The sequence below is a fragment of the Salmo salar genome, chromosome ssa29, assembly GCF_905237065.1.
Source record: "Salmo salar chromosome ssa29, Ssal_v3.1, whole genome shotgun sequence".
NCBI lineage: Eukaryota > Metazoa > Chordata > Actinopteri > Salmoniformes > Salmonidae > Salmo > Salmo salar.
In genome coordinates this window covers 7,473,789-7,727,500 of record NC_059470.1, presented here as the reverse complement: position 1 = coordinate 7,727,500, position 253,712 = coordinate 7,473,789, and the positions used below count along the sequence as shown (strand labels likewise).

The 253,712-nt window shown below is 41.6% G+C and overlaps 2 protein-coding genes across 5 annotated transcripts in view; one reads left to right on the top strand and one right to left on the bottom strand.

Annotated features, from left to right (window-relative positions):
* sugct (succinyl-CoA:glutarate-CoA transferase) overlaps nt 1–13,331 on the bottom strand; it is a 233,569-nt gene extending 220,238 nt beyond the window's left edge. For 3 of the 4 annotated variants that reach the window (XM_045710639.1, XM_045710641.1, XM_014180626.2), the window contains exons 1-4: nt 13,129–13,331; nt 4,269–4,317; nt 4,023–4,096; nt 2,101–2,186 (exon numbers count right to left, since the gene is read on the bottom strand). In XM_045710639.1, the coding sequence (XP_045566595.1) occupies nt 2,101–2,186; nt 4,023–4,096; nt 4,269–4,317; nt 13,129–13,264 (345 nt within the window). In that variant the 5' untranslated portion in view covers nt 13,265–13,331. The remainder of the gene's footprint in view (nt 1–2,100; nt 2,187–4,022; nt 4,097–4,268; nt 4,318–13,128) is intronic. The other variant, XM_014180625.2, reaches the window with a different exon arrangement.
* Nucleotides 13,332–122,347: 109,016 nt separating this feature from the next.
* On the top strand, nt 122,348–234,457 carry LOC106590060 (E3 ubiquitin-protein ligase RNF152). Its single transcript, XM_014180573.2, has 2 exons — nt 122,348–122,571; nt 229,352–234,457. The coding sequence occupies exon 2, from the start codon at nt 229,826–229,828 to the stop codon at nt 230,465–230,467; it is 642 nt and encodes a 213-aa protein (XP_014036048.1). The 5' UTR covers nt 122,348–122,571; nt 229,352–229,825; the 3' UTR covers nt 230,468–234,457.
* Nucleotides 234,458–253,712: the final 19,255 nt, after the last annotated feature.

The following is a 253,712-nucleotide window of genomic DNA, read 5'->3' as shown; positions in this document are numbered from 1 at the left end:
TTCAAGTCTTGCCATAGACGTTCAAGCAGGTTTCAGTCAAAACTGTAACTTGGCCACTCAGGAACATTCACACTTCTTGGTAAGCAACTCCAGTGTAGATTTAGCCTTGTATTATAGGTTATTGTCCCGCTAAATGTTGAATTCCTTTACCAGTGTCTGGTGTAAAAGCAGACTGAAGCAGGTTCTCATCTAGGATTTTGCCTGTGCTTAGCTCCATAGTGAAATAACTCCCCAGTGTTTGCTGATGTCAAGCATACCCATACCATGATGCAGCCACCACCATGCTCTAAAATAAGGAGACAGTTACAAAGTGACGTAAAAGGTCCTAAATGATGTCACCACTGCCTTTGATTCTAAGCAATGTCGTGCTGCCATTTGTATTGACTTGGCCAAAGCTTTTCAAAACGGTAGACCATTCCATTACTGTGGCTCGGTCCTAGGCCCCACGCTCTTCTACATTTACATCAACAACATAGCTCAGGCAGTAGGAAGCTCTCGCAACCATTTATATGCAGATGATAGTCTTATACTCAGCTGGCCCCTCCCTGGATTTTGTGTTAAACACTCTACAACAAAGCATTCTTAGTGTCCAACTAGCTTTTTCTGCCCTGATTCAGATGACCATCCTACCTATGTGTAACGGTTGTCGTCTGGAATGGAGGACCAAAACGCAGCAGGAATGTGGATGCTCATCTTGTATTTATTTTAAACCAAGAAAACACCAAAATAACAAAAGAAGAACTCACGAAAAACAAAACAGTCTTGTCAGGCTCACACACACAAAACAAGCTCCCACAAACACTAAACCAAACACATACCCATATATAGGACTCCCAATCAGAGGCAACGAGAAAACACCTGCCTCCAATTGAAAGTCCAACCCCAATAAACCAGACATAGAAATACAAACGACCAGAGACCACAGAAATACAAACATAGAACATTACCCAAAAACCCGGAAATAATAAATCAAACACCCTACTAAATAAACCACCACCCCGAACCACATAAAACTAATACCCTCTGCCACGTCCTGACCAAACTACAATAACAAATAACCCTTATACTGGTCAGGACGTGACACTATGCTAGATTACGGAGAAGTAATTTATACATCAGCAGGTAAGGGTGCGCGAGCGCCTAGATGTTCTTTACCATTCGGCCATCAGATTTGCCACCAATGCACCTTATAGGACACTGCACTCTATACTCCTCTGTAAACTGGTCATCTCTGTATACCCGTCGCAAGACCCACTGGTTGATCATTATTTATAAAACCCTCTTAGGCCTCACTCCCCCCTATCTGAGATATCTACTGCAGCCCTCATCCTCCACATACAACACCCGTTCTGCCAGCCACATTCTGTTAAAGGTCCCCAAAGCACACACATCCCTGGGTCGCTCGTCTTTTCAGTTCGCTGCAGCTAGCGACTGGAACGAGCTGCAACAAACACTCAAACTGGACACTTATCTCAATCTCTTCATTCAAAGACTCAATCATGGACACTTACTGACAGTTGTCTGCTTTGCGTGATGTATTATTATTGTCTCAACCGTCTTGCCCTTTGTGCCGTTTTCTGTGCCCAATAATGCGTGTACCATGTTTTTTTCTGCTACCATGTTGTGTTGCTAGCATGTTGTGTTGTCATGTGTTGCTGCCTTGCTATCTTGGGTCTCTCTTTATGTAGTGTTGTCTCTTGTCCTGATGTGTGTTTTGTCCTATATATTTTTTAATCCCGTCCCCGCAGGAGGCCTTTTGGTAGGCCGTCATTGTAAAAACGAATTTGCTCTTAGCTGACTTGCCTAGTCAAATACAATTTTTATAAAATATGATTTGTTAAGCCAAATCATGGGGGACATCCATTTCACTCCTGAACTGATTTAGGCTTGCCTAAAATAAAAATAAAAAAGTGGTGAATACTTTAGCAAAAACATTTGTTATTTAATTTATTAACATTTGTATAGTTGTCTTTTCACTATGACATTATGGAGTATTGTGTGTAGATCAATTACAAAAAATGACAACTAAATCCATTAAACTCAACTTTGTCACATAACAAAATGTGATCAAATTCAAGGGTTGATACCGACTGTATGTACCTTTTTGTTTCTGTTGACACTGAGAAAATAAGCGCTCTCATCACCAACAAACGGAGGTCCCCATGATCTGGTGTCGTCCCCAGCACCTGTCAGAAATGATCACTAATCAGAAAAAAAATACTATTTCTAATCATTTCAAATACTTTAGCTTGATTGAGGTTTCCTGGTGCAATGGAACCATTATAATAATTGCTTCAAAACTGAATTGAACCCAGGTCTGATGGATTTCACTATAATTACATTTCATAACATTATTAAGATGCCAGTGAAACATTGGCCAATGGTCACCATTGCCTGTGCTAAGGAAAGTTCAAAATCCTTCTTAAAACGCATCCTTCCTTCCACCCTTCTTTTAGGTTGTCGCTGATCTGACATGATTGGGTAGCACTTTATAATAACTCCAAGTAATAAAGCATTTTATTGATTTAATAGTAAATAGTTTATTCATCATTACGCCATTCATAATACGTTTAATATAGGTCCATAAACAATTTACTAATCATTTGTTAAGTCTTTCTGCGTGGCCTCATCTAAAGTGTGGGCCATTTATACTTTATAAATGTTTTGAGTGTAATTTCTCACAAAAAGATGGACATGGCATTGATAGACATTCCAGCAGTACCTGATGCTCCTTAATGTCTCAAAATAGCCTCAATGCTAAAATAATATGCACACAACACAGGATGTTATAACGACTGCCCATACAACTTCTCGTTTTAAAAACGGCCAGCTGTATGTGGCATCGATATGAGTCGGAAACATTTATTCAATTGGCAAAATGTACTACAAAGTGTAAATAGAATTTTGGTAATAAAGTCAGTCTCATCCAAAACTGAGATTGGTGAGAAAGGAAAACAATTGTATGTTACAGAATGAAGGGTACTGTAACAGTTTCTTGTGTTGGGTTTATTTTAATCCTTCCCACATCTGGCAGCAGCCAAGTAATCAGAAATCGGAGTGCAGCTGCATGTGACACCACCGTAACGCCCACAGTCAATTTGGTTGGACATTCGATATCCCTAAGGGGCAAATTACACAATGTACATGAGACAATGTTTTTTTTTTTTTTTTCAATAGTTACAAATGTTAATGCCTTAAAAACCTCAAACCAACTATAAATTGTAGAAATGCATATACAAATATTGAAAGCATTTAATGAGACCAGAAAAAAATGAAATATTTAAAATAATTGTCCCATTGACAGTGCAATTAATTGACGGTCCCCAACTAGCCCCAGAGATAGCCTATCTAATGTCAAACCAACTTTGCATTGGTTCCACACCAGCTGGTTGAAGCTAATTGGTGAAAGAATTGGCTAGCACTAGCTAGCCTAGGCGACTTCAAAACACAAGATCTGGTTCGTCTGTTTCAAGTTATCTAGATGGGTGAGCGACTGTAACTGTGTACTGTTATTAAACATCTTATGAATCATTATAAAATACTTAACAAAGTTGTTTATAAATGTGTGACTAACTAGGTTACCAACATTTACAAATGTGGGAAAAAAATAAGAATTCTTAAACTATTTACTAATCCATTATAAATGCATTATTACGTTGAGTTAGTTTAAAGGGCTACTCATGATTGGTGAAAACACAGTGGAAGCCTTGCTTACGCCTATCAAATTATGTTACAGCAGTGATTACTTCGAGGAAGGATGCAATCCAACAGAGCCTTAAAAATATTCACAAACCTTCATGAAATAGGTTCACATTAGTCTTACACAGCAGTGACACCATGTGGCTGCTGATTGTCAGAGCCACTGACAACAGAACAACGTCAACAAATACTCTAGTCTAGGATCTTGTCAAAGCTGCAAGTGAGCACCTTTCGTAACTGCACGTTTACATTTTCCACCGACAACAATCAATATTTTTCCAAAACCTTACAGAATGTAACACAGAATTTGTCTCATCACTTGCCTGGTCTCTCGACTTTGATAATCTCAGCACCCAGGTCTCCCAGTATCATTGTGGCAAATGGGCCAGCCAGTACCCTGAAAAAAAAGAAGAAAATAGATCATGCACACACACAACCAATTTCTGGCCCACCTCTCTAACCTCAAGGCTGACGGATAACAAGCGAAGAACAATAAACTATATTGGATAATTGAATGAGAAAAAAATAACAAATATTCATAAAAAAAAGAGTAGGCTATGTGAATATACCTTGTGAGGTCTAGGACTTTAACACCCTCCAGTGGTTGAACATTCTCTCCTGCGTCAGACAAATAGAGTGGTTAGACTAGTACAGCAACGGGTGAAGAATAACTTGGAGCCTGTTGGTGGGCTATATGCCTTGACGAGCATAAAGCACATCAGAACGTGGGCATATAGAGTATCTGTCGAATAAAATAGTTATTGTAGTGCTGACATAGAGAGCTTGCGCTCAACGTAGGAAGCTAGCGCGCAACAGAAATACTGCCATTTAAAACAGCTGGGAACTCTGAAACCTCAGGACTTCCGACTTCAGTGCATTGAAGACAACTAAGAACTTGGAAATCAAACGAACTCTGACTGGAGAATTGTTTTTATTTTGAACTGTCAGACGTGTTTTGTTTTTTCCTCGAGTTCACGGTTGTCTTGAAAGCACCAAAAAAAATGAGTTTATCACAACAGTCATAACGTCGAACAATTACACAAGGACCACAGCTCGTGAATAGTTATCTTCACAATAATTTAAGAGTTTCTTGCAGTCTGTCTGCTGAAGAGAAAAAAGTTAAATGGAATTGGAGTCGAAAGGAGATGGTTCCTCAATGCGTAAAAAAAATTATGGATTCAAAATCGGATGTTGGAGGAGTGTGAGAGCCGTTAAATTATACAACCTCCTAAAAGGAAGCAATTCTCAAACCTTCCATAACAAAGCCATCACCTACAGAGAGATGAACTTGGAGAAGAGTCCCCTAAGCAAGCTGGTCCTGGGGCGCTGTTCACAATCACAAACAGACCCCACAGAGCCCCAGGACAGCAACACAATTAGTCCCAACTAAATCATGACAAAACAAAAAGATCATTACTTCACACATTGGAAAGAATTAACAAAAAAAACAGAGCAAACTAGAATGCTATTTGGCCCTAAACAGAGAGTACACAGTGGCAGAATACCTGACCACTGTGACTGACCCAAATTTAAGGAAAGATTTGACTGTGTACAGACGCAGTGAGCATAGCCTTGCTATTGAGAAAGGCCACCGTAGGCAGACCTGGCTCTCAAGAGAAGACAGGCTATGTGAACATTGCCCACAAAATGAGGTGGAAACTGAGCTGCACTTCCTAACCTCCTGCCAAATGTATGACCATATTAGAGATACACATTTCCCTCAGATTACACAGATCCATAAAGAATTTGAAAACAAACCCAATTTTGATAAACTCCCATATCTACTGGGTGAAATACCAGTGTACCATCACAGCAGCAATATTTGTGACCTGTTGCCATAAGGCAACCAGTGAAGAACAAACACCATTGTAAATACATTCCAAGATGGCGTAGCAGTCAGACGTCTTTGTCCTGTCGTGTCCCTTGTATATATCTTTTTACATCTTTTTCTTCACATATCTTTTTTAAATATTTTCCTTCGGATCTGGAATCCCTCAACTGAAGCTAGCCAGCTAACTACCTACCAGCTATCAGTCAGCAAACCATTGCTAGTGGTCATCAGCTAACCTTTAGTTCGGAAATCTATCGCCAGCTCGAACAACGTGACTCAAACCAGAGCATAACGGACCTATTATTATTTGATATATTTTTTTCCCTCATGCCCCTGGATTCCTACCGCAAACTCTGAACATTTTCATCTGGATCTTCGCAACTACCTAACCGCAATCACGGGTGACTGCTCCTGGCTAGCGTGTCCATCCCAGAGCAAGCACCAATTAGTCTGAAGCTAGCTCGGCCAGAGCTCCTGTGCTACCACCGAAGCCCACTCCTGGGCTACAATATCCAGACCCCTCCTACTGCCGGTACAGGGCACGGAACGCCGCCGATCCTCTACAACTGGAATACCGGCATAATCTGCCCAAGGATTCCAACAGGCCCCTCAGGCGCGATGTCCGCTGAAGGCCCATTCTGCTAACCGGCCTAATAGCTACCTAGAGCTACTTGGAACCCTACTAATTCCATGACTGGTCTAACGACGTCACCGCACGAAGAGGCAAAAACAGACTTACCCCCATCGCAACGTGTCAGCTAACTGCTAGCTTGCCAGCCCCAATCTGCTAATTGATAGCTTGTTCAGCCCCGGCCTACTAACTGTTAGCATCGGCCTGCTAACTGTCTGAATCGCCGTGTCCCCAGTCAGCCCAACCAATCACTGGACCCATATGTTCACTTGGCTACGCATGCCTCTCTCTAATATCAATATGCCTCGTCCATTACTGTCCTGGTTAGTGATTACTGTCTTATTTCACTGTAGAGCCTCTAGCCCTGCTCAATATGCCTTAACCAACCATGTTGTTCCACCTCCTACATATGCGATGACATCACCTGGTTTAAACGTCTCTAGAGACTATGTCTCTCATCATTACTCACTGCCTAGGTTTACCTACAATGTACTCACATCCTACCTTACCTTTGTCTGTACACTATGCCTTGAATCTATGCTATCGTGCCCAGAAACCTGCTCCTTTTACTCTCTGTTCCAAACGTGCCAGACAGCCAGTTCGTATAGCCTTTAGCAGTACCCTTATCCTACTTCTCTGTTCCTCTGGTGATGTGGAGGTTAATCCAGGTCGTGCAGTGCCTAGCTCCACTCCCACTCCCCAGGTGCTCTCATTTGTTGACTTCTGTAACCGTAAAAGCTTTGGTTTCATGCATGTTAACATTACAAGCCTACTCCCTAAGTTTGTTTTACTCACTGCTTTAGCACACTTTGCCAACCCGGATGTCTTAGCCGTGTCTGAATCCTGGCTTAGAAAAACCACCAAAAACCCTGAAATCTCCATCGCTAACTATAACATTTTCCGCTAAGATAGAACTGCCAAAGGGGGCAGTGTTGCAATCTACTGCAAAGATAGCCTGCAGAGTTCTGTATTACTATCCAAGTCTGTACCCAAACAATTCAAGCTTCTACTTCTAAAAATTCACCTTTCCAGAAACAAGTCTCTCACTGTTGCCGCTTGCCATAGACCTCCCTCTGCCCCCATCGGTGCCCTCGATACCATATGTGAATTGATTGCCCCCCATCTATCTTCTGAGCTCGTGCTACTAGGTGACCTAAACTGGGACATGCTTAACACCCCGGCCATCCCACAATCTAAGCTTGATGCCCTCAATCTCACAAATGATCAATGAACCTACCAGGTACAACCCCAAATCCGTAAACACGGGCACCCTCATAGATGTCATCCTAACTAACTCGCCCTCCAAATACACCTCTGCTGTTTTCAATCAAGATCTCAGCGATCACTGCCTCATTGCCTGCATCCGTAATGGGTCTGCGACCAAACGACCACCCCTCATCACTGTCAAACGCTCCCTAAAACACTTCTGCGAGCAGGCCTTTCTAATCGACCTGGCCGGGGTATCCTGGAATGACGTTGACCTCATCCTGTCAGTAGATGATGCCTGGATATTCTTTAAAAGTGCTTTCCTCACCATCTTAAATTAGCATGCCCCACTCCAAAAAAAATTGAACTAGGAATAGATATAGTCCTTGGTTCACTCTAGACATGTCTGCCCTTGACCAGCACAAAAACATCCTGTGGCGTTCTGCATTAGCATCGAATAGCCCCCGTGATATGCAACTTTTCAGGGAAGTTAGGAACAAATAGACACAGGCAGTTAGAAAAGCTAAGGCTAGCTTTTTCAAACAGAAATGTGCATCTTGTAGTACTAACTCAAAAAAGTTCTGGGACACTGTAAAGTCCATGGAGAATAAGAGCACCTCCTCCCAGCTGCCCACTGCTCTGAGGCTAGGAAACACTGTTACCACCGATAAATCCACTATAATTGAGAATTTCAATAAGCATTTCTCTACGGCTGGCCATGCTTTTCACCTGGCTACCCCTACCCCGGTCAACTGCCTGGCACCCTCCACAGCAACCTGTCAAAGCCCCCACCATTTCTCCTTCACCCAAATCCAGATAGCTGATGTTCTGAAAGAGCTGCAAAATCTGGACCCATTCAAATCAGCCGGGCTAGACAATCTGGACCCTCTAAAATGATCTGCCGAAATTGTTGCAACCCCTATTACTAGCCTGTTCAACCTCTCTTTCGTATCGTCTGAGATTCCCAAAGATTGGAAAGCTGCCGTGGTCATCCCCCTCTTCAAACTGCTACAGACCTACATCTAGCCTACCCTGTCTTTCTAAGGTCTTCGAAAGCCAAGTTAACAAACAGATTACCAACCATTTCGAATCCCACCGCACCTTCTCCGCTATGCAATCTGGTTTCAGAGTTGGTCTCGGGTGCACCTTAGCCACGCTCAAGGTCCTAAACGACATCATAACCGCCATCGATAAGAGACATTACTGTGCAGCCGTATTCATCAACCTGGCCAAGGCTTTCGACTCTGTCAATCACCACATTCTTATTGGCAGACTCGACAGCCTTGGTTTCTCAAATGATTGCCTCGCCTGGTTTACCAACTACTTCTCTGATAGAGTTCAGTGTCAAATCGGAGGGCCTGTTGTCCGGACCTCTGGCAGTCTCTACGGGTGTGCCACAGGGTTCAATTCTCAGGCTGACTCTCTTCTCTGTATACATCAATGATGTTGCTCTTGCTGCTGGTGATTCTCTGATCCACCTCTATGCAGACGACACCATTCTGTATACTTCTGGCCCCTCTTTGGACACTGTTAACTAACCTCCAGATGAGCTTCAATGCAATACAACTCTCCTTCCGTGGCCTCCAACTGCTCTTAAACGCAGGTAAAAATAAATGCATGCTATTCAATCGATCACTGCCCGCACCTGCTCGCCCGTCCAGCATCACTACTCTGGAGGGCTCTGACTTAGAATATGTGGACAACTACAAATACCTGGGTGTCTGGTTCGACTGTAAACTCTCCTTCCAGAATCACATTAAGCATCTCCAACCCAAAATTAAATCTAGAATCAGCTTCCTATATCGCAACAAAGCATCCACCAATCATGCTGCCAAACACACCCTCGTAAAACTGACCATCCTACCGATCCTCGACTTCAGTGACGTCATCTATAAAATAGCCTCCAACACTCTACTCAACAAACTGGATGCAGTCTATCACAGTGCCATCCGTTTTGAAACCAAAGCCCCATACACTACCCACCATTGCGACCTGTACGCTCTCGTTGGTTGGCCCTCGCTTCATACTCGTCGCTAAACCCACTGGCTACAGGTTATCTACAAGTCTCTGCTTGGTAAAGCCCTGCCTTATCTCAGCTCACTGGTCACCATAGCAGCACCCACTCGTAGCACGCACTCCTGCAGGTATATAGATCACTGGTCACCCCCAAAGCCAATTCCTCCTTTGGTCGTCTTTCCTTCCAGTTCTCTGCTGCCAATGACTGGAACGAACTGCAAAAATCTCTGAAGCTGGAGACTCATATCTCCCTCAATAGCTTTAAGCACCAGCTGTCAGAGCAGCTCACAGATCACTGCACCTGTACTTAGCCCATCTGTAAACAGCCCAGCTATCTACCTACCTCATCCCCATACTGTATTTATTTATTTATCTTGCTCCTTTGCACCCCAGTATCTCTACTTGCACATTCATCTTCTGCACATCTAACATTCCAGTGTTTAATTGCTATATTCTAATTACTTCGCCACCATAGCCTATTTATTGCCTTAACTTACCTCATTTGCACTCACTGTATGTAGACTTTGTTATCTTTTGTTCTAATGTATTTTTGACTGTATGTTTTGTTTATTCCATGTGTAACTCTGTGTTGTTGTATGTGTCGAATTGCTACGCTTTATCTTGGCCAGGTCGCAGTTGCAAATGAGAACTTGTTCTCAACTAGCCTACCAGGTTAAATAAAAAAATACAACCCATATTTATTTTCCCTTCTGTACTTTAACTATTTGCACATCGTTACAACACTGTATATAGACATAATATGACATTTGAAATGTCTTTATTCTTTTGGAACTTCTGTGAGTGTAATGTTTATATCACTTTTCTTTATTATCTACTTCACTTGCTTTGGCAATGTTAATTAACATATGTTTCCCATGCCGATGAATGAAGAGAGCGAGAGATCAAAACACACCCTATGAGTAGCCTGCTAATGTACCTTTCTGGACCTTGTAAACTGTCGAGAATAGACCCATAACTGAATCAAATTGTTGGATAATCGTGACTAGGCTGTATGGTAGTCCATAGCTCCTTTCTTGTGCATTTTATTCGTCGTGTTAAACAATCGTTGGAAATGACTCGTAAGCATGCATTTCACAGTAAAGTCCACACCAGTTGTATTTGGCGCATGTGACAAATACAAATTGATTTAATTAAGTTATTTCGGCATTAAAAACAGGATGCTTGAGCAGTTGTCTTGCTCTTCACTATCACAGGGCTAATATCAAATTCAATACTATGCATGCCAGTCTCTCTTGGCTAAAAGTATATACTAAATACTGAGTTAATTTTAGTATAATGTAAACAAATGGTATCCTTTCAGTTGAGCGTACTAGCGCTTCGCCTGTCTACCAGAAGTTGATGCTGTTGCTACGCAACCTCTTGCTAGCATAAGAAATTAATAACTAGACATTTTACGACTTCAGGTGTGTTCGTAAATTCAATCTGGAGTGCCAGAGTATACATGGGTGTTCATAAATTCAGACCGTTCAAAGCGCACACTGCCCGAGGAATAGGGTTGATCCGAGCCTTCTGACCTCCCTCACAACGGCAGTCAAGCACCCAAGCTAACTGGCTAAAGTTGGCTAGCTACTTCCAGACACATAAGAGAACGTCACACTGACCATTTTACTCAGCCTAGCAGAGAGTGTTGGTGACTGTGCTGCTGGCAACAATTTAATTATACTTTTTTGCCAAAGTGTGTTTGAAAATTCAATAGCTATGCTGAGCTTTGGCACACTCAGACGAGAGTGCTCTGAAATCGGAGTAGATAGTCAGAGCAAATTTTTACAAACGCACCCGAATGAACAATGTCCATTGAGAACACACAACTATACCACTTAGCTAAGAATGACGTGAATAATCATGTCAACAAACGTTGAGTAGTTAGATAGTTAATATACTGGCAAGTTTGATGTAATAGTAGCCAACTAACATTAGGTAGCTAGCTAACATACCGGTACATACTGCTGTAATGATATGCTATGCGGTTCATAAAGATAGCATAACTAACAAATTGTCAGCCAACATAACGTGTAACGTAACTTACTTGAAAAGTCATTACTTTATTACATTGCTCAACATTTTCTTAACATTGCTTAAACTAATTATGACCAATGACTTGGTATCCGCTCTCGTTGGAATTCAGCTGCATATTTTCCTCAAATTTGAAAATGTTGAAGCCCCGCCCATTTTATGAAGAATTGCATTATGGGCCCCAAAAGTCCAGAAGTAGTGTCCACTGCTTGGATACTTTGTATTTTGGCGAATGTAGTACAACATCCGTGAACTTTTGGAATACTAACTATATCCATACTATGACCAATAAGCATACTACATACTCAATTTACATCACAAATAGTACTGTTAGTATGAGTATTCGAACACAGCTAAGGAGAAACTGACTGCATCAATTTTTGTTTTAAATTTATACAACAGGTGGGTCCAATCCTAATTGGTTATCACTGGCTAAATCTATGGTGTTAAAATGAATATTTACTCTGTTCCATCTGACTGCGCAATCCACTGTCATCAGCCCAGACACTAGCTAACACAGAGAAAGTCCGAACAGCTTTCCCAGTTTGACAACAGATGCCGCTCCAGCGGGAAAAATCATTAGGCAAATATCACAGCCAACCACAACACTGGCAGGTAAGTAATACTGTGAAACACTATCATTCCACTGTTTGCATCAGATATATTATGGATATTTTCAGAAATTACAACCAAATATCCTGTGTAGCACCATTAAAATAACTGAGAGAAAGCAGTGCTCGGAGGGCTGGGGCGAAGGACGCTGTGTGCAGTGTCCTACTGTGGCTTGCTAGCAGCCTCAATGGTAGTAAACATGGCATGTAGTAAAAGTGGTCTGCAGATAGACCCTACTCGTATGTCTAACTCTGAATGACTGACAGGGAGCACTGTATTGAAGCCACCACACAGCCATCTTGGTACTCTTCAATTGTAAAAAAGACTTGGAAAGCTATAGAGATGCATTTATTAATGTCTACATTCATTTGACACATGTATTATATTACATACATCTTAATGTATACTTTTAAATTATAATATGTGAGCTAAACATAAAAATATATAAAAACATTCCTTCAAGTTATTTTTTTTGAGTACTAATGTTACTGTCCCCAATACTACAAAATACTTTCATACATTATTTTGTCTTTAAAACATGTAGTAGTAATACTGTAGAATTACATTAATTCCTATGGAGGACTGCACCTACTAGGGTGGGACAATATGTCCGACCAGTGGCTTCAAAGCCTCTCAATGGCCAATACATAGCATCAGCAATCCAGGGTTTAAAAACAGAATTGGTTTTGCCCCATAGTTGCGCATGGTCGGTTTTGTGGGTAACTAACCTTCTTGAAATGGAGAGTAATGGTTACTCCAAACAGTTTTCTATTTGACAGATTCAGGTAGGTCCCGCCCTATTTACTAAGCCTGTCCAATAGAAACGCTAGGTTGTTGAAACGTCGGAGTGTTGATTAAACCCATGCATAGTCCTAGGTCATCAACATGTTGATGAGTGAAAAGTCTACCAGTATTTGTCCACTACACAATATCAAATATTTGTTCATGGTGTTTAGACCCTACTTCGATAAGGATATCCAACAATTTGATAATTGCTGAATAGCAGCATACTATCGGCGAGAAGTTTAATGACACATTAATTCGCTATCGTACTTGTAGGCAAGTAAAGGACAAGAAAACGGCACTTCAGCTGAAATACCTGGTTGTGTGTTGGAAAGCAGCCGCCTGAGATTAGCGCGACTACTTTGATGTTGTCGAAAAATACAGGGTTGAATCCCGCTGGCCAAGAGCCGAAGAAATGCACCGCACTTGAAGCGTGTTAGTGTCGTCGACATGTTTTTGGAGTTTTTATTTACAGCAATGTCCGTGTCAGAGTGGTAGCCCTACACTAGCCTATCAGAAGGCATTGAATAGCCCTGCCTCCTCTTGGGTGCGTTCAAGACACACGTTCTACTCTTACTGGCACAATAACATTTCATATTGAAGTGGTGGGGTGAACAGACAGTTTAAAAAAAAATTATTGTCTAATTTCTTAATGAAGTCATTTTTGGTGATGTCTAGTGTAGAAGACAATCACAGACAGCAAGAAAAGGTCGGGGTCCACGCCTTGGTTCTGCTTCCCCCACATGGATAGGGTAATACGGGGTAAACAGAACCAGCTAAGAATAATGTCTAATTGCTGACTCAAAAAGCAACGTTTGGAGAAAAAAAATTGGTAGGTTGATGAAGGTCATGCATAGGCGAATAAACTATAAAGGGAAATAAATGGCTACAGTTTACACTTTTTTCGTTTTTTCATGAACTGTTGTTTTTAGAAAAGGGGCAGGTTATTTTAAGTACCGGAGGTGCCAGGTACCCGGTAGAAGATTATGGCATAGGGTTTCACACAAGTGTGTTAAAATCAATTTAATCCGTTCTATTTAGAAATTATTTAGTAAGTAATACTTAAAAGCTAAGTCTAGTTGTCTTATTTTAATTATTTAAATAAAATATTTGGCGGAAATGGTGTGGCACATGTCACCATTAATATCTCCACTATGAGGAGATTTGATGTAAAAGTCCCTATTTTTAACTCACATGCTCTTTGTTCTTTCTTTGTTGTTCCTTTTCCACACCATCCATTATGTACAATTGCACTAAATAGTATTTCAATAATGCAAGATTTTTAATCCCAGCAGTCTTTAAAATGACATTCAGAAGCAAAAGGTTTTCAATAGTTGTTTTTAATTCATTAAAAACAAATTTAATTGGAATATAATATTGGAATGGAATATAACTAATAACATGAAATAAAATTGGAATATAACACTTAATAACAATAACTTAGTAATTCATTCAATGTAACATTGATGTGGCAACTCTCTTATGCTCTGCTATTGCACGATTGTAATTTGTACATAGGTCACCAATAAAATAAGCTATCCCCAATAAATTAGAGCACAACTCATGAGCCTACCTTCTGCACTGCTCACACCTAATCCAGTCCCCACCTGTGACTGAAAACAGGGGGAGAAATGCCAATTGAAAAGCTCTATCTTAAAAACATAGCTAGCTATCTAGCTACATGACATAAAATGCTGTGTAAAATAGATAAAAGGCTTTAAAGTAACATTAAAGCTATCAGTCACTAGTGGAAACATTTACTAATGCAATTGAGTTACATTATCTTTTTGATGTATTTTACCTCAGACGATCCGGTAGTAAGGTTGCTAGCTAGCACTCCAAGCAGCTTATGCTAACTAGCTAGCATAAACTAGCGCGAACTGGGTTAGAAATTGTCTAAATTCCAGGTAGAAACACATTCATAACCATAAAGGGGTAACTAGCCCCCCTAATAGGGGGCGGGGGGGGGGAGTTGCCCCAAACACACTCATCCAACACCCAACAGTGGCTTGCAAAAGTATTCACCCCCCTTGGCATTTTTCCTGTGTTGTTGCCTTACAACCTGTAATTAAAATAGATTTTTGGGGGGTTTGTATCATTTGATTTACACAACATGCCTATCACTTTGAAGATGCAAAATATTTTAAATTGTAAAACAAACAAGAAATAAGACAACTTGAGCGTGCATAACTATTCACCACTCCAAAGTCAATACTTTGTAGAGCCACCTTTTGCAGCAAATACAGCTGCAAGTCTCTTGGGGTATGTCTCTATAAGCTTGGCACATCTAGCCACTGGGATTTTTTCCCATTCTTCAAGGCAAAACTGCTCCAGCTCCTTCAAGTTGGATGGGTTCCGCTGGTGTACAGCAATCTTTACGTCATACCACAGATTCTCAATTGGATTGAGGTCTGGGCTTTGATTAGGCCATTCCAAGACATTTAAATGTGTCCCCTTAAAACCTGTTAGGGCTAGGGGGCAGCATTGACACGGCTGGATAAAAAACATACCCGATTTAATCTGGTTACCACTCCTACTCAGTAACTAGAATATGCATATACTTATTACATATGGATAGAAAACACCCTAAATTTTCTAAAACTGTTTGAATGGTGTCTGTGAGTATAACAGAACTCAAATGGCAGGTCAAAACCTGAGAGATTCCTTTACAGGAAGTGGCCTGTCTGACCATTTCTGGAACTTCTTTGCCATCTCTATCATTTACTAAGGATCTCTGCTCTAACGTGACACTTCCCACGTCGTCCATAGGCTCTCATAGCCCGGGAAAAAGAGAATGTCGTCATTCCAGCCCCAGGCTGAAACACATTATCGCCTTTCTCAAGTGGCCCATCAAGAGACACTAGCTTATGCGCGTGACCCCGACCGCCCCGCCTTTGGGATTTTTTTCCTCTGTTTGCCGAAAAGGAGATTCCCTGTCGGAATTTTACCGCTTTTCTACGAGAAAAATGACGTAAAAATTGATTTTAAACAGCGGTTGACATGCTTCGACGTACGGCAATTGAATACTTTGAATTTTATTGTCAGGAATTGCGCCAAGCGTGCGACACTTCTTTACTATTTCGGATAGTGTCTGGAACGCACGAACAAAACGCCGCTATTCGGATATAACGATGGATTATTTTGGACCAAACCAACATTTGTTATTGAAGTAGACGTCCTGGGTGTGCATTCTGACGAAGACAACAAAAGGTAATGACATTTTTATAATAGTAAATATGATTATGGTGAGTGCTAAACTTGCCGGATGTCTAAATAGCGAGCCCGTGATGCCTGGGCTATATACTTAGAATATTGCAAAATGTGCTTTCACCAAAAAGCTATTTTAAAATCGGACATATCGAGTGCATAGAGGAGGTCTGTATCTATAATTCTTAAAATAATTGTTATGCTTTTTGTGAACGTTTATCGTGAGTAATTTAGTAAAATGTTAGCGAATTCCCCGTAAGTTTGCGGGGGGTATGCTAGTTCTGAACGTCACATGCTAATGTAAAAAGCTGGTTTTTGATATAAATATGAACTTGATTGAACAAAACATGCATGTATTGTATAACATAATGTCCTAGGGTTGTCATCTGATGAAGATCATCAAAGGTGAGTGCTGCATTTAGCTGTCTTCTGGGTTTTGGTGACATTATATGCTGGCTTGAAAAATGGGTGTCTGATTATTTCTGGCTTGGTACTCTGCTGACATAATCTAATGTTTTGCTTTCGTTGTAAAGCCTTTTTGAAATCGGACAGTGTGGTTAGATTAACGAGAGTCTTATCTTTAAATGGCTGTAAAATAGTCATATGTTTGAGAAATTGAAGTAATAGGATTTTGAAGATTTTGAAAATCGCGCCACAGGCTGGCAGTGGATGTTACGTAGGTGGGACGAATTCGTCCCGCCGGTCCCATAGAGGTTAAACCACTCGAGTGTTGCTTTATCAGTATGCTTAGGGTCATTGTCCTGCTTGAAGGTGAACCTCCGTCCCAGTCTCAAATCTCTGGAAGACTGAAACCGGTTTCCCTCAAGAATGTCCCTGTATTTAGCGCCATCCATCATTCCTTCAATTCTGACCAGTTTCCCAGTCCCTGCCAATGAAAAACATTCCCACAGCATGATGCTGCCACAACCATGCTTCTCTGTGGGGATGGTGTTCTTGGGGTGATGAAAGGTGTTGGGTTTGCGCCAGACATAGCGTATCCCTTGTTGGCCAAATGCTACATTTCAGTCTCTTCTGACCAGAGTACCTTTTTCCATATGTTTTGGGAGTCTCCCACATGCCTTTGGCAAAGACCAAATGTGTGTGCTTATTTTTTTTGTTAACCTGTTGAGGACAGACGTTCCCCGTTCCGCCTGCGGAACCCCGAGCCAACAGCCAATGGCATCGCACGGCACAAAATACAAAACCAACTAAAATACCACAATTCAATTTTCTCAAAAAATCAACTATTTTACACCATTTTAAAGATAAGACTCTCGTTAATCTAACCACACTGTCCGATTTCAAAAAGGCTTTACAGCGAAAGCAAAACATTAGATTATGTTAGGAGAGTACATAGACACAAATAATCACACAGCCATTTTCCAAGCAAGCATATATGTCACATAAACCCAAACCACAGCTAAATGTAGCACTAACCTTTGATGATCTTCATCAGATGACATTCCTAGGACATTATGTTATACAATACATGCATGTTTTGTTCAATCAAGTTCATATTTATATCAAAAACCAGCTTTTTACATTAGCATGTGATGTTCAGAACTAGCATACCCACTGAAAACTTCCGGTGAATTTACTAAATTACTCATGATAAACGTTCACAAAAAACATAACAATTATTTTAAGAATTATAGATACAGAACTCCTTTATGCAATCGCTATGTCCGATTTTAAAATAGCTTTTCAGCGAAAGCACATTTTGCAATATTCTGAGTAGATAGCTCGGCCATCACGGCTAGCTATTTTGACATCCGCCAACTTCGGGGTCAACTAAACTCAGAATTACTATTAGAAAAATTGGATTACCTTTGCTGTTCTTCGTCAGAATGCACTTCCAGGACTTCTACTTCAACAACAAATGTTGTTTTGGTTCCAAATAATCCATAGTTATATCCAAATAAATTTCTATCCAAATCTACTAATTATATGCATATTCTAGTTTCTGGGCAGGAGTAGTAACCAGATTAAATCGGGTACGTTATTTATCCGGCCGTGAAAATACTGGCCCCTATGCCAAAGAAGTTAAGCAATGTTTTTTTTTCTGGCCACTCTTCCGTAAAGCCCAGCTCTGTGGAGTGTACGGCTTAAAGTGGTCCTATGAACAGATACTCCAATCTCCGCTGTGGAGCTTTGCAGCTCCTTCAGGTTTATCTTTGGTCTCTTTGTTGCCTCTCTGATTAATGCCCTCCTTGCCTGTTCTGTGAGATTTGGTGGGCGGCCCTCTCTTGGCAGGTTTGTTTCTTTCAATTTTTTATAATGGATTTAGTGGTGCTCCATGGGATGTTCAACATTTCTGATACTTTTTTATAACCCAACCCTGATCCACAACTTTGTCCCTGAACTGTTTGGAGCGCTCCTTGGTCTTCATGGTGTCGCTTACTTGGTGGTGCCCCTTGCTTAGTGGTGTTGCAGACTCTGGGGCCTTTCAGAACAGGTGTATATATACTGAGATTATGCGACAGCTAGATACAGTTGAAGTCGGAAGTTTACATACACTTAGGTTGGAGTCATTAAAACTCGTTTTTCAACCACTCCACAAATTTCTTGATAACAAACTATAGTTTTGGCAAGTCGGTTAGGACATCTACTTTGTGCATGACACAAGTAATTTTTCCAACAATTGTTTACAGACAGATTATTTCACTTATAATTCACTGTATCACAATTCCAGTGGGTCAGAAGTTGACTGTGCCTTTAAACAGCTTGTAAAATTCCAGAAAATGATGTGATGGCTTTACATAGGTTAATTGACATCATTTGAGTTAATTGGAGGTGTACCTATGGATGTATTTCAAGGTCTACCTTCAAACTCAGTGCCTCTTTGCTTGACATCATAGGAAAATCTAAAGAAATCAGCCAAGACCTAAGAATTGTTTTTGTAGACCTCCACAAGTCTGGTTCATCCTTGGGAGCAATTTCCAAATGCCTGATTGTACCACGTTAATCTGTACAAAAATATTATGCGAGTATAAACACCATGGGACCACGCAGCCATCATACCACTCAGGAAGGAGACGAGTTCTGTCTCCTAGAGATGAACGTACTTTGGTGCGAAAAGTGCAAATCAATCCCAGAACAACAGCAAAGGACCTTGTGAAGATGCTGGAGGAAACAGGTACAAAAGTATCGATATCCACAGTAAAACGAGTCATATATCGACATAACCTGAAAGGCCGCTCAGCAAGGAAGAAACCACTGCTCCAAAACCGCCATAAAAAAGCCAGACTATGGTTTGCAACTGAACATGGGGACAAAGATCGTACTTTTTGGAGAAATGTCCTCTGGTCTGATAAAACAAAAATAGAACTGTTTGGCTATAATGACCATCATTATGTTTGGAGGAAAAAGGGGCAGGCTTGCAAGCCAAAGAACATCATCCCAACCGGGAAGCACGGGGATGGCAGCATCATGTTGTCAGGGTGCTTTGCTGCAAGAGGGACTGGTGCACTTCACAAAATTTACGGCATCATGAGGTAGGAAAATTACATGGATATATTGAAGCAACATCTCAAGACATCAGTCAGGATGTTAAAGCTTGGTCGCAAATGAGTCTTCCAAATGGACAATGATCCCAAGCATACTTCCAAAGTTGTGGCAAAATGGCTTAAGGACAACAAAGTCAAGGTATTAGAGTGGCCATCACAAAGCCCTGACCTCAATCCCATAGAACATTTGTGGGCAGAACTGAAAGTGTGTGCGAGCAAAGGAGGCCTACAAACCTGACTCAGTTACACCAGCTCTGTCAGGAGAAATGTGCCAAAATTCACCCAACTTATTGTGAGAAGCTTGTGGAAGGCTACCCGAAATGTTTGACCCAAGTTAAACAATTTAAAGGCAATGCTACCAAATACTAATTGAGTGTATGTAAACTTCTGACCCACTGGGATTGTGATGAAAGAAATAAAAGCTGAAATAAATTACTCTCTACTATTATTCTGACATTTCACATTCTTAAAATAAAGTGCTGATCCTAACTGACCTAAGACAGGGAATTTTTACTAGGATTAAATGTCAGGAATTGTGAAAAACTGAGTTTTAATGTGTTTGGCTAAGGTGTATGTAAACTTCCAACTTCAACTGTATACTGAGATCATGTGACAGATCATGTGACACTTACATTGCACACAGGTGGACTTTATTTAACAAATGATGTGACTTCTGAAGGTAATTGTTTGCACCAGATCTTATTTTGGGGCTTCATAGCAATGGGGGGAATACTTATGCATGCACCACTTTTCCGTTTTTTTTTATTTTGAAATATGTTATTTTTTTCATTTCACTTCACCAATTTGGACTATTTTGTGTATGTCCATTACATGAAATCCAAATAAAAATCAATTTAAATTACAGGTTGTAATGCACTAAAATGGAGGATGAATACTTTTACAAGGCACTGTATTACTACTTTACTCAAAAATTATCTAAATCTTTCTCTCTAAACAGGGGACTATTTATCTTAAGGCTTTCCTACTTCTATATTTAAAAAACGTTTATTGATCTAACTTCATTGGAAGTCTTCATATCTAAGTTGATCATTAACCATTTTTTTTATCAACTTACCACAAAATTGTTTTGTGGTAGCCAACGAGATCATACAGGTTGCAGTGGTGGGTAAAATGAGGTGCTTTGGTGACAAAACGGATGGTACGGTGATAAACTACATCTAATTTGCTGAGTAGAGTGTTGGAGGCTAATTTGTAAATGACATCTCCGAAGTCAAGGATCGGTAGGATAGTCAGTTTCACGATTCATTGCAGCTGCAGCCCGAGTGGAAGTACGGAGAAGCACATTTTGTAATAGTGTTGAATAAAAACAGTGACAGTGCTGAATATAAACTTAAACATTATCTCACTCATAAAAACAGCGCTTTTGGTGTATTCATTGACAGTCTCTCTGGTTTTAAAAGTTATTAAATCTTACGTAGGCTAGTAGCCTATTAAACTTGGCTGTGGCCAGGGTCATGGAAGCTCTGTAGCCATGGTGATTTGAGCTATCCAATTGGGCAGCGCAGTAGGTGCACTCGATTTAGTCACAGATTTGCTGGTCCGCCAGGTAGGTGGAGATTGTCTCATGGGAGCACTTTGCTGACCCGGTGCGCAGGACTTTTGAATCAAGTGCACCTAACAGCAACATCTCAACACAATTTTTAAAAAATGAGCCCAAGCCTTTATCGTTCGTTGGCTTTTCTACAGAAATATTTGGTGATCGACTTGGAATACCTTGGTTGACGACCACTGCCCTAGACCGTCCCCTTGACTGTCACAAATTCCTCCTGGGCCTGGGCCGTCACAACTAGCACCTGGGCCATCACAACTACCTCCTGGCCGTCGCAACTACCACCTAGGCCGTCACCTTGGCTGTCACAACTACCATCTGGGTTGTCACAACTTCCACCTGGGCTTTCACAACTTGCACCTGGGCCGTCACAACTACCACCTAGGCCAGGCTCGCGAGATCAATGCATCTCAGTGACTTAATTGGCAGCTCGCAGCAATAATCTCAAAGAATGTGTTTTTCCCAGTCAGTTGAATGACCACTTAGTTCATAGAACTGTGGTTACGTGAGTAACCTTTTAAGTGGCTGGGAAAAGCGGTTTCTAGTGCTTCTGTCGCATTTAGAAAAAACGCTTCTTTACCCCATCCCTAATAGCGAAGACTCTCAGGAACACGTATATATGTCTGTTTCTGTTTCTTAGCCGATTTCACATATCTTGTGCTATAACTTTTATTGAGATAATGCTTATAAGGTCAGATTCTAAAGATTCATCAAATTATTTTACATGTTTGTTTCTGATACCCCCAAGTGTCCTAAAATAGAGAATCAGATAAACAAATAGCTTGATGGTCCATGTTAATAGTATCTTAAATAGCATGTACAGTATCTCTGATGGATATGGCATCTAGCCCAGTGATTTTTGTTTTACAAAAGTGGCTCCCTCTGAAATATTAATGACTACCACTGACCTTGGCCGTCATCTTGGCCATCACAAACAGGGGTGCCGCCAGGGATTTTGGGCCCCATGAAAATATATCACATTGGGCCCCACCACCACAGGCCACACCAACCCTGAGCAATTGCTGTAACCATACACCTCCAGAACCCAATCAACCCATTCAAAGCTTTAAATAACTCTACCTTTGCAGGCTTACAACTCTCTTGTAGTCCAATATTTACTGTACGATATTTACTGACAGTGAGCTGTGAAAATATAACACTGTGCAGAAATGCACGCAACATTCTGCAGTGGAATACAGTGGAATTCACTATTTGATGCAAGACTGATACCTTCTATAAGAAATGTGCAAAAGGCCATCTTTTACAGTCAAAATGTAATTTAATGGTAAAATTCTAGAATGGAAAATTCTCTTAACATTAATGAATAACTTAAAATAAATATATCTTAAATATACACTTCAATTAAAATAAATTAACATTATCATCTATAGAATGATATAACAAACAAAATCAAATCAATTGTAGATTTTTGAACTAAGTATACATACCAACTAGAAAATATGCAGCTGTAAAAGTGGAAATGGAAAATGGAAGACAAAATGGAAATGGAAATGAAAAGGCCTGATGGTGGCACTAGAGGAAAGGTCAAGTGGTCACCAAATCAATAGGTTTCTTCCACTTGGGGTCTTGATTATGCACAACAAATTGTATGGCAATCCAGCCATTACTTTGAGATATATCTTGTCCTCAGTCTGCCCTCAGTCTTGTTCTCAGCCTGTGGGCGTCATGTGTGTAGTGATCCAATATCCATAGCCATGCCATTTAACAGTTATCACTAGCCCTTGCACAACCTTACTCACCAAGAGCCCAGCACCGAGCCTTCTTGCTAGCAAAGTCACTGATCAGCTTGTTTTTCAAAATACTCACTTTGTCTGTCTCTTTCTGTGCACCTTCTCTCATTTGCTCCATCCTCATCACCTGCATTGATACTGCCGACACTGTCTTTCACCTCTTCCTCCACTTCCACACTCCTCCCTGACAAAACTGTATCACTTGAGGGTCCTAGCTCTGTAGAGTGTATATGACGCATATGATATGTCCTATGATATAATGCCATTTGTAATAACACCATAACCATAATTTCAGTTACTACCATTTTGTTGATATAAACTAACTGCATGCACCACGGAAAAAATTAAACAGCACTGAATCCTGCAGAATATTGACCCAAATTATCTGCAGTTGCATACCACCAACACTAGATGTCAGTAAACGACCATATTTCAGTCTGCATCAAAGCCATGCAGTTAGTTTATATCAACAAAATGGTAGTAACTGAAATTATGGTTATGGTGTTATTACAAATGGCATTATATCATAGGACATATCATATGGCCACATGACTTGAAGGTATTATTTTAACATTGGCTGTCACTTACTAATACAGACACTTAATGCTTCAAACTGTCCAGCATCCAATACAGACTATAGGCTGTTTTTGTTTCATATAATGATCATTATGTGGGAAAAAAATAATTACAGTATTTGAATTCTTATCATTGAAAAGGATTTAATCATTTTAATTTTTTTCATAATAATAAAAAAAGAAATTCCCACGGACCCCCTGCAATTATGCCAACTGACATGTCATTCAACACAATGCTGCTCACCTCCTTCTTCAGTTGGGAGTGGGGCTGGTTCAGGGGTATGGGGATAGGGAGACAGGGCTGCTGAGCCTGAAGCTGCATCTGTTGGGCCTGGCACCAGGCAGGGGCAGGGGCAACTGATTTAGTATGAATAGCTTGCAAAACGTTTGCCTGCATTGATTAAATGTCGGCTAAAAGAGGAGCGAAATGTAAACACTCAGAATTTTCTGTTAAGATATCAAATAACTAATGTTAGGGGAGCAAAAGTAGCCTATTTCACTTTGGACTAAACTAACAGATTAATTTCCACCACTCACGGACTGCACCCACCTTCCTCCTCACTCGCAATTCACTACTAGCAAGTACCGTTCGCGCATGGTTTGGGGGCAGGACCAAACCATTTAGTGTAAATAGATGGGGGTGGGGGGTAGGGGGTGGGGCAATACAGAGGCTCTCTGAATGTTTACTTTTTTGCCAAAAACAAGAAAAGAAACCGTTAGTTTTATAAGTACATTGTAAATAAAATATTATATTAATGATGAAAGGTTAATAATTTTATATTAATTTTTTTTTGCCTAATGTTCTAATAATTTTTCAGGGCTCCTGTCAGTCATAGGCCCTTAGAATCGTCCTAACTTTTTGTTTTTGTAAGAAGTGTTGACATGAGCTTGAACACCCACCCATACCCCACAAGACATGCCACCAATGGTCTCTTCACAATCCCCAAGTCAAGAACAGACTATAGCAGGCACACAGTATTACATAGAGCCATGGCTACATAGAACTCTATTCCACATCAGGTAACTGATGCAAGCAGTAGAATCAGATTTAAAAAACAGATAGAAATACACCTTATGGAACAGCGGGGACTGTGAAGAGACACACACATGCACAGACACACATGATTAGACATGCAATCTACACACACTCTGCACACACGTACATATGGATGTTGTATTGTAAATATGTGACAGTGGAGTAGAGGCCTGAGGGAACACAGTACATGTATTGGGTAAAGTGTTGCGAAATGTCACATAATAATTTAAATGGTATATAACTGCCTTAATGTTGCTGGACCCCACGAAGAGTGGGAGCAGCTAATGGGGATCCTTACTTAATACAAATACAACTTTCTAGGCAATCCACCCTCTGAAAAAGGCCATCCCAGCATCCTCTGAAGTGGTTTAAAAAGTATTTGGAAGAATTTAAAGGCCAAATGACAATGCTAGACGTGCAGAGAGAAAGGATGGAGATTGTAAAGGCGCAAAATTCTGAGACAATTGGTATCAACATTACAGTGGGAGGACCCTGAATATTAGGATGGACTTGGGTAGGATGTAGCTTCAACAGTGGAACCTTATAATTTTGAGCCTATAATCACAATTTATTGAATGGGGTCCATCTGTTTGTAAAAATAGTGCTTCTCAGGATTTAATAATAACCTCCCCTGTCTCTGTAAGGTCCCTAAGTTGGATTGTGAATTTCAAACAATAATTGAACTTCCTAGCCACAAATTAGCTTTAACTAAAAACATGTCAGGGATACATTTTTAGATGGGCACAGATCAGAGGTTACAAAATAATTCCAAGACACTGAATATCCCTTTGTGTATGGTTAAGTATAGTAATTCATCTGTGGATGGTGTATCATATCAGCCTGGCAACGCGAGGATTTGGCCGTACTTCTTAACTGAGTTACAGGAGAGAATGGAATGTGCTCAGAATACCACTATGATGCCAAAAATTTTAAAACGGCCATAGAGTTAATTCGCTGAGCTGTGAGAAAACTGTGCATAGATCAACTACATCACATTCACTCATCATTAGTGGCCTGTGGGACAGAGTGAAGGTCTGTGCAAAGACAAAAAAATCCTAATCATCCATCCTATTTGCAACAACGCCCTTAAGTAATACTGCTAGTAATAATAATATTGCAAAGAATGTAACTTTCAGGGCAAATTTAACAACTTTTGCTTAAAATCGAATCAAAATCAAATCAAGTGTTATTGGTCACATACACATGGTTAGCAGATGTTATTGCAAGTGTAGCGAAATGTTTATGCTTCTGGATCCAACAGTGCAGCAGTATCAGACATGTCTAACAATTCCTCAACAAAACCTATACACACAATCTAGTAAAGGAGTGGGATGAGAATGGGATGAGAATATATACTGCTCAAAAAAATAAAGGGAACACTTAAACAACACAATATAACTCCAAGTCAATCTCACTTCTATGAAATCAAACTGTCCACTTAGGAAGCAACACTGATTGACAATAAATGTCACATGCTGTTGTGCAAATGGAATAGACAACAGGTGGAAATTATAGGCAATTAGCAAGACACCCCCAATAAAGGAGTGGTTCTGCAGGTGGTAACCACAGACCACTTCTCAGTTCCTATGCTTCCTGGCTGATGTTTTGGTCACTTTTGAATGCTGGCGGTGCTTTCACTCTAGTGGTAGCATGAGACGGAGTCTACAACCCACACAAGTGGCTCAGGTAGTGCAGCTCATCCAGGATGGCATATCAATGCGAGCTGTGGCAAGAAGGTTTGCTGTGTCTGTCAGCGTAGTGTCCAGAGCATGGAGGCACTACCAGGAGACAGGCCAGTACATCAGGAGATGTGGAGGAGGCCGTAGGAGGGCAGCAACCCAGCAGCAGGACCGCTACCTCCGCCTTTGTGCAAGGAGGAGCACTGCCAGAGCCCTGCAAAATGACCTCCAGCAGGCCACAAATGTGCATGTGTCTGCTCAAACGGTCAGAAACAGACTCCATGAGGGTAGTATGAGGGCCCAGCGTCCACAGGTGGGGGTTGTGCTTACAGCCCAACACCGTGCAGGACGTTTGCCATTTGCCAGAGAACACCAAGATTGGCAAATTCACCACTGGCGCCCTGTGCTCTTCACAGATGAAAGCAGGTTCACACTGAGCACATGTGACAGTCTGGAGACGCCGTGGAGAACTTTCTGCTGCCTGCAACATCCTCCAGCATGACTGGTTTGGCGGTGGGTCAGTCATGGTGTGGGGTGGCATTTTTTGGGGGGGCCGCACAGCCCTCCATGTGCTCGCCAGAGGTAGCCTGACTGCCATTAGGTACCGAGATGAGATCCTCAGACCCCTTGTGAGACCATATGCTGGTGCGGTTGGCCCTGGGTTCCTCCTAATGCAAGACAATGCTAGACCTCATGTGGCTGGAGTGTGTCAGCAGTTTCTGCAAGAGGAAGGCATTGATGCTATGGACTGGCCCACCCGTTCCCCAGACCTGAATCCAATTGAGCACATCTGGGACATCATGTCTCGCTCCATCCACCAACGCCACGTTGCACCACAGACTGTCCAGGAGTTGGCGGATGCTTTAGTCCAGGTCTGGGAGGAGATCCCTCAGGAGACCATCCGCCACCTCATCAGGAGCATACCCAGGCGTTGTAGGGAGGTCATACAGGCACGTGGAGGCCACACACACTACTGAGCCTCATTTTGACTTGTTTTAAGGACATTACATCAAAGTTGGATCAGCCTGTAGTGTGGTTTTCCACTTTAATTTTGAGTGTGACTCCAAATCCAGACCTCCATGGGTTGATAAATTGGATTTCCATTGATTATTTTTGTGTGATTTTGTTGTCAGCACATTCAACTATGTAAAGATAGAAGTATTTAATACGATTATTTCATTCATTCAGATCTAGGATGTGTTATTTTAGTGTTCCCTTTATTTTTTGAGCAGTGTATAAGTATAAAATATACGGATGGGGCACCATCATGTTATAAGTATGCTTGTCACTGGCAGGGGCTGGGGAGTTTAGTCAGGACCAGATAAATATGAAAGGGGCAAATCCCAGGTAAATCCCTATTTGCCTGTGCGCTTCTCTCTGGGGCAACAGCTTGCTCTGACCCCCATTCATCCTTATCCATGTCTTCTGCTTCTGCTTCCTCCTTCAGAATGAAATTGAAATTGTGCCGAATACATGCAGTTCCAAAAACAATAGTTTCCTCAAGGGCAGGTATCTTAGCCTTCTCAATAATTTCCTGGGTGGAACTGTGGATTGTGTTTTTTTTTGTGCGGTTAGATGGCAATTATTGCGGTATGGCATGAGGAGATATGTTTTCAGAGAGTATGCAGAATCTTCCAGCATGTGAAACTGTGTGTGTGTATGTGATTTTGTTTGAGGTGGATGTAAAGACGGCAGTTTTTGTAAACTCTTCCATCATGCACTGAGCCTGGCCAGCTAGTATAGATGTCCAATAAGCACATTGTTTTCATCACAAACTGCCTGAAGGTGAAGACTACCATGGCCCTTCCTGTATAAATGTATCTTAATTGTTGGTACTGGTATGGGGATGTGTGTACCATGTATGGCTCCAATGACTCCAGGGAAATTTGTGTTGGAGGCAAATGCTCTTGACCTCTCAGGGAACTCATAACACTGGGGCCATTTAACAAATTCCTCTCTTGTAGGAGAGGACTGTACAAACTTTCGATGGTGATGTTGGACATTGGTTCCCCAGCAACCATAGTGGCCAAGATCTTGCAGTCCCCTCCACAGTTCTTCCTGCTTTAAGCTCAGGTGTCTTTTGTTTAAGTTAGGGCCTGTTTGGCAGAGCCTGGGGAGAGGCCACTGCCACGGACCAGAGCTAGAAGGAGTCTCAAGGTACAGAGGCTCAGTGAGGCAGGGTAACGGTTCACTCAGATGAAGGAATGTAAAGTGTCACTTCAGCAACTAACATTTATCGTAACTGAAAGTCTGTTAGTCCCCAACCTGTCTGCTGCTATCTCCAGTCCTTCATCACCTGAATTCTTCTTCTTCGGTGGGATTTTAGGGCGTACTACATCCTAAAACTTTTAACCCCCTAAAACATCCGAAAAGCATCGTAGAAAAGTAAAAAGTAATCCTTAGTCATTCAAATTCACTCAGAGCCCTACACAGGATCTGAAAGGACGGAACTACTCCTGCCAGTATTCAGTGCAGCTCCTCGCCTGTGACATCCTTCAATCCCAAGAAGAGTTCAGCTGCAGATATGATGATATCAATCTAGAATTCTTATCCACTCTGGAAGTGTAGTTTATCACCATAGCAAAAAATGCCAAAGAGCACTCGTGTGCATCTTCCCCACCACAATTCCAATATTCGTTGTCCTTCTCTTAGTAAAATTATCACTCATCCAGTTTCCCACAAACACTCAACACACCCTTTGCAGTTGGTACATTGCAATAACCTGGAAACAAATGCTCTCACAGGATAATTCACATAACCCGTCTTGACATGTGTAAGGAGAGACTCCTCATCAAAAAACAGTAGCACAGACGGATTATCCTCCTTCCTTCCATTGACCATATGAGACAACCGACGAACACCAACTACTCCAGGAATTACTCTCCATTGTCTCAACCTCAACTTCCATAGAGACCCCAGAAATCACTCCCTTAACTGGTGCCCTGCTCTGAAAATGTAAGCGTCACTTCTGGTCAACCTCACAGACTCCACAGTACCCAATGCTTTCTTCACAATCTTTGAAACATCAAACGGATCTCCCAGGTACATCTTTCTTATCAATAAACCACACTCCTACTACAAACTGAGAACCGTTCGGATGCTACAGACTTGAATGTTTGAATGTTGAATTGAATGTTCATTTCTCCAACGTCATTTTAGAGAATTTGGCAGTACATCTAACCTGCCTCACAACCACAGACCACGTGTAACCACGCCAGCCCAGGACCTCCACATGCGGCTTCTTCACCTGCAGGATCATCTGAGGTGGAGTGTGGGGGGAGCTGAGGAGTATTTCTGTCTGTTTTAAAGCCCTTTTGTGGGGAAAAACTCATTCTGATTGGCTGGGCCTGGCTCCCCAGTGAGTGGACCTATGCCCTCCAAGGCCTACCCATGGCTGTACCCCTGCCCAGTAATGTGAAATCCATAGAAAGGGCCTAATTTATTTATTTCAATTGACTAATATCCTTATATGAACTGTAACTTAGTAAAATCTTTGAAATTGTTGCATGTTGCGTTTATATTTTTGCAGTGGTGGAAAAAGTACCCAATTGTCAAACTTGAGTAAAAGTAAAGATACCTTAACCTGTTGGGGTAGGGGGCAGTATTGACACGGCCGGATAAAAAACGTACCCGATATAATCTGGTTACTACTCCTGCCCAGTAACTAGAATATGCATATAATTATTGGCTCTGGATAGAAAACACCCTACAGTTTCTAAAACTGTTTGAATGGTGTCTGCGAGTATAACAGAACTCATATGGCAGGCAAAAACCTGAGAAGATTCTGTACAGGAAGTGGCCGGTCTGACAAGTTGTTGTTCATCTTGGCTCTTTTTATTGAAGACTGAGGATCTTTGCTGTAACGTGACACTTCCTACGGCTCCCATAGGCTCTCAGAGCCCGGGAAAAAGCTGAATGATATCGAGGCAGCCTCTGGCTGAAACACATTTACGCTTTTGGCAAGTGGCCGATCAGAGGACAATGGGCTTAGGCGCGTGCCCGAGTCGACCCCGTGCTTTATTTTCTTTCGTCTGTTTACCTAAATGCAGATTCCCGGTCGGAATATTATCGCTTTTTTACGAGAAAAATGGCATAAAAATTGATTTTAAACAGCGGTTGACATGCTTCGAAGTACGATAATGGAATATTTACCATTTTTTTGTCACGAAATGCGCCATGCTCGTCACCCTTCTTTACCCTTTCGGATAGTGTCTTGAACGCATCGAACAAAACGCCGCTGTTTGGATATAACTATGGATTATTTGGGCCCAAACCAACATTTGTTATTGAAGTAGAAGTCCTGGGAGTGCATTCTGACGAAGAACACCAAAGGTAATAACATTTTTCTTATAGTAAATCTGACTTTGGTGAGTGCTAAACTTGCTGGGTATCTAAATAGCTAGCCCTGTGATGCCGGGCTATCTACTGAGAATATTGCAAAATGTGCTTCACCGAAAAGCTATTTTAAAATCGGACATATCGAGTGCATAGAGGAGTTCTGTATCTATAATTCTTAAAATAATTGTTATGCTTTTTGTGAACGTTAATCGTGAGTAATTTAGTAAATTTTTAGTAAATTCACCGGAAGTTTGCTAGTTCTGAACGTCACATGCTAATGTAAAAAGCTGGTTTTTGATATAAATATGAACTTGATTGAACAAAACATGCATGTATTGTATAACATAATTTCCAAGGTGTGTCATCTGATGAAGATCATCAAAGGTTAGTGCTGCATTTAGCTGTCTTCTGGGTTTTTGTCACATTATATGCTAGCTTGAAAAATGGGTGTCTGATTATTTCTGGCTGGGTACTCTGCTGACATAATCTAATGTTTTGCTTTCGTTGTAAAGCCTTTTGTCGGACAGTGTGGTTAGATTAACAAGAGTCTTGTCTTTAAAATGGTGTAAAATAGTCATATGTTTGAGAAATTGAAGTAATAGCATTTCTAAGGTATTTGAATAACGCGCCACAGGATTCCACTGGCTGTTACGTAGGTGGGACGATTTCGTCCCGCCGGCCCTAGAGAAGTTAATAGAAAATTACTCAAGTAAAAGTGAGTCACCCAGTAAAATACTACTTGAGTAAAAGTCCAAAAGTATTTTGTTTTAAATATACTTAAGTATCAAAAGTAAATGTAATTGCTAAAATGTACTTAAGTATTTAAAGTAAAAGTATAAATCATTTCAAATTACTTATATTAAGCAAACCAGACGACACCATTTTATTTTTTATTTTATTTACGGATAGTCAGGGGCACACTCCAACACTCAGACATAAACGAAGCATTTGTGTTTAGTGAGTCTGCCAGATCAGAGGAAATACAGATGACCAGAGATGTTCTCTTGATACAGTAAGTGCATGAATTTGACAATTTTCCTGTACTGCTAGCCATTCAAAATGTAACAAGTACTTTTGGTTGTCAGGGAAAATGTATGGAGTAAAAAGTACATTATTTTCTTTAGGAATGTAGTGAAGTAAAAGTAAAAGTTGTCAAAAATGTAAATAGTAAAGTACAGTACAGATACCCAAAAAAACAACTTAAGTAGTACTTTACACTACTCTATTTTTATTCAGTATATGTGAATACAGATTTGAAAAAAGTACTACTTTTTAAAATCCAGAGCGACTTAGAGGAGCAATTAAGGTTAAGTGCCTTACTCAAGGGCGCATCAACAGATTTTTCACTGAGTCAGCTCTGGGATTCGAACAAACAGCTATTCAGTTACTGGCCCAACCTCTCAACCGGTAGGCTACCCACCATATGTATTTCAGGCCTTATTTTGAGGGCCTAGTTTTACCCTAATACAGGGGCCTGAAACTCATACACATAATTTTTAACCAAAACCACACCCATCATATTTCCAATTTCCACTTTTTTTAAATGATAACATATTCGCTTAGGATCTCACTTGGTGAAGTCATTGTCCAAAGGATCCAAAGTGGATGAATTCAACAACCATGTCTCTGTCACTAACCAATGCAGTCATGGGCAAGGCACTCTGGGAAATATTTGAATAAGGCTTTACACAAAGCAATGTGTTTGATTTAACACTGTTCAACACTGTATATGCATTTTTACCCTCAACAATGAAACAATTTGATCATTGTTTGTTACACACCTACAAACATGACAGGTGACTTTCAGCTACTTATAAATTGAAAGAACTAATAAGCATTGTCTCATCTGTGTTAAGTGAAAGTACATATATGGCTGTCATCTGGGTGGTCATGTGGTACAACTGGGGTTTGGAATAGCCCTAATGGAAAGACATGAGATTGCATGAATAAAGGGGCACTGTTCTCCTCTGAATTCCTATATAGTAACATTAACCTGTTAGGGCTAGGGGGCAGCATTTGCACGTCTGGATAAAAAAAAATGTACCCGATTTAATCTGGTTACTAATCCTACCCAGTAACTAGAATATGCATATACTTATTATATATGGATAGAAAACACTCTAAAGTTTCTAAAACTGTTTGAATGGTGTCTGTGAGTATAACAGAACTCATTTGGCAGGCAAAACCCTGAGACATTTTCTGACAGGAAGTGGATACCTGATGTGTTGTATTACCTTTAAACCTATCCCATTGAAAAACACAGGGGCTGAGGAATATTTTGGCACTTCCTATTGCTTCCACTAGATGTCACCAGCCTTTACAAAGTGTTTTGAGTCTTCTGGAGGGAGATCTGACCGAACAAGAGCCATGGAACGATGATGTCCCATTAGACACCTGGCGCGCGAGTTCATGTTGGGTACCCTCGTTCCAATACGTTATAAAAGAGTATGCATTCGTCCACCTTGAATGTTATTCATGTTCTGGTTAAAAAGGCCCTAATGATTTATGCTATACAACGTTTGACATGTTTGAACGAACGTAAATATATTTTTTCCCCTCGTTCATGACGAGAAGTCCGGCTGGCTTAGATCATGTGCTAACAAGACGGAGATTTTTGGACATAAATGATGAGCTTTTTTGAACAAAACTACATTCGTTATGGACCTGTGATACCTGGAAGTGACATCTGATGAAGAGAATCAAAGGTAATGGATTATTTACATAGTATTTTCGATTTTAGATCTCCCCAACATGACGTCTAGTCTGTATCGCAACGCGTATTTTTCTGGGCGCAGTGCTCAGATTATTGCAAAGTGTGATTTCCCAGTAAGGTTATTTTTAAATCTGGCAAGTTGATTGCGTTCAAGAGATGTAAATCTATAATTCTTTAAATGACAATATAATATTTTACCAATGTTTTCTAATTTTAATTATTTAATTTGTGACGCTGACTTGACTGCCGGTTATTGGAGGGAAACGATTTCCTCAACATCAATGCCATAGTAAAACGCTGTTTTTGGATATAAATATGAACTTGATAGAACTAAAAATGCATGCATTGTCTAACATAATGTCCTAGGAGTGTCATCTGATGGAGATTGTAAAAGTTTAGTGCATCATTTTAGCTGGTTTTATGGTTTTGGTGACCCTGTCTTTGACTTGACAAAACATTACACACAACTCTTGTAAATGTACTGTCCTAACATACTCTAAATTTATGCTTTCGCCGTAAAACCTTTTTGAAATCGTAAAACGTGGTTAGATTAAGGAGATGTTTATCTTTCAAAGGGTGTAAAATAGTTGTATGTTTGAAAAATTTGAATTTTGACATTTATTTGGATTCAAATTTGCCGTTCTTGAAATGCACCTGCTGTTGATGGAGTGCACCACGGGTGGCACGCTAGCGTCCCACCTAGCCCATAGAGGTTAACCACTAAAAGTCTAAGCTATTGGGGGGTGGGAGATCAAATAAGCTACCAGATGGGGTTGTTTTAAGATGGTAATACTGTATAAGTCAAGTTTACATCAAATACGTGGTGTAAACAATATGAACAATTATGAAAGTATTTTTAAGATCAGAATGTGATTTTAGTTTTCTAATAAGATAATTATTTTGAGAATACATTGCACATTAAGTAGCCACGCCCCGAGTGAGATTAGAGAGCTTGTCAGCATGATGGAACAACCCTTTGAGACCCGAGTGGTTAAAAGGACTGGGAATGTCACAATGTCCACAGAAGGTGGCGCCTCTCCCCGGTCGGGCGGTTCTCGGCGGTCGTCTCCCCGGTCGGGCGGGGCTCGCCGGCCTACTAGCTGCCACCGATCTATGTTTCAGTGTCTGTTAGTTATGTCTGTTTTAGGTTGCACCTGTTTCTTGTTTGTCATTAGTGAGGGGTATTTAGTTTGTCTGTGTTTAGTTAGGAATCGTGCGGGATTGTTTTATGTTATGTGTGGTAGGGGTAGAATTTATGTACGTAGTTTATTTCTGCTACGTGTTGGATAGGCATTAGGGTTGCCGGGCTGCGCCCCGTCTGACTTTGAGAGTGGAGCTGTTCTCATCGTTTATCTTTTGTGCACCCTGCCTTGTATTTGGATTTTGCCCCTTGGCAGTATTAAATACGTGGAAATTATAGGCAATTAGCAAGACACCCCCAATAAAGGAGTGGTTCTGCAGGTGGTAACCACAGACCACTTCTCAGTTCCTATGCTTCCTGGCTGATGTTTTGGTCACTTTTGAATGCTGGCGGTGCTTTCACTCTAGTGGTAGCATGAGACGGAGTCTACAACCCACACAAGTGGCTCAGGTAGTGCAGCTCATCCAGGATGGCATATCAATGCGAGCTGTGGCAAGAAGGTTTGCTGTGTCTGTCAGCGTAGTGTCCAGAGCATGGAGGCACTACCAGGAGACAGGCCAGTACATCAGGAGATGTGGAGGAGGCCGTAGGAGGGCAGCAACCCAGCAGCAGGACCGCTACCTCCGCCTTTGTGCAAGGAGGAGCACTGCCAGAGCCCTGCAAAATGACCTCCAGCAGGCCACAAATGTGCATGTGTCTGCTCAAACGGTCAGAAACAGACTCCATGAGGGTAGTATGAGGGCCCAGCGTCCACAGGTGGGGGTTGTGCTTACAGCCCAACACCGTGCAGGACGTTTGCCATTTGCCAGAGAACACCAAGATTGGCAAATTCACCACTGGCGCCCTGTGCTCTTCACAGATGAAAGCAGGTTCACACTGAGCACATGTGACAGACGTGACAGTCTGGAGACGCCGTGGAGAACTTTCTGCTGCCTGCAACATCCTCCAGCATGACTGGTTTGGCGGTGGGTCAGTCATGGTGTGGGGTGGCATTTTTTGGGGGGCCGCACAGCCCTCCATGTGCTTGCCAGAGGTAGCCTGACTGCCATTAGGTACCGAGATGAGATCCTCAGACCCCTTGTGAGACCATATGCTGGTGCGGTTGGCCCTGGGTTCCTCCTAATGCAAGACAATGCTAGACCTCATGTGGCTGGAGTGTGTCAGCAGTTTCTGCAAGAGGAAGGCATTGATGCTATGGACTGGCCCACCCGTTCCCCAGACCTGAATCCAATTGAGCACATCTGGGACATCATGTCTCGCTCCATCCACCAACGCCACGTTGCACCACAGACTGTCCAGGAGTTGGCGGATGCTTTAGTCCAGGTCTGGGAGGAGATCCCTCAGGAGACCATCCGCCACCTCATCAGGAGCATACCCAGGCGTTGTAGGGAGGTCATACAGGCACGTGGAGGCCACACACACTACTGAGCCTCATTTTGACTTGTTTTAAGGACATTACATCAAAGTTGGATCAGCCTGTAGTGTGGTTTTCCACTTTAATTTTGAGTGTGACTCCAAATCCAGACCTCCATGGGTTGATAAATTGGATTTCCATTGATTATTTTTGTGTGATTTTGTTGTCAGCACATTCAACTATGTAAAGATAGAAGTATTTAATACGATTATTTCATTCATTCAGATCTAGGATGTGTTATTTTAGTGTTCCCTTTATTTTTTTGAGCAGTGTATAAGTATAAAATATACGGATGGGGCACCATCATGTTATAAGTATGCTTGTCACTGGCAGGGGCTGGGGAGTTTAGTCAGGACCAGATAAATATGAAAGGGGCAAATCCCAGGTAAATCCCTATTTGCCTGTGCGCTTCTCTCTGGGGCAACAGCTTGCTCTGACCCCCATTCATCCTTATCCATGTCTTCTGCTTCTGCTTCCTCCTTCAGAATGAAATTGAAATTGTGCCGAATACATGCAGTTCCAAAAACAATAGTTTCCTCAAGGGCAGGTATCTTAGCCTTCTCAATAATTTCCTGGGTGGAACTGTGGATTGTGTTTTTTTTTGTGCGGTTAGATGGCAATTATTGCGGTATGGCATGAGGAGATATGTTTTCAGAGAGTATGCAGAATCTTCCAGCATGTGAAACTGTGTGTGTGTATGTGATTTTGTTTGAGGTGGATGTAAAGACGGCAGTTTTTGTAAACTCTTCCATCATGCACTGAGCCTGGCCAGCTAGTATAGATGTCCAATAAGCACATTGTTTTCATCACAAACTGCCTGAAGGTGAAGACTACCATGGCCCTTCCTGTATAAATGTATCTTAATTGTTGGTACTGGTATGGGGATGTGTGTACCATGTATGGCTCCAATGACTCCAGGGAAATTTGTGTTGGAGGCAAATGCTCTTGACCTCTCAGGGAACTCATAACACTGGGGCCATTTAACAAATTCCTCTCTTGTAGGAGAGGACTGTACAAACTTTCGATGGTGATGTTGGACATTGGTTCCCCAGCAACCATAGTGGCCAAGATCTTGCAGTCCCCTCCACAGTTCTTCCTGCTTTAAGCTCAGGTGTCTTTTGTTTAAGTTAGGGCCTGTTTGGCAGAGCCTGGGGAGAGGCCACTGCTACGGGCCAGAGCTAGAAGGAGTCTCAAGGTACAGAGGCTCAGTGAGGCAGGGTAACGGTTCACTCAGATGAAGGAATGTAAAGTGTCACTTCAGCAACTAACATTTATCGTAACTGAAAGTCTGTTAGTCCCCAACCTGTCTGCTGCTATCTCCAGTCCTTCATCACCTGAATTCTTCTTCTTCGGTGGGATTTTAGGGCGTACTACATCCTAAAACTTTTAACCCCCTAAAACATCCGAAAAGCATCGTAGAAAAGTAAAAAAGTAATCCTTAGTCATTCAAATTCACTCAGAGCCCTACACAGGATCTGAAAGGACGGAACTACTCCTGCCAGTATTCAGTGCAGCTCCTCGCCTGTGACATCCTTCAATCCCAAGAAGAGTTCAGCTGCAGATATGATGATATCAATCTAGAATTCTTATCCACTCTGGAAGTGTAGTTTATCACCATAGCAAAAAATGCCAAAGAGCACTCGTGTGCATCTTCCCCACCACAATTCCAATATTCGTTGTCCTTCTCTTAGTAAAATTATCACTCATCCAGTTTCCCACAAACACTCAACACACCCTTTGCAGTTGGTACATTGCAATAACCTGGAAACAAATGCTCTCACAGGATAATTCACATAACCCGTCTTGACATGTGTAAGGAGAGACTCCTCATCAAAAAACAGTAGCACAGACGGATTATCCTCCTTCCTTCCATTGACCATATGAGACAACCGACGAACACCAACTACTCCAGGAATTACTCTCCATTGTCTCAACCTCAACTTCCATAGAGACCCCAGAAATCACTCCCTTAACTGGTGCCCTGCTCTGAAAATGTAAGCGTCACTTCTGGTCAACCTCACAGACTCCACAGTACCCAATGCTTTCTTCACAATCTTTGAAACATCAAACGGATCTCCCAGGTACATCTTTCTTATCAATAAACCACACTCCTACTACAAACTGAGAACCGTTCGGATGCTACAGACTTGAATGTTTGAATGTTGAATTGAATGTTCATTTCTCCAACGTCATTTTAGAGAATTTGGCAGTACATCTAACCTGCCTCACAACCACAGACCACGTGTAACCACGCCAGCCCAGGACCTCCACATGCGGCTTCTTCACCTGCAGGATCATCTGAGGTGGAGTGTGGGGGGAGCTGAGGAGTATTTCTGTCTGTTTTAAAGCCCTTTTGTGGGGAAAAACTCATTCTGATTGGCTGGGCCTGGCTCCCCAGTGAGTGGACCTATGCCCTCCAAGGCCTACCCATGGCTGTACCCCTGCCCAGTAATGTGAAATCCATAGAAAGGGCCTAATTTATTTATTTCAATTGACTAATATCCTTATATGAACTGTAACTTAGTAAAATCTTTGAAATTGTTGCATGTTGCGTTTATATTTTTGCAGTGGTGGAAAAAGTACCCAATTGTCAAACTTGAGTAAAAGTAAAGATACCTTAACCTGTTGGGGGTAGGGGGCAGTATTGACACGGCCGGATAAAAACGTACCCGATATAATCTGGTTACTACTCCTGCCCAGTAACTAGAATATGCATATAATTATTGGCTCTGGATAGAAAACACCCTACAGTTTCTAAAACTGTTTGAATGGTGTCTGCGAGTATAACAGAACTCATATGGCAGGCAAAAACCTGAGAAGATTCTGTACAGGAAGTGGCCGGTCTGACAAGTTGTTGTTCATCTTGGCTCTTTTTATTGAAGACTGAGGATCTTTGCTGTAACGTGACACTTCCTACGGCTCCCATAGGCTCTCAGAGCCCGGGAAAAAGCTGAATGATATCGAGGCAGCCTCTGGCTGAAACACATTTACGCTTTTGGCAAGTGGCCGATCAGAGGACAATGGGCTTAGGCGCGTGCCCGAGTCGACCCCGTGCTTTATTTTCTTTCGTCTGTTTACCTAAATGCAGATTCCCGGTCGGAATATTATCGCTTTTTACGAGAAAAATGGCATAAAAATTGATTTTAAACAGCGGTTGACATGCTTCGAAGTACGGTAATGGAATATTTACAATTTTTTTGTCACGAAATGCGCCATGCTCGTCACCCTTCTTTACCCTTTCGGATAGTGTCTTGAACGCACGAACAAAACGCCGCTGTTTGGATATAACTATGGATTATTTGGGACCAAACCAACATTTGTTATTGAAGTAGAAGTCCTGGGAGTGCATTCTGACGAAGAACACCAAAGGTAATAACATTTTTCTTATAGTAAATCTGACTTTGGTGAGTGCTAAACTTGCTGGGTATCTAAATAGCTAGCCCTGTGATGCCGGGCTATCTACTGAGAATATTGCAAAATGTGCTTCACCGAAAAGCTATTTTAAAATCGGACATATCGAGTGCATAGAGGAGTTCTGTATCTATAATTCTTAAAATAATTGTTATGCTTTTTGTGAACGTTAATCGTGAGTAATTTAGTAAATTTTTAGTAAATTCACCGGAAGTTTGCTAGTTCTGAACGTCACATGCTAATGTAAAAAGCTGGTTTTTGATATAAATATGAACTTGATTGAACAAAACATGCATGTATTGTATAACATAATTTCCAAGGTGTGTCATCTGATGAAGATCATCAAAGGTTAGTGCTGCATTTAGCTGTCTTCTGGGTTTTTGTCACATTATATGCTAGCTTGAAAAATGGGTGTCTGATTATTTCTGGCTGGGTACTCTGCTGACATAATCTAATGTTTTGCTTTCGTTGTAAAGCCTTTTTGAAATCGGACAGTGTGGTTAGATTAACAAGAGTCTTGTCTTTAAAATGGTGTAAAATAGTCATATGTTTGAGAAATTGAAGTAATAGCATTTCTAAGGTATTTGAATAACGCGCCACAGGATTCCACTGGCTGTTACGTAGGTGGGACGATTTCGTCCCGCCGGCCCTAGAGAAGTTAATAGAAAATTACTCAAGTAAAAGTGAGTCACCCAGTAAAATACTACTTGAGTAAAAGTCCAAAAGTATTTTGTTTTAAATATACTTAAGTATCAAAAGTAAATGTAATTGCTAAAATATACTTAAGTATTTAAAGTAAAAGTATAAATCATTTCAAATTACTTATATTAAGCAAACCAGACGACACCATTTTATTTTTTATTTTATTTACGGATAGTCAGGGGCACACTCCAACACTCAGACATAAACGAAGCATTTGTGTTTAGTGAGTCTGCCAGATCAGAGGAAATACAGATGACCAGAGATGTTCTCTTGATACAGTAAGTGCATGAATTTGACAATTTTCCTGTACTGCTAGCCATTCAAAATGTAACAAGTACTTTTGGTTGTCAGGGAAAATGTATGGAGTAAAAAGTACATTATTTTCTTTAGGAATGTAGTGAAGTAAAAGTAAAAGTTGTCAAAAATGTAAATAGTAAAGTACAGTACAGATACCCAAAAAAACAACTTAAGTAGTACTTTACACTACTCTATTTTTATTCAGTATATGTGAATACAGATTTGAAAAAAGTACTACTTTTTAAAATCCAGAGCGACTTAGAGGAGCAATTAAGGTTAAGTGCCTTACTCAAGGGCGCATCAACAGATTTTTCACTGAGTCAGCTCTGGGATTCGAACAAACAGCTATTCAGTTACTGGCCCAACCTCTCAACCGGTAGGCTACCCACCATATGTATTTCAGGCCTTATTTTGAGGGCCTAGTTTTACCCTAATACAGGGGCCTGAAACTCATACACATCATTTTTAACCAAAACCACACCCATCATATTTCCAATTTCCACTTTTTTTAAATGATAACATATTCGCTTAGGATCTCACTTGGTGAAGTCATTGTCCAAAGGATCCAAAGTGGATGAATTCAACAACCATGTCTCTGTCACTAACCAATGCAGTCATGGGCAAGGCACTCTGGGAAATATTTGAATAAGGCTTTACACAAAGCAATGTGTTTGATTTAACACTGTTCAACACTGTATATGCATTTTTACCCTCAACAATGAAACAATTTGATCATTGTTTGTTACACACCTACAAACATGACAGGTGACTTTCAGCTACTTATAAATTGAAAGAACTAATAAGCATTGTCTCATCTGTGTTAAGTGAAAGTACATATATGGCTGTCATCTGGGTGGTCATGTGGTACAACTGGGGTTTGGAATAGCCCTAATGGAAAGACATGAGATTGCATGAATAAAGGGGCACTGTTCTCCTCTGAATTCCTATATAGTAACATTAACCTGTTAGGGCTAGGGGGCAGCATTTGCACGTCTGGATAAAAAAAATGTACCCGATTTAATCTGGTTACTAATCCTACCCAGTAACTAGAATATGCATATACTTATTATATATGGATAGAAAACACTCTAAAGTTTCTAAAACTGTTTGAATGGTGTCTGTGAGTATAACAGAACTCATTTGGCAGGCAAAACCCTGAGACATTTTCTGACAGGAAGTGGATACCTGATGTGTTGTATTACCTTTAAACCTATCCCATTGAAAAACACAGGGGCTGAGGAATATTTTGGCACTTCCTATTGCTTCCACTAGATGTCACCAGCCTTTACAAAGTGTTTTGAGTCTTCTGGAGGGAGATCTGACCGAACAAGAGCCATGGAACGATGATGTCCCATTAGACACCTGGCGCGCGAGTTCATGTTGGGTACCCTCGTTCCAATACGTTATAAAAGAGTATGCATTCGTCCACCTTGAATATTATTCATGTTCTGGTTAAAAAAGGCCCTAATGATTTATGCTATACAACGTTTGACATGTTTGAACGAACGTAAATATATTTTTTCCCCTCGTTCATGACGAGAAGTCCGGCTGGCTTAGATCATGTGCTAACAAGACGGAGATTTTTGGACATAAATGATGAGCTTTTTTGAACAAAACTACATTCGTTATGGACCTGTGATACCTGGAAGTGACATCTGATGAAGAGAATCAAAGGTAATGGATTATTTACATAGTATTTTCGATTTTAGATCTCCCCAACATGACGTCTAGTCTGTATCGCAACGCGTATTTTTCTGGGCGCAGTGCTCAGATTATTGCAAAGTGTGATTTCCCAGTAAGGTTATTTTTAAATCTGGCAAGTTGATTGCGTTCAAGAGATGTAAATCTATAATTCTTTAAATGACAATATAATATTTTACCAATGTTTTCTAATTTTAATTATTTAATTTGTGACGCTGACTTGACTGCCGGTTATTGGAGGGAAACGATTTCCTCAACATCAATGCCATAGTAAAACGCTGTTTTTGGATATAAATATGAACTTGATAGAACTAAAAATGCATGCATTGTCTAACATAATGTCCTAGGAGTGTCATCTGATGGAGATTGTAAAAGTTTAGTGCATCATTTTAGCTGGTTTTATGGTTTTGGTGACCCTGTCTTTGACTTGACAAAACATTACACACAACTCTTGTAAATGTACTGTCCTAACATACTCTAAATTTATGCTTTCGCCGTAAAACCTTTTTGAAATCGTAAAACGTGGTTAGATTAAGGAGATGTTTATCTTTCAAAGGGTGTAAAATAGTTGTATGTTTGAAAAATTTGAATTTTGACATTTATTTGGATTCAAATTTGCCGTTCTTGAAATGCACCTGCTGTTGATGGAGTGCACCACGGGTGGCACGCTAGCGTCCCACCTAGCCCATAGAGGTTAACCACTAAAAGTCTAAGCTATTGGGGGGTGGGAGATCAAATAAGCTACCAGATGGGGTTGTTTTAAGATGGTAATACTGTATAAGTCAAGTTTACATCAAATACGTGGTGTAAACAATATGAACAATTATGAAAGTATTTTTAAGATCAGAATGTGATTTTAGTTTTCTAATAAGATAATTATTTTGAGAATACATTGCACATTAAGTAGCCACGCCCCGAGTGAGATTAGAGAGCTTGTCAGCATGATGGAACAACCCTTTGAGACCCGAGTGGTTAAAAGGACTGGGAATGTCACAATGTCCACAGAAGGTGGCGCCTCTCCCCGGTCGGGCGGTTCTCGGCGGTCGTCTCCCGGTCGGGCGGGGCTCGCCGGCCTACTAGCTGCCACCGATCTATGTTTCAGTGTCTGTTAGTTATGTCTGTTTTAGGTTGCACCTGTTTCTTGTTTGTCATTAGTGAGGGGTATTTAGTTTGTCTGTGTTTAGTTAGGAATCGTGCGGGATTGTTTTATGTTATGTGTGGTAGGGGTAGAATTTATGTACGTAGTTTATTTCTGCTACGTGTTGGATAGGCATTAGGGTTGCCGGGCTGCGCCCCGTCTGACTTTGAGAGTGGAGCTGTTCTCATCGTTTATCTTTTGTGCACCCTGCCTTGTATTTGGATTTTGCCCCTTGGCAGTATTAAATACGTGGAAATTATAGGCAATTAGCAAGACACCCCCAATAAAGGAGTGGTTCTGCAGGTGGTAACCACAGACCACTTCTCAGTTCCTATGCTTCCTGGCTGATGTTTTGGTCACTTTTGAATGCTGGCGGTGCTTTCACTCTAGTGGTAGCATGAGACGGAGTCTACAACCCACACAAGTGGCTCAGGTAGTGCAGCTCATCCAGGATGGCATATCAATGCGAGCTGTGGCAAGAAGGTTTGCTGTGTCTGTCAGCGTAGTGTCCAGAGCATGGAGGCACTACCAGGAGACAGGCCAGTACATCAGGAGATGTGGAGGAGGCCGTAGGAGGGCAGCAACCCAGCAGCAGGACCGCTACCTCCGCCTTTGTGCAAGGAGGAGCACTGCCAGAGCCCTGCAAAATGACCTCCAGCAGGCCACAAATGTGCATGTGTCTGCTCAAACGGTCAGAAACAGACTCCATGAGGGTAGTATGAGGGCCCAGCGTCCACAGGTGGGGGTTGTGCTTACAGCCCAACACCGTGCAGGACGTTTGCCATTTGCCAGAGAACACCAAGATTGGCAAATTCACCACTGGCGCCCTGTGCTCTTCACAGATGAAAGCAGGTTCACACTGAGCACATGTGACAGACGTGACAGTCTGGAGACGCCGTGGAGAACTTTCTGCTGCCTGCAACATCCTCCAGCATGACTGGTTTGGCGGTGGGTCAGTCATGGTGTGGGGTGGCATTTTTTGGGGGGGCCGCACAGCCCTCCATGTGCTTGCCAGAGGTAGCCTGACTGCCATTAGGTACCGAGATGAGATCCTCAGACCCCTTGTGAGACCATATGCTGGTGCGGTTGGCCCTGGGTTCCTCCTAATGCAAGACAATGCTAGACCTCATGTGGCTGGAGTGTGTCAGCAGTTTCTGCAAGAGGAAGGCATTGATGCTATGGACTGGCCCACCCGTTCCCCAGACCTGAATCCAATTGAGCACATCTGGGACATCATGTCTCGCTCCATCCACCAACGCCACGTTGCACCACAGACTGTCCAGGAGTTGGCGGATGCTTTAGTCCAGGTCTGGGAGGAGATCCCTCAGGAGACCATCCGCCACCTCATCAGGAGCATACCCAGGCGTTGTAGGGAGGTCATACAGGCACGTGGAGGCCACACACACTACTGAGCCTCATTTTGACTTGTTTTAAGGACATTACATCAAAGTTGGATCAGCCTGTAGTGTGGTTTTCCACTTTAATTTTGAGTGTGACTCCAAATCCAGACCTCCATGGGTTGATAAATTGGATTTCCATTGATTATTTTTGTGTGATTTTGTTGTCAGCACATTCAACTATGTAAAGATAGAAGTATTTAATACGATTATTTCATTCATTCAGATCTAGGATGTGTTATTTTAGTGTTCCCTTTATTTTTTTGAGCAGTGTATAAGTATAAAATATACGGATGGGGCACCATCATGTTATAAGTATGCTTGTCACTGGCAGGGGCTGGGGAGTTTAGTCAGGACCAGATAAATATGAAAGGGGCAAATCCCAGGTAAATCCCTATTTGCCTGTGCGCTTCTCTCTGGGGCAACAGCTTGCTCTGACCCCCATTCATCCTTATCCATGTCTTCTGCTTCTGCTTCCTCCTTCAGAATGAAATTGAAATTGTGCCGAATACATGCAGTTCCAAAAACAATAGTTTCCTCAAGGGCAGGTATCTTAGCCTTCTCAATAATTTCCTGGGTGGAACTGTGGATTGTGTTTTTTTTTGTGCGGTTAGATGGCAATTATTGCGGTATGGCATGAGGAGATATGTTTTCAGAGAGTATGCAGAATCTTCCAGCATGTGAAACTGTGTGTGTGTATGTGATTTTGTTTGAGGTGGATGTAAAGACGGCAGTTTTTGTAAACTCTTCCATCATGCACTGAGCCTGGCCAGCTAGTATAGATGTCCAATAAGCACATTGTTTTCATCACAAACTGCCTGAAGGTGAAGACTACCATGGCCCTTCCTGTATAAATGTATCTTAATTGTTGGTACTGGTATGGGGATGTGTGTACCATGTATGGCTCCAATGACTCCAGGGAAATTTGTGTTGGAGGCAAATGCTCTTGACCTCTCAGGGAACTCATAACACTGGGGCCATTTAACAAATTCCTCTCTTGTAGGAGAGGACTGTACAAACTTTCGATGGTGATGTTGGACATTGGTTCCCCAGCAACCATAGTGGCCAAGATCTTGCAGTCCCCTCCACAGTTCTTCCTGCTTTAAGCTCAGGTGTCTTTTGTTTAAGTTAGGGCCTGTTTGGCAGAGCCTGGGGAGAGGCCACTGCTACGGGCCAGAGCTAGAAGGAGTCTCAAGGTACAGAGGCTCAGTGAGGCAGGGTAACGGTTCACTCAGATGAAGGAATGTAAAGTGTCACTTCAGCAACTAACATTTATCGTAACTGAAAGTCTGTTAGTCCCCAACCTGTCTGCTGCTATCTCCAGTCCTTCATCACCTGAATTCTTCTTCTTCGGTGGGATTTTAGGGCGTACTACATCCTAAAACTTTTAACCCCTAAAACATCCGAAAAGCATCGTAGAAAAGTAAAAAGTAATCCTTAGTCATTCAAATTCACTCAGAGCCCTACACAGGATCTGAAAGGACGGAACTACTCCTGCCAGTATTCAGTGCAGCTCCTCGCCTGTGACATCCTTCAATCCCAAGAAGAGTTCAGCTGCAGATATGATGATATCAATCTAGAATTCTTATCCACTCTGGAAGTGTAGTTTATCACCATAGCAAAAAATGCCAAAGAGCACTCGTGTGCATCTTCCCCACCACAATTCCAATATTCGTTGTCCTTCTCTTAGTAAAATTATCACTCATCCAGTTTCCCACAAACACTCAACACACCCTTTGCAGTTGGTACATTGCAATAACCTGGAAACAAATGCTCTCACAGGATAATTCACATAACCCGTCTTGACATGTGTAAGGAGAGACTCCTCATCAAAAAACAGTAGCACAGACGGATTATCCTCCTTCCTTCCATTGACCATATGAGACAACCGACGAACACCAACTACTCCAGGAATTACTCTCCATTGTCTCAACCTCAACTTCCATAGAGACCCCAGAAATCACTCCCTTAACTGGTGCCCTGCTCTGAAAATGTAAGCGTCACTTCTGGTCAACCTCACAGACTCCACAGTACCCAATGCTTTCTTCACAATCTTTGAAACATCAAACGGATCTCCCAGGTACATCTTTCTTATCAATAAACCACACTCCTACTACAAACTGAGAACCGTTCGGATGCTACAGACTTGAATGTTTGAATGTTGAATTGAATGTTCATTTCTCCAACGTCATTTTAGAGAATTTGGCAGTACATCTAACCTGCCTCACAACCACAGACCACGTGTAACCACGCCAGCCCAGGACCTCCACATGCGGCTTCTTCACCTGCAGGATCATCTGAGGTGGAGTGTGGGGGGAGCTGAGGAGTATTTCTGTCTGTTTTAAAGCCCTTTTGTGGGGAAAAACTCATTCTGATTGGCTGGGCCTGGCTCCCCAGTGAGTGGACCTATGCCCTCCAAGGCCTACCCATGGCTGTACCCCTGCCCAGTAATGTGAAATCCATAGAAAGGGCCTAATTTATTTATTTCAATTGACTAATATCCTTATATGAACTGTAACTTAGTAAAATCTTTGAAATTGTTGCATGTTGCGTTTATATTTTTGCAGTGGTGGAAAAAGTACCCAATTGTCAAACTTGAGTAAAAGTAAAGATACCTTAACCTGTTGGGGGTAGGGGGCAGTATTGACACGGCCGGATAAAAAACGTACCCGATATAATCTGGTTACTACTCCTGCCCAGTAACTAGAATATGCATATAATTATTGGCTCTGGATAGAAAACACCCTACAGTTTCTAAAACTGTTTGAATGGTGTCTGCGAGTATAACAGAACTCATATGGCAGGCAAAAACCTGAGAAGATTCTGTACAGGAAGTGGCCGGTCTGACAAGTTGTTGTTCATCTTGGCTCTTTTTATTGAAGACTGAGGATCTTTGCTGTAACGTGACACTTCCTACGGCTCCCATAGGCTCTCAGAGCCCGGGAAAAAGCTGAATGATATCGAGGCAGCCTCTGGCTGAAACACATTTACGCTTTTGGCAAGTGGCCGATCAGAGGACAATGGGCTTAGGCGCGTGCCCGAGTCGACCCCGTGCTTTATTTTCTTTCGTCTGTTTACCTAAATGCAGATTCCCGGTCGGAATATTATCGCTTTTTTACGAGAAAAATGGCATAAAAATTGATTTTAAACAGCGGTTGACATGCTTCGAAGTACGGTAATGGAATATTTACAATTTTTTTGTCACGAAATGCGCCATGCTCGTCACCCTTCTTTACCCTTTCGGATAGTGTCTTGAACGCACGAACAAAACGCCGCTGTTTGGATATAACTATGGATTATTTGGGACCAAACCAACATTTGTTATTGAAGTAGAAGTCCTGGGAGTGCATTCTGACGAAGAACACCAAAGGTAATAACATTTTTCTTATAGTAAATCTGACTTTGGTGAGTGCTAAACTTGCTGGGTATCTAAATAGCTAGCCCTGTGATGCCGGGCTATCTACTGAGAATATTGCAAAATGTGCTTCACCGAAAAGCTATTTTAAAATCGGACATATCGAGTGCATAGAGGAGTTCTGTATCTATAATTCTTAAAATAATTGTTATGCTTTTTGTGAACGTTAATCGTGAGTAATTTAGTAAATTTTTAGTAAATTCACCGGAAGTTTGCTAGTTCTGAACGTCACATGCTAATGTAAAAAGCTGGTTTTTGATATAAATATGAACTTGATTGAACAAAACATGCATGTATTGTATAACATAATTTCCAAGGTGTGTCATCTGATGAAGATCATCAAAGGTTAGTGCTGCATTTAGCTGTCTTCTGGGTTTTTGTCACATTATATGCTAGCTTGAAAAATGGGTGTCTGATTATTTCTGGCTGGGTACTCTGCTGACATAATCTAATGTTTTGCTTTCGTTGTAAAGCCTTTTTGAAATCGGACAGTGTGGTTAGATTAACAAGAGTCTTGTCTTTAAAATGGTGTAAAATAGTCATATGTTTGAGAAATTGAAGTAATAGCATTTCTAAGGTATTTGAATAACGCGCCACAGGATTCCACTGGCTGTTACGTAGGTGGGACGATTTCGTCCCGCCGGCCCTAGAGAAGTTAATAGAAAATTACTCAAGTAAAAGTGAGTCACCCAGTAAAATACTACTTGAGTAAAAGTCCAAAAGTATTTTGTTTTAAATATACTTAAGTATCAAAAGTAAATGTAATTGCTAAAATATACTTAAGTATTTAAAGTAAAAGTATAAATCATTTCAAATTACTTATATTAAGCAAACCAGACGACACCATTTTATTTTTTATTTTATTTACGGATAGTCAGGGGCACACTCCAACACTCAGACATAAACGAAGCATTTGTGTTTAGTGAGTCTGCCAGATCAGAGGAAATACAGATGACCAGAGATGTTCTCTTGATACAGTAAGTGCATGAATTTGACAATTTTCCTGTACTGCTAGCCATTCAAAATGTAACAAGTACTTTTGGTTGTCAGGGAAAATGTATGGAGTAAAAAGTACATTATTTTCTTTAGGAATGTAGTGAAGTAAAAGTAAAAGTTGTCAAAAATGTAAATAGTAAAGTACAGTACAGATACCCAAAAAAAACAACTTAAGTAGTACTTTACACTACTCTATTTTTATTCAGTATATGTGAATACAGATTTGAAAAAAGTACTACTTTTTAAAATCCAGAGCGACTTAGAGGAGCAATTAAGGTTAAGTGCCTTACTCAAGGGCGCATCAACAGATTTTTCACTGAGTCAGCTCTGGGATTCGAACAAACAGCTATTCAGTTACTGGCCCAACCTCTCAACCGGTAGGCTACCCACCATATGTATTTCAGGCCTTATTTTGAGGGCCTAGTTTTACCCTAATACAGGGGCCTGAAACTCATACACATCATTTTTAACCAAAACCACACCCATCATATTTCCAATTTCCACTTTTTTTAAATGATAACATATTCGCTTAGGATCTCACTTGGTGAAGTCATTGTCCAAAGGATCCAAAGTGGATGAATTCAACAACCATGTCTCTGTCACTAACCAATGCAGTCATGGGCAAGGCACTCTGGGAAATATTTGAATAAGGCTTTACACAAAGCAATGTGTTTGATTTAACACTGTTCAACACTGTATATGCATTTTTACCCTCAACAATGAAACAATTTGATCATTGTTTGTTACACACCTACAAACATGACAGGTGACTTTCAGCTACTTATAAATTGAAAGAACTAATAAGCATTGTCTCATCTGTGTTAAGTGAAAGTACATATATGGCTGTCATCTGGGTGGTCATGTGGTACAACTGGGGTTTGGAATAGCCCTAATGGAAAGACATGAGATTGCATGAATAAAGGGGCACTGTTCTCCTCTGAATTCCTATATAGTAACATTAACCTGTTAGGGCTAGGGGGCAGCATTTGCACGTCTGGATAAAAAAATGTACCCGATTTAATCTGGTTACTAATCCTACCCAGTAACTAGAATATGCATATACTTATTATATATGGATAGAAAACACTCTAAAGTTTCTAAAACTGTTTGAATGGTGTCTGTGAGTATAACAGAACTCATTTGGCAGGCAAAACCCTGAGACATTTTCTGACAGGAAGTGGATACCTGATGTGTTGTATTACCTTTAAACCTATCCCATTGAAAAACACAGGGGCTGAGGAATATTTTGGCACTTCCTATTGCTTCCACTAGATGTCACCAGCCTTTACAAAGTGTTTTGAGTCTTCTGGAGGGAGATCTGACCGAACAAGAGCCATGGAACGATGATGTCCCATTAGACACCTGGCGCGCGAGTTCATGTTGGGTACCCTCGTTCCAATACGTTATAAAAGAGTATGCATTCGTCCACCTTGAATATTATTCATGTTCTGGTTAAAAAAGGCCCTAATGATTTATGCTATACAACGTTTGACATGTTTGAACGAACGTAAATATATTTTTTCCCCTCGTTCATGACGAGAAGTCCGGCTGGCTTAGATCATGTGCTAACAAGACGGAGATTTTTGGACATAAATGATGAGCTTTTTTGAACAAAACTACATTCGTTATGGACCTGTGATACCTGGAAGTGACATCTGATGAAGAGAATCAAAGGTAATGGATTATTTACATAGTATTTTCGATTTTAGATCTCCCCAACATGACGTCTAGTCTGTATCGCAACGCGTATTTTTCTGGGCGCAGTGCTCAGATTATTGCAAAGTGTGATTTCCCAGTAAGGTTATTTTTAAATCTGGCAAGTTGATTGCGTTCAAGAGATGTAAATCTATAATTCTTTAAATGACAATATAATATTTTACCAATGTTTTCTAATTTTAATTATTTAATTTGTGACGCTGACTTGACTGCCGGTTATTGGAGGGAAACGATTTCCTCAACATCAATGCCATAGTAAAACGCTGTTTTTGGATATAAATATGAACTTGATAGAACTAAAAATGCATGCATTGTCTAACATAATGTCCTAGGAGTGTCATCTGATGGAGATTGTAAAAGTTTAGTGCATCATTTTAGCTGGTTTTATGGTTTTGGTGACCCTGTCTTTGACTTGACAAAACATTACACACAACTCTTGTAAATGTACTGTCCTAACATACTCTAAATTTATGCTTTCGCCGTAAAACCTTTTTGAAATCGTAAAACGTGGTTAGATTAAGGAGATGTTTATCTTTCAAAGGGTGTAAAATAGTTGTATGTTTGAAAAATTTGAATTTTGACATTTATTTGGATTCAAATTTGCCGTTCTTGAAATGCACCTGCTGTTGATGGAGTGCACCACGGGTGGCACGCTAGCGTCCCACCTAGCCCATAGAGGTTAACCACTAAAAGTCTAAGCTATTGGGGGGTGGGAGATCAAATAAGCTACCAGATGGGGTTGTTTTAAGATGGTAATACTGTATAAGTCAAGTTTACATCAAATACGTGGTGTAAACAATATGAACAATTATGAAAGTATTTTTAAGATCAGAATGTGATTTTAGTTTTCTAATAAGATAATTATTTTGAGAATACATTGCACATTAAGTAGCCACGCCCGAGTGAGATTAGAGAGCTTGTCAGCATGATGGAACAACCCTTTGAGACCCGAGTGGTTAAAAGGACTGGGAATGTCACAATGTCCACAGAAGGTGGCGCCTCTCCCCGGTCGGGCGGTTCTCGGCGGTCGTCTCCCCGGTCGGGCGGGGCTCGCCGGCCTACTAGCTGCCACCGATCTATGTTTCAGTGTCTGTTAGTTATGTCTGTTTTAGGTTGCACCTGTTTCTTGTTTGTCATTAGTGAGGGGTATTTAGTTTGTCTGTGTTTAGTTAGGAATCGTGCGGGATTGTTTTATGTTATGTGTGGTAGGGGTAGAATTTATGTACGTAGTTTATTTCTGCTACGTGTTGGATAGGCATTAGGGTTGCCGGGCTGCGCCCCGTCTGACTTTGAGAGTGGAGCTGTTCTCATCGTTTATCTTTTGTGCACCCTGCCTTGTATTTGGATTTTGCCCCTTGGCAGTATTAAATACGTGGAAATTATAGGCAATTAGCAAGACACCCCCAATAAAGGAGTGGTTCTGCAGGTGGTAACCACAGACCACTTCTCAGTTCCTATGCTTCCTGGCTGATGTTTTGGTCACTTTTGAATGCTGGCGGTGCTTTCACTCTAGTGGTAGCATGAGACGGAGTCTACAACCCACACAAGTGGCTCAGGTAGTGCAGCTCATCCAGGATGGCATATCAATGCGAGCTGTGGCAAGAAGGTTTGCTGTGTCTGTCAGCGTAGTGTCCAGAGCATGGAGGCACTACCAGGAGACAGGCCAGTACATCAGGAGATGTGGAGGAGGCCGTAGGAGGGCAGCAACCCAGCAGCAGGACCGCTACCTCCGCCTTTGTGCAAGGAGGAGCACTGCCAGAGCCCTGCAAAATGACCTCCAGCAGGCCACAAATGTGCATGTGTCTGCTCAAACGGTCAGAAACAGACTCCATGAGGGTAGTATGAGGGCCCAGCGTCCACAGGTGGGGGTTGTGCTTACAGCCCAACACCGTGCAGGACGTTTGCCATTTGCCAGAGAACACCAAGATTGGCAAATTCACCACTGGCGCCCTGTGCTCTTCACAGATGAAAGCAGGTTCACACTGAGCACATGTGACAGACGTGACAGTCTGGAGACGCCGTGGAGAACTTTCTGCTGCCTGCAACATCCTCCAGCATGACTGGTTTGGCGGTGGGTCAGTCATGGTGTGGGGTGGCATTTTTGGGGGGGCCGCACAGCCCTCCATGTGCTTGCCAGAGGTAGCCTGACTGCCATTAGGTACCGAGATGAGATCCTCAGACCCCTTGTGAGACCATATGCTGGTGCGGTTGGCCCTGGGTTCCTCCTAATGCAAGACAATGCTAGACCTCATGTGGCTGGAGTGTGTCAGCAGTTTCTGCAAGAGGAAGGCATTGATGCTATGGACTGGCCCACCCGTTCCCCAGACCTGAATCCAATTGAGCACATCTGGGACATCATGTCTCGCTCCATCCACCAACGCCACGTTGCACCACAGACTGTCCAGGAGTTGGCGGATGCTTTAGTCCAGGTCTGGGAGGAGATCCCTCAGGAGACCATCCGCCACCTCATCAGGAGCATACCCAGGCGTTGTAGGGAGGTCATACAGGCACGTGGAGGCCACACACACTACTGAGCCTCATTTTGACTTGTTTTAAGGACATTACATCAAAGTTGGATCAGCCTGTAGTGTGGTTTTCCACTTTAATTTTGAGTGTGACTCCAAATCCAGACCTCCATGGGTTGATAAATTGGATTTCCATTGATTATTTTTGTGTGATTTTGTTGTCAGCACATTCAACTATGTAAAGATAGAAGTATTTAATACGATTATTTCATTCATTCAGATCTAGGATGTGTTATTTTAGTGTTCCCTTTATTTTTTTGAGCAGTGTATAAGTATAAAATATACGGATGGGGCACCATCATGTTATAAGTATGCTTGTCACTGGCAGGGGCTGGGGAGTTTAGTCAGGACCAGATAAATATGAAAGGGGCAAATCCCAGGTAAATCCCTATTTGCCTGTGCGCTTCTCTCTGGGGCAACAGCTTGCTCTGACCCCCATTCATCCTTATCCATGTCTTCTGCTTCTGCTTCCTCCTTCAGAATGAAATTGAAATTGTGCCGAATACATGCAGTTCCAAAAACAATAGTTTCCTCAAGGGCAGGTATCTTAGCCTTCTCAATAATTTCCTGGGTGGAACTGTGGATTGTGTTTTTTTTGTGCGGTTAGATGGCAATTATTGCGGTATGGCATGAGGAGATATGTTTTCAGAGAGTATGCAGAATCTTCCAGCATGTGAAACTGTGTGTGTGTATGTGATTTTGTTTGAGGTGGATGTAAAGACGGCAGTTTTTGTAAACTCTTCCATCATGCACTGAGCCTGGCCAGCTAGTATAGATGTCCAATAAGCACATTGTTTTCATCACAAACTGCCTGAAGGTGAAGACTACCATGGCCCTTCCTGTATAAATGTATCTTAATTGTTGGTACTGGTATGGGGATGTGTGTACCATGTATGGCTCCAATGACTCCAGGGAAATTTGTGTTGGAGGCAAATGCTCTTGACCTCTCAGGGAACTCATAACACTGGGGCCATTTAACAAATTCCTCTCTTGTAGGAGAGGACTGTACAAACTTTCGATGGTGATGTTGGACATTGGTTCCCCAGCAACCATAGTGGCCAAGATCTTGCAGTCCCCTCCACAGTTCTTCCTGCTTTAAGCTCAGGTGTCTTTTGTTTAAGTTAGGGCCTGTTTGGCAGAGCCTGGGGAGAGGCCACTGCTACGGGCCAGAGCTAGAAGGAGTCTCAAGGTACAGAGGCTCAGTGAGGCAGGGTAACGGTTCACTCAGATGAAGGAATGTAAAGTGTCACTTCAGCAACTAACATTTATCGTAACTGAAAGTCTGTTAGTCCCCAACCTGTCTGCTGCTATCTCCAGTCCTTCATCACCTGAATTCTTCTTCTTCGGTGGGATTTTAGGGCGTACTACATCCTAAAACTTTTAACCCCCTAAAACATCCGAAAAGCATCGTAGAAAAGTAAAAAGTAATCCTTAGTCATTCAAATTCACTCAGAGCCCTACACAGGATCTGAAAGGACGGAACTACTCCTGCCAGTATTCAGTGCAGCTCCTCGCCTGTGACATCCTTCAATCCCAAGAAGAGTTCAGCTGCAGATATGATGATATCAATCTAGAATTCTTATCCACTCTGGAAGTGTAGTTTATCACCATAGCAAAAAATGCCAAAGAGCACTCGTGTGCATCTTCCCCACCACAATTCCAATATTCGTTGTCCTTCTCTTAGTAAAATTATCACTCATCCAGTTTCCCACAAACACTCAACACACCCTTTGCAGTTGGTACATTGCAATAACCTGGAAACAAATGCTCTCACAGGATAATTCACATAACCCGTCTTGACATGTGTAAGGAGAGACTCCTCATCAAAAAACAGTAGCACAGACGGATTATCCTCCTTCCTTCCATTGACCATATGAGACAACCGACGAACACCAACTACTCCAGGAATTACTCTCCATTGTCTCAACCTCAACTTCCATAGAGACCCCAGAAATCACTCCCTTAACTGGTGCCCTGCTCTGAAAATGTAAGCGTCACTTCTGGTCAACCTCACAGACTCCACAGTACCCAATGCTTTCTTCACAATCTTTGAAACATCAAACGGATCTCCCAGGTACATCTTTCTTATCAATAAACCACACTCCTACTACAAACTGAGAACCGTTCGGATGCTACAGACTTGAATGTTTGAATGTTGAATTGAATGTTCATTTCTCCAACGTCATTTTAGAGAATTTGGCAGTACATCTAACCTGCCTCACAACCACAGACCACGTGTAACCACGCCAGCCCAGGACCTCCACATGCGGCTTCTTCACCTGCAGGATCATCTGAGGTGGAGTGTGGGGGGAGCTGAGGAGTATTTCTGTCTGTTTTAAAGCCCTTTTGTGGGGAAAAACTCATTCTGATTGGCTGGGCCTGGCTCCCCAGTGAGTGGACCTATGCCCTCCAAGGCCTACCCATGGCTGTACCCCTGCCCAGTAATGTGAAATCCATAGAAAGGGCCTAATTTATTTATTTCAATTGACTAATATCCTTATATGAACTGTAACTTAGTAAAATCTTTGAAATTGTTGCATGTTGCGTTTATATTTTTGCAGTGGTGGAAAAAGTACCCAATTGTCAAACTTGAGTAAAAGTAAAGATACCTTAACCTGTTGGGGGTAGGGGGCAGTATTGACACGGCCGGATAAAAAACGTACCCGATATAATCTGGTTACTACTCCTGCCCAGTAACTAGAATATGCATATAATTATTGGCTCTGGATAGAAAACACCCTACAGTTTCTAAAACTGTTTGAATGGTGTCTGCGAGTATAACAGAACTCATATGGCAGGCAAAAACCTGAGAAGATTCTGTACAGGAAGTGGCCGGTCTGACAAGTTGTTGTTCATCTTGGCTCTTTTTATTGAAGACTGAGGATCTTTGCTGTAACGTGACACTTCCTACGGCTCCCATAGGCTCTCAGAGCCCGGGAAAAAGCTGAATGATATCGAGGCAGCCTCTGGCTGAAACACATTTACGCTTTTGGCAAGTGGCCGATCAGAGGACAATGGGCTTAGGCGCGTGCCCGAGTCGACCCCGTGCTTTATTTTCTTTCGTCTGTTTACCTAAATGCAGATTCCCGGTCGGAATATTATCGCTTTTTACGAGAAAAATGGCATAAAAATTGATTTTAAACAGCGGTTGACATGCTTCGAAGTACGATAATGGAATATTTACAATTTTTTGTCACGAAATGCGCCATGCTCGTCACCCTTCTTTACCCTTTCGGATAGTGTCTTGAACGCACGAACAAAACGCCGCTGTTTAGATATAACTATGGATGGTTTGGTCCCAAACCAACATTTGTTATTGAAGTAGAAGTCCTGGGAGTGCATTCTGACGAAGAACACCAAAGGTAATAACATTTTTCTTATAGTAAATCTGACTTTGGTGAGTGCTAAACTTGCTGGGTATCTAAATAGCTAGCCCTGTGATGCCGGGCTATCTACTGAGAATATTGCAAAATGTGCTTCACCGAAAAGCTATTTTAAAATCGGACATATCGAGTGCATAGAGGAGTTCTGTATCTATAATTCTTAAAATAATTGTTATGCTTTTTGTGAACGTTAATCGTGAGTAATTTAGTAAATTTTTAGTAAATTCACCGGAAGTTTGCTAGTTCTGAACGTCACATGCTAATGTAAAAAGCTGGTTTTTGATATAAATATGAACTTGATTGAACAAAACATGCATGTATTGTATAACATAATTTCCAAGGTGTGTCATCTGATGAAGATCATCAAAGGTTAGTGCTGCATTTAGCTGTCTTCTGGGTTTTTGTCACATTATATGCTAGCTTGAAAAATGGGTGTCTGATTATTTCTGGCTGGGTACTCTGCTGACATAATCTAATGTTTTGCTTTCGTTGTAAAGCCTTTTGTGGTTAGATTAACAAGAGTCTTGTCTTTAAAATGGTGTAAAATAGTCATATGTTTGAGAAATTGAAGTAATAGCATTTCTAAGGTATTTGAATAACGCGCCACAGGATTCCACTGGCTGTTACGTAGGTGGGACGATTTCGTCCCGCCGGCCCTAGAGAAGTTAATAGAAAATTACTCAAGTAAAAGTGAGTCACCCAGTAAAATACTACTTGAGTAAAAGTCCAAAAGTATTTTGTTTTAAATATACTTAAGTATCAAAAGTAAATGTAATTGCTAAAATGTACTTAAGTATTTAAAGTAAAAGTATAAATCATTTCAAATTACTTATATTAAGCAAACCAGACGACACCATTTTATTTTTTATTTTATTTACGGATAGTCAGGGGCACACTCCAACACTCAGACATAAACGAAGCATTTGTGTTTAGTGAGTCTGCCAGATCAGAGGAAATACAGATGACCAGAGATGTTCTCTTGATACAGTAAGTGCATGAATTTGACAATTTTCCTGTACTGCTAGCCATTCAAAATGTAACAAGTACTTTTGGTTGTCAGGGAAAATGTATGGAGTAAAAAGTACATTATTTTCTTTAGGAATGTAGTGAAGTAAAAGTAAAAGTTGTCAAAAATGTAAATAGTAAAGTACAGTACAGATACCCAAAAAAACAACTTAAGTAGTACTTTACACTACTCTATTTTTATTCAGTATATGTGAATACAGATTTGAAAAAAGTACTACTTTTTAAAATCCAGAGCGACTTAGAGGAGCAATTAAGGTTAAGTGCCTTACTCAAGGGCGCATCAACAGATTTTTCACTGAGTCAGCTCTGGGATTCGAACAAACAGCTATTCAGTTACTGGCCCAACCTCTCAACCGGTAGGCTACCCACCATATGTATTTCAGGCCTTATTTTGAGGGCCTAGTTTTACCCTAATACAGGGGCCTGAAACTCATACACATAATTTTTAACCAAAACCACACCCATCATATTTCCAATTTCCACTTTTTTTAAATGATAACATATTCGCTTAGGATCTCACTTGGTGAAGTCATTGTCCAAAGGATCCAAAGTGGATGAATTCAACAACCATGTCTCTGTCACTAACCAATGCAGTCATGGGCAAGGCACTCTGGGAAATATTTGAATAAGGCTTTACACAAAGCAATGTGTTTGATTTAACACTGTTCAACACTGTATATGCATTTTTACCCTCAACAATGAAACAATTTGATCATTGTTTGTTACACACCTACAAACATGACAGGTGACTTTCAGCTACTTATAAATTGAAAGAACTAATAAGCATTGTCTCATCTGTGTTAAGTGAAAGTACATATATGGCTGTCATCTGGGTGGTCATGTGGTACAACTGGGGTTTGGAATAGCCCTAATGGAAAGACATGAGATTGCATGAATAAAGGGGCACTGTTCTCCTCTGAATTCCTATATAGTAACATTAACCTGTTAGGGCTAGGGGGCAGCATTTGCACGTCTGGATAAAAAAATGTACCCGATTTAATCTGGTTACTAATCCTACCCAGTAACTAGAATATGCATATACTTATTATATATGGATAGAAAACACTCTAAAGTTTCTAAAACTGTTTGAATGGTGTCTGTGAGTATAACAGAACTCATTTGGCAGGCAAAACCCTGAGACATTTTCTGACAGGAAGTGGATACCTGATGTGTTGTATTACCTTTAAACCTATCCCATTGAAAAACACAGGGGCTGAGGAATATTTTGGCACTTCCTATTGCTTCCACTAGATGTCACCAGCCTTTACAAAGTGTTTTGAGTCTTCTGGAGGGAGATCTGACCGAACAAGAGCCATGGAACGATGATGTCCCATTAGACACCTGGCGCGCGAGTTCATGTTGGGTACCCTCGTTCCAATACGTTATAAAAGAGTATGCATTCGTCCACCTTGAATGTTATTCATGTTCTGGTTAAAAAGGCCCTAATGATTTATGCTATACAACGTTTGACATGTTTGAACGAACGTAAATATATTTTTTCCCCTCGTTCATGACGAGAAGTCCGGCTGGCTTAGATCATGTGCTAACAAGACGGAGATTTTTGGACATAAATGATGAGCTTTTTTGAACAAAACTACATTCGTTATGGACCTGTGATACCTGGAAGTGACATCTGATGAAGAGAATCAAAGGTAATGGATTATTTACATAGTATTTTCGATTTTAGATCTCCCCAACATGACGTCTAGTCTGTATCGCAACGCGTATTTTTCTGGGCGCAGTGCTCAGATTATTGCAAAGTGTGATTTCCCAGTAAGGTTATTTTTAAATCTGGCAAGTTGATTGCGTTCAAGAGATGTAAATCTATAATTCTTTAAATGACAATATAATATTTTACCAATGTTTTCTAATTTTAATTATTTAATTTGTGACGCTGACTTGACTGCCGGTTATTGGAGGGAAACGATTTCCTCAACATCAATGCCATAGTAAAACGCTGTTTTTGGATATAAATATGAACTTGATAGAACTAAAAATGCATGCATTGTCTAACATAATGTCCTAGGAGTGTCATCTGATGGAGATTGTAAAAGTTTAGTGCATCATTTTAGCTGGTTTTATGGTTTTGGTGACCCTGTCTTTGACTTGACAAAACATTACACACAACTCTTGTAAATGTACTGTCCTAACATACTCTAAATTTATGCTTTCGCCGTAAAACCTTTTTGAAATCGTAAAACGTGGTTAGATTAAGGAGATGTTTATCTTTCAAAGGGTGTAAAATAGTTGTATGTTTGAAAAATTTGAATTTTGACATTTATTTGGATTCAAATTTGCCGTTCTTGAAATGCACCTGCTGTTGATGGAGTGCACCACGGGTGGCACGCTAGCGTCCCACCTAGCCCATAGAGGTTAACCACTAAAAGTCTAAGCTATTGGGGGGTGGGAGATCAAATAAGCTACCAGATGGGGTTGTTTTAAGATGGTAATACTGTATAAGTCAAGTTTACATCAAATACGTGGTGTAAACAATATGAACAATTATGAAAGTATTTTTAAGATCAGAATGTGATTTTAGTTTTCTAATAAGATAATTATTTTGAGAATACATTGCACATTAAGTAGCCACGCCCGAGTGAGATTAGAGAGCTTGTCAGCATGATGGAACAACCCTTTGAGACCCGAGTGGTTAAAAGGACTGGGAATGTCACAATGTCCACAGAAGGTGGCGCCTCTCCCCGGTCGGGCGGTTCTCGGCGGTCGTCTCCCCGGTCGGGCGGGGCTCGCCGGCCTACTAGCTGCCACCGATCTATGTTTCAGTGTCTGTTAGTTATGTCTGTTTTAGGTTGCACCTGTTTCTTGTTTGTCATTAGTGAGGGGTATTTAGTTTGTCTGTGTTTAGTTAGGAATCGTGCGGGATTGTTTTATGTTATGTGTGGTAGGGGTAGAATTTATGTACGTAGTTTATTTCTGCTACGTGTTGGATAGGCATTAGGGTTGCCGGGCTGCGCCCCGTCTGACTTTGAGAGTGGAGCTGTTCTCATCGTTTATCTTTTGTGCACCCTGCCTTGTATTTGGATTTTGCCCCTTGGCAGTATTAAATACGTTTTTGTTCAACGGACCTCAGTCTCCTGCGCCTGACTCATCCCTCCTATTATTTATCTGCCCGTGACAGGGAAAGAATTAACATACCAGACCGGGAAATGTGAGGCGAGGGCTACATGTCTTAAATGTTTGAAACTTTCAATTTCAACACGAGGTGAAGAAGATAACCTTACCTTGAGACCATAAAAGTGTGGAGCGTTAGCTACATGTGGGAAATTATTGAAATGTTGAACCAACACGAGATGAAGAAATAAACTCACCTTCCTTTAGACTAGAAAGACGTGAGACCGTGGTCCACACATTGAAATGGTTAGAAACATATCTTCTAGAGTTTAATTTGGGAGATGGTAATCGTTAAACAACTTCTTCCATGGTGCCCCATATTCCTGATGAGTTAATTGTTACATGATTAATTTAATCGGGTAACAATTAAACATGGTTAGTGGATTAAATAAATAACAGTCATCAGATTAATGAAAGCAAGTCACAACAGTAGAATACTGCCTCATTCCTGTGTTTACCAAACAGTGGTCAGCAGGGTTTGTATCAAAACCTGTTCTACATTTTTGTTAAATTGAAACATTTCTGTTTTCCTCCTTCACAGGAAAGACAGAAGATGGTGATTTTCACAAGAGCACATTCAACAAGTGACGTGAATGCACTTTTTATGTATTAGCTTCTACACATTTTATAAATTAACTATTAAAGCTCACAATATATGGACTATTTATGAATTATACTTGTGTACAATAAACCCTTGACTACAATGCTTGGTGCAGAGCTTGTTTTTGTTTGTTTGTTGATTGGGACAGTCAATGGCCCAAATTAGGGTAGCAAAGGGAGAGTGTATTACTGGAAACTTCCTATGTTTACCAGTAAACTACCTGAATTTTGGTAACTTTCAAGTAAGAAATATTAATTATACAATTACTTCTAGTGGCTTTTGGGGTACTTCAGATTATCTTTGGCCCTCTGTGACCTTATCACATGTAAAATATATAAAAGGAGTTTTAAGCAAAATAAATAGAATGAGAAAGCTGTAAAACATTATTCTAAATATATACCATCAACTTGGTGAATACTATTGTTTAATGAGGATTTCAGCATTAAATATCCTTTATATTTGTTTACACATTTATTTATTCATCTTTGTTGTGAATGTTTTGGTGGCAGTTGTGAAAAAAGTCCATAGTTGGAAGAGTTGCTGTTAATTCAAATGAATGCCATTGTTGATTTAGATGCTTTTTTCATTAGTCTATTTTCTCTTGGACCATATGGTCGTTTCACTAGAAACTCATGGACAACATGGACACATCTTTTTTTAGTTATTCAAGTATAAATTACCATAAATTACCTGTTTAGTACGACATTTTTGTAAATTACCGGTAGCTTTGCAACCCTAGCCCAGATACATAACACTCACAGCAGGGAGAGCCACTTCCAGATGGAATGATTAACTGAAGAAGTCATTGTCCTTTCTCAATTAATCTTTCCTCAATTCCTCTCTCCTCACCTCCTTCTCAAATCATATTGGACATAAAGATACAATCTCCCTCCCCTGTGACTCCTCCATTTGGAGAAGGAGAAGAGGACTAGAGGAATCAAGGAAAGAAGATTTGAGAACGAGCCATTCAAATGTTTTACTATAAAATGTCTGTAGACTCTAACACATTGGCCATGGTCAAAAGTAGTGAATTATGTAGGGACACAGACCATATGATCTCTCACCAGAACAAGGTGTAAGTGGATTGAGTGATGTATTGATGTTAGACCACACAGGGAGAGTTAACAACATTCAGAAAGCCTTTTGAAATGCCAATGAAAGTGGTTTTGATTGCTCTGCTCCTACTAGTAATGTAATGGCATAGGTTACAATAAGAATAGGTTTAGGTTCTAGATAGCACCTTTTTTTCTAAGAGTGCACTTCAGTCTTTTGTCTTGCCCATTCACCCTCTGAATGGCACACACACACAATCCATGTCTCAATTGTCTCAAGGTTTAAAAATCCTTCTTTAACCTGTCTCATCCCCTTCATCTACACTGATTGAATTGGATTGAAAAAATATGATCAATAAGAGATTATAGCTTTCATCTGGAGTCACCTGTTCTTAAAATGAGGCAATCAAATTTGCGAAAGACCAACTTCTCATTTCTTTTCTCATGTCTCAGATGCTTCTTTTCTCTTCATCGCCCCCTTATGGAATCTTCCTCCCAGAACAGCACCACAAAGTCCCATCTTCAGACAGAAAAAAGAGCAATTTTTGTTCATTGTTTGAAATTGAATCATAGACAAAAAGCATTTACATAAAACAAATATTTATAAAAGTTTCAAATTATGTCTGGGGACTGGTGAGTGGACATTTTATTTTGACAAATCTGACAACATAACCCAATGCAGGCAGGGAGGACGTTTGGGCTTCTTCAGTGGAACAGTATGATTTCCCATCAGAGTTGGGATGTTGGGAAGAGAGGCGGAGAGAGTGATCGAGATCCTCAATGGTCTCAAATCTCATATCTCACAAGCAGACGGACTGCATTCTCACTCAGGCTACCTTTTTCATTTTTATGAAGCGTACATGATGGGTGAATTTGAATATGATTGGCTCTCAAGGGGGTTTGGCTCTCAAGGGTGGCTAGAAATAATTGGTATTTCTGTCTGATGCTCCTGGTGGTATAACAGAGGTACTGGTTGTGTCCCAAATGGCTCCCTATCCCCTATATAGTGGAGGGTTCAGGTCAAAAGTTGTCCACTAAATGGGGAATATGGTGCCATTTGGGTCACACTAATGTGTGCATGAATGCCACACATGATTTCACATTGCAGGGTACCAAAAAAACAACTAGTGCCAACCCTGATTGGGAACCTTTGGATGAGTGTCTTGCTTTAAATAATTTCCCTTCACTGTGTGCAGTGCTTTCGTCCCAAATGGCACCCCATTCCCCAGCATAGAACCCTATGCACCCTGGTCAAATTTAGTGCACTAAATAGAGAATAGGATGCCATTTGGCCCATTCTGTGTTTATGCAGGCATGTGTTGTGGGCAGTGGTGCGTGTAAAACCCATAGGAGGTTTAAGAACATCTATCCTTGATCCATACAATTTTAGAGTGATTCTGTCAAGCTATCGGTCGGGGACGTTTCTCACAAGAGTGGCAGAGTGGAGTGTCACACGGTTCAAGTGTTTCTAGCCGCTCATCAACTCCTGCTGCTCGGAGATGACGAAGGGGGTGTGTGTGGGTGAGTGCGAGTGTGTGTGCGTGCTTGCTCAGAGATGACAAAGTGGGATCTGAATAGAAGATTGCAGTGTTAAAGGGATAGTTCATCAAAATTACACAATAACACATTGGTGGATTGCAGTCATATCTTGTCCATAGACTGGTTACAGGGTAAGGAAACAATGTCATTTTGTAATTTGAGTGAACTCTTTCTTTAACCTGTTGGGGATAGGGGGCAGTATTTGCACGGCCGGATAAAAAACGTAACCGATTTAATCTGGTTACTACTCCTGCCCAGTAACTAGAATATGCATATAATTGTTTGATTTGGATGGAAAACACCCTAAAGTTTCTAAAACTGTTTGAATGGTGTCTGTGAGTATAACAGAACTCATTTGGCAGGCCAAAACCTGAGAAGATTCCAAACAGGAAGCGCTCTCTCTGACTATTTCTTGGCCTTCTTGATCATCTCTATCCAAAACAGGGGATCTCTGGCATAACGTGACATTTTCTAACGCTCCCATAGGCTCTCAGAAGGCGCCAGAACATTGAATGGTGACTTTGCAGGCCATGGCTGAAAAACAGTAGCGCATTTGAGAACAATGAGACTGGGGCACGTGCACGAGCCGACACCATGTTTTTATTATTTCGTCTTTGAACGAAAACAGGGTTTCCCGGTCAGAATATTATGGCTTTTTACGAGAAAAATCGCATAAAAATTGATTTTAAACAGCGTTTGACATGCTTCGAAGTACGGTAATGGAATATTTTGAATTTTTTTGTCACGAAACGCGTCGGGCGCGTCACCCTTCTTTACCCTTCGGATAGTGTCGTGAACGCACAAAAAAAACGCCGCTGTTTGGATATAACTATGGATTATTTGGAACCAAACCAACATTTGTTATTGAAGTAGAAGTCCTGGGAGTGCATTCTGACGAAGAACAGCAAAGCTAATCCAATTTTTCTAATAGTAAATCTGAGTTTGGTGAGTACCACACTTGGTGGGTGTCAAAATAGCTAGCCCGTGATGGCCGGGCTATCTACTCAGAATATTGCAAAATGTGCTTTCACCGAAAAGCTATTTTAAAACCGGACACCGCGATTGCATAAAGTAGTTCTGTATCTATAATTCTTAAAATAATTGTTCTGTTTTTTGAGAACGTTTATCGTGAGTAATTTAGTAAATTCACCGGAAGTGTTTGGTGGGAATGCTAGTCACATGCTAGTCACATGCTAATGTAAAAAGCTGGTTTTTGATATAAATATGAACTTGATTGAACAAAACATGCACGTATTGAATAACATAATGTCCTAGGAGTGTCATCTGATGAAGATCATCAAAGGTTAGTGCTGCATTTAGCTGTGGTTTGGGTTTATGTGACATTATATGCTAGCTTGAAAAATGGGTGTCTGATTATTTCTGGCTGGGTACTCTGCTGACATAGTCTAATGTTTTGTTTTCGTTGTAAAGCCTTTTTGAAATCGGACAGTGTGGTTAGATTAACGAGAGTCTTGTCTTTAAAATGATGTAAAATAGTCATATGTTTGAGAAATTGAAGTAATAGCATTTCTAAGGTATTTGAATATCGCGCCACGGGATTCCACTGGCTGTTGAGTAGGTGGGACAAGCGTCCCACTGGCCCAGAGAGGTTAACCTTCTACTGTAGTGGGCTAAATCAGGGTCACAGTGTTTCTTGGTGGTCTTAAATCTACTTTGATACAAAATAATATACTGCTCAAAAAAATAAAGGGAACACTTAAACAACACAATGTAACTCCAAGTCAATCACACTTCTGTGAAATCAAACTGTCCACTTAGGAAGCAACACTGATTGACAATACATTTCACATGCTGTTGTGCAAATGGAATAGACAACAGGTGGAAATTATAGGCAATTAGCAAGACACCCCCAATAAAGGAGTGGTTCTGCAGGTGGTGACCACAGACCACTTCTCAGTTCCTATGCTTCCTGGCTGATGTTCTGGTCACTTTTGAATGCTGGCGGTGCTTTCACTCTAGCAGTAGCATGAGACGGAGTCTACAACCCACACAAGTGGCTCAGGTAGTGCAGCTCATCCAGGATGGCACATCAATGCGAGCTGTGGTAAGAAGGTTTGCTGTGTCTGTCAGCGTAGTGTCCAGAGCATGGAGGCGCTACCAGGAGACAGGCCAGTACATCAGGAGACGTGGAGGAGGCCGTAGGACGGCAACAACCCAGCTGCAGGACCACTACCTCCGCCTTTGTGCAAGGAGGAGCAGGAGGAGCACTGCCAGAGCCCAGCAAAATGACCTCCAGCAGGCCACAAATGTGAATGTGTCTGCTCAAACGGTCAGAAACAGACTCCATGAGGGCGGTATGAGGGCCTGACGTCCACAGGTGGGGGTTGTGCTTACAGCCCAACACCGTGCAGGACGTTTGGCATTTGCCAGAGAACACCAAGATTAGCAAATTCACCACTGGCTCCCTGTGCTCTTCACAGATTAAAGCAGGTTCACACTGAGCACATGTGACAGACGTGACAGAGTCTGGAGACGCCGTGGACAACGTTCTGCTGCCTGCAACATCCTCCAGCATGACCGGTTTGGCGGTGGGTCAGTCATGGTGTGGGGTGGCATTTCTTTGGGGGGCCGCACAGCCCTCCATGTGCTCGCCAGAGGTAGCCTGACTGCCATTAGGTACCTAGATGAGATCCTCAGACCCCTTGTGTGACCATATGCTGGTGCGGTTGGCCCAGGGTTCCTCCTAATGCAAGACAATGCTAGACCTCATGTGGCTGGAGTGTGTCAGCAGTTCCTGCAAGAGGAAGGCATTGATGCTATGGACTGGCCCGCCCGTTCTCCAGACCTGAATCCAATTGAGCACATCTGGGACATCATGTCTCGCTCCATCCACCAACGCCACATTGCACCACAGACTGTCCAGGAGTTGGCGGATGCTTTAGTCCAGGTCTGGGAGGAGATCCCTCAGGAGACCATCCGCCACCTCATCAGGAGCATGCCCAGGCGTTGTAGGGAGGTCATATAGGCACGTGGAGGCCACACACACTACTGAGCCTCATTTGGACTTGTTTTAAGGACATTACATCAAAGTTGGATCAGCCTGTAGTGTGGTTTTCCACTTTAATTTTGAGTGTGACTCCAAATCCAGACCTCCATGGGTTGATAAATTGTCTTTCCATTGATTATTTTTGTGTGATTTGTTGTCAGCACATTCAACTATGTAAACAAAAAAGTATTTAATAAGATTATTTCATTCATTCAGATCTAGGATGTGTTATTTTAGTGTTCCCTTTATTTTTTGGAGCAGTGTATATATCTCACACACATGGTTATGGGCTGAAAAAAAGACACCTGTACCATGTCAGATATAGTTGAAATGTATTCAATTCTGAGTTTGCATAGCGATATTACACTTGATAAAAATCACAGAAGACTGAAATATAACAAAACTCTTTGACATAGAAACACCACATTTTCTGTGTTTTTATTCATTATGAAAAATATTAACATTCCACCCATGAGGCCACTGGGTCATTTGACTGCAGGAAAGGGTTTTAAGAATTGCAAGTGCTCTGGCTATGTTACACTGGCTATGGTACCACACTAAAATATGATGCGTTAATAAATACAAAATAATTTGTGTTATTTAGTAGCCCAGTGCTGGGTAAATATTGGACAGAACACACACTGGGTTATTTTGACCCAGGCAGTTGGGTTGCTTGAATAACTCAACATGTTGGTTTGGATTACCCAAACATGGGTTAATTTAACCATTAGTTGGATTTCATGCCGAGTTGACCCAGCATCTGGGTATTTTTTTTTAATGGAATCCTTAGGTTATTTTCAGGAGGCTTGGCTTATTATGGGCTAGTTATTCTTGGCCATCCGTGAGAGTAAATGTAATTCCTGTTCAGTCAATCATGTTTTTCATGAAATTAGATGATATATCAAAGTATGAAAAATGACAGTTGCTTCTACGCTGGTATTGTTTGATCATAAAGTTACTGGTCCCCTCCCCCATGTCAAACAATTAGATTCATTATTAAGGGGACAAGGTGACATCACCTTAACATTCATTTTAATACTCCCATGGTAACATGATATTCTCTTACCTAATTTAAATAAGTACCACCTTGTAACTAACATCGGAGAAGGCGTGTTTGCAAAGGGGCATGGTTTATGTAGCTCGATGCGTAGCTACTCTACTCATGTCAGCAAATATAATAAAGTTTCCCCTTTCATCTGTGTCTGTTGTTAGCTAGTTACTGGCTAGCAAGGTCTTCAGCCAGCATGGAACAGAAACTCCGACGCAGTTGTTAAGTCAACACATTTGTCAGTGCTGCTGTGAACCACAATCCAAATGAGAGATATAACAAAAATATATAACTGATGCAATTTCAATGTTTGAGTTGCTTTGTTACTGCAACACTGCATCCACGTTAATTGACATAGGTGTTTCAAAGTGCTGTCACTCAAGGTGAGCTCATGAATCTAACCTCCCCGCCCACTCAGTCTGTCTTTTCAAACTTCCTGGTAGTTAGCCATGAGAAAAACTCCTTTTCAGATTGACTGTATAGGACCTTGACCTTTGTACACTGCAAATTTACATTTTCCTTGAATATTTTACAACATTCCAAAATTCTAATATAATATTAAAAATATTATTTGCATATAGTATCAGTGATAACTAGCCCAACATTTGTATTTGCATTGGATCTTAAACTCATACACTTATGTAAGCCTCAGGAAAGCTACAAATGTCAGTGTTCAACCTTAACAAGTTAACTGGAATGACATTTACTCTCAGGGGGAGCCAATAAGAATTATCAGAAAAACACACCCCTACTAAGCCACACCTCCAATCTTCTGATTTGACCTGCTGGGTCATATCTCAGTAACCCAGCCTCAACAACCCAACCTTGCTTTTTTTAAAAGAAAGCAAACCAACTAAGTGACCCAATGCCTGCAACCCAGGAATTGGGTCATCCAAACAACCCAGCATTTTTTAGAGCTTAAAACGGGAAGTGTGTGTGTGTGTGTGTGTGTGTGTGTGTGTGTGTGTGTGTGTGTGTGTGTGTGTGTGTGTGTGTGTGTGTTGACAAGTTAGGACTTGGTTGATGGGTCAGGGTGACTTTCAGAAACCCAGTTTGTACTACATGCAATGTGACAACTTCGAGTATGATGTTGATAAATTACTAGGTGTGTGCGCGCATGCATGTGTGTGTCGTGACAACTTGAGCCATACATTCCATGCGATAAATGACTACATGTATTAAGTCACTCAAAAGGGCCTTCCTCTGCCAGAAAGGCTTCAGGGGTTGTAACTCAGCCAGGAGGACATGAATCTTACTTTGACTTTATATTCAAAAATGACTTTATATTCTGTAGCTTCAGGCTGTAAACTTTCAATGATTTACCACCCTCAGGAAAACATCAAGGTCTTCACATGTTTAACAGATAGAAAGAAGAAAAAAGAGACAATCATCCCAATTTTCAACAGGTTTTTATTTTTAAACATTCACACCAGGAAATCAGGCTCTAATCTATGGATTTCACATGACAGGTATTACAGATTTGCATCTGTTGGTCACAGATACCTTTAAAAAAAGGTAGGGTTGTGGTCCCAAACATGCTCAATGGGTGACATGTCTGGTGAGGTGTGCAGGCCATGGAAGAACTGGAACATTTTCAGCTTCCAGGAATTTTGTACAGATCCTTGCGACATGGGACTGTGCATTATCATGCTGAAATGTAAAGGTATGGCGGCAGATGAATGGCACGACAATGGGCCTCAGGATCTCGTCAGAGTGCCCCATGGTGGCGGCGGGGTTATGGTATGGGCAGGCATAAACTATGGACAATGAACACAATTGCATTTTATCATCGTCAATTTGAATGCACAGAGATACCGTGACAAGATCCTGAGGCCCTTTGTCATGCCATTCATCCGCCGCCATCCACTCATGTTTCAGCATGATAATGCATGGCCCCAACGTTTACATCAGCAAACCACTCGCCCACACAATGCCATCTACCTGGTACAGTTGAAAGCGAGATTCATCCACAAAGAGCACACTTCGCCAGCGTGCCAGTGGCCATCGAAGGTGAGCATTTGCCCACTGAAATCATTTACAGTTTTTTACAATTGCTTACACACTAGAAGTGGTACTTGAGGCACACTCAGTGAAACCATTAACTCATGTACCTGATCTTCAGACCAAGTCTGCAAAACTGCAAGCACATTATCTGCTTTACACTCAGTTTGCAAATGTAAAACACACTTTTTGCAAAACACTAAACACAGTTCTCTACATTAGACACATCATTCAAAACTTACAGGTCTTGTGGTTCGTTTGGAAAACACTGCCATTCCAAATGCCTCACTCATTTACCGATTACCTACACCCAGTGCTGACGTGTGAAAACACTTATGGCTAATTTCTTCACTTATAAATCAGAGCTTGAGCACTCTGATTTATAAGTAGGCTTCAGGTTGGCTTTCTTGGTTTGGACAACAATGGAGGCCAATTTTGGAGAGAGAGTTAGAGGAAGAGGAGTGAGAGTACAGTTTTTCTCAATTGTTTACACACAAATACTGGTACTTGAGACACGATGACCACAACATGTAACTCATGCACCAACCCCCTGAACCAATTCTGCTAAACTACAAGCACAATTCCTGCTTTACACTCAAATTGCAGTTCTAAAACACACTTTTTTCAAAACACTACACACAATTCTTTGCATTTGGCACAATTTTCATGCAGAACATCTCTTGTTTTCACAATGAACACACTGCCATTCAAATATGCACACTGACTCATCACATGGGCAAACACCCGTCACACAGTTTTACAATTAGCAATCAGAGCTTTAGCATAAAAGGGCAACAGGTGAGCTCTTCTGTTTTGGAGCAATGGATGCCAACAGTGGAAACAGAGGCAGAGCCAGAGGAGTGAGAGTAAGAGGAGGGGGACGGGAGGACAACGATGAGGACGAGGAAGGCCAAGGACCGTAATCTCTGATGAGATCCGAGCCACTTTGGTTGATAATGTGGTCAACCATGGTCTAACAATGAGGGAGGCTGGGCAAAGAGTACAGCCAAATTTGAGCAGGTACACTGTAGCATCCATCATCCGGACATTCCGAAATGAGAATAGGTAAGAAATCTACTCTCACTAGAAAATTGCAGTACTGCATATCAATACAGTACTCAATGAGTACAGTAGTACAGTATTGCCTGTGGACTGTTCTGTAGGACTGTAAAAATAAAGTATGTTTCAAGTATTTGGGAAATGTATTCCTACATTGTATTTACAGTATTTTACTATTTGTTTGGCAGAACTGAAAGATTACCAACACAAGGTGGTCGGGAACGTGTTCTGTCTCCTGAACAGGAAACTGAAATCATGAACATGGTCCTAGAAAATAACGCCATAACATTACGGCAAATACAAAGAAAAATAATAGAAAACAACGAGATATTTCAAAATATTGATAGGGTAAGCTTATCAACACTGCACCGTGTCTTGCGCAGAAATAATCTCAGGATGAAGCAGGTCTACAGGGTGCCATTTGAACGCAATTCAGAAAGAGTCAAAGAATTGCGATATAACTATGTGCAAGTGAGTCCTATACAATCCCACAATTGATGCATACTCTCAACACTGTAAATTATACATATTTCAGTATTGTAATCATAATGATTGTGCTTCACAATAGTGACCACTCCATGTCTATTTCTGATATTGTCATGTGTGTTTCAGAGAGTCCTTGAGCTAGCGGTGGCTGCAGTGGAGCACTAGTTCATCTTCATTGATGAGGTTGGATTCAACCTCACAAAAAGACGAAAGAGGGGAAGGAATATCATCGGCCAGCGTGCCATTGTTCAAGTCCCTGGCCAGCGCGGAGGGAACATCACAATGTGTGCAGCGATTTACCCACCACGGCGTCATCCATCACCATGCTACCCTTGGCCCCTACAATACCGCCCATCTGATCACATTCCTGGACACCCTACACAACACACTCATTCCACCAGATCAGGTAGATGGCCCAGAGCAGCTCAGGTACGTTGTCATTTGGGACAAGGTAAGTTTCCACAGGGCTGCTCTGGTTCGTAACTGGTTCACTGCCCACCCACGCTTTTTAGTTGTTTATCTAACTCCATATTCTCCATTCCTCCATCCTATTGAGGAATTTTTTTCTGCCTGGAGATGGAAAGTGTATGACTGAAATCCACAAACGCGTATACCTCTTCTCCAAGCTATGGAAGACGCATGTGGAGATATAGCAGCTGATGCTTTTCATGGCTGGAATCGCCATGCTAGGCGATATTTCCCCCGCTGCTTGGCCAGGGAAAACATTGCTTGTTTTTTTGTTTTTTTTAAATGTAATTTTAAATTAAATTCTTCTGTTTTGTATGTAGACCACTGTATGTGCAACTTTGTGTTGGTTGGGAATGGGATGTACACTGTGTACATTGTTTTAGTGGGAAAAATAAAATATATTTGTTACCGTGTATTTGTGTGTATAAAAACAATATTCTCAAATATTTTACAACACACTTATGTATGTACTGTCTGTAGTAATGGCAACACTGAACCCCAAAAAGGCCTAAGTCATTATGATGAATGGAGAAGAAGTGTTTTCCATTCATCATAGTGTTTTACATTGAGCACATCAGTGTTCAACTGGTTCTTATAAATGACTATTCATATGATGGTTTGTGTGTGTCATTTGAAAACAAAATACCATTTTGATAAGAAATAACATTGTTTTGAATGTAAAGTTTCATTTTGCTGGAGAATTGAGGGGTTTTGCCCATTTTGTGTGTGTTTTTTGATTTGTGTGTAGAGTTCTGAGAATGAGGCATGCTTTCAGAAAATGTGTGTAAACAATCGAGAAACTGTAAGAGGGGGATGAGGACAAGGAGGAGGACAAGGACAAGCCTATTTGTTTATCTTCTACTGTATTTGTTTCGTCTGTTACTGTTCATCCTGAAAACTGTACAGCACTTTGATATATCAGCTGATGTAAGAAGGGCTATATAAATACATTTGATTTGATAAAAATACAATGTTTTGAGAAAGAAATACATTTTATTTTATTTTTCCGCCCTGTTTATAGTGTAAATATATACTGAATATGCATACATACTGTATATATTTGCGCACATACATGTATGTGTGAGTGCTATGACAAACTGCCGTGGACTCCACTGCACGCTGAACATGCAAAAGACACAAGATAGTAGTGTTTTACATTTGTCACATCCGTGTGTAGTTGGCGTGTATAAGAGCTAATCATTTGATGGTTTGTGTGTAGAGTTTTGATGCAAAAACACAATTTTGAGAAGAGTTTAAATAGTTTTGAATGAAGTGTTTGGTTTTGCAAGAGATGTGTGATGTTTTGGGGGTTTGTGTGTAGAGTCTAGAGAAAAGGAGACATGTGAAATCATGTGTAAGCAATTGTCAAAAATTATAACGACGCCGAACTGCAGTCAGGTCAAGACCCGGGTGAGGACGAGGAGCACACAGATTTGTATTTGTATTGCCAAGGCAGCAGCTACTCTTCCTGGGGTCCAGCAAAATTAAGACAGTTATAAATGTTTTTTAACATTAAAATACATTCACAACATATTAAGTGTGTGCCCTCAGGACACTAGTCTACTACAAAATATCTCCAACACAAAATCCATGTGTACTTGTGTGTATAGTGCATATGTTATCGTGTGTATGCATGTGCATGTGTGTGTCTCTTCACAGTCCCCGCTGTTCCATATGGTGTATTTTTATCAGTTTTTTAAATCTAATTTTACTGCTTGCATGAGTTACTTGATGTGGAATAGAGTTCCATGTAGTCATGAGTCTATGTAGTACTGTGCGCCTCCCATAGTCTGTTCTCGACTTGGGGACTGTGAGGAAACCTTTGGTGGCATGTCTTGTGAGGTATGCGTGGGTGTCCGAGCTGTGTGCCAGTAGTTCAGACAGACAGCTCGGTGCATTCAACATGTCAATACCTTTCAAATACAAGTTGTGATTAAGACAATTTCTCCTCCACTTTGAGCCAGGAGAGATTGGCATGCATATTATTGTTAGCTCTCTGTGTATATCCAAGGGCCAGCCGTGCTGCCCTGTTCTGAGCCAATTGCAATTTTCCTAAGTCCTTCTTTGTGGCACCTGACCACATGACTGAACAGTAGTCCAGGTGCGACAAAACTAGGGCCTGTAGGACCTACTTTGTTGATAGTGCTGTCAAGAAGGCAGAGCAGCACTTTATTATGGACAGTCCTCTCCCCATCTGAGCTACCGTTGTATCAATATGTTTTGACCATGATCGTTTACAATCCAGGGTTACTCCAAGCAGTTTAGTCACCTCAACTTCTTCAATTTCCACATTATTCATTACAAGATTTAGTTGAGGTTAAGGATTTAGTGAATGATTTATTCCAAATACAATGCTTTTAGATTTAGAAATATTTAGGACTAACTTATTCCTTGCCACCCATTCTGAAACTAACTGCATCTCTTTTAAGTGTTGCAGTGATTTCACTGGCTGTAGTAGCTGATTGTGTATAGTGTTGAGTCATCTGCATACATAGACAAACTGGCTTTACTCAAGGCCAGTGGCATTTCATTAGTAAAGATTAGAAAAAAGTAAGGGGCCTTGGCAGCTGCCCTAAGGAATTCCTAATTCTACCTGGATTATGTTGGAGAGGCTTCCATTAAAGAACACCCTCTGTTCTGTTAGACAGATAACTTTTTATCCACAATATAGCAGGGGGTGTAAAGCCATAACACCTATGTTTTAACACCTATCAGCAGACTATGATCAATAATGTCAAAAGCCGCACTGAAATCTAACAAAACAGCCCCCACAATCTTTTTATCACAAATTTCACTCAGCCAATCATCAGTCATTTGTGTAAGTGACGTGCTTGTTTAATGTCCTTCCCTATAAGCGTGCTGAATGTCTGTGGTCAATTTGTTAACTGTAAAACAGCATTACCTGGTCAAACACAATTTTTTCCAAAACTTTACTGAGGGTTGGTAACAGGCTGATTTGTCGGCTATTTGAGCCAGTAAAGGGGGCTTTACTATTCTTAGGTAGTGGAATGACTTTTGCTACCCTTCAGGCCTGACGGCACACACTTTCTAGTAGGCTTAAATTGAAGATATGGCAAATAGGAGTGGCAATATCGTTCGCTATTATCCTCAGTAATTTTTCGGCCAAGCAGATGCGCTTCCCTGATATGGTTTCTTACAGTTTGTGCAGAAAGTCTTTGGTTGTGAAAACCCACAGTTTCATCAGCTGTCCTGGTGGCTGGTCTCAGACGATCCCGCAGGGAAGCCAGGCCAGGGCTGTACAATCCTCAATGGGGTGGAGAAAGCACTAGAGAAATGCTCAGCCTGCAGCTATACAGAGTCTGCATCCCAAATATCACCCTATTCCCTACATAGTGTACTAATTTTGACCAGAGCCCTGTCCAAAGTAGTGCACAATATAGGGAATAGGGTGCCATTTTGGACGTAAACTCTGTGGTGATCGCATAGCAGATAATTCAGTCCTTCCTTCCTTCCCTCGCTTGGCGGTTGTTCTGTCTTTAATACCTGGGGCTTTTAGTCTTTACTGTCTTTCGTTTGACAAATGACCCTTGTTTGTCTAAAGTGTCCCTCTGTTCCTCTAGACCTGTAGACATATAACTTATAGGGTAGTCAGGATTGGTTAGTAATGGAGAGAAGGGGGAGAGACAGACAGACAAAGAGAAAGAAATAGGGGGGGGAATCGAGAGAGACTCTGCTGGGTTTTTAGAGGGATTTTTAAAGTAGCCATTTGGAGAACTGCACAGTATTTAGTTCGGAGGACCTACCGATCATATTATACTGTATAACCTGCCTTCAGTACAGGATAAAGAGATTTGTGTATCAGTATGTACATATACTGTACCACCTGGATTCGGTCTTATATAGCAAATTTTGAAATTGTGTTTTTTACATTGGATAAAAGTAGAGACTCAGAGCTACAAAAGTGTATATCAAACACTGCATTTGAGGAACAATGGAAAAGTAATTCTGCTTTGAAAGTTGATCAACTTGTAAACTCACTTTTGAGAAAATGGCCTTTGAATGTTTTGGTATCTAGTGAAGAGCTCTTCTTGGCCTACACCCATTCAGCATCGTTCACAGCCTCTTATGCTTTAGCCCCAACCATCTCGTTTCGCTCTCTGAGCGCACACTTGACACTCTGGCCGTTGATTTGTTTACATCTGGATAACATGAAAATTGCCTAACCAGCTCTGCTGGCAACAATTTCATTACGCTTTTTTGCAGACGTTTACTGACACCGACCATATTCAACGGGTGAAGTACACACATCACGTAACATTAGCTAACGAGCCAGTCAACTAACGTTAGCTAGTTAAACAACAATGAACACAGTGCCAACAATACCACAGTGCTGGGAGTTAACTTCTATGGGCTACGTGGGACGCTAGCGTCCCACCTGCGGGACGCAGCCAGTGAAATATCAGGGTGGCAAATTCCAATTCAAAAACAACAAAATGTCATAATTCAACTTTCTCAAACATACAACTATTTTACACCATTTTAAAGATACACTTCTCCTTGATGTAACCACATTGTCTGATTTCAGCGAAAGCAAAACATTTGATTATGTTAGGAGAGTACATAGACAAAAATAATCACACAGCCATTTTCCAAGCAAGGACATGTGTCAATAAAACCCAAAACACAGCTAAATGAAGCACTAACCTTTGACCATCTTCATCAGATGACACTCCTAGGACATTATGTTACACAATACATGTATGTTTTGTTCAATAAAGTTCATATTTATATCCAAAAACAGCGTTTTACATTGGCACGTGATGTTCAGAAAATGTATTCCCACCAAACCTCCGGTGAATGTGCACATCAATTTACAAAAATACTCATCATAAACGTTGACAAAATATATAACAATTATTTAAAGAATTATAGATAGACTACTCCTGGATGCAACCCCTTTGTCAGATTTTAAAATAGCTTTACGGAGAAAGCACATTTTTCAATATTCTGAGAACATAGCTCAGTCATCACAGCGAGCTATACAGACACCCGCCAAGTTCGGGGCAACCTAAACTCAGAATTAGTATTAGAAATATTCTCTTACCTTTGCTGATCTTCGTCAGAATGCACTCCCAGGACTGCTACTTCCATAAGAAATGTTGTTTTTGTTCGAAATAATACATATTTATGTCCAAATACCTCCGTTTTGTTCGTGCGTTCAGAGCACTATCCAAAGGCATAATGTGCGAGCGTGGTACCAGAGACGAAAAGTCAAAATGTTCCATTACCGTTCTTAGAAGCATGTCAAACGCTGTTTAAAATCAATCTTTATCGTATTTTTAACATAAAATTGCGATAATATTCCAACCGGACAATAGCGTATTCATTCAAGGAGGAAAAGAAGGAACGGCATGCGCATATCCAATCCCTTTGTCCACAGGCAGTCCACTCAGTAACTAAGCTCCTATTATCTGCCCAGTAACAGGAGAAGGCTGAAACAACTTTCTGAAGGCTTTTGACAGCCAATGGAAGCCTTAGGAAGTGCAATGTAACCCCACAGATACTGTAGTTTCGAAAGGGACTAGAAAGAACTACAATTCTCAGATCCTCCACTTCCTGGTTGACTTTTTCTCAGGTTTTTGCCTGCCATATGAGTTCTGTTATACTCACAGACACCATTCAAACAGTTTTAGAAACTTCAGAGTGTTGTCCATCCAAATCGACTAATAATATGCATATTCTAGTTTCTGGGCCAGAGTAGTAACCTGTTTAAATTGGGTAGGTTTTTCATCCGGCCGTGAAAATACTGCCCCCTAGCCCAGACAGATTGGAATAGGTATGTACAGTCACAGTGGGGACGGCATCATCGATGCACTTATATATGAAGCTGATGACTGAGGTGGTGTATTCCTCAATGCCATTGGATGAATCCCGGAACATATTCCAGTCCGTGCTAACAAAACAGTCCTGTAGTGTAGCATCCATGTCATCTGACCACTTCCGTATTGAGCGAGTCACTGGTACTTCCTACTTTATTTTTTGCTTGTAAGCAGGAACCGGGAGGATATAATTATGGTCAGATTTGCCAAATGGAGGGCATGGGAGAGCTTTGTGTGCATCTCTGTGTGTGGAGTAAAGGTGGTCTAGGATTTCCCCTGGTTGCACATGTGACATGATGGTAAAAATTTGGTAAAACTGATTTAAGTTTGCCTGCATTAAAGTCCCCGGCCACTAGGAGAGCCATAGTCAATGTTTTTACTATACTATCTACTGATACTTAAAGGAAATGGACACACTAACATTTTATGGGCTGAAGGAACATGATCGAGCAGTTAAGGTCATTCCCTCTGACAGTGAGGATAGTGAGCTTGAGGAGATTGACAATGAGGACAGTGAGCAAATGGTCCCATTCAAGGGAAGAAATAGATTCCACCAATACCTGCCATCAAAACCAAAGAAATGTAGCTACAAGATACTCGTCTTGCATGGCTCTGATGGTGTCCCGCACAACTTAGAAATCTACACAGGGAGAGTTGTACAACCCCCTGAGCTAGCAGATGTGGGAGCAAGTGGCAACGTTGTCCTCCGCCTGGCCCAGCCTATAATCAAGAACTACAAGCTCTTCTTCGACAACTGGTTTACGAGTGTCCCTCTTGTGCTCACACTGGCTCAGCAGGGAATTCACTACACTGATACTGTTTGTAGCAACAGACTACCAGGCGTCAACTTGATGTGAGATGCTGAGCTGAAGAGAGCAAGACGTGGATCTTTTGAACAGAAGATAGCCATGGATGGAAAAACCCCCTTGCACGTTGTGAAGTGGTATGATAACCGCTCAGTGACCCTTCTGAGTGATTACACTGGAGCCCACCCAGTCACTGAGGTTGACAGGTGGGATTGCAAACGGAAGATGATCACCAAAGTCCCTTGCCCTGCTGTGGTGAAAGAATACAGCAAGAATATGGGTGGGGTGGATCTGCTTGACTCACTGATTGCACTGTTCCGGAACAAAATCAGATCAAAGAAGTGGTACCACCGGCTTGTGTTCCACTTCCTGGATATGATCATTGTGACCACTTGGCTGCTCTACCGAAGAGATTGTGAAGGCACTGGCATGAGAAAGAAGAAACAAATGAAGCTGTATAGCTTAAAGGTATACATCGCTGACGGCCTATGCAAAAGTGGAACGAGTCTGGAGCGCAAGAAAGATCGTCCCAGTTCCACAATTGCCGGTGAGTATGAGAAGAAGAGGAGAAAAGGACCCACTGCTCCAATTCCAGTCCCTGATGTGCACCTGGATGCCACAGCCCACTGGATGATTATGGCTGAAAACGAAGGGAGATGCAAGGTACCAGGGTGCACAGGAACACCAAAAGCCAAATGCCGGAAATGTCATGTCCACCTCTGTTTCACATCCACCAGCAACTGTTTCCTGAAGTTCCACACAGAATAGGAAATCAGAGTGTGCTTTGTCAAAAAGAGAAACACTGATTCAAACAATAACCCACACAAACACACACACTGAAACACACACACACACACACTCGCACATATACCAGCACACAAAGGCTAACCCCTCCACACACACACACACGCATGCACACACACATGCACGCACGCACATGCACACGTCATTTGGATGTTGGTTTTTATGTTTATATGAAATGTGAGAAACATTTATACATGGTGTTAGTTGTAATTAGTAGTAGTTTGTTTATTTGATTGTTTGATGTTTTGACTTTAAAGCTTCTAATTGTGATCGGTTGGAACCATTTGTGGTTGATGTTTGTCAAAATAAAACTTTTTCTAATGCATTTATTGCTTCTTTTCCTTATTACACTTATCATATGTACTATAGAAAACCTTAGTGTTTCAGTACCCTCGTAGAACATTCAAGCCAATATCTGGTTGGGGGGGACACATTTTATTATGGATATATTATAAGGGACCCCCAAGCTCCCAGAAAATGGGGTGAAATATTTTTTTTCCCCAAAAATATACATTCATGCCATAGAGGGTTAAGACATGTAGCTAGATAGCTTGCTAGCTAGGTAAACAATGAACCTAGCTAGGTAAACAATGTTTAAGATCACACACGTCACGTAACGTTAGCTAACGAGTCAGCCAGCTAACGTTAGCTAATTAACCTGTTAGGGCTAGGGGGCAGTATTGACACGGCTGGGTAAAAAACGTACCCGAATTAATCTGGTTACTACTCCTGCCCAGTAACTAGAATATGCATATAATTATTGGCTTTGGATAGAAAACACTCCAAAGTTTCTAAAACTGTTTGAATGGTGTCTGTGAGTATAACAGAACTCAAATGGCAGGTCAAAACCTGAGAAGATTCTGTACAGGAAGTACCCTGTCTGACCATTTCTTGGCCTTCTTTGCCATCTCTATCCATTACAAAGGATCTCTGCTGTTACGTGACACTTCCTACGGCTGCCATGGGCTCTCAGAAGGCGGCAAAAATCTGAATCGTGGCTTTGCAGGCTCTGGCTGAAAAAAAGTAGCGCGTTTGGGTAGTGGCTGGTTACAGTACTGTGAGACTCAGGCGCGTGCCCGCGTCGACCGAATGCTTTGTTTTCTTTCCTAAACCTAAAGGCAGATTCCCGGTCGGAATATTATCGCTTTTTTACGAGAAAAATGGCATAAAAATGGATTTACACAGCGGTTGACATGCTTCGAAGTACGGTAATGGAATTTTTAGAATTATTTTGTCACGAATTGCGCCATGCTCGTGACCCTGATTTACCATTTCGGATAGTGTCTGGAACGCACGAACAAAACGCTGCTATTTGGATATAACGATGGATTATTTTGGACCAAACCAACATTTGTTATTGAAGTAGCAGTCCTGGGAGTGCATTCTGACGAAGACAACAAAGGTAATCAAACTTTTGTAATAGTAAATCTGACTTTGGTCAGGGCTAAACTTGGTGGGTGTCTAAATGGCTAGCCGTGATGGCTGGGCTATCTACTGAGAATATTGCAAAATGTGCTTTCACCGAAAAGCTATTTTAAAATCGTACACCTCGATTGCACAAAGGAGTTCTGTATCTATAATTCTTAAAATAATTGCTATGTTTTTTGTGAACGTTTATCGTGAGTAATTTAGTAAATTGTTAGTAAATTCCCCGGAAGTTTGCGGGGGGTATGCTAGTTCTGAACGTCACATGCTAATGTAAAAAGCTGTTTTTTTTAATATAAATATGAACTTGATTGAACAAAACATGCATGTATTGTATAACATAATGTCCTAGGTGTGTCATCTGATAAAGATCATCAAAGGTTAGTGCTGCATTTAGCTGTCTTCTGGGTTTTTGTGACATTATATGCTAGCTTGAAAAATGGGTGTCTGATTATTTCTGGCTGGGTACTCTGCTGACATAATCTAATGTTTTGCTCGTCCCGCCTAGCCCAGAGAGGTTAAACAACAATAAACACAGTGCCAAATCATGTCGTTACTACCCTGCATTAATACAGCACTGGGATATGAATAATAAAGTCAGCTAGGGAGCCAGCCAGCAAACATTAGCTAGCAAACACTTTAGCTTGAAATGAAACCACTTCGTGTCAAAATTAGAAACGTGTAATATCTTAAAATGTAGCTAGCTAACGCTAGACTATCTTACCTGTATACATCATCATGCATGATGGACATGTCTCCCTGTCATTAATGCCATACCACGGTTGCCCTTAGTTTGAAGATGTAATCCGGAGACAGGTGTTTTCTTCATCTCTTAGCTATCATACTCTAATTCCACTGATTTCAAAACTTGATCCTCCAGAAAGTGGAGAGCAACACTTACGCAGCTCCACTTCACAATACATTTTAAAAAAGCAGTGTTCGACAGGATTACCAACACAGACTGACAAGCTCAAATAGACAGAATCCTTCTATACGGCAGACCAATCCGAACTCTGAACTCGACATGTCCAGCCCACTGACTCTCTTAACCAATCATGGCTAGTGGGAAGGTAGCCCTCTTTTTCTGTGGCTTATCCAACAAGGCTTGTAATTTAACCATTTTATTTGAATTTACAGATGGCATACAAGTTTGTTATTAAGGCACATGAAAGTTCACATATTCGAGAAGGCATTTCTGCCAAACAAATGCATTTTGATTAAAAAAAAGTTTTGTTCAAACGGCTCTCCTGTGAAGTCGTGACTTGCAACATATGCCTAGTTTCCTGAATCGGGTCACATATGATACTGTACACATCTGTATAATACCGCAGCATGTACACCGGCACAGGAGCATCCTAGGCTTCTCTGTTCACTGGAAAATCTGCCAAACAAATAATGTCCTGTTGGTTAGAAACATACATTTCATTTTAGTGAAAATAAAAGTAAACTATGGTTCAGTGTGTTAGCTGTTTTTTCTGTTCTGCCTGTGCTCAGTGCTGCTCTTGTATCATCTCACCCCCACCCAGAAGTAGTTTCCCACACCAGCCTGATCTCATAGAATGACATTTTCAACCTGTCCCTGACAGTCTGTAATACCTACATGTTTCAAGCAAACCTCCATATTCCCTGTGACCAAGTCCCATAGTCCCTGTCTAAATGACTATCGCCCCGTAGCGCTCACATCTGTAGCCACGAAATACTTTGAATGGCTCACATCAACATCATCATCCCAGACACCCTGGAACCACTCCACTTCGCATACCGCCTCAACAGATCCACAGATGATGCAATCTCTATTGCACTCCACAATGCCCTTTACCACCTGGACAAAAGGAACACCTCCTTGATAATGCTGTTAATTGACTACAGCTAAGCATTCAACACCAAAGTGCCCTCAAAGCGCATCACTAAACTAAGGACCCTGGGATTAAACACTGTAGAAGGCACACAGACCCCCCTCGCGCATTCGTCAAGATATGTTGAGTTTCCTTGTAGGCTTATTTGTGAAGCCAGCTCTATAGCCTATTGCCGGTTTCTGTTTCACATTACTTTAATAAAAGGCTCAATGTCTGTATGCTGCTTTTAATTAATTAATGCATAACTGTTCTTTATATGGCCTAAAATAAATGTGTTAAAATGGGAAGAATATTAGCTATAGGCTATAGCACACCAGATTTTTATCTGTTTATGAAAATAGAACATTTCATGTGGGGAAAAATGAATCTAGTAAAAAGCCAACATTTATATAAAAAACATAATTGGTCACATGACTATAGAAATGGAAACATTGTGATTTTAGAGACACAAAGTAACAATAGGGTTAGGCTATACTGGGCTCTTACCATCATTTTTTACATTACAATTCAATCAAGTCACAATTTCAGCGTTGGTATTGACATCAGTGAGCATGTTTTCCCTAGTGAGGGTAGACACATGGGTAGGCCTACTTTTAGCTACTTAGCATGCTAGCTAACCCTTCCCCTGACTCCTAACATCAACCTTAGCCTTAACCCCTCTGTAACATATAATACGAATTGCAATTTGTAACATATCATAAGAATTGTACTTCATAACAAATGTACTTCATAACATATGGACATCCACGAAATAATACATACCATACCAAACGTAAAATTATATTCTAATTTGAGTGTCCCAGATTTTGGCTTACTAAATTACGTCTAACCCTGAGGCTATATACGCACACACACGCACACGCACACACACGCACACACACACAAACACAACCCAGAGGTAATCAGCCTAGCTGAGGTTTTCCAGCTTGAGCTAAGCCGATGGTTAGGAGTGTGTCCCAAATGGCACCTTATTCCCTATATAGTGCACTACTTTTGACCAGGGCCCATAGGGCTCTGCTATGAAGAGTGTCATTTGGGATGCAGTGCACAGGGCTTTGTACCCAAACAAACACAGCAGGGAGGAATGTCAATTATTACCAAATTCAGGAAGGGAGAGATTACAAACTCCCATGTAATGGAGGGGCTTCAAAAGGTATAAAAATTGCCTTGTTCCCCTGTAAATTGCTAGAAACTTGAACCAGATGTATTGTACCAGAATGTGATTTGTGCATAAACATAACATCGTTGTTGTGGATTGCCTAAAATATTATTAGATAGGCTAATGTAGGGAGCTGGTGGTGTGTGTGTGTGTTATGCTGCTGGAGTAATGATGTAATCACAGTTATGTAACATTGAAAGACCAATGGATGGGGTAGCTAGAGGAAAACAAAGGACCTGTGAGTACAAGTTACTTCTGTAAATACAGTATATCTACACTGATTGTACAAAACATTAAAATAAACCTTCCTAATATTGAGTTGCCCCCCCCCCCTTTGCTCTCAGAACAGCCTCAATTCATCGGGTCATGCACTCTACAGGGTGTCAAGTGTTCCACAGAGATGCTCCACTGCTTCCCACAGTTGTGTCAAGTTGGCTGGATGTCCTTAGGGTGGTGGACCATTCTTGATACACATGGGAAACTGTTGAGCGTGAAAAACCCAGTAGTGTTGTAGTTCTTGAAACAAAGTGCTGCGCTGGCAGCTACTACCATACCCTGTTCAATCCATGTCTCAATTGTCTAAAGGCTTAAAAATCCTTATTTAACCTGTCTCCTCCCCTTCATCTACACTGATTGAAGCAGATTTAATTAATGCATTAATTAAATAAAGCAACATCAATAAGGGATCATAGCTTTTACCTGGATTCACCTGGTCAGTCTATTCCATACACTCTTAAAAATAAAGGTGCAAGTTGGAACCAAATACTGTAAGGTTCTTGAGAGCGATGCCATAGGGGAACCATTTTAGGGTCTCTGATGAACCATAAATGAGATGTTTTTTTTTCTAAAACCAGAAATGTTGGCCTTGCTGTAGGGTTTATAGGGTTTAAAGTTTTATTTGCACATTTCCCAGGCTGCCTTTAAAGTGAAATATCCACAGAGCAGTTGTTGTTGGGGTTTAACTGCCTTGCTCAGGGGCAGAAAGGAAAAATGTTCCACCTTGCCAGCTCTAAGATTCAAACCAGCAACCTTGTGGTTACTGGCCCAATGCTCTTAATCGCTAGGCTACCTGCCACACAGTTACCAGTACCACCCATGACTGTGTTTGCTAGTGACAGAGACATGGTTGTTGCATTAATTCAGTTTCAGTCCTGTGGCCTTCACCACGTGAGATCCTAAGTGAATATGTTGTCATTCAAACATAATTCTTCAGTACAATAGATTTTCCATAAGGCCTTATTTTAATGGCCTAGTTTTATTCTAATACAGTGGCCTGAGTAGCATAAGATGAATGAATGAATGAATCAATCAATTTACATGCAAAAACATAGATATTGAAACAAACATCTACCTGCAAGAGCTGAGGAAGAATCATTTAAGAAACGTAATTTTTTTCAGTGTATACAGGGGATGTGGTATCATTTGGGAAGCACCTCCATATAGCTAGATAAGTACATCAACTTCCATCCACAGAGGCTAGTATAGCCTATAACCTGATTTGAGGCTCTCCGTTCAGCTCTGTAACTGAGGGAAGGCTCCCTCCTTAACACAATTACCTCTCATTCACAAACATCCATTTGAGAGCAGAGCTCTGCCGGACTACCACTTAGAGGTGAGCTGGGGATTTTTACCTGGAATAAACCCAATCTTCATGGTTCAGTCCCAACCCTATTCCCTACATAGTGCACTACCTTTGACCAGGGCCCAGAGGGCTTTGATCAAAAGTAATACCCTATCTAGGGAATACGTGCCATTTTGGATGCAGCCCATGTCACAATGTGTCACCAATTAAACAGCTGTGCCAGCAGGATGATTCAGAACAGGGTCACCTTGGATCTTATCTATGCCTCATCTAGGGGAGATTGGACTGGTTCAATTGGGAGTTTGGGTGGGACGGGAAAGGAGTGGAGGGCTGACTTTTTCTTTTCATTAACTCTCTTTTATTAAAGGAATGCTGGAAGGGACAAACTGGGGAGAGAGGGGAGGGTTGATTCAGGTGAGAAGAAATATGTCCCAAATGGCTCCCTACTCCTACAGTTCACTGCTTTTGAAAAGAGCCCTGGCCAAAAGAAGCGCAATATAGGGAAGATGGTGCCATTTGGGACGCAGGTGAAAAGGCTGGTCAGTTGTGGTGATGATGGTGATAAGTCAGTTGATGTGTTGTACATTTTCTCTGTGAACTGACAAAGATCAGTGAGCGGCAGCTTGCGTCTCCACACGGAGCAGACGTCTGTCAGTGTGCATTGTCACTCAGGCCAGGGCCAAGGTCATCTACAGACCATATCTGTCACTTCCTAGGGGATACTAGGAAGTGACAGATAGTCAATGGCTTTTTCCTTTTTATAATATATGCCATTTAGCAGACGCTTTTGTCCAAAGCGACTTACAGTCTTGCGTGCATACATTTTATATATGGGTGTTCCCCATGCTCTACCAACTGTACAAGGGACTCTTTTTCTCATCATCTAGGCATGGATGAATGAAAACCACAGACTCAGCCCCTTAGGCTGCCAGTGGGACAAACCCTAAGACGTAATTGGAGGAAATGCGACTAAAAGATTAACATTTAATTTTCTGGAAACTAGTAGCGATACTGGAGGAGTAGATCCCTTTTTCTTTGTTTAATTGTTTTTCTTTTCTTTTTTTATCGCATAATGTACAATAGCAGCCACCATCACAACAACACTGTTCCAATGATTGAAAAAGGATGAGGGAGACCAATTTGAAGCATTATTTTTTAACTGAATCAGATACAGTTTGAATCTTAAAACTCTGCGACTTCTCTACCCTATAAATAGTCAGCCAGACCTCTGAGTCTATCAAAAAGACGTTAATCCACCAGCTTCTGTCTCATCTCTCTCTCTTTCTGGTTCCACAGCTTTCTAATTGCCTATTGTTCTGTTGCTGTACAGTCTGGATCATGCACTGACAACCAACCAACCCGCATCCTCACAAATTCATGTGTAGCCTACTTCATAGGTTTCACAGGGAACTCAGCAATTCTACAGTTGTTTTCCTCTCCCTCTCTCCATTTCTCTCGCTCTCTCCATATCATCTTTCTGTCTGGTAAGAGTATATGTCAAGATGTAACGTCTTCATGCATTTGTCATTTGTCAATCAGATGTCCTCATCTCTCATCCACGAGTTGCTTACATAAAATCATAAGCCTGACTGAATGTCCAGATATTATGTTCAGATAGGTTCAAAGTCATCACGAACAATGACCAACAAAGACAAAGTATGACAACAGACCTAATACCAGTCTGTCCCAACATGTCCACCCCCCATATAATTAAACAGGGGGACAGGATCAAACCTATTTTGCTCAGGCATCTAGCTAGCAGCATGAGGTTTAGAGTTGCAAAGCTACCGGTAATTTACTAAAGTTACTGGAATTTTCTGTAATTTATGGCAATATACGGTAATGGTAACTTCGGTAAATTATACTTGAGTAACTTAAATATATATACAGTACCAGTCAAAGATTTGAACACCTTTATTTTCACTATTTTCTACATTGTAGAATAACAGTGAAGACATGAAAACTATGAAATAACACATATAGAATCATGTAGTAAACAAAAAGGTGTTACCTGGAATTCATTTCAATTAACAGGTGTTCCTTGTTAAAAGTAAATTTATGTAATTTAATTCCTTAATGTGTTTGGGTCAAACAGTTGTGTTGTGACTAGGTAGGGGGAGTATACAGAATATAGCCCTATTTGGTAAAATACCAAGTCCATATTATGGCAAGAGCATCTCAAATAAGCAAAGAGAAACGACAGTCCGTTGCTTTGAGACATGAAAGTCAGTCAATGTGGAAAATTTCAAGTGCAGTCTCAAAACCCATCAAGCTCTATGATGAAACTGGCTCTCATGAGGACTGCCACAGGAAAGGAAGACCCAGAGTTACCTCTGCTACAGCAGATAAGTTCATTAGAGTTACCAGCCTCAGAAATTGCAGCTCAAATAAATGCTTCACATAAATGAGTTCAAGTAACAGACATATCTCACCAACTGTTCAGATGAGACTGCGTGAATCAGGCCTTCATGGTCAAATTGCTGCAAAGAAACCACCACTAAAGGACACCAATAATAAGAAGAGACTTGCTTGGGCCAAGAAACACAAGCAATGAACATTAGACTGGTGGAAATCTGTCCTTTAGTATGAGTCCAAATTTGAGATTTTTGGTTCCAACCTCCGTGTCTTTGTGACGCAGAGTAGGTGAAAGGAAGATTGCAGCATGTGTGGTTCCCACCGTGAATCATGGAGTAGGAGGAGGTGTGTTGGTGTGGGGGTGCTTTGCAGGTGACACTGTCTGTGTTTTATTTAGAATTCAAAGCACACTTAATCAGCATGGCTACCACAGCATAATGCAGCGATATGCTATCCCATCTGGTTAGCACTTAGTGGGATTGTCATTTGTTTTTCAACTGGACAATGACCCAACACACCTCCAGGCTGTATAAGGGCTGTTTGTCCAAGAAGGAGAGTGATGAGTGCGGCATCAGATGACCTGGCCTCCACAATCACCCGACGTCAACACAATTGAGATGGTTTGCGATGAGTTGGGCCGCAGAGTGAAGGAAAAGCAGCCAACAAGTGCTCAGCATATATGAGAACTCCTTCAAGACTGTTGGCAAAGCATTCCTCATGAAGCTGGTTGCGAGAATACCAAGAGTGTGCAAAGCTGTCAAGCCATGTCTCAGACGGCCAATAAAAAGAAACGATTAAGATGGGCAAAAGAACGTACACACTGGACAGAGGAACTCTGCCTAGAAGGCCAGCATCCCGGAGTCGCCTCTTCACTGTTCAAATTCAGACTGGTGTTAATGAAGCTGCCAGTTGAGGACTTGTGAGGCGTCGGTTTCTCAAACTAGACACTCTAATGTACTTGTCCTCTTGCTCAGTTGTGCACCGGGGCCTCCCACTCCTCTTTCTATTCTGGTTAGAGACAGTTTGCGCTGTTCTGTGAAGGGAGTAGTACACAGCGTTGTACGAGATCTTCAGTTTCTTGGCAATTTCTCACATGGAATAGCCTTCATTTCTCAGAACAAGAATAGACTGACGTGTTTCAGAAGAAAGGTCTTTGTTTCTGGCCATTTTGAGCCTGTAATCAAACCCACAAATGCTGATGCTCCAGATACTCAACTAAAGAAGGCCAGTTTTATTGCTTCTTTAATCAGAACAACAGTTTTCAGCTGTGCTAACATAATTGCAAAAGGGTTTTCTAATGATCAATTAGCCTTTTAAAATTATAAACTTGGAACAGTGTGCCATTGGAACACAGGAGTGATGGTTGCTGATAATGGGCCTCTGTACGCCTATGTAGATATTCCATTAAAAATCAGCCGTTTCCATCTACAATAGTCATTTATAACATTAACAATGTTTACACTGTATTTCTGATCAATTTGATATTATTTTAATGGACAAAAATTAAATTTTCTTTCAAAAAGAAGGACATTTCTAAGTGACCTCAAACTTTTGAACGGTAGTGTATATAGCTAGTATTAATTATCTGTGTCTATATTGTCCATGAGTTTCTAGTGGATAGACCATAAGGATTCAAGAAAAATTTGCTAATTAATTAAAAAATCATCTAATGACAGACTAAAGCGAGTTTGGTGCAACATTTTTTTTTACCACCAAAGACATACTGACATAGTAAAATGAGTGTGTAAAGAAATCGAAAAAAAAATCCTGAAACACTCATATTAGCAATGGTATTCACTAAATTGATGGTTTGTATATATTTAGGATAGTGTTTTACAGCTTTATCATTACATCTTATTTGAGTATTTAATATATTTTACATGTGATAATATCACAGAGGGCCAGAGATACAATGCCTTGCAAAAGTATTCAGACCCCTTTTGATTTCTTTACATTTTATTGTGTTACAAAGTGGGATTAAAATGTATTTAATTGTAATTTTGTTTCAACAATATACACAAAATACTTTAATGTCAAAGTGGAATATTTTGTATTTATTTTTTGGGATTGATAAATGCAATAACTAAAATACAGTCATTGCATAAGTATTCAACCCCTTTGTTTAGGTAAGCCTAAATTAGCTCAGAAGAAAAATGTGGCTTAACAAATCACTTAAAAAGTTACATGGACTGTGTGAAATAATAGAGGTTGACATTAATATTTTTATATTATTACTACTAAACCTTCCTCTGGCCCCCATGCATAAAGATAAAGTCATCCTTCTGAACTGAGTTGCAGGGAAGGAATGAAACTGCTCAGGAATGTTAACATGAGGCCATTGGTGATTTTAAAACCGCTACAGAGTTCAATGGCTGTGGTGTGGGAGAAAACTGAGGATGGATCAACATTGTAGTGACTCCATAATAATGACCTAAATGACAGAGTGAAAAGAACACATATACAAAATATTCCAAAAACATGCAACTTGTATGCAACAAGGCACTAAAGAAATAAAGTAGAACAAAAATGAAACATGTCAAAGGAATATACCTTTTGGCCTAAATGCAGGTAACTGCCTCCTTATTTTCAAGCATGGTGGTGGCTGCATTATAGTATGGGTATGCTTGACATCAGCAAATACTAGGGAGTTTTTCAGGATAAAAAGAAACGGGATAGGGCTAAGCACAGGCAAACTCCTAGAGAAAAACCTGCTTCCGTCTAAACTGACATACCCAAATCTAACTGCCTGTAGCTTAGAACCGGAAGCAGGGATATGCATATTTTTATTACCATTTGAAAAGATACACTTTGAAGTTTGTGGAAATGTGAAATGAATGTAGGAGAATATAACACATTAGATCTGGTAAAAGATAATACAAAGAAAAAAACGTGTTATTTTATTTTATTTTTGTACCATCTTTGAAATGCAAGAGAAAGGCCATAATGTATTATTCCAGCCCAAGCGCAATTTAGATTTTGTGCAAAGCACTGTATATGCAAAGTTTTATACTGAAAATCTTGTATCAAGACTGCCCAAATGTGCCTAAATAGTTTAAAACATTTTCAAGTTCATAATAGTGTACCCTCGTCAAACAATAGCATGGTATTATTTCACTGTAATAGCTACAGTGAATTGGACAGTGCAGTGAGATTAACAAGAATTTAAGGTTTCTGCACATATCAGATATGTTTATGTCCTTGGATTTTTTTGTTTGTTACTTACAACCTTATGCTAATCACATTAGCCTACGTTAGCTCAACCGTCCTGCGGAGGGGACACCGATCCCGTAGAGGTGGACTTAGGGAGCTGAATACTTGAACTGCCTTCGAAAAGTATTCAGACCCCTTGACGTATTCCACATTTTGTTGTTACAGCCTGAATTCAAAATTGATTAAATATATTTTTTTCTCACCCATCTACACACAATACCCCATAATGACAAAGTGAATCTGTATTTAGACATTTTTGCTAATTTCTTGAAAATGAAATACTGAAATATCTAATTTATATAAGTATTCACAACCCGAGTCAATACATTTTATAATCACCTTTGGCAGTGATTACAGCTGTGAGTCTTTCTGGGTAAGTCTATAAGAGCTTTGCACACCTGGATTGTACAATATTTGCCCATTTATTATTTTCTAAATTGTTCAAGCTTTGACAAATTGGAGCATTCACTGCCTTCTTGGTAGATTTGGCCTTGTGTTTTAGGTTATTGTCCTGCTGAAAGGGGAATTCAATGTCTGGTGGCAAGCACACTGAACCAGGTTTTCCTTTAGGAGTTTGCCTGTGCTTAGCTCCATTCAGTTTTTTTTATCCTGAAAAACTGCCTAGTCCTTAACGATTTAGAAGCATACCCATAACATAATGCAGCCACCGCTGTGGTACTCAGTAATGTGTTGTATTGTATTTGCCCCAAACTTAACACTTTGTATTCAGGACAAAAAGCTAATTGCTTTGCCACATTTGTTTTGCAATAATACTCTAGTGCCTTGTTGCAAACAGGATGCATATTTTGGAATATTTTTATTCTATACAAGCCTCCTTTTCACTCTGTCAATTTGCATTAGTATTGTGGACTAACTACAATGTTGTTGATCCAGCCTCAGTTTTCTCCTATCACAGCCATTTAATCTCTAACTGTTTTAAAGTCACCATTGGCCTCATAGTGAAATCCCTGAGTGGTTTCCTTCCTCTGGGAATTAGGAAGGACGCCTGTATCTTTGTAGTGACTGGGTGTTATTGATACACCATCCAAAGTGTAATTAATAACTTCACCATGCTCAAAGGGATATTAAACATGTGCTTAATTTTTTTTTTAAAGAATCTACCAATAGGTACCCATCTTTGCGAGGTCCATGGAAAGCCTCTGTGGTCTTTGTGGTTGAATCTGTGTTTGACATTCACTGCTCGACTGAGGGACCTTACAGATAATTGTATGTGTGGGGTACAGAGATGAGGTAGTCATTAAAAAATCATATTAAACACTATTGCAATGTATTAGTCCATACAATTATTATAAAATCGATCACACAGCCATGCAATATCCATAGGAAAACATTGGCAGTAGAATGGCCTTACTGAAGAGCTCAGTGACTTTATTGTATTAATCTTTAAAAATTATTCTTCCTCTTTAACATGTGTTTTGTGTAGATTCTCGACAAAAAATACAATTAGATACATTTAAATCCCACTTTGTAACACAATAAAACGTGAAGCAATCCAAGAGGTCTGAATACTTTTGCAAGGTAATCTGTGAAAATCTGTACCCTAAAAGGCCACTAGATTACGAAAGTTCTAGTAGCTTACTGGTAAGTTTCCGGAAATATACCCTCCCTTTGCAACTCTACTGAGGATGCATCCCAAACGGCACCCAATTCCCCAAACGGCACCCAATCACCCAATTCCCCTAAACACTGATTATACCAAACATTAGGAACACCTCCCCAATATTGAGTTGCACCCCACTCTCACAACACAGCCCTCATCATAGCTCAGTCAGCCTGACTGTCCAAAAACCAGGGCACACCGTTTTTTTAAACTCTGAAACAAATCAAATCGTATTTGTCACATGTGCTAACAACCTTAACATGAAATGCTTACTTACAAGCCCTTAATCAACAATGCAGTTCAAGAAATAGAGTTAAGAAAATATTTATTGAATAAACTAAAGTGAAAGAAAAAATAATCTAAAAGTAACACAAGAAAATAACAATAAAAAGGCTATATGTGCGGGGATACGGGTTAGTCAAGCACACTTTTTTAAGTGACTATGCATAGATAATAAACAGCGAGTAGCAGCATTGTAAAAACAAATGGGGGGGGGTCTATGTAAATAGTCCAGGTGGCCATTTGATTAATTGTTCAGCAGTCTTATGACTGGGGGTAGAAGCTGTTAAGGAGCCTTTTGGTCCTAGACTTGGCGATCCGGTACCACTTGCCATGCGGTAGCAGAGAGAACAGTCTATGACTTATGGTCAGATGCCTAGCAGTTGCCGTACCAGGTGGTGATGCAACTGGTCAGGATGCTCTCGATGGTGCAGCTGTAGATGTTTTTTCATAAAATGTGTAACGATCATCTGAAAGAGGGGACCAAGATGCAGCGTGGTGAGTGTTCATATTGAATTTTAATAATACAAAACACTTGAACATAAGACACAAACGAACGCCAACAGATCTGTCGGTGCAAACCACACAACAGAAACAGAAAACAATCCCCCACAAAACCCAAAGGAAAAACAGGCTCCTTATGTGTGACTCCCAATCAGCAACAACGAACTACAGCTGTGCCTGACTTGGAGCCACACACGGCCCAAAACAAAGAAATACAAAAACATAGAAAAATGAACATAGAATGCCCACCCAATGTAACACCCTGGCCTAACCAAAATAAAGAACAAAAACCCCTCTCTATTGCCAGGGCGTTACAGTACCCCCCCCCCCCAAAGGTGCGGACTCCGACCGCAAAACCTGACTCTGAAGGGGAGGGTCCGGGTGGGCCTTCTTACGGCCGCGGCTCACGTGCGGGACGTGGCCTCTGCTCCACCCTCGGTGTCGCCCACTTAGGTGGCGCCCCTGGCCGCGCCGAAGGTCTGGTGGGCGACCCTGACTACGCCCGCCTGGCGGGTGATTCTGGCTGCACCCGGCTGGCGATCCTGGCGGCTCCGGGCTGGCGGCCGGCTCCGGCGGTTCTGGCCCAGGATTCACCAGGCAGGGGAGACATGAAGGAGGCCTGGCCCTGGGCGCAGGCACAGGACTCACCAGGCTGGGAAGACATGAAGGAGGCCTGGCCATGGGAGCAGGCACAGGACTCACCAGGCTGGCGGGCGGCTCTGGCGGCTCCGGCGGCTCCGGGCTGGCGGGCGGCTCTGGCCCAGGATTCACCAGGTTGGGGAGACATGAAGGAGGCCTGGCCCTGGGCACAGGCACAGGATTCACCAGGCTGGGGAGACATGAAGGAGGCCTGGCCCTGGGCGCAGGCACAGGACTCACCAGGCTGGCGGGCGGCTCTGGCGGCTCCAGACAGGCGGCTGGCTCTGGACAGGCGGGCGGCTCTGGCGGGCGGCTCTGGCGGCTCCGGACTGGCGGGCGGCTCTGGCGGCTCCGGACTGGCGGGCGGCTCTGGCGGCTCCGGACTGGCGGGCGGCTCTGGCGGCTCCGGACTGGCGAGACCCACTGGAGGCCTGGTCCTAGGAGGAGGCACAGGACGGACCAGGATGGGAAGACCCACTGGAGGCCTGGTCCTAGGAGGAGGCACAGGACAGACCAGGATGGGGAGACCCACTGGAGGCCTGGACCGAGGAGGAGGCACAGGATAAACCGGGCTGTGGGGGAGCACTGGAGTTCTGGTACTTAGGCTATTTACCCACACTCCAGGTTGAATGCCCACATTGGCCCGGCACGGGCGGAGCGCAGGCATTGGGCGAACTGGACCTTCCCAGCAACCTGGAGACACAATGCGCAGAGCCGGTGCAGGATAACCTGGACCAAAAAGGCGCACTGGAGACCAGACGCGCTGAGCCGGCACAATCCGTCCTGGCTCGATGCAGGCACTCGCATGGCACTTGCGGGGGCTGGCCTATAGCGCACCGGGCTATGCACGCGCACTGGAGACACCGTGCGCTTCACAGCATAACACGGTGCCTTACCAGTACCACGCTGCCTGCCGTAAGCACGGGGAGTTGGCCCAGAATTGCTTCCTGGTTCCGCCACACTCCCCGTGTGGCTGCCTCTCGTGCGTGTTGCGCTCCCTCGCTTCGTACCAGCGCCTCTCAGCTATCGCCGCCTCGATCTCCCACTGTGGATAGCGATACTCCCCAGCCTGAGCCCACGGTCCACCTCTGTCGAGCAATTCCTCCCATCACCAGGAATCCTGAACGAACCTCTCCTGGCGCTTCTCCTTCCTCCGCTTCTTGGTCCGTTGTTGGTGGGGGATTCTGTAACGGCTGTCTGAAGAGAGAGTAGACCAAGGTGCAGCGGAGTTAGTGTTCATCTTCAGAAATGTATTAATGACAAAAGAACACTATACAAAAAAACAAGAAAACCGACAGCCAAACAGTACTGTCAGGTGCAAACACGAACGAGACAGAAAACAATCCCCCACAAAACCCAAAGGAAAAACAGGCTCCTTATGTGTGACTCCCAATCAGCAACAACGAATTACAGCTGTGCCTGATTGGGAGCCACACACGGCCCAAAACAAAGAAATACAAAAACATAGAAAAATTAACATAGAACGTCCACCCAATGTAACACCCTGGCCTAACCAAAATAAAGAACAAAAACCCCTCACTATGGCCAGGGCGTTACAAAATGTTTTATTTGTTTAACTCTGTTTATTCAGTTGTACATACAAGACAACACAAAACAATATAAATAATATACTCAACTAGAAAAAATACAACTAAAAAATAATAGCTTTTAACATACCATACTTTAGACAAGTTAAACACATCGGGCAGAAGGCTACAAAGGTTAAAGGGCAATCTGTAGTACAGGGACAGAGCAGACACCTCACCATTGTTCCTGTAAACAGACAAGGGATAGGGGTGGAGAAATGCAGCCACTCACAGACAGTCATGGCCACAGACCGACCATTCACTGGACCAAAAACAAAGTTTACAATGCTTTAAAAAAAAAAAATTTATGTAAGCGTGACCAAAATAGAAAAACTGGGCAAAACAGGCTCACATTTTAGTCTCTGACCGGGCAAGATGAACAAGGCATCCGCAGGTCACAATCAATAAGCACTTCATCAACCTTAATGCCCCCCCCCCAAAAAAAAAAACACAAAGAATGCTCATCCAGCCCTTAAGACCGGAATGGAGCCCGAGCCTCGTAAAACAGTTTGGGGTTCCCACATGTACTGAATTACATTTTTTCTAGCTTCAGAGAGCACAACATATCTCTCACCCAATATTTACAAGATGGGGGAACTGCCATTTTCCAGTTCTGTAGTGTTAGCCGTCTAGCTAAAAGAGTTGTATAAGCAACAGTGTCCAACTGAATTCTTGACAGGGGGGTACTTATGGGCAATACTCCAAAAAGGGCTGTAAGGGGAGACGGATCTATAACAGTGTCATATATATCAGAGAAACATTTAAATATTAATTCCCACAAACCTGGCAGTTTGTGACAGCACCAAGACATATGATACAGTGTGGCTGGTTCTGTTTTACATCGGACACAGGTTGGATCAAAAACAGAGAATATTCTTCCTAGTTTTGCCCCGGACAAGAGGATACAGTGAACCACCTTGAAATGAATGAGGCTGTGTCTAGTGCTAAAAGAGGACGAATGCACCTTGTGCAGCACAGATTCCCAGGTGTCTTCCCCAAGTTCCTCCCCTAAATCCTTTTCCCATCGAGTCTTTAAAGGCACCAAAGAAGGGTTCTGTAAGTCATTAATGATTGCATATACATCTGAAATTGCGCCCCTAGGAAGCTTGTTCAGCTCAAAGATGCTTTCTATAGCTGTATTTGCAGGCCTATGGGGAAATTCAGGTGTTAGCTCTGACAAAGTTCCTAGTCTGGAGATTTCCTGTAGCTGAGCAAAAAAGGCAAATGTATCATCAAAGAATAATTGGGCTAGTGAGGAGAGGCCTAGTGAGTGCCAGATGCCAAAAGCCTCATCATTTAAAGATGGAGGAAATAAAATGTTCTGATTGATTGGGCCTGATAGAGAAAAGCCTCGGATGCTAAAGGCTAAACGGAACTGATTCCAAATTTTAAGAGACTGCTTTACAATTGGGATGACACACTTTTTGCCTAGGGACACTGGGAGAGACGAGCACAACACAGAAGAAAGTGCAGCAGGTTTACACAATTCAGACTCCATCTGGACCCAGAGTGGTCTATGGCCAGTAGGATCAGTCAACAGCCAGTACAAGAGGGCTGTGAAATTTGCAGCCCAATAGTATCTGAAAATTTGGTAGAGCTAAACCACCCAATGCCTTAGGCTTCTGTAAATGTTTTCTACCAATCCGTGGTACCTTGCCATCCCAAATAAAATACATGATCCAGTGAATAAAAAAAAGATTTTGGAATAAAAATGGGTAAACATTGAAATACATATAAAAATTTGGGCAACACATTCATTTTAATGACACTAATCCTTCCAATAAGAGAAAGAGGTAGCGAATTCCAAAAAGTAAAAGATTGTTTCAAACTGTCTGTTAGAGCAACAATGTTTTCCTGAAACAAAATTTCCTTGTCACTTTAACTCGGATAATCCTAAACTGAAAACTTGTAAAAGAGCACTTTAAAGCACCCTTATTTACAGGAGAAAGATCACTCTTTCCTAGATTCAGCTTGTACCCTGAGATTGATCCAAACTTTTTAAGAACAGATAAGGCACGTGGCAATGAGGCATCAGGATTGGAGATAAACGAAAGGAGGTCGTCAGCATATAGCGAGACTTCCTGCTCTAAGCCCGTCCTGATTATACCTTGAATGGCATCATTAGAGCGTAGTGTGATGGCAAGGGGCTCGATTGCTAAAGCAAACAACAAGGGGGAGAGTGGACAACCCTGTCTGGATCATTGGTGCAAGGGAAAATAGTCAGAGGACAAGTTGTTAGTCCGTACCGAAGCCATGGGAGAAAAATAAAGAATCTTTATCCACACAATGAATTTGAGGCCAAAGCCAAATCTATTAAGGGCAGCTGTTAGGTAGTCCCACTCAACGCGGTCAGAAGCTTTTTCCGCATCAAGTGAGATCACCACCTCCGGGTACCCCGACGCTGGGGAGTACAGTATATTCATAAGGCATCTAATATTGAAAAACAAATGCCTATTTCTCACAAAGCCAGTCTGGTCAGAGTGTATTACTTGGTGCAGCGAGCCTTACATATGGATGGTGAAGAGTTTGGCTAGGATTTTATAATCACAGTTTAAAAGCGAGATTGGCAAATGGGATCTAAATTCCAGGGGGTCTTTGTTTTTCTTTAATAGTAATGAAATTGAAGCCTGATAAAGACTAGGCGGCAGCTTTGAGGTATTAAGGCACTCTGCAAATAATCGAGACAAGAATGGGTAAAGCAGACCAGAAAACGTCTTGTAAAATTTGGTTGGAAAACCATCCGGACCCGGTGATTTACCATTTTTCATTGTGGACACTGCTATTGAAATCTCCTCAGGTGTATGGGAGTCTGATTCAATTGAAGGCATATTCAAACCATTAAAGAATGAATCAATCAGCAAAGGGTCTTGAGGAGATTCAGAGGTGTATAGCGCAGAGTAAAATTGTTTGAATTGATCATTGATCTCTTTATGTATAACTGTGGTGGCACCAGACAGGGTCCTTATTTGTGGGATTAAACCTGAGGCCTCAGATTTACGGACCTGATGTGCAAGGAGTTTACTAGCCTTGTCGCCAGGTTCATACACTCTGTATCGAGCTCGCAAGAGTAACTGTTCAGCTTGCCTGGTAGAAAGCTCATCAAATTCAGATTGGAGTAGTTGGCGCTCTTTAAATAGATCAGAGGAAGGATCTGTAGCGTACTTCTCATCCAATGTGGCTACGGCTTCGCGCAGGTCCCGAAGTCGCTGAGAGCAAGCTTTGTTTTGGTTGGCTGTATAAGAAATAATTTGGCCACGTAGGTATGCTTTGAGAGACTCCCATATGGTAGAGCAGGACATACCTGGCGTTGAATACATTTCTAGGAATAATGTGATATCAGAAGAAATGAAATTGACAAACTCCTTATCTGAGAGTAAAATGGGGTTAAGACGCCATTCATAACACCTAGGAGGTCGCTGGGGAAACTCTAGTTCAAGCACTAATGGTGAATGGTCAGAAATAACAATACTCTCATAAGTACACCGCCGAAGATTAGGCAGAAGTTTTTTCTCCAAAAATAAGTAATCAGTGCGGGAGTATGCTTGATGAACATGAGAATAAAAGGAATACTGTCTATCTGTAGGGTGTAGGAAACGCCAGGCCTCACACATAGCATATTTCTGAAGAAAAGATTGAATAAGTAGGGCACATTTAGATGGGCCTGTAGTTCTTTGTGAGGACTTGTCAAGAACTGGGGACATTGTACAGTTGATATCCCCCCCCCCTAAAATCAACAAATGGGAATCTAAATTGGGTATAGCAGATAAAAAGGAAGAAATTAAACTCGTGTCATCCCAATTGGGAGCATAAACACTAGCCAAAACAAGAGAGAGGTAGAAAACAGTTTACTGGTTACTATGACGTATCGTCCCTTAGGATCAGCAATAACCTCAGAAGCTAGATTGTCAACCAAAATGGCAGCACCACTTGATTTACTATGAAAGTTAGAGTGGAACACTTGACCAACCTGGTCCCTACGCATCCTAAAATGCTCACCAGTCCTCAAGTGAGTCTCTTGTAGAAATGCAACATTTGCATTCAAACCCTTTAAGTGTGTCAGGGTTGCAAAGGGTTGGAAACTTTCTTGTAAATTTCTGGAATTCTTCTGAAAATTTTCCATGGGAAGTTAAGCCCTAGAATTTGGGGAATTTCATAAAAATGTAGCTTATAACAGTGAACCTTTTTTGTGGGATACACATAAGGCAATTCTAGGTCTTGTGGCATATTTTGGTTAAACTATCCCCAATTCAATGGAATTGCAACCCTCTTCATTCACAGTGCATTCTTCCATCACATGTGCAGTGCACTCTTCCATCACATGTACAGCTGCTTCTCAAGATCATGCACACTAATGAGATGCTATTGAGCCCACACTACTACACTGTCTGAGCCATGGACTACATGCTTTCTGGTAAGTTTTGATTGCAATATTGGGTGGGGTGAATATATTTTATACGACATACATGATTTTTTGCTAACTAGTAAATAGTAGCCTACAGCAAAGTGTGTTTAAATAATTTATAACTTGTTACCAATTTCTGCTAGTTAATTGTTGCTTCCATGTGGGTTTTAGCTTGCTTGAGCCTGCTAACTGAGTGTTAATTCAACTGTTTTATTTTAAAACATTTATCCTACAAAGGAGTTGTTTAATCTAACTGCTTATCTGTATTTGGAATTGTATAATTTTTTTTTTACTCATTTTTTTCTCATCTTTACAGGAAAATGCCACGGGCACTATCTGTTGTGTGGAGACATTTCACTGCAGCTAATGTAGAAGGAAAAGCTGTGTACATTTGCAAATATTGTGCCAAATCATATGTGAAAAATGCAACAAAGATGCAGAATCATCTTGCCATGTGCATAAAGTTCCCTCGGTGCTCACATCAAGCAACCTCTGACAAGAGTCCCTCTACTTTTATTCGAGGTGAAAATTATGAATCAGACACCTTATTGATAGCAACAGCTCATGGTCCTCCTGGAATCAGAAGTTTTTTTGACTCAATGTAGGAACGTAGTCAGAGAAATGCTGATGAATGTCTTGCTCAAGCTGTGTATGCAACTGGTTCACCACTGATGCTCGCAGGCATTGGAAGAGATTTCTGAATGTTCTTCGCCCAGCATACACCCATTCAACCAGACATGCTTTACCTACTCATTTGCTGGAAGCAGAGTTCAACAGAATTAAGTGAAGGTCAAGCAAATTATAGAGAAAGCAGACTGTATTGCAATTATCTCTGATAGGTGGTCGAATGTTCGTGGGCAAGGAATAATTAACTACATCATCTCCACCCCTCAACCAGTATTCTACAAGAGCATAGACACAAGGGCGAACAGACACACTGGTCTCTACATTGCAGATGAGCTGAAGGCAGTCATCAATGACCTTGGACCACAGAAGGTATTTGCACTGGTGACAGACAATGCTGTGAACATGAAGGCTGCTTGGTCTGTGGAGGAGTCCTACCCTCACATCACACCCGTTGGCTGTGCTGCTCATGCATTGAATCTGCTCCTCAAGGACATCATGGCACTGAAAACAATGGATACATTCTACAAGAGAGCAAAGGAAATGCTTAGGTATTTGAAGGGTCATCAAGTTATAGCAGCAATCTACTTCACCAAGCAGTGAGAAGAATAAGAGCACCACATTGAAGCTGCCCAGCAAAACCCGTTGGGGTGGTGTTGTCATCATGTTTGACAGTCTCCTGGAGGGGAAGGAGTCTCTCCAAGAAATGGCCATATCACAGTCTGACGATATGGACAGCCCCATCAAGAGGATCCTCCTGGATGATATATTTTGGGAGAGAGTGGTAAGCAGCCTGAAACTCCTGAAACCTATAGCAGTAGCCATTTCACGGATTGAGGGAGACAATGCCATCCTGTCTGATGTTCAGACTCTGCTTGCAGATGTAAGAGAAGAAATCCGTACTGCCCTGTCTACTTCACTGTTGCTCCAGCAGAGGAAACTGCAGTTCTGAAATACATCAAAAAGTGTGAAAACCTCTGCCTGAAGCCCATACACGCCGCAGCGTATATGTTGGACCCCAAGTATGCTGGCAAGAGCATCCTGTCTGGTGCAGAGATCAACAAGGCCTATGGTGCCATCACTACCGTGTCTCACCACCTTGGCCTGGATGAGGGTAAGATTCTTGGCAGTTTGGCGAAGTACACTTGCAAGCAATGGCTTTGGGATGGAGATAATATGCAATATGGCAGTCGTGCCATCATATCCGATCAGCCATCCGGTGGAAGGGACTTTGTGGATCTGAGGCTCTTTCCCCTGTTTCCTCCAAATCCCACCAACATCAGCCACCTCAGAGCGCAACTGGTCCTTGTTTGGGAACACACACACCAAAGCACAGAACAGGCTGACCAATACAAAGGTTGAAAAATTGGTGGCCATCCTGTCAAATTTGAGTCTTTTTGATCCTGACAATGAGCCATCCTCAACAAGGTTAGAAAGTGACAGTGAAGATGAGGCCTCAGAGTCTGATGTTCAAGAGGTGGACATTGAGGAGGTCCAGGGAGAACACATGGAAGCCTGAGAAGAAGACAACCAAAGGTTTAGTTTCTACACTATCATTTTACAGATGTATGTTGAAAACGCTTTTGGGAGATGTGATGGATCATTGGGGATCATTCAATATTCCCTTTCTTTTGTTGTTCAGTGAAATCATCCCATGTTCAATTCGTAACTAAATTGTTTTTTTTATTTCTATTGGAAGGATTTAATCTTTTTAAATTATGTCTACTTATGATAAGGTAAAATGTGTATGTTTCTGTCTCCATATGATATGGTAAATATATCCAATGCAAAAACATCTACATTTAAATGGTATTAATATTCATTTGCATATGTTTCCATTAATTCCCATTAATTCCCACAGAAAGTTTCGAACTCAGAATTTTCCCCAAAATGTACAACACTAAGCGTGATCACACAGTTGTCTGGAACAGCTCGTGCTCTCCTGCATGGTTCAGTGTTGCTTGCCTCGAAGCCAGCATAAAAGGCATTTAGCTCGTCTGGTAGGCTCGCATCACTGGAAAGTTCGTGGCTGGGTTTCCCTTTTGTAGTCCATAATATTTTTCATGCCATGCCACATCCGACAAGCATCGGAGCCGGTGTAGTACGTTTCGATCTCCTGTATTGATGCTTTGCCTGTTTAATGGTTCATCTGAGGGCATAGCGGGATTTCTTATAAGCGTCAGGATTAGTGTCCCACTCCTTGAAAGCGGCAGCACTAGCTTTTAGCTCGGCACGAATGTTGCCTGTAATCCACGGCTTCTGATTGGGAAATGTACGTGCGGTCACTGTGGGACGACATCATCGACGCACTTATTGACAAAGCCGGTGACTGAAGTGTACTCCTCAATGCCATTGGATGAATCCTGGAACATATTCCAGTCCGTGCTAGCAAAATAGTCCTGTAGCGTAGTATCTTTGTCAGCTGACCACTTCTGTACTGAGTGAGTCACTGTTACTTCCTGCTTTAGTTTTTGCTTGTAAGCAGGAATCAGGAGGATAGAATTATGGTCAGATTTGCCAAGTGGAGGGTGAAGGAGAGCTTTGTATGCGTCTCTGTGTGTGGCGTAAAGGTGGTCTAGAGTTTTTTTTTGTTCTACAGGCTGGTAGAAATGAGGTAAAACGGATTTAAGTTTGCCTGCATTAAAGTCCCCGGCCACTAGGAGCGCCACTTCTGGATGAGAATTTTCTTGATTCTACAGCTCGTTGAGTCCGGTCTTGGTGCCAGCATCGGTTTTTGGTGGTAAATAGACGCTACAAATAATATAGATGAGAACTCTCTTGGTAAATACTGTGGTCTACAGCTTATCATGAGGTATTCTACCTCAGGCAAGCAATACCTTGAGATGTATTTGAATATTAGACATGGCGCACCAGCAGTTATTGACAAATAGACACACACCCCTGATAGCTGCTATGTCCTGCCGATGCATGGAGAAGCCAGCCGTCTCTATATTCTCCGCGTTGTCGTTCAGCCACGTCTCGGTTAAACATAAGATATTACAGTTTTAATGTCCCATTGGTCGGATGATCTTAATCGTCGATCTTCCAGTTTGACGCAGGTTGACCCAGGTTCAACTCCTACACTGATGGATTGTGTGTTTCAGTGATGAGTTGAGAGGGCTTTCTGCTGAAGGACTGATTAATATGCCAATGCTGCATGTCAAGGTGATGCGCTGTCCCACAAATGTTGCTTTAAAAGTGGCAAGCACTCTGATGCCAGTCACTAAACTATACAGTATCTGTATGATTTACTTGATCTCATCCGTGCACAAAACCCCCCGTGAGGGATGCATGATGGGATTGGGATGAGGGGTGGTGTGGTGGTGTTGTGTGTTATTGTATTTTTGTCTGTACTGAGCAAAGCTGGCACACAAGTAGGAGCAGCAATATGGAGGCTGGATGGCCAACCTTCCCATCGCATTGTTGGAATCCCAAATGGCACCCTATTCCCTATAGTGTACTACTTTTGTCAGAAGGCATGCACTATATAGGGGATATGGTGCCATTTGGAATGTACTCTAGGGAGATTATCCTAAATGACTACATTCTTAAAAAAATAAAGGTGCAAGTTGGAACCAGATTAGGTTCTTGAGAGAGATGCCATAGGAAAACCATTTTAGGGTCTCTGAAGAACCATAAATGTTATGTTTTTTACAAAACCAGAAAGGTTTTGGCCTCCAGAATCGGAATTGAATAGTTTTAAGCCTTATTTGCATATTTCCCAGGGTGCCTTTCGAGTGAATTTGAGAGTTACCATAACACCCATGACTGTATTTGCTAGTGGCAGACATCATTTTTGCATTGTCTGGTAGCTTTCAACAAATGAGATCTTAAGACAGGGTTTTCCAAACTCAGTTCTTGGGTTTTTACCTTAGCATTACACAGCTGATTCAAGTAATCAACTAATCATTTAGCTTTGATAATTTAAATCAGCTGTGTGGTGTTAGGGCAAAACACAAAACTGCCACCCCTTGAGGACCTGAGGAATGAGTTTGGGAAATCTTGTTGTAAGTGAATATGTTGTCATTTAAATTGTTTAATATAAGGCAAGGCAAGGCAAGGTACATATTTCCTAAGCCCTTCTTTTGAGGGCCTAGTTTCACCCTAATACAGTCTGAAACTCCTAGTTCACAGGCCACATCAGGCCTGCAAATCACATTATGCTGGCTTGCAAAGTGATGTGTTATTCCTATTGGAATCCAGACAGAATGTTTAAACATCGAAACTGGAACAACCATTTCAGTAACGGGTGCAATAAATCCAAGAAACAGAATAGTTTAGAAACATATGTGTTATTGACGTTTGAGTGGCATGGGACGAATCAAACAATTTACATGTAAAAACATAGATATTGAAACAAACAATAAAAAAAAACCTACCTAGAGCATGGGTGTGGTTTTGGTTAAACTCGGGTTATGAACACCAACACTCAGGTTATTTTACACCACTGAGTGTTCATTTAACTCTTTACAGTGTTAATGAAAGCCTTGAATCAACACTAGAAATGTTACACTGAAAAAACAACACTGGCCAATTTGCTGTGTGCTATGAAAGGGACTGAGGGAGGGGTCAAAAGGTGAAAATTAGTGCACTATACAGGGAATAGGGTGCCAATTGGGATGCAGATGATGATGGGGCTGTAGGGATGTAAACTGAACACATTTGTGGTTGCTTGCATCTCATTGTCGTTGTGTTATTTTATGGTACAGACATGTGAGACTAAGGGTGAGAGATTGGAACAAGGAATTGCTTTAGCACGTCATACCTACTGTATTTCTGCCTGCTTGAATGGCGAATAGCTCATATACACATGAAAACATGAAATGACCCCAGGAATCGATAGAACATCGCTCAGAGATGCACAAATTTGATATAACATTAAAAAGGGGGAATCGTACTTTAGTGTACTAAATAAGGCATAGGATACCATTTGGGACACACACAATCGTCCATAAGATGTCCCAAACTCCCTTAGCCCCTGCAGCAACATCACTCATTTACAGGCTCCAGGGTAGATGGCCATAACAAAGCCTTGAGTGATGCATCACACATTTAAATTACATTGTCCTCCAGAATTAAAGCAAAGAACAGCTTTCCACTGCACTGATAGGAGCAGGGATGTCCAGAGGGATGTTGGTTCATATCCCAGGCACATCAGGTACTCATTCCCATACCTATAATGCTTTTTTAACAATTAATCTCAATTTTAAAAAAATTCCCCCCATTCAGCCTAGAGTTAGAGTTTCATTACTAGGAATGTAAATTAACCTATGCAGGACATACTGTATCACTGACACCAGTGTCATGGCTCTGACTGAACCATGGTTGTCTGTCTCACCCGTATGGAAAATCACAAGATGAAATCATGTAAAAGCATGCGTTTTGGAACACTTCACGTGTTGATGTGGATTTTTACGTGATCGCAAAACCTTTCACATGTGGATTCAAAGTTTCACATGGGATTTCACAGATGCCCTGCAAACAAAAATAGTCTTTATGATACACACAGTGCTTTAATCTTACGTATTTGACTACATTGCGTGTTTATTTATACGATAATTATTATTCAACATGTCCTTACCTGGAATTTGAACTCACAACCTCTTGGTACCCTGCATTCTAATCTTCCTGCTACGCCACCATGTCTGTGTCAATAACAGATTCCACCTGTATTCCTGTATTCCTACACTTTGTACTTCAAAGTAAATCTCAGCTTTGTTAAAAATACACGCTTATATTTATCATAGCGAGTCAGGAGTAACATCAAAACAGAATAATATGCCAAATCAGCATTCAGCAAAAATACAGAAAACCCTCAAATGCTGAAATAAGTCAATTAAATTAGTGATGAGAGAATAGTCAGAATAAATGACAACTAAAATAGCAGTGCAGCTGCTACTCTTTTAGTAAGTGCAAAAGAGAATAGGTAATTAATGTGTATTGGACCGTTACAGACTTTGTGGTGCAGCAGAAAGGTCAGTGTAATTCAAATCCAGAGATTGTGAATTCAAATCCCAGGTTGGTTCGTACTTTAGCTGAACAACGATAACACATGCAAATGCATGGCTAGGGGGCAGTATTTTCACGGCCGGATAAAAAAACGTACCCAATTTAATCTGATTATTACTCCTGCCCAGAAACTAGAATATGCATATAATTATTAGCTTTGGATAGAAAACACCCTAAAGTTTCTAAAACTGTTTGAATGGTGTCTGTGAGTATAACAGAACTCAAATGGCAGGCCAAAACCTGAGAAGATTCTGTACAGGAAGTACCCTGTCTGACCATTTCTTGGCCTTCTTGATTATCTCTATCCAATACAGGGGATCTCTGCTGTTACGTGACACTTCCTACGGCTCCCATGGGCTCTCAGAAGGCGGCAAAAAGCTGAATGATATCGAGGCAGCCCCTGGCAGAAAAACAGCGCGTTTGGATAGTGGCCAGTCACAGTACTATGAGACTCAGGCTCGTGCACGAGGGGATCCCATGCTTTTATTTTCTCTCTCTTTTGTATGTAAACACGCTTTTCCGGTTGGAATATTATCGCTTTTTTTACGAGAAAAATGGCATAAAAATTGATTTTAAACAGCGGTTGACATGCTTCGAAGTACGGTAATGGAATATTTAGAATTTTTTTGTCACGAAATGCGTCGTGCACGTGACCCTTATTTACACTTCGGATAGTGTCTTGAACGCACGAACAAAACGCCGCTATTTGGATATAACTATGGATTATTTTGAACCAAACCAACATTTGTTATTGAAGTAGCAGTCCTGGGAGTGCATTCTGACGAAGAACACCAAAGGTAATCAAACTTTTCTAATAGTAAATCGGAGTTTGGTCAGGGCTAAACTTGGTGGGTGTCTAAATAGCTAGCCGTGATGGCTGGGCTATCTACTCAGAATATTGCAAAATGTGCTTTCACCGAAAAGCTATTTTAAAATCGGACACCTCGATTGCACAAAGGAGTTCTGTATCTATAATTCTTAAAATAATTGTTCTGTTTTTTGTGAACGTTTATCGTGGGTAATTTAGTAAATTCACCGGATTTATGCTAGTTCTGAACGTCACATGCTAATGTAAAAAGCTGGTTTTTGATATAAATATGAATTTGATTGAACAAAACATGCATGTATTGTATAACATAATGTCCTAGGGTGTGTCATCTGATGAAGATCATCAAAGGTTAGTGCTGCATTTAGCTGTGGTTTTGTTTTTTGTGACATTATATGCTAGCTTGAAAAATGGGTGTCTGATTATTTCTGGCTGGGTACTCTGCTGACATAATCTAATGTTTTGCTTTCGCTGTAAAGCCTTTTTGAAATCGGACAGTGTGGTTAGATAAAGGAGAGTCTTGTCTTTAAAATGCTGTAAAATAGTCATATGTTTGAAAAATAGAGGTTTTTGTATTTTTGAGGAATTTGTAATTCGCGCCACGCCTATCATTGGATATTGGAGCAGGTGTTCCGCTAGCGGAACGTCTAGATGTAAGAGGTTAACCTGTTAGGGCTAGGGGGCAGTATTTGCACGGCCGGATAAAAAACGTACCCGATTTAATCTGGTTACTACTCCTGCTCAGAAACTAGAATATGCATATAATTAGTAGATTTGGATGGAAAACACTCTAAAGTTTCTAAAACTGTTTGAATGGTGTCTGTGAGTATAAGAGAACTCATATGGCAGGCCAAACCCTGAAAAGATTCCATGCAGGAAGTGGAAATCTGATTTGTGGAATCACCTTCAACACTTTGCCTATGAAACACACCGTGAGTTAGGATTAATTTAGCACTTCCTAAGGTTTCCACTAGATGTCAACAGTCTTTACAAAGTGGTTTGAGTCTTCTCCGGTAAAAACTGACCGAACGAGAGGCCTGGAAAGTTGGTCATAGTGGACGGCCATTACTACTATGACGCGGGCGCACGTGGGTACCCTCTCGTTCCGAAACGTTTAGTAAGACAATGCAATCGTCCGCCTTGAATATTATTGAAGCTCTGATAAAGATTTATGTTATACAACGTTTGACATGTTTGAACGAACGTAAATATATATTTTTTGCACATTCGTGACGAAAAGTCCCGCGCGCCTCGTACATTATGAGTAGCCTTCGGAACGCGCTAATAAGAAGGAGCTATTGGGACATAAATTATTAACTTTTTCGAACAAAACTACATTTGTTGTGGACCTGGGATTCCTGGAAATGCCTTCTGATGAAGATAATCAAAGGTAAGGGAATATTTACAATAGTATATTTGATTTTAGATGGTTCCAAGATGGCGCTAACCTGTATCGCGTAGCCTATTTTTCTGAGCATAGCACCTCGTTTATTGCAAAGTGTGATTTCCCAGTAGTGTTATTTTTAAATCTGGCAATGCGGATGCATTCACGAGATGTTAATCTATAATTCTTTGAATGACAATCTAAAATTTTAATAATATTTTCGAATAGTAATTTTGTAAATTGTAGCGCTGGTTCACAGGAAGCATTTGAGGGAAAATATTTTCTGAACATCACGCGCCGATGTAAAATGCTGTTTTTATATATAAATATGAACTTTATCGAACAAAAAATGCATGTATTGTGTAACATGATGTCCTAGGAGTGTCATCTGATGAAGATTGTCAAAGGTTAGTGCTGCATTTAGCTGTGTTTTGGGTATTTGTGATGCATGCTAGTTGCTTTGAAAATGGCAGTGTGATTATTTTTGGCAGGGTACTCTCCTAACATAATCTAATGTTTTGCTTTTGCTGTAAAGCCTTTTTGAAATCGGACAACGTGATTCGATTCAGGAGAGGTGTATCTATAAAATGGTGTAAAATAGTAATATGTTTGAGAAATTGAAGTTATAGCATTTATGAGGTATTTGTATTTCGCGCGACGCGATTCCATTGGCTGTTGACTAGGGTGGGACGCAAACGTCCCACTGGCCCAGACAGGCTAAGGTACATTTTGTGGATAATCTAGTATAATTGTACAATTCTCTACCAAATATATTCAATATAATGCTACGTTCATAACCATGTGGGGGGTCAGAATTTATCATTTGTGAAGTCATAACTACCAGTTGGATGCATTTATGTGCTTTGAAACACCAATTGGCTAATGGCCAACAAGCTGGGTCTACCATAAACTAAAAGTACAGCTATCATGCTTCTAAACAAATTAGAGTTTTAAAACCATATTAATTGTAATGGCTATCGTAGAGAGGGGACCAAAGCGCAGCGTGTTGATTGCTCTTGATGATTATTTATAACGCAAAACACTAAAGGAAAAATAACAAAGAGAAAAAACAAAAGCGCACAGTTCTGTCAGGTACATAGACTAAACAGAAGACAACTACCCACAAACACAGGTGGAAAAAAACTCTACTTAAGTATGATCTCCAATTAGAGACAACGAGGACCAGCTGCCTCTAATTGGAGATCATCCCCCCAAAAAACATAGAAATAGAACAACTAGACTCTAAACATAGAAAAAACACAAAACACGCCCTGACCTACTCTACCATAGAAATGTGCAGACTCCGAATGCCACTAAACAAAACACAAACAAAAACAAAAGGGAGGGTAGGGTGGGTAACTCCTGTTTATGGCGGCTCTAGTGCAGTCCACATAACCTTATCCTCCAGCAGAGGAGGCAGCTCCGGTTCAGGATGTAACCCCCGCTCCACCCGCTGATCCCTCTGCTTTAGTACCACCGGACTGTAGATCATTGCCGGAGGCTCTGGACCGGGGAGCGTCGCTGGAGGCTCCGTGCTATGGATCATCACTACAGGTTCCGCGCCATGGATCATCACTACAGGTTCCGCGCCATGGATCATCACTGGAGGCTCCGGGCCATGGATCATCACTGGAGGCTCCGGGCCATGGATCATCACTGGAGGCTCCGGGCCATGGATCATCACTGGAGGCTCTGGGCCATGGATTATCCCTACATGCTCCGGGCCATGGATTATCTCTGGAGGCTTCGTGCCATGGATCATCCCTACAGGCTCCGGGCCATGGATCATCCCTACAGGCTCCGGGCCATGGATCATCCCTACAGGCTCCGGGCCATGGATCATCACTGGAGGCTTCGTGCCATGGATCATCTCTACATGCTTCGGACCATAGATCATCACTGGAGGCTTCTTTCGTGGAGCTGGAATAGGTCTCACCGGACTAGGGAACGTTGCTGGGAGTTCTGGACTAGGGAACGTCGCTGGAGGCCGGGTGCGCAGAGCAGGCACAGGGTATACTGGGCCGTGGAGGCGCACTGGAGGTCCGGAGCTTATGGCTGGTACAACCCGTCCTGGCTGGATAACCCCCGTAGCCCGGCAAGCGCGGGGTGTTGTAACAGGTCGCACAGGTTTGTGCTGGCGAACTGGGGGTACCGTGCGTAGAGCTGGCGCAGGATAACCTGGGCCGAAGAGACGCACCGGAGACCAGGAACGCTGAGCAGGCACACTCCTTCCTGGCTGAATGCCAACTCTAGCACGACAACTGTGGGAAGCCTGCACCGAGCACACCGGGCTGTAGCTGCGCACTGGTGACACAGTGCGCATCCCAGCATAACACGGTGCTTGCTCGATCACTCGCCCCCCACGGTAAGCATGGGGAGTTGGCTCAGGTCTCCAACCTGACTCTGCCAATCTCCCCGTGTGCCCCCCCGCTGTCTCTCGCACTTGCCTCGTGGTTGGTATAGTGCCTCATAATAATGCCGCTCTGCTTTTGCTGCCTCAATCTCCTCCCTCGGGCGGCAATACTCCCCAGCTTGACTCCCAGGTCCTTTCCCGTCCAGAATTTCTTCCCAGGTCCATTCCTGAACACGCTGCTTGGTCCTTTGGTGGTGGGTAGTTCTGTAATGGCTATCGTAGAGAGGGGACCAAAGCGCAGCGTGTTGATTGCTCATGATGATTATTTATAACGCAAAACACTAAAGGAAAAATAACAAAGAGAAAAAACAAAAGCGCACAGTTCTGTCAGGTACATAGACTAAACAGAAGACAGCTACCCACAAACACAGGTGGAAAAAAACCCTACTTAAGTGTGATCTCCAATTAGAGACAACGAGGACCAGCTGCCTCTAATTGGAGATCATCCCCCCAAAAAACAACATAGAAATAGAAAAACTAGACTCTAAACATAGAAATAAAAAACATAGAAAAAAACACAAAACACCCCTGTCACGCCCTGACCTACTCTGCCATAGAAATTAACATCTTACTATGGTCAGGGCGTGACATTAATAGATAGCTTTTAAGAAAAAAAATGTTACATTTAACTGCAGATAACGGCAAATGCTGTTATTGAGGTAATTTCATTAGTAGGGGATGTCCGAGGTCTGCATGTGGGAGAAGTTGGAGCTCAGGGATGATTTTCCACTCTAGGCATTTTCCACTAGTAACTAAACTTAGCAAAAAAAAGAAACATCCGTTTTTCAGGACCATGTCTTTCAAAGATAATTCGTAAAAATCCAAATAACCTCACAGATCTTCATTGTAAAGGGTTTAACCTCTCAAGGATAGGTGGCACCAAATCGTCCCACCTACGTAACAGCCAGTGTAATCCCGTGGCGCGTTATTCAAATACCTTAGAAATGCTATTACTTCAATTTTTCAAACATATGACTATTTTACACCATTTTAAAGACAAGACTCTCGTTAATCTAACCACACTGTCCGATTTCAAAAAGGCTTTACAACGAAAGCAAAACATTAGATTATGTCAGCAGAGTACCCAGCCAGAAAAAATCAGACACCCATTTTTCAAGCTAGCATATAATGTCACATAAACCCAAACCACAGCTAAATGCAGCACTAACCTTTGATGATCTTCATCAGATGACAACCCTAGGACATTGTTATACAATACATGCATGTTTTGTTCAATCAAGTTCATATTTATATAAAAAAAACAGCTTTTTACATTAGCATGTCACTAGCATGTGACTAGCATTCCCACTGAACACTGCCGGTGAATTTACTAAATTACTCACGATAAACGTTCACAAAAAGCATAACAATTATTTTAAGAATTATAGATACAGAACTCCTCTATGCACTCGATATGTCCGATTTTAAAATAGCTTTTCGGTGAAAGCACATTTTGCAATATTCTCAGTAGATAGCCCGGCATCACAGGGCTAGCTATTTAGACACCCAGCAAGTTTAGCACTCAGAAAAGTCAGAAAAATGTTATTACCTTTGCTGTCTTCGTCAGAATGCACTCCCAGGACTTCTACTTCAATAACAAATGTTGGTTTGGTTCAAAATAATCCATAGTTATATCCAAACAGCGGCGTTTTGTTCGTGCGTTCAAGACACTATCCGAAAGGGTAAATAAGGGTGACGAGCATGGCGCAATTCGTGACCAAAAAAATCGAAATATTCCATTACCGTACTTCGAAGCATGTCAACCGCTGTTTAAAATCCATTTTTATGCCATTTTTCTCGTAAAAAAAGCGATAATATTCCGACCGGGAATCTGCATTTAGGTAAACAGAGGAAAGAAAATAAAGCATTCGGTCGAATCGGGCATGCGCCTAAGCCCACAGTACTCTGAGCGGCCACTTGCCAAACGCGATAATGTGTTTCAGCCAGAGCCTGCCTCGATATGCTTCAGCTTTTTCCCGGGCTCTGAGAGCCTATGGGAGCCGTAGGAAGTATCACGTTATTGCAAAGATCCTAAATCTTCAATAAAAAGAGCCCAGATGAAACACAACTTGTCAGACAGGCAACTTCCTGCATGGAATCTTCTCAGGTTTTGCCTGCCATATGAATTCTGTTATACTCACAGACACCATTCAAACAGTTTTAGAAACTTTAGGGTGTTTTCTATCCAAAGCCAATAATTATATGCATATTCTAGTTACTGGGCAGGAGTAGTAACCAGATTAAATCGGGTACGTTTTTTATCCAGCCGTGTCAATACTGCCCCCTAGCCCTAACAGGTTAATTAACCTCTTACATCTAGACGTTCCGCTAGCTGAACACCTTCTCCAATATCCAATGATAGGCGTGGCGCGAATTACAAATTCCTCAAAAATACAAAAACCTCTATTTTTCAAACATATGACTATTTCACAGCATTTTAAAGACAAGACTCTCCTTTATCTAACCACACTGTCCGATTTCAAAAAGGCTTTACAGCGAAAGCAAAACATTAGATTATGTCAGCAGAGTACCAAGCCAGAAATAATCACACCCATTTTTCAAGCTAGCATATAATGTCACAAAAACCCAGAAGACAGCTAAATGCAGCACTAACCTTTGATGATCTTCATCAGATGCCACACCTAGGACATTATGTTATACAATACATGCATGTTTTGTTCAATCAACTTAATATTTATATCAAAAAACAGCTTTTTACATTAGCATGTGACGTTCAGAATTCCGGAGGAATTTGCTAAAAATTTACTAAATTACTCACGATAAACGTTCACAAAAAGCATAACAATTATTTTAAGAATTATAGATACAGAACTCCTCTATGCACTCGATATGTCCGATTTTAAAATAGCTTTTTGGTGAAAGCACATTTTGCAATATTCTAAGTACATAGGCCAGCCATCACGGGCTAGCTATTTAGACACCCGGCAAGTTTAGCACTCACCAATAGCAGATTTACTATTATAAAAGTTTGATTACCTTTTGTTGTCTTCGTCAGACTGCTACTTCAATAACAAAATGTTGGTTTGGTCCAAAATAATCCATCGTTATATCCAAATAGCGGCGTTTTGTTCGTGCGTCCCAGACACTATCCAAAATGGTAAATCAGGGTCGTGCGCATGGCGCAATTCGTGACAAAAAAATTCTAAATATTCCATTACCGTACTTCGAAGCATGTCAACCGCTGATTAAAATCAATTTTTATGCCATTTTCTCGTAGAAAAGCGATAATATTCCGACCGGGAATCTCCTTTTCGGCAAACAGAGGAAAAAATCACAAAGACGGGGGCAGCCAGGTCACGCGCCTAAACCCACAGTCCCTTGATCGGCCACTTGAGAAAGGCGATAATGTGTTTCAGCCTGGGGCTGGGATGACGACATTCTGTTTTTTCCCGGGCTCTGAGCGCCCATGGACGACGTAGGAAGTGTCACGTTAGAGCAGAGATCCTTTGTAAAAGATAGAGATGGCAAAGAAGTTCAAGAAATGGTCAGACAGGCCACTTCCTGTAAAGGAATCTCTCAGGTTTTGACCTGCCATTTGAGTTCTGTTATACTCACAGACACCATTCAAACAGTTTTAGAAACTTTAGGGTGTTTGCTATCCATATATAATAAGTATATGCATATTCTAGTTACTGGGTAGGATTAGTAACCAGATTAAATCGGGTACGTTTTTTATCCAGCCGTGAAAATACTGCCCCCTAGCCATAAGAGGTTAAACACGGTTTCCCATGTTTCTTCAATGAACCATAAACAATTAACCTGTTAGGGCTAGGTGGCAGTATTGACACGGCTGGATAAAAAACATACCCATACACGTAGGTGGGACTGGCAAAAAATACTCTTCACTGACTAGTCGCGGCTTTGTCTCACCAGGGGTGATGGTCGGTTTCGCATTTATCGTCGAAGGAATGAGCGTCACACCGAGGCCTGTACTTTGGAGCGGGATCGATTTGTGGTCTGGGGCGGTGTGTCACAGCATCATTGGACTGAGCTTGTTGTCATTGCAGGCAATCTCAACGCTGTGCGTTACAGGGAAGACATCCTCCTCCCTCATGTGGTACCCTTCCTGTAGGCTCATCCTGACATGACCCTCCAGCATGACAATGCCACCAGCCGTACTGCTTGTTCTCTGTGGGATTTCCTGCAAGACAGGAATGTTGAAGAGCCCGGATCTCAATCACATTGAGTACGTCTGGGACCTGTTGTATCGGAGGGTGAGAGCTAGGGCCATTCCCCCCAGAAATTTCCGGGAACTTGCAGGTGCCTTGGTGGAAGAGCAGGGTAGCATGTCACAGCAAGAACTGGCAAATCTGGTGCAATCCATGAGGAGGAGATGCACTGCAGTACTTAATGCAGCTGGTGGCCACACCAGATACTGGCTGTTACTTTTTATTTTCATCCCGCTTTGTTCAGGGACACATTATTCAATTTCTGTTAGTCACGTCTGTGGAAATTGTTCAGTTTATGTCTCAGTTGTTCAATGTTGTTATATTCATAGAAATATTTACACATGTTAAGTTTGCTGAGTTTTCTAGTTGGAAGGCCATTCAATTGGATTTTTCCCAGTCACGTGGTAAATTCTCACTTGGTTAAGAACGCCGGATTAGGTACAATCATTACTGCAATTTGAAATTTAGGTGGGGGCAATGTGCTGACGGGGATCATTGGCATATTTGGGGGCATGGTCTAAAATATGTTACATTTGTGCCAACCATCAGTGGAATTGTTGTACCAGTTTTAGTGGTTTTATAGTTTTGTTGATCAAGGTTGAGCATCCATGTCAATTATGCTATTGTTGTAAGAACTTGTCACAGGCTAAAGTTGCACTGTTTAGAGGTTAACCTCTGGGCGGGCTCGGGATGGACATCCAGCGGACATCCAGCGAAAAATGCTATTACCATTAGCATAATGAAATTTAATATATATATTTTTGAAATATAGGACTATGTTATATCGTTTTATAGATACACCTCTCCTGAATCGAACCACGTTGTCCGATTTCAAAAAGGCTTTACAGCAAAAGCAAAACATTAGATTATGTTAGAGGAGTATATCGTAAAAGTAGCCACATAGCCATTTTCCGACCAACCACATGCATCACAAATAACCAAAAAACAGCTAAATGCAGCACTAACCTTTGACAATCTTCATCAGATGACACTCCTAGGACATCATGTTACACAATACATGCATTCTTTTGTTCGATAAAGTTCATATTTATATATAAAAACAGCATTTTACATCGGTGCGTAACGTTGACTAACTATTTTCCCTCAAATGCATCCGGTGAAACAGCGCTACAATTTACTAAATTACTATTCGAAAACATTTTTAAAATGTAATATTGTCATTCTAAGATTTATAGATGAATATCTCTTGAAAGCACCTGTAATGTCAGATTTAAAAATAACTTTACTGAGTAATCACACTTTGCGATAAAAGGGGATGCGATACTCAGAAAAAAATCGGCTACCGTTACAGGTCAGCGCCATCTTGGAACAATCGCATATCAAATCTACTCTTGTATACTATTGTCAATAATCCCTTACCTTTGATTATCTTCATCAGAAAGCACTTCCAGGAATCCCAGGTCCACAACAAATGTATTTTCGTTCGAAAAAGTTAATCCTTTACGTCCCAATAGCTTGTTCTTGTTAGCGCCTTCTGAAGGCAGCTCCAAAAGTTCCGTCGGCCGCGGGACTCCTCTTTCAATAAAATGCTTTTTTTTTGTATTTAGGTTCGTTCAAACATGTCAAACATTGTATAACATAAATCTTTAGGGCCTTTTTCAACCACAGCTCTAATAAGATTCAAGGGGGACGATTGCATTGTCTTTCTAAACGTTTCGAAAGGCGAGGGTAGCCAGGGGCGCCGGCGTCATAATGGTGATGGCCCTCCTCATGTGACCACTTTCCACAGCCTCTCATTCTGTCAGTTTTCACAGTAGGAGACTCAAACCACCTTGTAAAGACTGGGGACATCTAGTGGAAGCAATAGGAAGTGCTCAATGAACCATTGCTCACGGTGTGATTTATAGGCAAAGTGATGAAGTTGAGTCCGCAATTCAGAATTCCACATCCTGTTACGATCGTTCTCGGGGTTTTGACTGCCATATGAGTTCTGTTATACTCACAGACACCATTCAAACAGTTTTAGAAACTTTAGGGTGTTTTCCATCCACAAGTATTAATTATATGCATATCCTAGCTTCTGAGTTTGAGTAGGAGGCCGTTTAAAATGGGCACGAATTTTTTTCAAAAATCGCTGTAGCGCCCCCTATCCTAGGCGACCGTCAAGAGGTTCATGTGCTTCTTTCAAAAGCTTCATGACAGCTGGTAAACATGAAGTTCATGTTTAATTTGCAATAAATTACTGTCAACTAGTTGCAAGTGGTTATTGTAAAATTCACATTCATTGACAGTCTCTTAGGTAAGTGAGCATTGCAGTAACATGGTAACTAACTACTGTATGAAATATCATATGGTTCTGATAGTATCACATGCACTTTAACAAGGCTGCAAAACTGACAGTGTACAAGCTTGATGTGTATGAACAGAATACAACAGAGCACATTAACTGGGATGACATTCCCATTCATGGGAGACATGCAACCTTCAGTATGCTGCCAATCAGCAAGTGATGTGCATGTTGTCAACAGAAACATCAGTGAAAGCATAGTATGCTAATGGTAAGTATTGCTAGTGGTAGCAAGTGCCCTGTAGGTTTTTTTGCCAGTGAGTTATTGGGACTTTCACACTAACGTACTGATAAATAGTTTCCAGTTATGACACAAAAATTCTCAGCAACCTCTAGCAACAAGTTCCCATTAAGTTACTAGATATTGCATAATAACCTCTTCACAGTGGAGATTAATACTAACGCACTCTCTTGCAACATTTGCAAAATAGTGTAAAAAGTTGCTCAACTAGCATAACTTAAACTGCTCCAACACTTCCACTGACGGTTAGCACAAATATACATATATTTGACCACGCCCCCAAATATGCTAATGAGCCCCAACCAGTACATTGCCCCCACCTATACTGAACAAAAATATAAATACAACATGTAAAGTGTTGGTCCCATGTTTCATGAGCTGAAATAAAATATCCCATAAATTTGCCATATGCACAAAAAGCTTATTTCTCTCAAATGTTGTGCACAAATTTGTTTACATCCCTCTTAGTGAGCATTTCTCCTTCGCCAAAATAATCCAGCCACCTGACAGGTGTGGCATACCAAGAAGCTGATTAAACCGCATGATCATTACACAGGTGCACCTTGTGCTGGGGACAATAAAAGGCCACTTTAAAATGTGCAGTTTTGTCAGACAATATAATGCCATAGATGTCTCAAGTTTTGAGGGAGTGTCATACAATATGTTGTACTCATCCATAAAAATGTCGTACTGGAGAGAAGAGGACCAAAACGCAGCAGGTATGTGCAGGCTCATCTTGACTTTTATTCACTATCAAAATGAATGCCAAAATAACAAACTATGAGAATGAACGAACAACCAACAAACAGTCTGGCAACGCATAGGCTCAACACAGAACAATTCCCCACAAACCCCAGTGACAAACAACTCCTACATATGTGACTCCCAATCAGGAACAACGATTCCCAGCTGTTCCTGATCAGGAGTCACAAGACACACACCAGACTGCCACGTCCTGACCCCCAAACTACTACACCAGCTCCATCTGCTGGTCAGGGCGTGTCAGGGAGCCTGCATTTGGCATGCTGACTGCAGTAATGTCCACCAGAGGTGTTGCAAGAGAATTGAAAGTTCATTTCTCTAACACAAGCCAACTCCAACATTGTTTTAGAAAATGTTCCCGCCCTCACAACCGCAGACTAAGTGTAACCACGCCAGCCCAGGACCTCCATATCCAGCTTCTTCACCTGCGGGATCGTCTGAGATCAGCTACCCGGACAGCTGATAAAACTGAGGAGTATTTCTGTCTGTAATAAAGCGTTTTTGTGTGGAAAAACTCATTCTGATTGGCTAGGCCTGGCTCCCCAGTGGGTGGGCCTATGCCCTCCCAGGCCCACCCATGGCTGCGCCCCTGCCCAGTAAAGTGAAATCCATAGATTAAGGCTTAATGAATTTATTTCAATTGACTGATTTCCTCTAACTCAGTAAAATCTTTAAAATTGTTGCATGTTGCGTTTATTTTTGTTTAGTACCTTGTATTCAAAATATTGGGTAGAAAAATATCCCATACCTACAAGGTACCGAACTCTGCCATGTGAGTTATTATAAGTGTAGCTGTGAAGTGTACCTTTTGACCTTTTTGTACCCCAGGGAACAACACTGTACCCTAATCATACCCTTATTTTTTGAGTGTGTTAATATAAATGGTGCGACAACAAACAAAAAAATTCCAGTCAGCGGCAGTCCTGTGGGTAAGAGGTCAAAGGAGAATGGCAAGAATTGTGCAGGCTAACAGGCAGTCCAGAAACAGACAAATAACAGCGCAGTACAACAGTGGTTTGCAGAACATCATCTCAAAACCCACAACTCGTTGATCCTTGTCACGGATGGGCTATTGCAGCAGACTACCACACCGTGTTCCACTCCTATCAGGTCCAACCCGGTACTAGATGGGTTTACCTAATAAACTGGCCGGTGGATGTATGTTCCAAGCAAGAAGTATAAACCTGGCGGCACTGCAAATACATCAATGCACTCCCAACCAAGAGGTTGCAAGTTCAAAACCGCAAGTAGTTATTGTATACTGTCAAGTGTCCTTGAGCACTGCTACTTTTATGCTGATGGGTCCATACATTGGTGGTGATAATTGTACAATTACTTACAAGTTTCTGGGCAAATTGCAGAAATGCATTCATGTCAATACGTCTGTGGCCATATCTCCATTATGCTCAAAGATCTGCTGGTGTAGCTGCACCGTAGCAGGATATTACAGGTTGTAGCGAGCAATGGGTTATTAGTTCAAATCCCATTTAAGGATTAGTCACAATTTTGTTCATAGTAGATTTTACAGTAATTGAAATCAGAATACAGCAGCATACCACCCTACATCCCACTGCTGGCTTGCCTCTGAAGCTAGCAGGATCTGGGGAACCAGATCCTGCTAGAAGTGATGTTGGAGGACCCGTAGGAGGTAGAGCCCAATGCCCCGGGGCATTTAAGGGGACATTGCTCTGCGTACGTTGCCGTCTTTCAGATGGGCTGTTAAAAGGGTGTCCTCTCTTTGGTCATTAAAAATCTCATGGAACTTATTGTAAGAGTCGGAGTGATAACCCTGTTGTCATGGCAAAATGTCCAACCTGGTCCGATTCCACCATGGCGACCTACTGTAATCACCCCCTCATTTTTAATTGGTATAAATCAATCCTTAATCATTGTATGCTGTAGCATTAATATTTCCCTTCACTGGAACTAAAGGGCCGAGCCAGAACCCTGAGAATTTACCAGAGACAATTATTCCTCCTCCAACAAACTTTACAGTTGGCACTATGCATTGGGGCAGGTAGTGTTCTCCTGGCATCCGCCAGATTCATCCGTCAGACTGTCAGATGGTGAAGCGTGATTCATCACTCCAGAGAACACGTTTCCACTGATTCAGAGTCCAATGGCGGTGAGCTTTACACCATTCTAGCCGACGCTTGGCATTGCGCATGGTGTGTGCGGCTGCTCGGCCATGGAAACCCATTTCATGAAGCTGCTGACAAACCGTTCTTGTGCTGACGTTGCTTCCAGAGTCAGTTCGGAGTTGCTTCCAGAGGCAGTTTGGAACTCGGTATTGAGTGTTGCAACCGAGGACAGACCTTTTTTCCGCGCTATGCACTTCAACACTTCTCAGTCCCATTTTGTGAGCTTGTGTGGCCTACCGGTTCGCGTTCGAGCCGTTGTTGTTCCTAGACGTTTCCACTTCAAAATAACAGCACTTACAGTTGAACGGGGCAGCTCTAGCAGGGTAGAAATTTGATGAACTGACTTGTTGGAAAGGTGGCATCCTATGACGGTGCCACGTTGAAAGTCACCGAGCTCTTCAGTAAGTTGATTCTACTGCCAATGTTTGTATATGGAGATTCTATGGCTGTGTGCTCGATTTTATACACCTGTCAGCAACGGGTGTAGCTGAACTAGATAAATCCTCTAATTTGAAGGGGTGTTCACATCATTTTGTATATATAGTGTATTTACTTTATTTTTACTGCAACTTTAAGCAAAGCGCAGAAATGTTTTCTTGGTAATAAATGTCTAGACAATCTCCATTATGTCCATAAACCTGGAGGCGCAGCATGAACTTCAGGTAGCTAGCAACTAATAGTGAGGTTGACTCCCAAGTAATCAGCATACTAACATTAACACCTTCATTTAGCTGTAAAAATACAGAAACTACTTGTAGATCTACCATGATACAGTGTTCTGAGAATGTCCTAAAAATGTCCTTGGGACATCCCTGGAACAATCCGGTAACTAGACAAAACCTGGAGGGGACCATGACTTTACATTTTAATTAATGTCTGTCATACCTTTTAAAGTAAAGTATTCTAAATTACATTTGACATCTCAGCTTTCACATGTGCTCAAATGTTGTCACATGTATAGTGTTATGGTACAGTATCACATTCCTCATGCTGTCACACTTATTTCACATGAGATCGTGTTTTCACATGTCACGTGTAGTTTCATGTTCTCACATGTTGACATTTTGCATCCCCATGTTGTCACATTTATTTCACATTCATTTAATGTGAGATCATGTACTCATGTGCTTACATGTCACATGTTGCTTCACTTGTAGTCACATGTTATCACATTAAATCACATGTGATCACGTAAAATTCATCTGTTTTTTGTAAGGGTCACTGAGATAATGGACAGGTCGTAGAAAGTCAGTGAATAAAGAAATTCAGTGTAAACAGGAAACTGACAAATGTGAAGACCATTAATAAAAAGCCAACTTTCCCCTACTTGACTACGCATCGGATCACCTACATTGTGTCACACAAGGTGGCTCTCTCAACACATCAGAGGTGCTAAACTCAAATTGAATTGTTTCACAATACCTAGCAATTAAACAGAACGGTTTTCATAATGGAGTAAAATTAATATTCGAGGGCGTATCCATCTGTGCGGAGGCTGATATATCAAGGGTGAGAGAGCGCGGTGGGAGGGTCTCCGTTTGGTTGGTAGGAACAGGCACACTGTAAACAACCACTCCGTGAAGTAGCTCACTCAAACTACATCAAGGCGAAGCCAGCATTTTTTAAATCGCTGTCAATCCAGTGTAGTCTATACTCGTGCTGCGGGGACAGCCCAGGTACAGACAAAACATATCAAACAGACACTGAAGCCGAATGTGGATTGCTGCTGTACTTTCAGTATAGATGACACACAGCGGATATATAAGGTGAGATTGAGATGATATTGTTGACGTGCAAATTGTATGGTAGGGTTTATTGTTTGAGTAGTCTAAACAATATAAACTTCTTTATCGGATAAGGCTACAAATGTTCAATATCATACACTGTCTGCAGCTTGCTGCCCTCGTTAGCTTGGTGCTTTATCCTCTCTCTGATAATAATGTTACAGGAAACGTTAACCATGTGTTATGACACCGATTACTGCAATAACACATTGATTGCCCTATGGACAGGCACCTTTATATTCTAAAATAATGTAGTCTACACATCAAGCTTCAGTTTGGTTGACAAATAAGTGTATCATGCAATGCATTGATGGGGAGGTCAAAATTCAAGTAAATCACGATTTATTTTAGAAAGCTAATTGGTATTTCAAAATTTCTACCCTGTTAATAATAGTGTTATGTAAAAACTGTGTTACAGTCTTTTTGTAGTTGCTTCTATTTGACTTCAGAGCCCACTCTGCTCCCTCATACGGAGAGAGAAAAGAGAAAGATAGACAGACCATGACATAATAGGAAGGTTTTGCATTGTCTCCAGTTCATCGCATGATTTGCCTATTGCTTGTAGGCCTAGGATATAGAGTAGGGCCTAGTCTGATTTAATCAGGCTGTAATACACAATTAATTGGTATATATCTACAGCGTGAAACGAATGCCTGCAAATTTGTATAAATGCTCCTTACAAGCCAGAATGTTGAATACAATTAAATGTGAACTTACTCTACTGGTTGTCTGGGCGGTTTGTCCTTCAGCTGCTCGAAATTTGAGACAAAATATCCACAGGAAAATATATTGTTTACCCAACATTTTAGAGAGCCTGTAGGTATGTAGTTCGTTTTGGCACCTAGGTAAAATTTGTTTTATATTAGATATTTAGTTTTCTCTCGTCAATAGCTATTGAACCAAGCATGCCATGACAGTGAAACCCGAATATTGCTGTATATACCAATTTATTCAAGTTTTAATGCCATGTGCACATGTACAGTGAAATGCCTTCCTTGCAAGTTCTAAACCCAACAATACAGTATTTCATATCAATGTAGTACTAAATATAACATAAGGTAGAACAAAAACACAAGATATCAAAATAATAAATAAGAACATGAGAAAGCAACAAGCTATACACAGTACAGGGTCAGTTCCAATACCATATTTACAATGTGCAGGGATACTGGAGTGAAAGAGGTAGATATGTATAGGGGTAAGATCACTAGGCATCAGGATTTATGATAAATAGAGTAACAGCAGTGTATATGAGTGTGTGTGCAGAGTCAGTATAAATGTGTGAGAAAATTGTGTGTGTGTGTGTTGGAGTATCAGTGTGCTTGAGTGTATAGAGACAGTGTAAAAAACAAATACAAAGAACAACTCAGTGCATGTAGCCATTTGGTTGCTATTTAGCAGACTTATGGCTTGGAGATAGAAGCTGTTACGGAGCCTGTTGGTGTCAGACTTGATGCACAGGTACTGCTTGCTGAGTGGAAGCAGAAAGAGCAGGCTATGGCTTGGGTGGCTGGAGTCATTAACAATTTTCCGGGCCATCCTTTCACACCACCTGATATACAGGTACTGGATGGCAGGGAGCTCAGTCCCAGTGATATACTGGGCTGTCTGCACCACCCTCTGTAGCACCACGCGATCGAGGGCAGTCCTGTTGCCATACCAAGCAATGATGCACCCAGTTAAGATGCTCTCAATGGTGCAGCTGTATCACTTTTTGGGGATTTGAAAGCCCATGCCAAACCTATCCAACTCCTGAGGGGGAAGAGGTGCTGTTGCACCTTCACGACTGTGCATTTGTGTGTGGACCAATTTAAATCCTTAGTGATTTGGACACAGAGGAACTTAAAGCCTTAATTGTGTATTACAGCCTGATTAATCAGACTAGATACAGAGCTTATTCTGTAGACAGCAATTCAGGCATTGATGGTGGATGTATGATATTGACCCTTTCAACATGTAAATGTTTCATAATTCTATCTACTTTTTTTTTGGGGGGGGGGGGGGAGCAAATAGCCCCATAATGTCTCTTCAGGAATGTTGGCGAGTTTACCAAAACTCATTAAGGTCCAAGGAGCTTAAGTTATTTTTGGAGATAGACTGGCTCTGGCAGCCAAAACAGCAAAATACTCCACCTAAACGTGAATCGATTCTCAATTGCAATAGAATTGAAAGATAAAACCCTTTACTTTCATATCACATCAAAAAAGCTTCCTGGACTATCTGCATTGACCCCCTTTTTGCATTAACTCCTTTGTCTCAAATCAAATTTATTTGTCACATACACATGGTTAGCAGGTGTTAATGCAAGTGTAGCGAAATGCTTGTGCTTCTAGTTCCGACCATGCAGTAATATCTAACAAGTAATCTACCAATTCCACAACAACTACCTTGAACACACAAGTGTAAAGGAATGAATACGAATATGTACATAAAAATATATAAATGAGTGATGGCCGAACGGCGTAGGCAAGATGTAATAGATTGTATGGAGTACAGTATATACATATGAGATGAGTATTGTAGGGTATGAAAACATATAAAGCGGCATTGTTTAAGGATGGTGTTCTTCGGCTTGCAAGCCTCCCCCTTTTTCCTCCAAACATAATGATGGTCATTATGGCCAATCAGTATTATTTTGTTTCATCAGACCAGAGGACATTTCTCCAAAAAGTATGATATTTGTGCAGTTGCAAACTTTTTTATTGGGGTTTTGGAGAAGTGGCTTCTTCCTTGCTGAACAGCCTTTCAGGTTATGTCGATATAGGACTTGTTTGACTGTGGATATAGATACTTTTGTATCTGTTTCCTCCAGCATCTTCACAAGGTCCTTTGCTGTTGTTCTGGGATTGATTTGCACTTTTCACACAAAAGTACATTAATCTCTAGGAGCCAGAATGCGTCTCCTTCCTGAGCAGTATGAAGGCTGCGTGGTCCCATGGTGTTTATTCTTGCGTACTATTGTTTGTACAGATGAACGTGGTACCTTCAGGCATTTGGAAATTGCTCCCAAGGATGAACCAGACTTGTGGAGGTCTACAAAAACAATTCTTAGGTCTTGGCTGATTTCTTTTGATTTTCCCATGATGTCAAGCGAAGAGGCACTAAGTTTGAAGGTAGGCCTTGAAATACATCCACAGGTACACCTCCAATTGATTCGTGATGTCAATTAGCCTATCAGAAGCTTCTAAAGCCATGACATAATTTTCTGGAATTTTCCAAGCTGTTTAAAGGCAGAGTCAACTTAGTGTTTGTGAACTTCTGACCCACTGGAATTGTGATACAGTGAATTATAAGTGAAATCATCTGTCTGTTAACAATTGTTGGGAAAATTACTTGTGTCATGCACAAAGTAGATGTCCTAACCGACTTGCCAAAACTATAGTTTGTTAACAACAAATTCGGGGAGTGGTTGAAAAACAAGTTTTAATGACTCCAACCTAAGTGTATGTAAACCTCCGAATTCAACTGTATATGTACATATTTACCTCAATTACCTAGTACCCCTGCATATCGACTCGGTACTGGTACCCCGTGTATATAGCCCAGTTATTGTTACTTATTGTTTATTTATTCCTTTTTAAATGTTTCTATTATTTATATTTTTCTCTGCATTGTTGGGAAGGGCCTATAAGTAACATTTCACTGTTAGTCAAGACCTGTTGTTTATTAGGCATGTGACAAATAACATTTGATTTGATAATTTCACAAATGCAAAATATAGACTTACTGTACACTTTTACTGGCTTTATCACAGTTGCAGCCAACAGTATTTTTCAGTTACCACACATTTCTGGCGACCTTTTTCCATTCCATACAGGTGTTCGGAGCATGCTAGATAACTAATTAGCACAGGTGGTCGCCTCTGTCTTCCTTAAATAGGCGCTGTAACATGGAGATATGGCCGTGTGGGAACACTAACCCTAACCATATAAAGGTGTGTAGTAATTTAACCTTTCGTATTTTTTTAATAATTTCTTGCTGATATGAAAGATAAGGACCTTATGCTTCCAATACCGTATGGCAAGCAAAGCGTGTTCACTTGCAGAATGAGCGTCGGGGCTCTTAACAAAAGTCCCCTCGGCCCTTAAGGTAGTTAGTGTATATGAATGGGGTCGGGGACAAAGAGCTTCGATAAGATAATACTGAATATTTGAAAGCCTGTTTTAACAGTAAAGGATACTAATACAATCTGTAAATAAGAATCATTGATGGCATTGACTTGTAAGCATAATCACAAATGACAAGGATAAAAAAACAAGATATTGTTTTCAAAACCAGATGTTTTAGAGCACCACGCATAGCAGAGAGATGCAACATTTGGGGGGAGATTTTCAGTTTCAACATTTCTTTAGCCCCATCCCTCAGCAGTTTACCAAAACAAGAGGTGGAGGTGTCCACTTTGCCCTTTGTTCCCAAACCCCTACTTTCTTTAGATAAATATATGGATACTATCCATTGGATAATTAAGTTTCTTAACTGTGTTGACAAGTATTTTCCAATACAAATTAAAAGGCTGGAAGGTAAGAATGCTGGTGGTCTGTATCTTTTTAGGTTCACAAAGGTGGGCATGGCACTTTGGTCGATGTTTTTGCATACACAGTAGCTGAGGTGTGATGCCAGTGGGAGAATTTAAAAAAATAACAAAAATAAATGTCTCCAGTATAAATAGAGCAGTGATTGACACTCAGTCTTATTTAATCAATGGGTTGGTGGGAGGACATATGACAAAGAATACCAATTACATTTAGGTTTCAGAATGAATATGCCTCTGTTGATTTTACAGTTGGATAATCTTATGAATAAATAGAGAAATATTCAATGCCAGGGTTATTATCATCTCTTTCATACATCCTTCTATATTCACACCCTTCAGGTGTTTGTCTAGCATCTCCTGGGATCCTTCCTCCCTTTCTCTCCTCCTGTTCTTAATACAGACTTTCCACCCAACTCTCTCTCTTTCTCACCACCCCTCTCCCTCTCTTTATTTCTCCCAGTGTCTCTAGGTCTCTACCCCCCCCTCTCTCTCTCTCTCTCTCTCTCTGTGTCTCAAGGTCTCTCCCCCTCTCTATTGCGCCCCCCTCTGTGTCTCTAGGTCTCTCCCCCCTCCCTCTTATCTCTCTCTCTCTCTCTGTCCCATTTTCCAAAACTGCTCCACCACCTCCACTGTCCCCTTCATTTATTTCTCCTTTCCCAAGATGGCTTTCTCAGTACCTTTCCTCCTCCTCCTTTTCTCCTCTCTTCCCTCCATTTGCATCCTGGCGCTACGCTCCACGCATCTGGCTGGAGTCAGATGGCTAATTGTGTCCCATCTGTTGGGAGAGGTCTGTGCTAAATCCAGGCTAAGGCCCTATTCTGAGATGAAGGACAGTCTCTGAGGAGTGGAGTGACGAAACAGATTTCTACTTTTCAATTCATATTACCTCCTTGCCTTACCTTTCGTTGTGGCTGGCAACCTCACATTCTTGGTCCACAGCTCAAATTGACTGTAAATATCACAGTAGCCACTAACCAGTAAGAACAAACTATTTAACAATCCTATCAACTTTTCTTCTAAAACATATTACAATGGTTAATAATGCAACAATTCACAAGCATGTGCAGACAATTAAAGGGTATATTTTCTCATCCGTACACATTAAATTAGCTAACAATACACAGCTAAATCCTGCTAGCTAGCTAACCAACTCTATGCTTAATGATCAAGTAACGTTTACCCCACTGTTTGCATACAGTGTCATTCATATTATAATATAGGCTACAATATAGGTCCAAAATCTCAAGTCACTTGTCCCCCTAAAATGAATTGTCTGTATCACCGTGGGCCAAAAAGGTGACTGAAAATTGTATTTTGGATGCAAGGAACCACTTCACAAAATACATTTAATTATTATCACTGGTATTGACAATGGAAGGCTGCTGGTCTCTTATCCCTGTATTATATCTTCTGCCATTGTGGCTTTGAGCAATGCACTTAGGGAAAACCAGCCACGGCACGGACACCAACATCTTGCTTCCGGACAAGCTAACCTTCTTTGCCCGCGTCGAGGATAACACAGTGCCCAGACATGGCCCGCTACCAAGGACTGTGAGCTCTCCTTCTCCGTGGCTGACTCGAGTAAGACATTTAAGTGTGTTAACCCTCTCACGGCTGCCGGCCCAGACGGCATCCCTAGCCGCATCCTCAGAGCATGCGCAGACCAGCTGGCTGGAGTGTTTATGGACATATTCAATCTCTCCATATCCCAGTCTGCTGTCCCCACATGCTTCAAGATGGACACCATTGTTCCTGTACCCAAGAAAGCAAAGGTAACTGAACTAAATGACTATAACCCATAGCACTCACTTCTGTCATCATGAAGTGCTTTGAGAGACTAGTCAAGGATCATATCACCTCTACCTTACCTGACACCCTAGACCCACTTAAATTTGCTTACCGCCTCAATAGATCAACAGACGATGCAATCACAATAGTACTGCCATATCCCATCTTTACAAGAGGAATACCTATGTAAGAATGCTGTTCGTTGACTACAGCTCAGCATTCAACACCATAGTACCCTCCAAGCTCATCATTAAGCTTGAGGCCCTGGGTCTGAACTCTGCCCTGTGCAACTGGGTCCTGGATGTCCTGATGGGCCGCCACCAGGTGGTGAAGGTAGGAAACAACACCTCCACTTCGCTGATCCTCAACAGTGGTGCCCCAAAAGGGTGTGTGCTCAGCCCCCTCCTGTACTCTCTGTTCACCCATGACAGCGTGGCCATGCATACCTCTAGCTCAATCATCAAGTGTGCAGATGACACAAAAGTAGTAGGCCTGATTACCAACAATGACAAAACAGCCTACAGGGAGGGGGTGATGGCCCTGTGTAATGGTTTATCTTTAGAGACATAGAGGAGTCAGGCGCAGGACACAGGGATAAATGTAAACAAACGTGTTTACTAAAAATATCAATAAATCTTCTCATAGGAAAATACATAGTTTGGAGAAACACCTCCAACTACACACAAAACAGGAAACAATCACCGACAAGACAAACAGGAAATGCAGAGGTAAATAATGAACATAATTAGCGAAATCAAAAACAGGTGTACACAATAAAGACAAAACCAAACGAACAGTGAAACATCGATCGGTGGCAACTAGTAAGCCGGTGACGTCGACTGCCGAACTCCGCCCGAACAAGGAGAGGGGCCGACTTCGGCGGGAGTCGTGACACCCTGGGTGTGTGGTGCCAGGAAAATTACCCCTCACTCAACGTCAACAAAACAAAGGAGCTGATTGTGGACTTCAGGAAACAGCAGAGGGAGCACCCCCTCATCCACATCGACGGGACTGCAGTGGAGATGGTGGAAAGCTTCAAGTACTTAGGCGTACACATCATTGACAAACTGAAATGGTCCACCCACACAGACAGTGTGATGAAGAAGACGCAACAGCACCTCTTCAACCTCAGGAGGCTGAAGAAATTTGGCTTGGCACCTAAAACCCACATAAACTTTTACAGATGCACAATTGAGAGCATCCTGTCGGGCTTTATCACCTACCGGTACAGCAACTGGATGCCCGCAACCGCAGGGCTCTGCAGAGTGTGGTGCAGTCTGCCCAACGCATCATCAGGTGCAAACTACCTTCCCTCCAGGACACCTACAGTGCCCGATGTTACAGGTAGGCCAAAAGGATCAAGGACAACAACCACCCGAGTCACTGCCTTTTTACCCTGCTATCATCCAGAAGGCGAGGTCAGTACAGGTGCATCAAAGCTGGCACCGAGAGACTGAAAAACAGCTTCCATCTCAAGGCCATCAGACTGTTAAATAGCATTTACTAGCACATTAGAGGCTGCTGCCCTATATACATAGACTTGAAATCACTGGCCACTTTAATAAATGGAACACTAGTCACTTTAATAATGTTTACATATTTTGCATTCTCCTCTCATATGTATATACTGTATTCTATTGTACAGTATCTTAGTCTATGCCGTGCTGACATTGCTCGTCCAAATATTTATATATTCTTAATTTCATTCCTTTACTTAGATTTGTGTGTATTGAGTGTATTGTTGTGAAATTGTTAGATATTACTTGTTAGATATTGCTGCACTGTTGGAGCTGGAAACATAAGCATTTCACAACACCCGCAATAACATATACTAAACACGTGTATGGGATTTTGATAACCCCCCACAAAGTAAAATACTGCACCGAAGGATACTGTATAAAACACATGTGGTCTGCCAACCCTCCATCTGGAGAGCTACTGTGTGTGCTGGCTCTTGACTCAACCTTGCTCAAACACACCAGAGTCATAGTTGCAAGGTCCTATTGAGCAGCTGATTTGTGGGGTGTTTGAGCAGGGCTGGGGAAGAAGCCTGCACACCCAGTAGCTCTCCTGGACTCTCCTGGATAATGGTTGGCCACCCTGCAACATTACAATTCCCACCAAATACTTTTTAAGTCTATTATAAAATAATTCCCTCACTCAATGAACCAGGGCTCAAATGGCTAAACTGGGCGAGGTAGCTAACTAAAAGTCTTGAATATTCAGTGTTCAGGCCAGGGAGATATTGACAATTTAGGCATTAGGCTACTTGTCAATTAGGCTATTCTATTATTATTATTTATTTTACTTTGTCAGAATACATAGCCACTATTGAATAGAGGAGAATCCTACCCAATTTTGACCACTTGAGAGACTGTTTTACAACTGGAGTATGCAGCATTGGTGTCATCAACTGCACACCTGTATCAACTGTTTGTCGGCCATTTGTGGTTATAGTCTACACGAGTGCCGGTGGAAAGTTATTTTAGGACATCAGACATAAGGACATTAATACATGCTAATAGCTAAATAGTTAAGTAACGAGTTAACCATCCAAACTACACTATGTATTGAATTGGCTATCTAGTTAGTCTGTTGTAGGCTTTATCATTATTGCACCTGCTCGCTCTCTCTCTACTCTGGCAATGGCACACATGGAAACATATACATATACTATACTGTAACTGGGCAAATTACTCATGAACTAGCAATGAATATCAACAAATGTGCACAGGCAGCTAGGTTCACTTTGATCTCAAAAACGCATCTTGCGACTGCATGATTGAAAGACCGCTCGTGCTTGTCAATGCAGGCCACTAATAATTATACTCCAATGTGCTGTGAGATCTGTCAATGCAGGCCTACAATTATACTCCAATGCACTCTGCAGAGATTGGGAGGTAAGTGCATAACACATCGTATCCGAAGGACACTTTAGCCGTGTCTAGACTTGACAGTTCATATATTTTTGTATTGTGATAATGGATTTCTGATCATGGAATTCCGAACACGTCATGAATCTACATTTACATTTAAATGTGTCCACCATGTCCACGTTGTGTCCATTCCCGATCTATATTCAAGTGCCAGTATGCATTCTACAAACTGTGGAATAGGCAACATATGATAATAACATAACAACTGATGGCAGTAGCTAACTACTGTAGCTAAGTAGCCAGCTAACCTCTGTAGCTAGCCATCGAGTTAGCAAGCAACACTAAAGGGATTGCAAATATGTCTCTCATAATTTATTTCGAAATATTAGCTAGCTGGCCCGAGAGGCCGGCAAACACGTTCCCCACACTTTCACACGTTGTAATGAAAAGGTGCCTCTCGGGCCCAAAACACATGTTTTCTGGAGACTTGTGGGAGGAATGCTGATGACGTCGCCCACTATGCGATTTTGGTAGTCTGATTGCATCCAGACTGAGGAGGAATCTGCAAAAAATGACAGATCGGAACACAATCGGACCACAATCGGACCACAAAGCCACTTTTGTGCGTCTTGACCCGTCTTTTCAATGAGATCTTCATATTCTGATAGCAGAAGTTGCATGTAATGTCAAGTGTAGATGACCTTTGATACAATTCTGATCGGAGTAGCCTAATTGTCTGATATTGGGATTTTTGCATAATGTTTTTTACATGTCCATTCAAACAACTTAATCCCTTAATCTATAATCTGCTTGTCCGGCAATTATTTTGACTTGCCCTGTGCAAGCGGACAAGCGTTAATGTCGAGCCCTGCATCATATGAAGTAAAAGCAAATTGCTATAAAAACATTTGCTGTAAGAGTGCTGGCTCAACAATATATTTCTGTTTACACTGCCATGCTTAGAGGGGAGCAATTGTCGGACGAGTGTCGTGTGCTACCTCTGTAGGTAGCGGTCGAGACGTGACAAGTTCATAAGTTTACATTGCATTATGTGTAGCCGATGGTATTTTTGCTAAAAGTCTAAGTGTGAAGACCCTCTCATTTGTGTCAGGATTTTTACCATATTGACTCAGTTCTGCTGGGGGCAATGGCACCATGTTAACCATTTTCAGTGGGCTCAGATTCACAGAAACACATCTTAGTTTTATTCTAGTTGTTCATGGACTCTTACTTGTGCTGTTAGGCTTGGGAATAATGCTCCCTCCCTCTCCCATTCTGTAATATATTTTACATGTATCAACGAGTTGTATTGGTAACATCACTCCTCAGTTTGAAATGCCTCCACCTGCACCATCACGTTCTTGTTAGCGTTGTTGAGGGCAGAAATGCGTGTTTGTGAGACAGAGGACACAAGATCAATCCCAGTGAGTGAGGGAGATACAGTATACTGTTAATCAAGCAACATAAGGATTGGGCTGAAGTGCAGACAGATCAAGACTTCACTCTTTCACTCTTTCTTTCTCTCACTCTTTCTCTCTCTCACTCTTTCTCTCTGTGTCAAATTCAAGCAGCTTTATTGGCATGAAAAACATTGTGTCAATATTGCCAAAGCAACACTGTATACAATATACATTGTAAAAAATTATGAAGAATTATAATACAAAAATAATACAAATAACAGTAACAGTCAATAGTAGAAATAGAATAAATATAAAAGGCTAAACATGAAAAATGAAACTACAACTAACTTAACTGTTATCCTCAACATTACATCAGTACTACAACTACCGTCATCATCATCACTACTACTACTACTATCATCATCATCATTCAACTGCTATTTTTACCATCACCCCTACTACCCATACCAATACTATTTGGAATAATAATCACAACAATCATAATAATAATAATACTAATAGTAATAATACTACTAATAAATAAGTTACTGCTTACTATGCAGATGTTATTATTCAGTGTCCCTCAGGCTATGGGGGCAAATACATATTTGGCTGGAAGAGGAGCCGTTGCTCCTTCGCCCATGAGTATTTTAATTTCTTTCTCTCGGTTTAATAAATAAAAATGTGGAATAAATGTAGTAGTTTCTGTGAATAATTAATGTCTTGGTGACAAATATTTCTCACAGTAAAGGAGAAAGTGCATCTCTGTTTCTACCTCCCCTCTCATGTAGTTACCACATACACCCTCCTCTTTGGGTAGCCATGTTTTTTTTCAGTCTGCCAGTTTCTATTGCCAGTTGGTGGTCACTCAGCCTGTACTTGGTAAGGATCTGTCTCTGCTTCGTATCTCTGACAGTGTAGAGATAATCAGCCAATTCATATTCTCTGTTGGGGCCAGATAGTAATTTAGTCGGCTTTGGGATTTTGTTTTGTTTTTCGTTGTAAATATTGTTGTAAAGATGAGTCCTTTTAATTGGTTAATGATTTTGTTAATTTGAATTCTTTCTTTTGAAGCCGTTCTGGTGTCAGCTTGGCTGGTTAGGTCCAACACGAGCTGACTGAGAGGGCTTGTTTCTGTGCTCAGCTCTTAGGTTTGAAGTGCTTTAAATTGGAGACTTGAATTTAGTTGTAGACAAAATTGTAATGATCTTTTTTTGTACTTTCATTACCACTGGAAAGCGACCTAATCCTGCACTAGATGAATTAGTTGGGGCAGGGCCTCAACTTTGGTTTTAGAAGTGGGGGGAACATAATTATTATTATTATTATTATTATTATTCGTTTTTTTATCCAGTTGGATAAACACTCGAAACAGCCTACCCGACTGCTCGGAGGCATTCGCATAGTCCTAAAGCACACCTCTCTCGCACTCTCTCTCTTCCTATATCCTTTCTCTCTCTTCCTATATCCATAATTTCTCTCTGTCTTTCTCTCGCTCTCACAATCTCTCACACTTCCGATGTCCCTCCTCTCTCTCTCAATCTCTCACTCTTTCTATATACCTCCTGTCTCTCTCTGTCACGCCCTAACCATAGAGAGCCCTCTGGGTTCTCTATGGTGTATAGGTCAGAGCGTGACTAGGTGGGTTTCTAGCGTTTGTATTTCTGTGTTTGTGGTTTGATGTTTCCCAATTAGAGGCAGCTGGTAATTGTTGCCTCTAATTGGGGATCATATTTAGGTAGCCCTTTTTCCCACCTATGTTTGTGGGATATTGTTTTGTGTGAGTGCATTCAGCACCACGTAGTTCATATTCGTTGTATGTTTAAGATTTCATTGCAAATAAGATGTGGAACTCAACACACGCTGCACCTTGGTCCGTCCATTATCACGACCATGACACTCTCTCGCCGCCTCTCTCTCTCTCTGCTTTATTGGCATGGAAAACATATGCTTATATTGCCAATGCAAGTAAAATAGATGATAAACAATAAAAATGTACAGTTGTAACTAGTACGATGAGAGTTGGGAAGCAAGTTCAGGGAGTGTTTTAAAAAATAAACACAACATAATACAAAATAAGAAACAAGAACAACGCACAGACATGACACAGGAACAGAAACAATAACACCTGGGGAAGGACCCAAAGGGAGTGACATCTATAGGGAAGGTAATCAGGGATGTGATGGAGTCCAGGTGAGTCTGACGCGCAGGTTTGTGTAACGATAAGCAGCCTGGTTACCTGCCGGAGAGGGAGCACACGTGACAACAGTAAACATTACACTCACAAAATGTACAAAGGAATAGACATTTCAAATGTCATATTATACAGTGTTGTAATACAGTGTTGTAACAATGTGTAAATAGTTAAAGTACAAAAGAAAATAAATAAACATACAGTGCATTCGAAAAGTATTCAGAACCCTTTACTTTTTTTGTTACGTTACAGCCTTATTCTAAAATGTATACACATTTTTTTTTAATTAATCAATCTACACACAATACCCCATAATGACAAAGCATTTTTGCAAATGAATAAAAAAAAGACATATCACATTTACATAAGTATTCAGACCCTTTACTCAGTACTTTGAAGCACCTTTGGCAGCAATTACAGCCTCAAGTTTTCTTGGGCACACTTGTATTTGGGAAGTTTTTCCCATTATTCTATGCAGATCCTCTCATGCTCTTTCAGGTTGGATGGGGAGCGTCGCTGCACAGCTATTTCAAAGTCTCTCCAGAGATGTTCGATCGGTTTCAAGGCTGGGCTCTGGCTGGGCCACTCACGGACATTCAGAAACTTGTCCCGAAGCCACTCTTTCGTTGTCTTGGCTGTGTGCTTAGGGTCCTTGTCCTGTTGGAAGGTGAACTTTTGCCCCAGTCTTTGGTCCTGAGCACTCTGGAGCAGTTTTTCATCAAGGATCTCTCTGTACTTTTCTCCCTTCATCTTTTCCTCGATCCTCACAAGTCTCCCGGTCCCTGCCGCTGAAAAACATCCCCACAGCATGATGCTGCCATCACCTTGCTTCACCGTAGGTCTGAGAGTTTTTAGGTGCCTTTTTGCAAACTCCAAGCGGGCTGTCATGTGCCTTTTACTGAGAAGTGGCTTCCAGCTGGCCACTCTACCAGGTCTGATTTGTGGAGTGTTGCAGAGATGGTTGTCCTTCTGTTAGATATTCCTATTGGAGCGCTGTCAGAGTGGCCATCAGGTTCTTGGTCACCTCCCCGATCAAGGCCCTCCTCCCCCGATTGCTCAGTTTGACCTGGTCGGCCAGCTCTAGTTAGAGTCTTGGTGGTTCCAAACTTTTTCCATTTAAGATTGATAGAGGCCACAGTGTTCTTGGAGACCTTCAATGCTGCATACATTTTTTTGGTACCATTCCACAGATCTGTGCCTGTCTCGGAGCTCTACAGACAATTCATTTTGACCTTTTTGCTCTGACAATCACTGTCAACTGTGGGACATTAAATAGACAGGTATGTGTCTTTTCCAAATCATGCCCAATCAATTGAATCATGTCCAATCAATCAATTGAATTTACCACAGGAGGACTCCAATCAAGTTGTAGAAACAGCTCAAGGATGATCAATGGAAACAGGAAGCACCTGAGCTCAATTTTGAATCTCATAGCAAAGGGTCTGAATACTTATGTGAATAAGGTATTTGTGTTTTTTAAATTTCTGGAAACCTGTTTCCCTTTGTCATTATGGGCTATTGTGTGTAGATTGAAGAGGAAATTATTTGATTTAATCCATTTTAGAATAAGGCTGCAATGTAACAAAATGTGGAATACACTGTAAATATGGGTTGTATTTACAATGGTATTTGTTCTTCACTGGTTGTCTTGTGGCAACAGGTCACAACTATGGCTGCTGTGATGGCACACTGGTATTTCACCCAATAGATATGGGAGTTTATCAAAAGTGGATTTTTTTTTCAAATTCTTTGTGGGTCTTTGTAATCTGAGGGAAATATGTGTCTAATATGGTCATACATTTGGCAGGAGGTTAGGAAGTGCAGCTCAGTTTCCACCTCATTTTGTGGGAGAGTGGGCACGTAGCCTGTCTTCTCTTGAGAGCCAGGTCTAGGGTGGTCTCTCTCAATAGCAAGGCTATACTCACTGAGTCTGTACATAGTCAAAGATTTCCTTAATTTTGGGTCAGTCACAGTGGTCAGGTATTATGCCACTGTGTACTATCTGTTTAATGCCAAATAGCTTTCTATTTTTTTATTTTTTTTATTTTATTCTTTCCAATGTGTCAAGTAACTATCTTTTTCTTTTCTCATGATTTGATTGGGTCTAATTGTGTTGCTGTCCTGGAGAGCCCCAGGACCAGCTTGCTTAGGGGACTCTTTTCCAGGTTCAGCTCTGTGTAGGTGATAGCTTTGTTATGGAAGGTTTGGGAATCGCTTCCTTTTAGGTGGTTATAGAATTTTAACGACTCTTTTCTGGATTTTGATAATTAGCAGTTATTGGCCTAATTCTGCCCTGCATGCATTATTTGGTGTTTTACGTTGTACGTGGAGGATATTTTTGCTGAAGTCTCAATTTGGTGTTTGTCCCATTTTGTAAATTCTTGGTTGGTGAGCGGACCCCAGACTTCACAACCGTAATTGGTAATGAGTTCTATAACTAATTCAATATTTTTTTGCCAGATTCAAATTGGTATGCCGAATGATGTTCCTTTTGATGGCGTAGAAGGCCCTTCTTGCCTTATCTCTAAGATCGTAAACAGCTTTGTGGAAGTTACCTGTGGTGCTGACATTTAGGCCAAGGTAGGTATAGTTTGTGTACTCTAAGGCAATGGTGTCTATATGGAATTTTTATTTGTGGTCCTGGCAACTAGATCTTTTTTGGAACACCATTTATTTTTGTCTTACTGAGATTTACTGTCAGGGCCCAGGTCTGACAGAATCTGAGCAAAAGATCTAGTGCCCTCCCCAATTTGTTGATACACTATATGACAAATGATGTGGACACCTACTCGAACATCTCATTCCAAAATCATGGGCATCAATATGGAGTTGGTCCCCCCTATGCTGCTATAACAGACTCCACTCTTCTGGGAAGGCTTTCTACTAGATGTTGGAACATTGCTGCGGTGATTTGCTTCTATTCAGCTATGAGCATTCGTGAAGTCGGGCACTGATGTTGGGTGATTAGGCCTGGTTCATAGTCTGCGTTCCAATTCATCCCAAAGGTGTTCAATGGGTTTGATGTCAGAGCTTAGAGTCTTGGTGGTTCCGAACTTCTTCCATTTAAGATTGATGGAGGCCACTGTTTTCCTTCAATGCTGCATACATTTTTTTGGTAACTTTCCACAGATCTGTGCCTGTCTCAGAGCTCTACAGACAATTAATGGGGTTGATGTGCAGGCCAGTTACACCACTCTAGCCGATGCTTAGCATTGCGCATGGTGTTCTTAGGCTTGTGTGCGGCTGCTTGGTCATGGAAACCCATTTCATGAAGCTCCCGATGAACAGTTCTTGTGCTGACGTTGCTTCCAGAGGCAGTTTGGAACTCGGTAGTGAGTATTGCAACCGAGGACAGACGATTTTTAACCTCTATGGGCTAGGTGGGACGAACCTTTGATGATCTTCATCAGATGACAACCCTAGGACATTATGTTATACAATACATACATGTTTTGTTCAATCAAGTTCATATTTATATCAAAAACCAGCTTTTTACATTAGCATGTGACTAGCATGTGACTAGCATTCCGACCGAACACTGCCGGTGAATTTACTAAATTACTCACGATAAACGTTCACAAAAAACATATTTATTTTAAGAATTATAGATACAGAACTCCTCTATGCACTCGATATGTCCGATTTTAAAATAGCTTTTCGGTGAAAGCACATTTTGCAATATTCTAAGTAGATAGCCTGGCATCACAGGGCTAGCTATTTAGACACCCAGCAAGTTTAGCACTCACCAAAGTCAGATTTACTATAAGAAAAATGTTATTACCTTTGCTGTTCTTCGTCAGAATGCACTCCCAGGACTTCTACTTCAATAACAAATGTTGGTTTAGTCCCAAATAATCCATTGTTATATCCAAATAGCGGCGTTTTGTTCGTGCGTTCAAGACACTATCTGAAAGGGTAAATAAGGGTGACGAGCATGGCGCATTTCGTGACAAAAAAAATCTAAATATTCCATTACCGTACTTTGAAGCATGTCAAGAGAGTGAAAGTAAAAGCATGCTATCCCCTCATGCACAAGCCTCAGTCTAATGGCCCTCTGATAGAGCACTTGCCAAACGCGCTAATGTGTTTCAGCCTGGGGATGGAATTACATCGTTCAGCTTTTTCCCGCATTCTGAGAGCCCATGGGAGCCGTAGGAAGTGTCACATCATGCCAGAGATCCCCTGTATTTGTTAGAGATGATCAAGGAGGGCAAGAAATGGTCAGACAGGCCACTTCCTGTAAGGAATATTCTCAGGTTTTGGCCTGCCAAATCAGTTCTGTTATACTCACAGACACCATTCAAACATTTTTAGAAACTTTAGGGTGTTTTCTATCCAAAGCCAATAATTATATGCATATTCTAGTTACTGGGCAGGAGTAGTAACCAGATTAAATCAGGTACGTTTTTTATCCGGCCGTGCAAATACTGCCCCCTAGCCCCAACAGGTTAAGCGCTGCGCGCTTCAGCACTCGGTGGTCCCATTCTGTGAGCTTGTGTGGCCTACCACTTCGCTGCTGAGCCGTTGTTGCTCCTAGATGTTTGCACTTCACAATAACAGCACTAACAGTTAACCGGGGAAGCTATAGTAGCTTAGAATTTTGACAAACGGACTTGTTAGAATCAAATTAAATTTTACTGGTAACATAGATGTTTAGCAGATGTTAACCTCTATGGGCTAGGTGGGACGCTTGCGTAACAGCCACTGGCAGCCTGTGGCGCGATTTTCAAAACCGTAAAAATCCTATTACTTCAATTTCTCAAACATATGACTATTTTACAGCTATTTAAAGACAAGACTCTCGTTAATCTAACCACACTGTCCGATTTCAAAAAGGCTTTACAATGAAAGCAAAACATTAGATTATGTCAGCAGAGTACCAAGCCAGAAATAATCAGACACCCATTTTTCAAGCCAGCATATAATGTCACCAAAACCCAGAAGACAGCTAAATGCAGCACTCACCTTTGATGATCTTCATCAGATGACAACCCTAGGACATTATGTTATACAATACATGCATGTTTTGTTCAATCAAGTTCATATTTATATCAAAAACCAGCTTTTTACATTAGCATGTGACGTTCAGAACTAGCATACCCCCGCAAACTTCCGGGGAATTCGCTAACATTTTACTAAATTACTCACGATAAACGTTCACAAAAAGCATAACAATTATTTTAAGAATTATAGATACAGACCTCCTCTATGCACTCGATATGTCCGATTTTAAAATAGCTTTTTGGTGAAAGCACATTTTGCAATATTCTAAGTACATAGCCCAGGCATCACGGGCTCGCTATTTAGACACCCGGCAAGTTTAGCACTCACCATAATCATATTTACTATTATAAAAGTTTGATTACCTTTTGTTGTCTTCGTCAGAATGCACACCCAGGACTGCTACTTCAATAACAAATGTTGGTTTGGTCCAAAATAATCCATCGTTATATCCGAATAGTGGCGTTTTGTTCGTGCGTTCCAGACGCTATCCGAAATAGTAAAGAAGTGTCACGCGCATGGCGCAATTCGTGACAATAAAATTCTAAATATTCCATTACCGTACTTCGAAGCATGTCAACCGCTGTTTAAAATCAATTTTTACGACATTTTTCTCGTAGAAAAACGATAATATTCCGACAGGGAATCTCCTTTTCGGCAAACAGAGGAAAAAATCCCAAAGGCGGGGGCAGTCGGGTCACGAGCATAAGCCCAGTGTCCCTTGATCGGCCACTTGAGAAAGGCGATAATGTGTTTCAGCCTGGGGCTGGAATGACGACATTCTGTTTTTACCCGGGCTCTGAGCGCCTATGGACGACTTGGGAAGTGTCACGTTAGAGCAGAGATCCTTAGTAAATGATAGAGATGGAAAAGAAGTTCAAGAAATGGTCAGACAGGCCACTTCCTGTAAAGGAATCTCTCAGGTTTTGACCTGCCATTTGAGTTCTGTTATACTCACAGACACCATTCAAACAGTTTTAGAAAATTTAGGGTGTTTTCTATCCATATGTAATAAGTATATGCATATTCTAGTTACTGGGTAGGAGTGGTAACCAGATTAAATCGGGTATGTTTTTTATCCAGCCGTGTCAATACTGCCCCCTAGCCCTAACAGGTTAATGCGAGTGTAGCGAAATGCTTGTGCTTCTAGTTCCGACAGTGCAGTAATATCTAACAAGTAATATAACAATTCCCCAACAACTACCTAATACACACAAATCTACATTTTACATTTTAGTCATTTAGCAAACGCTCTTATCCAGAGCGACTTACAGTAGTGAATGCATACATTTCATACGTTTTTTTTCTTTCTGTGATGGCCCCCCGTGGGAATCGAACCCACAAGCCTGGTGTTGCAAACACCATGCTCTACCAACTGAGCTAAAGGGATGGAATAAGAATATGTACTTATAAATATATGGATGAGCGATGGCCGACCGGCATAAGGAAAGATGCAATAGAAGGTATAAGATACAGTATATACATATGAGATGAGTAATGTAAGATATGTAAACATTATAAAAGTGGCTAATTCCTGTTTAACAATCTGATGGCCTTGAGATAGAAGCTGTTTTTCAGTCTCTCGTTTCCAGCTTTGATGCACCTGTACTGACCTCGCCTTCTGGATGGTAGCGGAGTGAACAGGTAGTGGCTCGGGTGGTTGTTGTCCTTGATGATCTTTTTGGCCTTCCTGTGACATCGGGTGCTGTAGGTGTCCTGGAGGGCAGGTAGTTTGCCCCCGGTGATGCGCTGTGCAGATCGCATCACCCTCTGGAGAGCCTTGCGGTTGAGGGCAGTGCAGTTGCCATACCAGGCAGTGATACAGTTGCGCCTTCTTCACCACACTGTCTGTGTGGGTGAACCATTTCAGTTTGTCTGTGATGTGTATGCCGAGGAACTTAACTTTACACCTTCTCCACTGCGGTCCCTTTGATGTGGATAGGGGGGTGCTCCCTCTGCTGTTTCCTGAATTCCATGATCCTCTCCTTTGCTTTGTCGACGTTGAGTGAGAGGTTGTTTTCCTGACACCACACTCCAAGTGCCCTCACCTCCTCCCTGTAGGCTGTCTCGTTGTTGTTGGTAATCAACCCCACTGCTGTTGTCGTCTGCAAACTTTATGATTGAGTTTGGGGCGTGCATGGCCATGCAGTCATGGGTGAACAAGGAGTACAGGAGTGGCTGAGCACGCACCCTTGTGGGGCCCAAGTGTTGAGGGTCAGCGAAGTGGAGATGTTGTTTCCTACCTTCACCACCTGGGGGCGCCCTGTCAAAGTCCAGGACCCAATTGCACAGGGTGGGGTTGAGACCCAGGGCCTCCAGCTTAATGATGAGCTTGGATGGTACTATGGTGTTGAATGCTGAGCTGTAATCAATGAACAGCATTCTTACATAGGTATTCCTCTTGTCCAGATGGGATAGGGCAGTGTGCAGGCGATTGCATCATCTGTGTAGCTGTTGCAGCGGTATGCCAACTGAAGTGAGTCTAGGTTGGCCGGTAAGGTGGAGGTGATATGATCCTTGACTAGTCTCTCGAAGCACTTCATGATGACAGAAGTGAGTGCTACGGGGCGATAATCATTTAGTTCAGTTATCATTGCCTTCTTGGTGGCCATCTTGAAGCATGTGGGGACAGCAGACTGGGATAGGGAGCAATTTAATATGTCCGTAAACACACCAGCCAGCTGGTCTGCGCATGCTCTGAGGACATGACTAGGGATGCTGTCTGGGCCAGCAGCTTTGCGAGGGTTCACACATTTAAATGTCTTTCTCATGTCGGCCACAGAGAAGGAGATGGGGGGGGGCGCAGTCCTTGTTAGCGGGCCACGTTGGTGGCACTGTATTAACCTCAAAGCGGGCAAAGAAGGTGTTTAGTTTGTCTGGAAACAATCCGTTGGTGTCCGTGATGTGGGTGGTTTTCTTTTTGTAGTCTGTAATTGCCTGTAGACGCTGCCACATACGTCTCGTGTCTGAGCCGTTGAATTGCGACTCCACTTTGTCACTTTGTCCCTATACTGACATTTAACTTGTTTGATTGCCTTGTGGGGGGAATAACTTCACTGTTTATATTTGGCCATATTCCCAGTCCTCTTTCCATGGTTAAATTCGGTGGTTCGCTCTTTCAGTTTTGCGCTAATGCCGCCATCCATCCATGGTTTTTGGTTACGGAAGGTTTTAATAGTCATAGTGGGTACAACATCTCCAATGCACTTCCTTATAAACTCACTCTCCGAGTCAACGTATAGATCGATGTTATTCTCTGAGGCTGCCTGGAACATTTCCCAGTCCGTGTGATCAAAACAATCTTGAAGCGTGGATTCCGATTGGTCAGACCAGCATTGAATGGTTCTAGTCACGGGTACATCCTGATTCAGTTTCTTCCTATAGGATGGTACGAGCAAGATGGAGTCGTGGTCCCTATACAGAAAGGGGCATCCTATGACAGTTCCAGGTTTAAAGTCACTGAGCTCTTCAGTAAGGCCATTCTACTGCCAATGTTTGTCTATGGAGATTTCATGGCTTTGTGCTCGATTTTATGCACTTGTCAGCAACGGGTGTGGCCGAAATAGCCATTTTGTTTTCAACAGTGGAGATTTGTATAAACCTTGCTGTCGGTCTCTGACATTTGCAACATTGTTTCAATATTCAAATTCGATCTCCGGCTGTCCCATAGTAATGAACGTGTCGGGAGGAGACAGAGAGGCAGGCAGCGTTTCTCAGCCAGTCGAAATCATGAATTAGCTGGCTTCTTTTTTATGGATATATTCCACAAATATCAATTGAAAAAAGGTTAAACGAAATGCAGCTAATATGCAATCTTTCCAGCTTCAGTTTGAAGTGATTGGGTTACTGCAGCTGCGTTATTTGATAGCTCCTCTGAACAACAATGTCCTTACGAGTGAGCACATTTTCTATGCCAGGCAAAATTGCCCCTCATTAGCTCATTGTTATGGATGTATCCAAATAAATGTCACTAGAAAACAGCTTTAAAAAATGCAAATGAAGCTACTTTGCTGTTATTCTGGCGTTACTTTTTGACGTTACTGTTAATTAGCCGTAGTTGGCTAACTACAGTAGCAAGCAAGGAATAAGAACGTTGCCAGTCAGTATGGCAATGCAACATTTAGAACGCGTCCATAGATACAGAACAAAAAGACTGGATCTTGTCTCAAGCAACCCTATATTTGTGTCGGAACTGTATCTTTTGGAAGGATGAAATAGTATGAATAAATTAATCAATAAAGTTTTTAATTACAATGTCAATCATTCTTTGAATATGTTGGTAACCCGTTGTATAAAACACAATGCCCTCGAAGCGGGTGTTTGGACCAAAAAAAAGTAGTGCACTGTATAGGGAAATAGGTTGCCATTTTGGATGTACTCACCCACTGACTTGGCCATATATCCTTAATGACAGTATTAAATGCATTTCCGAACCCTTTCTTGAGCTCCGGTATTTAATAAATACTGTTTTTCTTTCTTTCTCACCTACTAGCTTTGCTACAATGTCTCCAAATTTAATCAATCACCATCTCTGGGATGTCTAAACCAAGAACACATCTTCCTGTTAATAATTACTGTTATTTCTAGCTTCCTGGATGTATTGTATACTTGGCTTGCGTCCCAAATGGCACCATATTCCCTCCATAGTGCTCTACTTTTGACCAGAGCGCTATGGGAACCCAATGGGAGCTGATAAAAAGTAGATCACTACATGGGGAATAGGGTGCAATTTGGGACGCAGTGGGCAACGGCAAATGTGTCCATTGTTGTCAGATCAAATTAATTTACTCTGCTTCCAGCGTGCCACTAAGCCAAAGAGGTAAGGTAGAGAGGTAGCATCTGCCGTGGTGGCAGTGATTATTTTAGCATCTGCAGCAGTGGTTATTTTGTTGTACTGTGTGCTGTAGCTAACCCTTCACAACATTGAAAGGGGAAAGAACGCATTACCACACTAACCAGTTGTTTTCAGAGAACAGTTTCAGTGCACACCATGGCTTCACAGCACAGGTGGTCTTCTGTTACATTTTGTTTTGTTCTGAACAGACCTTGTTGTTTTGTGTACGTACATACGTACTGTACGTTAGTAGGTAGTGTACTAGCCAGTGTGTGTGGGAGGTTGGGACACTGCAGTGACAGTGGTGAATGAATGGCATGGTTTGATACTGTTCAATTAATTTAATTCCAGCCATTACTATTAGCCATCTTACCCTCACAAGCCTCTATTGTGTCATGTGTTGGGTCAATTCAGTTGTAACACTGATGCTTTGGCAATATTAACTCAATGTTTTTCAGGCAAATAAAGCAATTTGATTTTGAGAGAGAAACATAGAGATTGCAATGAATGGCTGTCACAGTAACATTGATAGTTGCAGTGTAATATCCCTGAGTTGTGAATGTCTAACCCTATACAAACGATATAATGATGTAGAGACAGTAGTGCTCTATAAAGGGAATAGGGTGCCATTTGGGACACATCCAGTGTAATTTACTTGGTACAGTCATTGACTTGACACTGCACATGACCCATGACCTTTTTATTATCCAGTCGAAGAAATGCAGCCAATGGACTAATCAAGCATAGTTCACTTCCTACCACTCAGATGTGTGGCTTAAACTCTCTCTTTCTCTTTCTGCTTATTCAGATTGAGGAAGGTTGGATGAGCAACCTTGGAGGAGCAGACTGGCGAAGAAATGTTTTCTTTTCAATGTATTTTTTATTACATCCTAGCCTTCCCTTTTGTTCTACCTGGAAATGAATGTTGAAAGTTCAATTTATGTTCCTAAAATGTAATAATGATGGTGTTGCTGCTTCCTGTTGACAAGTAATTTTGATAATAGCGCAATGTCAAAACACAGTTTTAACATTTCCAAATCCATAACCAATATGCATAAACAGTTAGTGATATATTGAAAACTGAAATGTACTATCTAAACATACAGTTGAAGTTGGACGTTTACATACACCTTAGCCAAATATATTTAAACTCAGTTTTTCACAATTCCTGTCACGGTTGTCGTTGGTAATGGAGGACCAAAACGCAGCAGAGTTGAGATAGTTCATTTTGAACTTTTAATAAACTCAAAACGAACATCCAAAAATAACAAAATAAACTCACGATTTACAGACAGTCCTGTTATGCTTACACACGCTAAACACGAAACAATCTCCGACAATTAAACAGACAAACACACCCAACTAATATAGGACTTCCAATCAAAGGCAACACCACACAGCTGCCTTCAATTGGAAGTCCACCCTAATTAACCAAACATAGACATGCAACTAACTAGATCAACATAGAAATACGTAAACAAGGAACAGTGCCCAAAAACCCTGGAATACTTAAATCAAATGCCCTTTTTAGAAAAACACCACCCCTAACCACATAAAACAAATACCCTCTGCCACGTCCTGACCAAACTACAATACCAATTAACCCTAATACTGGCCAGGACGTGACAATTCCTGACATTTAATCCTAGTAAAAATTCCCTGTCTTAGGTCAGTTGGGATCACCGCTTCATTTTAAGAATATGAAATGTCAGAATAATAGTAGAGAGAATTATTTATTTGAGCTTTTATTTCTTTCATCACATTCCCAGTGGGTCAGAAGATTACATACACTCAATTAGTATTTGGTAGCATTGCCTTTAAATTGTTTAACTTGGGTCAAACATCTCGGGTAGCCTTCCACAAGCTTCTCACAACAAGTTGGGTGAATTTTGGCCCATTCCTCCTGACAGAGCTGGTGTAACTGAGTCAGGTTTGTAGTCGTCCTTGCTCACACACGCTTTTTCAGTTCTGCCCACAAATTCTCCATAGGGTTGAGGTCAGGGCTTTGTGATGGCCACTCCAATACCTTGACTTTGTTATCCTTAAGCCATTTTGCCACAACTTTGGAAGTATGCTTGGGGTCATTGTCCATTTGGAAGAGCCATTTGCGACCAAGCTTTAACTTCCTGACTGATGTCTTGAGATGTTGCTTCAATATATCCATATAATCTTCCATCCACATCATTTTCTCACCTCAAGATGCCATCTATTTTGTGAAGTGCACCAGTCCCTCCTGCAGAAAAGCACCCCCACAACATGATGCTGCCACCCCCATGCTTCACGATTGGGATGGTATTCTTCGGCTTGCAAGCCTCCCCTTTTTCCCTCCAAACATAACGATGGTAATTATCGCCAAACAGTTCTATTTTTGTTTCATCAGACCAGAGGACATTTCTCCAAAAAGTACGATCTTTGTCCCCATGTGCAGTTGCAAACCGTAGTCTGGCTTTTTTATGGCGGTTTTGGAGCAGTGGCTTCTTCCTTGCTGAGCGGCCTTTCAGGTTATGTCGATTTAGGACTCGTTTTACTGTGGATATAGATACGTTTGTACCGTTTCCTCCAGCATCTTCACAAGGTCCTTTGCTGTTGTTCTGGCGTTCATTTAAACTTTTTGCACCAAAGTACGTTCATCTGTAGGAGACAGAACTCATCTCCTTCCTGAGCAGTATGAAGGCTGCATGGTCCCATGGTGTTTATACTTGCGTTCTATTGTATGTACAGATTAACGTGGTACCTTCAGGCATTTTGAAATTGCTCCCAAGGATGAACCAGGCTTGTGGAGGTCTACAATTTTTTTCAGAGGTTTTGGCTGATTTCTTTTGATTTTCCCATGATGTCAAGCAAAGAGGCACTGAGTTTGAAGGTAGGCCTTGAAATACATCCACAGGTACACCTTAAATTGACTCAAATAATGTCAATTAGCCTAACAGAAGCTTCTAAAGCCATGACATAATTTTCTGGAATTTTCAAAGCTGTTTAAACGCACAGTCAATTTAGTTTATGTATACGTCTGAACCACTGGAATTGTGATGCAGTGATAAGTGATAATTGTGATAAGTGAAATCATCTGTCTGTAAACAATTGTTGTAAAAATGACTTGTGTCATGCACAAAGTAGATGTCCTAACCGATTTACCAAAACTATAGTTTTTTAACAAGACATTTGTGGAGTGGTTGAAAAATGAATTTTAATGACTTCAACTGTACATGTACAACAATAGTAATCATATCACTTCCTTTTTTTAACGAGCACCTTATAAACTGCACACATACCAAAAACCCTACTGTTGTAGCAATAAATTACTTATATCGATTAGAGGGGAAATCAGGTTTTGTGCACTTTTGAAACTATCGCAACTAAAAAAACATGTTAAATGGAGATATTTTTACATCACTGGTTAGAGGACAATCTGCAGAAGACAGTCAGCTACATTTTGGAATGTTGCATTTTGATCAGTGGAGGCTCCTCAGAGGAGGAAGGGGAGGACATGAAATGGATCCTTTTTAGATAAAACTATGCTAAATATACTCACGTCACCAAATAACTGATTACATTTTTCCACCATTGTTTAGACACGTTTGCTGAATCTTTGGGCCATTTTCCCAAAACTCTAAACACAAAACCACAAACACAAAATGCAAAACTCTACAAATCTCTAGCAAAAGCAAACACTGCATTCAAAACTGTTTTTATCTCTTTCCAAAATGTTATTTTTTGCATCAAAATGACACACGCGTCATATGAATAGATCGGTCTACCAACTAACAACACAAAACACTACTATGAATATCCCATAAGTAAGTTTATGCATTTTCAGTGTTACACTGTAGCCAGTTGTAAAATATTGTTACAGTAATGTATACCTACTCAAATATACATAAATAAACACACACAAATGCGGTACAGTAACAAAAACATTGTCATTTATTTCCAAAATGCTGTATTTATGAACACTTTTGTTTTGTAACTCTTTCCATACCCAACAGGAGTTTTGTGTTTATAGTTTTGAAAGAATGAGCCACTTTCATTTTTTTGTACAAAAAAACCCTTTATCTTACTCAATGTTTTTCCTGGTTCTCCTGTTGTCATGGACACTCCTACTGACAGTTGTGGCTGCTTTGTGTGATGTGTTGTTTAATTAATTTTTATTTTTAATCCCAGCCCCCATCCCTGCATGAGGCCTTTTGCCTTTTGGTAGGCCATCATTGTAAATAAGAATTTGTTCTTAACTGACTTGCTAAGTTAAATTAATGCAGCTAGCTAATTTAGCCTACTCAAACACCCATTTCAAACAAAGAGCAATACTATTGTCACGAATGTCGTTGGTAATGGAGGACCAAAACGCAGCAGGTATGTGTAAGCTCATCTTGACGTTTATTAACTCAGAATGAACGTTAAAAAAATAACAAACAAGAGAACGACCGATCAACAGACAGTCTGGCAAGGCACAAGGCTAAACACAGTACAATCTCCCACAAATACACAGACAAACACACCCAACTAATATAGGACTTCCAATCAAAGGCAACACCACACAGCTGCCTTCAATTGGAAGTCCACCCCAATTAACTCATAGAAATAGATCAACCAGACTACACATAGAAATACATCAACATAGACCATAACTCAAAACCCGGAAATAATAAATCAAACGCCCTCCTAACTAACACACCACCCTGAACCACATAAAACAAATACCCTCTGCCACGTCCTGACCAAACTAAAATGACAATTAACCCTTATACTGGCCAGGACGTGACAACTATTTATGTTAGCTAGCTGGCTAAGGCTATCCAACAATGGAACTCTTCCTAATCAAGGTAAAGCTTTCGGTTTTATTAATTTATTGCCACAGGGGCCAGCTGGTGTAACTGCTAAACTACTTGCTGTACACTATACTGAGTGATGTACTCATGCATTGGACGGTGGGTTTACTAACGCGTTAGTTTGTTGTGTAGCGTTTATGCTATGAAGGTTTGGCTTGATGAGGTTTTTGATCCTGGTCAGACAGCTTTTGTGTTATGTACTGAAGTCCACTAGTGAAGGAAAAAGGTGAGAGGAGGAGAGCGCATAGATGCAAGAAGGAATTATACAACAAGCAAAGTGATGATGCTGTATGTGGCTTTTATGAAAGTGAAGTGTGTGTGCGGGTGACCAAGGATGTATTCATTCCGTCGATTCTGTTGGAAAATGTTTCTTAAACGGATGCAAACAAAATGGAGATAAACCTATCTGAATTTTTACAACAGAAACACTCGTTTGCAAGTGTTTGGAGTAATGATTACACCCTAGATCAGCTAGATGCAGGCAAGAGCTTGCTAGGCAGTATTGAATGTGTCACTGTCACCTTTGTTACTCCAATTTGTCTCGACTATGTTATATAGTTTTATTTGTAGGCTAGGTTGTAGCAAACTCATGATGGATATAGGGAAGATTTTAGTATCATATAGTAGCCTAATCCTATCGATTTCACATTGAGCTGGGTGAATGGAATATGAATAACAGTCATCCCTAATTTTAAACAGCACCAACCGCCACTGATTTTGATACAGGGGTCACCAACAGAAAGCAAAACGCAACACTTTTGTCAATCACTCAAATATAGATTGTCACGCTGAAATCAATAGCACGGGAGAGGGGAGATGAGGTTGTACGTCCTGTTAAAACCGACTCAGAATATGGGAATAATGTGTACGTCACTGGTTAGAGGACACCTTGTAGAAGACACCTAGCTACATGTTTAAGTGTTGCATTTTGATTCAAGTGTGTCACCAACACGATAAGTGTAACACATTTTTTTTTTGGGGGGGGTCAAACACTTCCATCAATATCACGTTGAATTCAAAAGAACAGGGGGAAAACATTTGGGGTGTATGCACTGTTTAAACTAACAATATTCAAAGGCCACACGGAATTTGAGAATCATTTTTACTAGTTAGAAGAGAATTTGTTAGACAGTCATCTAAATTCTACAATGTCAGATGGAGATTCTGGCAGGCTGCCGAAATGGGGCAGAAACAATTCAGTTGCTTTGTTATTTAATTGTTATTTAACCATTTTAGCAAAACAAATATAACACTGTTGTGCAAGTCCTGTGACAGACAGGCACGTATAACAAAATCAATTGTCCCAAAGCAAATATGTGCCCGACCACCTTGATTCTGTCTTATGTAGCAAAATTTGAAATTGTGTTTTTTACTTTGGATAAAAGCAGAGACACAGCTACAAAATGGCATATCATACACTGCATTTTGAGGAACAACGGGAAAGTAATTATGCTTGAAAGTTGATAAAACTTGAAACTCACTTTTGAGAAAATGGCCTTCAAACATTTTTGGTACTACACTGGAGAACTCTTCTTTGTCTACACCCATCGAGGCATTGCTCACACCCTCTTAAGCCAGCCCCACTCATCTCTTTTAAGGATTCACATGTGAGGTCATGTGCTAAACAGTGGGTAGTGTAGTAAAGATTAAGACTAAAAGCAGTAAAAGTAGTAGTCTGCAATAAGGAATAATTTCAGGTAAACAGAAAGTGTCCAGATAAAAATATTTTATAAATATTAAATGACGCTTACCCAGAAACACTTGTCTAAATTGATGGGTCATGTTAAAGAAATGCTATAACCCCCAGCCACATCTTGCTGTCACGTGTGCTCCCTCTCCGGCCTCTAGGTCACCAGGCTGCTCATTATGGCGCACACCTGTCACCATCGTTACGCGCACCTGCACGTCATCAGACTCACTTGGACTCCATCACTTCCCTGATTACCTTCCCTATATATGTCACTCCCTTTGGTTCCTTCCCCAGGTGTTATTGTTTCTGTTCCTTTGTTATGTCTGTGCGTTGTTCGTTGTTTCTTATTTTGTATTATGTTGTGTTTATTTATTAAAACACTCACTCCCTGTACTTGCTTCCTGACTCTCAGCGTACATCTTTACACTTGCAAAGTGGATGGGTCTCTACAGAAGGTGTAAACGGTACAGCGAAGTGGTTACTTGCATAGTGGCAATATCAGATAGTGTCAATATAAAGAAAATTATGTACAAGAACAATATAAATAACAATATTAGTGATAGTTGAGGTAGTTATGCATACAATCAGGGGTAAAGTGGCTGAGCAGCAGGATAAAAAAATAGGAGCCGCAACGTATGTGTTAGGAGAGAGTATTTTGAATAGAGGCATTGCAGATAGTGCTGATGACTGGTCCGTCCAAACCACGCATGAACAAGGGAATCTATATTCGCAGAGTCTGTTTCGGTCCTGCCCTTGATTTTGGTGCAGGGCAGATGCTGTCCATAGCCTCTTTGTCGCAAAACTTCCTGATCTTCTCAAAAATATAAGTTTGTCTAGCTGTGTCCAGTCCAGGTGGTGCTTATACAGGCAGACCATCTATGGGAGGAAGGACGTCAGCATTGCGCAGCAGATGAAACCTGATCCTGACTGAGTCGAACGCTCCTTGGCGACAACAACAGGTTCCAGAGCATCGAAGCTGTAAAACAGGAAATAACCCAAAAAATTTCAGATCAATAAAAGTAGTGCCAGTCATGTTGGAGGTAAATTAAATAATCAAAACGTGTTGTTTATGCTTTACATACCAAGTGTTGTCATGGATTCCTTGTAGACATGCCACATCGCTGCTTTTGTCACATGGGATGGCAGCAGCTTTCCACAAAGTGTTTTGGGTGGCGTCCTGGTAATACTATTGCATTATCCTCTGCATAGTTGTTGATGAAGTTCACAACTCACTGCAAGTTCTCATGCTTCAGGTGTAACCTGTGTTGGCTTGGACCAGCTTTCTTTTTGATGGAAGGCATTAGACCATTATCTTTGTATGACTGTTGGAGGAGAGTCAGGTGTGTTCTACTGATGCTGAAAGACAAATTCCAGATACAAATATTTTGGCATTATTATTCAATAGATAGCCGTAATCACCGTCAGACACACCTGTCTAACTTGATGGGTCATGTAATCATTTAGTGAAGTGGAGGCTTTTGTTTAGACATGCTAGCTAAACAATGAACCATAATCCTAATCCATAGAGGATTAGCAATACAAACCGATTGTCATAGCTAGCTGAAGTTAACGAAATAGGTTCAATGTTAGCTAGCTAACATTAGGCAATAACTAGCAATGCAAATGGAATTCTGAGATAACATTACTACACAGATCATACACTTAATGTAGGAATAGTTTGAATAAGCTGAAGTTCCGGTAATATGTATAACTATTGAAAGATAGCTGATATGTTTTTCTACATTGTAGTGGATACGGTGGAACCTTTGGTAGGTAGGCTGCTGGCAGGCTTCGGCTGTGGTACAGAAAAGCCAAGTCAGTCCATGCTCATAGATCTCACAGGGGAAGTAAAATGATAGGCTACAATGACTTTGCTCATGATCATGCAAGTCGCAAATGACATGTAACTATAGGTTTTTTGAATTTTCTTTTATCGCAGATGCCTTTTCATTATCTGGATAGAGACTTACACCAATCAAAGCAGTGGAGCGTGTAGTGAAGCAAAACTTTAGTGGTCAAAACTATTCATCTTGTGGCGATGGAGTGGATTTGCAAAATGTTATCATCCAATTATACCAATTATAAAATTGTCATATATAAATATTTTTAATACAGACTAGCTAAAATAAAATGTGAAAATTGACAAATTATTCAGTGGATTATGACAATTTTCTAGTGGCTCAGTCGGCCATGTGGACAATAGGCTTTTTCGCTCATCTCAGTCGTGAAGAGGAATAACTTTGTAGCTGTTTCTGATTAATAAACAATGCCATGCTGGTGGGTGGTAATAACATAAAAAAACAGCCCTGAAAATAAATGTAGGCTGAAAATAAATAATTTGTCATATCATAGGAAAAGACAACGCATTCACACAAATTTGCTCAAAGTGGGCAGTTCAGATTTGTCACTTCAAAGCCAACTATATCATACTTTGACTAAAACAATGACTAATTGACTTAAATCACTATCATCTTTCAGCTTGAACAAGTGGTTTTCTTCTGGTGTGGGTGTTTAATGCAATTTCACGTAAAAACTCAATAAAACAAGTCTCAAATACAGTATAAGGAACATGTCTACACATTTCAGCTGTTTCAAAAAACATTGCTCTGCTATTATGATTTTTACTGTAGGAGCCTTTGGCTCAACAACACAATTCTGTTTACTCTGTCCTGCCTGGAGGGGGGCAAGTCTAGGGACATTGTTGTGTGCCATCTACGGAGGTGGTGTACGAGACATGATAAACTGCTTCTCGTACATATCTTAGATCACAGTAATACGTCTAGCTGCGGGTATTTGTTTTATACCTCGAGAATCTACCGTAGTGCAAAAACGGCCTCTCTAGCAATTCAGCCATTTAGCATTTCTGCATTAAACAGAGGATGAAAATAAACTATTCAGGTTTGAAATGGCTGTGCTGAGGAGGGCACATATGTTGCCGGTTGACTTAGCTTGTTTTCGGGCTATTTTTGCATTAATTATTACTTTGTTTGCTCAGAATGTTTGTGCAATAATTTCTTACGACCGACAAACACTTCTGGATCATGAATCAGAAGCTACACATATTTCAGCCTCCCAGATCTGGAATACTACGACATCCACTCCACTCCTTCCCCATTGCTGCTGACCAAGATGACTGAAGGCAAGGCCGGTGATGGAGAAGAGGAAGAAAAGGGGGACTCCAAGCTAGTCTGAAAAGACGGGCTACACAACGGCCTCTTCCTAGTATCCTGATGGCTAATGTCCAATCACTGGAAAATAAACTTTGAACTCCGAGCAGGGCTTCATTCGCAGAGGGACATCAGGGAATGCATTGTCTTTGTTTGTACAGAGACATGGCTTGCAGACAATACACGCGACTCTGCTATTCAACCAGACGGCTCTTCCATTTTCCATACAGAGAAATCCGTACCATGTTGAGAGCCCATACTGCAGCATTCAATGTCAGCAGAACGAACCCAGATGACTCGGCGGCACACGACCCGTACAAGGCAAGCTCCGAAATCCATTAGGGTCGCAAAAAAACATAGACTCAAACTTGAATCGATGTTCGACAACTCATACTCGCGACGCATGTGGCAAGGACTACAGACTATCATGTACTTTTAAAGGCAAATCTAGCTGTGAGGTGACCACCGAAGCCTCCCTCCCCGACAAGCTTAACATATTATATGCTCGCTTTGAGGCAGACAATACCAAGCCATCCAGGAAGGCTCTCACTGCTCAGGACGACCAGGTTGCTTTCACTGTCTGAGGCTGACGTGAGGAAAACTCTTCAATGCAGCGGCCATCTTCTCCGACATCTTCAACCTCTCCCTGTCCTAGGCTGTAGTCCCCAGCTGCTTCAAGGAGAGCACCATTGTCCCAGGGCCCCCCCCAATAAAACAAGGTGACAGCCCAAATTACTATTGCCCCATCACTCTCACTCTGGTCATCATGAAGTGCCTCAAAAGGCTGGTCATAGCCCACATCAAGGCCAGCAAGCCATGCACACTGGACCCGCACCAACAGATCCACGGAAGATGCCATTTCCATCGCTATTCACACTGCCCTTATTGTTCCCTCCAAACTCGACACCAAGCTCAAAGCCCTGGGTCTGGATACCACCCTCTGCAACTGTATCCTAGACTTCCTGATGGGCAGATCCAGACTGACTCTTAACACATTGTCCCCCCCCAGTCATAATTTTTTGCTGATGACACCACGGTCTTAGGCCTGTTAACCAACAATGACGAGACGGCCTATAGGGAAGAGGTAAGTGAACAACAACCTCTTCCTCAACGTCAGCAAAACAAAGGAATTGATTGTTGTTTTCAGGAAGCAGAGGACGGAACATGCCCCGGTCCACATCAACGGGACTGCAGTAGAGTCAGCAGTTTCTCAGCATCCTCATCGGCATCCACATCACCGAGGACTTGACATGGACCAACACCACCACCACTCTTGTCAAGAGAGCGCATCGGCGTCTCTACCTCCTAAGGCGGCTGTAGAAATTTGGCATGCCACCCTGGGTCCTCTCCAAATACATCTCTGAATCATCGAGAGTGTCTTGACCGGTTGCATCATGGCCGGAAATTGCTCCGTCCACGACCGCAAAGACCTCCAGTGGGTGGTGAAGATGGCCCAGTACATCACAGGGACTGTGCTCCCACCCATCAAGGACATCTACTAGAAACGGTGCCTGAGGAAGGTACGCAGCATTATGAAGGACCCCACACACCCCAGCCTAGAGCAATTCACTCCCTTACTGTTGGGCAGACGGTATCAGAGCATGAGGTCTGATACCAACAGGGTCAGAGAGAGTTTCTATTTACAAGCCATCAGACTGCTGAACACTTGAACTGGACTGACCACCTGACTCTCCACACCTTAGTACACATGCACTCACTCACGAGCACAGGCACTAATCCACACATACACACTTCCACACATATACAGTGGGGTCCAAAATGATTGACACCCTTTGTAAAGGGTTAGGGTTAGGGTTGTATATTGTATGCTCCAAAAAATGGGGAAATTATTGTGGATGCTACCATGATTACGGATAATCCTCAATGAATCGTGAATAATGATGACTGAGAAAGTTACATACCCCCAAGACATGCTGACCTCTCGCAATTATCAATAACATGGGAGGTTAGCATGTCTTGGGGGTATGATCTTTGACCCTCAGAAACTTTCTCAGTCATAGTTATTTACAATTCATTCAGAATTATTATCCGTTATCATGGTAGCATCAACATTAATATAGAAGTGTTTAGAAACATATTATATTATTGTTTACAATAAAAGTGACTGTAAAATGACACAACACATTTATCATTCATTTCTATTGGGCACAAAATATTCTGAAACGCAACCAAAACTAATTGCAAATGCATCCAACAAGTTTGTAGAATCACAAGCTTGATGTAGTCATTGCATGCTATGAATATGGGACCAAACTTATGATCACTTTATATAAAATAATCTTTAGAGGGGTCAATAATTTCTACCCTAACCTTTTTGATAGAAATAAATATTACTTGTTAAACAAAATCTCTTGCTTTGAGCATTTGTATTAGTATAAAATATAATTTAAAAAAATGTAGCATAGAATATAGCTCAGTATTTGAATAAATAATTTTTTACAGTTATTATTGCTCATCTTTATCAAGGTTGTCCATTTCAGACCTCACTGTACATTCATGCTACACACACATCACTGCGACCAGACACTTATTATTATTGCTAAATACTGCACAATTTAAAGGGGGGCTTCCCCAAAACGTGTAAATATTGGACTATAATTTGTGCCTTCCTGTATTTTACTTAAGCAAAAAGAAAACATTATATTCTACTGTCATTTACTTTATGTTCGGGTGATTTTATTATTTCTTATAGTTGTTGCATTATCAAGAAGGAACTTGTAAGTAAGCATTTCGTTGTACGGTGTATACAATGCGTATCTTGTACATACGGCTAATACAACTTCAAACTTGTCTCTTTTCCACCCTTCTGTCAGACATAATCAACATATTTTGCGAGATTGTATCCTGTGATTCTAATCATGAATGTGTCCCAAATGGCAGACTATTCCATATGGGCCCTGGTCAAAAGTTGTGCATTATAAAGTGAATAGGGTGCCATTTGGGGCGCACATCATGTCTGCCTCTGAGATCGTTGTGTTGACATCATGTTATTGTGTAGTTAGCAACAGAATCATCAGCCAGAGAGACACAACAATGCATTCAGAAAGTATTCAGACCACTTCCTTTTCCCATTTTGGTATTTTACAGCCTTATTCTAAAATATTTTAAAACAAAAATCCTCAGCAACCTACACACAATACCCCATAATGACAAAGCACAAACAGGTTTTTAGAAATGTTAGAAAATTTATAAAAAATACAAAACAGAAAAACCTTATTTACATAAGTATTCAGAATCTTTGCTATGAGACTCAAAATTGAGCTCAGGTGCATCCTGTTTCCATTGATCATCCTTGAGATGTTTCTACAACTTGATTGGAATCCACCTGTAGTAAATTCAATTGATTGGACATGATTTGAAAGGGCACACACCTGTCTATATAAGGTCCCACAGTTGACAGTTCATGTCAGAGCAAAAACCAAGCCATGAGGTCGAAGGAATTGTTCGTAGAGCTCCGAGACAGGATTGTGTTGAGGCACAGATCTGGGGAAGAGTACCAAAGCATTTCTGCAGCATTGAAGGTCCCCAAGAACACAGTGGCCTCCATCATTCTTATATGGAAGAAGTTTGGAACCACCAAGACTCTTCCTAGAGCTTGCCGCCCGGCCAAACTGAGCAATCGGGGAGAAGGGCCTTGGTCAGGAAGCAGTGGCCAAACGGAAGCCACTTCCCAGTAAAAGGCACATGACAGCCCGCTTGGAGTTTGCCAAAAGGCACCTAAAGAACTCACATCATGAGAAACAAGATTCTCTGGTCTGATGAAACCAAGATTGAACTCTATGTCTTGAATGCCAAATGTCACCAAATGTCACTGAAGCATGGTGGTGGCAGCATCATACGGTGGTGATGTTTTTCAGCGTCAGGGACTGGGAGACTAGTCAGGATTGAGGGAAAGATGAGAGATCCTTGATGAAAACCTGCTCCAGAGTACTCAGGACCTTAGACTGGGGTGAAGGTTCACCTTCCAACAGCGCAACGATCCTAAGCACACAGCCAAGACAATGCAGGAGCGGCTTTGGTACAAGTCTTTGAGTGGCCCAGCCAGAGCCCGGACTTCAACCCGATCGAACATCTCTGGAGAGACCTGAAAATAGCTTTGCGAAGACGCTCCCCATCCAACCTAACAGATCTTGAGAAGATCTGCAGAGAAGAATGGGAGAAACTCCCCAAAAACAGGTGTGCCCAGCTTGTAGCGTCATACCCAAGAAGACTCAAGGCTGTAATCGCTGCCTAAGGTGCTTCAATAAAGTACTGAGTAAAAGGTCTGAATACTTATGTAAATTTGATATCAGTTTTTTTTATACATTTGCAAAAATGCTTAAAAAAATTTTTTTGCTTTGTCATTATGGGGTATTGTATGTAGATTGAGGAAAACAATTGAAGGCTGTAACGTAACAAAATGTGGAAAACGTCAAGGGGTCTGAATACATTCCGAATGGGAATAGGGTGCCGTTTGGTATGCCAACTGTCTGGCTCTCACATGCACAGCTTCATTATTTAATGTGGAAATTGACACAAACAGTGGTCATTTCTCCTCATAAAAACGTTATGAGAACATCAGTACGACGACCAACACAGTGGTAATGTTATCATTGTAGAGTACAGTAACTTAAGCATATGATGGGGCGGTGAATCGGAAGCAAGTGCAGGTGAAACGTTTAAATAAAACAACAAAACCAAGAACACGACACTAACATAAGGCAGTACGCTGATACACAAGTACATTTGCTTTTGATCGATCGGTTCTTTTTTAAATTTTAAATAAATGATTGGAAAAATGCACCAAAAAAAGAAAACACTCCCTGATGCTTCTCTTAGGTGAGGTGTTACTGACTCTGTTTTCATGTCAGTGCGTTGTTTGTGTTAAAAACACTGACTCCCTGAACTTACTTCCCGACTCTCAGTTTACTCGTTACAGAATAACACCTCACTTAAGGGAAGCATCAGGGAGTGTTTTTAGTTTTTTTTGTGTCAGTGTAAATGACGTCGGGTCCGGAAGCCAATACAGTCTCATGCCTCAGCCGGATCGCCAGGCTCCCCTGCCTCAGCCAGCTCGTCGGGCTTTCATGCCTCCGCCGTATCGCCAGGCTCCCCTGCTTCCACCGGCTCATCAGGCTCTCATGCCTCAGCCGGATCGCCAGGCTCCCCTGCCTCAGCCGGTCTGTCAGGTTCCCACGATCCAGCCGGCTCGACAGGTACCTGCGCCTTAGCCGGCTCGACAGGTACCCTCGCCTCAGCCGGCGTGCCAGGTTCCTGCGCTTCAGCAGAGGTGACCGGTCTGCTCCTGACCCCCGGGTTTGTCCCCTTTGTCGGCGTCCTGCGGCTGGAGTCGCGCGTCGGGGAGGGTGTACTGTCGCCTATACTCCCTCTCCGGCCTCTAGGTCATCAGGCTGCTGATTATCCCACACATGTCACCATCGTCAAGCGCACCAGCGCCTCATGACACTCACCTGGACTCCATCACCTCCTTGATTATCTTCCCTAAACAAGTAAGTATACATACACTTAGGTTGGAGTCATTAAAACTATTTTTCAACCACTCCACAAATGTCTTGTTAACAAACTATAGTTCTGGCAAGTCGGTTAGGACATCTAATAATTGTTTACAGACAGACGATTTCACTTATAATTCACTGTATCACAATTCCAGTCGGTCAGAAGTTTACATACACTAAGTTGACTGTGCCTTTAAACAGCTTGCAAAATTCCAGAAAATGATGTCATGGCTTTAGAAGCTTCTGATAGGCTAATTGACATCATCTGATTCAATTGGAGGTGTACCTGTGGATGTATTTCAAGGCCTACCTTCAAACTCAGTGCCTCTTTGATTGACATCATGGGAAAATCAAAAGAACTCAGCCAAGCCCTCAGAAAACAAATTTTAGACCTCCACAAGTCTGGTTCATCCTTGGAAGCAATTTCCAAACGCCTGAAGGTACCACGTTCATCTGTACAAACAATATTATGTAAGTATAAACACCATGGGACCAAGCAGCCGTCATACCACTCAGGAAGGAGACACGTTCTGTCTCCTAGAGATGAACGTACTTTGGTGCGAAAAGGGGGATGCTTGCAAGCCAAAGAACACCATCCCAACCTTGAAGCACGGGGGTGGCAGCATCATGTTGTGGGGGTGCTTCGCTGCAGGAGGGACTGGTGCACTTCACAAAATAAATGGCATCATGAGGAAGGACAATAATGTGGATATATTGACACAACATCTCATGACATCAGTCAGGAAGTTAAAGCTTGGTCGCAAATGGGTCTTCCAAATGGACAATGACCCCAAGCACACATCCAAAGTTGTGGCAAAATTGCTTAAAGACAACAAAGTCAAGGTATTGGAGTGGCCATCACAAAGCCCTGACCTCAATCCTGTAGAAAATTTGTGGGCAGAACTGAAAAGGTGTGTGCAAGTAAGGAGGCCTACAAACCTGACTCAGTTACACCAGCTTTGTCAGGAGTAATGGGCCAAAATTCACCCAACTTGTTGTGGGAAGCTTGTGGAAGGGTACCTGAAACGTTTGACCCAAGTTAAACAATTTAAAGGCAATGTTACCAAATACTAATTGACTGTATGTAAACTTCTGACCCACTGGTAATGTGATGAAAGAATAATACTTGAAATAAATCATGCTCTCTACTATTATTCTGACATTTCGCATTCTTAAAATTAGGTGGTGATCCTAACTGACCTAAGACAGGGATTTCTTACTAGGATTAAATGTCAGGAATTGTGAAAAACTGAGTTTAAATATATTTGGCTCAGGTGTATGTAAACTTCTGAATTCAACTGTATCTGTCACTCCCCTTGGTTCTTTCCTCAGGTGTTATTGACTCTGTTTCATGTCGGTGCGTTGTTTGTGTTTATTGTTTTGTTTATTTATAAAACACTCACTCCCTGTACTTGCTTCCCGACTCTGCGCGCTCGTTACAGTCCTGGCGGTTAGAGGCCTGTCCCAAATGCCACCCTATTCCCTGAATAGTGCACTACATTTTTACTAGAGCCCTGGTCAAAAATAGGGCACTATGTAGGAAATCGGGTGTCATTTAGGACGTAACCTATCTTATGCTTGGTATGTAAGTGGGGTTTTGTTTAATTTCTCTCTCCTGTTCACTGGCCAGGTAGCTGGATATTTTATTATCCCTCTATTTTTGCTCCCTTTCTGCCTGCCTCGCCATAGGCATATCATTTTAGTTTCAGATTTGACTCGGGGATTTAATCAGAATGTTATTTCCCCTACTGAAGAATTGCCTTGCTGTAGTGATATTTGGGTTCAGCTGCAGTCAACAGGGTCGTTTTTTTTGCTGGGTAGGACTTACTGGGAGAGACTGGGCTGCTGGAAAGGAGGGAAGGGGCTTTAGGGGAGTCTTTAATAGGTTATTATCCCAGGAGGGGAAGTGTGTGTGTGTTTGTTGAACGGCCGCCCAACTGTGTTGATTCTGCTGGGGTGGAGTCGTCGAAACACAAACGCCTGTGGAGCTCCAGATTGTGGATTTATTTCCTGGTTCCGTAAGGACACAGAGCATGTGTCTCAAGTTGCACCATATTCCCTACATAGGGCACTACTTTTGAACAGGGCCCATAGGGATCTAGACAAAGTAGTGCACTATGTAGGGAATAGGTTGGTATTTGGGATGTAGAAACAAGCATCTCCCATAGGGCTGTTTCTCAGTGAAACCTTGCCAATGATCCAAAAAAGGATAATGAGGGAGAGAGCAAGAGGCAGAGTCAAATCAAGGATATACAGTAGCTTTACACAGAGGATGCTTTTTCAAGTCTGTTATACTTTCATATTTTCAAACCATCTCAGTCAGTTAAGACGCACTTTAGTATACTGCATCGCTTCGCTCTCTTTATCCCCTTTTTAATTTCTCTTACTACCACAATGATGATGCTGTGTGTGTGTGTGTGTGTGTGTGTGTGTGTGTGTGTTACACTGTGCAGTCTTTCCCATTTAGCCTGTGCTCAGCTCACACTCGTATTTATGTGCTTGGCAGTTGCAGCCAGATCTTGGCTGTGTGTAAAAAAGCCTAAAAGTGAGGGGAATGGGAAAGTAATAAGGAAGGAGTCTTCAATTTCTTTCACACTGTATTTCACTCTGTTTTACACACTAATGTAGGTTGATATAGATGTTAGCTTCTGTATGGGATCTGTCTAACATGGATAATGCTCTGCCATACTTGACTGTTGCTGTATGTTGTACGGTAGTAGGTGTGTATGTAGTATGCTCTTGATTCATTAATTCATATACACACAGACAGGTAAAGTCAATGAGACATTCTATCTTTCTTTATTTGCTTAATCTGCTAACAGTATGACAAAAAGGCCAATCTGGCTACCGCGATGATTTATCATCAAATACAATTATTTATATAGCACATTTCAAACATGGAATGCAACGCAATGTGCTTTACAGGAAAAAACTATGGCAAAACAATAAATAAAAGCTGAAATATTTACTACACAACAAAGTTAAGATACATCCAAAAGAATGACAAACAGAACAACTAAGGAAAAGTGAAGCTAAAAATTTGTTTTTAAGATCTCTTTTTAAATATGTCCACAGTTTTCGCACCCCTCAGGTTCTCTGGCAGGCTATTCCAGAGGCTGGGGGCATAATAACTAAAGGCTGCCTCTCCATGCTTATTGGTCATAGGCTTTGGGATAGTTAAAGGCTAGTGCCAGAGGACCTGAGGACGTACTGGGTACATAACTTAAAAGCATGTCTGACATTTATTGGGGAGCACAATTTTGGATTGATTTAAAGACCAATAGAAGAAGCTTAAAATGTATTCTAAAACTCACAGGCAGCCAGTGCAGAGATCTTAATACCGGTGTAATGTGTGCTCTCTTTGCTTTTGGTCAGTACCCGTGCTGCAGCATTCTGTATGTTTTGCAATTGACCAATGGCTTTCTTGGGTAGACCAGACAGGAGAGCATTACAATAGTCAAGCCTACATGTAATAAACGCATGGATGAGTCTCTCCATCAGTCTGAGAGAGAAATGGCCGTACCTTGGCAATGTTCCTCCGGTGGTAAAAAGCAATTTTGATCACATTCCTTATGTGATTCGAAATGTAGTTCAGAATCTAAAATAACACCTAGGTTTTTTACCTGGTGTTTTATCTTTATTGCCCATGAATTAAAATGTGCGGCTAGATTCTCTCTGTGCTTTGGCTACAACAATATGTACCTCGGTCTTGATTTAGCTGGAGGGTTGTGAGCCATCCAAGTTTTTCAATTATTAGACTATATTAGTGATTTATCTGTGGAGCTAAAATCCTCTGGTGACACAGAAATGTAAAGTTGTGTATCATCTGCGTAGAAGTGAAAATCAATGCTGTCCTTTCTGATAATGCTGCCGAGGGTAACATATATATATATAAACTGAACAGTACCGGTCCCAAAATCTAACCTTGTGGAATGCCACACGTGATATGTATTTTCTCTGAGTCATGTTCACCAAGGGTGAAAAACTCTCGCCAGGTTAAATAGGTAATAAACCAATTTAGATATGGACCGGAGAGGCAGACTGTAACGGTTGTCGTCTGGGATGGAGGACCAAAACGCAGCAGGAATGTGGATGCTAATCTTGATATTTATTTATGAACACCAAAATAACAAAACATCGAACTCACGAACAACAAAACAGTCTTGTAAGGCTCACACAGGCAAAACAAGAAACAATCTCCCACGAACACTAAACCAAACACATACCCATATATAGGACTCTCAGAGGCAACGAGAAAGCAGCTGCCTCCAATTGAGAATCCAACCCCCATTTAACCTAAACATAGAAATACAACTAACTAGACTAAACATAGAAATACATTAACATAGAACAGTGCCCAAAAACCCCGGAATACATAAATCAAATACCCTTCTACAAAACCACCACCCTGAACCACATAAAACAAATACCCTCTGCCACGTCCTGACCAAACTGCAATAACAAATAACCCTTGTCCTGACCAGTATGTGACAGTACCCCCCCTAAAGGTGCAGACCCCAGATGCACCTCATAAATTAAAAAATTAAAAACAACAACAAAAAATCCCCCTAAACTAAAGGGAGGGTGGCTGCCATCACCGACGGCACTTGTGCTACACCCCCCCTCCCCAACGCACCTATACAGGAGGTGGTTCTGGCTCCGGCCTACTGTCCTCCAGATTGCAGACAGACTTGATCAGTTTCGGGCCGTAGGCAGACTCCCCTCGTTCCGGATCGTAGGCAGACCTCTTCCGTTCCACACTGTAGGCAGACTCATTAAATACATAGTTAATAATTTTTAGTTCCGGGTTGCTGATAGACCCCTTCGGTTCCGGGTCGCAGGCAGACTCCCTCCGGTTCCGTATCGCAGGCAGACTCCCTCCGGTTCCGGATCGCAGGCAGACTCCCTCCGGTTCCGTATCGCAGGCAGACTCCCTCCGGTTCCGGATCGCAGGCAGACTCCCTCCGGTTCCGGATCGCAGGCAGACTCCCTCCGGTTCCGGATCGCAGGCAGACTCCCTCCGGTTCCGGATCGCAGGCAGACTCCCTCCGGTTCCGGATCGCAGGCAGACTCCCTCCGGTTCCGGATCGCAGGCAGACTCCCTCGGTTCCGGATCACAGGCAGTCTCCCTCGGTTCCGGATCACAGGCAGTCTCCCTCGGTTCCGGACTAGACACTGCTGCCGGATACTCTGGACTGCACACTGTTGCCGGATACTCTGGACTGCACACTGTTGCCGGATACTCTGGACTGCACACTGTTGCCGGATACTCTGGACTGCACACTGTTGCCGGATACTCTGGACTGCACACTGTTGCCGCATACTCTGGACTGCACACTGTTGCCGCATACTCTGGACTGCACACTGTTGCTGGATACTCTGGACTGCACGCTATTGCCGAACTCTCGAGGCTGGGCTGACGCACTGGAAGCCTGATGCGTGGTGCTGGTACTGGAGGTATCAGCCTGGGAACACGCACCTCAGGGCTAGTGCGGGGAGCGGGAACAGGCTGTACTGGACTGGACTGACTCATTGGAAGCTTGATGCATGGTGCTGGATGTGCTAGACTGGGGTTTCGCACTTCCGGGTCAGCAAGAGAGACAGGAACTGGAAACACCGGGCCATGGAGGTGCACAGGCGGTCTTGATCGCATCTCCTGCACAACCCGTCCTGGCTGGATGGAACTAGTAGCCCTGTACGAGCGGGGTGCTAGTACAGGGCGAACTGGGCTGTGCAGGGGCCTGATGGTTTCCGTGCGTAGAGCGGGCGTAGGGTAGCCTGGTTCTAGGAGGCGCACCGGTGACCAGACGCGCTGCGCAGGCATCCTCTTACCAGGCTGGATGCCCACTCTAGCAAGGCTTCTGCGAGGGGCTGGAATAACTCGCACTGGACTGTGCATGCGTATGGGCGAGATCGTGCGCACTTCTTCAAAACTCGGCGCCCTCCACTCTATACGGTCCTCCATATAAACACGGGTAGCTGGCTTATGGCTCATCCTTGGCCCAGCCAAACTACCCGTGTGCCCCCCCCAAAAAAATTCTTGGGGGTGCCTCTCGTGCTTCTCCCTCAGCGCGTACAAGGCCTCGTACCTCCGCCTTGGCTGCCTCGATTTCCTCCCGTGGGCGACGGTATTCCCCAGCCTGGTGCCAAGGTCCAGCCCCGTCCAGAATTTCCTCCCAGGTCCATTTCTCCCGCCAGTCCATATCAAATTCCCTTTGCTCCTTACTCCGCTGCTTGGTCTTTTTGTGGTGGGAGATATTCTGTAACGGTTGTCGTCTGGGATGAAGGACCAAAACGCAGCAGGAATCTGGATGCTCATCTTGATATTTATTTGAAATCAAAGTGAACACCAAAATAACAAAACAACGAACTCACAAACAACAAAAGAGTCTTGTAAGGCTCACACAGGCAAAACAAGAAACAATCTCCCACGAACACTAAACCAAACACATACCCATATATAGGACTCTCAATCAGAGGCAACGAGAAAGCACCTGCCTCCAATTGAGAGTCCAACCCCCCATTAACCTAAACATAGAAATACAACTAACTAGACTAAACATAGAAATACATTAACATAGAACAGTGCCCAAAAACCCCGGAATACATAAATCAAATACCCTTCTACAAAACCACCACCCCGAACCACATAAAACAAATACCCTCTGCCACGTCCTGACCAAACTACAATAACAAATAACCCTTATACTGGTCAGGACGTGACACAGACCCACTTCTCCAGTCTGTCCAGAAGGACATCATGGTCAATAGTGTTGAATGCAGTACTTAAATCTAAGAGAACAACAGAGAGCTGTTTGGCATGCGTGTTGGCTATAAGATCTTTTACCACTTTATTTAAGGCTGTCTCTATGCTGTGGTGGGCACGAAAACCAGTTTGGAATTTTTCAAAAATACAGTTGGCACTTATAAAATCATTTAGCTATTTAAACACCAATTTCTCCAGAATTTAGCTGACAATGGAAGGTTGAAGATTGTCCGAAAATTGCTAAGAGCTGAAGAATCTAGATTACTTTCCTTCAGAAGGGGTTTCACCACAGCAGTTTTTAGTGCAATGGGGAAAGTGCCTGTGAACAGGGAGTGATTAACAATAGCTTGCACTTTTTCAGATATGAAATTAAAAACTGTTTTGAAGGAGGTGGGGATAGGATCGAGAAGGCAGGTAGAAGGCTTAAGTTGTGATATCAAATTAATTTTATTTGTCACATGCGGCGAATACGACAGCTTGTAGACCTTACCGTGAAATGCTTACTTACAAGCCCTTAACTTTTTCTTGAACTGCATTGTTGGTTAAGAAAATATAAATCCAAATTACTTCACAGATCTTCATTGCAAAGGGTTTAACCACTGTTTCACATGCTTGTTCAATGAACCATAAACAATTAATGAACATGCACCTATGGAACGGTCGTTAAGACAGTAACAGCTTACAGAGGGTAGGCAATTAAGGTCACAGTTATGAAAAGTTAGGACACTAAAGAGGCCTTTCTACTGGTCCCTGCTCATGTGTGAACATGCCTTAGGCATGCTGCAAGGAGGCATGAGGACTGCAGATGTGGCCAGGGAAATAAATTGCAATGTCCGTACTGTGAGACGCCTAAGACAGTGCAACAGGGAGACAGGACGGACAGCTGATCGTCCTCGCATTGGCAGACCATGTGGAACAACACCTGCACAGGATCTGTACATCTGAACATCACACCTGCGGAACAGGTACAGGATGGCAACAACAACTGCCCAAGTTACACCAGGAATGCACAATCCCTCCATCAGTGCTCAGACTGTCCGCAATAGCCTGAGAGAGGCTGGACTGAGGGCTTGCAGGCCTGTTGTAAGGCAGGTCCTCACCAGACGTCAACAATGTCGCCTATGGTCACAAACCCACCGTCGCTGGACCAGACAGGACTGGCAAAAAGTGCTCTTCACTGACGAGTCGCGGTTTTGTCTCACCAGGGGTGATGGTCGGATTCGCATTTATCGTCAAAGGAATGAGCGTTACACCAAGACCTGTACTCTGGAGCGGGATCGATTTGGAGGTGGGGGTTCGTCATGGTCTGGGGCGGTGTGTCACAGCATCATCGGAATGAGCTTGTTGTCATTGCAGGCAATCTCAACACTGTGCGTTACAGGGAAGACATCCTCCTCCCTCATGTGGTACCCTTCCTTCAGGCTCATCCTGACATGACCCTCCAGCATGACAATGCAACCAGCCATACTGCTCGTTCTGTGCATGATTTCCTGCAAGACAGGAATGTCAGTGTTCTGCCATGGCCAGCGAAGAGCCCGGATCTCCCATTGAGTATGTCTGGGACCTGTTGAATCGGAGGGTGAGGGATAGGGGCATTCCCCACCAGAAATGTCCGGGAACTTGCAGGTGCCTTGATGGAAGAGTGGGGTAACATCTCACAGCAAGAACTGGCAAATCTGGTGCAGTCCATGAGGAGGAGTTGCACTGTGGTACTTAGTATCTGGTGTGGCCACCAGCTGCATTGACTGTTACTTTTGATTTTGACCCCCCCTTTGTTCAGGGACACATTATTCAATTTGTTAGTCACATGTCTGTGGAACTTGTTCAGTTTATGTCTCAGTTGTTGAATTTTATTATGTTCATACAAATATTTACATATGTTAAGTTTGCTGAAAATAAACGCAGTTGACAGTGAGAGGACATTTCTTTTTTGTTGAGTTTATATATCAAAAAGTAACAAGAAGAGTACATAACAATAATGAGGCTATATACGGGGGGTACTGGTATTGAGTCAGTGTGCTGGGGTACAGGTTAGTCGAGGTCATTTGTAAATTGACTATGCATACATTATAAACAGCGAGTAGCAGCAGTGTAAAAACAAAGGGGGGGTGTCAATCTAAATAGTCTGGGTGGTTATCTTATGGTATCACTTTACTGAGCATGTCTGTGTCAACCAGGGAAAATAAATCCATAGTGCCTTTGTGTGGTAGGCTAGGGCACATACTCTATCATCAAACTTCTCATAAAATTAAATTTAAATTGTATAAGTCACATGCGCCCAATACAACAGTAAAAAGCTTACTTACAAGCCCCTAACCAACAATGCAGTTTAAAAAATGCGAATAAGAATAAGAAATAAAAGGTACAAGTAATTAAAGGGTAGCAGTAAAATAACAATAGCGAGACTATATACAGGTGGTACAGAGTCAATGTGCAGGGGCACTGGGTAATTGAGGTAATATGTATACGTTATTAAAGTGACTATGCATAGATTATAACAGAGAGTAGCAGTTGTGTAAAAGGGGGGGGCAATGCAAATAGTCTGGGTAGACATTTGATTAGATGTTCAGGAGTCTTATGGCTTGGGGGTAGAATCTGTTTAGAAGCCTCTTGGACCTTGACTTGGCTCCCCGGTACCGCTTGCGGTAGAAAAGAGAGAACAGTCTATGACTAGGGTGACTGGAGTCTTTGGCAATTTTTATGGCCTTCCTCTGACAACAACTGATATAGAGGTCCTGAATGGCAGGAAGCTTGGCCTCAGTGATGTACTGAGCCGTACGCACTACACTGTAGTGCCTTGCATTTAGAGGCCGAGCAGTTGCCATACCAGGCAGTGATGTAACCAGTCAAGATGCTCTCGATGGTGCAGCTGTAGAACCTTTTGAGGATCTGAGGACCCTTGCCAAATCTTTTCAGTCTCCTGAGGGGGAATAGGTTTTGTCGTGCCATCTTCACGACTGTCTTGGTGTGCTTGGACCATGTTAGTTTGTTGGTGATGTGGACACCAAGGAACTTGAAGCACTCTCAACCTGCTCCACTACAGTCCCGTCGATGAGAATGGGGGCTTGCTTGGTCCTCCTTTTCCTGTAGTCCACTATCATCTCCTTAGTCTTGATCACGTTGAAGGAGAGGTTGTTGTCCTGGCACCACACGGCCAGGTCTCTGACCTCCTCCCTATAGACTGTCTCGTCGTTGTTGGTGATCAGGCCTACCACTGTTGTGTCATCTGCAAACTTAATGATGGTGTTGGAGTCATGCCTGGCCGTGCAGTCATGAGCGAACAGTGAGTACAAGAGGGGACTAAGCATGCACCCTGAGGGGCCCCAGTGTTGAGGATTAGCATGACGGATGTGTTGTTACCTACCTTTACCACCTGGGGGTGACCCGTCAAGAAGTCCAGGATCCAGTCGCAGAGGGAGGTGTTTTAGTCCCAGGGTCCTTAGCTTATTGATGAGCGTTGAGGGCACTATGGTGTTGAACGCTGAGCTGTAGTCAACGACTAGCATTTTCACATAGATGTTCCTTTTTTCCAGGTGAGAAAGGGAAGTGTGGAGTGCAATAGAGATTGCATCATCTGTGGATCTGTTAGGGCGGTATGCAAATTGGGTTGGGTCTAGGGTTTCTGGGATAATGGTGTTGATGTGAGCCATGACCAGCCTTTCACAGCACTTCATGGCTACAGACGTGAGTGCTACAGGTTGGTAGTCATTTAGGCAGGTTACCTTAGTGTTCTTGGGCACAGGGACTATGGTGGTCTGCTTAAAACATGTTATTACAGACTCGGACAGGGAGAGGTTGAAAATGTCAGTGAAGACACTTGCCAGTTGGTCAGCACATGCTCGCAGTACACATCCTGGTAATCCGTCTGGCCCTGCGGCCTTGTGAATGTTCAACTGTTTAAAGGACTTTCTCACATTGGCTGCAGAGAGCTTGATCACACAGTCGTCCGGAACAGCTGGTGCTCTCATGCATGTTTCAGCGTTATTTGCCTCTAAGCGAGCATAGAAGTAGTTTAGTTCCTCTGGTATGCTCGTGTCACTGGGCAGCTCTTGGCAGTGCTTCCTTTTGTAGTCTAATGATTTGCAAGCCCTGCCACATCCGACAAGTGTTGGAGCCAGTGTATTACGATTTGATCTTAGTCCTGTATTGACGCTTTGCCTGTTTGATGGTTAGTCGGAGGGCATAGCAGGTCTGCTCATAAGCTTCCGGGTGACAGTCCTTGAAAGTGGCAGCTCTAGCCTTAAGCTCAGTGCGGATGTTGCCTGTAATCCATGGCTTCTGGTATGTACTGTCACCGTCTTGCTTGATACGGTGCCTAATGTTGGTTATCTTATCTTTGAAATATGCCACAAACTCATCACATTTAGATGTGGAGGGAAGTTCACATAGGTTTTTGGGGGTAGGATTTATCAGGCCATCAATGGTCGAGAAGAGCATTCTAAGTATTCTGATTTAATAGTGATCATGTTAGAAAAATGAGCCTGTCTGGTATTTCTAATTGCCTTGTTATATATTCCAAGTTGCTCTCTCAGAATATCATAATGGACCTGCAACTGTGACTTTATCCACTTCCGCTCTGCCTTTCTGCAATTCCACTTTTAATTGATTAGTTTCCTCACTCATCCAAGGGGCTCTCCGATTGGATGTTGGCTTTTTCAACTTTACTGGGACTATGACATCAATGGTTTCCCTCAATTTGCTGTTAAAGTTGTAAACTAAATCATCCAGCACATTATGTGTTCACTTCACTCCAGTTTGTCTCCATGGAATCCCTTACATTAGGCTGTGGTGTCCTGCCAGCACCTTGCCAGAGGGGAGGTCGACAGTAGATGGTGGATGGCCACGGTCACGTGTGTGTCCCCTAGTCTGAACCCTGTGACCTCTCTCTGGCTGTACTGCCTGTGGACAGATGTTAACCTAGCTGCTGGTGATATACTCCAGGGGCCGGATTCACAAAACTTTCTTAAGAAGAAATGTCTTCTTAACTGCCATTATTTCCTTAAATATACACCTATGAAGAAAGTTAAGCAAATGTGCTATTCCTCAATAAAGTTATTGGAAATTATTTTCCTATGTTTCTTCCTAAGAAAAAAGTTGAGAAGAAATGGGATTCTTGAAAATAATGTTCTATTATTTCTTCTTGGAAATGTACTTAACTTTAGGACAGCTAAACTCTTGTCTTGTGACGAATGGATACTTTTGTCACCATGAACGTTTTCTTGCGCCACAGACAGTGGGCAACCGGACATTTAAATACAGCAAGAAAACAAATTAAACGCACATTATCTACCTAGCTAATAATTAACAATATATTACCGTATTCTAGAAGTGTTGAAAAGCTAGCGTTAGCTCGTGAATTTGTAAAGAAGATCTTGGCAAACTTAGCCCCTGGTGAGGGATGGAATCAGAGGTTGGGGTTCTAATGGGCGAAGGGAGCAAAAACGAACTGGCCATAGGGCAGTTCTGGCAAATGACAGATGGGCTTGTCCATCTTTAGCCCAGTGGGCCGGTCTAAATTCGGGGTTTTGTACAGAAGGATAATTATTAGGCTAATAATGGGGGCCTCAAAGAAAAATTGGGCTGGTGTGTGACCTCGAGGAAAAAAAATGGTTGGGTGTATTAGGAATGCTGATTTCTGGTCCCAGTCTGTCCCTGGAAGGAAGTGTTTGGATTTGCAATGAGATTTGAAGGCATAGTTGAGCAGAGAGCCTGGGGCTGAAACCTTTTAATGGTCCTTCACTATATCAAACCAGCTAAACCATTCCAGCCAGGCTCATGTTGATGTTGAACTTGCCCAAGATAGCATGTTGTTTAATTTCTAATGTGAGGCTTGCGAGCATCTATACTCATTGTACAATTTGAATTAATTTGACTGTAATCTAATCTAATACCTTCCACAGAGTTTTTCAAACCTTTGCATCCCAAATAGCACACTATTCCCTATGAAGTGCACTACGTTTGACCAGGGCTCTGTTCAAAAGCAGTGCTCTATATATGAAATAGGGTACCATTTGAGATGTAGACCCTGGCATTCTGGCTATGGCTGCACATATACAACAGTTTAATCTTAATACTAATTGTTATTAAAATCCTTTCCTTCCCTACTTGGTGAAGGACAGTGACTGCTCCCCAAATGGTACCCTATTCCCTCTCTCTATAAACTGCTCACTGGGTCCTGCACTGCAGCTGCCCTCTGCTCCAGCCTCTCCAACCTAATGTGTGTTTGTGTATATACATGTGTACTGTATTTCGGATAGGTTGGGAAAAAAGCAGAAGGCAAACTCGTTTTTCAACCACTCCACACATTTCTTGTTAACAAACTATAGTTTTGGCAAGTCGGTTAGGTCATCTACTTTGTGCATGACACAAGTCATTTTTCCAACAATTGTTTACAGACATTTAAACAGCTTGGGAAATTCCAGAAAATGATGTCATGACTTTAGAAGCTTCTGATAGGCTAATTGACATCATTTGAGTCAATTGGAGGTGTACCTGTGGATGTATTTCAAGGCCTGTCTTCAAACTCAGTGCCTCTTTGCTTGACATCATGGGAAAATCTAAAGAAATCAGCCAAGACCTCAGAAAAAAAATTGTAGACCTCCACAAGTCTGGTTCATCCTTGGGAGCAATTTCCAAACACCTGAAGGTACCACGTTCATCTGTACAAAGAATAGTCCGCAAGTATGAACACCATGGGACCACGCAGCCGTCATACCGCTCAGGAAGGAGACGCATTCTGTCTCCTAGAGATGAACGTACTTTGGTGCGAAAAGTGCAAATCAATCCCAGAACAACAGCAAAGGACCTTGTGAAGATGCTGGAGGAAACAGGTACAAAAGTATCTATATCCACAGTAAAACGAGTCCTATGTCGACATAACCTGAATGGCTGCTCAGCAAGGAAGGAGCCACTGCTCCAAAACCACCATAAAAAAAAGCCAGACTACGGTTTGCAACTGCACATGGAGACAAAGATTGTACTTTTTGGAGAAATGTCCTCTGGTCTGATGAAACAAAAATAGAACTGTTTGGCCATAATGACCATTGTTATGTTTGGAGGAAAAAGGGGGAAGCTTGCAAGCCGAAGAATGCCATCCCAACCGTGAAGCATGGGGGTGGCAGCATCATGTTGTGGGGGTGCTTTACTGCAGGAGGGACTACAAAATACGTGGCATCATGAGGATGGAAAATTATGTGGATATATTGAAGCAACATCTCAAGACATCAGTCAGGAAGTTAAAGCTTGGTGGCAAATAGGTCTTCCAAATGGACAATGACCCCAAGCATACTTCCAATGTTGTGGCAAAATTGCTTAAGGACAACAAAGTCAAGGTATTGGAGTGGCCATCACAAAGCCCTGACCTCAATCCTATAGAAAATGTGTGGGCAGAACTGAGAAAGTGTGTGTGAGCAAGGAAGCCTACAAACCTGACTCAGTTACACCAGCTCTGTCAGGAGGAATGGGCCAAAAAAAGAAAAAAGTTTAACAATTTAAAGGCAATGCTACCAAATACTAATTGTGTATGTAAACGTCTGACCCACTAGGAATGCGATGAAATAAATAAAAGCTGAAATAAATAATTCTCTCTACTATTATTCTGACATTTCACATTTTTTAAATAAAGTGGTGATCCTATCTGACCTAAGACAGGGTATTTTTACTAGGATTAAATGTCAGGAATTGTGAAAAACTGAGTTTAAATGTAGTTTGCTAAGGTGTATGTAAACTTCTGACTTCAACTGTAGTTTACTACTTTTAATCGGAGCCCTGTGGGCCCCGGTCAATAGTGCACTGCATAGGGAATAGGGTCCCATTTCAAACGCAGCCTATGACAGTGTGTACCTGGTAATGAGGAAAGCATTTTTTGTGCAGCAGGCAGCAACTAGCGAGGTAATCAGTAATTAATTGCTTTAATGCCTGGACAACACTGTAATGGTTCTGGAGATTAACAATTAGACTTGTACAAGGTGTGTGCCTTGTCCTTCTGTCTCTGTCTCTTTCTCGTTTTCTTGCTTGCTCTGTCTCTCTCTACCTCTCTTTCTCTACCTCTCCCTCCAAAGAGATGAGCAGTAGATTACAAAATTCAGAAATTGCAGCTGGCTTTTATGAAATAATAGAGCTGTAATTAGGAAGAGCAGGGAAATGTTAGAGCCAAGCTAGCCAGATCTGTCTGTGGTTTAGCCAACAATTCTGGTGTTGGTTGTCATGCCAAACATGTAGCCATGTAATGACAATTTACGATTAAGGAGTTGGCTGAGGCACAAATAGATCTAGCAGGCTAGGGAAATCAAATCTACCTTAGTTCCTTCACACAGATCCCAAATCCAACTATCATTCTGCTACAGACAACAGTCTTGTCTGTCTCGCTATCTCTCTCTTTCCCTCCCTGCTTATTCTCCCTCCTTTTCCATTCCCTCTAATTACTACAGAAAGCTGGGCTGTAGAACCAAAGCTACGTAAGGTGCAGATGACAAGATAGGAAGAGAGAGAATAAATGAATGAAGGAGAAATAGAGTAGCAGAAAGGAAGAGCTGAGAGAAAGGGAGAGTGACGGGTGTAAAGAAAAAGCCAGGGACGGAGAATAAGTTGTTTGGCTTGTCTTGACATTTCTCTGTCTCCCCGGGGATAAATCCCTAGGTTTTAAACGCTCTAGACTACTGATGGAGGAAAGGTGTGGAGGAGGAGAGAGGGAGAGCAAAGAGGAGAGGGGGGGAGAGAGAGGGGGAGAGGAAGAAAGGAGGAAAGAGTGACATGAGAGGAGGAAAGGAGGGGATAGGGAGAGAGAAACTACTTACACACAGCCGGTAATGCAACTGGCACGTAACATATGCAACTGTATAGTACAGCGTTTCTCTGTACCAGTGACTGTACTGTAGTCCTCCTTTTTTAGCCAGCTCTTTTTTAACCAGCTGATGTTTAAGACAAATACAACATCTAAAAGCACCACTGGAGATACTACTCACCACTATATCTGTGCCTCTGTTGCCTCCCTGTTGTGCAGTCTGTTTCTGCATCTTCTCTGCTGTCTCTCTCTCTCTCTGTCTGTCTATCTGTCTCTGTCTGTCGATCTGTCTGTCTTTGCTTCTCCTTGTGCTCTTCTGTTGTCACTGTTGGTCTGTCTGTCACTATGTGTGTCACTCCTAAGTGTTAATTGCTATTACATATAGAGCCAACATACAGTGCCTTGCAAAAGCATTCATCCCCCTTGGCATTTTTCCTATTTTGTTGCATTACAACCTGTAATTTAAATGGATTTTTATTTTGATTTGTTGTAATTGACATACACAAAATAGTTCAAATTGGTGAAGTGAAATGAAAAAAAATTACGTTTCAAACAATTCTACAAAATAAAAAACGGAAAAGTGGTGTGTGCACGTATTCACCGCCTTTGCTATGAAGCCCCTAAATAAGATCTGGTGCAACCAATTACCTTCAGAAGTCACATCATTTGTTAAATAAAGTCCACCTGTGTGCAATCTAAGTGTCACATGATCTCAGTATATATACACACCTGTTCTGAAAGGCCCCAGAGTCTGCAACACCACTAAGGAAGGGGCACCATGAAGACTAAGGAGCTCTCCAAACAGGTCAGGGACAAAGTTGTGGAGAAGTACAGATCAGGGTTGGGTTATAAAAAAATATCCTAAACTTTGACCATCCCACGGAGCACCATTAAATCCATTATTAAAAAATGGAAAGAATATGGCACCCCAACAAACCTGCTAAGAGAGGACCGCCCACCAGAACTCACAGACCAGGCAAGGAGGGCATTAATCAGAGAGGCAACAAAGAGACCAAAGATAACCCTGAAGAAGCTGCAAAGCATAGGACCATTTCAAGCCGTACACTCCACAGATCAGGGCTTTATGGAAGAGTGGCCAGAAAAAAGCCATTGCTTAAAGAAAGAAATAAGCAAACAACATTTGGTGTTCACCAAAAGACATGTGGGAGACTCCCAAAACATATGCAAAAAGGTACTCTGATGAGTTGAGACTAAAATGTAGCTTTTTGGCCATCAAGGAAAACGCTATGTCTGGCGCAAACCCTACACCTCTCATCACCCCTAGAACACCATCCCCACAGTGAAGCATGGTGGTGCTAGCATCATGCTGTGCTAGCACCATCATGTTTGTTTGCATCTTCAAAGTGGTAGGCATGTTGTGTTAACCTCTCTGGGCTAGGTGGGACGTTTGCGTCCCACCCTAGTCAACAGCCAGTGGAATCCCGTGGCGCGATATTCAAATACCTTAGCCTGTTAGGGCTAGGGGGCAGTATTGACACGGCTGGATAAAAAACATAACCGATTTAATCTGGTTACCACTCCTACCCAGTAACTAGAATATGCATATACTTATTACATATGGATAGAAAACACCCTCAATTTTCTAAAACTGTTTGAATGGTGTCTGTGAGTATAACAGAACTCAAATGGCAGGTCAAAACCTGAGAGATTCCTTTACAGGAAGTGGCCTGTCTGACCATTTCTTGAACTTCTTTTCCATCTCTATCATTTACTAAGGATCTCTGCTCTAACGTGACACTTCCCACGTCGTCCATAGGCGCTCAGAGCCCGGGAAAAAACAGAATGTCGTCATTCCAGCCCCAGGCTGAAACACATTATCGCCTTTCTCAAGTGGCCGATCAAGGGACACTGGGCTTATGCGCGTGACCCCGACCGCCCCCGCCTTTGGGATTTTTTCCTCTGTTTGCCGAAAAGGAGATTCCCTGTCAGAATATTATCGCTTTTCTACGAGAAAAATGTCATAAAAATTGATTTTAAACAGCGGTTGACATGCTTCGAAGTACGGTAATGGAATATTTAGAATTTTATTGTCACGAATTGCGCCATGCGCGCGACACTTCTTTACTATTTCGGATAGTGTCTGGAACGCACGAACAAAATGCCGCTATTCGGATATAACGATGGATTATTTTGGACCAAACCAACATTTGTTATTGAAGTAGCAGCCCTGGGTGTGCATTCTGACGAAGACAACAAAAGGTAATCAAACTTTTATAATAGTAAATATGATTATGGTGAGTGCTAAACTTGCCGGGTGTCTAAATAGCGAGCCCGTGATGCCTGGGCTATGTACTTAGAATATTGCAAAATGTGCTTTCACCAAAAAGCTATTTTAAAATCGGACATATCGAGTGCATAGAGGAGGTCTGTATCTATAATTCTTAAAATAATTGTTATGCTTTTTGTGAACGTTTATCGTGAGTAATTTAGTAAAATGTTAGCGAATTCCCCGGAAGTTTGCGGGGGGTATGCTAGTTCTGAACGTCACATGCTAATATAAAAAGCTGGTTTTTGATATAAATATGAACTTGATTGAACAAAACATGCATGTATTGTATAACATAATGTCCTAGGGTTGTCATCTGATGAAGATCATCAAAGGTGAGTGCTGCATTTAGCTGTCTTCTGGGTTTTGGTGACATTATATGCTGGCTTGAAAAATGGGTGTCTGATTATTTCTGGCTTGGTACTCTGCTGACATAATCTAATGTTTTGCTTTCGTTGTAAAGCCTTTTTGAAATCGGACAGTGTGGTTAGATTAACGAGAGTCTTGTCTTTAAATGGCTGTAAAATAGTCATATGTTTGAGAAATTGAAGTAATAGGATTTTTAAGGTTTTGAAAATCGCGCCACAGGCTGGCAGTGGCTGTTACGTAGGTGGGACGAATTCGTCCCGCCTTGCCTAGAGAGGCTAAAAATGCTATTACTTAAAGGGTTAATTACTATTACAAATATAATATAGAACCAAAATATCAATTAACTGGCAGTACTGTACATTTCGCTTTCTCGCTGTCACTCTGGGTGTTTCTCAATATGCATACTACCGTGCTTCACACTCTCATGCTCCAAGTGCAATCTCTGTGGAGGTTCTCTTGACTATATTTTTGTGAGGACGAGAGTGTGGAGAATGCATAAAACATTTGAGAAACATCTGCTCTCCTCCTACTGTATTACCTCACGCTGCATCTCCTCATTCTCTGAAACTTCTTCCAGCCAGGACAATGGCAACAAGAGACAAAACAAGACATACACAAAGCAAAAATGAACTTCATAATTATCAGCTAGATACAGTTGAAGTCGGAAGTTTACATACACTTGGGTTTAAGTCATTCAAACTTGTTTTTCAACCAGTCCACACATTTATTGTTAACAAACTATAGTTTTGGCAAGTCGGTTAGGACATCTACTTTGTGCGTAACACAAGTAATATTTCCAACAATTGTTTAGAGACAGATTATTTAATTTATAATTCACTGTGTCACAATTCCAGTGGGTCAGAAGTTTTCATGCACTAAGTTGACTGTGCCTTTAAACAGCTTGGAAAATGTCAGGAAATTATGTCATGGCTTTAGAAGCTTTTGATAGGCTAATTGTCATAATTTGAGTCAATTGAAGGTGTACCTGTGGATGTATTTCAAGGCCTACTTTTAAACTCAGTGCCTCTTTGCTTGACATCATGGAAAAATCAAAAGAAATCAGCCACGACCTCAGAAAAAAATTGTAGACCTCCACAAGTCTGGTTCATCCTTGGGAGCAATTTTAAAAACACCTGAAGGTAACATGTTCATCTGTACAAACAATAGTACGTAAGCAGAAACACCATGGGACCACGCAGCCGTCATACACTCCAGGAAGGAGACGTGTTCTGTCTCCTAGAGATGAATGTACTTTGGTGCAAAAAGTGCTAAGGACCTTGTGAAGATGCTGGAGGAAACAGGTACAAAAGTATCTATATCCACAGTAAAACGAGTCCTATATCGACATAACCTGAAAGGCCGCTCAGCAAGGAAGAAGACACTGCTCCAAAACCGGAAAATAGGAAAATAATGTGGATATATTGAAGCAACATCTCAAGACATCAGTCAAGAAGTTAAAGCTTGGTTGCAAATTAGTCTTCCAAATGGACAATGATCCCAAGCATACTTCCCAAGTTGTGGCAAAATGGCTTAAAGACAACAAAGTCAAGGTATTGGAGTGGCCATCACAAAGCCCTGTCCTCAATACTATAGAAAATTTGTGGGCAGAACTGAAAATGTGTGTGCGAGCAAGGAGGCCTACAAACCTGACTCAGTTACACCAGCTTTGTCAGGAGGAATGGGCCATAATTCATCTAACTTGTTGTGGGAAGCTTGTGGAATGCTACGCAAAATGTTTGACCCAAATTAAACAATTTAAAGGCAATGCTACGAAATACTAATTGAGTGCATGTAAACTTCTGACCCACTGGGAATGTGATGAAAGAAAGAAAAGCTGAAATAAATCACTCTCTACTATTATTCTGACATTTCACATTCTGACACTGACATTCACATAAAGTGGTGATCCTAACTGACCTAAGACAGGGAAGTTTTACTAGGATTAAATGTCAGGATTTGTGAAAACTGAGTTGAAATGTATTTTGGCTAAGGTGTATGTAAACTTCCGATTTCAACTGCATATGTGAATCGTAATAATGTAGCTAACCAGATAGTATAACAGGCAGAAATAACCAAATACCAATGTTATCCAATTCTTCATGACTATTTTGTTAGCTAAAAGTAGTAGCTAGCCAGTTAGCGCTATTGACTTACTATGATAGGCTTACAACCTATGCACACTAGAATGGGTATTGTAGGCAGTTAACCATGCCAAAATTAAAACTGCATGTATTTATTAACATATCAAGTTAAAATATTGTAGTCAGATAACATATGGGACTCGTTTCAGGAAACATATGGGACTCGTTTCAGGAAACTAGGAGTATGTCGCACGTCACTACTTAACTGGAGCGGCATTTGAACGTATTTTTTTAGCAGCATCGTTAAACAGTACCTGCAAAACACCAGTCTCAACGTCAACAGTGAAGAGGCGACTCCGGGATGCTGGCCGTCTAGGCAGAGTTGCAAAGAAAAAGCGATATCTCAGACTGGCCAATAAAAAGAAAATATTTAGATGGGTTAAAGAACACAGACACTGGACAGAGGAACTCCGCCTAGAAGGCCAGCATCCCGGAGTCGCCTCTTCACTGTTGACGTTGAGACTGGTGTTTTGCGGGTACTATTTAATGAAGCTGCCAGTTGAGGACTTGTGAGGCGTCTGTTTCTCAAACTAGACACTCTAATGTACTTGTCCTCTTGCTCAGTTGTGCACCGGGGCAACCCACTCCTCTTTCTATTCTGGTTAGAGCCAGTGCACTGTTCTGTGAAAGGAGTAGTACACAGCGTTGTACAAGATTATCAGTTTCTTGGCAATTTCTCGCATGGAATAGCCTTCATTTCTCAGAACAAGAATAAACTGACGAGTTTCGGGAAAGAAAGGTCTTTGTTTCTAGCCATTATGAACCTGTAATCGAACCCACAAATACTGATGCTCCAGACACTCAACTAGTCTAAAGGCCAGTTGTATTGCTTCTTTAAATCGGAACAAGTTTTCAGCTGTGCTAACGTAATTGCAAGGGTTTTCTAATGATCAATTAGCCTTTTAAAATGATACATTTGGATTAGCTAACACAACGTGCCATTGGAACACAGGAGTGATGGCTGCTGATAATAGGCCTCTGTACGCCTATGTAGATATTCCATTAAAAATATGCCGTTTCCAGCTACAATAGTCATTTACAACATTAACAATGCCTACACTGTATTTCTGATCAATTTGATGTTATTTTGATCAACAAAAAATGTGCTTTTCTTTAAAAAACAAGGACATTTCTAAGTGACCCCAAACTTTTGAACGGTAGTGTGTGTATATATAAAATAAATAAAACATGATCCGGCCCTTCTGGCATTTGCCAGATGGCCAATCCACCCATGGGCAGATTGATGTATTAGTTATTACACACAGTAGAGTAGAGTTGGCCTATAATTTGGTTTTAACTTGATGTAATTAGGAGATTAAGGCCTCAGCAGTTCCCCCAGCTGATTTGTTTAGAAGATGCTAATTTCCCCCAGGTGCCTTGCAGGAGTGCTGGTGGTGACAGCTAGCTCAAACACAACACTGAATCAAACGTAACATGGCCTACAGGTGTCCACAATGTTACTTTTTGTGGTTTGTCACAGTTTCGTTTTACTGCAGCTTACCTCACAAATGTGAGCATACACACACACACACACACACACAATCATAGAAAGCTAATAGCCACTGAATAGAGCTGTAAGGGGAGGTACAGTCTGTCATCAGTTGGCAGTAGTGTATGGTGATAAATGGATGGTTTGGCTGGTAGTGTGTACCACCCAGCATGCCCTCACTATGGGAGATGGAGACAGCCAGGCCACGTTTCAATCAGCAGCCAGACGGCTGGACATCAGAGGAGCTGACAGTACAGACAGAACTAAAACACAACCAGCGTCTCTTTCAAGGACTACAGCCAGCTGCTGTGAGATATTGGGCTCCAAAGATCAGGGTTTATAGACTGAGGGGGAGTGAGAGCGGCAGAGAAAGACAGTGAGATATACCAATTTACAGTATGTTATCTGTAAAAAAAGAAGGCAATGTTTATATTTATTTATTTATTTTACCTTTATTTAACCAGGTGGGCAAGTTGAGAACAAGTTCTCATTTACAATTGCGACCTGGCCACGATAAAGCAAAGCAGTTCGACACATTCAACAACACAGAGTTACGCATGGAGTAAAACAAACATACAGTCAATAATACAGTAGAAAATAAGTCTATATACAATGTGAGCAAATGAGGTGAGATAAGGGAGGTAAAGACAAAAAAAGGCCATGGTGGCAAAGTAAATACAATATAGCAAGTAAAACACTGGAATGGTAGATTTGTAGTGGGAGAAAGTGCAAAATAGAAATAATGGGGTGCAAAGGAGCAAAATAAATAAATACAGTAAGGGAAGAGGTGGTTGTTTGGACTAAATTATAGATGGGCTATGTACAGGTGCAGTGATGTGTGAGCTGCTCTGACAGCTGGTGCGTAAAGCTAGTGAGGGAGATAAGTGTTTCCAGTTTCAGAGATTTTTGTAGTTCGTTCCAGTCATTGGCAGCAGAGAACTGGAAGGAGAGACGGCCAAAGGGGGAACTGGCTTTGGGGGTGACCAGAGAGTTATACCTGCTGGAGCGCGTGCTACAGGTGGGTGCTGCTATGGTGACCAGTGAGCGGAGATAAGGGGGGACTTTACCTAGCAGGGTCTTGTAGATGACCTGGAGCCAGTGGGTTTGGCGACGAGTATGAAGCGAGGGCCAGGCAACGAGAGCGTACAGGTCGCAGTGGTGGGTAGTATATGGGGCTTTGGTGACAAAACGGATGGCACTGTGATAGACTGCATCCAGTTTATTTAGTAGGGTATTGGAGGCTATTTTGTAAATGACATCGCCGAAGTCGAGGATCGGTAGGATGGTCAGTTTTACGAGGGTATGTTTGGCAGCATGAGTGAAGGATGCTTTGTTGCGAAATAGGAAGCCAATTCTAGATTTAACTTTGGATTGGAAATGTTTGATGTGAGTTTGGACGGAGAGCTTACAGTCTAACCAGACAGCTAGGTATTTGCAGTTCTCCACATATTCTAAGTCAGAACCATCCAGAGTAGTGATGCTGGACGGGCGGGCAGGTGCAGGCAGCGATCGGTTGAAGAGCATGCATTTAGTTTTACTTGTATTTAAGAGCAGTTGGAGGCCACGGAAGGAGAGTTGTATGGCATTGAAGCTTGTTTGGAGGGTTGTTAAGTGTCCAAATAAGGGCCAGAAGTATACAGAATGGTGTCGTCTGCGTAGAGGTGGATCAGAGACTCACCAGCAGCAAGAGTGACATCATTGATGTATACAGAGAAAAGAGTTGGCCCAAGAATTGAACCCTGTGGCACCCCCATAGAAACTACCAGAGGCCCGGACAAGAGGCCATCCGATTTGACACATTGAACTCTATCAGAGAAGTAGTTGGTGAACCAGGCGAGGCAATCATTTGAGAAACCAAGGCTATTGAGTCTGCCGATGAGGATGTGGTGATTGACAGAGTCGAAAGCCTTGGCCAGGTCAATGAATACGGTAGCACAGTATTTTTTCTTAACGATGGCAGTTACAATATCGTTTAGGACCTTGAGCGTGGCTGAGGTGCACCCATGACCAGCTCTGAAACCAGATTACATAGCGGAGAAGGTGCGGTGGGATTCGAAATGGTCGGTAATCTGTTTGTTGACTTGGCTTTCGAAGACCGTAGAAAGGCAGGGTAGGATAGATATAGGTCTGTAGCAGTTTGGGTCAAGAGTATCCCCTCCTTTGAAGAGGGGGATGACCCCTTTCAAACAGTCCATTATTTGCCACTCTCTTGTAGGTATAATTTATATACACCCCAGTGTAGCCTGCAACGCAGAGGGATGAGAGTAGGGGGTGTGCCAATGTGGCCATAGCCTACTTGTATTCGTAATCATATCCATAGTTGACTGTTGATAGTCTGATACAGGGCTCCAGACAGACCATTTAGTCACATTTTGTGACTCTGACTTGTCTGTGCGAGTAAAAAAAAATGTATTGGTCGCGTCAGTGCAAGCTGCACATTCTGCACAGGTCACCTCAATCAAAATTTCCTGTCATTTGGCTAAAAAGATGAAAGTGACTGCCTTTGTAATGAAAGTGACTGCCCTGCCCCTGTGCCCGTTTCACTGGAGCCTGCTTCTGAAATGAGCCACTCTCAGTCCCATCTGCTCTCTGGGAGAGAAAATGTGTTCTGAATTTACGGGGAAACACAGCTATGGAAGAGAAGATGGTTCCAGCTTTCTGTAGGTATCATTTGTATTTATCAACTCTCAATGTTGAGCTCAATAACAACTATTTTACAACAGAGATATTTGATATGGCTTTGAGATGGAGTGCATGAAATGCGCATCAAGTACAACTGCATTTTTTGGGGAGACATTACATTTACTGTTAATAAATGGCTACTAATAGCAATCTAGCTACTGTGTTTTGGGTTTCACTTCCTCAGGTGATTAAGTGGTCCCAAATGCAGGAGATGTTTTATGGCTCGGTTTTCACAGAGTGGTAGGCAGAATCTTTAAAGAAAGTACCGCAATCATGAATACCTCTGTTGGTGGGTTTTACTGTGCAACATTTGTTACCACCTACACCTGTCAGATATGACGAAAAGATGGTATAAAGATGACGCAATGGTAAAGATTGCTCATCTGCCTCACATAAAGCCCATTCTTGCGGGAAGCTGCTTCAGACCACCAAGTGCGAACAGTCAGTATCTGGATAACATGTGTGAAGTGCTTGATAATGTATGTAATATCAACAGAGGTATATTTTCAGGCTGATTTAAATATTGACTGGCTTTCATCAAGCAGCCCACTCAAGAAAAAGCTTCAAACTGTAAACAGTGCCTGCAACCTGATTCAGGTTATCAGTCAACCTACCAGAGTAGTTACAAACAGCACAGGAATTAAATAAATCAACATTTATTGATCACATTTTTACTAATGCTGCAGAAATTAGCTTTAAAGCAGTATCCAAATCCATTGGATGTAGTGATCACAATATAGTAGCCATATCTAGGAGTTCCAAAGGCTGGGTTTAATATAGTGTATAAGAGGTCATACACTACGTTTTGTAGTGGTTCCTATTTTGTTGATGTAAAAAAAAATGTGTTGGTCTGTGTTGTGTAATGAGGAGCAACCAGACACTTCACTTGACACATTTATGAAATTGCTTATCCCAGTTAATAATAAGCATGCACCCACTAAGAAAATTACTGTAAAAACTGTTAAATGCCCATGGATTGATGAGGAATTGAAAAATTGTATGTTTGAGAGAGATTAGGCAAAAGGAATGGCAAATAAGTCCGGCTGCACAACCAATTGGCAAATGTACTGCAAAACTAAACTGAATAAAAATATAAAAAAGAAAAAAACTACTATGAAACAAAGATAAATTATAAAAAGAATGATAGCAAAAAGCTTTGAAACACCAATGAAATTTTGGGCAAAAAGGAAAACTCGTCTCCATCATTCATTGTCTATCAACAATGACAAGCCACCATGTATGAAAAATTACTGAGGATAATAGCAGACAATTTTGCCACTGCTATTTGCCATAACTTCAATCTAAGCCAACTAGAAAGTGTGTGCCCTCAGGGCTGGAGGGAAGCAAAAGTAATTCTGCTACCCAAGAATAGTAAAGCCCCCTTTACTGGCTCAAATATCAGGGCCGACCCTTAGTAAACTTTTGGGAAAAAATTGTGTTTACCCACCTACAATGCCATTTTACTGTAAACAAATTGACAACAGACTTTCAGCACGTTTAGAGGGAAGGACATTCAACAAGCACGGCACTTAGACAAATGACTGCTTATCTGAGAGATATTGATTATAAAAATATTGTGGGAGCTCTTTTGTTAGAACTCAGTGTGGTTTTTGACATTGTGTTATGGCTTTACACCACTTGCTATATTGTGGATAAAGAGTTACCTGTCGAACAGAACACAGAGGGTGTTCTAATGGAAGCCTCTCCTACATAATCCAGGTATAATAAGAAATTCCCCAGGGCAGCTGTCTAGGCCCCTTACCTCTTTCAATCTTTACAAGCCAGTGTGTCCATGTATGCAGATGTGTCAACGCTATACACGTCAGCTACTACAGCGAGTGAAATCACTGCAACACCTAACAAAGAGCTGCAGTTAGTTTCAGAATGGGTGGCAAGGAATAAGTTAGTCCTAAATATTAAAAAACTAAAAGCATTGTATTTGGGACAAATCATTCATTAAACCCGAAACCCCAACTAAATCTTGTAATGAAACATTTGGAAATTGAGCAAGTTGAGGTGACTAAACTGCTTGTAGTAACCCCGGATTGTAAACTGTCATGGTCAAAACTTGTTGATACAACAGTAGCTAAGATGGGGAGAAGTCTGTCCATAATAAAGCGCTGCTCTGCCTTTTTAACAACATTATCTACAAGGCACGTCCTACAGGGTCTAGTTTTGTCACATCTGGACTACTGTTCAGTCGTGTGGTCAGGTGCCACAAAGAGGGACCTCGGGAAGTACAATTGGATCAGGACAGGGCAGCATGGCTGGCCCTTAAATGTAAACAGAGAGCTAGCATTAACAATATGCATGTCAGTCTCTCAAGTGGAGGAGAGATTGACTAAATCACTACTTGTTTTTGTAGGAAGTGTTGACATGCTTAATGCACTTAGGTGTCTGTTTTAAACTACTAGCACACAGCTTGGACACCCATGCATACCCCACAAGACATGCCACCAAAGACATGCCTCCACAATCCCCAAATCAAGAAAACTATGGGAGGCGCACAGTACTAGCAGTAGAATCAGTAGAATAAGATTTAAAAAACAGATAAGGTGTATTTTTATGGAACAATGGAGACTGTGAAGAGACACACACACACGATAACACACGCACTCGACACACACGTATACATGGATTTTCAATTGTAGAGTAGTGGCCTGAGGGACCACAATGTGTTGTAAAGTGTTATGAAATGTAATGTCATGCAATATTTTAAATTGTATTAATGTTGCTGGACCCTAGGAAGAGTGTAATGGGGATCCTTAATAAATACAAATACGAGTTGAGGATTTATGTAAAAGGGACTAGAGAGAGATAGGTGGGGGGAGCATATGTGGCAGAAGAAGAGGAGAGGGAGGGAGAGAGGGAGGAGTGGGGGTAGAGAAAGAGATGGCGTGAGAGTATGTGTTTTAAGAAGAATGGAAAACTGTGACGGATATATTCCCTGCCCCCGAGGTAGTGTAACTCAAGGTTTCACAACATGGGCTAGTAATAATGACAGCCTAATCGCATGCACGCCCCTCCACCTCACTAGTCAGCGTAACTCAGAGGAGAAAAATTTATCTTCCACTTTCATAGACACACCTTTGTGTCACAAAGGATAACATATATCAGGGTGTTCCTCCTTATCATTTTCCGATGCAGTATATTTCCATTACTATTGTGTTTGAGTCCAACAAGGCTGGTTGAAACAGGCTGTCTGCTCCGCTCTATCTGCGGTTGTAGCTGATCACTGACAAAATCTACAGATAACAATCACTTTTCTGTCAATAGAGAGCGAGAGAGAGAGACATTTTGCAGATACAACGTTTTCATCATTTTTTACGTTTATTGCTTTGAACAAATTGGAAGGACAAATTTTACATACAGTATTTTAGGAAAATGATAAATGAGCCCCATTGAACAAACCTTAAGGCTGGTCTACACACCACATGAGGGACAGAGTTTTACAGTGTGTGTGTTGCAAATGTATTTCATGCACTTGATGCCTGTGTACTGTGTCTTCCTGACCTTCTTGGATCCACACACATTGGAGCGCTTCTTCTTGTTGCTACCGGCTGCAATCTAGAATGATGAAAACACTTAGTTCAGGAATTTTACTAACATCTCACTCACTCACATATATAGTTACAATTGAAGTCAGAAATTTACATACAGTACACTTAGATTGGAGTCATTAAAACTAGTTTTTCAACCACTCCACAAATTTCTTGTTAATTAACAAACTATAGTTTTGGCATGTCGGTTAGGACATCTACTTTGTGCATGACAAGTCATTTTTCCAACACTTGTTTAGAGACAGATTATTTCACTTATTCACTGTGTCACAATTCCAGTGGGTCAGAAGTTTACATACACTAAGTTGACTGTGCCTTTAAACAGCTTGGAAAATTCCAGAAAAAAAAGTTACTGTTTTAGAAGCTTCTGTAAGGCTAATTGACATAATTTGAGTCAATTGGAGGTGTAACTGTGGATGTATTTCAAGGCCTACCTTCAAACTCAGTGCCTCTTTGCTTGACATCATGGGAAAATCAAAAGAAATCAGCCAAGACCTCAGAAAAAAAATGGTAGACCTCCACAAGTATGGTTCATCCTTGGGAGCAATTTCCAAACACCTGAAGGTACCACGTTCATCTGTACAAACAATAGTAAGCAAGTATAAACACCATGGGACCACGCAGCCGTCATACCGCTCAGGAAGGAGACGCATTCTGTCTCCTAGAGATGAACGTACTTTGGTGCGAAAAGTGCAAATCAATCCCAGAACAACAGCAAAGGACTTTGTGAAGATGCTAGAGGAAACAGGTACAAAAGTATCTATATCCACAGTAATACGAGTCCTATATCGACATAACCTAAAAGGCCGCTCAGCAAGGAAAAAGCCACTGCTCCAAATCCGCCATAAAAAAGCCAGATTGCGGTTTGCAACTGCACATGGGTACAAAGATCTTACTTTTTGGAGAAATGTGGCCAAACAGAAACTGCTTGGCCATAATGACCATCGTTATGTTTGGAGGAAAAAGGGGGATGCTTGCAAGCTGAAGAACACCATCCCAACCGTGAAGCACAAGGGGTGGCAGAACCATTTTGTGGGGGTGCTTTGCTGCAAGAGGGACTGGTGCACTTCACAAAATAGATGGCATCATGAGGTAGGAAAATTATGTGGATATATTGAAGCAACATCTCAAGACATCAGTCAGGAAGTTAAAGCTTGGTCGCAAATGGGTCTTCCAAACTGACAATGACCCCAAGCATATTTCCAAAGTTGTGGCAAAATGGCTTAAGGACAACAAAGTCAAGGCATTGGAGTGGCCATCACAAAGCCCTGACCTCAATCCTATAGAAAATGTGTGGGCAGAACTGAAAAAGCGCGTGCGAGAAAGGATGCCTACAAACCTGACTCAGTTACAGCAGCTCTGTCAGGAGGAATGGGCCAAAATTCACCCAACTATTTTTGGAACACTTGTGGAAGGCTGCCTGAAACGTTTGACCCAAGTTAAACAATTTAAAGGCAATGCTACCAAGTACTAATTGAGTGTATGTAAACTTCTGACCCACTGGGAATGTGATGAAACAATAAAAGCTGAAAAATCCTTCTCTCTAATATTATTCTGACATTTCACATTCTTAAAATAAAGTGGTGATCCTAACTGACCTAAGACAGGGAATTGTTACGAGGATTAAATGTCAGGAATTTTAAAATTAAATGTATTTGGCTAAGGTGTATATAAACTTCCGACTTCAACTGTACATCAGGCCAAGGTAGGAGAGTCAGACACACACACACACACACACACACACACATGCAACAACATCACTTACTTCGGATGGTGGAGTTCATGGTTCTGTGGTTTGGGCAGATGGTGCATCAGCATCCTCCTCACGATGGCTGCAGAAGCTGGGGTCCTTGGGATATGTTGCCTCCTCTGGATTTGAGGTCTTACCAATGCCTTGTCCAGCTCCCTGAGAAAGAGCAGTCTCCGCTGGAGCTTCCTTCTGGGCCAGTCTGGGTTCAGTGCTATCCAGATGACATATGCGTTATATGCCGAGATGTCCAAGATGTTGAAGAATATCACAAGTGGCCAGCGTAGGGTTCTTCTTTTGCAGCTGTAGCCAGTCACTAGCTTGTTTGTCCACCCCTCCTTTTGTGGCATTGTAATCCATTATGATTTCTGTTTTTTGATATTCCTGGCCACAGATTCTCCCATCCCTACGCAGTGTACTCATGAGTACCACATTTTGCCTTTCTTTGGCACGTAGGTCACTAGGGACGTGTCGGCCGTGAACACAAACTTAGAGGAATTGATAGGCCTGTTCCGTATATTCAACTCCTGAGGTGGGTTCTCTGGCTTGTTTTTTCGTACTGTTCCTACCATCGTCAGCTGCCTCTTGACGAGCTCCTGTCCCAGCTTGTGCGAAGTAAAAATAGTTATTGCTTGTGATGTTGTGGCCACGGAGTCCCTGTGTTACATCCAGGACAACCCACATCCCTTGGTTCTTCTCAGGGGCTCCTCCATCTGGCTTCTCCGTATATACTTGCAAGTTCCACGCATATGATCTTGATTCCATATTTTGCGGGTTTAGACGGTATGTACTGCCTGAAGGGGCAGCAGCCCTTAAATGGCATAAGCTGCACATCAACAGTAACGTTGGGCGTCGGTTGGTAAAACCGGGGAAGGCGGTCCACCCACTTGTCCCACACTGACCTGATTGCAGCTAGCTTGTCTCTCCACCGCCGAGCTGGTCTGGTGTCTCAATTATCGAAGCGGATAATCCTGGAAATAATGTGGAATTTTTCCAGACACATTTTTGCACGGAAAATTCTCTGCCAGTTTCTGCATCCCACAGGGATTCTGTGGATTCCCCATTGGGTGTCTTTTACGCTGCTGCTACTCTCTGGTTATTATCTATGCATAGTCACTTTAACACTACCTACATGTACATATTACCTCAATTACCTTGACTAACCTCTGTACCGGTACCCCCTGTATATAGCCTCGCTACAGTTATTTTACTGCTGCTACATTTTTTACTAATCTATTTTGAACTTAACACTTATTTTTGTTAACTGCATTGTTGATTATTAAGGGCTTGTAAGTAAGCATTTCACCGTAAGGTCTACCTACACCTGTTGTGTTCGGCACATGTGACAAATAACATTTTATTTGATTTTAACACCAGCAAGGATAAGAACCCCAAATGATGCATGTAAATGAGTTTGGTCCATCTTTCTCCAAAAACACATTTTCTGGATGGTGTCTGGGATGAACAGTTCAAAAGAAGACTTTATGTCCTGCACATGAGTAACCACCATCCGCGTCGGCCCTGGTTGCATCCTTATCACATTGGCAGCCATGTGGGGTGGCTCGTTCTTTGGGCAAGAACAATATTTTGACATACATATTTCTTCTCCTGCAGGCTGCTGATTAACTGGTTGCTGACGGGCTGGTTCTGGGGCTGGTTCAGGGTCAATCTCATCTTCTTCCAACTCACTGTCAGACTCTGAATTTTCATATTCAGAAAATTCTTAAATCTTCCAAAGTGGAAGATGTTCCTTCCACACTAGCTTCTCTCTCTGCAAAAATCAATTCTAAGGCCCTCTGAGCAGAGATTATTTTTGCCATACTGATTGTGGTAAGGAGCCACACATGCAAAGCTATTATTTGTTGTGTCCATCCCCCATTTGCACCTGGCTGGGGTAGAGTGGGAAAATACTGAATTTGTATCGAAATAATGTATCAAAATAATATATTGTAATAACATTGTGCAGGTTCCCTCAAGACATTGTGTAGTTTCACACACTACAAAGGGTAAACAGTGCGAGAAAAGCGGGAGAGGCAGACAGGCAGGGAGACAAACAGGTTCTTGGTGCTATGTTGAAACAGCAGGCCCAGGGAGGAGGAAGACAGAGTGAAGGCACACAGCAAACCTTTTTGTTTCATTTTTACTTGTTTTCACCTACACACACTTTTTCCAGTGGACCCGAACACCACATATGTAATATACATATGTAGGAGTGTGTACTCAATGAAAATGTGTTTTTCATGTAGTCTCAGGTTGAAAAAATAATTCATTGTATCATTTTTCTTTTAGTAAACATTGAAAATGGGTCCCACAGACCCAAACACCAAAACCTATTTTATTTCAGTTAAGAAGTAGTATTTATAAATCTTTCTATTTTGGTGTCTTGTTACCATGACAATGGCTGCTCCAAAGGATGGTATACATTTAGGTTAACCACTGATTAATAATATATAAATATCCAGTATTTCTCCTGCGTTTAACAAGAAACATCTCTATAGTAGAATAGGTCATGTTTTGGTCACACTTTATTTATAAAGTCCCATATCAACCTGGACTCGGGTAGATGTAACATAGTAAATGTAAATCTGTCTCCCTTCAATTAGTATGATATGTTACCTTTTGTATGTGGATGTCCATCAATTTTGTATGATATTTTACGAATCACAATTTGTATAATATGATACGAATTGCAATTTGTACTATATCCTCTTGACGTTACCCTAGGATAGGGGGGCGCCACAGCGCATTTTGAAAAAAAATTTGTGCCTATTTTCAACGGCCTACTAATCAAACTCAGAAGCTAGGTGTGATTACCCAGTAAAGTTATTTTTAAATCTGGTATGACAGGTGCTTTCAAGAGATATTCATCTATAAATCTTAGAATGACAATATTACATTTTTAAAATGTTTTCGAATAGTAATTTAGTAAATTGTAGCGCTGTTTCCCGGGATGCATTTGAGGGAAAATAGTTAGTCAACGTCAGACGCCGATGTAAAATGCTGTTTTTATATATAAACATGAACTTTATTGAACAAAAGAATGCATGCATTGTGTAACATGATGTCCTAGGTGAGTCATCTGATGAAGTTTGTAAAAGGTTAGTGCTGCATTTAGCTGTTTTTTGGTTATTTGTGATGCATGTGGTTGGTCGGAAAATTGCTATGTTGCTACTTTTACCATGTACTCCTCTAACATAATCTAATGTTTTGCTTTTCCTGTAAAACCTTTTTGAAATCGGACGACGTGGGTCGATTCAAGAGAGGTGTATCTATAAAACGATATGAGACAGTCCTATATTTGAAAAAAATATATATATTAAATTTCGTTATGCTAATGTCACTAGGAGTTTTTCGCTGGAAGTTGATCCCGCTTACGGGACGAGACGCTCAAGAGGATATGTTTCAAATTAGCAATATGTATAATATGTTACGAATTCCAATTTGTTGTGGCTAACGTTACCTAGGTGGCTAACGTTAGCTAGGTGGCTAACGTTAGCTAGGTGGCTAAAGCTAGGGTTAGAGTTAAGGTTAGGAGTTAGGTTAAAAGGTTAGGGAATGGGTAAGCTAAGTAGTAAGAAGTCCAAAGTTGCTAAAATGCTAAAGTTGTCCTTGACAAGATTCAAACACACAACCTTTGGGTTGTTGTATATTTGTGTTATACTCTTGCCCGCCCATCCATCCACCTGGACCAACCACCCTCCTTCTTTTGTTTGTTTTTGACTTAAGTAACCTTCTGTCTCATGTCACCATACTAAACGTAACATACAGGATCATACTAATTTGATTGAGCCGGATTTACTTTTACTATGTTACGTCTGATCTATGAGACCAGGCTGCCCAAATAGATGATCTACAAATGGTCATACTATTAACACACCATCTGTTGATAATCAACTGCCTGCTAAGGTTACAATTAGGGTTAGGTTTAGAATAAGGGTAAATGTTAGGGTTGGGGATAGGGTAAGGATTAAGGTTAGGGTTAGTGCATAGTTTGTTGAACAGTTGTTGACAGTTAGTTGAACATCTACAAACCATCTACTTGGGGCTATCCAAATAAAGTGTTACCCATGTTTCTACTATGACAAATAGCAGCTGGCTTAGGATGCGTGATGTGTGAGTGTACAGTATGTGTACCTCTCATCGACACAGAATGTCTTCTCTCTTTCTGGATGTGTGTCCTGCTGCTCCACATTGACTGGCTTTGCGGACTGTGCATTGTATAGGTTCTCTATGTGTCTTTCATCGACTGTGTTTAGGCTGTGGTGTGTCATTCATTGACTTTATATATGTGTGTGTGTGTCTGTTTCATTGACTCCTCTCTTAATGTGTGTGTCTGCCTGGTTCTTAACGACCAGCTCATAGTGTGTCAATCCCATTGATTGGTTCTCTGGTGGTGATCGTCTTAAGGCTTTTGTTACTGTGCTGATTTCAGTCTCACACTGCTGAAGTGTGTGTGTGTGTGTGTGTGTGTGTGAAGGGTTGCGTACAGTGGAAAAAGAACACCAGGTGTTAGCACTTTACAGTCATTAGGTTCCATTCAGACTGATGCTGCTGTGGGTGAGTCCCAAATGGCACCACATTCCCATCATAGTGCACTACTTTTGACCAGGTCCCATGTGGTTAAAAGTAGTGCACTATGGAGGGAATAGGGTGCAATTTGGGACTAACATTCAAACAACAATAGAGCTTTTGTGTGAAGATAGTCACTAAATGGCTGTGGTATTAACCAGGGTAGAACCCCCTCTCATTGAAGCCACGAAGTGCAAGGTCGATCACGGTACTTCAGGAATGATTTGCAAAAAACAGGATACCCAATTATAGTGAAGTGGAAAATGGCAATCATCCTGTAAATAAATAACAATTTACAAGACAATCATGGTACCAATAATTACTTAATATTACACCAGATGTCCTTGAACCGATTATGTTAAATCTCACACAGAAGTTATAAGGATCATTTAGTAGCCAATGGCAGCCTGCAATACCCCAGTCAGCCTGCAACCTGAGATACTCAATGAGAGGTGGCAGCACTGAGCTAGCTTGCAACCTCACTTCCTTGAGTAGCTCAAACTGCGCATGTTACAGTTGAAGTCAGAAGCCACAAATTCTGACAAACTCCAAGCATTGATTATGCAAGACTGGGCTGCCATCAGTCAGGATGTGGCCCAGAAGTTAATTGACAGCATGCCAGGGCGGATTGCAGAGGTCTTGAAAAAGAAGGGTCAACACTGCAAATATTGACTCTTTGCAGCAACTTCATGTAATTGTCAATAAAAGCCTTTGACACTTATGAAATGCTTGTAATTATACTTCAGTATTCCATAGTAACATCATAAAAAATATCTAAAGACACTGAAGCAGCAAACTTTGTGGAAATTAATATTTGTGTCATTCTCAAAACTTTTGGCCACGACTGTACTTCTAATAATCTGATACTTACACTTTTTTCATCTGCAAACATGTGGCCATCTCTACACTTCCAATAATTCAAATGTAGTCCTAAACCAAACAATCTTATGATTACTGAGTGTCTCCTTTTGCCAAATGTCAAGCTGTTGTCCTTTCAAGAATACGGTGTTAGTATATCTGTTGCACTGTGCTGTGTTGCTATTCCAAGAGCTTTCACGTGATTGTGTCGGTAGAGATTGTGAAGGAGGTTTAAACAAAACCCTCAGACTTTCTGTGTGTCAAACTGTGTAGGAGGAAGAGCTAAATAGATGCATACAAAAAAGGAAAATATTACATGAAAATATGCTAGAATTACTGTATATTAATGAATATACAATCCCAACATAGCTGGCTCATGTTGACTTTATGTGGAAGAGATAAGAAAGAGCATGTGTATGTATTTACAGTGTGTGTGCGTGTCTGTGTATTTTTTGTGTTTATTTGTTTTGTGTCTGACCTTTTGATTACCCCACCCCACCACCACTACCCTTCTCCCTCCCCTGGGCTGTTGGTTACTATTTGTGTGGAGACATGAAAAGAGAGGTTCAAATGGGAATGGAGAGATGGACAGAAAGAGAAATAAAAACAAAGTGGTGGAAGAGACAGACGGAAAGGGAGCAATAATAACACCTCGTCAAGGAGAGTGTGTTTATATGTCATGGTCGGGGGGGTCGATCCCATATTTAATGTAACACAGGATACATCAGATCATCCTCCCTTTGCCCACTTTCCCTGTCTCTGCATCCCCTTCTCCCCCTGTCCTTCCACTTCCCTGCCACCTTTCTCCCTGCCCATGTCCCCATCTCCCCTGCCTCTTCCCCTGTCCCTTCCCCTCCACCCCCTTGTCCCTACTCCTGTACCTGTCGGTGTATCTGTCTAGCTATCTGTCAGACAGACAGGCCCATATGGTACTGAGGTTGGGAGATTAAAAAATGTTTAGTAGATGTTATTGCGGGTGTAGCGAAATGCTTGTGTTTCTAGCTCCGGCAGTGCAGTAAAATCTAACAAGTAATATCTAGCAGTTTCACAACATATACCCAATACACACACATCTAAGTTAAGGAATGGAATTAAGAATATATAAATATATGACGAGTAATGTCAGAGCAGCATGGACTAAGATTCAGTAGAATAGAATACAGTATATACATATGAGATTAGTAATGCAAAATATGTAAACATTATTAAAGTGACTAGTGTTCCATTTATTAAAGTGACCAGTGATTTCAAGTCTATGTATATAGGCAGCAGCCTTGAATGTGCTAGTGATGGCTATTTAACAGTCTGATGGCCTTGAGATAGAAGCTGTTTTTCAGCCTCTCGGTCCCAGCTTTAATGCAACTGTACTGACCTTGCCTTCTGGATGATAGCGGGGTGAACAGGCAGTGGCTCAGGTGGTTGTTGTCCTTGATGATCTTTTTGGCCTTCCTGTGACATCGGGTGCTGTAGATGTCCTTGAGGGCAGGTTGTTTGTCCCCGGTTATGCGTTGAGCAGACCGCACCACCCTCTGGAGAGCTCTGTGGGTGCGGGTGGTGCAGTTGCCGTACCAGGTGGTGATACAGCCTGACACAGATGCACAATTGAGAGCATCCTAAAAGTTTGAGGGTGTTAGGTGCCAAGCCAAATTTCTTCAGCCTCCTGAATGCGCTGTTGCGCCTTCTTCACCACACTGTGTGGGTTGACCATTTCAGTTTGTCAGTGACGTGTACGCCGAGGAACTTTAAGCTTTCCACCATCTCCAGTGCGGTCCCGTCGATGTCGCTAGGGGGTGCTCCCTCTGCTGTTTCCTGAAGTCCACGATCATCTCCTTTGTTTTGTTGACATTGAGTGAGAGGTTATTTTCCTGGCACCACACTCACGGAGCCCTCACCTCCTCCCTGGAGGCTATCTCGTCATTGTTGGTAATCAAGCCTACTAATGTTGTATCGTCTGCAAACTTGATGGTTGAGTTGGCGGCGTGCATGGCCACGCAGTCATAGGTGAACAGGGAGTACAGGAGGGGGCTGAGCACGCACCCTTGTGGGGCCCCAGTGTTGAGGTTCAGCGAAGTGGAGGTGTTGTTTCCTACCTCCACCACCTGGGATGGCCCGTCAGGAAGTCCAGGACCCAGTTGCACAGGGTGGGGTTCACACCCATGGCCTCAAGCTTAATGATGAGCTTGGAGGGTACTATGGTTTTGAATGCTGAGCTATAGTCAATGAACAGCATTCTTACATAGGTATTCCAGATGGGATAGGGCAGTGTGCAGTGCGATGGCGATTGCATTGTCTGTGTATCTATTGAGGCGGTAAGAAAATTGAAGTGGGTCTAGGGTGACGGGTAAGGTAGAGGTGATATGATCCTTGACTAGTCTCTCAAAGCACTTCATGATGACAGAAGTGAGTGCTCGGGGCGATAGTCATTTAGTTCAGTTACCTTTGCTTTCTTGGGTACAGGAACAATGGTGGCCATCTTGAAACATGTGAGGACAGCAGACTGGGATAGGGAGAGATTGAATATGTCCGAAAACACACCAGTCAGCTGGTCTGCGCATGCTCTGAGGACGCGGCTAGGGATGCAGTCTGGGCCGGCAGCCTTGCGAGGGTTAATGCGCTTAAATGTCTTACTCATGTCGGCCACGGAGAAGGAGAGCTCACAGTCCTTGGTAGCGGGCCGCGTCGCTGGCACTGCGTTATCCTCAAAGTGGGTGAAGAAGGTGTTTAGCTTGTCCGGAAGCAAGACGTCTATGTCTGCGACGTGGCTGGTTTTCCTTTTATAGTCTGGTTGTCTGTAGACCCTGCCACATATGTCTCGTGTTTGAGCCATTGAATTGCTACTCCACTTTGTCTCTATACTGACGTTATGCCTGTTCGATTGCCTTGTGGAGGGAATAACACACTGTTTGTATTCTGCCATATTCCCAGTCATCTTGCCATGGTTTAATGCGGTGGTTCGCACTTTCAGTTTTGCGCGAATGCTGCCATCTATCCACAGTTTCTGGCTAGGGTGGGTTTTAATAGTCACAGTGAGTACAACATCTCCTATACACTTCCTGATAAACTCAGCCACCGTATCAGTATATTCATCAATATTATTCTCGAAAGATACCCGGAACATATCCCAGTCTGCGTGATCAAAAATCAAAACAACAAGTGGTGTGCATGCCTCCTAAGTCGGACGAGAAGACCACTCTGAGTACCTCTCCTCCGCCAGCGGTGTTTTGGGTCGGCCTCTGGAATCAGTTAAATTGCTCTGGTTCGAACAAAGGATCCACTTCGGAAAAGTCGTATTCCTAGTCGTAATGCTGGTAGTGCTGGTGAGTTACCACCGCTCTGATATCCAATAGTTCTTCCAGGCTGTATGTAATAATACCCCACAAATTCTGGGATAATAATGTAAGAAATAATACATAAAAAAACGAAATACTGCAAAGTTTCCTAAGATCTAGGAGCACAGAAGCCCTCTCTGACGCCATTTTCCCCTTGTAGTATACTACTTTTGACCAAAGACCATAATGCTCTGGTCGAAATTAGTGCACCACTGATATTGAATAGGTTGCCATTTGGGATGCATGGCCTAACAATCTCAGCATAATGACCAACATCTTCCTACTTAGCTACAGAAGTCAGACCACCAGACCAGACCTGACACTAGATTCCAAATTCTCATTTATGACGGTATTTGATGTTTCTGAAAAAGAAAAGTTCTAAATATTCTTTATAGGTAGTGCATGACCCTAGGATTGCAACAAATACATTCTAAGTTGTTTTAATGGGCTTTCTCCATTCAAATTGCTTTATACTGTTAAACCAAAAATAATGGGACAAAACTGAATGTTTAGTATTATTTGTAGAACATTGCATAGGAATCAAAATCCTCTTTTGTAGCCTCACTCTGGTACTTGACCAATGTTTTTCATTTGCATTGCACAGCATTCATTTCCAGCATTTTCATACATTTCTTAATTTCCTGCACTAATTTGTTATCATTTACAAACGGTGTCACATTTCTTTTGTCGTAGTATACCTCTATTCCGTAAAAAAATGTAAATCCTTTATCAGAATAATTATTATACTCTTTTACCGTGTAATTTCAGTTTTTACGTTAGCCACTAGAGTAGTGAGTCGGGCAATTTCCCGGGGTTTCTACTTGGCAAGCTTGCTCTCCTGAAGTTGACTAGTGCTTGTAAGTTAGCAAGCAGGTCTCAACGGAAATTATATTTTTTGAGTCATTACTGAATTATTTAATGTAACAAATTAAACATTAAAATACCATTGGAGAACATACAATAAAGATCCACACAGGTGTATGGATTAATACCGGTATTTAGTCAAATACGATATGCTGCCCAGCCCTACTTTACCATAATAGCCCAATTACAATTGATCCCCTGCAAATTCCTACAAAGAGCTGGTTGTGTACACCCATCATGTTCCCCTCCACCTTCAGACATTTATTCAATTTTATTTAGTTAACCTGGCAAGTCAGCGACATTAACTCATTTTAGATACATTTTTACCTCCATTGTTATGAAACCAATTAACTAGCCTGCTAATATTGTTGCACTCACTAAGTTTAGGGGTCTCAGGCCTAGGTAACTGGTCTGTAACCTGATGTGCATCTACAGTATGTGAGAAATCAGCATATGAGGACCTTGCTGTATTTTTTTTTATTATTTAACCTTTATTTAACTAGGCAAGTCAGTTAAGAACAAATTCTTATTTACAATGACGCCCTAGGAACAGTGGGTTAACTGCCTTGTTCAGGGGCAGAAAGACATTTTTTCCTTGTCAGCCTGGGATTTGATCTAGCAACGCTTTAACCCCTAGGCTACCTGCCGCCCCTAAATTATGTACATATGCCTAAATTTACCAGGACTAGAGCCCTACTGATATGGGATTTTTGGGTCTGATATGATTTGAGGGAGGAAAAAGTCATCGATTTAGCGATATATCTGCCGATATATTGTTTTTTAGATGTTGAATGAAAAACACTTATTTTTTTACACATTGTGCTCCAAATGATTAGCAGATACAAAGGATTAACATTATTTAAGAACATTTTATTTGTAGTTTACAGGGTATCCACCAAAAACCAACTATATCCTCTATAAATAAGACAGTAAAACTTGTTTAGTTTACCTTCTTTGGTACAACTTAAAGATGTGCTATCTATGGCAGTGGATAAGAAGTATGCAAAAGTGTTTGTGCTAAACCACCACAAGGGGTGGTTGGTAGAATGAATGAAACTTTGTCTCATGTTCACAAGTTCACAAATAAGCACTGAAATGCAGTAACATGCCTTCCGTAATGTCACCACTAGGTGTCAGTGTTAGCATTTGTCTTAAGTAGATTTACTACAGTGTTTACAACAGTCTAAGGTCATGTAAACACTTTATGGCCTATACCTCAGTGGTTATGACAAGCACAAGCTAGCTGTTCATTACGACAATGTCTTCTTACGTTACACTGTTATTCAATACAAAATATATTGGCTATACATTTCAACTGCAAATGGCATGCACTGATGACTGAAAACATTTATTCAGGCAAATGCTTGCCGCACCCGTTTTAGTCACATGTAATAATTTAGCTAGTTAGCTACATATCTCATGACTGCAAGCACATGGCCTGAATGATAGATCTGTGCCAACTGTCTTGTTTTTTGCAGATTGCATATTTCGGAAAACAAACTAAATAAGCCTACTAGCTAATATAACAGACCCAGATAGTAACAGTGTTTTTGTATCAAGGACGAGTGTTCACTTTGGCGCCAGTCCAGTCTTATCACACAAGTAGCACAGATTGCTTGCTAGCCAGCTAACGTTAACTAAGTGATAATGTGACTAGAACAGGGCTGCTTGCTTGGTGAAGTGTACTTTTGATTATTTACTTACTCAAATACGCTGGCTGTGGCAAGCTCCTCACCGTCAAACAACCATACCTACTCTCTCTCTGTGAATGATGTTCAATGAGCAGCTCGTAGAGCACCCACTCTTCAGGCAACCATTGAAAATAACCGCAAATGAGCAGACATATTTATTTATTCTATATATAATATCTGCGGAATAAAGACCGATACAAATATTTCTGTGAAAGGCTTATATGGACCAATAATATTGGTGAACCGATGTATCGGTTGGGCTCTAGTCATGACCTCTTTCCCAGCCAGTCCAAGCAGATAAGTATTCATTCAGTGGTGACCTAAAATAAATATATACAGAAATAATACCACAAAGAGGCAGGGCTAAACTAATGAGGTTACACAAAACAACACCAAACACTGGCAGGCCGGGAGGCCTCCGGTCACAAATTGCCAATCATCCTGATTGCTCACAGCTGTCAATTTTATCCAGGCTTCCTGACAGAGCACAGCCCTTGACCCGGTTGGTGCTGCCACCAGGGGATGGAGTGTGGAAGTGTATCCAGGTAGTGATGCCTTGCTGTTCGAACACTAAACTACCCCATATATCAAAATACCATTTGATATGGGTCTACTGTATACTGTATCTCTTTGCATGTCGCTAAGGTGTGAGTGGGTTCCTCTTGCATTCACACATGAGCAACAAGTCATCATTCGTGAACAGCATTTTTTTTATATCATCCGTGACCTTATTTTTGCATAGAACAGAGAGGAATAGAACTCTAACTCCACTTATCCATTTGGGTTGGTAATCCTTCAGAGTTTTGTTTGGATATCTGTCAGAAAACGCATTGCTTTCATGTTGCTGCTCTCTGCTTGTTGTTGCGCGTTTTTCGTTGTCGTTTGGAGGCCTCACATACGTATCACAGATGCCCCCTCATCTGTCAGAAGAGACTGCGCTCATTTTCCAGCATTTGCCAGGAACGAGGGGGCATGAGGGCGGATGAGGGAAAGGAGGAATATCAAAGGCTGTTGATTTGCCAACATCTGGTGATGTTTGCAGTGGGAATAAAAACATTTGAAAGGCGGCTGTCGTTAAAAAGGAAATAATAGCTGCAGGGTTCTAGAGGGTGGAGAATTGAAACCACTTGTCACTTTATTTCAGTTACCCTTTTTCCAAAAAATGTCCCCTGGAAAGATAAAAGTGGTTTTATTAGCTTTAATCATTGTATTTGCATGTGTAAGGGGAATAGAAAGTGTACAAGGACCTAGGAGGGTGTGTGAGTAGGCCAACTTATGGATGTGTTTGAGGGTGATTGAGATGAGAAGGGGTGATAATGAGACATGTGTGTCCAATATTGATGGTTTAATTTCAAGGGTTTGACTGCGTCCCAAATGGCACCCTATTCCCATAGGGCTTTGGTCAAAAGTAAGCTTCTACAGAGGGATGCCATTTGGGATCTTGGCTGGCCCAGGGCCTGGGTGTGGTGTAGTGCCAATCATTTCATCGATCCGTTTGTGTTTTCACCAGCCAGAAGTGTCCACCACCGCACTGACGCCAACCAGTCAGATGAAATATCTCACCCCCTTCTTCACACCAAACTTTTATTTTGCGCTTAAAGACACGAGGAGCAGGAGAGCAAGAAAGCGAAAGGGAGAAAAAAAGAGAGAGGATATGAAAATAGCCAACAGACGACAGGACAGTCATCCCTCCAGTGTCAGTGAGTCCCAGGGTAGCAGTTGTCATGACTACTGGCTCTGATAGTATGGGTTGAGAATTTGGCCCATTCCTTTGTTTTTGTATAGCTCAGATCAGGCTTATTTTGTCACGCACTGATTGTACATGCCTTTATTTTGATCCAATTGAGGACAACTACTTCACAGCTTTCTAGTCAGAGAGTTAAAACTATGATCTAGTCATAATGTACAGTACATACTGTACATTCATACATTTTATGAGCAGAGTTACTGTAATCCAAGCTATTTCTTACACAGTAGCAATGCTCGTGAAATACATTTTTGAGGGACACAAAGTACAGGCAGAAAATATGTGTGAAAGCTGTCCCTGTAAATGTTGTTAGCTAGTGATTTGATTCATGTTTGTGAAGAGGCTTACTGAGAAAATTACCCTCTTGAATTTTAAATCTCTTTAACCTGTTAGGGCTAGGGGGCAGCATTTGCACGTCTGGATAAAAAAAATGTACCCGATTTAATCTGGTTACTAATCCTACCCAGTAACTAGAATATGCATATACTTATTATATATGGATAGAAAACACTCTAAAGTTTCTAAAACTGTTTGAATGGTGTCTGTGAGTATAACAGAACTCATTTGGCAGGCAAAACCCTGAGACATTTTCTGACAGGAAGTGGATACCTGATGTGTTGTATTACCTTTAAACCTATCCCATTGAAAAACACAGGGGCTGAGGAATATTTTGGCACTTCCTATTGCTTCCACTAGATGTCACCAGCCTTTACAAAGGGTTTTGAGTCTTCTGGAGGGAGATCTGGCCGAACAAGAGCCATGGAACGATGATGTCCCATTAGACACCTGGCGCGCGAGTTCATGTTGGGTACCCTCGTTCCAATACGTTATAAAAGAGTATGCATTCGTCCACCTTGAATATTATTCATGTTCTGGTTAAAAAAGGCCCTAATGATTTATGCTATACAACGTTTGACATGTTTGAACGAACGTAAATATATTTTTTCCCCTCGTTCATGACGAGAAGTCCGGCTGGCTTAGATCATGTGCTAACAAGACGGAGATTTTTGGACATAAATGATGAGCTTTTTTGAACAAAACTACATTCGTTATGGACCTGTGATACCTGGAAGTGACATCTGATGAAGAGAATCAAAGGTAATGGATTATTTACATAGTATTTTCGATTTTAGATCTCCCCAACATGACGTCTAGTCTGTATCGCAACGCCGTATTTTTCTGGGCGCAGTGCTCAGATTATTGCAAAGTGTGATTTCCCAGTAAGGTTCTTTTTAAATCTGGCAAGTTGATTGCGTTCAAGAGATGTAAATCTATAATTCTTTAAATGACAATATAATATTTTACCAATGTTTTCTAATTTTAATTATTTAATTTGTGACGCTGACTTGACTGCCGGTTATTGGAGGGAAACGATTTCCTCAACATCAATGCCATAGTAAAACGCTGTTTTTGGATATAAATATGAACTTGATAGAACTAAAAATGCATGCATTGTCTAACATAATGTCCTAGGAGTGTCATCTGATGGAGATTGTAAAAGGTTAGTGCATCATTTTAGCTGGTTTTATGGTTTTGGTGACCCTGTCTTTGACTTGACAAAACATTACACACAACTCTTGTAAATGTACTGTCCTAACATACTCTAAATTTATGCTTTCGCCGTAAAACCTTTTTGAAATCGTAAAACGTGGTTAGATTAAGGAGATGTTTATCTTTCAAAGGGTGTAAAATAGTTGTATGTTTGAAAAATTTGAATTTTGACATTTATTTGGATTCAAATTTGCCGCTCTTGAAATGCACCTGCTGTTGATGGAGTGCACCACGGGTGGCACGCTAGCGTCCCACCTAGCCCATAGAGGTTAAATCGATTTTTATTTGGATTTCATCTAATGGACATACACAACCAATTACCTTCAGAAGTCACATAATTTGTTAAATAAAGTCCACTTGTGTGCAATCTAAGTGTCACATGATCTGTCACATGATCTCAGTATATATACACCTGTTCTGAAAGGCCCCAGAGTCTGCAACATCACTAAGCAAGGGGCACCACCAAGCAAGTGGCACCATGAAGACCAAGGAGCTCTCCAAGCAGGTCAGGGACAAAGTTGTGGAGACGTACAGATCAGGGTTGGGTTCTAAAGAAATATCAGAAACTTTGAACATCCCATGGAGCACCATTAAATCCATTATTAAAAAATTTAAAGAATATGGCATCACAACAAACCTGACAAGAGATGGCCAGCCACCAAAACTCACAGACCAGGCAAGAAAGGCATTAATCAGAGAGGCAACTAAGAGACCAAAGATAACCCTGAAGGAGAAGCAAAGCTCCACATCGGAGATTGGAGTATCTGTCCATAGGACCACTTTCAGCCGTACACTCCACAGAACTGGGCTTTACAGAAGAGTGGCCAGAAAAAGCAATTGCTGAAAGAAAGAAATACGCAAACATGTTTGGTGTTAGCCAAAAGGCATGTGGGAGACTCCCCAACCATATGGAAGAAGGTACTTTGGTCAGATAAGACTAAAATGTAGCTTTCTGGCCATCAAGGAAAATGCTATGTCTGGCGCAAACTCAACACCTCTCATCACCCCGAGAACACCATGTTTTTCTTCGGCAGGGACTGGGAAACTGGTCAGAATTGAAGGAATGATGGATGGCGCTAAATACAGGGAATTTCTTGAGGGAAACCTGTTTCAATCTTCCAGAGATTTGAGGCTGGAACGGTTTTGCCTTGAAGAATTGGCAAAAATCCCAGTGGCTAGATGTGCCAAGCTTGTAGAGACTCCCCAAGAGACTTGCAGCTGTAATTTCTGCAAAAGGTGGCTCTACAAAGTATTGACTTTGGGGGGGGGGGGTGAATAGCTATGCACGCTCAGGTTTTCTGTTTTTTTGTCTTATTTCTTGTTTGTTTCACAATAAAACATATTTTGCAACTTCAAAGTGGTAGGCATGTTGTGTAAATCAAATGATACAAACCCCACCAAAATCTATTTTAATTCCAGGTTGTAAGGCAACAAAATAGGAAAAATGAAAAGCGGGTGAATACTTTTGCAAGCCACTGTATTGTGAGTGAGATATCTCACTGCATTCCCCTACAGGCAATAGTGTGAGGAAGTTCGGCATGCGGGAGAATGATCAGAGGGCAGGCAAGTGGCTCTTTATGATGAGTGGAGGGACTCACCTCATTCGCCACTCGACCGGTCTCTTCGACAGACGTGTTTGATTGGTTTTCTTCGAGCTTCTGAGATTCTGGTGAATCTCTCGTGAGATCTCACTCATAATATTAGAAAACTGGGATTACGCAAATAACCTTAAGATATAGCTGTAGCCTCCCATTGTGTTTTGCTATATGGGCTAAAACAATACTTTGTCTGCATCCCAAATTGTCTAAAACCATATTCTCTATGTCAGGGATCATCAACTAGATTCAGTCACGGGCCGATTATTTTCTTGAGCGGATGGTCAGGGGGCTGGAACATAATTACAAATAATCTGTAGACTGCATATTTATCTCAAGAAACCCAAACAGAATTAATATTTGACAAACACAATCATTTCAAACCTTTTTTACATTTGTATACGATCATGATCACGTCTCATTATTATGCTTAAGAATACTTGTCAATCACTTGGATCTCATTTCCTGATGTTTTTACAGTATTTTATATCCAACAATGAAAATTCCCATAAATAAATCATATTAAACCCTGACCTATGTACTGCACCACTTTTGACCAGAGCCCTATGGGCCCTGGTCAAAAGTAGTGCACTATATAGGATATCCAGTTGAAGTCAGAAGTTTACATACACCTTAGCCAAAAACATTTAAACTCAGTTTTTCACAATTCCCTGTCTTAGGTCAGTTAAGATCACCACTTTATTTTAAGAATGTGGAATGTCAGAATAATAGTAGAGAGAATGATATATTTCAGCTTTTATTTCTTTCATCACATTTCCAGTGGGTCAGAAGTTTACATACACTCAATTTGTATTTGGTAGCATTGCCTTTAAATTGTTTAACTTGGGTCAAACGTTTCAGGTACTTTTCTACAACCTTCCCACAATAAGTTGGGTGAATTTTGGCCCATTCCTCTTGTGAGAGCTGGTGTAACTGAGTCAGGTTTGTAGGCCTCCTTGCTGGCACACGCTTTTTCAGTTCTTCCCACAAATTTTCGATATGATTGAGGTCAGGGCTTTGTGATGTCCACTCCAAAACCTTGACTTTGTTATCCTTAAGCCATTTTGCTACAACTTTGAGGTATGCTTGGGGTCATTGGCCATTTGGAAGATCCATTTGCGACCAAGCTTTAACTTCCTGACTGATGTCTTGAGATGTTGTCTCAATATATCCACATAATTTTCCTGCCTCATGATGCCATCTATCTATTTTGTGAAGTGCACCAGTCCCTCTTGCACCAAAGTACCCCCACAACATTTTGCTGCCACCCCTGTGCTTCACGGTTGGGGTGGTGTTCTTCGGCTTGCAAGCATCCCCCTTTTTCCTCCAAATATAACAATGGTCATATTGACCAAACAGTTATATTTTTGTTTCATCAGACCAGAGGACATTTCTCCAAAAAGTACGGTCTTTGTCCTCATGTGCATTTGCAATGCGTAGTCCGGCATTTTTATGGCGGATTTGGAGCAGTAGCTTCTTCCTTGCTGAGCGGCCTTTCATGTAATGTCGATACAGGACTCATTTTACTGTGGATATAGATACTTTTGTACCTGTTTCCTCCAGCATTTTCATAAGGTCCTTTGCTGTTGTTCTGGGATTGATTTGCACTTTTCGCACCAAAGTAGGTTGATCTCTAGGAGACAGAACGCGACTCCTTCCTGAGGGGTGTGATGGCTGCTTGGTCCCATGTTGTTTATACTTGGGTACTATTGTTTGTACAGATGAACATGGTACCTTCAGGCATTTGGAAATTGCTCCCGAGGATGAACCAGACTTCTTTCTTTTGATTTTCCCATAACGTCAAGCAAAGAGTCACTGAGTTTGAAGGTAGGCCTTGAAATTGACCAATTGACTCAAATGATGTCAATTAGCCTATCAGAAGCTTCTAAAGCCATGACATTATTTTCTGGAACTTTCCAAGCTGTTTAAAGGCACAGTCAACTTAGTGTATGTAAACTTCAGACCCACTAGAATTGTGACACAGTGAATTATAAGTGAAATAATCTGTCGAAACAATTTTTGTTAAAATGACAAAGTAGATGTCCTAACCGACATGCAAAAACTATAGTTTGTAAACAAGAAATTGATGGAGTGGTTGAAAATTGAGTTTTAATGACTCCAACCTAAGTGTATGTAAACTTCTGACTTCAACTCTATATAGGGTGCCATTTAAGACGTAGAACTTAACTCTATTATCTGGGTGGGTGGCTGTTGATTGGTTTGTAAATTGTCTAATTTTAAGTCAATAATATCTATGGGTGGTTAACTTTATATGATTGGAGTCTCTGTAGTTGGTACACACAGCATGAATGATATCTTTAGTAGCTAGCTACCTCTGCACCAGTTTAACAACACAAGGATCTATTATGAGCGAGCAAGAGAGAGCTCATTGGACAGGTATTTGAACATTGGATTGTTATTCATTTTTTGGCATCTAGAACCTAAACTTTCATGTGCTTTAATAACAAATGTGTATGCCATCTGTAAATACATAAGAATATAATTGCCTAGTTGGTTTAACCACGGAAAAAGTCAGGAACCTTCCCACTAGCCATGATTGGCTGATATAATGGCTGTACATGCTGAGAGATGAGTTCTGATTGGTCTGCCATGTAGCACGCTTTTGTCTATAACATCAGCTGCTCAGTATGCATAGATAATCCTTTCTACCGCTGCTTTTTTAAAAAGCATTGCTGCTGCTCTCAACAGCATTGCTGCCCAGAATTTAGCAGGCGCTATCGAGAAAGATCAGTTTGAAAAGGTTGTGATGGACTACATTCTGCGTACAGTCAGTGTGAACCGGAGTGACTAGACACATCAACAGGCCAAACAAGTCGTAGCTAGTTTCAAACCAAACAGAAAAGACACACTGCCGTGAAACATTCTATACGGGTAAGAGTCTAGCTATATTTTCTGATATTAAACGTTTCTAATTTTGTCAGAAAGTCGTTTTGATAGCTAGCTAGCAAACATCAGCTGGCTGGCTTGCTAGCTAATGTTATGTGCATGTTCTGTGTAGTAATATTATTTTTATCTCAGAAAACCATTTGCATTGCTAGTTATAGCCTAATGATAACTTGCTAGCTAACATTGAACGTAGTTGCTCAGCTTTAGCTACCTGCAGATTCATTCTCCGGCATTTCATGGTGGGTAGCTATGACAATCTGTTTGTACTGTAGCTGTGGTTTAGGATTATTGTACATTGTTTAGCTAACTAGCTAGATGTCTAAACAAAAGACTCCACTTTGCAAGAGAATGATTACATGACCCATCAATTTAGCCAAGTGTGTCTGGGAGTGAATACTGCCATCTATTGTATTTCATGATTATGTGTACATATCTAGACCCATCCTCTTAGCTAGATGTGGCTGGGGGGGGTGGTTATAGCATTTATTTATTTCACATGACCCATCAATTTAGACAACTGTCTGGGAAAGCATCTAATAATTATGAAATATATTTTTATCTGGTTACTTTCAGATCAGGATGTAGGCCAAGGACAATATAAAGTGTAGTTTTTCCTTATTGTAGGCTACTACTTAAACCGCTGTTACTGTTAATCGTCGTTTTTTTTACGGCACTACCTTGCTCACTCTGTTTAGCAAATGGCTTCACATGTGAATCCTTAGAGAGATGAGTGGGGCTAAGGCTTAAGAGGGTGTGAATGATGCTGAAAAGGTGGAGACAAAGAAGAGCTCTCCGGTAGGTGTACCAAAACATTCAAAGGCCATTTTCTCAAAAGTCGGGTTTCAAGTTTAGCAACTTTCAAAGCAGAATTACTTTCCCATTGTTCCTCAACTGGAGTGTATGATATAGCATTTTGTAAGTCTCTACTTTTATCCAATAAACAAAAAAATCTCCATCTCAAATTCTGCTTCATACAGTGCATTCAGAAAGTATTCAGACCCCTTGACTTTTTCCACATTTTGTTACGTTACAGCCTTATTCTAAAATCGATTCAATTGTTTTTTCCCCTCTCATCAATCTACACGCACTACCACATAAAAACATTTTTTTTAATTGAAAATGTATAAAACAAACTACTGAAATATCACATTTACATAAGTATTCAGAGCCTTTACTCAGTACTTTGTTGAAGCACATTTGGCAGTGATTACAGCCTCGAGTCTTCTTAGGTATGACGCTTTAAGCTTGGCACACCTGTATTTGGGGAGTTTGTCCCATTCTTCTCTGCAGATCCTCTCAAGCTCTGTCAGGTTGGATGGGGAGCGTCGCTGCACAGCTATTTTCAGGCCTCTCCAGAGGTGTTCAATCGGGTTCAAGTCCGGGCTCTGGCTGGGCCACTCAAGGACATTCAGAAACTTGTCCCAAAACCACTGCTGCATTGTCTTGGTTGTGTGCTTATGGTCATTGTCCTGTTGGAAGGTGAACGTTTGCCCCTGTCTGAGGTCCTGAGCACTCTAGAGCAGGTTTTCATCAAGGATCTCTCTCTGTACTTTTCGCCATTCATCTTTCCCTCGATCCTGACTAGTCTCCCAGTCCCTGCCTCTTAAAAACATCCCCACAGCATGATGCTGCCACCACCATGCTTCACCGTAGGGATGGTGCCAGGTTTCCTCCAGATGTGACACTTGGCAATCAGGCCAAAGAGTTCAATTTTGATTTCATTAGACCACAGAATCTTGTTTCTCATGGTCTGAGAGTTGTCTTGACTTTACTTTCATTAATTTACTTTCATTAATCTGATTGTTATTTATTGAATCAACTAACTATGTTTAATTGTTACCCGATTTAAATGAATCACATAACAATTAACTCATTAGGATTTTGGGGCACCATGAGAGCGCTTGTTTAAAGATTTTACCATCTCCCGAATTAAACTCTAAAGGTCTTTATCTATCACATCCATAAAACAGTCAACGTATTAAATCATAACCTCTTATTATATCATAATTCTGAACAGTCACAACCTTCCTGGAACTGCTAAAACCCCAGCCTTACATATTATTCAGTACTACACAAATTGGTTTAATTATTTATTTACTAGCTAACTAAATTATAACACAGAATAAACACACACTTAATACATGATTAAAAGGACCCTAGCGTACTGAGACAATATGGTGGCTTTTTACACAACGACATGGAGAGAGAGAAAAAAAATAAAGAGAGACACTTATCAGTGATACATTTTAGAAACTATTCTCACAGTAATAATATACTTTGCACACAAACCACCCCCCATTTGAAGTACGTACTGTGAAAATATTGTACAATCCAGGAGTGAAAAGCTCTTACAGACTTCCCCAGAAAGACTAACAGCTGTAATCGCTAGTGATTCTAACATGTATTCACTCAGGGGGTTGAATACTAATGTAATCAAGATATGTTAGTGTTTTATTTTTCATAAATGTTTTACATGACAGAGTATTTTGTGTAGATCCTTGAGAAATGGGGTGTGAATACTTTCTGAAGGCAGTGTGTTTGATCTGATTGTTGTAGCGACCGTCCTCTACTTTCACCATACATGTTGAATAAGCTTGATACCTCTGGCAGTGTTATCCTGTTGGGTCTAGGGGGCAGCATTTGCACGTCTGGATAAAAAAAATGTACCCGATTTAATCTGGTTACTAATCCTACCCAGTAACTAGAATATGCATATACTTATTATATATGGATAGAAAACACTCTAAAGTTTCTAAAACTGTTTGAATGGTGTCTGTGAGTATAACAGAACTCATTTGGCAGGCAAAACCCTGAGACATTTTCTGACAGGAAGTGGATACCTGATGTGTTGTATTGACTTTAAACCTATCCCATTGAAAAACACAGGGGCTTCGGAATATTTTGGCACTTCCTATTGCTTCCACTAGATGTCACCAGCCTTTACAAAGTGTTTTGAGTCTTCTGGAGGGAGATCTGACCGAACAAGAGCCATGGAACGATGATGTCCCATTAGACACCTGGCGCGCGAGTTCATGTTGGGTACCCTCGTTCCAATACGTTATAAAAGAGTATGCATTCGTCCACCTTGAATATTATTCATGTTCTTGTTAAAAAAGGCCCTAATGATTTATGCTATACAACGTTTGACATGTTTGAACGAACGGAAATATATTTTTTCCCCTCGTTCATGACGAGAAGTCCGGCTGGCTTACATCATGTGCTAACGAGACGGAGATTTTTGGACATAAATGATGAGCTTTTTTGAACAAAACTACATTCGTTATGGACCTGTGATACCTGGAAGTGACATCTGATGAAGAGAATCAAAGGTAATGGATTATTTACATAGTATTTTCGATTTTAGATCTCCCCAACATGACGTCTAGTCTGTATCGCAACGCGTATTTTTCTGGGCGCAGTGCTCAGATTATTGCAAAGTGTGATTTCCCAGTAAGGTTATTTTTAAATCTGGCAAGTTGATTGCGTTCAAGAGATGTAAATCTATAATTCTTTAAATGACAATATAATATTTTACCAATGTTTTCTAATTTTAATTATTTAATTTGTGACGCTGACTTGACTGCCGGTTATTGGAGGGAAACGATTTCCTCAACATCAATGCCATAGTAAAACGCTGTTTTTGGATATAAATATGAACTTGATAGAACTAAAAATGCATGCATTGTCTAACATAATGTCCTAGGAGTGTCATCTGATGGAGATTGTAAAAGGTTAGTGCATCATTTTAGCTGGTTTTATGGTTTTGGTGACCCTGTCTTTGACTTGACAAAACATTACACACAACTCTTGTAAATGTACTGTCCTAACATACTCTAAATTTATGCTTTCGCCGTAAAACCTTTTTGAAATCGTAAAACGTGGTTAGATTAAGGAGATGTTTATCTTTCAAATGGTGTAAAATAGTTGTATTTTTGAAAAATTTGAATTTTGACATTTATTTGGATTCAAATTTGCCGCTCTTGAAATGCACCTGCTGTTGATGGAGTGCACCACGGGTGGCACGCTAGCGTCCCACCTAGCCCCAAGAGGTTAATTCAAAGTTTATTTTCAACAGCAAACCAGTTTGACCCACTGAAAGTTTTACACTGGAGAGGGACTCGAAGGCTTAAGAGTTGTAGTGCAGATGTGTTACTGTTACTGTGGTTATAATGACAAAGTAGCTGGTGTTGATCTTGAGAAGGTGTAAAGAAACAGTTTCAGGGCTGGCAACTCAAATGAACTACAATATTCTCTCTCTCGCATATATCTCTACTCCTTTACAAGATCACCAAGCAACATTTGTGACGACACTCAAGTATCTTCCAATGTTAGATCTTCCCTTGCCTCCCTCTGTTTCTAGATATCATCAGTTTGACTGATGGAGTGAGGAAAGCTTTGCCTTTCGGTAATGTAGAATCTAGTGTGTTAAGTAAATACGTTTTAAAGGCGTGTGTGTTTGAAGACTATAGTGTGTGCTCGTGTGTGTTTGAAGACCGTCTAATAGCGGCGACCATCAAAAATAAATGGATAGATCAAGTTTTAGTAGAATATAAAGTGTGCGTGTATAAGCGTTAGTAGAACATCAGGTGTTAGAAGTCATCTCACGCTGTAGTGCTGTGCTGCTCGAGTGAAGAAGGTCAAGCTGTCTCTTTCAGTGTGTGCAAGCTTGCGTGTGCACACACTGACATTCCGGGGACTTGTCAGGACATTCTGGTCCTGATAATGTAGGAAAACATGTACACAAACACACACACTCCTGCTGCGTTACCTGTCGATGTGTGAATGATCTCATTCTCAGTCCTGAGTGGTGTGTGTAAAGTACCAGCTGGTTAGCAGCAGGATGTGCTATTTCAAATAGGCACGTTCTTCTCTCCCCTGCAACTCATCCCCAGGTTATCCTCTATGGGCTAGGTGGGACGCTAGCGTGCCACCCGTGGTGCACTCCATCAACAGCAGGTGCATTTCAAGAGCGGCAAATTTGAATCCAAATAAATGTCAAAATTCAAATTTTTCAAACATACAACTATTTTACACCCTTTGAAAGATAAACATCTCCTTAATCTAACCACGTTTTACGATTTCAAAAAGGTTTTACGGTGAAAGCATAAATTTAGAGTATGTTAGGACAGTACATTTACAAGAGTTGTGTGTAATGTTTTGTCAAGTCAAAGACAGGGTCACCAAAACCATAAAACCAGCTAAAATGATGCACTAACCTTTTACAATCTCCATCAGATGACACTCCTAGGACATTATGTTAGACAATGCATGCATTTTTAGTTCTATCAAGTTCATATTTATATCCAAAAACAGCGTTTTACTATGGCATTGATGTTGAGGAAATCGTTTCCCTCCAATAACCGGCAGTCAAGTCAGCGTCACAAATTAAATAATTAAAATTAGAAAACATTGGTAAAATATTATATTGTCATTTAAAGAATTATAGATTTACATCTCTTGAACGCAATCAACTTGCCAGATTTAAAAATAACCTTACTGGGAAATCACACTTTGCAATAATCTGAGCACTGCGCCCAGAAAAATACGCGTTGCGATACAGACTAGACGCCATGTTGGGGAGATCTAAAATCGAAAATACTATGTAAATAATCCATTACCTTTGATTCTCTTCATCAGATGTCACTTCCAGGTATCACAGGTCCATAACGAATGTAGTTTTGTTCAAAAAAGCTCATCATTTATGTCCAAAAATCTCCGTCTTGTTAGCACATGATCTAAGCCAGCCGGACTTCTCGTCATGAACGAGGGGAAAAAATATATTTACGTTCGTTCAAACATGTCAAACGTTGTATAGCATAAATCATTAGGGCCTTTTTTAACCAGAACATGAATAATATTCAAGGTGGACGAATGCATACTCTTTTATAACGTATTGGAACGAGGGTACCCAACATGAACTCGCGCCAGGTGTCTAATGGGACATCATCGTTCCATGGCTCTTGTTCGGTCAGATCTCCCTCCAGAAGACTCAAAACACTTTGTAAAGGCTGGTGACATCTAGTGGAAGCAATAGGAAGTGCCAAAATATTCCTAAACCCCTGTGTTTTTCAATGGGATAGGTTTAAAGTCAATACAACACATCAGGTATCCACTTCCTGTCAGAAAATGTCTCAGGGTTTTGCCTGCCAAATGAGTTCTGTTATACTCACAGACACCATTCAAACAGTTTTAGAAACTTTAGAGTGTTTTCTATCCATATATAATAAGTATATGCATATTCTAGTTACTGGGTAGGATTAGTAACCAGATTAAATCGGTACATTTTTTTTTATCCAGACGTGCAAATGCTGCCCCCTAGCCCTAACAGGTTATTGCTGTAAAATATGTATTTTTTTCTGTCAATGTACCTGGTAAAATAATGGTTAGTCAACAACTGTAAAATCTGTTTTCTTTTTTTTACAAAAAATTACATTTATTGGTAACACTTTACATTAAGTTGCCCCTATTAGTATGTAATTAACACAGTAATGACTGAGTTAACAACATAGTAGTTAAACTATATAATTACATGGCAATAGGGTTGTTGCGGATTCAGTTAAAACACAATTGGAACAAGGAATGTGTAATTACACATTCACTTGCTGAAGGTTATTCCACATGTGTAACTACTAATGTTATTACACATTTTCTTGTTCCAATATGTAACTAATGTTTTGTAATTACATGTTTGAAATTCACATGTGAATTACCACATTAATAACGCTAACCTGTAATACCAGGGTTGATAAACAGGCTAGGGCGTGGTAACAACAATTGTGAACAAGGCACACCCAGTCATTAACAGGTCATTTTCAATGTGTGTATTTCTATGTTATGACCTGGCTCAAAGGCTATACCGAATGAAGTGTAATGTGAGAACAATGTAGTTACATAGAATTTACTTGTAATTCTCATGTATCTACTCAGGAGCAAGTAACTTAATGTAAAGTGAAACCACTATGTAGTTACAATGTAACAGCCTTTGCAGACAATAGGCTAAATAGGAGAAATTGGGTGACAGGAGAACACTAGGTGTAACCATTTTAGGTACATTGTACTTACAATGTACTACTCTTCAACAACCAACTTTGTAATTACAATGTTGTTACAAGGGATATACTGTACATGTATTTACAATGTACTTAAGCAGGAGAAACCAACTTAATGTAAAGTGAAGTGACATTTTAATTAATTTGTAATTACAATGTAACAACCTTTGCAACAATAGGCTAACCAGGAGAAATAAGGAGACAGTAGAATATTTTTCAGTTTGACTTTTCTTTAATGGATTTGAAAAATTAATATTCAAAAATGTATATTCAAACCATTCAAATTCAAATCCCCATTTCAGACTATATCGGCCTATGCATATGGTTGTTTTGAATGAATCATCACCTTAGAAAGCGTTGTCCATTTTGAGCCCAAGGCCCCCCCCCACAAAAAAAACTGAATTACAATAATGATTGTGCTATTATACAACACTTAGCCTACCGCATATCATGCATGGCAGAAAAACATTACAAACAAAAACTGATTTAACATGTCTTTGGTACATAATTGGTACATAATTAAACAAATTATATTAATCACCATTGAATGTGGATGGTATTATTTTGCATACTGAATAGACTGGTTACCTTATACTAAGTTCCAAACGTTTTATCCATGAGTCTGGGAGAGAAGGTATAGGCCTAGGGCCTAGGCAATGCAATTGATTGCGCAGGGCGGCTAACAAAGTTAGCCTACAATTATAGTGAATTTGTTTTTCACTTCAAATAGCCTAGTAAGAGGGCATTTTTATATTTTCATAATTAATATGCTGACACATTACCTTTAGCTACAGAATATCTCACCACCATGTGTTTCCACCTCCTCCCCTCTCTCCTGCATTACTTTCTCAAGAGCGCAGAGAGAGGGGCTGTCAAATATGTTTTGTTGTGAAAATATCTTACTATCGATGTTCCCCGAACAAATTTCACTTGGTTTCCCAAATTAATCACTGGGTAGCTGCAGGAACAGGGTTGGACAGCCCATGGCATACAGAGTTTGGGTGTAATATCACCAGTTGCGCAGCAAGAAGATGCATGCTCCTAAAACAGTGGTTGATGTGTGGAGTGAGAGAAACGGAGTAGCCTACATGGCATGAGAACCGGAGGGAAAGTGGCTTTCATCAGCTATTCGAGACATTGATGACATGTATTTTTTCTCCTGCCCCTGTTCCTGCCCATTTGATAATGGGCCATTCAAAATCAAAACTAATTTGACATATTAGTAAAGAAAAGGTTAAATTGAGAATAGTCTGATGGGTGTAAATAAACTCAGCAAAAAAATAAATGTGCCTTTTTCAGGATCCTGTCTTTCAAAGATAATTCATAAAAATCCAAATAACTTCACAGATCTTCAATGTAAAGGATTTAAACACTGTTTCCCATGCTTGTTCAATGAACCATAAACAATTAATGAACATGCACCTGTGGAACGGTCGTTAAGACACTAACAGCTAACAGATGGTAGGCAATTAAGGTTACAGTTATGAAAACTTAGGACACTAAAGAGGCCTTTCTATGCCCAGGGTCCCTGCTCATCTGCGTGAATGTGCCTTAGGCATGCTGCAAGGAGGCATGAGGACTGCAGATGTGGCCAGAGCAATAAATTGCAATGTCCGTACTGTGAGACACCTAAGACAGTGCTACAGGGAGACAGGACGGACAGCTGATCGTCCTTGCAGTGGCAGACCACGTGTAACAACGCCTGCACAGGATCGGTACATCCGAACATCACACCTGCGGGACAGGTACAGGATGGCAACAACAACTGCCCAAGTTACACCAGGAACGCACAATCCCTCCATCAGTGCTCAGACTGTCCGCAATAGGCTGAGAGAGGCTGGACTGAGCGCTTGTAGGCCTGTTGTAAGGAAGGCCCTCAGCAGACATCAACGGCAACAATGTTGCCTATTGGCACAAACCCACTGGACCAGACAGGACTGGCAAAACGTGCAAGACAGGAATGTCAGTGTTCTGCCATGGCCAGTGAATAACCCGCATCTCAATCCCATTGAGCATGTCTGGGACCTGTTGGATCGGAGGGTGAGGGCTAGGGCCATTCTACCCAGAAATGTCCGGGAACTTGCAGGTGCCTTGGTGGAAGAGTGGGGTAACATCTCACAGCAAGAACTGGCAAATCTGGTGCAGTCCATGAGAAGGAGATGCACTGCAGTTCTTAATGCAGCTGGTGGCCACACCAGATACTGACTGTTACTTTTGATTTTGACCCCCCATTGTTCAGGGACACATTATTCCATATCTGTTAGTCACATGTCTGTGGAACTTGTTCAGTTTATGTCTCAGTTGTTGAATGTTGTTATGTTCATACAAATATTTCCATATGTTAAGTTTGCTGAAAATAAACGCAGTTGACAGTGAGAGGACCATTTATTTTTTTGCTGAGTTTATGATCACTTGACGAGAAACAGCATGTGCAGCCTGAGGCAAGGAACAGAGCGCACATTTTTTTTGCAACTTTCTCAAATCATAATTCAGCTCATATATGTTTTGATTTCTAAGACATAAGGTTTGTATTATTCACAACTAAAGTTTCCAAATAACTCTAAATCTAGCGTATAGGAGCTGTTTCAAATGATCACTTTTATGCTCAACATAGCTACTTCATATGCGCATGTACACTCTCTTGAATATGAAAAATATCCTTTCTATTTTTTTCAGCTAAATTCAATTATATTCTTCTTACTATAAAATAATATAATATAAAATAATGGCACTGGGCTTATACACATCTTTTCTGCTAAATGAACAAGCCTACAGCCGGTGGCATGGCGCATAGCCAGATAACATACAGTAGGCCAACACATATTCTGTTCATGTTTCTTTAGACCTGCCTAAAATAAATAATGTCATTATTGTGATGGTGTATATTAAATAAATGTATTATTTTTCAAATGTAAATGTTTCAAAGGCGCGCATCAGCGGCTTGTATGTGTGGAGGCTTAGAGATGCTAAGCGTGTTTGTTAATTAACGGTCAATTACCTTGAGACCGGCAGACTTTTGCATGACGACAACCGGCTGAAAAAATTCCATGACCGCCACAGCCCTAGTGGTAAAGCTAGCAAGGCTACATTTACTAATGTCAACACGTTTTCCAACTCGGTTAGTAAATGTTATAAAATCATTATCAAGCTCATGAAAAATGTTGTTTACAATGTTATTTAACTATTTTGAGACATTGGACTTCTGCACATGACAAACCTTTAAAAACATACAAATTAAGAAGTGTGAGAGGTGAGAAGTCAGTGTGATATCACTTCCTACTGACAGCCCAGCGTTTTTCTGCCTTTATATTTTTCTTAATTTCTTTTGAATGTGCAAACGTACAATGTCTGTCACTAAATAGTAAACAAAAAGGTTAACTAAATGTTTCATGAGTAAAAAAACAAAAAAACAGGAAGTGATGTCACACTAACCTCTCACCTCTCACACTTTCCTCTGCAGCCAAAATAGAAGCCACGTGCTATTTCTGTCTCTTAATATTTTGTGTTTATAAAGGTTTGTAATGTTTAATGTAAGTCTCAAAATAGGGAATTAACATTGTTAAGAGAATAGTCCTACCATCTCTAATTCTCATCAGTGCTGTCTGAACCTGCCTTTCATAATCAGACCAAGGCATTGTAATGTCATTAATAATTAGGATGTTTTACTTGTCTGCTGACTCACAGTGAATTCTACCGCTGCTCTATGATCGCTACATACTTCAGTCTGAATCCGCTATCCTTGAAGTTGTTTGTGGTGATGAGGGGCGTCGTACAAAACAAAGTCATCAGCAATTGGATCTTCTTTAACCAATCTGAGTGGCGCAAAGCCAATGACAGATTTTCAAAACGTTGCTTTAGCCACATGTGTTCAGGCTTTGGCCAAACCCATCGGTTTCTGAGACCAATCAGACTGTTCGAATGTGTTCGCATTCTAGAAGGGCAAGGGAGGGAGTCAAATCCAGACTCATTGCATAGAAGAAACAAACATTTGTGAGCGTGGAGTTTGGCCAGAGCAATGAGTCTGGTTAGCCAGGCTAATGTTTTACTAAATTGTATTTAATTATAGAATGGGTTGATGCCATTGAATGTAGAAGATAGAGACATTGTATCATCAGTTGAATCTGGTTAGATATTACTATAATATTTATCTTGATTGCTTGCAAGCCATGACTGACATCAAGCAAAGGATATTAAACCTGGATAGGTGGATATAAGCTTCTTATTTCACATTGAGTTATCAACATTAAGGCCGGATTCAATCCAACGGCTATGCACCTGTTAAAGACAATGTTCCCATGGTTATGGAGTCTGCATGCATACATCCGCTAGTGCTGAATGATTAACTAACATTTCGGGGGGGGGGGTTATTAAACAACTAATTGACCAACATCAGTTAAATTTCTTGAATTCCATTAAGTTTTGTTTTTTTTGTGAGCCCAAAACACCGTTTCTCAAATCATTCACGAGAGACACCAAGTAAAAAACTGTGGGATGTTGGGCTGAAGGGAGTTGTAGTTTTCATTAAGCAAATATTCAACCCAGTTCATCACAGAAACGTGGTAATTAACTACAATGACCAGCATTGGTTTAGTTTTTTTCCGGCTCCGGATACACTTTTACGCCTGCTACGTTAGGTTAAATGCACACAGACTGTATAGAACGCATTAGAGAGACATGTATACAACACAACGACGAGAAGGATAGAGACAGTTCATGAAAGTATGCCTTATCTACTTTGAAGAACTAGTAAAATATGTTTGTCAGACAGCCCTAAGGCATACTTAGGCAGGCTAGCCTAGCTAAATAGGATGACTAAAGACAGTACATTATAGGGAGCACAGAGATAACTTTAGATGGTCTGGCTGGCTGGCTGGCTGTTACTGCCTGAGCCATACTTAGGCAGGCTAGCCTAGCTAAATAGGATGACTAAAGACAGTACATTATAGGGAGCACAGAGATAACTGTAGATGGTCTGGCTGGCGGCTGGCTGGCTGTTACTGCCTGAGCAGAGATGAGATGATGACTGAAGCCCTTTTCTGCAGAATGACTAAAGTGCCCTCTAGTGTCCTCACGGGTGGAATATTATTAATATTTTTCATAATTTCATCATTAATAAACATGATTTATTTTTAACCAATGAAATTCTGGTCTTTCTATGTCAAATGGTTTTGTTATATTTCTGTCTTATATTTCTTATATTTCTGTATTTAAAGTGTAATATTGGGAGGCAAACGCAACTTGTAATACATGGTACAGGTGTCTCTTCTTTAAACCCGTAACCATGTTTGTGAGGTGTATACTTTTATTTCAAAGTAGATTTGTTTAAGACTACGAAGGAACACTCTGTGTGACCCTGATTTAGCCCACTGCAGTAAAAGGTTAAGGAATGAAAAATAATAAAGTAATCCAATAAAAACTAATATACACAACTGAAATATTTCATTATTTCATAATAATTTCCTATTTTTTGTTGATGTCTACTCAATGTTGATCTGACAATGGAATATTTTCAATGTTTTGGCAATTGAGTGTTCACAATTTTCAGCTGTAGAATTTCCATCAAAAAGCTATAAAATCATTGTAATGTCATTCTTCTTTAAAAAAAAATATCAAACCGAATCGACCTCAAAAAGCACTAATAGCTCAGCTAATATCCGCTCAATTGGAAATTCCTACATGAAAATATACTACAGTTTACTATACAATACTACAGTACTTACTATAGAATTAAACTGTAGTATACTGTAGAATATTATAATACACACTATATTATCCCTCAATCATGTGTAGTACTGACTATATATTATTGTAGTACACTGTAGAATACTATGATACACACTCTTATCCCTCGATCATGTGTAGTACTGACTATAGAACAGTGGCGATTTTAGCATGTAAATCTTGTTGGAGCAAAATAAATTAAGTTTTATGCATGCCAGCAAAGCCACTACACAACACAACACTAAACAATACATGAATTGCTGTCTTTAGTCCACAAAAACACTACACTGAATACTACAGTAAATTCCGCAAAAACACTACAGTATTTATACATTTACAAGGTAAGCATTTCCTTTGTGTGGACAGCACAGTTATGATAACATTGTTTATCCTCAGAAAGACCACTTTCTCAAATGATTAACGCCACATTATTTCTTATTTTTCTATGGAAATTTCAATGGAAATTTAGCCAGCTGAGACATTCAATTAATAAGTATGGCTCTATTGTTGTATCTAGTCTGTCCAGTTTTCCACTGGGATGTGTTCATAAGAAAGGAAAGGTAGCCAAGAAACTTGTCAAATATTGGCGTTGGAGGAGATGCAAGCTCCTCAAGAGATTTATGATCATCTCCCTCTCCAGGACACACACACACACACACACACACACACACACACACACACACACACTCCGCCTCTTCAGCTGTTTCACTGATGTATTCCAGAGGTAGTGGAGTGTGTATGTGTTGGTCACACTCATGTGGGTGTGTGGGCCAGAGCCCATATAGTACCGATGCCTGGCAGGCTCTCGTACTGCTGATGGGGACTCTGTGTGCGCGCGCGTGTGTGTGTGTGCTGATGGAGACTGGCTCCTCAAGCTGGAAATTGGCATAATGTGTCCTACAGCGGTCTGCTGCACAGGCCTCTATCAGGGATTCCATCTGTCCTGGACACACACAAACACACATACACTTTTCATAATCGAGATGCCTCTTCTCTGTTCGCCTGTGTGCTTTAACTTGCGATGTATAAGACAAATGGAGTGTAATTGAGATTAATTGTTGAGTGGAGGATTAACATAGGCGTGAGTGTGGAGCATAAAAGTACTTGATAACTCAGTCAAGGGTTTGTCCTAGACCTAGCCTCATGACATGTAATGTCAACTAACCTCCTAGCTTCAATGTACAGAGAGTAAGAGTTTGTGACTCTCTGCCAGAGTTTTTATTCTTAGTACCTGTAAGTAAGTGGCAACTCCTGTGTTAAGTCGTTCACACCTCAAGGCACTTTACACATATGGGGCCAATCTCCTTGCCATTCAGGACCTCTATACCAGGCGGTGTCAGAAGAAGGCCCTAAAAATTGACAGACTCCAGCCACCCAAGTCATAGACTGTTCTCTCTGCTACCTGACAGAAAGCGATACCGATGCACAAGTCTGGAACCAACAGGACCCTGAACAACTTTTACCCCCAAGCCATAAGTCTGCTAAATATACTGAACAAAATATAAAGTGTTGGTCCCATGGTTTATGAGCTGAAATAAAAGATCCCAGAAGTGTTCCATACGCACAAAAAACATATTTCTCTCAAATGTTCTGCACAAATTTTATTAAATCCTTGTTAGTGAGGATTTTTACTTTGCCAAGATAATCCGTCCACTTGACAGGTGTGACATATCAATAAGCTAATTAAACCGCATGAACATTACCTTGTGCTGAGGAAAATTAAAGGCCACTCTAAAATGTGCAGTTTTGTGATACAACACAATGCCACTGATGTCTCAAGTTTTGTGGGAGCATGCAATTGTAATGCTGACTGCAGGAATGTCCGCCGGAGCTGTTGCCAGATAATTGAAAGTTAAATTCTTTACCATAAGCCGCCTCCAGCGTCATTTTAGAGAATTTGGCATTACATCCAACCGGACTAAAAAACGCAGGCCACGTGTAACCGTGCCAGCCCAGGACCTTCACATCTGGCTTATTCACCTGCAGGATCGTATGAGACCAGACAGCTGATGAAACTGAGGAGCATTTATGTCTGTAATAAAGCCCTTTTGTGGGTAAAAACTCATTCTGATTGGCTGGGCCTAGCTCCCAAGTGGGTGGGCCTATGCCCTCCCAGGCCCACCCATGGCTGCGCCCCTGCCCTGTCATGTGAAATCCATAGATTAGTGCCTAAGGAATTTATTTAAACTGACTGATTTCCTTATATGAACTGTAACTCAGTAAAATCTTGACATTGTCGCATGTTGCGTTTCTATTTTTGTTCAGTATAGTTAGTCTGGGTAGCTATTTGGTTAACTATTTAACCATCTGCATTGATAGTCCTTTTTTTGCACCGTTTTTTTGTCTCATCACAGACGCTGCTGCTACTGTTAATTATCTGTCACTTTATTCCTAGTTATATGTACTTATCTACCTCAATTACCTCGTACCCATGCACATCAACTCAGTACTGGTACCCTGAGTATATAGCTAAGTTATCATTATTCATTGTGTATTCATTATTACGTGTTTTATTTTTCTATTTCTCTATTTTCTTTCTCTCTGCATTGTTAGGGGGGCCGTAAGTAAGCGTTTCACTGTTAGTCTACACCTGTTGTTTACGAAGCATTTGGCGAATAAGGGAAATAGTGTGCCATTTGGACTCAAACTTGGTCCTCTGTACCTGGGTTTCTTTTTCCTTCCTCTCCTCTCTTTTTTTGTCTTCCTCCTCCCCTGGTACATTCCTCACCTCCCTCTCTGACTTGCTCCAACAAGTTTATCATTTTTGAGAATGTGTGTGTGTGTCCCTGGTTATTTTCAACAGCTGTCAGTGAGGAGGAGTGAACTTTCTCCCTCTGCCGATTGTGCTTGCTGTGGAGCGAGACAGGGGAGACTAGAGGGACAGAGAGTGTGTTTGTGTGTTACAGCCCCTCTCAGCTGAGGGAGTGTCTCTGTCCTTTCAGATGGTCCCAGGGGCCAGAAGGTCTGTGAAGAGGGGACAGGGGGCACGAGTAGGGCACTCACCATCATTACTAAATTATATTCCCTTCCTTGTACAGTCATATGATATGATGGACCAACCCTTGGTATATATTAAGACTTTTTAAAATTCATTCACAGTTGCTTTTGAGGGTTTTCTAGAGGATGTTTAGGAATTAGATTTGTCATAGCTACTATATTTCTGTTCAGTGACAGTGAGGTGTGTTCTCTCCCACACTAGGTGTAATGTGAAAATGAGTCAGAACTATAATGTCAGAGAAAGGGAGCAAGAGACAGGGTAAATAACAGAGAATAGTGGGGAGAGGGAAGCGGATGAAGGAGGTAAGGAGAGAAGAGTGGAAGAGTGGGTGTATGGGAATATTGAATCACAAAGAATTTCTGCCAGATCAAAGCTAATCCTTATTTTAGGAAGGGTTTTTACTAATACCCCTGGTTGTCTTACCCCTCAAAGGCAGGGCTCTCTTCATCTGCCTCTTCTCTCCCTCTTCTTCTCCATCAGTCTCTCTGCCCTCTCTCTCATCCCCTTCAACTATAAAATTACAGATTCTTCTGCATTTGACTTGACTTTGACATGGTGGTAGAGAACGCAGAATTATTTAGAGAAACTAGGTCACACGGCTAGTGAGGAGAGAAGCGGGTATCGCGTCAGGACCAACTCAGAAAGATGCATTTTGCCTGGGAAGGGATTGAGGGAGAGAAGAAAAGAGTGCAAACCACTCCAAATGGGTTGTGTTAACAGTGGATTTAGCAACCTAACAATTCAGACACCTTTGTATCCCAAATGGCACCCTATTCCCTAACTAGTGCACTGCTTTTGAACAGGGCCCATAGGGAATGAGATGCCATTTGGGACACAACTGTCTTTTCCACATGGACGTCTTCACAATGGCTGCAAGTCCATTACAACGTGGGAACAAACGGGTGTAAGAGCTGAGGGGTTTAACCTGACAAGATCTAATTTGGCAATACTGTTGACATGACTGTAGAGCTCTCCAACCTCGTTCCTGGACAGCTACCATCCTGTAGGTTGTCATTCCAACCCAAATCTAGCACACCTGATTCTAGTAATTAACTGGTTAATAAGACGAATCGGGTTAGTTACAACTGGGGTTAAAGCGAAAACCTACAGGAGGGTAGCTCTTCAGGAGCAGGTTGATCAGGAGCAGGTTGATCTATGGTCACCTTGAAAATGTAATGGTTTCACAGAGTACCCTTGTTCCATGTCACTCTCCTTCTGTCAGACCGTGTTTAGGCTTGACAGTTCGTGCAGCTTTAGTATTCTGATCATAGAGTTCTGATCATGGAATTCTGAATGTGTCTACACTTACATTTAAATGTTTCAACAGTGTGTCCAAATTCTCTTTTCTCACACTATATTGAAATGCCAGTATGCATTCTACAAATGGTGGAACAGGCAAAATATGATAATAACACAACAGCAACTCATGGCAGTAGCTGTTGAAAAATAAAATAATAATAATAATAAATGCATGAAATGAAATGTATGCATTCACTGCTGTAAGTCGCTCTGGATAAGAGCATCTGCTAAATGACTAAAATGTAAATGTAAATGTAGCTAACAACTGTAGCTAATTAGCCAGCTAACCTCTGTAGCTAACCAGCAAGCTAGCAAGCAACGGAAATTTGTTAGCATAACTCTAGCTAAACCAAAAAACGTTCTAAATATTAGCGAGCTGGCTAGCATTTCAGGCCAGCAAACACGTTCCTCACACGATAGGAACGTATTTCCTCCAATATGTCACGTCCTGACCAGTATAAGGGTTATTTGTTATTGTAGTTTGGTCAGGACGTGGCAGAGGGTATTTGTTTTATTTGGTTTGGGGTGGTGGTCTATTTAGTAGGGCGTTTGATTTATTAATTCCGGGTTTTGGTTTATGCTCTATGTTTTGTACTTCTGTGTTCTTTCTGTGTTGGTATATTTCTATGTTTAGGTTAATGGGGGGTTGGACTCTCAATTGGAGGCAGGTGCTTTCTTGTTGCCTCTGATTGAGAGTCCTATATATGGGTAATTGTTTGGTTTAGTGTTTGTGGGAGATTGTTTCTTGTTTTGCCTGTGTGAGCCTTACAAGACTGTTTTGTTGATCGTTCGTTGTTATTTTGGTGTTCACTTTGATTTCAAATAAATATCAAGATGAGCATCCACATTCCTGCTGCGTTTTGGTCCTCCATTCCAGACGACAACCGTGACACAATGTTATAATGAAAAGGTGCCTCTCGGTCCCAAACCACAATTTTTCTGGAGACTTGTGGGAGGAGTGCTGATGAAGTCTCCTACTGTATGCGGTTTCGGTAGCCTGATTGCATCCAGACTAAGGAGAAGTCTGCACACAATGCATCCCTGACCATGTCATGAAGTGGTCAGCCAGATCTGAACACAATCAGACCACAAAGCGACGTTTGTGCATCTAGACCCTTCTTTTCAATGCAATATTTGTTTTCTGATAGCAGAAGTTGCATGTAAGGGTCAACTGTAGACACTACCTCAGTTACTAAGACATGTGGCCAATACCGTACAAGCTACAGTGTCCCTATAAGGCTTAGACATGGAAGACAAAAGACAAATCTCAATTTACTTTGAGTCCAAACCTCATTTCACACTCCCAACTCACAGGAAAATAAAGCGTCGGGAAAAGGGCCTCATTAGCATTTTAACAGCAATATTTTGACAGAACCTAATCATCTGCAAATGTACATGGATTAACTAACATGGCTCATACGATTATGCACGATGAAGTGTGAGAGTAAGAAAAACCAAAAAAACCTTCACAGAGCCTGTGCAAACTAATGGGGTATTAAACAGATCACAACATTTCCTTTGCAACTTTGGGCGTTCACCCTCACATTTCAAGTCCTCCATGAAACCAGGCTGCTAAGAGAAGGACAAGGTAATTTGCTTTCATGGAGGACTGGCTTGAATTGTGAGGATGACCACACAATCTATTTTCAACATGAGCAAAATCTATTGGTTTTCAATCCAAAGTTGCAAAGAAATGTTGTGATCTGTTTAATAAACACTTAAGAGCCCAAACAAAATGGATGAAAAAGTGGTGGTATAGCAGCAACAGCAGCATCTAGTGATCCAAATCTGATACTTCCACACTTCTTTATGGTAAATAATGCAGACGACTTCAATGACTAATTTCTCTGAACAGTGGGAAAAAAACATCAGATTCACAGGGAATACATTACATAGTCTAAAGAAGCAATGCTCCAAACTGCATCTTTATAATACTTGTCAAGCATAGAGAACTGATACTGTATACTGGTTGTTGAGATGGGATTGCCGTGGGTTGCTTTTGACAAATGTTTTTATTCCTCATGCCTTACTCATTGGTAGGATGAAGTTTGTTCCAAATCGGATGTTGGGTATTATAATTATTTAATATTATCTGAATCCTATAAATTAAAATGGGCAATGGGTGCAATCAATTAGCTATATTTCCCTGAAATCATTTCAAATTTAAACAAAATAATGTTTCAGAAATGCCAATCTTACCTTATCTCTAAGTACAGGAACAATTTCAGAACAATCTGAGATGGTGGGTGTTATGGCTTGCTGAAATGACATGGAATGACTCACTTGGGGCTCCGGGTGGCGCAGCGGTCTAAGGCACTGCATCTATATCTAAGTAGTGCACTATATTTGGAATAAGGTGCTATTTGGAACACACACAAAGCCAACATGTCCGCTACTCTGCCCATGCCATGCTCCTGCTCTTAGAAGTGATGCCCACTTCTACACAAGCACACACTTTTATTTTTTATTTTTTTATTTCACCTTTATTTGACAAGGTAGGCCAGTTGAGAACACGTTCTCATTTACAACTGCGACCTGGCCAAGATAAAGCAAAGCAGTGAGACAAAAATAACACAGAGTTACACATAAACAAACGTACAGTCAATAACACAATAGAAAAATCTATGTACAGTTGTGCAAATGTAGCAGATTAGTGAGGTAAGGTAATAAATAGGCCATTGAGGTGAAATAATTACAATTTAGCATTAACACTGGAGTGATAGATGTGCAGTTGATGATGTGCAAGTAGAGATACTGGGGAGCAAAAGAGCAAGAAGATAAATAACAATATGGGGATGAGGTAGTTGGGTGTGCTATTTACAGATTGGCTGTGTAGAGGTACATTGATCGGTAAGCTGCTCTAACAGCTGAACCCTCTCTGACTCATGGTTCTCTTCAGCCCATTAAAACTGCTGTCTTCTCTCTTGTTTCACAGATGAACCACCATGTGACCTTGATCGTCCTGTGACATCACACCGACACTGAGACGGCGGGTGGGTGGAAGGACACACACGGAGGGATGCAGAGCAGAGCACAGGAGAGGAGAGCACAGGAGAGGCTACATACTTAAACAGCGCAGCTTTGCTCTGAGGAGGATTCAAGCCCCGTGTAGAGGATCTTGATACTATTTGGCTTTCTGCTAATACAGTCAAATAATAAGAGACATTCTTCTTTGTCATCCTGGTTTGTGTTGCAGTACACAAAAACACCAGCCTTTTACAACAAAGGGTTCCAAGCACCTTTTCATTTGTTTACGCAAGAGGATAAGAGTTGAGCACGTTCTCTCCTTCTGAAACTAGCCTTGTGAAACCAGCCCATTCTGTTAATAGTAACTGAAACGAAACGTGAGCGCAACGGTCAGTCTGCTCGACCAGGCTATCAAGGACCCATAATAACAATCCATAACAAAATGGAGACTCTGTCTCTCTCTCAGGACTCCATCTTGGAGTGTCAGATCTGTTTTAACTACTACAGCCCGCGGCGGAGGCCCAAGCTGCTGGACTGCAGACACACGTGCTGCTCCGTGTGCCTGACCCAGATGAGGTCCAGCCAGAAAGAGATCCGATGCCCCTGGTGCCGTGGCGTCACCAAACTCCCCGCCGGCTTTTCCGTCTCCCAGCTCCCCGACGACCCCGACATCATCACCGTTATCGCCATTCCGCACGCCTCCGAGCACACGCCGGTCTTTATCCGCCTGCCTAGCAATGGCTGCTACATGCTGCCCCTGCCTGTTGCCAAGGACAGGGCACTGTTACCAGGCGAACTGGGCTGCCGGTTCTTGCCAGGTGGCAGTGGGCAGCAGAAGGTGGATGTGGCGGTGGTGGCTATGCCTGAGTTGCAGCCCCTGGGTCTGGGGATGAGTCTCGAAGGCCTGGAGGAGACAGAGAGAAGGGGAGTTGGGGGAGGTGGTGGTGGAGGGGGGAAGGGCTCCACGTGGTCTGGGGTGTGTACAGTGATCCTGGTAGCCTGCGTCCTGCTCTTTCTCCTGGGAATCGTGCTCCACAACATGTCCTGTATCTCTAAACGCTTTACTGTCATCTCCTGCGGCTGAAGGGAGGGGCCAGAAGGCATGTCAAGCATGCCCCTCCCACCCCCTACTGTGGCTCCACCCCTCCTCAGCCAGGACTATGACGAGAATAAGGGATTTTACACATATCAGGGTTGGCCAAAGAAACTGCCAACAGACACACAGAGAGTGAGAGAGAGAGAGGGAGGGAGAGAGAAAGAGAGGAGGACAACCACGAACAAACTAGGGAAAGAAACTTGCCTCCAATTGTTGTCTTGGAGTTATTCTGGATACAAATGCAAATACTCTCTCCCTCTGATTTGGGGTACCCTGTGGACCTATGGACCTGGGGCCTATGGTAATTCACCATGGCTGATCTGTCCTGGTCTGTTTCTTTCTGTGGTCAGTAGAGTTACTTCAGTCAGTGATCATGTTGTTTAGCTAAGTGTCAGTACTGAGTACATATCTCCAGCTGGAGCTGCAATTTATAGTGTTAGGACTTTTTGGCAGACCTGGGATCAAATACTTTAACAATCTTTTCAAAAACTTTAAGGGATTGCTTGAGTCTGTCTGGAGTGACGGGTGGGCAGGGTTTGGCGTTTTGGGACTTTTCTATTGGTTTATTAAGCCAGGAAAGTTTAAACAGGCACAGATTTATTTTAAATTGATTTTTCAAGTAATTGAAACCCAGATCTGCTTCTAGGCTGATTTTGTCTTTGCTGCAATTTAGCAGTGTATACATTAACTATGTACAGTCCACCAAACCACCTTTGGCCAAGTGTTGCTCATAACGGGACTGAACAATCAATACTGGTGGTGGTGGTTCATTGTGGCTCTGTCCCAAATGGCACCCTATTCCTCATATAGTGCTCTATTTTGACCAAGGCCTATAGGGCTCTGGTCAAACATAGTGCACTTGAAAAACAAGTATTTTGCTGCACCTTAGATAACATCTGCAAATCTGTGTTTTTTATTTGATATTGGGAATAGGGTGCCATTTGGGAAGCAAGCCTGTATTTATTATTTTCTCAGAATCACTCTAACATTCTGAAAACAGTGTTTACTTACTGTTGCTCCAATATGTAATGCAGTACTGTATGTATGTATGTATGTATGTATGTATGTATGTATGTATGTATGTATGTATGTATGTATGTATGTATGTATGTATGTATGTATGTATGTATGTATCTGTTGGTATTTTGATCAATAATGTGTTAAACACAAAAACAGGGAAATATGTGATTGTGTGTTGTGCTATATACATATAAACCAGCCTATATTTGACAGAAAGCACACACTACATGTATTCAGTAGCCAGCCAGCCTAAAGTAATAATGATTAAGTTACTGTTGAGTCTTACAATTATTTGCCTAACCCCAATACCCTTCACTGAGAACAGATGGTCATTGCTTTTAATATTGAACTCTCTCGCTAAGTCCCAAATGGCACCCTGTTCCCTATATAGGGAACGGGGCACCATTTAGGATGCATCCTATGACTTTGACCTGCTTATCACGAGCGCCCACACACTCTATCTCTACTATCAATCTCCCTTTAGGTTAATACTATATTTGATGTTTGTATGGGGGGTGTTGGTTCACAGTGAGGTGGAGTGTGGGTGCTGGGAGGGGTTAGGAGTGGGTGGGTGGGGAGTCCCAGTCTTAATGCTAATTGCATTGATTTCTGAACCGTTTTAAATACTTTCTCTTCTATGTCGGTGTTTCTCTTCTTCTCTATGTGTTTCAAATGGCATACCATTCCCTGTATAGTGCACTACCTTCAACCGGGGCCGGTAGTGCCCTGGTCAAAGTAGTGCACTATATAGGGAATAGGGTGCAATGTGGGACACATCCCATGTCTTTGTTGTTGTTGCCAAAATTATTGTGATCCAGTTTCTACTGTATTAAAGCAATTGAGTGTTAACACCAACAAACAAACAGGGTGAACTATTTTGTATAGCAGCCATGTACAGAATGATTGTATTTATCCTTGTTGTCCTTCTTTCTATTTGTGTTCTACATGTTTACTTCTATCTGTCTGTAATAGTAGCCTGGTCTTGAATCAACTCTTATTGCAGCAGTTTAGAACCCTTGGTGGACAGTGTTTGGTAAATATGTGGTTGGACTGGTCTAGGATCAGTGCTAAAGACAGTGGGTTATTTAGGCACCTTATTAGGTTTTCAAAATTTCAATAACTTTCCCAACATTCCCCGAAATCCAGAAATCCTGGTTGGAACCAATAACAGCCAGAGAAATAGGAGGGTGTTGTAGAAATTTGAGACTTCAGTTGTTGTGGGGATTGGCTGTTTAGCTCTTACCTAGGGATAATTGCACTGGGTTTCTAGGCTAGCTATTAAACTGAGATTGTGCCATCTCACTTACTGACTGGCTTTTTAAGGAGTCCAATATGGAGTTACATTAGTGCCAAACATAGTAGCAGCCCAGGAGTTCTGTTTGATGTTTAGAGGGGAGGGATAGAGAAAGGGTGTGTGCCAAATGGCACCCTATTCCCTTTAAAGTGCACTACTTTTTGCCAGGGCCCCAAAGTGCACTATATAGGGAATAGGGTGCCGTTTGGGATGCAGGCATAGAGGTCATGCAGAGGTTCCATCATGGCCGCTGGTGGTCCCAGCATCCCCCTGCGATACACAGTAACTGGTGGCTCAATAGCTGACAACTTTTTTTTTCACTTATTGTAACAGACATTTTGAGGTGGTGCATATGAGTCAGCAAAAGAGCAATTGATTGTCAGCTATTGATTAATTGATCTAATGATACATAAGCCGCCCTGATTATTATTATATTAGATAAACTGAAGATGTATTGAAAATGCTGTAAATGTATGGTGCCAATAAACCAGACTAGTTCAGTTACATTGTCTGTAGATAGATACCGCAGTAAACAGTACCCACTGGGCATAAACTAGTTGAATTGATGTTGTTTGAATCAACGTGGAAAACTGATTTGATAAAAAGTCATCAGCGTAAAGACATTTTAGATTTTTTTCATCCAACTTTTAACCTAAATCCAATGACCTGGTGACATTTTTTGTTGATTTCACGTTGAATTTACCAAATGTAAATCAAAACTAGATGTTGAACTAACATCTGTGCCCAGTGGATAGTTAATATGGACGCAACTCAAGGCCTCACACCTAGCCAGGCTTTGGTTTGGTTCCCAAATTGCTACATATTCCCTATATAGTGCTGTACTTTTGAGTCCTATGGGTGTCTGTCTCCATCATAGCTAACCCCTTATCTGAAGGTCTAATGGCCAAAGGATTTCTTTAGGTCAGTGGTGGCTGTTGAGGGGAGGATGGCTCATAGATTGGAATGGAAAGTTACCTTTCCATGTATTCCATTCCAGCCATTACAATGGGCCTGTCGTCGGGTTTAAAGTGGCACCAGCCACCACTGCTTTAGATCAGTGTTGTTTGATGTAATAATACTTACAGCCTGTAAAATGACTTGAGCCAATGGACTCAGTGTGTTGGAAATCCCTGTTGTACTGCCAATAGTTCCATTGTTAAAAAATTCAATGCATGATGTGATGTTGCTTGGATGGAGTTAGTAGAGGTTGTGGTCTCATATGCAAATGAAGGTAAAGAGGAATGTCAAATAATATAGTTATAAAAGGTGTCTGTACACAACGTTTGATGAAGCTATGAAGCATTAGAATGGGGATTTTTGGACTGCCTCCCTGAGTAGAATGTGTCTCCCAAATGGCACCCTATTCCTTATATAGTGCACTACTTTTGACCAGAGCCCTATGAACCCTGGTCATAACTTGTACACTATATAGGGAAGAGGGTGCCAATTAGGCCACAACGATGGATACATTTTCTCACCTTTCTATCCCTTGAACACCTGTACTGTATGATTATGAGAGAGGGAAGGAGACCTAGGGTTGTCAGTCTGCTTGTGTGTTTGTCCGTCAGTGATGTACATTTCCTATAGTAGTTTCTGTTTGTGTCAGGGTTGACAGGAAAACACAGCTGTTTCAGTGATCTATTAAATTAACCATATGAAATTAACCAGCACTCTTTTCTCTTATTTATTTTTTCAACAATTATTTGTTATTTTAAATCAATGAATAGTCTTAAGAATAACAGACCCAGCAGCCTAGTTAGTTGGGTTTTGGGGCACAGAGTTGAACAGCAGACAGAGAAGTGTGAAGAAATATTATGGTTTTACTTACAGTGCTTGTAAGCCCACAGTGCAAACTTGATGGTGAAGACATGTATACATTTTCAGTCTAGGTATTCAAGGCAAAATAAATAGTTGAAAGTCAAGTTTGCTAACTACCTCTCTCAAAAAGTGCAGTATATAATGTCAGAACATCTGCTGTCTCAGCCACTGCCTGTCACCAAGAGTGTACCCCAAGGCTTGATCCTAGGCCCCTCGCTCTTCTCAACTTACATCAACAACATAGCTCAGGCAGTAGGAAGCTCTCTCATCCACTTATATGCAGATTAAACAGTTTTATACTCAGCTGGCCCCTCCCCCAAATGTTGTGTTAAATGCTCTACAACAAAGCTTTCTTAGTGTTTAACAAGCTTTCTCTGCCCTTAACCTTGTTCTGAATACCTCCAAAACAAAGGTAATGTGGTTTGGTCAGAAGAATGCCCCTATCCCCACAGGTGTGATTACTACCTCTGAGGGTTTAGAGCTTGAGGTAGTCACCTCATATAAGCACTTGGGAGTATGGCTAGACGGTACACTGTCCTTCTCTCAGCACATATCAAAGCTGCAGGCTAAAGTTAAATCTAGACTTGGTTTCCTCTATCGTAATCGCTCCTACCTCACCCCAGCTGCCAAACTAACACTGATTCAGATGACCGTCCTACCCATGCTAGATTATGGAGACATCATTTATAGATCGGTAGGTAAGGGTGCTCTCGAGCGGCTAGATGTTCTTTACCATTTGGCCATCAAATTTGCCACTAATGATCCTTATAGGACACATCACTGCACTCTATACTCTTCTGTAAACTGGTGATCTCTGTATACCCGGCGCAAGACCCACTGGTTGATGCTCATTTATAAAGCCCTCTTTGGCCTCACTCCCCCCTATCTGAGATATCTACTGCAGCCTTCATTCTCCACATACAACACTCGTTCTGCCAGTCACATTCTGTTAAAGGTCCCCAAAGCACACACATCCTTGGGTCGCTCGTCTTTTCAGTTCGCTGCAGCTAGCGACTGGAAAGAGCTGCAACAAACACTCAAACTGGACAGTTTTATCTCAACCTCTTCATTCAAAGACTCAATCATGGACACTCTTACTGACAGTTGTGGCTGCTTTGCGTGATGTATTGTCTCTACCTTCTTGCCCTTTGTGCTGTTGTCTGTGCCCAATAATGTTTGTACCATGTTTTGTGCTGCTACCATGTTGTTGTCATGTTGTGTTGCTACCATACTGTATTGTCATGTGTTGCTGCCATGCTATGTTGTTGTCTTGGGTCTTTATGTATTGTTGTGTTGTCTCTCTTGTCGTGATGTGTGTTTTGACCTATATTTGTATTTTATTTATTTTTATTTTTAATCCCAGCCCCCGTTCCCGCATGAGGCCTTTTGCCTTTTGGTAGGCCGTCATTGTAAATAAGAATATGTTCTTAACTGACTTGCCTAGTTAAATAAAGGTTAAATAAAAGTTTTAATTGACAAACGGACAGGGCAATAGGCTACCAAGACTAGGATACATACCGTAGCAACCTAACAAAAATGACTAGCGAATACAAAAGACTAGCCTACAAAAAGAGCAGCCTAACAAAAAGAGAAGGGCGACATGTTAAAAGTTCCAACCCAACTTAGCTATTTAGTGACATTTATCATGTTTATCTTTACTTTTTTTGTACAGAAAGTTCATATTATTATCACATATGATCGCCAAGCACTCTGGACATCAGATCGACAGCTACTAACCTCAATTTCGACTTCAAATACGACTTCAACTCCGACTCAGCTGTTCCACTGTTCATACCGGACCTTATTAATTTATTCAATGGGCTACCGAAACGCTGCAGGCATAGACACAGGAGACGAGGTGGAATCCTGGTGAAATTGAGGTGAAGAGAAATAGGGCTCCCCTCTGTTCTATTGGCAAATGTTCAGTCACTCGAGAATAAGATGGATGAGCTTAGTTTGAGAGTCTGCTATCAGTGAGACTGAAATATTATGTCTTACTGAAATGTGGCTGGAAGATGACGCTATGCACGTAGTACACCGTGGATTCTCCATGTAGCGGCAGGATCAAACGCCGGATTCGGGGAGGTCGAAAGGAGGAGCGTGTTTTTTTATAAATAACAACTGGTGTGCAGCTTCAAGTGGGAAGGAAATCTCAAGCTTTTGCTCACCTGATATAGAATACCTCATGGTAAGCTGCAGACCCTTTTTTTCTTCAAAGACAGTTCTCATCCGTAATTATAAACCATAATTATAAAAATAAAAAAAACATAATGGTGATTGGAAATAGTAAAGTAATTATCAGTAAATGTAATAAGGGAGTGGACGTTATTTAGAATAAGGGTTACATTGACAAAATCGTCCCTCTGAAATGAAAATGGATGGCCCTCCCTTCAGCAAAATATATTTTACCTAAACCCTCCCTGAACGCTTGGTTAAAAAACAAGTGACCCTCTCCTATACCTAAAATAATAATGAAAACAAATTGGGTAGCAGAGAACATGTCTACCGTTTACTCTCACTTCTTCAACAGACCAGAGCCTTAGATACGCAATTTTAGAAACTGTTCATCGTCCTGGAAGCATTACATTGCAACGTAGAAATATCGATAACACACAGGGCTGAGGGCCAGAAAGTTGCGAGTTCGCAAATCACCGTGGACTAGAGTAGGGGTGGAAAGATCTCCATTATAATAAAATGACTGCATGAATCTATTGTCGCATCATATCAGCCCAGACAGAGTAGGTCTACCGACACTAAAAAAATGTAAGTTTCAACAGCTGGCTACTCTTTTTCCATGGATTAACCCAACGAAAGTGTTTCCCTAAAAGCTGTCTGGGTTTAAACATCTACTATTGTACAGAAAGTGAATAGCTTAATTAATTGGTAGTGACAGAATTAGATTCCTTCCCAAGCAGTCAGCCTCTGAATGTCAAAGAAACAAATTATTGTGCAGCTTGTTCCTTACATAAAGCATCAAAGACCAAAGCGTTTTTATAGATCACTTTATATAATCGGATGCATTTTATTTTCTGCAAAATCTTAAAATAGCAAGTGGTAGGCTGGTGCTTTTTGCCATTTTCTTTAGTAAAAGGGAGACCTATGGCATACCCTCCCATACTCCCTCAATTAGGTTCCCGAGTGGCGCAGCGGTCTAAGGTACTGCATCTCAGTGCAAGAGGTGTCACTATAGTGCCTGGTTTGAATCCAGGCTCTATCACATCCGGCTGTGATTGGGAGACCTATAGAGCGGCGCACAATTGGCCCAGCGTCGTACAGATTTGGCCGGAGTAAACCGTTGTAAATAAGAACTTGTTCTTAACTAACTTGCCTAGTTAAATAAATAAAACATTTTTTTTTTTAAATGAAGAGTCTTGGTTTTAACTTAACAGCCCTTCGCTGACACAGAGGTAGCATATTTCAAGAGTGCATGGTGGGTGGAGAAATTGACCGACACATCTAAGAATATAGCAGCCTATAGCCTTATTTCGTCTATCAAACAGGTAGGCCGACCACTTATTGCTTAAATAGGAAGAAACAGGCTCCAACACAAAGCCCTCTTGTTATTAGTAAAGTCTAATTAAAATGAAAATGATTTTAATTACTTATACCACCATGAGCTGTCCATTTCAGATTGATTGTGACGCAGCTGCTGCTACAAGTTTCAGCACAACAATGTAAATGTCACGCTCTGACCTGAGAGAGCCGTTTTATTTCTCTATTTTGTTAGGTCAGGGTGTGGGGTGGGCATTCTATGTGATGTATTTCTGCACTTTGGTCCACTCCTTCATCTTCAGACGACAGCCATTACAGTAAATTACTAGAATCTGGGTTATTGTGAGGTCAGTAACTCTGAAAAATACATCATGGGCAAGAAAATAATTGTTTTTAATAAAATCAATTATATTAGTAGCAAGCTATCAAAATTGACCTCCGGTCCTCATCTTCACGCTCTCCTTCTCAAACTGAACAGAAAATAGTATGGGTATCCAACAGGTCGATCACGAGCTACTAGTTGTTCGCAGCCCACCTACGAGTAGCTTGCCAAACAATTCTGAAAGTACATGGCAATTTTCCCGTTTCCTCTGCAAACTGTCATAAACAAATCTCACAAGTATCAGATGCCGCAAGCTCCTAGCTACTATTTAATCAAGGCAACATTGACATTATTCAACACCTGGTTAACGACTATTGGCTTAATAAAAAGCCAAACCTACCACAATATCTGCCAATTATTTCCAACAATATTGCCTCTGTCTGTCTGTGTGGTGCGCACTTTTGATTAGCACTTTGTGTGTAGCCAGTAATTCCCCCTTAAACTTCTCAATGAAATGTTAACTGCAAAGTAGGCTTACCTGGCAGAAGTATATCATTAGTAAGTAAACAATTTCGATCTTTTATTTGTTAATTGAAAACGTTGCCATGAAATGAGCAGCAGTACAGAACCATCCCTAGACCAGCTCATTAGAAGGCACATTCCTCATAATATGGGCAATTAAAGGGCCAGAAGCGCAATTAAAAGGAAATTACACTCAAAAATCTAAATTTGTTAGTTTTCTTCCATTCTTCCATTTAAGTATGACATGGACTCAGAACATCCAATTTAGTTGTTTCTCTATGAACAATTATATGAACACCTAACATAAGACACCCAACATAAGAATCACTCAATCTAAGCATGAATGTAAATAAGCACTATTGCTAACACATAAATATTTTTTTATTTTCTATTTTATTTCACCTTTATTTAACCAGCTAGGCCAGTTGAAAACAATTTCTCATTTACAACTGCGACCTGGCCAAGATAATATGAACTCTTGCTTGAACAGGGATAAATACGCAACTTTCATTACATGTGACAGTGTGAGATAACAAACAATAGTTTTTGGTACAAACCCCTATCGTCAACACTACTACCTGATCCATCAGCTTGACTTCTTATGAACAATGGCTGGACCTAACCAAACAAAGGTCAATTGGGCTTTTAAGCTGTGGTGTGTATTCATGGATGCCAAGGGAAGCCAGATTTCACAGAAAATTTTACCAATAAAAAAATATAATCAAAATAAAATGATTTGTCTTTCACCTCTCTGTGTTCAATAATTTTCTTTCAATTCGCAATTGGCTAAATATATTTCACCAGAGAAAGCATCCGAGCAAGCAAAACAGAGAATGTCTCAGTATGTTTACCCCATGTATCTGATGCTGTCTGGCCAAAAAGAGTATGATATTGTTGCCGCCTGTAGTGTTTAATTCAATTGCATGGGAAGCCAGCGAGCATTTGGCCTCTCTTGAAAATAGTTTTTATAAATGAATAGCCAATCGGCATTGAGCTAAACTGAATTAGCTCAACTGTGAATAGTCCTGCTGTACCAAAAATAAGTGTCAAGGGATTTGGATTTGGTTTCATACCAATCATATCAAAGGCAAAAATAATATAAAGAAAGCCATTTCACGTGACATTAAAACCTGACATTTTAAGTCATTGACAGAAAAAAATGTAATTGTTGCATCTCATTGTGTCGTTGTCCTCCGGTGGCTAGCTAGCCAGCTAAAATTGTCCCTTTGCTAAATTAGCCATGGATGTAGTCTGATTGATCAGGCTGTAATTGATCAGGCTGTAATACACAATCAGTTGGTATATACAGCCTGAAAGTAATTCCTTTTAAAATCGTGAAAATGTTACATATAAGCCAGAATGTTGAATATAATGTTAAAGTTTACTCTACTGGTTGTCTGTGCAGTTTGTCCTTCAGCTGCTCAAAATTTTGGACAAAATATCCAAAGGAAAGTATGGTTTACATAACTTTTTTAGAGAGCCGGTCAGTTCGGCCTAGGTAAATTTAGTTTTATATTGGATATTCAGTTTTCTGTCATTAATAGCTATCGAAACAAGCATGCCATAACAATGAAAATGGCGTATTCTGTATCAGGATTTCTATCTTTAAAAAAAAATCTAAAATTCACACAAAAAAAGTGTCAATTGTTCTCCATCCTCCCCTGATTCAGAATGTTTCATTTTCATTGTCATGGCATGCTTGGTTCAATAACTTTTGACGAGAGAACCAAATAGTTTCTTTAGAGATAAATCAGATCGAGCCCAAACTGTACGATGTAGTAGGAAGTTGTACTTTCCAACAGGCCAATATTCTAAATAGTTCAGCGAAGAAAATGTGGTAGTTAATAACTACAATGACCAAAATCCATTGCGAGCTTACTAGTCCGGTCTGTGTGGGGCAGACAAGGAGACCAAGAGAAGAGACAAAGGAATGCATGATCGAAAGGAATAAAGAGCAGTTACTTCATGAGGTATCTCTACCTGAAAATATGTGATCTAAGTGATTGATAGTTGGTATTCAGCAGTCATAAAAGTATGCCTTACTAAAAGATGATGACTTGGAATGAAAAAAGAAAGTCATCAAATAGACCTAATACGATTTAATATACAGTACATAGCAAATTAAATATTTGATTAACATAATGTGGATAAATGATTGTTAATAAGTTATCAGCAGTAACGGGCAGTCACTACCATAATGGGACTTTTATAAAAAATGTATTCTGTGTTGTTACAGCATTCAACCCATGTAATACATAGTGCATTATTTAATGTATAAAAATAAATAATCAAAACCGAAATTGAAAACCGTGATTATTATTTAATAATCGACTCAAAACGGAACCGACCTCAACAAGCGCTAATCCCTCAGCACTACTTTCTACTGCAGATAATAATATGATTAGGTTATATATTTACATAAAAAAACAAAATCTGTCAGATTTCCAGTCATTACAATTAATTTAATACCCCTTGATCTTCAAGAATAGGACTTAAATATGGAAGTAGAGGTTAGTCAAATTGTTTTACCTGAGCATTACCCAAAAACGGAGGACTTTTGTTTATGATTTTGCTGTCATGGGGGTCTCATTACTTTGAGTTGAGAAGAAAATGCTGTTCTCATGGAATGGCATGCTTTGAGCACTAGCAAAAGGTGGTATTTGCATTTGCTATAGGCATATTGTTTCTGTTGTTATTGGAGACACTGATATCTAGATTTTTTGCAGCTGTTTAAAGGGAAAATCCACAGTTGAAACAATAACAAAGCGGTTACCTCGCCTCTGTTTTGGTAAAAACATGAGGGATGGGCCTGGAGAAATGTAACCACTCTCAGATTAATAGACAGAGCAATGAAAGCAAGGATTTACCATCCATTATATCAACATTTTTGTTTTAACCATGTTTTGAGGCTATACAGTGTTTGTTTACATTTATAATGTTTCCAAGCATTGGAGAAAAACAAGCTTATATTTTGTGATCTTGTGGGGTGTGACAGTTGAAATAAGCTGATGAAGCATTTATAAGTTATATTCTTCACGAATCAGTGGGTATATATCATTCCTTTATAAGTCCAAAAACTACAGATTACCCCTTTAAGTCTAGCAAAAATGTGATCATATATCTGTTTTTTATCGGCACAAATTATATTGAGCAATAAAAAACCCACATTGGATCTTCTTTAAATTAAACACATTTTGGACACTATGGAGTGTAACCGATGTGAAATGGCTAGTTAGTTAGCGGTGGTGCGCGCTAATAGCATTTCAATCAGTGACGTCACTCGCTCTGAGACTTGAAGTAGGGTTTCCCCTTGCGTTGCAAGGGCTGCGGCTTTTGTGGCGCGATGGGTAACAATGCTTCATGGGGTGTCAGTTGTTGATGTGTGCAAGGGTCCCTGGTTCAAGCCCGGGTTGGGGCGAAGAGAGGGACGGAACCTACACTGTTACAGGAGCACAGTACCACAGAGGAGTTTAGGTAGAAACTCCCTCGAAATTGTATTCCATAGGCTGGGATCCACACTATGCAACTGTTGCAAGAGCACATTTTTCACTAGCTGTCCACTGGTCACAAAAATGATGATTGATAGGCAGCTTAAGCTTCTCCAATTAAACTATTATTGGGTTGGTTTATATTTCAACCAACCCCCTTTCCTTTTGAATATAATCAATAAACATAAATGTAGGCCTATCTGTTTAGTATGTTTCCCTTCACATCCCTTCCTTTTCTGTTCTTTTCACATCAAATATGTATTGGTATTCTGTCAGGAAGGTAATTAACTACCTACCTTTGTTCCATTAAAACAGCTCTTTCCCTCAGAGAGAGAGCGAGAGATGCAAAAAGAAGGGGGGAAAAGACAGCTGGGGAGGGGGAGCGAGAGAGGGAGAGACCACAGAAGGTTGGTGGCATCTTAATTGGAGAGAACTGGTTCATGGAGCAGAATGAGTGGAATGGTATCAAATACATCAAACACATGGTGCTCTGAAAAAGCATTGGATTTTATTGACAATTACAATCTGTTTTGAGAGCGACGCAGGTCCTAAAAAGGGTCGGCCAGAACCCGAACGGGAGAGGAGCTTGGATGCTGAGTGCTCACATCGAAAATATACAAAAAAAGTGATGATATCAGTCCTTGCCCACAACAGGTAACCCTCATTGATCAAATGGCACAGATTTAAGCAATCTTGTATCCATACCATTTCAAGCCAACCCCATGGCTATTTCATATAGAGGCTTAATTACTAGTCATAGCATGTTTGTGTTAGAGACTCCATCTGATCTGAAATCCTGCAGCTGTGGCCTTGGACTGATTTATGTAAATGTAAGAAGTTTGAATAAAAAAATGGATGTTATTTGTAATTCTGGCTTCTCAAACCATCATGGGCATTTTGATAATAAAAGAAAACGCCTGTGCCAGACTGATGTGTCTCTGAATGGACATACTGTTTATAGATCTGACATAGCTGGCAGAGGTGAGGTTGTCACCATATTCATAAAGAACAACTTGAATGTTGCTGTGTGTATTTCCACCTCTGTCCCCAAGCAATTTCAATTCCTTGTCCTAAATGTGGCCTTGTTTGTCGCCCTCCCTCGGCCCTCTCAATTGCTCTCAGCAACCTTTCTGACTTGATGTCTAACAATGCTAAATTTGAATTGTTAATATTGGGTGATCTTAACCTGGATTGGTTAGCTGCCAGTATCAGAGAAACTGAAAGATATTTGTACTAAGCTACATTTTACTCAACTGATAACTATAGCAACCCACCAAATCAAAACACCATGAAAAATCTACTGTTTTGGATATCATTCTGACAGTATACAGGCAATGGAATCTTTGCTAATGAGCTCAGTGACCATTGTCCATTTGCCTGCATTAGAGATACTAAGCTACCTAAATCGCATCTGCACATTATTACAAAGATACATTTTTGAACTTTCAATGAGCAACATTTCCTTTTTGACCTTGGGTTGTATGTTTGGGAGGGTGTGTCCTCTATTCAGATCAGGCCCTTAAATATTTGACCTTTCTGGTTAACTCTGTGGCAGATAAGCATGCCCCATATAAAATATTAAAGGTAACCCATGAATTGCCTTAAAGATTTTATAAAATAAATGTAAGGCTAGATTGACTTATTCTACCTCTGACTGGCAGTCCTTCAGACATTGAAATATAGATGTCTTACTCTGGTTAGAGAAGCAAAGTCAACATGCTTCTTGAATTTTGTATCTGAGAGTGGTGGAAATACAGCAATATTCTGGAAAGTGGTCAAATCTTTTAAACAAAACTCCACCTCCTCATTGCCCCAGCAGCTTATGACAGCCTCTGGTCCCATAATAGACAAAGATAAACATTTTGCCTCAGCTGGCCACCTATTTGAAAGAATGTTTTATGAAAATACCTCAAGTTCCACTAGAGCAGGGCTGCCTAACCCTCTTCCTAGAGATCTACTGTCCTGCAGGTTTTCAGTCCAACCCTAATTTAGCGGTTCTGATTCAGCTAGTTAAGGTCTTGTTGAGCAGCTAATTAGTAGAATCAAGTGTGTTAAATTAGGGTTGGACTGAAACCCCACAGGATGGTAGATCTCCAGGAAGAGGGTTGGGCAGCCCTGCACTAGAGGGAGTTCTTTACTCACCTCTAAACAGATAAAGTGCATTCGTAAAGTATTCAGACCCGTAGATTTTTTCCACATTTTGTAACGATCGAACCCCAGGCTGTTGTGACGTCACAACACTGCGAAGCAGTATCGTAGACCACTGCAACGCCCCCTGGCCCCCCCCACCCCCCCAACACCCCCATATTTGGCATTAAACCCTTAGGCATGAATGGGTGAAGGGATGGAGTGGTGGAGTGAAACAATAAAGGTAGTGCCAGTAATCTGTAAGCTTGTAAGAGGTGAGAAAATGGATCGAATGAGAGAGAGAAAAGAAAGAGACGAAGAGAAGGAGGGAAATAAATGTTGGGTGGATAAGTGGATGTGTGTTGTTTAGTGGAGCCAGTCCTTGTTCATGGAAGGAGATAATTGATGGTGTTATCGAGGGACGATGGGGGGGTGGTGGGGCACAAGGAGGGTGTATACTGTATATGGAGGTAGTTTGTCAAACCCTGCCACAGCCCTGTTCTGTCTCAATGGGAACCACAGCAGGGAGAGCTAGTGGAGAATATGTGCATCCCAAATGGCACTTTTCCTTATAAAGTGCACTACTTTTCTATTTGGGATGCAACTTTTGTCAGCAGGCAGGCAGCAGCACTCACAGGTGATAAGAAAACATAAAGCAGTCATAACAATGAAGAACATTGGGATTTTTGTCTTTTTCTCCAAAAAATGGTTTATGTGCCGTGGCATGTGTGTGTGTGCGTGTATGTGTGTGGTTTGAGGTCAGTGGCTGAGTGGCTGAGTGATCACCTATACAGTGCATTCGTAAATGTTTTCACACCCCATCCCTTTTACCACATTTTGTTACGTTACAGCATTATTATAAAATGGATTGAACAATTGTTTTTCAACATCAAACTACACACAATACCCCATAATGACAGAACAAAAACAGGTTTAGAAATATTTGCAAATTTATTACAAATGAAAACAGAAATACATTATCAAAAATCAAATCAGATTTGATTAGTCACATGCGCCGAATACAACAGGTGTAGACCTTACAGTGAAATGCTTACTTATGAGCCCCTAACCAACACTGCAGTTTAAAATAATAAGGATAAGAATAAGAAATAAAAGTAACAAGTACTCAAAGAGCAGCAGTAAAATAACAATAGCGAGACTATATATACGGGGGGGACGGGGGACGGTAAAGAGTCAATGTGCAGGGACACCAGTTAGTTGAGGTAATATGTACATGTAGGTAGTTATTAACCTCTTGGGGCTAGGTGGGACGCTAGCGTGCCACCCGTGGTGCACTCCATCAACAGCAGGTGCATTTCAAGAGCGGCAAATTTGAATCCAAATAAATGTCAAAATTCAAATTTTTCAAAAATACAACTATGTTACACCATTTGAAAGATAAACATCTCCTTAATCTAACCACGTTTTACGATTTCAAAAAGGTTTTACGGCGAAAGCATAAATTTAGAGTATGTTAGGACAGTACATTTACAAGAGTTGTGTGTAATGTTTTGTCAAGTCAAAGACAGGGTCACCAAAACCATAAAACCAGCTAAAATGATACACTAACCTTTTACAATCTCCATCAGATGACACTCCTAGGACATTATGTTAGACAATGCATGCATTTTTAGTTCTATCAAGTTCATATTTATATACAAAAACAGCGTTTTACTATGGCATTGATGTTGAGGAAATCGTTTCCCTCCAATAACCGGCAGTCAAGTCAGCGTCACAAATTAAATAATTAAAATTAGAAAACATTGGTAAAATATTATATTGTCATTTAAAGAATTATAGATTTACATCTTTTGAACGCAATCAACTTGCCAGATTTAAAAATAACCTTACTGGGAAATCACACTTTGCAATAATCTGAGCACTGTGCCCAGAAAAATACGCGTTGCGATACAGACTAGACGTCATGTTGGGGAGATCTAAAATCGAAAATACTATGTAAATAATCCATTACCTTTGATTCTCTTCATCAGATGTCACTTCCAGGTATCACAGGTCCATAACGAATGTAGTTTTGTTCAAAAAAGCTCATCATTTATGTCCAAAAATCTCCGTCTCGTTAGCACATGATGTAAGCCAGCCGGACTTCTCGTCATGAACGAGGGGAAAAAATATATTTCCGTTCGTTCAAACATGTCAAACGTTGTATAGCATAAATCATTAGGGCCTTTTTAACCAGAACATGAATAATATTCAAGGTGGACGAATGCATAGCCTTTTATAACGTATTGGAACGAGGGTACCCAACATGAAGTAGCGCGCCAGGTGTCTAATGGGACATCACCGTTCCATGGCTCTTGTTCGGTCAGATCTCCCTCCAGAAGACTCAAAACACTTTGTAAAGGCTGGTGACATCTAGTGGAAGCAATAGGAAGTGCCAAAATATTCCTAAACCCCTGTGTTTTTCAATGGGATAGGTTTAAACTCAATACAACACATCAGGTATCCACTTCCTGTCAGAAAATGTCTCAGGGTTTTGCCTGCCAAATGAGTTCTGTTATACTCACAGACACCATTCAAACAGTTTTGGAAACTTTAGAGTGTTTTCTATCCATATATAATAAGTATATGCATATTCTAGTTACTGGGTAGGATTAGTAACCAGATTAAATCGGGTACATTTTTTTTATCCAGACGTGCAAATGCTGCCCCCTAGACCCAACAGGTTAAAGTGACTATGCATAGATGATAACAACAGAGAGTAGCAGCGGTGTAAAAGAGGGGGAGGGAGGGGGGGCAATGCAAATAGTCTGGGTAGCCATTTGATTAGATGTTCAGGAGTCTTATGGCTTGGGGGTAGAAGCTGTTTAGAAGCCTCTTGGACCTAGACTTGGAGCTCCGGTACCGCTTGCCGTGCAGTAGTAGAGAGAACCGTCTATGACGTGGGTGGCTGGAGTCTTTGACAATTTTTAGGGCCTTCCTCTGACCACCTGGTATGGAGGTCCTGGATGGCAGGAAGCTTGGCCCCAGTGATGTTCACACTACCCTCTGTAGTGCCTTGCGGTCGGAGGCCGAGCACTTGCCATACCAGGCAGTGATGCTACCAGTCAGGATGCTCTCGATGGTGCAGCTGTAGAACCTTTTGAGGGTCTGAGGACCCATGCCAAATCTTTTCAGTCTCCTGAGGGGGAATAGGTTTTGTCGTGCCCTCTTCATGACTGTCTTGGTATGCTTGGACTATGTTAGTTTGTTGTTGATGTGGACTTGAAGCACTCAACCTGCTCCACTGCAGCCCCGTCGATGAGAATGGGGGCGTGCTCGGTCCTCCTTTTCCTGTAGTCCACATCATCTTCTTTGTCTTGTATATTCAGACCATTTGCTATGAGACTCAAAATTAAGCTCAGGTGCATCCTGTTTCCATTGATCATCCTTGAGATGCTTCTGCAACTTTTTTGAAGTCCACCTGTGGTAAATTCAATTGATTAGACATGATTTGGAAAAGCACACGTCTATATAATGTCCCACAGTTGACAATGCATGTCAGAGCAAAAACCAAGCCATGAGGTCGAAGGAATTTTCCGTAGAGCTCCGAGACAGGATTGTGTTGAGGCACAGATCTGGGGAAGGATACCAAAAAATGTCTGCAGCCTTGAAGGTACCCAAGAACGTAGTATCCTCCATCATTCTTAAATGGAAGAAGTTTTGAACCACCAAGACTCTTCCTAGAGCTGGCCTCCAGGCCAAACTGAGCAATCAGGGAGAAGGGCCTTGGTCAGGGAGGTGACCCAGAACTCGATGGTCACTCTGACAGACCTCCAGAGTTCCTCTGTGGAGATGGGAGAACCTTCCAGAAGGACAACCATCTCTGCAGCACTCCACCAATCAGGCCATTATTGTAGAGTGGCCAGACGGAAGCCACTCCTCAGTAAAAGGCACGAGAGCCCACTTGGAGTTTGCCAAAAGGCACCTAAAGGACTCCCATATGATGAGAAACAAGATTCTCGGGTCTGATGAAACCAAGATGAACACTTTGGCCTGAATACCAAGCATCATGTCTGGAGGAAACCTGGCACCATCCCTACGTTGAAGCATGGTGGTGGCAGTATCATGCTGTGGAGATGTTTTTCCGTGGCATGGACTGGGAAACTAGTCAGGATCGAGGGAAAGATAAACGGAGCAAAGAATAGAGAGATCCTTGATAAAAAAACTGCTCCAGAGCGCTCAGGACCTTGTCATACACAAGATGAATCAAAGCTGTAATCTCTGACAAAGGAACTTCAGCAAAGTACAGAGTAAAGGGTCTGAATATTTACGTAAATGTGATATTTCAGTTTAACATATTTAATAAATTAGCAAAAAATATATATAAAAATGTTTTTGCTTTGTTATTATATGGTATTGTGTGTAGATTGATGAGGGGAAAAAACTATTTTAGAATAAGGCTGTAATGTAACGAAATGTGGAAGAAGTCAAGGGGTCTGAACACTTTCCGAATGCACTGTACATTGAACCATTGAAGGTATTGAGTGATTGTTTTGTGGGTGTTTATTTTCTGTTTAGTGATTGTACCTGACGGAACTGCTGAGCGTTTATTATTTTGTTGTTGAAGTGCATTCATTAAAATCCAAAGATGAGCACTATACACACTGCGCCTTGGTCTAATCCTTTCGACGCCTGTGACAGAAACACACACCATAAGAAGACCAAGCAGCGTGGGAAGAGGTACGTCGAGTCGTGGACCTGGGAGGAAATCCTGGATAGGGCAGGACCGTGGACAAGGCCGGGAGAGTATCGCCGCCCACCAGAGGAGATAGAGGCAGCGAAGGAGGAACGGCTGGAACGGCAAGAGGAGGCTGAGAGGCAGCCCCCCCAATTTTTTGGGGTGGGCATACGGGTAGTTTGGCAAGGTCAGGGGGGAGCCCTGACCTAACTTCCCGGGCGTACAGGAGAGAGCCGTGGAGCAAACCGGAGCCAATAAAGGAGTCAAGCGCTGAGTTCGACGCGAGATTCCGGGAAATGGTGCTGGCGGAGAGGGCACTGCGGAGCGGGTGTGCAGAGAGGCGAGAAATGCAGTGCGCATTACCCCGTAACATCTCGCCCATCCGCACGCACAGTCCGGTGCGGTCAGTACGGGCTGCGCAGCGTTGCCAGGCGAGAGTTGGCTGGCAGCCAAGAAGAACTGCGCCACCTCAACGCATCTGGCCGCCAGTGCGTCTCCTCGGCCCAGTTTATCCTGCACCTGCTCTACGCACGGCAGCCCTCATTCTCCAGCACAGCCCAGTTCGCCCTGTGCCAGCGCTCCGCCCGTGCCGGGCTACAGTGACCATCCAGCCAGGATGGGGTGTGCCAGCCCTGAGCTCCAGACCTCCGGTGCGCCTCCACGGCCCAGTGTGCCTTGTGCCTGCTCTGCGCACCCAGTCTCCTGTGCGTCTCCCCAGTCTGGTGAGACCGGTTCCAGCTCCCCGTAGGAAGCCTCAAGTAATGATCAACGGTCCGAAGCCTCTAGCGATAATCCATGGCATGAAGACTCCAGTGATCATCCATGGCCCGGAGCCTGTAGGGTTAATCCATGGCACGAAGCCTCCAGTGATGATCCATGGCCCGGAGCCTGTAGGGATGATCCATGGCACGAAGCCTCCAGTGATAATCCATGGCCCGGAGCCTGTAGGGATGATCCATGGCACGAAGCCTCCAGTGATAATCCATGGCTCGGAGCCTCCAGTGATGATCCATGGCACAAAGCCTCCAGTGATGATCCATGGCGCGGAACCAGTAGTGATGATCCATGGCACGGAGCCTGCAGCGAAGGTCCCCAGTCCGGAACCTACAGAGACGCTCTCCAGTCCGGAGCTTCCAGCGACGCCCCTCAGCCCAGAGTCTCCAGCGACGCTCTCCAGTCCGGACCCTCCAGCAACGCTCCTCAGCCCGGAGCCTCCGGCGACGCCCCTCAGCCCGGAGCCTCCGGCGACGCCGCTCAGCCCGGGGCCTCCGGCGACGCCGCTCAGCCCGGGGCCTCCGGCGACGCCTCTCAGCCCGGGGCCTCCGGCGACGCCTCTCAGCCCGGGGCCTCCGGCGACGCCTCTCAGCCCGGGGCCTCCGGCGACGCCTCTCAGCCCGGGGCCTCCGGCGACGCCTCTCAGCCCGGGGCCTCCGGCGACGCCTCTCAGCCCGGGGCCTCCGGCGACGGTCTGCAGCCCAGAGTCTTTGGCGACGGTCTGCAGCCCAGAGTCTTCGGCGACGGTCTGCAGCCCAGAGTCTTCGGCGACGGTCTGCAGCCCAGAGTCTTCGGCGACGGTCTGCAGCCCAGAGTCTTCTGCGACGGTCTGCAGCCCAGAGTCTTCGGCGACGGTCGGCAGCCCAGAGTCTTCGGCGACGGTCTGCAGCCCAGAGCCTTCGGTGACGGTCTGCAGCCGAGAGCCTCTGGCGGTGGTCGGCAGCGCAGAACGGGGTCTACGCCCGGAGCCAGAGCCACCTCCTTAGCTGGAGGATTGGTGGAAGGGTTGGGTGTAGCACAGAAACCGTCGTTGACAGTGGCCACCCTCCCTTCCCTCTCTTTAGGTTTGTGGTTGTTTTTGTGGGTTTTTTGTTTGGGTCGGGATCTGTACCTTCGGGGGGGTACTGTCACGTCCTGACCAGTGAGAAGGGTCATTTTGCCATAGTAGAATGGTCAGGGTGTGGCAGGGTGGCTGTTTTGTGTGTTTTGGGGTTGGTTTGTTTCAAGGGGAATTTGTTCTAGTTTTCTGTTTCTATGTTTCATTTTCCATGTGTGGCCGAGTATGGTTTCCAATCAGAGGCAGGTGTCTTTCGTTGTCTCTGATTGGAAGCCATACTTAGGCAGCCTGTTTTAATTTGGGTTTTGTGGGTGTTTATTTTCCGTTTAGTGATTGTACTTGACGGAACTGTTGAGCGTTTATTATTTTGTTGTTGAAGTGCATTCTTTAAAATCCAAAGATGAGCACTATACACACTGCGCCTTGGTCTAATCCTTTCGACGCCTGTGACAAACATATTACTCTTGACACATAAGCAGGTGTTGTTGAATACGTATCACGGTTCATGGTATAAAGACTATATAGATTGGTATAGTCAATCTTTGGAATATGGAAGTAGAGGAGAGATTGCTAATAGCTTGAAAAACATTACTTTTGATATCCATTTGTTGAAAGCAGTGTTGGGTGATGTGCATTGAGGTGAATTTAAAAGCAATATCAATATTTCAAATAACATTTTGTATGCTACGTCAGGGAAAACATTTTTCACAATTTTTTTTTATATGCTCTTAGGATTACTTTTGTAAAGGATACTTACATTTTTCTGACATGGGACTCCTGAGAATTTAAAGAATAAGAATGAGGTGAACCTGAATAAGTACATCTATTGTAGACTATGGTGAAAATAAGTGCACAGTAAAGGGAATAGGGTGCCATTTGGGACCTTAGCATTGATGTATTGGACTTAGCTGACTAAAACTATACGTGCAATTGTACCCAGCATCGAATCAACATACCACATTCCTATCGTTGAAATGAAACAAATGTCCTCTTTGTTGAAATGGTAATATACTGTGCAGTTGAAGTCGGAAGTTTACATACACTTAGGTTGGAGTAATTAACCTCTTGACGGTCGCCTAGGATAGGGGGCGCTACAGCGATTTTTGAAAAAAAATCGTGCCCATTTTAAACGGCCTCCTACTCAAACTCAGAAGCTAGGATATGCATATAATTAATACTTGTGGATAGAAAACATCCTAAAGTTTCTAAAACTGTTTGAATGGTGTCTGTGAGTATAACAGAACTCATATGGCAGGCCAAAACCTGAGAAGATTCCATGCAGGAAGTGGCCTGTCTGACAATTTCTTCCCCTTCTTGATTATCTCTATCCATTACAAAGGATCTCTGCTGTTACGTGACACTTCCTACGGCTCCCATGGCCTCTCAGAAGGCGGCAAAAAGCTGAATCGTGGCTTTGCAGGCTCTGGCTGAAAAAAAGTAGCGCGTTTGGGTAGTGGCTGGTTACAGTACTGTGAGACTCAGGCGCGTGCCCGCGTCGACCAAATGCTTTGTTTTCTTTCCTCTGTTTACCTAAACGCAGATTCCCTGTCGGAATATTATCGCTTTTTTACGAGAAAAATGGCATAAAAATGGATTTTAAACAGCGGTTGACATGCTTCGAAGTACGGTAATGGAATATTTCGAATTTTTTGTCACGAATTGCGCTAGGCTCGTGACCCTTATTTACACTTCGGATAGTGTCTTGAACGCACGAACAAAACGCCGCTATTTGGATATAACGATGGATTATTTTGGACCAAACCAACATTTGTTATTGAAGTAGCAGTCCTGGGAGTGCATTCTGACGAAGAACAGCAAAGGTAATCAAACTTTTGTAATAGTAAATCGGAGTTTGGTCAGGGCTAAACTTGGTGGGTGTCTAAATGGCTAGCCGTGATGGCTGGGCTATCTACTCAGAATATTGCAAAATGTGCTTTCATCGAAAAGCTATTTTAAAATCGGACACCTCGATTGCACAAAGGAGTTCTGTATCTATAATTCTTAAAATAATTGTTATGTTTTTTGTGAACGTTTATCGTGAGTAATTTAGTAAATTCACCGGAGGTTTGCTAGTTCTGAACGTCACATGCTAATGTAAAAAGCTGGTTTTTGATATAAATATGAACTTGATTGAACAAAACATGCATGTATTGTATAACATAATGTCCTAGGTGTGTCATCTGATGAAGATCATCAAAGGTTAGTGCTGCATTTAGCTGTCTTCTGTGTTTTTGTGACATTATATGCTAGCTTGAAAAATGGGTGTCTGATTATTTCTGGCTGGGTACTCTGCTGACATAATCTAATGTTTTGCTTTCATTGTAAAGCCTTTTTGAAATCGGACAGTGTGGTTAGATCAACGAGAGTCTTGTCTTTAAAATGGTGTAAAATAGTAATATGTTTGGAAAATTGAAGTTTTTGCATTTTTGAAGAATTTGAATAACGCGCCACGGGATTACACTGGCTGTTGAGTAGGTGGACCTAGCCCATAGAGGTTAAGAAATGTCTCGACCCTAATACATCCAAGCACACACTCACTCACTCTCGCTCGCTCTCTGTCTCTCTCTTCTCACTTTCTCTCTTAATCACTGATTAAACAGAGTCCACTTCTCCCCGTCTTCCCTCTCGTTCCCCCGCAGTG

What these genes read in the sequence shown, in the direction of transcription:
- LOC106590060 (XM_014180573.2), top strand. Translation starts at nt 229,826, where the DNA reads ATGGAGACTCTGTCTCTCTCTCAGGACTCCATCTTGGAGTGTCAGATC.